This window comes from Artemia sp. Qi Xiang Cuo, chromosome 2 (assembly GCF_049724085.1).
Source record: "Artemia sp. Qi Xiang Cuo chromosome 2, ASM4972408v1, whole genome shotgun sequence".
Lineage (NCBI taxonomy): Eukaryota > Metazoa > Arthropoda > Branchiopoda > Anostraca > Artemiidae > Artemia > Artemia sp. Qi Xiang Cuo.
Genome location: NC_142795.1, coordinates 20,575,967 through 20,840,068, shown reverse-complemented (window position 1 = coordinate 20,840,068; position 264,102 = coordinate 20,575,967). Strand labels below are relative to the sequence as shown.

General features: G+C 35.6%; 1 protein-coding gene across 2 annotated transcripts; it reads right to left on the bottom strand.

Moving 5' to 3' along the window:
- Nucleotides 1-58,100: 58,100 nt before the first annotated feature.
- Nucleotides 58,101-257,651, bottom strand: LOC148954988 (ecdysone-induced protein 78C-like). Of its 2 annotated transcripts, none has more exons than XM_089099588.1 (10): nt 257,476-257,651; nt 243,121-243,200; nt 144,687-145,001; nt 119,223-119,341; nt 107,871-108,012; nt 97,239-97,489; nt 91,737-91,884; nt 76,373-76,536; nt 73,696-73,875; nt 58,101-63,980 (listed from the first exon to the last, which is right to left on the bottom strand). In XM_089099588.1, exons 1-10 carry the CDS (start codon nt 257,649-257,651, stop codon nt 63,786-63,788), a joined length of 1,770 nt encoding a protein of 589 aa, XP_088955714.1. In that variant the 3' UTR covers nt 58,101-63,785. The 2 variants fall into 2 exon arrangements, with proteins under 2 accessions (XP_088955714.1, XP_088955723.1); XM_089099597.1 differs by having other exon boundaries at nt 257,584-257,635.
- Between the last annotated feature and the right edge of the window lie 6,451 nt (nt 257,652-264,102).

The window sequence follows — 264,102 nt, the reverse complement described above, 5'->3', positions numbered from 1 at the left end:
GCACCTCAGATGTGCTCAAATACTCCAACTGCGGATCTAACCATGCAAGCAACAGCTTTCGGTGCCCGAGCCTGAAAGATGCAGCTCTTGGTACAACTCCAGACCAAGCTGCGCCGAATAACTTAAATCGGAAACAGGCTCGATAAATAGCGAAGTACGTGTGTTCTGTCAAAACATAAACGGTGCTAGAAAAAAATTAGACATACTTCAAATAGTGTATGGTGCTTTCAATATAATTTGTGTTAATGAGCATCTGCTTAATGAAGATAGTAGCACAAGACTGATTACTTCTTCTGATCATCAGTTTTTATCTACCCAGCTAAAAGCACTAGGGAATGACCCTCGGGGGGCTTAATGATAGCTGTTAGACAAAAGTATAATTGTAATCTGTTTGAATCTAATGATGTATGTCTTGCGGTAGAATTTAGTGGTTCTATTGGTGTTTGTGTTTATATGCCTACAAACTATAGAAATGACCGATTGAGTCAGAAGTTTGTGTCTGCCTGCTTGTCATTGTCGAAACTACTTGAAAGACTAGCTCTTACCCGTAAATCTTGTGTTATTATGGGTGACTTTAATACGGACATTAATGATAATACCATTGGTCACTCACAAATGTTAAATGCTACATTGCCGTAAAATTTCTATTGTCAACAGAAAAATAGATCGTTTAACTATGTACATAATAGTGGTAGCACTTCTGATCTCGATTTCGTGTTTACTGATACGGTGGATCTCCAGCGGCAGATAGGTGATGTTTCTGATGACTTTCTTTTAAGTAACCATTTGCATCTTGAGTTTCATTTACCACTCAGTTCTTTTGAGACATATGCTCCCTCTAGACCCAAGTGGTTCACTAAACAGAACTGGAGTCCTATTGATATATTTACTTACCAGATGCTACTTGATTCGTACTTAGATAAGATAAGGGTTCCGTTTCATTTGCTCTCGGCGGTAAAATCTGACCGGCTTCTCGATTTGAATTGTTATTTGCTTGAACTGGTGCATAGAATGAAAATGGCTGCATCCGTTGCAGTTCCCTCGAAAAAAAGCTGAATACCCGAAAAAGAGGCTGGTCATATTTTCCTGGTTTGAAGGTTGAAAAGTCTCGCCATGTGTTTTGGAGACAAATTTGGGTTGGTTATGAAAGACCAAGTTCGGGTTGGGTTTTTAAAATTATGAAGTCGAGTAAACACCAATATCAAAAGAAGGTGAAATCTTGGAAAAGAAGTCGGGTTAAGGAGCTATCGCGGGAAATAAAAAATAATCCTCGTCAGCTATGGCGAGAAGTGTCTAAACTTGTCTGTTCTTCTTCGTCGCCGCCTGATAGCATTGAAATAAATAGCTGGTTTGAACATTATTCTTCAATGTTTGCGGCTGATCCTCCCTTATTAGAAAGTAATTTCCGGGACATTCTGATGAAGCATTTTGATCGACTAAACCAATACAGTAACTGGCTTACTATTACCCCGTCGTGTGTTGAATCTTTTGTTCGTCCTCTTCCTATAGGAAAATCACCTGGGGCAGATGGTATTCAGCCGGAACATCTGAAGTATGGTACCCCTAAACCGTTTAGTCACATAGCTTTATTGTTCCAAGCAATAGTATCGCAACAGTCTGTCCCACAAGGTTTGTGTCAGGGGGTCGTTACCTGTATACATAAGAAGCAGAAAGACCCTAAAGATTGTTCTTCGTACAGGCCCATCACTATTTGTTCAGTTCTAGCAAAGTTTCTGGAGAAGATACTGTGCCCTATAGTGGCAGCGCGAGCGGATTTGGGTGACAATCAGTTCGGTTTCCGGTCCGGTCTCGGTGTTCAGAATACACATACAATTTGTATTTCAATTGTTGAAAAGTTTAAGAAACAAATACCTCCATTATTCGTCTGTGCAATAGACTTATTTAAGGCGTTTGATTCTGTCTTACATTCGCAAGCAGTCCTGTCACTACTAAGGGCAGGAGTTGATCCCTTTGTTTGTAATTGTCTATGGCAATAGTATCAAAAATCTCAAGTCTTCTGCGAAAATCTTCTGCGACAAAATAGATAGAAGATTTTTTGATAGATGATGGAATTGATGCTGGTCATCTATATTACGCAGATGATCTACTTTTGATAAGTAATAATTTAGAATCTTTACAGAAAGTATTAATGCTGTGTCGTCTGTGCTTGGTGATATTGGGCTAACAATAGAGCCGTCTAAGACTGAATTCGTCGTTTTGAACGACTAAACATTGCCAAATCGTGTTGTTGATGTTTGCGGAAAGACAGTTCTCGAAAAGGATAAGTTCGAGTATCTCGGACTCCGAGGGGGGAATTCTATCAAAGCTAATAAAAATCCAGTTATTGCAGCACTTAAAGAAAAACTGCGGAAAACTTACGGTATGGTAGCACGAACTAAAGTTCAATTTGACAAAATTACGCTCGGTCGTCTCTGTAACGCCATGTTTGCGCCACATGTCTTTTTTTTAACCCCTTTATGGAATTGCTTTAGTAAAAACGAACGTAACCAAATTCGTTCAATTTATTTTCGGTATTGCAAATATTTATTGGGAATTCCCATATGGTTCAGAAACTCTTATGTTTCGCAAAGGTACTATATTTTTGAGATATAGTCCCTTAGAAGTAGATGTGATAGAATTAGTAGTTGGAGCAATATTAATGGTAGTTGTAGAACTAGTAAATTTTGCAGTAGGAGTAGTATTAGTAGTAGTATGCAAATATTGCCTTTTGGTCAATTGATGTTCCCCTTTAAGTATTCTCTGAGAGTTCTAACTTAATACACAAATCAATTCTTAAGATACGCTATTTTGACAATCTAAATGACTATAGTGTCTTTTATTAGTTCGAATTGGTCGTCAGTATTCTCTCAAATTTTAACTTTATAGACTTTTATGACAGCAGTAGTACTAATAGTACTATTATCACAGCAGTTTCGGTGGTAGTAGAAGTAGTTGCAGTGTTAGTGCTGTATTAGTAGTAGTGATAGGAGTAGTAGCAGCAGTACTAATAGCGGTAGTAGCATCTTTATATTGCCTTTTGGTCATTTGAATATCACTTTCATGAGGCCCTGGAAGTTTCACTTTGACACGTTAAGCCACACCAAGAATTTTTTTGATGTGTGGTTTTGACACCCTTTTCACCTTAATATTCTAAGCCTTATAAATTGTTGCAATTGAAGTAAAAGCTGGAGTTGATTAGTAGCAGTAGCAGTATTAGTAAATGTAGCAGTGGTATTAGTGTTAGTGTTGACATGCATATATTACCTTTTTGTCAATTGATCTTCTTATTTAAGTACTCTCCGAAAGTACCTACTTAATACCCAAATCAATTATTGAGATACACCCTTTTGACAATCTGCATGTGCATAGTGTGTTTTGATATAGTTCAATTCCCCTTCAATTTTCTGTCGAACTTTCATCTTCATACTTTTAGCCTTAATTGTACAAGTATCCTAGCAGTAGTGGTAGTAGAATGAACAGTAATAACTGCAATAGTTTGTTATTAGTAGTAGTAACGGTAGTAGTAGCAGTATTATTAGCTGTTTTAGCAGATACACTTTGCCTTTTGGTCAAGTGAACATCCGACTCATGATGCCCCTGAAGTTTCCTAAGCCGCTTTAAAAATATTGCTGATACGCCCGTATCAGCAATCAGTACACACCTAGTATTTTTTTATTTAGTTTAACTTTCCCCTCAACGTTTCCTCAGATATTTTTTTTAATATCCTCAACCTTAGTAGCAATCGCTACAGAAGTAGTGGTTTTACTGATAGTAGTGGTAGTAGTAATAGTACTTGTGGTAGCAGTAGAAGCAACAGTAGTCGTAGCAGTAGAAACAGCAGTAGTTGTAGCAGTAGTAGCATGCAAATATTACCTTTTTGGTCAACTGATCATCTCCCTTGTCATTCCCTGAAAATTTCAAATTAATACACTCAGTCATTCCACAGCCACACCCTTTTGATAATCCCTTTTGATAATATACACATAGCTTGTTTTTATTCAGTTTAACAATCTTCTCATTATTCCCTGAAAGATTTATTTTAACGCCCTTTGTATTTTGGGAAAGTAGAAGTCAAAAATGCATACCTTTTCTCAATAAAATATCCTATATGTAAACAATAAACAAATTGCATAACTTACAGCCTTTGCCCTGAGACCTTGGGAGGGCCGGGGGGGGGGTATTACACACCTAAACGCATAATTACTGAACCTTTCAACAATGCTGAAAAAAAAATGCTGAAGGTTGGTTTCATTCAAATTATTTTGACTCTTAAAAAGGGTACTATAACTCCCAATTCAAAGTCATATGAGACCCATCTGAATTTAATGCGACCACCCATTCCATAAATCCTTATATGATCCCAGGGCATAGCTTAAAGTCCTTGCCCCAGGAAAATGGGGGGTTGTGTCAACCATGGAAGCATTGTTATTTGTGCTTTACACTATTTGAAACAAAATTGCCATCGTACAGTTGCAATCAGAAGCGTTTGGTGAAAAGAGGGGTAGTTGGGGGGGGGGGGGGTCCTAGTTGAGCTCCATAACTTTTGACTCGTAAAAGGGAACTAGAATTTCAAATTTCAACCACATGAGCCATTCCTAAAGCTTATGCAACTATCCCTCCATAAGAACCTTAAATGCTCCTGGGGCATAGCTTACAACCCTCGCCCTCAGGCTCTGGTGGTTTGTATCAGCCCCAAAAATATTGTTATACGATCTTTGGACTATTTTGAATAGGAGGACTGTCTCAAAATTTCTATTGGATGCATTTAGGAAAAACACGACGTGTATGTGTGTGTGTGTGTGTGTCTTGGGGGGGGGGGGGGGTTAGCTACGCTCATATCACTTTGACTCTTAAAAAGGGCACTTGAACCTCGAATTACCAATCCAACGAGTCCCATCCAAAGCATATACGACCACCATTTCTATAAGAGCCTTACATGCCCCCAGGGCCTAAATTAAATACTTGCCTTGAGAGCTCTTGGGGGGGCTGTCTTCCTCAGAGACATAATTTTCAGACCCTCTAACTACGATGAACAAAATTACTATCTCCAAATTTTGATTGAAGGTGCTAAGGGAAATGATAAGTGTGGAGGGGGGGGGGGATGGTTATTCTCAAATCACTTTGACTCTTAAAAAAGGCACTATAATTTCCAATTTCTAATCAAATGAGCCCCTTCTGAAGTTTAATGACCACCTATTCATTAAAAGACTTTTTGCCCTCATGGCATAACTTACGGCCTATCCCCAGGGCACTGGGGGGTTGTGTCACTCGTAAAAAGGGCACTAGAGCTTCTGATTACCAATCCAATGACCCCCCTGAATTTGATGTAACCACGCTTTCTATGAAAACCTTAAATGCCCCTAGGGCACAACTTATAACCCTTACCCTGAGGGCTGTGGGGTTGACATCCTCAAAAACATACTTTCTGAACCGACGTTGGAGAAAATGGCTATCTCAAAATTTTGATCGGAAGTGTTTGGAAAAATGATGGGGGGGGGGGGCTTTTGCTTTCCTATCACTTTTGACTATTAAAAAAAGCACTAGTCCTTTCAATTTCCAATCGAATGAGCCTTTTTTGAAGTTTCTACGACAACGCTTTCTAGGGCTGTGGGGTTGTCATCCTCAAAGACATACTTTCTGGACCTTTCAACTACGTTGAACAAAACGGCTACATCAAAATTTTAATCGGAAGTGTTTAGGAAAATGATGGGCGTGGGGGGAATTCTCCCTCTAATAACTTTTTACTGTTAAAAAGGGCACTAACTTTATCAATTTCCAATCGAATAAGCCCTTTTTTAAGTTTCTCAGACAGCGCTTTCTATAGTTAGTGCCTTATATGCCCCCAGGGCACAACTTACCACCCTTTCCCTGAGGGCTTGGGGGGGGGAGTTGTCATCCTCAAAGACATAATTTCCAGATCTTTCAACTATGTTGAACAAAATGGCTATCTTAAAACTTTTATCAGATGTGTATGGAGAAATGGTGGTCCCGGGGGAGGGGGGTGGACTAGTTCCACTCCAATCCCTTTTTACTATCAAAAAGGACACTAGCCTTCTCAATTCTCGATCGACTCATTCTTTTTCGAAGTTTCTACGACAATTACTTCTATACAAAGTGCCCTGGTCTAAGAAAAAAAAAAATGAATCAACGAATAATACATTGTGCCAACATTGCAACAACGTGAATCCAAACAATATATGTGTGTTTTTCTCACAATTTATAAATTTTATGCTCACGAATAAGCGGTACCAATCACAATTTGCTCACGAACAATCGCGGTACTCTATATCTAATGTTATCAGTTTTAATATGCTGCACTAGGAGACCAGGCTTCGCTTGGGGATGGGAATTTTAGACATAAAAGCACTATCCTACCCCCTCCCTTCTGGAAATGTATACCCCCTATGCCCTGATTTACACACACAAAATTCCTTGTATTATTTTTCTACATTTAAATTTTTTAACATAAAATAGAAGGGGGAAGGTAATTTTCAAACTCTAGGTGTCAATTTTTCCCATCCGATTGGCATCCCTGTTATGTTTTGTTTAATATAAGATTTCTACCACAATACTGTCAAGAATTGTTCAGATTTTCTGGATGTTTTTAATCAAACAATGCTCAACGAGTAAGTTTATAATTCAGAAACTTTTTTCGAATATTTAAAAATACTGTGGTCATTTTTTATGTAAGGAATTTTTCCAAGGGCATTTTCCATAGAGAAGAATTTCCGCAGGGGTAGAGGAAAATTTGTCCGTCGAATTTTTTCAATGGAGAACATACTTTTTTGTTATTTTTTATTTAGAAAAATGAAAAGAAAACCCAAAGCAAACTTTGTGGGTGCGATGTGTCACTTTATGATTGCCTTATAAAGTCAAATTTATAAAGAACAATTAAATATAAAATTTAGCTTATAAATGAACGCATAATTAACTCTCTATGACGGCCATGTCTCTGACTCACCCTTTTCATTCCAAAAATGTCAAGCAAATTGCACTTATAGTGTACCATGCGGCACTTTATAACGGCCTTATCAAGTCTAGGCATATAACAAAACAATATCATATAAGATTTATTTTTTACGAGTCCTTGAACAGCTCTCTATGATGTTCCAGTGCCTGAATAGCGACAAAGAAACACAAGAGCATATCACTGCTGCCCATGCAAAAAACGTGATTTTTTTCCAATGAGGGGGGTTGCAATTTTCTTGATTAAGTTTTCAACAATGGTAATTCAAAGGATGTACTTTTTTGTTTGCTAACATGTCATTTTCAAATCACATGCAGCTTAAGGTCATGATTGCACGGGGCTGTTGGAATAGTGCGTAGTTCAACTGCGAGATTTTGTCTCCTATGATAGGTGCGGGATGTGAAGGAAGTCGAAGAAGGATATGCAATTTAATTATAACGGCAAGGAATCCAAGCTTATCAAATTCACATGCTGATTATTATTTGGATTTTTTGGATTTTTTCCAAGCTTATTATTAATATCAGTCATAATGGACGTTTGACCGCTTGGCGAAAGATTCTAGCTCAGTCTTCAGACTTCAAACTTTCAGACATACCAGCTTCCAGTCCCATATTTTGAGAGAACTAGTATATATTATTAATTAAATCTCTCTGAACAATTTCGTGTTCATTTGTGTGTGAATATTGCCAAATTTACGATTCCGCTTTGTCACCCCCCTCTGGCCTCACATGGAGTGGAAATATAGTACTTAATAATACTATTTTTGATTTTGATGTCACTTTCTGTCTCAACAGACTTGAATTAATAGGAAACGACCTTTTAATCTGTCTAATACTGGACAAATTAGGAATTTGATTTTTCATCCTCTTCTGATTTCGCTTAGGGTGAGTATGGGATACTATTGGACTGAATTTTCCAATTCTTGTATCATTTTTGGTTTCCTTGGACTTGAATTAATTAAAAATGTCCTTTGAATCCAGAAAATGTTGCGGAAATTTAAATTCAAGATTCCCTCCACCCTCCCCTTCCCCCTCTTTTCTCCGGAAAAAGGAATATTTCTATACTGCCAAATTTTGTCGAGCTGACATTTGTTATTAGGGATGTGTTTTTCAGGGTGAAAAATATTTCTGTATCTAGAACACCGAGGTTTGGCCTATTTTTTCGTTGTTTTACCTGGACTGGTATATAAAACAAGGGTACTTGTGCATTGTACCGCAAACACTCAAGAAGTGAGTTTAGGTTAATTCTAATGAAAAATACCAAAACATGATGAAAATATAATACTTTAGAACAAAATTTGGGTTATATATTTGCACATTAGATGGGGGGGGGGGGTTAACCTAACCCCCACCCCACCTCTAATGTGCAAATATTTAGTCCAAATTATATAATTCCAAAGTATTCTGTCACCCGCCACTTGTTTTCCACTGAGTTTTAACTAATTGTTTCTTAATACAGACAGATACAAATGTCTGTTCTGGAGTTTTAAACAGCGTAAGCTTGAGTGTTTGCGGTATAATACACAGGTACCAAAATAAGACCTTAAATTGTCAGTTGAAAGACTTTGAAAGAGAAAATCATTCCTAAGTCGTTAGAAATTCATCTGGGCTGTGAAGCGTGATTAATTGCCTAAGGTTTCAGGGTATGGTAGTAAATACTTCTCTTTTTCGAAACCTTTTTTCACCACGATGAAAATGAAAAATTAAAACGGTAAAAAAAATCAGTACTGGTGCATTATGCGGACCCACCGCTTTATACTGTATCAAGAAAATAAGTCATGAAACCCATCAAACGGGCTATTTGCAAGAGACTGCTATAGATAAATGATTGCAAAGCCGTGGTTTCTCCATGAGTTACAATACTTAAACGATTGTTTTTTGGAGTTTAGGGGGGAAAAAGGTACCTAGGTTAGGTTAGGTTACCTATTTAATATATGCTCTGTTTTACCCCCCCCCCCCCCCGCTAACGTGCATATATATAGCCCAAATTTGTTTCTAAACTATTATATATTCATCCTATTTTATTTTATTTCATTAGCATTAACCAAACTTGACTTCTTGGAGGTGCCTGCATAATGCACCAGTACCAAAAATCCAACACGATGACCGCTCATGGAATATCTATTTGGGAGGGCTTAGGGTAAAGATCCCTATTTGTTCCATTCTATGTATTTTATACTCTACCCCCCCCCCCTTCCTTTTGCCTTCCTTCTGTATTGTCATTTTCGTAGCTTCCTTTCTGTGATTTCCACTATTAAATTTCCGAAACTTAAACCGGACAACTTTACACGTAATTCCGAAATTAAAATATATTGTAATTTAAAATTTCATACACTAAGCTTAAGCTTACAATATTATATTCTGTTCATCCCCGTTTGATTTTCAAAAATTAATAAACCCACAAACCAATTAACTTCCGTTAGGAGCAGTTGACCCCTCATTCAGTAAACTATATTATTGACATTTCATTCTGAAGTCCTGTAAATACTCTATTTTCATTATTTTTCTAAATAATTTTTTTGGTTATTTTTTCATTATTTTGAATGATAAGTAAGTTTCACATTTTCCGAGTAATCTATTTTTTCCCCCGTGAAAAAAATCCGCTGTTCCCATTTTAATTACACTTACATGAGTATCGACATTCTTTCATATCGCGGTCATTTAATCTTATCACGCAATCACTCAGTTTTTAGGATGAGAAAATACCCACTTCGCTTACTCACATTGTAAGTTAAGAAAACATCATGAGCATAAGATTATCATTTGCTTAGTGACAAGTGACCATTGACAATAGTCAGTTAGTCAGCTTACCAATTTTCAATTTCATCATTTGAGTTTGAATCTTGTTCAGTCAACAGTCATACTGAAATGATATGGGGAAGGGGCTAGCTGAAGTCAGGATGGAAAATTTATAATAAAAGCAGGTAAATAATAATAAAAGTTATTTTCTTTGTAATTTCTCTTTAAATATGTGATTATAAGATGATATATGTACTATTCTTTGGGTAATAACCTCACCCCCCCCCCTTTCTGATTAGTTGGACATTATATCAGGTTATATACTAAACTTGCTCTTTTTATATGGGATTATTAACAGCTGATATTGACAAAATATATGAAACTGTAAAAATGAGCCATTTTTTGGTTATAACCAAGCTCTATCTGATCACTCAGGAGGCTTAGTTGAGCCAAAATTATCAATTTTATGGTAGACTTTCCAAGTATCATGGTAACTATTTTGACATTATACTCCCCCTCCCCATCTGTATTTTCAGAAAAGGGGCCATAATATTTGAAAATAGTATAAAATAAAGGATTTAATGGTACTGCTTGAGTTACAATTGGTTGGGAGTTACAAATGAAATTACAAATGGAAAAAGGCATTTAATTTAAATCACTGCTGTTTTGCATAGGAACTGAAGACAACAATTAAAGTGTTTTTTGTTGGATAAAATAAAAACAAAACAAAAACTCTGTCACTCGGAATTGCTCAAATCTTCATGTAGGAGTGATGCAAATTTGAAGCTGGAGGAGGTGAGACTGAGACTGAGCCAATCTAAAATATTAGACGGGAAGGGAGCGATTAAAATGATTTTTTGGGTCTTTTTAAGAAGCTGGGTTTAAATTAAACAATTTAAAAAATCTAGTTGTTTATCTTCTTTTCTGAAAAACTCTAAATTGTCCTGTGCTTATTGGTTTGCCTTTTATCTTGTACGTATTACTCATCAACTTTTGGTTTATATAAATAGATTCAAAGACTTTCGGTTTAAAACACCAATAATGTCAATTAAAAAAGAAAGAAAAACGAAGCAAAATTGTAGCCTGGGGTTATATATACGCATCAAGGGGGGGGGGGTGTCATTCTGTTGTGCAGGTAAACCGGAAGCAGCACTTACAGTTGAATAAATAGGAAATTCCTCAATGTAAAGAAGCATAAATTGTTATTATTTTCTAATTTTTAGGCATCTTTTAAAAGTTGGAGGGAAGATTTTAATGAGATTATGTAAAAATATATTTTTTAAATTATGCAGGCAACAAAAGTCCCCTCCCTCCTTTAAGTACCGCTCTTGATAGCGAAATTAAGGTATCCTCTCTTGAAAAGAGACTTTACTATCAAAAGTTACGAAAAAGTTATGTTTTAAGAGTTTGGAAGTTACGAAATTTTTTGGTCTGGTGGCAACCCTGTGTATTATTTAGAGATTTAAAAATCGTAAGTATAGTTCGTATTATATCGTAAAAATCGTAATTATAACTAATTTTGCTGTGCTCCTAGCTAGTATTAATTTGGGAAAGGCTCATCAAAATCTGTGTAGAAACTTCATCCAAGAAACGCTTCAAAGTGACTATGCAAAGATCAAACCAATGTAAGTTCAAATAATGTAGGGACTTTTTTAGGAGATTAGTGTTCGTAATACCTGGTAACACATTCACACCAAATATCTTAAATTTTCTTGAATTCTTGGCTGCTTCTCATTTAAACTAAAGTAAAAATTGTTTTGATTATAACCATCACCCCTTCAACCAGTTTTTTTTCTTCGTAAGTTCCCTTTCACGACCGGAAAGATATCCCCGGATATGAGCCTGCTATTTATTAGCATCAAATCTGGCCGTTAACTATGTTAGCTATCAAGTTTTTCTAAGTTTCAAGAAACAAAAGTATTAACTAAAAAACTGCTAGATCATATTTTTTCCGAAACTCACTGACCCTGTCCTTTTTTTACGGTTGATCTGCAATCATAGGCAGCGCAATCGCGCTGCCTAAGTAAAGAACAATATTGGCACAATGTATTATTTTTTTCCATACCAGGGCGCTTCATATCGAAAAAAATATAGTAGAAACTTCGAAAAGGACTCATTCGATTTGAAATCGGAATGGCTAGTGCCCTTTTTAATAGTCGAAAGTGATCGGAAAGCAACTAACATCCCTTCCACGGTCACTATTTCCCCAAACACATCCAATCAAAATTTTGAGATAGCCATTTTGTTCAGCGTAGTCGATTTCAAAATAGAAATTATGCTTTTGAGGAGGAAACTCCCCCACAACCCTCAGGGCAAGAGTTGTAAGTTATGCCCAAGGGGTTTATAGAAAGCGTTGTCGTAGAAACTTCAAAAAAGGCTCATTCGATTGGAAATTCAAAGGGCTAGTGCCCTTTTTAATAGTCGAAAGTGATTGGAGAGCAACTACCCCCCCCTCCCACGCCCACCTTTTCCCCAATCACATCCAATGAAAATTTTGAGATAGCCATTTGGTTCATGTGGTTGAAGGTTCTGGAAACTAGGTCTTTGAGGATGACAGCCCCCCCCCCCCACAGCCCTCAGGGCAAGGGTTTTAAGTTATGCCCTGGGGACATATAAGGTTTTCATCGAAAGTGTTGTCGTAAAAACCTCAAAAAGGGCTCATTCCATTGGAGATTGAAATAGCTAGTGCCTTTTTTAACAGTCAAAAGCGATTGGAGGGCAACTAACACCCCTTCCACGCCCGTAATTTCCCCAAATACATGAAGTCAAAATTTTGAAATAGCTATTTGGTTCATGCAGTTGAAAGGTCCGGAAATTATATCATTGAGCTGGACAATGCCTCCACAGTCTTCAGGGCAAGGGTTATAAGTTATGCCCTGGGGGCATCTAAGGTTTTTTTGAAAGCTTTGTCGTAGAAACTTGAAAAAAGGCTCATTCGATTGGAAATTCAAAGGGCTAGTACCCTTCTTAATAGTCAAAAGTGATTGGAGCGCAACTAACCGCTCTCTCACACCCACCATTTTCCCAAACACATCCAATCAAAATTTTGAGATGGACATATTGTTGAATATAGTTGAAAGGTCCAGAAATTATGTGTTTTAGGATGATACTCCACCTACAGACATCAGGACAAAGTTTGCAATCTATGCCCTGAGGGCATATAAGGTTTTTATAGAAAGCAATTGTCGTAAAACTTCAAAAAGGGGCTCACTCGATTGGAAAGCGAAAGGGCTAGTGCCCTTTTTAATAGTTGAAAGTAATTGTAGGGCAACTAACCTCCCTCTCACGCCCACCATTTTGCCAACACATGCAATCAAAATTTTGAGATATTTATTTTGTTCAACGTAGTTAAGAGTTCTGGAAAGGACTAGTACCCTTTTTAATAGTCAAAAATGACTGGAGAGCAGCTAACACCCCTCTCACGCCCACCATTTGCCCAAACACATACAATTAAAATTTTGAGATAGGTATTTTCTTCAACGTAGCGGAAAATTCTGGGATTTATGATTTTGAGTATGACAAAACCCCCAAACCCCTCAGGGCAAGGTTTGTAAGTTATGCCCTGAGGGCGTTTAAGGTTTTTATAGAAAGTGTTTTCCTAGAGACTTTCCAAAAGGGCTCATTCGATTGGAAATTCAAGGGGTTAGTGCCCTTTATAATAGTTGAAAGTGATTGGAGGGCAACTAACCCCCCTCTCACGCCCACCATTGCCCCAAACACGTCCAATCAAAATTTTGAGATAGTCATTTTGTTCAACGTAGATGAGAGTTCTGGAAATTAGATTTTTGAGGATGACAAACCCCCCCCCCCCCACATCGAACAGGGCAAGGGTTGTAAGTTATGCCTTGAGGGCAGACAAGATTTTTATAGAGAGCGTTGTCATAGAAACGTCGAAAACTTCGAATCTTTGAAGGGCTAGTACCCTTTTTAATAGTAAAAAGTGATTGGAAGAAAACTAACATCCCTCCCACACCCACTATTTCCCCAAAAACATCCAATAAAAAATTTCAGATAGCCATTTTGTTCAAAGTAGTTGAAAAGTCCAGAAATCATGTCTTTGAGAATGACACTCCCCCAACAGCCCTCAGGGCAAGGGTTGTGAGTTATGCCCTGGGGGCATATATGGTTTTATAAAAAGTGTTGTCGTAGAAACTTCAAAAAGGGCTCATTTGGCTGGAAATTGAAAGCGCTAGTGCCCTATTTAATAGTCAAAAGTTATTGGAGGGCAACTAACCCTTCTTACGCCCACCATTTCCCCAAACTCATCCAATCCAAATTTTAAGACAGGCATTTTGTTCGACGTTGTTGAAACTTCCGAAAATTAGGTTTTTTTCTATGTTGCCGTAGAAACTTAGAAAAGGACTAATTCAGTTGGGACTTGAGAAGGTTAGTGCTCTTATTAACAGTCTAAAGCGATCGTAATGCGAGTGCCCCCTGCAATTATCAATTATGCCCCAAGGGTATAACTTAAGACCCTTGTCCTGAGGGCTATGAGGGACCCTTGTCCTAAGGGTTATAATTCCCACAATTATAGAAATTATGTTTTTGAGTGTGACAACCCCCCACAGCGCTCATGGCTAAGGTTGTAAGTTATGCCCTGTGGGTACATAATGTTATATAGAAAGTGTTGTCGTCAAAACTTCAAAAAGGGCTCTTTCGATTGGAAATTGAGAGGGTTATTGCCGTTTTTAGTAGTCAAAAGCAATCAGAAGGAGAATCGCCCCCCCCACGCCCATCATTTCCCCAAATATTTCCGATCAACATTTTGATATGACAGTTTTGTTCAACGTAGTTGGAAGGTCTGAAAATTATGCCTTTGGGGATGACAGCCCTCCTTCATAGCCCTCAAGACAAGGGTCGTAAGTTATGCCCTGTGGGTGCATAATGTTATATAGAAAGTGTTGTCGTCAAAACTTCAAAAACTTTCCCCAAAATTACAATTATAGAAATTCCAAAGACTTTCCAAAAGGGCTCCTTTGATTGGAAATTGAAAGGGCTAGTGCCCTTTTTAATAGTCAAAAGTGATTGGAAGAAAACTAACATCCCTCCCACACCCACCATTTCCCCAAAAACATCCAATAAAAAATTTCAGATAGCCATTTTGTTCAAAGTAGTTGAAAAGTCCAGAAATCTTGTCTTTGAGAATGACACTCCCCCAACAGCCCTCGGCGCAAGGGTTTTGAGTTATGCCCTGGGGGCATATAAGGTTTTTATAGAAAGCGTTGTCGTAGAAACTTCAAAAAAGCTAATTCGATTAGCTAGTGCCCTATTTAATAGTCAAAAGTTATTGGAGGGCAACTAACACCCCTCTTACACCCACCATGTCCTAAAACCCATCCAGTAAAAATTTCGGGATAGGAATTTTGTTCGATCTAGTTAGAAGCTATGGAAATTAGGTCTTTTCCAGCGTTATCACAGGAGTATCAAACAGGACACATTAAATTTTAAATTAACAGGGCTCGTGGCCTTATTGATAGCCAAGAGTGATCGTAATGCGAGTGCCCCCTGCAATTATCAATTATGCCCCAAGGGCATAACTTACGACCCTTGTCCTGAGGGCTATGAGGGACCCTTGTCCTAAGGGCCATAATTCCCACAATTATAGAAATTATGTTTTTGAGTGTGATAACCCCCCACAGCGCTCATGGCTAAGGTTGTAAGTTATGCCCTGTGGGTACATAATGTTATATAGAAAGTGTTGTCGTCAAAACTTCAAAAAGGGCTCTTTCGATTTGAAATTGAGAGGGCTATTGCCCTTTTTAATGGTCAAAAGTAATCAGAGGGAGAATCGCCCCCCCATGCCGATCCTTTCCCCAAACATCTCCTATCAACATTTTGATATGACAGTTTTGTTCAACGTAGTTGAAAGGTCTGGAAATTATGTCTTTGAGGATGACAGCCCTCACCCTATAGCCCTCAAGAAAAGGGTCGTAAGTTATGCCCTTGGGGCATATAACGTTTTTATGGAAAGTTTTGTCGTAGAAGCTTCAAAAAGGGCTCATTCGATTGGAAATTAAGAGTAGTAGTGCCTTTTATACTTGTCGAAAGTGATCAAAGGGCAAATGTATCCCTCTATGCCTATCATTTCCCCAGACACTTCCATTAAAAATTTTGATATAGGCATTTTGTTAAGCGTATCAGAAAGGTCTGGACATTATGTCTTTGATGATAACAAATCCCCCCAGCCCTCAGGGTGAGGGTTATAAGTTATGCCCTGGGGACATATAAGGTTTTTATAGAAAATGTGGTCAGATAAACTTCAAGGGTGGCTCATTGGATTCGTAATCAGACACTCTAGTGCTCTTTTCAAGAGTCAAAGTGATCAGAGGGCAACTACCCTCTTTGAGATAGCTATTCTGTTCAAAATAGTCGAAATATCTTATAACAAGGCTTTTGGGGTTGAACCAAACTCCAGAGATTAGGGGAAAGGGTTGTAAGTCATGCCCAGGGGATATTATAAATTTTTTGGGAAGGGATGGTTGCTTAACTTCAGAAGAGGCTCAGTCTTTCTCCCTGAAAAAGACTATGTCAATATAAAAGGAACAGAAGTTAATAAAAAAAAACTTCTTGCACAAAATAAGTTTTTCAAAAAAAAGAAAAGAACTCCATTAAACCAAAAATGAACAAAAATAGAATCAAATAATCTACCAGGCGTACAACTACCACAAATCAGTATCATTAAATAAATGAAACCCAAATCAAACAGAAATTAAAATAAGTCAAACTCAAAACGAGCAGAAATTAATCTGAGTAAGGTTCTAAGCCCAATGCTTTCTAAAAGCCAGAATATAATTTGTACTTTACTGAAAACATTATTTTAAATGTTTTCATTTTATAAATTTGAGAAGTCAAAAATTAATTAAATTTTAAAGAATAAATATCAGCATATGTATATTAAACTTACAATGCACATTTTTTTCAGTAAATTCATTTGAATTTTTTTCAGTCAATTATAAATTACATTCTGGCTTTCACATAGTATGGGCTTTAGAACCCTACTCATATTAATCTCTGCTTGTTTTGAGTTTGACTTATTCTAATTTATGTTAGTTTTGAGTTTCATTTAGTTATTTATACTGATTTTTGGTAATTGTAGGCTCAGTAGATTGTTTGATTCTATTTTTGTTCATTTTTGGTTTAATGGGGTTCTTTATTTTTTTTTAAAGACTTATTTTGTGCAAAAAGTTTTTTTGATTAATAATGGAAAAGAGTGAATCCATTAGTGACGCACTGTATGAGCTCTATCCAGCCAATTATTAAAATTGTTAACTGTGACAGTTTTTTTTCAGGCTGACAATAATTTTGATCAATGATTTTTTTCCTCGTAATTGTGACAATTTTGACAGCTTCAACAATTTGTAAATGCATCGAATAAGTCTTAAGAGCCCTCAAAAAATAAGTGTGGGTTTGATAACCAGCTAAAAAAAAATAAGAAAGAAGAAAAAACAAGGTAATAATAAAGGAACGGCAAATATGGAAATTTAATAAGTATAAAAGAAAAAAAATATAATGCAGAAGTTTTTGGCAATTAATCTAATTTGGTACTTGTCTGTTATAGTCACTAAGCCTGAATATTAAGGGGTGCTACAATAAAGAAAAGTCTCTGGATGATCTCCTTCAACTATACGATGTGCTAATCATTCAGGAACATATGCCCTCTGGATTGAATTCAAATTTCTTAAATAGATCCAAATCGCACGACCTGTTCACACAACCTGCTACGTCAACGGCAGGTTGTCCGCCTGGAGGCCTTGCAACATATACAAGAAAAGAAAACAATAACTTCTTGTCTGTTTTTGCTATTTTTACTGAGTTAATAAATGTATATATGCCTACTAATTATAATAATGCAATCTCAATGACAAAGTTTTCTAAAGCATCTGCTGTCCTTCGGCGACAACTGGAATTTCTCGAGCATAGTGGGAGAAAATGGTTTATGGCTGGTGAAATCACTACGATCCAGAAAAATCACTACGATGGTGAAATCAACTGCGATCCAGAAAAAGACAATATCCACTCTGACATTCTTTTAAATGCTTACCCGCTTCCTTTTAAAAAGTGCTTGTAGGGCAACTAATCCCCCTTCCACTCCCACCCTCACACGCCCACCCACCCATTTTCCCATTATGTTTAAAAACTAAATGTTGCCTTAAGATTAAATCAAAATGCACTGTGATAATGCTAATTCCCAATAAGGCATCTCAGCAGTATCCCAGGAACGACTGAGGGTATTATGTTCAAACTTTCGGGGCTACTTCTGCTCTTAAAATTTGACCAAATCAAAATAGCGTAAGTTTATCCAAGCTATCAAAGAAAGTGAACAGTTTTTTTTGCGAATGGTATTCAAGTTTTCCATTTCAGGTCAACTAGAGGAGGTATGAAACTAAATTAAACGGTACTATTTGTGTCCAGATTTTTAAAAGGGTGTATGTTGTTAAAAATTGCAGAAAATTTTCTCAGCATACAAATAGCAGGCCAAACTATAAAGTCTGAAAAGATTTAAAGCGTTATTTTCTTTTTCCCTGAAAAGACTATGCCAATATAAAACGAACAGAAATTAATTAAAAAAAAAAATTCCACAAAATATGTTTTTCAAAGAAAAGTAAAGAACTCCATTAAATAAAAAATGAACAAAAATAAAATTAAATAATCTACCAGGCGTGAAACTACCACAAATCAGCATCGATAAACAAATGAAACCCAAAACGAACAGAAATTACAATAAATAACAGAATCAAACTCGAAACGAGCAGAAATTAACATAAGTTGGGCGCAAAACCCCTATGCCTTCCTAAGGCCAGAACAAAGTTTGCACTTCACTGAAAAAATTCAAATGAATTGTACATTGTCAGTTTAATATACATATACTGATATTTAGTAATCAAAATGTTAATATTATTTGATTTATTAAAGTTAAAAAAGTAAAAAAAATTATGTTTTTTCAGTAAAGTGCAAATTTTGTTCTGGCCTTGGGAAGGCATAGGGGTTTTGCGCCCAGCTTATGTTAATACATCAAAAGAGTCGGATTTTTACGCCGATTTTAAATATTTAATTTTCATCAAGTTTAGTCTTACTTGTCAAAAGTTACGAGCCTGGTAAAATTTGCCCTATTTTCAAAAAAAGGAGAAAACACCCCCCAAAAGTCATAGAATCGTAATGAAAATCACACCATTAGTTTCAAAGAATCAGAGAACCTTACTGTAGAGGTTTCAAGCTCCTATCTGCAAAAATGTGGAATTTGGTATTTTTTGCCAAAAGAAAAATCACGGTTGCGTGTTTATTTGTTTGTTTCTTTTTTTCCCAGGGGTGATTGTATCCATCCAGTGGTCCTAGAATGTCGTGAGAGGATTAATTTAAACGGAAATTAAACGTTCTAATGCCTTTTCTAATGAAAAACATAAAAATTTAAAAATAGAATCACTTTTTACAAAAAAACTGCATTTTTGGTGTCTTTTCATAGTGCAATCTTTTCAAAGATATTTGATTTTTGAAACAACCAAAAAGTTCGTGGTAACGAACTGTATAGTAAAAGGAACTCATCTCAATAGTAACAGAAGCTTAAAAAAACGGAATTTTGATACCATTAGATAAATCAAAAGAATCGGATTTTTATGCTGATTACAGTAAGGACCGAAGTCTATCTCATAGTAACTGATGCAACAGGGAAAAGAAAAAGAAGTCTATGGTATATATGACGTCGTACGAGGTTACATTTGATTTTGAATAAATTCGGACAGCTAAAGCATAAAGTCTGAAAAATATCTCAGGCAGTGTTTAAGCAGTTCGTGGTAACAAATTGTATCAAACAGTTCGTGGTAACGAACTGCATAGTAAGAGCGACTCGTCTCAATAGTAACCGAAACTTAGAACATGGAATTTTAATATCAATAGATACATCAAAAGAATCGAATTTTTATGCTAATTGTAAATGTTTCATCAAGTTTAGTCTTACTTGTCAAAAGTTACGAGCCTGGGAAAATTTTCACTATTGGCCCATTAGCTAAGATGGTTTTTTTTTTTTTTTTTTTATTTTTTTTGTTTTTAAGTGTTTGTTTTAGTATTAAGTGTTATTGCTGCAGTTTTTAAACTGACTGATGATTTAGTCTCTTTTCGTATGAGTCCAATTTAAGTGACGCTGGTTATTCTCAATTTTGGTGTCAATTTTTTTTTTGATATTCTATTGCGTATATTACAAATAATTTAATTGTTTATTAATTATCGGTTCTTTTAAGCATATTGCTTTAAGTAACGTTGTAAAAGGATCCATGATTGAATAATTTCCTTGTTACCTTGTTACCCCGATGTATATCGGGATAAATGAATCATTTGTTGAGAGTGATCTGAGTTCAAGACCAGCGGGCGGAAGTGTCGTTTAACTGTTTTTACCGTTTCTTGTCATATTTACACTAGTTAATATGATTATCTACTGTCTATCTTTTTTAATTCACTGTAGATTATTTTTTTTTTTTTTACCAATTAAGGCTTGATGCAATGATGTTCATATTATTTATGTTTGTTCAGTATTTAGGAGCCTAAAAAAAAAGAAACATGTCGCGTACCTACAGAGCAGTGTATAAATGAGTTTTTCTTTCTCGTTTTGTGTTATTTGTTCTAAGAGCTGATTTAGATCTTAGCTCCAGCGTTCGTCACTACAAACCACATGCATAACTCCTAAGTTTATGTGTATTGCTTTTTTTTTGTTTTGCTGATTGCTCCGTCTTTTCCTTTTTTGTATGACGGATTTTCCAATAAATAATAATAATAATAATGGCACTTTGATGCAAGAAAGAATTGAGGAGACAGTAGCCATATACGAATCAGCATCGCATTTATTCCAGTTCTTCTTCAGCACCCACCTTCTTGTCTTTTGAACATTATTAAATAAAATTATTTTATTTTATAATTATAAAAGACTGCAAAATGAAAAGAGAACAAAAATGTAGTTTTTGATTCTATTTTTGATTTTTTTTATGTTTTTGATTAAAAAAGGCACAAGAACTTTTAATTTCTGTTTGAATGAGCCCTCTTGCGACATTCTAGGACCACTGGATCGATACGATAACCCCTGAAGAAAAGAAAAAAAAGACATCTGTGATCTTTCTTTTGGCAAAAAAATACCAAATTCCACATTTTTGCAGATAGGAGCTTGAATCCTCTACAGTAAGGTTTTCTGATACGCTAAAACTGACGATGTGATTTTCATTTAAGATTCTATGACTTTTAGGGGTGTTCTTGCCTTTTTCAAAAATAGGGCAAAATTTCTGAGGCTCGTAACTTTTGATGAGAAAGACTAAACTTGATGAAACATTTACAATTAGCATAAAAATTCGATTCTTTTGATGTATTTATTGATATTAAAATTCCATTTTCTAAGTTTCGGTTACTATTGAGACGAGTCGCTCTTACTATACAGTTCGTTACCACGAACTGTTCGATACAATTTGTTACCACGAACTGCTTAAACACTGCCTGAGATATTTTTCAGACTTTATGCTTTAGCTGTCCGAATTTATTCAAAATCAAATGTAACCTCGTACGACGTAATATATACCATAGACTTCTTTTTCTTTTCCCTGTTGCATCAGTTACTATGAGATAGACTTCGGTCCTTACTGTAATCAGCATAAAAAATCCGTTTCTTTTGATTTATCTAATGGTATCAAAATTCTGTTTTTTAAAGTTACGGTTACTATTGAGATGAGTTCCTCTTACTATACAGTTTGTTACCACGAACTTTTCGGTTGTTTCAAAAATCAAATATCTTTGAAAAGACTGCAGTATGAAAAGACATCAAAAATGCAGTTTTTCTGTAAAAAGTGATTCTATTTTTTATTTTTTATGTTTTTTATCAAATAATGCATTAGAACGTTTAATTTCCGTTTAAATTAATCCTCTCACGACATTCTAGGACCACTGGGTCGATACAATCACCCCTGGGAAAAAAAAGAAAAAACAAATAAACACGCATCCGTGATCTTTCTTCTGGCAAAAAATATCAAATTCCACATTTTTGTAGATAGGAGTTTGAAACCTCTACAGTAAGGTTCTCTGATTCTTTGAAACTGATGTTGTGATTTTCATTACGATTCTATGACTTTTGGGGGGGTGTTTTCTCCTTTTTTTGAAAATAGGGCAAATTTTTCCAGGCTCGTAACTTTTGACAAGTAAGACTAAACTTGATGAAAATTAAATATTTAAAATCGGCGTAAAAATCCGATTCTTTTGATGTATTAACATAAGCTGGGCGCAAAACCCCTATGCCTTCCTAAGGCCAGAACAAAATTTGCACTTTACTGAAAAAAAACATAATTTTTTTTACTTTTATAACTTTAATAAATCAAATAATATTAACATTTTGATTACTAAATATCAGTATATGTATATTAAACTGAAAATGCACATTCAGGCATAGGCATTTGTTCAGGCATAGGGGTTTTGCGCCCAACTTATGTTAATTTCTGCTCGTTTCGAGTTTGACTCTGTTATTTATTGTAATTTCTGTTCGTTTTGGGTTTCATTTGTTTATCGATGCTGATTTGTGGTAGTTTCACGCCTGGTAGATTATTTGATTTTATTTTTGTTCATTTTTTATTTAATGGAGTTCTTTACTTTTCTTTGAAAAACTTATTTTGTGGAATTTTTTTTTTAATTAATTTCTGTTCGTTTTATATAGACATAGTCTTTTCAGGGAAAAAGAAAATAACGCTTTAAATCTTTTCAGACTTTATAGTTTGGCCTACTATTTGTATGCTGAAAAAATTTTCAGCAATTTTTAACAACATACCCCCTTTTTAAAATTTGGACACAAATAGTACCGTTTAATTTAGTTTCATACCTCCTCTAGTTGACCTGAAATAGAAAACATGATACCATTCGCGAAAAAATCTATTTACTTTCTTTGATAGCTTGGATGCACTTACGCTATTTTGATTTGGTTAAATTTTAAGAGCAGAAGTAGCCCCGAAAATTTGAACATAATACCCTCAGTCGTTCTTTGGATACTGCTGAGATGCCTTATTGGGAATTAGCATTATCACAGTGCATTTTGATTTAATCTTAAGGCAACATTTAGTTTTTAAACATAATGGGCAAATGGGAGGGTGGACGTGGAAGGGTGGGAGTGGAAGGGGGATTAGTTGCCCTACAAGCACTTTTTAAAAGGAAGCGGGTAAGCATTTATAAGAATGTCAGAGTGGATATTGTCTTTTTCTGGATCGCAGTTGAAATCACCAGCCAATGGCTGGTGATTCAGTAAAATTAGTCGAAAACTGAGTCAAAAATTAGTAAACCCCCCCCCCCCAAAAAAAAAGTCAAAAATTAGTAAAAACCCCCCTGAACAAACATCCTGGATACGGCCCTGCCAGCCATAAACCATTTTCTCCCACTATGCTCGAGAAATTCCAGTTGTCGCCGAAGGACAGCAGATGCTTTAGAAAACTTTGTCATCGAGATTGCATTATTATAATTAGTAGGCATATATACATTTATTAACTCAGTAAAAATATCAAAAACAGACAAGAAGCTATTGTTTTCTTTCCTTGTATATGTTGCAAGGCCTCCAGGCGGACAACCTGCCGTTGACTTAGCAGGTTGTGTGAACAGGTCATGCAATTTGGATCTATTTAAGAAATTTGAATTCAATCCAGAGGGCATATGTTCCTGATTGAATAGCACATCGTATAGTTGAAGGAGATCATCCAGAGCCTTTTCTTTATTGTAGCACCCCTTAATATTCAGGCTTAGTGACTATAACAGACAAGTACCAAATTAGATTAATTGCCAAAAACTTCTGCATTATAAATTTTTTTCTTTTATACTTATTAAATTTCCATATTTGCCGTTCCTTTGTTATTACCTTGTTTTTCCTTCTTTCTTATTTTTTTAGGGCTCTTAAGACTTATTCCATGTATTTACAAATTGTTGAAGCTGTCAAAATTGTCACAATTACGAGAAAAAAAAATCATTGATCAAAATTATTGTCAGACTGAAACAAAACTGTCACAGTTAACAATTTTAATAATTGGCTGGATAGAGCTCATACAGTGCTTCACTAATGGATTCACTCTTTTCCATTATTAATAAAAAAAACTTTTTGCACAAAATAAGTCTTTAAAAAAAATTAAAGAACCCCATTACACCAAAAATGAACACAAATAGAATAAAAGAATCTACCAAACATACAACTACCACAAATCAGTATCAATAAATAAATGAAACCCAAAACAAACAGAAATTAAAATAATTCAAACTCAAAACGAGCAGAAATTAATGTGAGTAGGGCTCTAAACCCTATGCTTTCTAAAAGCCAGAATATATTTTATACTTTACTGAACAAATTCAATTGAATTTAGTGAAAAAAAATGTGCATTGTCAGTTTAATATACATATGCTGATATTTATTCCTTAAAATTTAATTAATTTTTGATTTCTCAAATTTATAAAATGAAAACATTTAAAATAATGTTTTCAATAAAGTAAAAATTATATTCTGGCTTTTAGAAAGCATTGGGTTTAGAACCTTACTCAGATTAATTTCTGCTCGTTTTGAGTTTGACTTGTTTTAATTTCTGTTTGATTTGAGTTTCATTTATTTATTGAAACTGATTTGTGGTAATTATATGCTTGGTAGATTATTTGATTCTATTTTTTTTCATTTTTGGTTTAATGGAGTTCTTTTCTTTTTTTTGAAAAACTTATTTTGTGCAAAAAGTTTTTTTGATTAACTTCTGTTCCTTTTATATTGACATAGTCTTTTTAAGGGAGAAAGACTGAGCCTCTTCTGGAGTTAAGCAACCATCCCTTCCATAAAAATCTATAATACCCTCTGGGCATAACTTACAACCCTTGCCCCTCATCTCTGGAGTTTGTTTCAACCCCAAAAGCCTTGTTATAAGATATTTTTACTATTTTGAATAGAATGGCTATCTCAAAGAGGGTAGTTGCCCTCTGATCACTTTGACTCTTAAAAAGAGTACTAGAGCGTCTGATTACCAATCCAATGAGCCACCTTTGAAGTTTATATGACCACACTTTCTATAAAAACCCTATATGTCTCCAGGGCAGAACTTACAACCCTCGCCCTGAGGGCTGAGGGGATTTGTTATCATCAAAGACATAATGTCCAGACCTTTCTGATAAGCTTAACAAAATGCCTATATCAAAATTTTGATTGGACGTTACTAGGGAAATGATAGGCCTTGAGGAAGAAATTTGCCCTCTGATCAATTTTCGACTAGTAAAAAAGGCACTACTCCTCTTAATTTCCAATTAAACGAGCCTCTTTTCAAGGTTCTACGACAAAATTTCTATAAAAACGATATGTACCCAAAAGGGTATAAATTACGACCCTTGTCTTGAGGGCTTGTCTTGAGGGCTATGAGGGCTTGTCTTGAGGGCTGCCATCCTCAAAGACATTATTTCCAGACCTTCCAACTACGTTGAACAAAACTGTCATATCAAAATGTTGATAGGAGATGTTTGGGGAAATGATGGGCATGGGGGGCGATTCTCCCTCTGATTACTTTTGACTATTAAAAAGGGCAATAGCCCTCGCAATTTCCAATCGAAACAGTCCTTTTTGAAGTTTTTACGACAACACTTTCTATATAACATTATGTACCCACAGGGCATAAATTACAACCTTAGCCCTGAGGGCAGTGAGGGAGTTGTCACACTCAAAAACATAATTTCTATAATTGTGGAAATTATGGCCCTCAGGATAAGGGTCTCTCATAGCCCTCAGGACAAGGGTCGAAAGTTATGCCCTTGGGGCATAATTCATAATTGCAGGGGGCACTCGCATTACGATCGCTTTTGACTATTAATAAGGGCACCAGCACTCTCAATTCACAAATGAGTGAGTCCTGTTTGAAGTTTCTATGATAACGCTGACAAAGATCTAATTTTCGAAAATTTCAACTACGCTGAAGAAAATGTCTATCTCAAAATTTTGATTGGATGGTTTTTGGGAAATGGCGGATGTAAGAGTGGCGTTAGTTGCCCTCCAATCACTTTTGACTATTAAATAAAGCACTAGCTAATCGAATTAGCTTTTTTGAAGTTTCTACGACAACGCTTTCTATAAAAATCTTATATGCCCCCAGGGCATAAATTAAAACCCTTGCCCTGAGGGCTGTGGGGGATTGTCCTCCTCAAAAACATAATGTCAATGCAGAAATCGACTACGCTGAACAAAATGGCTATATCAAAATTTTGATTGGATGTGTTTGGGGACCTGGTGGGCGTGAAAGGGGTGTTAGTTGCCTTTCAATCACTTTTAAATATTAAATAAAGCACTAGCTAATCGAATTAGCTTTTTTGAAGTTTCTACGACAACGCTTTCTATAAAAATCTTATATGCCCCCAGGGCATAAATTAAAACCCTTGCCCTGATGGCTGTGGGGGAGTGTCCTCCTCAAAAACATAATGTCTATGCAGAAATCGACTACGCTGAACAAAATGGTTATAACAAAATTTTGATTGGATGTGTTTGGGGAGCTGTTGGGTGTGAAAGGGGTGTTAGTTGCCTTTCAATCACTTTCGACTATCAAAAAGAGCACTAGCCATTCAAATTTCCATTCGAATGAGCCCTTTTCGAAGTTCCCTGGTATGGAAAACAAAAATAATACATTGTGCCAACATCTTTCTTAAGCTCTTTGTAAAAAAAACTCCAAAAAAAAAATTGACATCAATGTGCCGAGGATTACTACTGTTATTAGTCGCATTTCACGTAACGACTGCACTACTGGTGTGACATTTATCTTTGCATCAGCATGTTGTACGAAATATTTGCTGCAAGTGGGATAAAGTGAATCTAAACAATATTTGTATGTTTTTCTCACAATTTAGAAATTTTATGCTCACAAATAAGCGGTACCAATCCATACTCTTTATCTAATGTTATCAGTTTTAATATGCAGCTCTAGGAGACCAAGCTTCGCTTGGTGATGGGAATTTTAAACATAAAAGCAGTATCCCACCCCCTCCCTTCTGGAAATATATAACTCCCATTCCCTGATTTACACACAAAAAGTTCCTTGTGTTATTTTTCTACAATTAGTTTTTTTTAACATAAAACACAAGAGGGAAGGTATTTTTCAAACTATTCGTGTCAATTTTTCCCATCCGATTCGGATCCCTGTTAAGTTTTATTTTATATAAGGTTTCTAACACAATGCTGCCAAGAATTGTTCAGGTTTTCTGGATATTCTTAATCAAACAATGCTCAAAGAGTGCTCAAACAATGCTAAAAGTACTGTTGCCATTTCTAATGTAAGGAAAATTTCCATGGGCATTTTCCATTGAGAAGAATTTCCGCAGGGGTGGAGGAAAATTTGTCCGACGAATTTTTTCAATGGACAACATGCTTTTTTGTTATTTTTTATTTTGAAAAATGAAAAGAAAACCCAAAGCAAACTTTGTGGGTGCGATGTGTCACTTTATGATTGCCTTATAAAGTGCCCGCATAATGCACCAGTACCAAAAAATAGAAAATCTATTTGGGAGGGCTTAGGGTAAAGATCCCTATTAATTCCATTCTATATATTTTATACTCTAACCCCCCCCCCCCTTCCTTCTACCCCATATTGTCATTTTAGTAGTTTTCCTTCTATGATTTCCACTATTAGACTTCCGAAACTTAAATCGGACGACTTTACTCGTAATTCCAAATTTAAAATATATTGTAATTTAAAATTGTATGCACTAAGCTTAAAATATTATATTCTGTTCATCCCCGTTTGATTTTCAAAAAATAATAAACCCACAAACTAATTAAATTCAGCTAGGAGTAGTCGACCCCTCATTCAGTAAACTATATTATTGATAGTTCTATTTGAAGTCCTGTAAATACTTTATTTTCGTTATTTTGCTAAAATGTTCTTATGACTAAAAATTCAAAATAAACAGGAAACATAACAAATTTAAAATCTTTAATGTTTGAAGTTGTTTGTACTAGGTAACTAAAGAACAAAAGCAGTTTATCTAGTTCTACAAAACTGTATATAATAAACCGGCATCTTTAAATAGATGAAGAATTGAGCTTGAGCTTGTTATTTTCGCTAACAATTTTTGAAGGGTTTTACTGATTGTGAAGTTCTTGAAGAGAAATCACTATTAGCCAACCCGAAAAAACAATCATTAGTCTAAACCTTGTTTTATTGACTGATTTTTAAAATCGTAATTATAGTTGTGTGTGAGAGTGTACAAAACATTTTAATTTAAGGCAAGTGGTGAAAATGGCTCCTTTATAAGAACTTATAGGGATTTCCCGCTGTCATTGGTTCTCGTGATCAGCTAACCAATTTTGCTGCGTTCTTAGCTGGTATTAATTTGGGAAAGGCTCATCAAAATTTGTGTAGAAACTTCATCCAAGAAAAGCTTTTCAGAGACTGTACAAAGATCAAACCAATGTAATTTCAAATAATCTAGAGACTTTTTTAGGAGATGAGTGTTCGTAATACCTTGTAACATCATTACAGCAAATATCCTAAATTTTCTTGAACTTTTGGCTGCTTCTCATTTAAACTAAAGTAAAAATTGTTTTGATTATAACCATCACCCCTTCAACCAGTTTTTTTTTAAATCGTAGCTTCTTTTTTACGACCGAAAAGGCATCCCCAGATATGAGCCTGCTATTTATCAGCATCAAATCTGGTTGTTAACTATGTTAGCTGTCAATTTTTTCTAAGTTTCTCGAAACAAAATGATTAACTAAAAACCTGCTACATCATATTTTTTCCGAACTCACTGCCCCTCTCTTTTTTTTACGGTTGATCTGCAATCATAGGCAGCGCAATCGCGCTGCCTAAGTAAAGAATGATGTTGGCACAATGTATTATTTTTGTTTTCCATACCAGGGCACTTCGAAAAGGGCTCATTCGATTGGAAATTGGAATGGCTAGTGCTCTTTTTGATAGTCGAAAGTGATTGAAAGGCAACTAACACCCCTTTCACACCCAACAGCTCCCCAAACACATCCAATCAAAATTTTGTTATAACCATTTTGTTCAGCGTAGTCGATTTCTGCATAGAAATTATGTTTTTGAGGAGGACACTCCCCCACAGCCATCAGGGCGAGCGTTGCAAGTTATACCCTAGAGGCATATAAGGTTTTTATAGAAAGCGTTGTCGTAGAAACTTCAAAAAGGCTCTTTCGATTGAAAATTCTAAGAGCTAGTGCCCTTTTTAATAGTCGAAAGTGATTGGAGGGCAACTAATCCCCCTGCCACGCCCACCTTTTCCCCAAGCACATCAAACCAAAATTTTGAGATAGCCATTTTGTTCACGTAGTTGAAAGTTCTGGAAACCAGGTCTTTGAGGATGACGACCTCCCCACAGCCCCCAGGGCAAGGGTTTTAAGTTATGGCCTGGGGGCATATAAGGTTTTTATAGAAATTGTTGTCATAAAAACTTCAGAAAGGGCTCACTTGATTGGAAATTGAAATGGCTAGTGCCCTTTTTAATAGTCGAAAGTAGTTGGAGGGCAACTAACCTCCCTCTCACGCCCATTATTTCCCCAAACACATGCAATCAAAATTTTGGGATATTCATTTTGTTCAACGTAGTTAAAAGTTCTGGAAATTGGGTCTTTTTGTATAGGAACCCCCTCAGAGCCCTCAGGGTAAGGGTTGTAAGTTATACTTTGTCACGCCCACCATTTCCTCAAACACATACAATCAAAATTTTGAGATAGCCATTTTATTCAACGTAGTTGAAAGTTTTGGAAATTAGGTCTTTGAGAATGACAACCCCCCCAAACCTCCCAGGGCAAGGGTTGTAAGTTATGCCCTGGGGGCATATAAGGTTTTAGAGAAAGTGTTTTCGTAGAAGCTTCAAAAAGGGCTCATTCGAATGGAAATTTAAAGGGCTAGTGGCCTTTTTAATAGTCGAAAGTGATTGGAGGGGAACTAAACCCCCTCTCACATCCATAATTTTCCCAAATAAATTCAATCAAAATTTTAGATAGACATTTTGTTCAACATAGTTTAAAGGTCCAGAAATTATGTCTTTGAGGATGAAACTCCCCCTACAGCCCTCAGGTCAAGGGTTGTGAGTTACGCCCTGAGGGCATATAAGGTTTGTAATAGAAAGCATTGTTGTAAAACATCAAAAAGGGCTCACTCGATTGGAAATCGAAAGGGCTAGTGCCATTTTCAATAGTTGAAAGTAATTGGAGGGCAACTAACCTCCCTCTCACGCCCACCATTTCCCCAAACACATGCAATCAAAATTTTGAGGTATTCATTTTGTTCTACGTAGTTAAAAGTTCTGGAAATTGGGTCTTTTAGTATGAGAAACCCCTCAGAGCCCTTAAGGTAAGGGTTGTAGGTTATACCCTGGGGGCATATAAGGTAGTTACAGAAAGTGTTGTCGTAGAAACTTCAAGAAAAGCTCAAGAAAAGCTTTTCTTGAAACTTCAAGAAAAGCTCATTTGATTGGAAATTGAAAGGGCTAATGCCCTTTTTAATAGTCGAGAGTCATTGGAGATTTACCAGCCCCCCTCTCACCTCTAGGATTGACATAACGACCCGGTGTCCTAGGGTTAGGGCTCCAAGTCATTCCCTGGCTGCATATAAGGTTTTTCTCGAATGGTGGTTGTATAGACTTCAGATGGGGCTCCTTTGATTTAAAATTGAAAGTTATAGTGCCCTTTTTAAGAATTTAAAGACATTTGAGAGAAACCAGTCGTTTTCCCAAGGATATCCAGTCCAAATTTAGGCATAGCAATTATGTTCATTGTAGTTGAAGCGTCCAGAAACCATATCTTTGAGGAAGACACCCCTGGCCTCACAGCTGTCAGGGCAAGTGTTTTAAGTTATGCCCTGGGGGCATCTTAGGTTTTCAAGGAAAGGGTGGTCGTCTATGCTTCGGAGGGACTCATCGAATTGTTAATCAGAATTTCTAGTGCTGTTTTTAAGAGTCAAAGAGATCAGAAGGTAGCTATACCCCTCCCCCGAAGGTAGCTATCCCCCTCCCCCACACGTTTTGTTCACCCAAAATACATCCAATAAAAAATTTGAGATAGTCATTTTATTCAAAATAGTCCAAAGATCATATAAAAAGGCGTTCGTGGTTGATACAAACCACCAGAAACTGGTGGTAAGGGTTTTCAGTTATGCCGCGGGGACATTTAAGGTTCTTATGGAAGGGACGACTGTTTAACTTTAGAAGAGGCTCATTTGATTGAAAATTAGAAGTTCTAGTGCCATTTTAAGAGTCAAAAGTGATGGAGGGCATTTAGCTCCCCCCTCCCTGATAATCCTTATTTTCACCAAACTGATGAGATAGCAATTTTATTCAAAATGGCCCAAAGAACGTATAATGAAGCCTCTGGGGTTGACACAACCCCCCAGTGCGCTGGGGATAGGGTTGTAAGTAGATCCCGGCACCGCGCCGATGAGGGAAGACCGGTGGTGGTGGGGCCAAAAATAGCGCGCAATGCCGCGCCACCGGTATGATGTTGGCAGCGCGCCGCCGGTACGATCAATTTTGACAGCAAATATTAATGTTTTCATCAGTCTTTCTCAAATCACACCTTAAATTTACAACAGATTCAAGCCTATTCATGAGTTCAAAAATTCACAAGTCGCTGGCTGGAAACTGGTCTTCTTCGTTATTCATCAAGAGAAATAGAAATCTGGTAGAAACGAAATGGTTGTGGCGTTTCAGAACCCTTGCATAATACGAGGAGTTGAAGTATCTATTAGCTATGTATTCTTAACATAAATAATTATCAAAATTAGTAGTTTTTTTCATCGAACGTTACTGCATATAAAACTCCAAATATCGTATCCCAAAATTCGTCAGTTATCTGGGTAAAAACTTTGAATATAACTTTGAACTTAGAAGCTTAATTTTTTCATAATGCTCTTTGCCTATATCTTTGCCTATTTTCATAATGCTCTTTGCCTGATATTGATTGTTTTTTTTTTTTTTTTTTGCTCTTTTGGATTCTTAAAAAGCCTTCTTGTATTAAAAACTGGTTTTTAATACCAACTTAAAAAAAAAATGAATTTTAAAGTTTTTTGGCTTCTTTATAGAATATATGTCATGTAGGCTAAGGCTGAACTGCTGCTTTTTTATTGCTTTTGACTGCTCTTTTGGATATTATTCATTTTTTCTTTTGGGGATTCATTCCAAGTTATAAACTGATAAATACCTAATATTAGTCAAATTATAAACTGCATCTAAAAGCAGTAAATTTATCAAATTGAAAAATACATGATGAACACCTCACATGAGAACACTTCAATTACAATGAAACAAAAAACCCTTAATGGTTTATTCGGTATGAAGAAAAATGAAGTGCCAGCTATTTTCTTAGGTAAAAAATGAAAAGCTCGTCTGTTTTACATGTAATTAAATGAAATAATAAGCAGACTGAAGTACCTCCAGGAAGATGTTGAGATTTTCATCCTGGTTTGTCACTTTTAATCCAAGCAAAATGTTAGGAGACTTAGTATCAGTTTTTGACTTTAAGCTTTCATTTCCAAATGCTCACAAAAATTACCAAATTTAAGAAAGTCGCAACAATAAGTCACCTGTGGTCAAAATACTCAAAGACTCCTCTTTGATCCCCACCCAGGCTCAAAGCTTCTGCTATGGTCATTTCCATGGAAATCTCCAAAGAGTTTCTTTTTAAAATAGCTTTCAAGCGTAGTTAGGGGTATTTAGGCTTTTTTGCTTTTCTTCAAAGCTTTGAAAAAACTCTTATAATATTCCAAATGTTAAATTTGTTATATTTGTGCATATTTTTGGTAATCATTTGTGGGGTGATCGAATTTTTTAAACCACTGTAGATGCGTAAGAACGTTGCAACACCTAGTACCCTGAGGTCATAAGACTGTCAAAGACTCCTTCTTAAGCCTACCAAATTGAAAGCTTTTATTATGACCTGGCCTTTTAATGTAACTTGGGCACTGGACCAAGGGCGACATTGTCACTCGAGCGCAACGTTAAGTGGGGATGTCGATATTGCTTTCGTCAAAACAATTTGCTTGAGTGTGAATCTGCCGGGTACATATGAATTAATGTTTTCAAAGCGAACCTGTTTCAACAATAAGAAAAAGAAGGGTTGGGCGCAGATGTCCCTTTCCCTTTGGACAATAAAACCATGCAAGTGCTGTATCAATTATAAATCACGAAAATCTTGTTAATTCTTGTCAACTTTTCAACTTTTTGGCATCCCTGCTTTCAATAAAAAAAAAAAAAAAAAAAAAAAATCAAAGTACTATCACTTAAGTATAATAACTCCCTAGTTGGTATCCCTAAAGATGGTATCTCTGGATACCATCTTGATAGGATACCGTCTCTGCTTTAAATAAAAAAAAGATAATTAACTTATTGGTACCCCTGCTTTCAAAAAAAATAGAGGTATTATCATTTAAATATGATAGCTCACTACCCCCCCCCCCCCTCTGGATACCACCTTGATAGGATGCTATCTCTGCTTTAAATAAAAAAAAATAACTTTTTGGGATCCCTGCTTTCAATAAAAAAAATTTCGAGATATTATCATTTAAATGTAATACCTCCCCCCCCCTCTGGATACCACCTTGATAGGATACCGTCTCAGCTTTCATTAGAAAAATAATATACTTAATAATTAAATAGGTCACTATATGTTTCAAACAAACACGCAAAATAACGTTAAACAGCTTAGTGTTCCTTGAAAAAAAACTTGAGGGAATGAGTAAAGAGGTACAAAGAAAAAAACAAAAATGTCGAAATTATTCAGATATACATCAAACTATTGAAAAACTGAGTAATGTCATTGATTTGCCGTGGGATTCTATAAAATCCAAAGAATCTTATTAAAGGGGAGCACACAAAAAAGCCAAATTAGGCCAATAGTCTATAAGAAATTGCAAAATATCCAAGACAATGAACAAGTCCTAATGGGGGGCCCTGGGTCTATCAAAATATTTCAATAGTTTCCCATGGAATATTATATCATTTTCTTCTGTCTCCACTTTAAATGAAAAAAATAATTATCTTTTTGGCATCCCTGCTTTCAAAAAAATGAGGTATTGTCATTTGAAAATGATAGAACCCTATCCCCCGCCTATAGGCAATAATTTACAATTTATTTATTAATCATATTTTTGGGGTGACTTCCGGTTTGATATTTAATTTCCCAAACTTGTACATAGCTTAGGCTATTGCTAAATTTTGTCTCAATAGAAGGGTCTTTTTTTTGGGGGGGGGGAGGAGGAGGGGGTAAAAGTGTTTAAGAAAGAAGATTGTATTTTCTATCAGGCGTTCAACAATTGAGTATTAAACATTAAAAAAATCTTATCTAAAAACAGCAAAAAAAAAAAAATATGCAAACTTACAATTCAGCGTACTATAATTCTATTCAACTTGAAAATAAAATTCTTGACTACGAATGATGTAAGAAACAGCGATTGGGAAACTGCATTCGAAATAATTTAAACTCATTTCATAAAGACGATACTTTTTTTTGTCAGCATATTAAGAACTGTGTATATTGTAATATTTGCAAATGCATACTGCATCTGTCTGGTTTTTATGCAAAGTAACAAAAGAGACTAAAATTAATGAACAAGAGAGTAGTGAAGAATTATGGTATACAAAGTAATATATGGCAGGGAAAGTCACTGGTGATAAATCGCTAGGGGTGGCACCATGATTGCGTGATTTTCGGGGATATGGGGAACCAATTTTTTTTTTCGGGGTAATACCCAAAAATTCGTGGATAGTGCAAGCCCTGCTTGATTTCTAATCAGGAAAATCGAAATACTAAACCATACGAGAAGGAAAAGCTCCGACTTTGCGGTTAACGCAATAAAGAATTGACGCAAAAATAATTTAAAGTCGTCCGAACGCCGCCGCCTCTGCCGGCGGCGTTACGACACTTCGGCGGCGTTCGACCGGGCCTCTCGTCGGCGACGTTCGGTCGATCCGCCGGCGCGGCGCCGGGGTCTAGTTGTAAGTCATGCCATGAGGGCATAAAATCTTTTTAAGGAATAGGCGGTCATATGAACTTCAGAAGGGGCTCATTTGATTAGGAATTGGAAATTATAGTGCCATTTTTGAGAGTCAAAGTGATTTGAGACCAACCAGCCCCCCCCCCCTCCACACGTATCATTTCCCTTAACACCTCCTATCCTCCTATCTATAAATTTGAAAATAGTAATTTTGTTCATCGTAGTTGGAGGGTCTGGAAATTATGTCTCTGAGGAAGACAGCCCCTCCCCCCTAGAGCCCTCAAGGAAAGTATTTAATTTATGCCCTGGGGGCATGTAAGGTTCTTACAGAAATGGTCTTCGCATATGCTTTGCATGGGACTCGTTGGATTGGTAATCCGAAGTTCAAGTGTTCTTTTTGAGAGTTAAAGTGATCACAGCGAAGCTATAACCCCCCCCCCACACACACACACAAACACGTCGTGTTTTCCCTAAATGCGTTCAATATAAATTTTGAGACAGTCCTTTTATTCAAAATAATCCAAAAATCGTATAACAATGCTTTTGGGGCCGATACAAACCACTAGAGCCTGAGGGCGAGGGTTGTAAGCAATGCCCCAGGAACATTTAAGGTTCTTATGGAGGGATGGTTGCATAAGCTTTAGAAATGGCTCATATGGTCAAAATTGGAAGTTCTAGTTCCCTTTTAATAGTCAAAAGTGATGGACCTCAACTAGCCCCTCCCCCAAACTACCCCTCTTTTCACCAAACGCATCTGATGGCAACTGTACGATGGCAATCTTGTTTAAAATAGTGCAAAGCACAAATAACAATGCTTCCAGGGTTGACACAACCCCCCATGACTTGCGGTCAGGTTAAGCATATAAGGATTTATGAAATGGGTGGTCGCATCAAATTCAGACGGGTCTCATATGATTCTGAAGTGGGAGTTATAGTGCCCTTTTTAAGAGTCAAGGTGATTTGAAAGAAACCAACCTTCACCCCCACGCCCATCGTTTTTCAAATCAAAGATCCAAACAAAATTTTGAGACATCAATTTTTTTCAACATTGTTGAAAGGTTGAGTAATTATGTGTTTAGGTGTGTAATCCCCCCCCCCCCTCCCAAGGTATCAGGTCAAAGGCTGCAAGTTATGCAATTTGTTTATTGTTTGCATATAGGATATTCTATTGAGAAAAGGTATGCATTTTTTACCTCTACTTTCCCAAAATACAAAGGGCGTTAAGATAAAATCTTCCAGGGAATGTTGAGAAGATTCTTGGACTGAATCAAAACAAGCTATGTGTATATAGATTGTCAAAAGGGTGTGGCTCTGGATTGACTGAGTGTATTAATTTGGAATTTTCAGGGAATGACAAGGGAGATGATCAATTGACCAAAAAGGTAATATTTGCACGCTACTACAGCTACAACTACTGCTGCTTCTACTGCTACGACTGCTGCTGCTTCTACTACTGCCACAAGTACTATTACTACTAACACTACTATCACACACCCCCCCCACACACACACACACAAACACGTCGTGTTTTCCCTAAATGCGTCCAATAAAAATTTTGAGACAGTATTTTTATTCAAAATAGTCCAAAAAACGTATAACAATGCTTTTGGGGCCGATTGTCAATTTTTCCCATCCGATTGGGATCCCTGTTAAGTTTTATTTTATATAAGGTTTCAACCACAATGCTGCCAAGAATTGTTCAGATTTTCTGGATATTCTTAATCAAACAATGCTCAAAAAGTGCTCAAACAATGCTAAAAGTACTGTCGCCATTTCTAATGTAAGGAAAATTTCCAAGGGCATTTTCCATAGAGAAGAATTTCCGCAGGGGTAGAGGAAAATTTGTCCGTCGAATTTTTTCAATGGAGAACATACTTTTTTGTTATTTTTTGTTTTAAAAAATGAAAAGAAAACCCAAAGCAAATTTTGTGGGTGCCATATGTCACTTTATGGTTGCCTTATAAAGTGCCCGCATAATGCACCAGTACCAAAAATTCCAACACAATGACCACTCATAGAATATCTATTTGGGAGGGCTTAGGGTAAAGATCCCTATTCCCTATTTATTCCATTCTATGTCTTGTCTACTCTCCCCCCCCTCCCTTCCTTCTACCCCATATTGTCATTTTAGTAGTTTTCCTTCTATGATTTCCACTATTAGAATTCCGAAACTTAAACCGGACAACTTTATTCCAAATTTAAAATATATTGTAATTTAAAATTGTATACACTAAGCTTAAGCTTAAAATATTATATTCTGTTCATCCCCGTTTGATTTTCAAAAATAAATAAACCCACAAACTAATTAATTTCAGCTAGGAGTAGTCGACCCCTCATTCAGTAAACTATATTATTGATAGTTCATTTTGAAGTCCTGTAAATACTTTATTTTCATTATTTTGCTAAAATGTTCATATGACTAAAAATTCAAAATAAACAGGAAACATAACAAATTTAAAATCTTTAATGTTTGAAGTTGTCTGTGCTAGTTAAAACTAAAGAACAAAAGCAGTTTATCTAGTTCTACAAAAATGTATATAATAAACCGGCATCTATAGAGAGATGAAGAAGTAAGGTCGCTATTTTCGCTAACAATTTTTGAAGGGTTTTGATGATTGTGAAGTTCTTGAAGAGAAATCACTATTAGCCAACCCGAAAAAACAATCATTTGTCTAAACCTTGTTTTATTGAGTGAGTTTTAAAATCGTAATTATAGTTGTGTGTGAGAGTGAACAAAACATTTTAATTTAAGGCAAATGGTGAAAATGGCCCCTTTATAAGAACTTAGAGGGATTTCCCGCTGTCGTTGGTTCTCGTGATCAGCTAATCAATTTTGCTGCGTTCTTAGCTGGTATTAATTTGGGAAAGGCTCATCAAAATTTTGTGTAGAAACTTCATCCAAGAAAAGCTTTTCAGAGACTGTACAAAGATCAAACCAATGTAATTTCAAATAATTTAGAGACTTTTTTAAGAGATGAGTGTTCGTAATACCTTGTAACATCATTACAACAAAAATCTTAAATTTTCTTGAACTTTTGGCTGCTTCTCATTTAAACTAAAGTAAAAATTGTTTCGATTATAACCATCACCCCTTCAACCAGTTTTTTTTTTAAATCGTAACTTCCCTTTTACGACCGAAAAGGCATCCCCAGATATGAGCCTGCTATTTATCAGCATCAAATCTGGTTGTTAACTATGTTAGCTGTCAATTTTTTCTAAGTTTCTCGAAACAAAATGATTAACTAAAAACCTGCTACATCATATTTTTTCCGAACTCACTGCCCCTCTCCTTTTTTTACGGTTGATCTGCAATCATAGGCAGCGCAATCGCGCTGCCTAAGTAAGGAACGATGTTGGCACAATGTATTATTTATCCATATTTTATTTTTTTCATACCAGGGCACTTCGAAAAGGGCTCATTCGATTGGAAATTGGAATGGCTAGTGTTTTAATAGCCGAAAGTGATTGGAAGGCAACTAACATCCCTTCCACACCCAACAGCTCCCCAAACACATCCAATCAAAATTTTGTTATAACCATTTTGTTCAGCGTAGTCGATTTCTGCATAGAAATTATGTTTTTGAGGAGGACACTCCCCCACAGCCATCAGGGCAAGGGTTGTAAGTTATGCCCTGGGGGCATATAAGATTTTTATAGAAAGCGTTGTCGTAGAAACTTCAAAAAAGCTAATTCAATTGGAAATTCAAAGGGCTAGTGCCCTTTTTAATAGTCGAAGGTGATTGGAGGGCAACTAATCCCCCTGCCAAGCCCACCTTTTCCCCAAGCACATCAAACTAAAATTTTGAGATAGCCATTTTGTTCACGTAGTTGAAAGTTCTGGAAACCAAGTCTTTGAGTATGACAACCCCCACCCCCCCCCCACAGCCCCCAGGGCAAGGGTTTTAAGTTATGGCCTGGGGGCATATAAGGTTTTTATAGAAAGTATTGTCGTAAAAACTTCAAAAAGGGCTCACTTGATTTGAAATTGAAATGGCTAGTGCCCTTTTTAATAGTCGAAAGTAATTGGAAGGCAACTAACCTCCCTCTCACACCCACCATTTCCCCAAACCCATGGAATCAAAATTTTGAGATATTAATTTTGTTTAACGTAGTTGAAAGTTCTGGAAATTAGGTCTTTTAGTATAAGAACCCCCTCAGAGGCCTCAGGGTAAGGGTTGCCCACGCAGCAAAATTGGTTAGCTGATCACGAGAACCAATGACAGCGGGAAATCTCTCTAAGTTCTTATAATGGAGCCATTTTCACCACTTGCCTTAAATTAAAATGTTTTGTTCACTCTCACACACACTGTAATTACGATTTTAAAAATCACTCAATAAAACAAGGTTTAGACTAATGATTGTTTATTCGGGTTGGCTAATAGTGATTTCTCTTAAAGAACTTCACAATCAGTAAAACCCTTCAAAAATTGTTAGCGAAAATTGCAAGCTCAAGCTCAATTCTTCACCTCTCTATAGATGCCGGTTTATTATACACATTTTACTAGAACTAGATAAACTGCTTTTGTTATTTAGTTAACTAGCACAAACAATTTCAAACATTAAAGATTTTCAATTTGTTATGTTTCCTGTTTATTTTGAATTTTTAGTCATATGAACATTTTAGCAAAATAATGAAAATAAAGTATTTACAGGACTTCAAAATGAACTATCAATAAGATAGTTTACTGAATGAGGGGTCGACTACTCCTAGCTGAAATTAATTAGTTCGTGGGTTTATCCGTTTTTGAAAATCAAACGGAGATGAACATAATATAATATTTTAAGCTTAAGCTTAGTGTATACAATTTTAAATTACAATATATTTTAAATTTGGAATTACAAGTAAAGTTGTCCGGTTTAAGTTTCGGAAGTCTAATAGTGGAAATCATAGATGGAAAACTACTAAAATGACAATATGGGGTAGAAGGAAGGGGGGGGTAGAGTATACAATACAAAGAATGGAATAAATAGGGAATAGGGATCTTTACCCTAAGCCCTCCCAAATAGATATTCTATGAGTGGTCATTGTGTTGGAATTTTTGGTACTGGTGCATTATGCGGGCACTTTATAAGGCAACCATAAAGTGACACATGGCACCCGCAAAGTTTGCTTTGGGTTTTCCTTTTATTTTTTAGAATAAAAAATAACAAAAAAGCATGTTGTCCATTGAAAAAATTGGGCGGACAAATTTTCCTCCACCCCTGCGGAAATTCTTCTCTATGGAATATGCCCTTGGAAATTTTCCTTACATTAGAAATGGCGACAGTACTTTTAGCATTGTTTGAGCACTCTTTGAGCATTGTTTGATTAAGAATATCCAGAAAATCTGAACAAATCTTGGCAGCATTGTGGTAGAAATCTTATATAAAATAAAACTTAACAGGGATCCCAATCGGATGGGAAAAATTGACAATCGGCCCCAAAAGCATTGTTATACGTTTTTTGGACTATTTTGAATAAAATGACTGTCTCAAAATTTCTATTGGACGCATTTAGGGAAAACACGACGTGTTTGTGTGTGTGTGTGTGGGGGGGGGGGGTTGTGATAGTAATGTTAGTAGTAATAGTACTTGTCGTACTAGTAGAAGCAGCAGTAGTCGTAGCAGTAGAAGCAGCAATAGTTGTAGCTGTAGTAGCGTGCAAATATTACCTTTTTGGTCAATTGATCATCTCCCTTGTCATTCCCTGAAAATTCCAAATTAATACACTCAGTCAATCCAGAGCCACACCCTTTTGACAATCCATATGCACATAGCTTGTTTTGATTCAGTCCAAGAATCTTCTCAACATTCCCTGGAATATTTATCTTAACGCCCTTTGTATTTTGGGAAAGTAGAGGTAAAAAATGTAAAATTTTTCTCAATAGAATATCCTATATGTAAACAATAAACAAATTGCATAACTTGCAGCCTTTGACCTGAAACCTTGGGAGGGGGGGGGGGGTATTACACACCTAAGCGCATAATTACTGAACCTTTCAACAATGTTTAAAAAAATTGATGTCTCAAAATTTTGTTTGGATCTTTGATTTGGAAAATGATGGGCGTGGGGGGGAAGGTTGGTTTCTTTCAAATCACCTTGACTCTTAAAAAGGGCACTATAACTCCCACTTCAGAATCATTTGAGACCCGTCTGAATTTAATGCGACCACCCATTTCATAAATCCTTATATGCCTAACCTGACCACAAGGAATAGCTTAAAGTTCTTGCTCCAGGAATATGGAGGGTTGTGTCAACCCTGGAAGCATTGTTATTTGTGCTTTGCACTATTTTAAACAAAATTGCCATCGTACGGTTGCCATCAGATGCGTTTGGTGAAAAGAGGGGTATGGAGGGATGCAACCATCCCTCCATAAGAACCTTAAATGTTCCTGGGGCATTGCTTACAACCCTCGCCCTCAGGCTCTGGTGGTTTGTATCGGCCCCAAAAGCATTGTTATACGATTTTTGGACTATTTTGAATAAAAGGACTGTCTCAAAATTTCTATTGGACGCATTTAGGGAAAACACGATGTGTTTGTGTGTGTGTGTGGGGGGGGGGGTTATAGCTACGCTCTGATCACTTTAACTCTTAAAAAGAGCACTTGAACTTCGGATTACCAATCCAACGAGTCCCATGCAAAGCACATGCGAAGACCATTTCTGTAAGAACCTTACATGCCCCCAGGGCATAAATTAAATACTTTCCTTGAGGGCTCTAGGGGGGAGGGGCTGTCTTCCTCAGAGACATAATTTCCAGACCCTCCAACTACGATGAACAAAATTACTATTTTCAAATTTTGATAGGAGGTGTTAAAGGAAATGATACGTGTGGAGGAGGGGGGGGGGGGGGCTGGTTGGTCTCAAATCACTTTGACTCTTAAAAATGGCACTATAATTTTCAATTCCTAATCAAATGAGCCCCTTCTGAAGTTCATATGACCGCCCATTCCTTAAAAAGCTTTTATGCCCTCATGGCATAACTTACAACTAGACCCAGGCACCACGCCGGCGGATCGACCGAACGCCGCCGTCAAGAGGCCCGGTCGAACGCCGCAGAAGTGTAGTAGCGCCGCTGGCAGAGGCGGTGGCGTTCGGTCGACTTTAAATTAATTTTACGGCAATTCTTTATTGTGTCAACCGCAAAGTCGGAGCTTTTCCTTCTCGTGTGGTTTAGTATTTCGATTTTCCTGATTAGAAATTAAATAGGGCTTGCACTAACTCCGAATTTTCGGTAATTTCTCCAAAAATAAAATGGTTCCCAAATCCCCGAAAATCCCGCAATCACGGTGCCACCCCTAGCGATTAATCACCAGTGACTTTCCCTACCAAATATTACTTTGCATGCCTTAGTTCTTCACTACTCTTTTGTTCATTAATTTTAGCCCCTTTTGTTACTGTGCATAAAAACCAAACGGATGCTGTATGTGATCGCAAATATTACAATATAGAATGTTCTAAATAAGGTGACAAAAAAAAGTATCGTCCTTATGAAATGAGTTTAAATCATTTCGATTGCAGTTTCCCAATCGCTATTTCTTACATCATTCGTAGTCAAGAATTTTATTTTCAAGTTGAATAGAATTATAGAACGCTGAATTGTCAGTTTGCAGATTTTTTTTTTATTTTGCTGTTTTTATATAATATTTTCTTAATGTTTAATACTCAATTGTTGAACACCTTATAGAAAATACTATCTTCTTTCTTAAAAATTCCCCTCTCCCACCCCCAAAAAAAACGCTTCTATTGAGACAAAATTTAGCAATAGACTAAGATATGTACATGTTTGGGTAATTAAAGATCAAACCGGAAGTTACCCCAAAAATATGATTAATAAATAAATTGTAATAAATAAATAGGTGGGGGGGATAGGGGGCTATCATTTTCAAATGATAATACCTCATTTTTTTTTAAAGCAGGGATGCCAAAAAGATAATTATTTTTTTCATTTAAAGTGGAGACAGAAGAAAATGATATCAAAGTCCCTGGAAAACCATTAAAATATTCTCATTGACCCTGGGCCCCCTATTGAAACTTGTTCATTGTCTTGGAAATTGTGCGAATTCTCAAAGGCTACTGGCCTAATTTAGCTTTTGTGTTTGCTCCGTTTTAATTAAATTCTTTGGATCTTATTGAATGCCAAGGCGAATCTATAATTCAGTTTTTCAATAATTTGATGTATATCAGAATAATTTTGACATTTTTGTTGTTGTCTTTGTACCCCTTGACTCATACCCTCAGTTTTGTTTTTTTTCAAGGAGCTGTTTAACGTTATTTTGCGTGTTTGTTTGAAACATATAATGAACAAGTTAATTATTAAGTAAATTATTTTTATAATGAAAGCTGAGACGGTATCCTATAAAGGTGGTATCCAGAGGGGTGAGGAGGGAGGTATTACATTTAAATTATATTATATCGAATTTTTTTTTATTGAAAGCAGGGATCCCAAAAAGTTAATTTTTTTTTTAATTTAAAGCAGAGACGGCATCCTATCAAGGTGGTATCCAGAAGGGGGGGGGGGTAGTGAGCTATCATATTTAAATGATAATAACTCTATTTTTTTGAAAGCAGGGGTACCAATAAGTTAATTATCTTTTTTTATTTAAAGCAGAGACGGTATCCTATCAAGATGGTATCCAGAGGGGGGATAGGGAGTTATTATATTTAAGTGATAGTACCTTGATTTTTTTTTAATTATTATTGAAAGCAGGGATGCCAAAAAGTTGAAAAGTTGGCAAAAATTAACAAGATTTTCGTGAGTTATACTTGATACAGCACTTGCATGGTTTTATTGTCCAAAGGGAAAGGGACATATGCGTCCAACCCGTTTTTCTTATTGATGAAACGGGTTTAATTTGAAAACATTAGTTCATAAGTACCAGGCAGATTCACACTAAAACGAATTGGTGTGACGAAAGCAATATCGACATCCCCACCTAACGTTGCGCTCGAGTGACAATGACGCCCTAGGTCCAATGTCCAAGTTACATTAAAAGGCCAGGTCATAATAAAAGCTTTCAATTTGAGAGGTTCAAGGAGGAGTCTTTGACAGTCTTATGACCTCAGGGTACTAGATGTTGCAACGTTCTTACGCATCTACAGTGGTTTAAAAAATTCGATCACGCCACAAATGATTACCAAAAATATGCACAAATATAACAAATGTAACATTTGGAATATTATAACACTTTTTTCAAAACTTTGAAGAAAAGCAAAAAAGCAAAAAACCCCTAACTACGCTTGAAAGCTATTTTAAAAAGAAACTCTTTGGATATTTCCATGGAAATGACCATAACAGAAGCTTTGAGCCTGGTTGGGGATCAAAGAGGAGTCTTTGAGTATTTTGACCCCAGGTAACTTATTGTTGCGACTTTCTTAAATTTTGTAATTTTTGTGAGCATTTGGAAATTAAAGCTTAAACTCAATAACTGATACTAAGTGCCCTAACATTTTGCTTGGATTAAAAGTGACGAACAAGGATGGAAATCTCAACATCTTCCTGGAGCTACTTCTGTCTGCTTATTATTTCATGTAATTATATTTAAAACTGATGAGCTTTTCATTTTATACCTAAAAAAATAGCTGGCACTTCATTTTTTTTCATACCGAATAAACCATTAAGGTTTTTTTGTTTCATTGTAATTAAAGTGTTCTCATGTGAGGTGTTCATCATGTATTTTGCAATTTGATAAATTTACTGTTTTTAGATGCAGTTTATAATTTGACTAATATTAGGTATTTATCAGTTTATAATTTGGAATGAATCCCCAAAAGAAAAAATGAATAATATCCAAAAGAGCAGTCAAAAGCAATAAAAAAGCAGCAGTTCAGCCATAGCCTACATGACATATATTCTATAAAGAAGCCAAAACAATCTTTAAAATGTATTTTTTTTAGTTTTTCTTAAAAACCAGGGTTTAATAAAATAAGGCTTTTTGGGAATCCAAAAGAGCAAAAAAAACAAAAAAAACAATAAAAATAAAAGTCACCCATTTAAAATGTTTTAAAGGTGAAAAAACATATATAGGCCAAGGGCATTGTGACAGAATTAAGCTTCTAAGTTCAAAGTTATATTCAAAGTTTTTACCCAGATAACTGACGAATTTTGTGATAAGATATTTGGAGTTTTGTATGCAGTAACGCTCGATGAAAAAAACTACTAATTTTGATAATTATTTATGTTAAGAATACATAGCTAATAGATACTTCAACTACTCGTATTATGCAAAGGTTCTTAAATACTACGTCTATTTCGTTTCAGCGAGATTTCTACCTTTATTAAAAAATAACAATGAAAACTAGTTTCCATCCAGCAAAGTGTGAATTTCTGAGATCATTATAAGACCCGAATATTTTGCACTTTGACCCTGGTAGTGTAGAAAAAATTATGACAACATTAATGTTTGCGGTCAACATTGATCGCACCGGCGGCGTGCCGCCGACATCTTGCCGGCGGCGCGGCGTGGCGTGCTGTTTTTGACCCCGCCACTACCGGTCTTCTCTCATCGGCGCGGTCCCGGGATCTACTTACAACCCTATCCCCAGGGCACTGGGGGGTTGTGTCAACCCCAGAAGCTTTATTATATGTTCTTTGGGCCATTTTGAATAAAATTGCTATCTCATCATTTCAATCAAATACGTTTGGTGAAAAGAGGGATTATCAGGGAGGGGGGAGCTAAATGCCCTCCATCACTTTTGACTCTTAAAATGGCACCAGAACTTCTAATTTTCAAGCAAATGAGCCTCTTCTAAAGCTAAAGAGTCATCCCTTCCATAAGAACCTTAAATGTCCCAGCGGCATAACTGAAAACCCTTACCTCCAGTTTCTGGTGGTTTGTATCAACCCCAAACGCCTTGTTATATGATCTTTGGACTATTTTGAATAAAATGACTGTCTCAAAATTTCTATTGGATGTATTTTGGGAAAACAAAACGTGTGAGGGAGGGGGATAGCTACCTTCGGGGGAGGGGATAGCTACCTTCTGATCACTTTGACTCTTAAAAACAGCACTAGAACTTCTGATTAACAATTCGATGAGTCCCTCCGAAGCATAGACGACCACCCTTTCCTTGAAAACCTAAGATGCCCCCAGGGCATAACTTAAAACACTTGCCCTGACAGCTGTGAGGCCAAGGGTGTCTTCCTCAAAGATATGGTTTCTGGACGCTTCAACTACAATGAACATAATTGCTATCTCTAAATTTGGACTGGATATCCTTGGGAAAATGATAAGCGCGGAGGTGGACTAGTTTCTCTCAAATATCTTTAAATTCTTAAAAAGGGCACTATAACTTTCAATTTTAAATCAAAGGAGCCCCATCTGAAGTCTATACAACCACCATTCGAGAAAAACCTTATATGCAGCCAGGGAATGACTTGCAACCCTAACCCTAGGGCACTGGGTGGTTATGTCAATCCTAGAGTTGAGAGGGGGGCTGGTTAATCTCCAATCACTCTCGACTATTAAAAAGGGCACTAGCCCTTTCAATTTCCAATCAAATGAGCTTTTCTTGAAGTTTCTACGACAACACTTTCTGTAACTACCTTATATGCCCCCAGGGTATAACCTACAACCCTTACCCTAAGGGCTCTGAGGGGTTTTTTATACTAAAAGACCTAATTTCCAGAACTTTTAACTACGTTGAACAAAATGAATACCTCAAAATTTTGATTACAGGTGTTTGGGGAAATAGTGGCCGTGAGAGGGAGGTTAGTTGCCCTCCAATTACTTTCAACTATTGAAAATGGCACTAGCCCTTTCAATTTCCAATCGAGTGAGCCCTTTTTGAAGCTTTACAGCAATTCTTTATATAAAAACCTTATATGCCCCAGGGAATAACTTACAAACCTTTCCCTGAGTGTTGTAGGGGGAGTTTCATCCTCAAAGACATGATTTCCGGACCTTTCAACTACGTAAAACAAAATGTCTATGTCAAATTTTGATTGAATGTATTTGGGAAAATGATGGGTGTGAGAGGGGGGTTAGTTCCCCTCCAATCACTTTCGACTATTAATAAGGCCACTGGCCCTTTGAATTTCCATTCGAATGAGCCCTTTTTGAAGTTTCTACGAAAACACTCTCTAAAAACCTTATATGCCCCCAGGGCATAACTTACAACCCTTGCCCTGGGAGGTTTGGGGTGGTTGTCATTCTCAAAGACCTAATTTCCAAAACTTTCAACTACGTTGAATAAAATGGCTATCTCAAAATTTTGATTGTATGTGTTTGGGGAAATGGGGGGCGTGACAAGGTATAACTTACAACCCTTACCTTGAGGGCTCTGAGGGGGTTCTTATACTAAAAGACCCAATTTCCAGAACTTTTAACTACGTTGAACAAAATGAATATCTCAAAATTTTGATTGCATGTGTTTGGGGAAAAGCTGGTTGTGAGAGGGAGGTTTTTTGCCCTCCAATTACTTTCGACTATTAAAACGGCCACCTGGCATTTCAATTACCAATCAAATGAGCCCTTTCTGAAGTTTTTACAACAAAACTTTCTATAAAACCTTATATTCCCCCAGGTCAAAGCTTAAAACCCTTGCCCTGGGGGCTGTGGAGGGGGTCGTCATCCTCAAAGACTTGGTTTCCAGAACTTTCAACTATGTGAACAAAATGGCTATTTCAAAATTTTGATTTGATGTGTTTGGGGAAAACGTGGGCGTGGCAGGGAGGTTAGTTGCCCTCCAACTACTTTCGACTATTAAAAAGGGCACTAGCCATTTCAATTTCCAATCAAGTGAGCCCTTTCTGAAGTTTTTACAACAAAACTTTCTATAAAACCTTATATTCCCCCAGGTCAAAGCTTAAAACCCTTGCCCTGGGGGCTGTGGGGGGGGGGTCGTCATCCACAAAGACATGGTTTCCAGAACTTTCAACTATGTGAACAAAATGGCGATCTCAAAATTTTGGTTTGATGTGCTTGGGGAAAACGTGGGCGTGGCAGGGGGATTAGTTGCCCTCCAATCACCTTCGACTATTAAAAAGGGCACTAGCCCTTTGAATTTCCAATTGAATTAGCTTTTTTGAAGTTTCTACGACAACGCTTTCTATAAAAATCTTATATGCCCCCAGGGCATAACTTACAACCCTTGCCCTGAGGGCTGTGGGGGAGTGTCCTCCTCAACAGCATAATTTCTATGCAGAAATTGACTACGCTGAACAAAATGGCTATATCAAAATTTTGATTGGATGTGTTTGGGGATTTGGTGGGCGTGAAAGGGATGTTAGTTGCCTTTCAATCACTTTCGACTATCAAAAAGAGCACTAGCCATTCCAATTTCCAATCGAATGAGCCCTTTTCGAAGTGCCCTGGTATGGAAAACAAAAATAATACATTGTGCCAACATCATTCTTTACTTAGGCAGCGCGATTGCGCTGCCTATGATTGCAAATCAACCGTAAAAAAAGAAGAGGGGCAGTGAGCTCGGAAAAAATATGATGTAGCAGGTTTTTAGTTAATGCTTTTGTTTCGAGAAACTTAGAAAAACTTGACAGCTAACATAGTTAACAACCAGATTTGATGCTGATAAATAGCAGGCTCATATCTGGGGATGCCTTTTCGGTCGTAAAAGGGAAGTTACGATTAAAAAAAAAACTGGTTGAAGGGGTGATGGTTATAATCAAAACAATTTTTACTTTAGTTTAAATGAGAAGCAGCCAAAAGTTCAAGAAAATTTAAGATATTTGCTATAATGATGTTACAAGGTATTACGAACACTCATCTCCTAAAAAAGTCTCTAAATTATTTGAAATTACATTGGTTTGATTTTTGTACAGTTCTCTGAAAAGCTTTTCTTGGATGAAGTTTCTACACAAACTTTGATGAGCCTTTCCCAAATTAATACCAGCTAAGAACGCAGCAAAATTGGTTAGCTGATCACGAGAACCAACGACAGCGGGAAATCCCTCTAAGTTCTTATAAAGGAGCCATTTTCACCACTTGCCTTAAATTAAAATGTTTTGTTCACTCTCACACACAACTATAATTACGATTTTAAAAATCAGTCAATAAAACAAGGTTTAGACTAATGATTGTTTTTTCGGGTTGGCTAATAGTGATTTCTCTTCAAGAACTTCACAATCAGTAAAACCCTTCAAAAATTGTTAGCGAAAATAACAAGCTCAAGCTCAATTCTTCATCTATTTAAAGATGCCGGTTTATTATATACATTTTTGTAGAACTAGATAAACTTCTTTTGTTCTTTAGTTACCTAGCACAAACAACTTCAAACATTAAAGATTTTAAATTTGTTATGTTTCCTGTTTATTTTGAATTTTTAGTCATAAGAACATTTTTGCAAAATAACGAAAATAAAGTATTTACAGGACTTCAAAATTAACTATCAATAATATAGTTTACTGAATGAGGGGTCGACTACTCCTAGCTGAATTTAATTAGTTTGTGGGTTTATTTTTTTTTGAAAATCAAACGGGGATGAACAGAATATAATATTTTAAGCTTAAGCTTAGTGCATACAATTTTAAATTACAATATATTTTAAATTTGGAATTACGAGTAAAGTCGTCCGGTTTAAGTTTCGGAAGTCTAATAGTGGAAATCATAGATGGAAAACTACTAAAATGACAATATGGGGTAGAAGGAAGGGCGGGGGGGGGTAGAGTATTCAATACAAAGAAAGGAATAAATAGGGATCTTTACCCTAAGCCCTCCCAACTAGATTTTCTATGAGTGGTCATTGTGTTGGATTTTTTGGTACTGGTGCATTATGCGGGCACTTTATAAGGCAACCATAAGTGACACATGGCACCCACAAAGTTTGCTTTGGGTTTTACTTTCAATTTTTAGAATAAAAAATTACAAAAAAGCATGTTGTCCATTGAAAAAATTCGTCGGACAAATTTTCCTCCACCCCTGCGGAAATTCTTCTGTATGGAAAATGCCCTTGGAAATTTTCCTTACATTAGAAATGGCGACAGTACTTGTAGTAATGTTTGAGCACTCTCTGAGCATTGTTTGCTTAAGAATATTCAGAAAATCTGAAAAATTCTTGGCAGCATTGTGGTAGAAACCTTATATTAATTAAAAATTAACAGGGATGCCAATCAGATGGGAAAAATTGACCCTAATAGTTTGAAAATTACCTTCCCTCTTGTGTTTTATGTTAAAAAAAACTAATTGTAGAAAAATAATACAAGGAACTTTTTGTGTGTAAATCAGGGAATGGGAAGTATATATTTCCTGAAGGGAGGGGGTGGGATACTGCTTTTATGTTTAAAATTCCCATCACCAAGCGAAGCTTGGTCTCCTAGAGCTGCATATTAAAACTGATAACAATGGATAAAGAGTATGGATTGGTACCGCTTATTTGTGAGCATAAGATTTCTAAATTTTGAGAAAAACATACAAATATTGTTTGGATTCACTTTATCCTACTTGCAGCAGACATTTCGTACAGCATGCTGATGCAAAGATAAATGTCACACCAGTAGTGCAGCCGTTACGTGAAATTCGACTATTAACAGTAGTAATCCTCGGCACATTTATGTCAATTTTTTTGGAGTTTTTTTGACAAAGAGCTTAAGAACGATGTTGGAAAATGTAATATTTTTGTTTTCTATACCAGGGAACTTCAAAATGGGCTCATTCGATTGGAAATTGGAATGGCTAGTGCTCTTTCTGATAGTCGAAAGTGATTGAAAGGCAACTAACACCCCTTTCACGCCCACCAGCTCCCCAAACACATCCAATCAAAATTTTGATATAACCATTTTGTTCATCGTAGTTGATTTCTACATAGAAATTATGTTTTTGAGGAGGACAATCCCCCAGATCCACCAGGGCAAGGGTTATAAGTTGTTCGCTGGGGGTATATAAGATTTTTACCGAAATTTTTGTTGTAAAAATTTCAAAAAAGCTAATTTAATTGGAAATTGAAAGGACTAGTGCCCTTTTTAATAGTCGAAAGTGATTGGAGAGCAACAAACCCCCCTCCCATGCCCACCTTTTCCCCAGACACATCAAATCAAAATTTTGAGATAGCCATTTTGTTCACGTAGTTGAAAGTTCTGGAAACCAAGTCTTTGAGGATGAAGACCCCCCCCCCAACAGCCCCCAGGGCAAGGGTCTTAAGTTATGCCCTGGGGGCATATAAGGTTTTTATAGAAAGTGTTGTCGTAAAAACTTCAAAAAGGGCTCACTCGACTAAAAATTGAAATGGCTAGTGCCGTTTCTAATTGTCAAAAGTAATTGGAGGACAACTAATCACCCTCCCACGCCTACCAATTCCCCAAACACATCCAATCAAAATTTTGAGATATTCATTTTGTTCAACGTAGTTAAAAGTTCTGGAAATTGGGTCTTTTAGTATAAGAACCCCCTCAGAGATAGCTGTTCTATTCAAAATAGTCTAAATATTATATAACAAGGCTTTTGGGATTGAAACAAACCCCAGAGATGACGGGGAAGGGTTGTAAGTTATGCCCAGGGGGTATTAAAGGTTTTTAGGGAAGGGATAGTTGTTTAACTTCACAAGCGGCTTAATCTTTCTCACTGAAAAAGACTAAGTTAATGTGAAAGAAATAGAAATTAATCAAAAAAACTTTTTGCACAAAATAAAAAGTTTTTCAAAAAAAGCAAAGAAATCCGTTGAACCAAAAATGAACAAAATCGAATCAAATAATTTACTAAGCATACAACTACCACAAATCAATATCAATAAATAAATGAAACCCAAAACAAACAGAAATTAAAATAAGTCAAACTCAAAACAAGCAGAAATTAATCTGAGTAGGGTTCTAAGCCCTATGCTTTCTAAAAGCCAGAACATAATTTATACTTTACTGAAAAAAATCTTTTAAATGTTTTGACTTTTATGACTTCGAGAAATCAAAAATTAATACAGATTTTAAGGAATAAATATCAGCATATGTATATTAAACTGGTAATGCACATTTTTTTAAGTAAATTCATTTGAATTTTTTTCTAAATTCATTTGAATTTCTCGTAATTGTGACAATTTTGATAGCTTCAACAGTTTGTAAATACATCGATTGCCACAAGTCTTAAGAACCCTCAAAAAATAGTTGTGGGTTTGATTTTTGATAACCAGCTAAAAAAAAATAAGAAAGAAGGAAAAACAAGGTAATAACAAAGGAACGGCAAATATTGAAATTTATTAAGTATAAAAGAAAAATTTATAATGCAGAAGTTTTTGGCAATTAATCTAATTTGGTACTTGTCTGTTATAGTTACTAAGCCTGAATATTAAGGGGTACTACAATAAAGAAAAGGCTCTGGATGATCTCCTTCAACTATACGATGTGCTATTCATTCAGGAACACATGCCATCTGGATTGAATTCAAATTTCTTAAATAGATCCAAATCGCACGAACTGTTCACACAGCCTGCTAAGTCAACGGCAGAGTGTCCGTCTGTAGGCCTTGCGACATATACAAGGAAAGGATTATCAAGAAAGTTGTCAATTAAAAACAAGAACTTTTTGTCTGTTTTTGCTATTTTTACTGAGTTAATAAATGTATATAAGCCTAATAATTATAATAATGCAATCTCGATGCCAAAGTTTTCTAAAGCATCTGATGCCCTTCGGCGACATTTGGAATCTCTCGAGTATAGTGGGAGAAAATGGGTTATGGCTGGTTATTTCAATTGCGATCCAGATAAAGGCAATATCCACTTTGACATTCTTATAAATAGCTTACCCGCTTCCTTTCAAATCTGGCCAAAGTCTTTGGATTTTACACCAACCCGATTTGTTTATAGCTGCCTTTTCTGCAATTTTCAACCAATATCTATCCCAACAAAGCTCCTTTCTTGTAAACCACCCAATGGATCCAGGTCATTCTTAGATGTCTGCCGAATATTCTTTTCTGGCTGCCTGGTCTTTCTTTCCAGATTTGGGGTGGGTAACAGGTAAAGACTTCCTAGGATATGGGTCCATGTTGCCGTTGTAGTTTGTTTCCCAGTAATTTCAGTTGTCGTCGTTTTATGATTTATAATAATAATTAATAATAATTTATTTTTGACCCACTAACAATTATAAAAAAGTGGAGTAACAAAAGAAAATAAAAAGTAAAGACATACAAAAACAAAACACATGCAAAATAATATCAATATAAAAAATACAAATCAGAACAATCGCACAAAAGGATGAAAAGGACCCAACGGCTTGCAGGCCTCATCTTTTAACTTGGAGTTCAAGTTGTTATACGACGTCAATATATCAGTTGCATGAAACATTCGAATAGTCTTACGGTTTCTATACCAACGAGGCAAATACAAAAGATATTTACAATAACAGAAATACAAAACTCTAATATCCTGCATATCATTATTATTAAAAAATGGGCGCAAACCTGATAGAAAAAGAATGGAATGGTCACAATACGTACAATAGAGTTTAGCCAATGCCTTACGAGAATGTCGGTCACGATTTGGAACAATTTTAGCATAACCTGCTTTAAGCTTATTCTTAATATCTGCAAGTGCACTAGCACGGATAGCTGAAATAGAAGAGCAGATACTAATCCCGAGCCAACGCAACGCAGGAGCCAGCTTAACTGAAAAAGAACTACAACTCAAATTACTACTTGGGTTTTTAGCATTGATAACTAAATATTCACATTTTTCAGCATTAAGCACGAGGCCAATTTTTTCCAAAAGTTTAGAAACAAACTGGGTAGACTTAGCTAGGGTGAATTTTGAACGGCTAATAAGTAATAAATCATCTGCATAAGCAATATAAGATAAATTGGTTAGACCCGTAAAACACGACGGAAAAATACGAGAAAGCACGGGGTATAAACAAGCATTAAAAAGGTATGGTGACAGAACCCCTCCCTGCCTAAGTCCAGACCGAATTGGAATATTACCAAAAAAGATCTCTCCAGACCGAAGTCGAACATATGAATTTGCATACCAAAAACGAAGGACACATATAACAGATGAATTCACTCCTAGCTGGGTAAGAGAATACCATAGTTGGCTGTGACAAACCGAATCAAAAGCTTTTGAAATATCTAACGCACATAAATGAACTTCAGATCCGTCTTTTTGTGCTTGAATTAAAAAGAAGTAAGAATTCGATGCGCATGTTGGCATCCAATATTTGGTTTAAACCCAAATTGATTGGACACATAATCAACATTTGGAAGAATTTCAGGAAGCAGGACATATTCAAAAACTTTGCTCAGCGAACAGGCTACCGTAATAAGTCTATATGATGCGCAATAAGTAGGATCTTTCCCACGTTTAAGAATCGAAGTGACATTCCCACACAAAAAAGAATCAGGCACCAGAGACGTACATAGACAAATTTGAAATAATAACTGCAAATGATAAATCAATTCTTTCGAATCAATATGATGGTGAAAAACACTAATACCATCAATATCGCATGATTTAGATTTTAAATTCTTAACACAACTAATCACACGGTCAGCAGAAACGGGAGGTATATGGCCTTGGTAAATTTTCGCAGGTAATACATCAGAACAGAGGTTAACGAATTGAGAGTGAACCGCATAATTCATAATATTAAAAATCTTATTATAATGATTAATCCAAGAGGCATTAGGGATCCGATCGGCATTAGGAGGCGAATCAAATTTCGCAAAATTAATCACTTGTTTCCACTGACTAGGGGTCTTCGGAAATTCAACACCATTGTACCTTACTTTACTAAGATAACGTTTAAACTCCAACTTTGTTTTCTGTTTAATGTAAAAAAGGTGACCCCTTAAAGGGCGGCCACACGCTACCCAAATTCTAAGTCACAATTTTGCACGATTTTTCACAATTTTTAAATTAGAGTCAAATTTCCATATTGAGCCTCTAGTCTTAAGCTAAAAACGATAAAGCGGGACAGCCACTTCTTCCGCTTTTTTTCAGGCAGGAAACAATCTGGCTGTAATATATATTGAGCTGAACTCGAGCTTGTGGGGATATAACACTGGTACAGAGTAAATTAAATGGACCTTTAATCGTAGACAAAAAAAGAGCAAGGGTAGATAGATATAGAGGCCAGTTCGCTTTATTCCAGTCTCTTTTGGTTATCCACTTTTTGTAATTAGTACATAAGTTCTGTTCAGCCCGAGTCGTATTGATGGTGACAGTGGCTGAAAGGGGCAGATGGTCATAATCACGTTCATCCTAGTCAATGTGAACATCACTAATAGAAACACCAGAAGAAACAACACAGTGATCAATATCAGACAATGAACCGCTATTATGTATGTATGAATGGGATGCATCTTTATCCAAAACCCGATAGCCATTAGGTAGCGAATCTAAAAATAATTCAGTTCGTGTTGAGGTAGAGTTTATATCACAGTTCATATCACCTAAAAGGATCCAATCCAATCCATTACTCTCAACACTAATAAGAAGGGTCTTTAGCGATGCACATGCTTTAGTATACTTTGTTAGAGAGGGAAATGATCTTTGGTCGCAAGGGAGGTATACATTAATAAGAACTAGGTTAGCAAGACGGATTTCAATGAAATAATCACATTTACGATAACACACAGGGGATAGCGGGAGTAGTTTATGTTTTAATACGCAGGCCAGCGCGCCTGAAGGTCTCCCAGAAGTTTTTCGGGCACTTCTAGCGAAAACCAAGTGTTCTTTACTCCTTCGAAGGGAGTTCAAACTCACCAAAGGCAAAAGATGTTCTTGTAGAAACAAAATGTCGAAATTAGATAATTTCTGGTTCAAAGAATCATCCTTATCCTTCGTTCCGTTAATGTTGAATGAGCATATAGAAAATATGCTCACTAAAATATTTCTATTAGTGAATGACGGATTTTACATAAAGGTTGAATACATTTTTGATAGTGTATTCAAGATAGAAATAAATGAATTATTACGAGGATATACTGAAAAACAATTGTTGTGAGAGGCGCTAGGTAAAAGAAAAACAAAAGAGTATTTTTCTTTTGTTAATCAAATATGCCCAAATAAGTTGTAGGAAATTTTTGTCTAAAAGCCCATTGAACAATTAAGAAAACCTGATATATTTTATAATTTTAGAGCTGGCAAAGCTATTGTAGTTATTGTTTTACTGTGCCATTGAAAAGTTATTTTAGCACAAAAAAATTGTTTATAGTAAAAAATTTAACAAACATGTTTGATAAAAAAAAAATTCTATTCTTTTTAGTATAAAAAAAGCTCTTTCAATAAATAGGACGCTTCTATCAAAACAAACTTTTTATCTTAGAAAGTAGTTCAAAAAAGTTTTGTCGGCCGGAAAACTGAATTTTTTAACTGATTCCAGAAAAAGCCAAAATGAACTTTCACAACCAAAATTTTTCCGTCGATTGGATGACGGAAAATCTAGCTGGAAGGCAAAATTTAATTCCCATCAGAACCTAGCTTTACGGTGCCAGGCTTAACATGAATATTGGCACCTTAAAGAAACCTAGCTTTACGACACCAGTATTCATTGGAGATCTACATCACGGTGATTTGTTGCGTTTCAGGCTCTATTGCGAGGGACTATGAATCAAATGTTTGTCCATTCATCAATGTGATTAACTGTGAGACATTTTAATTAATTGCCCAAAATGAAGGAGCTTTGGACTGGGAGTTTTTCTACAAACGTCCCTCTTTTCTTCCTAAAGACTTTTAAATGTGTTGATTTTCATCCTTTTCCTGAGCATCTACGACATAACGCATGTAGGGGAGGATTCAGACTATTAAGCTTTGTATAAAGATCGGCTAAATCGTGAGTTGAGAGCTTCAAACTTTTAACAATCCAAACATTTAACCATTAGAGTTTAAAACAAAATGGAATATATAAGGGGGACGTTTTGTATGTGAAAAAAACTAAACAAGAGGAGGAGAGGGGATGAGAGAAGTCAGAGGGAAGGGAGCAATTATTTGCCAGTCTTCGTACATTTATGGCTCGAAAGTATCGTGTGAATTTAGGTAAAATTTAGAATAAATTTCACATAAAATATAGGATTTTCATGGCGTATTGAAGAAAATAATGGACACATTTTATAATTCTCAAAATGTATGAGCGTAGTACCGAGAAGCCTGGAGTAAATTCTGTCAAATAATTTTGGGACTAGAAACCCGCCCCTCCTTTTTTTAACGTCTCTGGCTAGGCACATGGAACCCAGTTCTTAATTGTCTTTACTTAATTGTAATCTTACAATATAAATCAATATAATTGAGTCGTAGGTTACGATGGAGAACCTATTGAAGATTACAAATATGATTTTTGAAAGAGGGAAAGTACCTGGTGATTTTAGAGAAAAGTTAATCGAACCAATTTATCAGAAATGTGAAAAAATTTGATAATTACAGAGGCATCAGCTTGATTTCTGTACGAAGCAAATGACTTATCATGATGATACTTACTAGACTAAGAGACAGTGTAGATTAAGTTTTGAGAAAAGAACAGTTTGGTTGTGGGAAGGTGACTGCGGTTCAGATTGAGAACCTGTAGACAAGGTTTCGCGAGAAGAACCGCGTGGTTTTAGAAAGGGTGGGGGGGGGGAGGATACATCTACCGATTTTTAACTTTTAGAACAATAACTTTGATCTGTCTGAATCATCACACCTCTTTAGTAAAAAGTTTTATAAATTAAGTACAGGTTCAGCTGATAGAGAAGCTTTAATGAAAGTCTTATTCTTCTATGGCGTAAGTCCTATCCATATATAGTCTGCCAGATGAATGCATTAAAGTGATTAGTGATTGCGGGAGATTAATATTGCTGCAGTTAAGGTGGGAAGCGGGGTTAGAAGTTGGTTCAGTGAAGAATCAAGATGCAAATGATTCGAGTGCCTTAAATAAAAAATTCAGCGATATGAAATAAATTTTGAAGTTTTGATCGTTAGGAGTCCAGGAATAGATTTGAAAATTAAGATTAAGAAGACTAAGTTGCTTAGACGACAGATAAATGAGGGTTAAGAAGAGATGTTAGGCAACGAAAAAAATCAATCAAGTGAATAGGTTAACTTACCATGGTAGTGCTATTAGTAAAGATGTAAGACTAAAGTCAGGTATTATTGTGAAGTGTGGCCACTTCGAAATGCTGAGGTATATTTGTGAAATTATTTCCAATAGAATTGCCTAATGACAGTTTTAAGTACTCATTTAACTTGGAGTAAAGTTGTAAAAAACGCAACAATTATCAAAGAGTAAGTCGTAAGAAAAATGTATTTTGATCCCACTTTTCAGGGCTCCAGGCCACGTTTTAAAGATGAAGGATGACAGACTACCAATTATTGTGCTTTTTGGCCATCCATTTAAGGTGAAACAGAAGCAAGTTGTCCCCAAATGGAGAGGAAAGAAGTCATAATAAAGGATTTGGGTGAAATTAGAACTAAATGGGAGGGAGCAAAGAGTGAACCTTTGAATTTATTAGGGTGGAGTAGGAGCGTGCAGAGTTGTGTTGGTCTCTGGCGGTTTGGCGCTGAAGTGGTTCGTTAATAGAAATAGTGGTACCTAACCGACCGTTTAAAAAAAATGTAGATCTAAAGGTAGTATTTTACTCACGCTGCTTAAGGAAACACAATAATGTCACTTAATAAATGATTAAGCAAGACATATACAATTGAAATCAAATATAAACATGTCAAGTATATAATTGACTTTTGCTATCTGAAAAAAGTCGAAACTTAATCAAACCAACACCCCCTTATAAAATCTGGACCAAAAGATAGATTTCTAAAATATAAAACAATATTAGATACTTGCTTAAATTGCTTAAATGTAATGTCAAAACCTTAACTAGCTATCTTAACGTATCTGTCGCAGTGACTGACCACATTAGAGGAAAACAAGATCCATGAAGTTCAATTGACAAATTGCCAAAAAAAAGTAAAAGAACTTGAAAACCTTGAAATCCATATTACATATTCTATTATTTTAGACACTTCTGTTACAAGTACCTTAAATAGTTACTTTAATCAAAAAGCCAGTTGCGACCTTTGGGTAAAATTTGGTCATTTTGGTTGTCACATATTGTCACACTGCATGCAAACTTATAGGACGGGAAGCGAGTGCTGAGTTTTTGTTCTATTAACTTTCCTATTTTAGTTTTGAGAATTAGCTTAAAGGTATTTAGTTTTTCACTGAAATATAAAAGTTCCAAAAGTCTAAGATTCACACATATTTTAGACACCAATGTCAGGTTTGCATTCAGTATATACTACTCTTTTTTATTTTTTTTATGCCTATTTTCTTCCATCATAGAAAGATAGTCCCTACCGATCCCCATACATATCCTCCGTGAGATATTAGTCCAGATCGCAGCCCCTACTCCATAAAAACTACACCCCTTTGCGTTAAATATTTGTCAAATGCTAAATCTCCAGTGTTTTAATTACAGCACCGTCTTCCAAAGCACACTCAAGATGAAGGTTGCAGGTGGATAGTAACACTTCCCAGTAAGGGGTGCCAGCCAGAGTATAGAAACCTCCCAAAATATGTGACAACCTCACAAAATATGTACAAGCTTTACAATCACCGCCCAATCTAAAAAAAGGAGATAGCTACTATTTTATAGCCCATTGACAAAGATCGGGTATATCTGGGTATGGATAATGGTAAAATAATACTGAGTCAGGATTCCTAATGACTAGCTATACTCACAGTGCAGATTGCTCATAGTAAAAAATTAGCAGCCGCATTTCCATACTTTTTCTCTTAGATCGTTGGTATATGTATCAGGATAGTCTACAAGAAATGATAATCCTTCTGCCCCTTAAATAATTGAGTTTGCAATTTACACAGTTTTCATTTGAGACAAAGCTTTTTTGTCGGGAATCAAGCACGTCCTAGGAGGGGTGCTAGGCCACTCTCTCTAGTTAATACATGGATATATGAAAACAATTCAACTTGTCCGTGTTTCTACAAAATCATGATAGTGACTGAACAGAAAGGGCTCGATTAGTAACATAAAATCAATAAAAATAAATGGCTTAAATAGCTATAATTTAGTCCAGATAAAATTTAAAAGTGAAAATAAAATACATAAATATAATAACCACACACGAATGAGGTAAACAGAGTCAACTGAGCAGGATGCATGGAATTCAGCTCCTTGCATAGCACGAGAGAGAAAAAGATTCTTTTTAATTATAGCACAATAATGCACAACCATAACATATTTTACTAAAAACTAAATATATTTCAAAAAACTATAACTAAGGCAGTAATGATTCAAAAATGGTAAAAACAGTGCGTAACAAGAGGGTGGCTGAACTTGAAAGCATTCAAGAGGCCTCTTCGGTTTTAGTAATTCAAAAGGTCTTATGTGACATTTTAACAGCCCACCTCCTTAAAACAAGTTCTATTTTAGTGGTCCAATCCACTCTCTCATATTTTATAGGATTTTCAGGATGTTTACAAGTTTCTTTTTTTTCAAGTGCTGTTTCTTTATAAAAACAGCATTTTTTACGAATTTTTGCTTTCTCTAAAATCTTTTGTCTTTACTCAAGAAAATAGTAGGGAAATGCAGCTTTTGATATAGAAACTATTTCAACCGTTTCTTAATTGCCTGGAAAAACTTTCCTTAGATAAGTACCTGGTCTTTAATAAATACAAAACCCATTTTCCGCTTTTCTACTCCAATGTAAGATTAATATTGAGTAATTTGACGCCCTTTGAGTTACAGCGACTAATAAGAAATGCCACTGATGGATGAAAATTCGGTACTGTTTTCGTGACTTACACTGGTTTTCATATTGTTTTTTCTTTATTTGGCAAGTAACTCTAGAGCTCCAAATGACCGAGCATGCATCAATTAATGGAGAAAAAATTAACCTTTATTCGCTAAAGCAGTATATAACCAAGCGTTGCTAGGTTGTTCTTTTGTTTTCTTGGAAAACGTGACGTACACGGCAGAAGACCAATACCGAAATTTCATCCTGGTATAAGAATAGATGATTTAGAGTTTCTAAAGCTCTAAATAAATGTGAAAAAGAAAATAATTTCTTAAATTGGATTTTATTTTTTCATTTTGAGAAATAATTTAAAGAAGTAAAAATTCATGCCTTATATATTCTTAGTTTTGAGAGAGTATGGCATTTGTTTTCTTTTGTTGTTAATCTAAGCTATTGAAATGACATTAGTTGTTTATTTTCTACAATTTATATATATATATATATGAAAAAAATGCTTATAGGTTTCTTCTGAAAGTTTGTAAGTTACAAACTAAGAATTTCATCAAAGTCCAGATCTATATATCATAAAATGTGTTGAGAGATACTACACGCTCTAGAACAGTGTGAACAGTGACGATCTCTTTGTTCTGAACAGAGAATCAACGACAAATGACGAGACATTAATAAATTTTATATTAAAATTTAGTTTTAATTTAAACTAAATTTCATATTAATAGGTAAGTAACATTATAGGACATAGTCAGACAAGTACGCAGAATTTTTTCTAGGGGGGGGGAATAATAACTAAATAACTTTTATTTGATAATTTAATAAGAAACGCCCAGATATTGAGAAAAAATAGGGATTTTTGGAGGAAACGGGCCCCAAGGCTCTCCCTTCCCTTCGTACGCCTCTGGACATAGTAATGGTTATAGGACAGCTAACCTTTTGTTACGCAACTGTGTAGAGGGTTATTAACAGTCAATCAATACTATTCCCATCAATATAAATGGCACAGACATTGCTTAAAATCAAACTGATATTGCACAACTAAACTAGCTACATATAATAAGGGGGGACGGTTACATTTCCTGACTTTCAATATTTTTCACGTCTTGCTCTCTAAGCTTGTTATAATAAGATAAATTACAAATAACCTTTTCTCAGGGAACTACCCCACGTTCCCCCGTCAAATTATGCACAAAATCATGTTTAGCGCAGTTTCGGAGTAAGGGTATCTCAATACCAAAGTTTATGAGACAAACAAGACCTTCTTCTAAAATATGGATGACCTAGCGTGAATCTCTAAGATCGGAAATTTCACCCATTGGAAATAGAAAAAAGGGACAGATAATTTGTTGTATTTAGGTATGAAACTATCAGCATTTCAACCTCTGGAACTCTTTTTAAATATAAACTAATATAATTTAAATATAGTATAAATCAATAATATGCTATTAGCAAAAAATATAACTAACTTAAATTTTAATGCGATGTTATTGCTCTCATATAGAGAATCTCTGTTGTTGATACACCTTTATTAATGGTTCTGTTTCGTCTTTTCCAAGCTCCAAGTATGAAAAATTAGTTGTATTTTATAATTAAGGTTCTAGTGTACAATCACTCCTACTCAGAAGGAAGCGCTTCACGAAGGATTTTCAAAGCCTTAGAGCTACTAAAAAGTTCGAGCTATTGGAAATTGATAAACTAGGAAAGTGATTTAATGTATTAACCATACAATACATATTTTGAAAATACATCCCAGTTCATGTATCCAGAAGAATGGGGGGGGGGGCTTAAAAAACTGCTCATGGAGTAGGGGGAGGGGCCCATGTCATACGATACTATCTTAAGTTAATCCCATTTTCACGCTCTGTTATGAAAGCAGGCGTTTAATCTTTCCGATTAGGCGCAATGTATGGCGATTAGGCGCTCTCTTACATTGTCACACATTTTTCTTACATTGTGCAGTTTTCTTACATTGTCTTACATTGTTTTAAAAACGATAATGTTTGATGGATGTATATATCTTAACTAGAATAAACATATAATATTACTCAATCTTAAACGTGTGCCATGTTAGAAAATTTACTCAATCACGTTTAGTTCATAATAAAATCAGTACAAGGTATGAACTTTATCCCATTCAGATTAAGGTAAACATGACTAGGTACACGAAAGAAGATTCTATACAGAACTTACTATGTGGAAAATACACGAAAAACTTTGCATATAAAATATGCAGAAGACCGAACGTTAAAGATACTTATAACTAAAACCGCTAGTTTAAAAACTACTGGTCTAAATTAAAAACCAAATTTCATCCTAAAAAACATTTGTTTTATTCCATAGCTTGGGGAACAGTTATTAACTATTATATAAAATTACTCAGAGGTAACTTGTTGTGTCATGTAGATAGCACGTAAATAGAGCCGTACCTATGGGTCCTAGAATTTAGAAGATAATCTTTTTTCATTAGATGCCATCTCTTCATTTTTCAGCTAGAAAGCCGAGGCCAGTAATTTCTGTCCAAAATAGACGGTGCATCATCTAAGAGTTTCAAGAATATATTTTTTTCAACCTTAAACACCCCCTTCCTTTTTGAACCCTAAATTACTTTTTTTTCATTGATTGATTTTTAACCAGACAAGTAAACTTAAAAACCGCGTGAGACAATGTCTTCAGTGTTATGGCCACTCATTGAGTCAAATTTATCTTTGAAAAAAAAAAAAATTCTTCATATTTTTTTATTTCTAGCCTTCTAACTTTAGCTACGGCCCCGTCAAAAAAAAGAAAGGAAAGGCGAAATAAAGAGCTTGGAAAGACATATAGACTTGGTTGTAGATTATAATTGAGTTTTGACTCCTTTTGTTTTCTTCATAAACGTAGAACTTAAACTGTTCCATTATATTAATGTACTAAGGAGTTTAATTGTAGTATTAAAAGTGTTAAGTATTAAATATTTTGGGTTAGGAGTTTGAAACGAAGGACATACACAAATTCATCTGACTATTTTCTAATTCTCTACCAGGGTGGGGAGAGGGGAGGTTGATACTAATCGAGTATATACTTTTTTTTTTACTCTTTTTAATTCCTTCATAACTCTAAAATGTACATTATCTCATTAAATTAATGTACCAAGTTTATTCGTGGTATCAAATATTTGATTTGGGTCGGAAATTGGAAAAAAAAATTGGAAAACATTTGGAAAACAACTTGGAATATTTGCAGCTTATAGGGGGCGAATATGTGACTAATTTACAGCTTACCAAATTTAGGTAGGGCCTTGTCAAAAAAAGAAAAAAGACGGAGTAGAAGCTTGGAGAGACATAGTGACACAGTTTTTTAATACATGCGAATTTCGATTGACTGCCTCCACCAAAACTACATTCTAAAACTTAACAAAACCATTTTGAATAAAATTCAGCAATAACAGCATCAAAATAAAAGGAAATAATAAAATACAAGACTAGTAAAAGAACCAAAAATAAATCAATAGCCCCCCATAAAAACTTAGAAAGTGGCTATTTTAAATACAATGAACAAGACAATCAGCTAGCAAGATCTTCTTCAGATCTTGGTATGTCGAACATTTCAGCATATAGTGGCGGCAAGGATATTCGTGACCATTTACTTCTAAACCAATCAAGTAGCATCCAGTATCGCTGGTTTAGACCCTGGACTTCATGCTTTCTTTGCATTAGCATTAGAGGAATTGAGCTGTCTGACATATGCGTCCGGCTAAGCTAAAAATATATAGTCACAATAAGTAATTATTACTTGTGAAGTGAGATTTGAAGCACGATCAGAAGTACGAAAGTATTCAACAGTATGGATAAACAGATGTCTGAAAAATCAAAAGTAAATAGAACACAGATATAAAAAAGAAGCCAATGCTAAATGTAATAAAAAAACATCTATATATATAATAATTGGCTATGTCAGCTTACTCTTGCTCTTTCACAACCCTGTGACGTCTTACACAGGAGATCCGAAGCTATTCTGTTTGTCTCTTTATGTAGTAAAGAGTCTAATACCATAGCAGCTTAACCATAGCAATAATAGTCTAAATCATAGCAACTTAAAAAAAAGGTAAAGTAAAAAAAAAGTAAGTATTACGGCACTAGACCCTTAAGGTCCAAACCGGCGGTGCTGATCTCCGGTTCGTGGGCCTCAGCCAGGAAGTGCAATGGGGGGCGGGGGGCCAGCCATCCTGTGCATCACTGTGTTGTTGTAGAAGTATTTTATTTTACTGTAGCACATATTCTGCTTTCGTAGTTTTTCATGGAGTTAATATTGCATATATATTTGTTTTCTTTTCTTTTTGATTTTTGACTCCTTCCTTTGTTTTTTTCTTTAAGTAACCAAAAGTTGAAAAATACTTCTTGAAAAAAAAAACTACGTAGTGAGAAAAACTTTTCATTTAAAAATTATTTGGGAAAATAACTATTATAAACGTTTATTGTAATATTAAAAACTTTTTCAAAAATACATTTTCGAGAATTTTGAAAATGAGCTTGAAACTCCCGAAAATAGAAACGGATTCAATTCAATTCAATTCAATTTTATTCGAATAAAAACATAACACAAACATCAATAACAATAAAGATCCTAGAAGATAACTTGTTAAGGACCAAAAGAAAAAAAAATTAAAGTACCACTGAAAAAAAAAATATAGCTTATGCCAGACAAAAATAGTGAAAACAGTCACGGATAATGGCAACAATTTTGTTAAAGCTTGTTTGTTAAAGCGCTGTATGCTGCAATTGCATGCAGACGTTTTATTGTAACCTATTATTTTTCTGCTTGTGCTGTAATGTGCTGTAATGTAAAATGAAGACTGTAGCTTATGCCAGACAAAAATAGTGAAAACAGTCACGGATAATGGCAACAATTTTGTTAAAGCTTGTAGGGAGTATGCTGCTCTATCAGTGACAGAGAAGAGAGTGAACTGGCAGTTTTTAGTCTTTTGGAAGATTTTGATGACAGGTTTGACTGTGATGAAGACACTGTTGCCATAGAATTTGTTGATCACACTCTCGACGACAGCATAGATGATATCGATAGTAAAATTTTCATCTCCCAGAGTTTTTGAGATGCTGCAGTCATACACTGAACCTGGTTGTATAAACAAAAAATAGTGAGCGAGCATTTGTTAATGTTTCATTTCAAAGACTTTATCAATCCTCCATTTCCAAATGCCAAAACATATGGAATGCGACAAATCATAGCACAAAAGCTGTCGACAAGCTTTTGGAAATTACTGGAAGGCACCCAGTCGTACCAAATGGTCCAGGCTGAAACTCTCTACATGATGCAGTAAAGCGTGTTGGAGACATATCTGATGTAGAAAAAATATCCAGTGCCTGTGATGAGCTGAAACTTTCAAAAGTTGAAGCTGGTGGAGAATGATCTGTTTAAAGAGTATGTGCTTATTACAGATCCATTGTGCTAAATGGCTACCTCAATCGGGTGACAGCAAATAGCTATGACTAGTTCACTGAAGGCTTTTCCTTCCAATTCCATTGAGAAAACATGCGAGAAGCGTTGATACAAACCACCTGGCCTCTACTAAAATGGCCTCTACTAATCTACTTTACCACCCTACGCCCTTGTTTCCCCAAATACATCCGATAAAAATTTTGAGGTAACTAGAGAAATTTTGGAAATTTGATCGAGAAATTTTATTACCTGACCCTTGAACTATTTTTAAGAAAACAGCTATCTCAAAAGTTTTATCTGATGCGTTTGGGGTAAAAAATGCGTGAAGGGGAGGCTAGCTACCCTCCGATCACTTTTGACTCTTAAAAAGTGAACTTTAACTTTCAATTTCCAATAAAATGAGCCCTCTGAAGTTTATACAAGCATCCCTTCCATAAGAATCATATATGCCCTCAGGGCATAACTTATAACGCCTGCCCCCGGGCCCTGGGGGCTTTGTGGACACCAGAGTTTTTGTTATCTGACTTAAACTCTTTTTAACAAAATGTCTATCTCAAGATTTTTTATCTGAATCAAAATATTAAAAAAGGGCGGGGAGGACTAGCTGGCCTCCAATCAGTTTTGATTCTTAAAAAGTAAACTAGAACTTTCAGTTTCAAATCAAATGAGCCCTCTTTAAAGTTTATACGAGCATCCCTTCTATATGAGCCATATGAGCCCCAGGGCATAGCTTACAACGACTGTCTCCGGGCCCTGGGGGTTATGTCGACACCAGAGTTTTTGTTATCTGACCTTTTGACTATTTTTAACAAAATAGCTATCTCAAAATCTTTATCTGATGCGTTTCAATTCAATTTTATTCAAGAAAAAACACAGACATCAATAATAATAAAGATCCTAGAAGATAACTTGTTAAGGACCAAAAAAGATAAAAATAAAGTAACACTGAAAAAAAAAATAGAATAATAAAACATGGCGAATTAGAGCAAATTTGTTAAAAATGGAAATATTAAATTATACTATCAAGTTTTGTTACATTTTTATACAACTGGCAGAAACTTGTGGCTAGTTCAACACTGGAGGGAATTTTGTTCCATTGAATAATAGATTTGTAAATGGGAGATTGCTGGGCAGCACTAGAAACACATTTAGGAATTTTAAAGGCTCTATTGGATGAACGGAGACAGTGGGCTTCCGAATTATTAATATTATAATAGGTTAGGAGTTAAGGTGGAAGATTATTGTGGAAAGCAGAGTAAGCAAGCGATAAATTTAGTTTTTGTATGATTTGATCAAGTGGAGCTATGCCAAAATCTGAATACAAATCACGAGTTGGATATAGACGGGGAAGCCAAAAAACTGCTTTAATGGCGCGGTTTTGGTCAAATTTGAGTTTTTTAGGGATGGACCGTTTTTTATGGCCCCAAGCTGATCCGCAATAAGAAAGGTAAGGAAAAATAAAGGACTGGCAGAGGGTAACTAGGAGTTTAGGAGGACAAAAATAATTAACACAGTTAATCATAGCAACTTGTCTCAAAATTATTGCTGTTATGTAAAAAATATGATCGAAATGGAAAGAATACCACACGAATCACCATGGTCAAAAATCCTAAATTTGAGGGGTTTCGATCCCCCATATATTGAAAAACAAGGAGAATCGCATTTTTAGATAGATAGATAGATAGATAATTTTATTCACCCACTCGATACAAAACCACAAATGGCACGAATGGAGTATAAAGAAGAAGAAAAAAAAAAAAAAAAAAAAAAAAAAAAAACAAAACTGAAAAAAAAAAAAAAAACTTTACGAAAAACCCCCAAAAAAAAAAAAAAATATTAAAAAAAAACACAAAGGACGAATTGCAATTGCCATAATACTATGCCCAAGCGACCCCAAAAATTCAGAACGACGTTTCGTCACAGCAGCAATCGGATCTGTGATACCGAACCTTGCAGACATCTTGGAATTTTTAACCCACGGTGGGGTATTTAAAAGAAATTTTGCATATTTGTAAAAAAGTGATCGAAGGTTTCTTTTATCACTAACACTAAATATATGCCAAAACGGTGATAAAGCCAGAAAGTGTGGGATCACCAGTGCATTATATAGCCTAGCTCGAATTTGTCGATTATAATTCGCTTTAGTTGAAGATAGCGCCCCGTAAGCCTTACGTGCCTTTTCTGCGAAATTACTTATTTGGCGAGCACGTGTAGATGCCATGTTATGACCTATAGGCATTCCTAAGTACATTATGGAGTCAGACAGTGGAACCTCTTGAGCACCAAATTTGACAGCAAGATCTATACAATCAGCATTTCTCCTATTGAAAGCAACAATCTCGCTTTTACTTGCATTAAAAGATAGGCCTATCTCTCTATAAGCATCATCTAGAATCTGAAAATTTTCATCAATACGAGACAAACATCTACTTAAATTAAAAATATCATCTGCGTAATTAAGTAATGTTACATCCAAACCTCGGAAAATGCAGCTCATTTGCACTAACTTTTGGGCCTCGAGAACACTATTATTATACAACCGGGGTGACGAAATTGCACCCTGCCTAAGGCCCTTTCTAACCGGAATAGCTTTTGGTAATACAATCGGCCCGTTAGGAGACGGGACTTTAACTTGGACTCGAAGCTTCTTATACATATCCCGAAAAGGCAAAATAACCGATCGGTCCACACCACGTTTATGAGCAGACACTAATAACTGGGGCTGTATCCCAGAATCAAAAGCACGTCTAACATCGTGACTCGCTAGAATAAGGGATTCATTCAGTTCATCAGCTTCTATTAATATATTAGCAAGAATATAATGGACGTGCTCGCGACCAACACCTTTTTTAAATCCGAACTGATTATCGGGGGTAGAACAATGAAAAGCAATATGATCTATAACTAGCAATTCCATAAGCTTACATAAAACCGGCGAAACAGTTATAGGGCGGTAAGATACGCATTCAAACGGATTTTTCCCTTTTTTCAAAATAGGTGTAATTACTCCAGTACCAAAAACGTCGGGAACGAGACCAGAATTAAAGATAATTTGGAATAGAAGCTCTAAATGACTCAGGAGACCAGCAGTACCATGTACAAGATGCAACCCACACAACTTGTCGACACCTTTCGATTGTTTCTTTTTTAATTTTGAAATTGCACGAATCAGATTAGGAACAGTTACTATGTAGCCAACCCCAGAACTAGGCAATTCCATGAACTTATCAAGTTCGACTTCATATTTATCTTCAAGATCTTGTTCGGGTGGAGAGAACTCAGAAGTAAAGTGGGACACCCAATCTTGCTCAGAGATCACAGGTTCGACACTATTCTGATCACCATTACGTTTAAGAAATCTCCACACAGCATTTGGATCATTACTTATCAATTGACTATGTTGATCGATCACTTCACATTTATGCTTAGACAAAATCTTAGCAAATCTGCGTTTGCTGAACAGCCGAACTTCATTTACGACACCTGATTTCGGACGACCACACTCGTTCCAGAGCCTAAGCCAAAATTTTGCACGACCACATGCTTCACTTAGAGCAGGGTTTTCGGACCACTTTGGAATTTCCGTTCCCACTCGGACTTTACGAATGGGGACCGCAGCGGCCTCGGCAGATAACAGTGCGTGAGATATTTCACTACAGTAGATGTTTAGTAGCAGCTGTTTCTCTTCATCTTGAATACATACACTCTGCTGTAGTAATTGGAACGGCACTTTAATCTTTGTGAGAATCTCATCCAATACGTAATGATAAGTAGCCAGGTCAATTTTACTCCAATTAGTTTTGATTTTCCACTTCTTTTCATTAGTTGGGGGGTTAGGAGAGGCAGGAATTACTCGAAAAGTGTTTATAATTGGATAGTGATCAGACGCGCTTACGCTCAGATCTACGTGCGAATTGCCGCAAGCTGGAGATTGGATGGAACTTAACATGAAGTCGAGAGATGAAGTCGAGCCTGAATTATGGATATAAGTAAAACACAGATCATTGTTAGCAAGACGAAGACCGTCACAGGAAGATAGGAGGATCTGTGCTCGAGCGTTAGACTCATCAGTCAAGTCACAGTTCACGTCACCAGCGACTATACATACAAGGCCCTGGCTAGAACAGCTGCCCACCGAACTCGATAGCTTACTGCAGGCTTCACTAAATTTTTTTTCTGATTTACTGTCTCTGTAGTCTGTTGGCATGTACACAGAGTGGATAACAGTTTTGTGCACCTTAACAGCAACAAAAAAGTCTGAAGATTTATACAGAATGGGATTTAACCTGCTGCTAACAAGAATGGCGATTCCACCGGACGGCCTTCCCCTGCCCGATGACTTTGCAGGAGTAGCAAATACTTTGACGCCATCGTTTAGCTCAAGCAGACTAACGGCTTGATTCGAGAGGAAGTGTTCCTGCACACAGAGTACATCATTATAACATAACAATCCTTCTAACAGTGGCATTTTATCAACCACTCCACCATTTAAGTTCCATGAAACAACCCGTATAGAATCACCGATCATTGTTTAGAAATTAGCTTCTGAGCTACTGGACATTGGAAGCTGTAGCACGGGTGTCGAGAAGAACCACACAGAGCGCATGTGGGGGCATTTTGGCATGGATTGTCCCGAGAGCTGGAATGATCTCCACCTCACTTTGAACATTTCGGGGGATCTACACAAGATTTTGCTGCATGTCCGTAGGACTGACAGTTGTAGCACTGCATCGGTAAGAATTTAAATTCTGTAATGGGTAGTGGCTCGTAACCAAAAATGGGCGGAGAGTTCATTGCGATAAAGAGATGAGCTTTGCTTTCAAACTGTAATTTGAATGACCGAGTACTACCAATTTGTACGGCCTTAACACAGTTCGGTACAACTGAGCGCAGTTCGTCATCTGAAGTTTCAGTGGGAACGTGGCGGATTATTCCGAAGAAAGCGGGAGTTTTTGCATGGGTAGCCACGTTATCTCTTTTCCTTTGTTTTGTTATCAAGGTTAGCAGGCAACCGCAAGCTTATAGAGAGATGTTCTAATGGATCATTTAAGAGTTACTGCTGATTTATACATCCTTTCTTCAAATTGGTCTTGATATCACTGAAAAAAAGTCTGGCTTTTTTTTCTCTTTTTTTGCAGCAACTCTTAAATGTTCTAAGCTCAATCCTTTTTATTAGTTTATTTTCCTTAAACAACCCCCCCCCCCCTATTTTAAACTAGTAATTATCGATTTGAAATTTAATAGGGGGTGACTTATGATTTTCTGAAGTGACCCCTCCCCCATCCCACCCTTTTCAGTATCTTCTGAATGGGTACCTACAGCCTTTATACGTCAGGCTATTATCAATGTTGCCAGGAATTATTTAATAAATAATATGTTAATTCCTTGGCTAAAGGGACTCCCTGTATCACCTTGTACATAAAACACCCCCCCCCCCTAAAAAAGGGCAAAACAACAGAAAATCAACTGGTTCATAATATTTCACAATCCATGACATTAAAATTAATTATTTTTTGCGATTTAAAGGCTACTATGTGTTTAAGTTTAGTGTTTTTTTTAGTATATGCCTAAGAATTCTTAAACCTGGTTAAGTACTGGTCATATACTAAAGGTAAAGGAGGATTAGCTTTTAAGTTAAAGGAATATTTGTAATTTCAGTTCTTCGGATCGTGTATCCACGTTTGAATGAATTTCAATATTCCGCGTACTCTGTAGGCTATACTGATCTTCAAGCTTACGAAAGGGTTACCTTGTTTTCTTGTGGCAAAGTTTCCTTGCCTTAAAAAATATAAATGAAATCTACATAACAACATTTTACGTAATCTTTAACTCCAGATATTAGAACTGCTATTGTTTGAATTATTCTATATTAGAAAAATACAGACAAATCTCACGCATTTGTTAAGTTGTGCTCACACGCAATTCCAGCAAGATTTCCTTGTCTAGAGATGTATGTCAGGCTACGCATTGTTCACCCAGACATGGAAGTTCACCCAGATCATTGAAGTTCACCCAGACATGCTTGTTGACACCACCAGATGACAAATTTAGTGCAAAAGAGGCAACCTGATTGGCAGAATTTCAGATCCTAGACACAAATATCTAGAGTCTAGACCTGGATACTTAGCTGCAGCTTGGTGCAATGAAACATCAAATTTGACATGTGAACGGGAACTGCCTGAATACTGACGTCTATACAGGCACCAGTAGCGGTTTTACGTAATCTTTAACTCCAGATATTAGAACTGCTATTGTTTGAATTATTCTATATTAGAAAAATACAGACAAATCTCACGCATTTGTTAAGTGGTGCTCACACGCAATTCCAGCAAGACTTCCTTGTCTAGAGATGTATGTCAGGCTACGCATTGTTCACCCAGACATGGAAGTTCACCCAGATCATTGAAGTTCACCCAGACATGCTTGTTGACACCACCAGATGACAAATTTAGTGCAAAAGAGGCAACCTGATTGGCAGAATTTCAGATCCTAGACACAAATATCTAGAGTCTAGACCTGGATACTTAGCTGCAGCTTGGTGCAATGAAACATCAAATTTGACATGTGAACGGGAACTGCCTGAATACTGACGTCTATACAGGCACCAGTAGCGGTTTTACGCCTCATAATCTGGAGGAGGGGCAAGGAGTATAAAATAAAAAAAAAACTTAATGTCAGATAAACTGGGGGGGGGGGCAGCTGCCCCCCCCCCCAGGCCTAGAGCTTCTACTGGTAGGCACGTGTCTAGAAATGCAAGTTTAAATAGACACGTATCTGAAGGCCACTTTATACGTATTAATAAGCTACTTTATAAATATAAGCTACACTGATAAAGAAAACCTGACAACAATCATGTACGTTAAAACGGGACTTTTTGTTTAAGACAGACGGTTTTTTCAGTCAAATTTCGTTACTAAGGGAACAAAATGTGCAAAATATTTACTTGTCAGCGACCTTTGATATGCCACATGTACAATAGTTGATAAAAATGTGCCTCGTATAACAATTCTAACTCTTTGTTTGCTTAAAAACGACAATTTTTATCTGTAATCCTTTATGTAAAGTAAATATTTACTTTTAATTGAATAGCTTGATATAATGATTAAACACCGATTTTATTATATTGTTAAAGAACTACTGTATACAAATGAAATTTTTAGACTTTATATTTCTTTATATACCACTATATAAATTTATATTTACATTTAAAACTTTGCATTTTTTTTCTATGTTTTGATGTATATTTAACCTATACCGTATAAAAATGATCCTTTCTTTTATTATTATTATCATTTCATGTTAATCAATTTGTATAGTGCTGTAAAATCTACAATAATGAAAAGATCACTATATGTGTCTGTTGGTCCAGAATGGAAGCTCTGGCTAGTCTCCAAGAAATATTGGGTTCAACTCCCACACCACCTCCCAATTTTTCAAGCAATTTGAAGTAATTTACTTCAATTATCAAATCGTAGCTAAATAGAAAGATTTTGGTTAATACTTTTTTATTCTAAATAATTCAACAACAGATCATAGTCGCAGAGAAATGCCTGAGGCAAACACAACTTTAGACACTCTTCCTAGAGCCAGTTCTATTCCAAAATTCATTCTTTGCTCTTTCAAAATTCCCGCTTCATTCAAAAATTTTCTTACAGGAAGTGTATTAGCCATTCAGGGGGGGGGGGAGTCTTTTTTTTTAGGTTGGAGTTATGTGAGGATGCTCTAGCCATTAAATTACCGACAAGTGTGAATTTTACATTGTGAGAGTGGGGTGCAATTATGAAAACCTCCTTAATTACGGTTTGTTATAGGCTTGCTGACGGCCTCTTTGGCAGTCTCGTAGATGTAACCTATCTTTTTTAACCAATAGAAATTATGAAACATTATTCTCTATCTAGAATAGTTAATTTGGCATTACAAAGTGTAAAAGCTTTTTAAATTTAATGTATTTTGATATAAGGCTACTGTATTAGCAAATACTCGATCTGCACTAGGAAAAAATATAAATAGCAATAATACCTGAAAATTCAGAGCCTCTTGAAACCTTTCTTGAGCAGCATTAATTGCTTTGACGTCTGTCACTCCTGCTCTTTCTGAATTAAAAAGTACTAAAGCAGTATACAACGCCATCTCCGTTTCATTTAAGTTATGCGAAGCGAATGTAGAAGCAAAGTTGAAATAGCTGCTCACGAAATCCGCCTGGAAACAGGAGAAAATTTTAAGCCAATTATTGGAAAGTAACGAAAGCCGAAAAGAAAAATGTTTGCTCTCTAATCCTTCGAAGGTTTTTGTCTAATAGCATTGACCCATCGTTTAAGGCAGTCAGCCATCGTTTAAGCGTTAGGTGAATTTCCGCTTTTTTGGACAAACTTTCTTTGGTATTACAAAGAATTCGCTCATCCAGATGAATGAAACTCCCGAATGAGCTCAAATACCAAATCATTAAAATAAACGAAAGTTTGATTTGTAATATATTCTTTCCGGAAAACGATTGTTTGTCCTTATATGTTCATGTAGCATAAACTGGAAGTCGAAATAAAGTTAAATCCCCTCTCTCTCCAATTTTCAGTCACGTGGGAAGCAAGGATATTCATACTTAGTTAGTAAAATAGACATTGAAATATTTTTAATCAATTCTAACTATTTTACATAATTTCCAAAACACAACGAGGGATAAGGAGATTGTTTAAAAGCAACCTTTACTTCTTCGCTCAAATCTGTTTTTTTTTTGTAGTTTTTAATGCTAGAGTAAGCCTCACAAGCTATTTATATGCTTTTGTGCACGGTTGCCTCAAAGTTTGTTTTGCTCAATGTCTGTGTACCTTGTCTGGGAGAAGCAGTACTCCCAGCACACCAAATTACTCTGGGTTTCCCCGAATTTCCTCGAGTGAAAATTGGGTTCTCCAAAACCTCACCATAAATTAACGTTCATGGAATAGGCGTTTTGCTTTGATTTACGATTTGCGTTAACGCAAAACGTAAATCGTTAATTTTTTTTAACGCTAATTTTTTGGGGAAGATTTTGGAGAATCCAATTTTCTTTCAAGGAAACACCAGAAGCCCTGAAGAGAATGCATACTTAGCGCAACTCCGTTGGGGTTATTTAAAATACAGCATATTACTCAATGTAAATTTTAAAAGAGAGTGGAAAACTGAAAAATATAGTACTTTTTTTATTACTGTAAAAAACCTTTTTTGTTTTATAAAAAGGAGAAAGGAGGACACATCAAATTTAAGAAAAAGAGAAACTGTTAAATATGTCAGAATCAACTAAGATAGGAGAAAATTGAATGGATTGGAATATAGAATTTGCTTTGTCCTAAGGGTTGTAAATCCAAAATTCCAAAAGCGTCAAGTAACGTCTTTTGAGTTACCCTGCTTTGAGCTATCGAATTTTCTTGATATAGAATTTTCTTAAAAAGTCTTGAATATTTAATTAATTGATTAATTAAAAAAGTATTTTCTTAAAAAGTCCTTAATACAGAATTACTTGATTAGGATAACGCAGTTCAGCATAATTGCACACAAATTATAAGACTGGCAACTTAGAGAAGTAAAGTTTTGCAATTGCGTCAATTAACGAAAATGATGGGGAGAGGGACCAAAAATTTATTTCCAAAAATCTAGGGGGAGAGATTTCAATGTTCTTTAAAATTCTCTCTATAAATGCCCTCCGTGCTTCCCCCTCCAAAATTGATGGCACCGAAGACACGAGCGAGCAAAGAAGAGACAACGTATTTTGGAAAATGGGAATATTTTTAGGTATCATAAGAGGGAAATAAGAAAGAAGAATACGAATTGGACCAATTTGTAGAGTTCCAGTTTTATCAAACTGAAGATGAGATACAAATCTGAATTCCCCCTCCCCAAAAATATCATTGTCGATTTAGGAAACACTTATCATTCTAGCTCTTCCTCGGTGACAGAGAATTCGCAGAGGCATAACTACGTTCTTTAGCACCCGGATGATATGTCAGTTGTGAGCTATAGAAATTTTTTATCCTCATTACTGAACTAATTGATTAGGAGAACGACCAAGTATACTTTCAAAAAAAGATTAAAAGCGAAGTAACCAACACAAATATAATGACAATTCAGCAGTTGCAGCTTAAACGGTATTATGTTACACAATATGGGCTTTTCAGGTGCCTTTAAAAGGGCGTGTTGTAAATATAAGCTTTGAAAGAAATGTCACATAAGCAAACTGAATTAGCAAATCTCCAAGTACCCCTTTCTCTTAAAAAAATGAAAATACTTTAAGTAAAAACGAATTGTGGGACCAAAAAAGAACCAAGAACATTTAATAAAACCTTTTTAACCCCTTGGACCATCGTCTATTCATGCTAGAAGACTACGATTTTCTCAGATTTTTTTTCGAATATATCAAAGTTATGAAGTTTCCAGGGCACTACAACATTTTTGTCTGTGTTGCCACGTTGAACCGTGAAAATATATAAGAAACACTAATTAGTAAATTTTGAAAACGATTTTCGTCATTATAAATTCAAACATTACAAATCTGTTAATTCCCAAAGTCAAGTACACCTTCAAAAGACAGTAACGCTTTTTGAACTAGTTTGGTACCACGTGCTTTTAGCCTATTTTTTGGAAGATTTTTTATCTTTTTTTTAACTTATCTAGCTGTGATCTAATTCTATTGAAACTGATGAACACGAAAATAAAATAAAAAACTCACATTGAAAACGTTTTCAAGTTGTCGCTGGGTAATAATACTCCCATCAGGAAAAGTTAGGGTTCCATCAGCTGTACTGACCATACGCGCAGAATGACACATCCAAAGCTCGATGAAACCGAGTTTGATCAGTATCAATTGGTCCTCTCTCGATAAGTCCATAAAAGCTGTAAATAAAATAAGTATTAATTACTAAAAAACAAACTCAAGCGAAATAGAATCGAGTTGTCATTCCCAGAATAACTAGTAAAAAAGATCAAATTGTTCTATTTGAAACTGTTTGAACGTCAATGAAAAATATCACAAGAAGCACAAATATATTAATAGCAACAAACCTTGGGGCATGGTTTTTTGAGCCCCTTGCAGGGGCCCTCTCCGCCAGAATTCAACCAACTGCATAAATAAGTACTTTCATAGTTACTAATGGACGTCTGTTCCATGGCTGTAACTCCCCTTTTAGAGTCAAAATATACAAGAATCATTATGATACATTTAATCGCCATGAGATTGAAAACGTTATTGAGTTTTAAAACATTGTAATCCAAACCAGAAAATAGAAGAGAGAAAAAAGAAAGAATTAAACAATTTTAACACGGAAAAAGCGTTGGTAAATAAATAAGGTTGAACTACTCTCGAAATAGAGATTAAATATAATAATATATATTAAAAGTGCAGAATTAAAAGTTGAAGTAAAAAATGTTGTACAAGTACCAAGTTATTTTGCTTGACAATGAATTTGGACTTGACCACAAAGGTCAAGCTGAAGAGGAGAGGGGGGATTTTTCACTATACAGATCAGTTATGCGAGATTGTTTATTGTAATTCTTGTTAGTTTAAATTTTGAATTATTAAATAGCTTGTTTTCGCATGTTTTAGGTTTTGACATTGCTCGTTGCTTTCCTTTGACTTTTTTTTTGGAAAACTCTTCTCGAAAACGGTTACAATAAAAAAGAACGCGGAGATATTCTTTTAGAAGAGTTATGGAGTAAGAAACAGCCATATGCAAGGGTGTCCACAAAGTGGGGATAAGAATACTTTCAATTCCGTTGAAGAAAAAAGATTCTGCAAAGATTCAATCCATTAGATTAAATCCACCTTCCTAGGGTTATAACGTAACAAAGATTAAGATGGCTAAGCCACGTGTACCGGATGAAAGACAATAGCTTGCCAAAGATTGTTCTTTTTTGGGAGGAAGATAGGAAGATGCCATAAAGAAGGATTTGAAGGACACTGTAACTTCATAGGAGCAGCTGTCTTGGCCTAAGGCGGCTTGGCGATGCAGCGAGTTGTTAGTAGTAGTAGTGGTGGTAGTATCAGTCAGGAAGCAGTTTGGGGTGCAGAGTTGGCAATTGCTCTCCTGGATTTTGAACAATACGATTTTGGGGAATTTCTTTATTACTAATTAAAAAAGAAGAAATTTCTCCTCTCCCATCGAATTTTGAAAATTGTCTATTCGTGCTTCATAAAACGATTGAAAAAATCTTGTATTCCCCGTCCCTGAATTTATTTGAATTCCTGCCCCTGGTAATGGACAGGGATACTTGTTACAATCGAATGTAATAGATTTTAAAAAATGAATGCTCCAGTAAAGTTTAAAGAAGGATCATAGTTAACTGAATCTGGTGCTATGTACTTCCGTTGACAGCTTTTGCACGTTCGTGCCATTAGATTTAATTGGTTGACTAGGTATTTTTGTAACACCCTTTCTTTTGTTTGAATGTGCTCAGTGCTGTTCTTCGGAGGACCCTAAGTGATGACTTGTTATCAGGGACATGTCTAGGATTTTGATTCAGCGGGAAGCTGTCCAATTACGGAATTTGTTAATGGTGCATTTTAACTAGACGAAAGGTTCGTAGTTTCATATAATTTTTTAATTTTGATTTAGTAAGAAAGGAGACTTGGGTGCGGCTTTTCTCTCCTTTGGTAGTATTTTAAACAATTCAGAGATATAAATTTGTATAAACCTAACGGAAATTCAGTTTCCCACATCTAGCACAAAGGTATATGTTAGGTTAGGCTCTTGTTTTTGGGCCAAAAAACTGTTATGACAAAAAATGCCCCTATACAACGCTTGAAGAACTATACTCCTTTGGGGAAAGTCTTCGAATAATTTGCTCCTAATCATTTTTGTGCATCTATAACAGTTCGAGTTCAGGTTCAAGTCTTGGTGTCACAGGTTGTTTGGTTTGGAACGGGGGTCAATGGTGTGACTTTGTGAGCTCAGCCAGAGTCGTCCCAGCTGTAAATGGGTACCTGGAGAAATCTGGGGATAAACACGGAAAGGGCCGAATGATTTGCCCCCAACCACGCATTGCACTCCCGGTCAAAGGCAATTAATCAGGAGATCGGTATTTGCGCTACCCAGACCATTGGTAAGCATGCGAAAAAGTTTAAAGTTTAATCTGTAACAGTGCTTGGTACTTACGTGTTATCCAAACCACACTCAAGAAGTTTGATCTGTTTAAAACTGGTTTGTCTGTCTACATTTGGAGATAATTAGCTTAGGCTCAGTGAAATAAACTATTATGCAGGTATACTTTAATTATTTAGTATATAGAGTTGGTTAAGTATTTAATATACTGCGTTCTGGGCGGCCTGCTTTCCACAATTCTCTGTTGTAGTTTCCATAATTTTGTTACTAAAGTATTGTATTTTTATCAAATTTCGGCATATTTCATTATAATTAACCTAACTTCACTTCTTGAGTGTGGTTGGGATAACACGTAAGTACCTAGCGTTTTATTTGTCATCAAATAACTTTATATTTCATGTTAAATACAGCAAATTTATAAATTGGTCATGACTAATATCGTAAATTTGGCAAAATTTTCCTTGTTTCCGTGCCAAAAAACCGTTATGGCAAAGAATTCCCTGGTACAATGGAAACGTCCAAGTGATGACACTCAGCATAATCAATAAAATTTCTTAAGGTCGTTTACCCCCTTGGTCGCGTACTCGCGTCCAAACTTTAAGCTGTCATTCTGGTTTTGAAGCAGAGTATGGCAGTCAAACCGGTCGTTCGAGGAATCGTAACTATCTTTAACTTTGTAGTAACTATTCTGTTTCTAGTGTCTTTATTGATGCATAATTTATGCTTAGTAGTGGTCCTTATGTTAGATGGGATTTTTTTTTTTTTTTTTTTTTTTAATCAATCATCTTAGGGACTTGATACAAATATTTCGATGACGGCACAGCATATAAGACTGGATGAACGATTTAAATGAAAAAACTCAAAATTTCTTGACTCGTTTCTAGCTACTAAAATTTCCAAAATTTTGGAAAGTTTAGACCCTACGTATTAGGCAAGGTTGTATTCGGGGAATGGGTTAGGGGGCTTCAACTCCCCTCTGAAATGTTTGTCCAACTCGTAAAAACATAATAAATATGCATAAAAAACACATTTTTGATACGTTTTTTTAAGTTTTTTTGTAAACCCCCCCCCTGAAACAAAAATCCTGGATACGGCCCCGGTAAAAGGTTATCAAACAGTTCGTGGTAACGAACTGTAAGTAAGGAGCGACCCGGCTCAATGGTAACCAACGGAATTTTGATACCAATACATACATCAAAAGAATCAGATTTTAATTCTGATTTCAAATATATAAGTTTCATCAAGTTTAATCTTACCCATCAAAAGTTAAGCGCCTGAGAAAATTAGGCTGATTTTCGAAAAAAGGGGAGAAGACCCCCTAAAAGTTATAGAAATGAAAGTCACACCATCATATTCAGCGTATCAGAGAACCCTACTGTAGAGATTTCAAGCTCCTATCTACAAAAATGTGGAATTTTCCATTTTTTGCCAGAAGTAAGATCACGGATGCGTGTTTATTTGTTTTTTTTTTTCCTCAGGGGTAATCGTATTGACCCAGTGGTCCTAGAATATCGTAGGAGGGCTCATTGGAACGGAAATTAAAAGTTCTAGTGCCCTTTTTAAGTGACCAAAAAAATTGAGGGCAACTAGGCCCCCTCCCACGCTAATTTTTTTCTCAAAGTCCCCCGATCAAAATTTTGAGATAGCCATTTTGTTCAGCATAGTCGAAAATCTAATAAATATGTCATTTATGATGACTTAATCCCTCACAGTTCCCAGGGTAGGGGCTGCAAGTTATGAACTTTGCCCATTACTTACATATTGGTATTGGTTTTTGGGAAGTATACAGACATTTTCCGGCTGGATCTTTTTCTGGTGGGGGGAGGGGCTGGAGGAGGGGGCTACTCGGGAGAATCTTTCCGTAGAGGATGTTTCTTTGGGGTAAGGGACATTTCTATGAAGGGGGCGCCGGATTTCCAAGCATTATTTAAAAAACAATCAGAAATTAAATTTAAAAAAAACAAGTTTTTTCAACTGAAAGTAAGAAGCAACATTAGAACTTAAAACGAACAGAAATTATTACGTATATGAGGGGGTTCTCCCCCAAGTCAATACCTAGCTCTCTACGCTACAGTTTTTTTAGTGCTTTCAAAAGAGCTATCTATTCTAATTAAACGGCCTTTCTGATTCAGGGGTTTGTGAATAAAAAAAAAAATTAACTTTTAACGTAAAGAGCGTGGTATCGACTAACGGGAGAACCCCATCATATACGTAATAACATATACGTAATAAAAAAAAACAAAAAACAAGCGATACGACTCAATAGTAATCGAAACTTTTAAAAACGGAATTTTAATGTCAATAAATGTATCAAAAGAATGGGCTTATAATGATGATTCTAAATATATAAATTTTATTAAGTTTAGTATTACTCATCAAAGGCTACGAGCCTGAGAAAATTTACCCGATTTTTAAAGAGGGGTGAAACATCCCCTAAAAGTGAAAGAATTTTAATGAAAATCACACCGTCAGATTCAGCGTATCAGAAAACCCTATTACATAGGTTTCAAGCTCATATCTGCAAAAATCTGCAACTTTATATCTTTTGCCAGAAGAAAAATATACGAATATAGAAGTTCGTTACGTAAGTTAATTTCTAAATTACGTCAGAACCAAATTTAGAGACAGCCATTTAGCAAAAGAAAAGTAAAATTTTTATGCAAACTTTGTTTACTTATTCAATGACGGTGAGCCAAAACAAAGCTGCATTAACTAAAAAACGATCAGAAATTAAATAAAAAAAACAAGTTTTTTAAGCTGAAAGTAAGGAGCGACATTAAAACTTAAAACGAACAGAAATTATTCTGTATATGAAAGGGGCTGTCCCCTCCTCAACGCCTCGCTCTTTACGCTAAAGTTTGACACTTTATTTTTTAAAACAATAAAAAACTTTAGCGTAAAGAGCGAGGCGTTGAGGAGGGGACAGCCCCTTTCATATACGGAATAATTTCTGTTCGTTTTAAGTTTTAATGTCGCTCCTTACTTTCAGTTTAAAAAATTTGTTTTTTTTTATTTAATACCAATGATAAGATTAGACGGTTACAATTATTTATCATGAATGATGTATGCTTCATTTGGTTGATCTCTGTGGGGGTGAAACCCAAATTCTGAGTATGAGACGATTAGCGAATTCTATGTATATTTTACTATGATAGATGATGCTGGTAAATCATACTGTACGTAGTGGCCCCCACCCTCCGTAAAACATTCTCGCGTACTTTACTCAGCGAAGGACTATTTTGTTTTTCTTGTCATAATGGAATGAGGTTACCTTTATAAAGGAAGAAAACGTTTTAGCTAGTATCAGTAGCGTCATTAAAGGAGCTAGGGGAGGGAGCATGTGTCCCCTAGATTTTTTTAGTCCCTAATCTAAAAAAAATCATTTTTGGGGGGAGTATTTTCATGGAAAAGGTTTTTTTTTGTATTTTCAACAAAAGAACTGAAAAAACTTACAAACTCCCCCCCCCTATTTTGAAAAATATATTTTCCCTCTCCCTCTAAATTGTCGTTAATTGAATCCACTGGTTAATTAAAGTGACGAAGCATGATAACGGAAAATGGGACTGTGATCGGTGTCAATCAACCAGTCAAGCAACTTCATTTTCAGGTGAAGACAGTCATGAAAAGAAATAAAAGTTCTTCAACATATAATTTTCAAAAGTAATTATATTATTAAATTGGCTGCAAAACAGCATTGTTTCTGCTCCTATGGAAATAAACTAAGCTTTGATTTTCAACCTATGAAGTTCCGTTGGTTTTCCCATTGGAAAACGTTTGGCACTCAAGAGTAAGCAAACGCCAGAAGCAGGGTTGCCACCACAGTCAGTTCCTAGAGGGCTAAAATCTCCAAATTTTGCGTGCTACATAGCGATTTTTGGCTCTACAGTCAAACAAATTTGCGCGTGTTGCAGCTTGCCCTGCGACATGCGCATGGTCCCTTTAAGTGTACTTAGATTAGTTTTTAGGTAAGTTTTTTATTATTTTTTTCTTAATATAAAGGAATAAAAATGTATCCCGAGCTGATCAGAGCGCTGAATGGGAAAATGTACGTGCACGTGCATATTCCGTATTTAAATATTTTAGATTATTGTCATACATAAAAAAATGTTTTGACACGTATTTTGATGAGACACATCATGTAATTGAATTGTATAAGCGTATATTTTCAATTTGGTCATATAAGATTAAACGTGCTACATTCAATGTAGCACGTACTACAGTACTAAACATGATGAAATAGTGCTAAAATAGCACTTTTGTGCTACAGGTGGCAACCCTAACTAGAAGTCACTGCGATCAGGTTACTTAACTCCACAATGACAAATAGCTATTTGCAAAACATTGAACAAAAAGAAAACAATTTTATGAAAAACATTGTAATTGTTTGCCTCCACTGGGTAGGAGAAACAGTTTGCCTCAAATCAGAGATTGACTCAAAGTGGAGCAGAAAAAAGTATTAACTATGAGTTTTTTTTACATGAAGATGCATCTACTAAAGGGAAAGATCTTCGTCAGGATCGTGGGAAAAAAGAAGAAATTAAGATATTGTTCATACTACACTGTGTAATTATAAATAAAAATAATAAGTCTAAGTATATAGGGCATCTGCCGCATTAAAGATTTTTTAGACACAATCTCAACCATACGAATCTATGGCCTGGTTATGGGGACAGGACCAGAGCTAGTCTAGTACACAAAGCTTTCCGAGCTTTTAAATTAAATCGCAACTACATTTTAGAAAGAGTATTGAAAAAAATAGATTAGAAAAATAAGAATAAGTTTTTCCGCTTGGATTTTCTATTTTTATAACAGATAGTTTGAAGCCGTGATTATAGCAAACCTACTAAAGAGTGAACCACTGCTACTAGTAACTGAAATTAAAACAAATGAAGCGTTTTACATTTGAAGATTTTTCAAATGTAAAAGGATAGCCATTTAATACTTATTCAGGAATGGCAGCTATTATCATTGTTATATTGAAAAGTAAAAAAGCAATGATAAAAACGAATTTCTGAGAATTTATAAAAAAAAGGCTCCAAAACCCTCGGAGTACTGGGAGATCAAAATAAAAAGAAAACTGTACAATTTTCGTACAATCAAAACCCTTGTTTGGGGGGAGGGGTACTCTGTCACACTCCCTTTTTAAAAATCCAAGGACCATCCCCCCCCCCCTTCGGGGACTGAAACATCGTAGAGTCGTCTGAGGGCTCGTTTAAAAGCCAATACTCAAGTGTATGTGAATTTTCATACACTAAAGTAAAATGACAAATTTTCACGAAAACTGCATTTTTTGGTTATCATTTCAAAATCAGCTCTCGGAAACGGCGGCAGACCATAATGAAAAGTGCACCATTAGAAGTAAAGACTGTACCAGAGGTTTTCAACCCACTATTGTATTTAAAAATCATATTTATCCCGTGTTTCGCTGATGCTAGATTCTTTTTTTGGTGGTAGTCCTAGTAAAAAGCGAAAGCTTTGAAAAAGTGGTTCGCTCTTTCCTAAGTTCCGACTAAGGAAAAGCCGGAGGCTATTCCTGTAGTATAGACCATAAAAGGACATTTTGTATAAGTAGATAGACACCAAAAGAATGCTAATATAAGCCATCTTTATGCGTCATCTTTTTGTTGGTGGTTGAAAACTTTGGCAGAAAATGAAAATCTTGTGCATGGGAAATTTTTGTGTAGTTTCCATTCAAGAACAAGTTTGATTGATTCCTAGATTGCTTTAGGGCTTCATTAATCAATGTACAATATTGTTTCCTTGCAAAACAACTGTTAGGTGGGAAGGGGTCAATGGATCCTTCTGTATTCAGGGAGGGCTAACTCCCCAAAAGTGCATTTATGGACGTAAATTACCAAGATTGTTCATGGAAGCGGAGATTCAAATAGAACCTAAACCAGATGATCACTTATTAGTATATCATCTGAAACATCAATGATGACATCCCAAAGATTAGGAGCATTAAACAGGACAACATTAAAATCAGTAATAGGGCGGAAGGAAGCACATTGGAATACAAGTTTATCTTTCTCGGGAATAGGAGTGATGATCATATAAAATCATATACAAATGATTTGGATTCCCAAGGCTACAAAAAGTCCTCAGGCAATTACGACAAAAGCAACTGTGTAAGGAAAACAGCGTCATCTTTGATATGTGTGTTGAAATCACCGCAAAGTGCCACTGATTTATTGGGCAATTGAAATTTATAGAAACTTAGGCCAAGATACGCAAGCATATACCTAGGGATCGAAACAGTATTTTGGTAATTCATCAGATAGACCGAAAGAAATTTCTAAATCCGCTCAGTAGTCCGACTTAGGTTGAGGATATTATCAGCACATACGACAAAAGGTATGTTGATGTCGTGAAGAATAGAAGATGCAAAGTATTTCCCCTGCGTCCAAAATATAATTGTTAAATAGGGTAGGAGAAGGGACATCCCCCTGCCTGGCTCCCTTATAGACAGGAATTTGTCTTTTATGGTTAGCTGCACTATTGACGGGATTAAGGAATCTTTATACAAATATTCAAACTCGAGTACATATCCTTAGTGGTTTTGCGATTGCAAAATTGGCACCTTTTTTTAGTAAAATAGTAGTGTAACTAAGGAGTAGAAAGTGTGCTTTACAGTATCCTCCCTGGATCAACGAAGAAAAAGATGAAGAAATCAATACATCTGCAACTACTGATAAAGTATTTATGCAACCGATGCTGCACTGAAGCACAAATTAGTGGAGAGGGGTATAATATTTTTTCTCCTATTCATTTATAGATGATAAGCCAAAAGATTGCGGGGCACTGAGGAAACAGTAATAGGGCGGAAGGAAGCACATTGGAATACAAGTTTATCTTTCTCGGGAATAGGAGTAAGATCTTCTGTGCAAAAGGTTAAATATGGGGCTCCTTGAGCAAATAACATCAGCCAAGAAGAAGGGTCAAGTGCTCCATTAAAGCAAGACCAGCATTTATCTGTTGCAGAGCACTGACTACGTCAATACTATGGGACTTTTTCGGTTTAAGAGACAATAAACTGGTTTTAGAACAAGAAGCATTAAAACTTTCCGTTCAAGAAAATCCGTTCAAACCTAGTTTTTAGAAGAACATCAGGTGCAGAGAATTCGGATTCGAAGTGAGCGAGCCACCCATCTTCAGGGAATGTGCTGCACAAAGAGAAGAGATGAATTCAAGAAACTGTCGGTAACCTTTCAAGAGAAGTTTCCGGCCTAAACCACTTCTGAGCAGAACAGCAAGCCTGAACTAAGGTAGAGTTTTTAAAACAACCACTGAGTGAGGCATTGGGAACTTTCTATAGGGGAAACAGTAGTTTTTTTAGAGCGTGACAAAATTCTGGCCAATACATGTCCAAAAGAAGAAAGACTTCCGTTTCGAGCAGACTCATGCAAGGTCAGCAGCTGAAACGGGTTGCGACGTTTCACAAGGATTTGCGAAGATATGAGTCGACTATCGAAGGACTCTACTGAATAAAAAGAGTCCAGTGTCAATCTTGGAGCAAACACAATGGAACATACGGCGACGCAGAGCAGCCAAAGATTCACCAATGCCAATACCCCTTACAGGAATGGAAGTTATAGCGAGGAGGTGGTCTGATGTTTGACAATTTCATATAGGAATAAGGAACAATTACTTGGAACAAGCAGAATATGTTTATAAACATAGAATGATACATAATTTTCAAATTTTCCTAGAATTCATACTTTAAAAGAGAATCTACAATTATCCGGAAAAGTCAAACGTAGGCATTTCAAAAATATCATTATCTAAAAATATAAAATAAAAATACAAGCTCCAGTTTGAAGTGGATAATTTTTATGCTTAATATTTGTTTTTGACACCAGAATCACGTGTTGACATTATTTCCTGATTATAGTGCTATTTGGTACGATATGAGCGGTCAAGTTTGAGAAAAGGCTCATTTTAAAAAATTGAAATCATTAGTTTTAAAAGTATTTTTTCGTTGCTCTCCTCAATTGTCGCAAATATCCTATAAATATTTTGGACAACCCAAAGTTTTGCCTTGTGACCCAGCTTGATTTGTGACATATCATCGATAAGAATATTGGTTAAATACTGATTGAACATAAATAATTACAAATAACGGTTTTGCCTTGTAATTTTTTGTTTTTGTAACATATATTTTGGAATGTCAGACTTTGACTGTGTCTTGAAAAAAAGTACAACAAAGACGCAATTTTTATAACCCTAATCCTTTTTGTCTAATGATCCTTCAATGATTATTTTTTTTTACGGGCTAAAGCCAATCCTTTTACTGGCAATTATTTAATTAATATATAAAATAATATATACATTCGGTTACGAAATTAAATTTGGGACTCTAAAATAGATAATATTATCTATTATCTATTATAAAACAAACAATATTGTATTATCTAAAATAGATTAATTTATTTATATTTTCAATCTCATAAGAACTGGAACAACGAAATTTGGAGGAAATCAAGTTAGATTTACTTAATTATGGAACACATAAAAATGTCATTACTATAAAAAAAATATTAATTATTTGGCAATTACAGTTGGTAATTATAATTAATATTTGTTTGGGACAAGGAGAGTAAAGCAATAGTAAGTTTGAAACAAAGCAAAACATACTTCAACCTGTTCTGATGTTTGAATTTGAGTATTCTTTGCTTTGTTTTAGTTGCTTTTTTGCATTAAGAAAGGTAATTTCACTTTCTTTGCTTGTGCTTGTGAAAGCTATTTCCACAATACAATTTATGCTATCAAAATAACTACTCGTAAGGATACCTATTCCGAGATTATTGACAGCATGATGGCAAACTAAAATTCATATCTAGCTTCCTACTCTTTTTCTGAAACGCACAGAAGACCAGCTTTCAACACATACAGCAGGATAAGGACTAGCTCAGTAATTTATTTGTCATCTAGAGGGAAGGGAGGGCAAAATTATTTTGCTGAGTTTAATTGCTTAAAAATTTAATAATTAATGCAGAAGAAATTTGGAAGAAATACCTTTTCTAAAAGTACCTTTTTCTTATGTATTTTCATTGAAAAATGCCTTTTTTTTCTATTTTCATCAAAAAATCGAAATACCTAGAAACTTTGCTACCCCTAGATTTCAAAACGAAACTTTTCCCCCTCCGTGAATGTTTGCAAATTGAAACCACTGTCTAGATTAAGAGGGTCGAACGCTAAGATTTAGCAACATCTGAAAGTGAAAGATTGACTTATGCACTTATCGCCCTGGCGTAAGTCCTTCTGCCATCACTCTGGCTTAAGATGACTGAGTACTAAAACTTGACCGAGGAAGTGAAGGAACTGTGAACTCGTTCATCTGGAGAGTGAAAGATTTGGCTAATGCACATATTGCTCTGGCTTAAATCGCTCAGGCACCAGGAGAGTAGCTTCAGAATTTTTATTGGGGGAGGGGAGCAAGAGGAGTCTATATCCAGATAGTCAAGGGGCATGGGCTATATAATAGTGGTTTTCTCCAAATTATTGGGGGGCAATTGCTCCCCTTCCATACCCCCCCCCTGAAACGACGCCCCTGCCATGCACTCACTATGGCTTTGGAGGACTGGGTACTAAAGATATTGTAGAAGAAGAAAAAAGTTAAATAATTTAACTAATGCAAAGATAACTCTGGCTTAAGTGACTCGGGCAGTCACTGTGGCTTAAGAGAAGTAAGTACGAAAAATTTGGGTAAGGGATTGAAGGAACTAGCTGAAGAACTGTGAACCCACAGACCTGAAAATTGAAAGATTTGACAAATGCACACATCAATCTTAAGTGGCTCTGGATGAGATGTGGCTCTGAAGTGGCTCTGACTTAAGTTGGTCTGGTTGAAATAAGACTAGGTACTAAAGATTTGGCGAAGGAAACCTGAATAAACATTGATTTGACCAATGGACATCTTTCGCAATATTTTGTAACAGTATAATTTGATGGTCTTTGTGGTTTAAAAGATATGATTACTAAACTGGTTAACGATAGGTTGGATGACACGTTTCCTTTACTTCATTTTTTTTTAATCAGGAGTTAAAACATGAAAGATTTCATCAAACAGTTCGTGGTAACGAACTGTAAGTAAGGAGCGACCCCCTGACTGTCAGGCGGAAAACCCGGGTTCGATTCACCGTCAGAGCAAATTTTTTATATACTGAATTTAAAATTTAAAAAAGAAACTCAGTTTCTTTTTTAAATTATTTGAAAAAAATTACGTTTTCTAAAGAGTTAAAGAGGCTGAGTTACAAGGTCGACCCTTAAAACACCCTGTCGAGAAAGAAAAGAATAATACACAATCATCGAACAGTTAGTCAAGCAATAATAAGTAACAAACTGTACAAAAACGTGCAGAAATTATTTGAAAAAAACTACGTTTTCTAAAGAGTTAAAGAGGCTGAGTTACAAGGTCGAACCTTAAAACGTACAGGGATTAGGAGGCACAGTCAATAGTAACCGAAACTCTAAAAAACGGAACTTTGATACCAATAGATATATCAAAGAATCAGATTTGTATGCTGATTTCAAACATATAAGCTAGATCAAGCTTAGTCTTACCCATCAAAAGTTACCCGCCTGAGAAAATTTGCATTATTTTCGAAAAAAGGGGGAAACAACCCATAAGAGTCATATAACTTTAATGAAAATCATACCATCAGATTCAGCGTATCAGGGAACCCTACTGTAAGAGTTTCAAGCGCCTATCTGCAAAAATGTGGAATTTTCTTTTTTTTTGCCAGAAGAAGGATCACGGATGCGTGTTTATTTTTTTTTTCTCCAGTGGTGATCGTATCGATCCAGTAGTCCTAGAATATCTTGGACGGAAATTAAAAGTTCTAGTGCCCTTTTTAAGTGACTAAAAAATTTAAGGGCAACCTTGCCCCCTCCCACGCTCATTTTTTTCCTGAAGTCACCCAATCAAAATTTTGAGATAGCCATTTTCTTCACCATAGTCGAAAATTTAATAAATATGTCTTTCAGGATGACGTAATCCCCCACAGCTCCCGGGAGAAGGACTGCAACTTATGAACTTTGCCCATTGTTTACATATAGTATTGGTTATTGGGAAGTATACAGACGTTTTCAGGAGGGATTTTTTTCTGGTGTGTGTGGGGGGGGGGGAGAGGTCGTAGGAGGGGGTCACGGGGGAGGATCTTTCCACGGAGGGTGTTTCCTTGGGGCAAGGGACTTTTCTATGAAGGGGCGCCGGATTTCCCAGCATTATTTAAAAAACGATCAGAAATTAAGTAAAAAAAACAAGTTTTTTCAACTGAAAGTAAGGAGCAACATTAAAACTTAAAACAAACAGAAATTATTAAATATATTAGGGGGTTTGCCCCATAGTCAATATATCGCTCTTTATGCTAAAGTTTTTTTTAGTACTTTCAAAAGAGCTATCTATTCTAATATGCCGGCCTTTGTCATTCAGGGGTTTGTGATTTGAACAAAATTCGAACTTTAGAGCAAAGAGCTAGGTATTGACTAGGGGGCTAACTCCCTAATGTACGTAATAAAAATATACGAATGTAGAAGTTCGTTACGTAAGTTAATTCGTAATTTACGTCAGAATAAAATTTCGGTAAAGCCATTTAGCCAAAAAAAATAAAATTATTATGCAAATTTCGTTTTAATTATTCATGTACGGTGACCCAAAATTAATTCAAAACGTTCAGAAATTAAATGAAAAAAAAAAGTTTTTTTAACTGAAAGCAAGGAGCGACATTAAAACTTAAAACAAACAGAAATTATTCCGTATATGAAAGGGCTGTCCCCTCCTCAACGCCTCGCCCTTTACGCTAAAGTTATTTATTGTTTTAAAAAATAAAGTTATGAGACAGAGTCAAACTTTAGCGTAAAGAGCGAGCCGTTGAGGAGGGGACATCCCCTTTCATATACGGAATAATTTCTGTTTGTTTTAAGTTTTAATGTCGCTCCTTACTTTCAGTTAAAAAAAAACTTAGTTTTTTTATTTAATAATAAATCAAACAGAGTAAAATTACATGGCACAAAACTACATGAAACTTGTCCGCGGAAATTTATTCTTGGGGGAGTGTATAAAGCTATTAAATCGATTAAATAAAGCTATTTAATGAATTAGTAAGTCTTCGACTGAAAGTTCAGGATTTAAGTGTAAAATGGAACATATTTCAAATAATCATGGTAATTACTTGAAGGTGGGACTTGAATCATTTTTTAAGTTGATGAGGTTCATATTCTGTTTAGCTAAACATAGTAAAACCTATCATCTAGAATTTATTCATAGACAATATTATTCTTTTAGCCTAAATCTCAACTTTTGCACGCTATTTTTTATATCGTTTTACCTTATTAGCGTTCTGCAGGTTTGGTTTCAGAAACCTCACCCCTAACGAGATCTCTATATAACGTCATCTCAGTAACGAGATCTCTTGAGTTATATTTGAGTCGTGAAGCCAAACTGGAAGAGAGATGTTGTTCCTTTTTGAATTTTAATACAAAAAAAGTCTGCGATTGCATAAGTCACAACTCCCAATTAATGTGTGTTCCCAAAATGTTCCCAAAATTGTGTTCTCAATTAATATTCAAAATAACATCGTAGGCCGCTAAGGTCCGTAGAAGTAATTGACGAATTCACCATAAAAACAGAATAAAAATGATTGAACAGCTGTATTAGTAATAACTTGATCTTTTGTCACCACAAAGGATTTTAAGTAAAGCTAAAATTTATATTTTTGCGTACTTTTGATATGTTTATAAGTTTTAGAAGTAAATCAGTATAAAAAATATAGGATCCCTTTAGAGCTGCAACCAGTGACGCGAACAATGTTACACTGTATCTAGTTCTGGAAGGTGTCGATTCTTCACAAGGTTAGTTCAATCTCGATTTTGAGCTTTTTCTACGTTTCCCGTGGAATTCTACTGTCTTCTAAGAGATTATCAAATGTAGCTCTTAGGAGAAGAATTACACTTAGTGGAAAAGAGAGTATATTTTAAAATCAAAAGGTTACATACCAGGTACTCTTTTAGCAAATTCGACCACCTGTGATATGGAAGGATGAATTTGTTTGGCAAAAGCTGAAAATAAGGCTAGTCTATGATTTTCACTCGATTCCATAGTTGATGTAGGCATCCCAGGACTAGTTGGACCAGTGATGGGGATCTAAAATTAAAATATGAAATAATTATTATATTTTGATTTAAAAAAGTCTCCACTCTCCAGGAATACAACTTAATGCAGACTATATGAGACAAAGCCACAATATCTTAATACATTCGTGCGTGAATTACTCCGTGGTGGTTTTTCATTTCTGACTATGTTGCCTGCTCACTTCCAGGGAAAATAAGAAAGTTTTACATGGAGAACAGCGTAATGCTCCAGATCCTCCAGAAAATCGTATTTTTAGCAAATTTTGCAACAAGAGAAATATGACCCTTAGACAACCGTATGACTTTTACCATCTCCTTGATGTGGGTATACACTTAAGGAAGGATTATTTGCCTCCCTCTAATATCCTTCACCTTTTCAAGAATTTTCCCTTTTTAGACGCTCTACTTTCACAATCAGTTATGAATTTACAAATCCTTCGAAGTGAAATCAAACAAAAATTAAATGATCCCTCAAAATTAAACTTTTCTGTTGATTGATCAAGAAAATTGTTTAGATTTGATACAACATCAAGCACTTCCGTTTCTTCTGAGCTCAGCATGAGGGTATCTTTTGTCTCAACTTCGGTCAAATCACCCGAGCCGTTTCCTCGGAAAGCCCATTTAGAGCACACATTTTTCTACCAAAAACTTAGCATTACTGACGAAGGAACACGCTCCTCGGTTTGTACAGAAAGTTTCTTAGAAGAAGTGTGAATGGGAAACAGCTTATGGTATGACTTGCTGTTATTCTAGAGCTGCCAAATATAGTTTGGAAAAAGCAAGGGTTTTTTCCCCTGCTTTATACCCTGGCAGGGGTATAAAGCCGAAACTTTCGAATATACGAAAAGTATTGAATATTATAGAGAAAATCTTAAGATTTTCGAGATTTTTAGAAGACAGGCAAATATCTGTTTCGATTTTATTATATTTTGTTTTTTTACTAAGTGCTTAAGTTTTAGCCCTAGACCTCGTATCTCCCCTCTAATCTTGATGTCTTGACGATTGTTCTTACAACTTTCTCTATCTTTAAATACTTTGCTATTTTTAACTCCTTCTACGCACTAAAAGACAACATTCTAGAAGTATCATGAATCAAATTCGTCTCATAAAAAGATAAAAATACTGCAGTCAAAATTTACATGTGAGCCTAGTTTATATAATATTTTTGGCTTTTAATAATATAAGCTCTTGCCCCACCCTCGCCCTCCTTATTCCTATAGTTTCATGTATTTTTCAATATTTTTCATGTTTTTACTCTTTAAGTCAATAATCTTCATGAAACATAAATCGCCCTTGGTCATTAAAAAAAGGAAGAAAAATCAAAATTTTTCTTGCAAAATCACAAGTAACCAGTCCTGGGGGTGAGACTAGTTCATATAAAGCAGTAAAACAACTATATGTTCTACTATTAATATTCTGTTTTAAGATATACTTATGAATTATTACAGTAGCTTATGTCACGATTACGCAGATCGCTGTTGCTCTGCAGTTGCCGAATATTGTTCCACCTCTTGAGATGTTAGTCGTGACACCGCTTATCTGTCCAGTTTCATCAAACCGTCAAGGTCGTGACGATTCTTTTTAAGCTTGCATCATGCTTTTGAAGGGCTGATAGTAAATTTGCTTAGTTAGAATTGAAATTGAAAGCTAAAAATTTCCAAACTGAATGAAAATTAAGATGGTATTGCAGCGAAGTGCTATGACTATCTCTAGCCAATTTGAATTCAGTGATTTTATTTACATATTTTTTTTGCTACCTGTTTATTGTATTTTAGTGCACAGAAAGGGTCGAAAATAGGAAAAATTATGGTACTGGTGCATTATATATAACCCAGCGCTATAGACTGTACAAGGAAACCAGACATGGAAACACGTCAAACGGGTATTTGCTATCTAAATTGATTGCAAAGCGTGATTTCTTATCGCGTTTACAATATTTAAACTGTTGTTTTTCGTGGTTTAGGGGGGAAAGAGGTACCTAGGTTAGGTTGGGTTACGCATTTAATGTATGCTATGCTTTACCCCCACCCTCCTAATGTGCAAATATAGCCCAAATTTTTTTCTAAACTGTTATATATTCATCCTATTTTTTTTATTTAATGAACATTAACCAAACTTTACTTCTTTCGTGTATAGCGGTGGGTTAGGTATAATGCACCAGTACCACAGCTATTAAGGTTCAAGAAATGCGAAGAGTACATTAAAATAAAATTTAAAGCTGCCAGTGACTGTTAACACTTGAAAAAAAAAGTTAAGATGGGATTGCAATGAATTGCTATAGGTTTATCTAGCAAATTTGAATTCAAGAATTTTGTTTACATGTATTTTTTGCTACCTGTTTTAGTATTACTTGTTCAAATTTCTTATATATGACTTAAAAGTATTAAAATACAATAATATAGTTACCGTAGAAATAAAGATGTGTTTAAAAACAGTGTGCCAGAGCTAAATATTGTTGTCAGTAGAATACAAATGATACCCAATATTTTGATATACAGTGATGCAACAATATTTTGCTCAAATGTCGCTCGTTTTTCCTGTGTAAGCTTAATTTGGCTGGTCTTTCAATGTTACAGGTGGTTCTAGGCGTTTACCCCCCCCCTCCGGAAAATATCTCCCGCGGAAAATACTCCCCGAAAAAAAACCGGAAAATACCCCCCGCGAAAAATGCCCCCCCCCCGTGGAAAAAAAGGCTTTCCAAATTTGAGAATTTTATTTGAGTTTTATTTTTATTTTATTTCCGTAGGGCGGGGGGGGGGGAATTTTGGTACTTTTGTATTATGCGCCGCTCACTCAAGTTTATGCTGTGTAAAATTCGAGAACACACCAGATTTTTCGTTAGTTTCTTCGTTACTTTAGAAATAAATTTGGGCTGTAGATTTGCATATTACGGGGGGGGGGCGGGGGTAAAGTATAGCGGGTCTGCATGCAAAATGTTTTAGTACACTTATTCAGCATATTAGATAGATAGATAGAGAAGTGTATTTTAAAGTCAAATATCCGGCCATGAACATAGGAAAATGACATAAATGAAAGGCACAAATAACATAAACTTTGATTAGCGATCACCAAAAAACACTTAAATGAAACACTAAATTAACCTAATAATAGTACTTAATACATGGAAAAACGGTCACTGAAAAAAAATATTTAACACTTGGAAAAAAAACTTAAATGAAACATTACCTTTACTTTATAGGCCTACTGGGATTTTTTTTTTTTTTTTTTTTTTTTTTTTTTTTTTTTTTTAGTGGCCATATACCTAGAAAGAATTGTTTTCCTCGCTATTCTTCTGAGGTATCTGCTGGAAATTTGTTAACTAAAAAAAAAAAAAAAAAATTCCGCAGGGGGGGTATTTTCCGGGGGGGGGGGTAATCACCGGGGTGGTAAACACCGGCCACCGTTACAGGTATAGTTTGATAGGTTTCTGGGCGATGGACGAAAATTAAGAGCTGCGTCTGGTGGCAAAGACGACACAATAGGTGACATCTATTTTTGTGGCAATCAATATTTATCAAATTCGTTCTAGGATAACGTTTGGCATTGGTAATATTTCGAAGCTTTGACACTAAACACTGCAAATTTTTAATAGTTGACACTGTCGAACAACAAGCATTAAAAAGAAAAAAAAAACATATTTTATGGTCCTTTGTGAGCGCATGAGGACATTGTTTTGTCGCCATCCCCCCGCCCCCTCCAAAAAAATCCGCCCTGAAAATTTTGAATACAGAATTTCATATCCACTTTGCCGACCCCACTCCCCCTCAAAAAACAAAATCCACCATGAAAATATTAATTGGATCTCCCAGTCATGAGATAAAACCGCGTAACTTACCAAGTCATGCACGAAAATAGCCACTTTAAATGAAACATATCGATTGTATGTAATCTATTTTTTGAGAAATACTATCTTGCCTTCATGATTCAGGTAACTTTTGTATAACGTAACGTGGCTGTTTGCAGATTATTGACTCTTTTTTAATTACACACTTACCCGTTATACAGGGATAAATGCATTGACCCCTACAGGTATAAATACACAGGGAAAATTTTGGTTTTGAGGCAGGAGTTGGTCTATCGGGCTTATTTTTGTCTTGTTTTTTAAACGCAACAACTTACAATCTGGCAACAGCGGTTCAGGTCCATAAGGTGAAACCAATATCAAATAACCGTAACTAATCCGACTTTGAAAAAGGCGAGATTTTTGGCTTATCTGTCGATGTTTCAGGTAGTTTGATAGGTTTATCTTTACCTATCTTAGCGGGATCCTTTGAAAACCTGTCTTCATGCAATACCGGTCTTATAACCTTTTATTCCCATGGAAGATAGAGGTGTGGTATGCCTATTGCAGTATTTTTCACTAAGCTTTTCCTTGTAATGACTACTCGACGTGATTCAACAGTTATTTGCTAAGAGCCTTTTCCGTTTTTGAGCCAACAACGATGCGAAAACCTTCCTGAAGCCAAATGTGTTGCACATCTTAGGCGCCTAAACGAATTAAGGGCTTGGAACCAGGGTTTTTGTTCTTTCAGTTTCAACATGTCAGAAATCAGCCGAAAATGTTGTTTGAAAAAAATACCACAACATAAATTTCAACCCAAAAATATGGCTTGTGAAGTTTTTAATTCCTAGTGTGAAGACCATTATGATAATTAAGCATTATGCGGGCCCACCACCATCGCTGTATATTGTACAAGGAACCACTAATGGATACCCGTCAAACGGGTATTTCCAATAGAGAAATGGAATGCAAAGCGTGGTTTTCATTGCGTTTACAATATTTAAACTGTTGTTTTTTTGTGGTTTAGGGGGGGATACCTAGGTTAGATTAGGTTAGGTTACGCGTTTAATATATTTAATATATATTAATATATTTAATATATGCTATGCTTTACCCCCCAACCCCACCCCCTAATAATAATAAAAAGCCCAAATTTGTTTCTAAACCATTATATATTCATCCTATTTTATTTCATTAGCATTAACCAAACTTGACTTCTTTCGCGGGCCCGTATAATGCATAAGTACCCCCATTATTCTTTACTAGGTGGTTATTTCTGCTTTTGACTGTGAAGCTAAACCGGCTTAGACGAATCCCATGTGTCATATTTAATTTATTACGGTGAGTCTCGTCCAAAACTCTAACCTTCTTAACTGCAGAAAAGGTGTTCATAACAATTAAATTAAAGCACTCTTTTCTAATCTTGTGTGTGCGTTAGTTGTAACTTGTTGGGCTAATTTATATGCTGGCTTAAATTAAATAATAAATAGCCAACTATAAATAATCAAACAAATAACCAACTGGATTTAGACAAAAATAACTTGCAAACGCCAAAAAAAAAAAAAAAAGGTTGCGGTGGTACTTACCACTTCAATTGGTTTTGTGTGCAAATTTCTTGTTTTTTCTTCTGTATATGAGCAGTAGGCATGATGAGCTTGTGTCACAGCTCGAATAAGGTCATACAAAGGGGAATTTTTCACGTCTTCTCGCTCGGACAAAATCGAAAAATCTCGAATAAATTCTCTTTCTTCTTCTGGCCCGCCTGAACCAAAACTATCCGAGTTTTCCTGCTCCGCCTTTTCCCTTGCTCTTTTTGGCACTCTTCCATATCGAACGGCTATAAGAAACAAATGAAGAAGATTTAAGGAAGGTATACTGGAAACTTCAAGTGCTTAGATAGTATGAATCACAGTTTATATAATTATCCAGTATGATCTTTCCCTATCTCACCCATTATAAAAGCCCGGACCAAGGTGCGAGTGCTCCAGAGAACGTTTTTGCAGATAGAAACATAGGCGGCATCAGATCTTTTCATGGGTAGACAAGTCAGACTTTGATCTAATCGGAAACAAGTGGAAACCCGCTATTACGAATAATGCACTTGTTGGAAACAATCGGAAACAGACTAACCCACTAATGCAGAAAGAAGTGGGAGGAGCTTTTTGTTCGCACCGAGAACGAAGACCAGAAATGATCTGCGATAAGCTTACTGGATAATTATATGAACTGTGGTATGAATCAAGTAAAAATAACAGAAACACATACGCCCTTTTATCATCTGCAATAAATTCTACGATATGCATCTACAATAAAATTAAAAGTTAAAAGTTGTTCATGGCAGCAGATCTACATAACAGTGGAGACTAAACTGGTCTCTTAAAAGATATCAAAAAAAAAAAAAAAAAAAAAAAAAAAAAAAAAAAAAAAAAATCTTATTGTTTTAAAAAATAAAGTTGTGTGACAGATTCAAACTTTAGCGTAAAGAGCGAGGTATTGAGGAGGGGACAGCCCCTTTCATATACGAAACAATTTCTGTTCGTTTTAAGTTTTAATGTCGCTCCTTACTTTCAGTTAAAATAACTTGTTTTTTTATTTAATTTCTGAAGGTTTTCGAATTAATGCAGCTTTGATTTTGGCTCACCGCACATGAATAATTAAAACGAAATTTGCATATTAATTTTACTTTTTTGGCTAAATGGCTTTCTCGAAATTTTGTTCTGACATAACTTACGAATTAACTTACGTAACGAACTTCTATATTCGCATATTTTTATTACGTAAGTATATTAGGGAGTTTCCCCCCTAATCAATGTCTTGCTCTTTACGCTAAAGTTCGAATTTTTTTCGAATCACAAACCCCTGAATCACAAAGGCCGGTTAGTTAGAATAGATAGCTCTTTTGAAAGAACTAAAAAGAATTTAGCGTAAAGGGCGAGGTATTGAATGGGGGTAACCCTCCACATATGCTTAATAATTTCAGTTTGTTTTAAGTTTTAATGTTGCTCCTAACTTTCTGTCGAAAAAACTTGTTTTTTATTTAATTTCTGATCGTTTTTTAAATAATACCGGGAAATCCGGCGTCCCCTTCATAGAAATGTCCCTTCCCCCAAGGAAACATCCTCCATGGAAGAATCCTCCCCTGTAACCCCCTCCTACGACACTCCCCTCATCAGAAAAAAATCCCTCCAGAAACGTCTTTATACTTCCCATTAACCAATACTATAATGTAAACAATGGGCAAAGTTCATAGCTTCCAGCCTTTCTCCCGGGAACTGTGGGGGATTAACACGAATCCGTGATCTTTCTTCTGACAAAAAATACAAAATTCCACATTTTTGCAGATAGGAACTTGAAACTTCCGCAGAGGGGTTTTCTGACACGCTAAATCCGATGTTGTGATTTTCATTAAAGTTCTATGACTTTTTGGGGGTGTTTCCGCCTTTTTTCGAAAATAAGGCAAATTTTCCCAGGCACGTAACTTTTGATGGGTAAAAGTAAACTTAATAAAAACTTATATATTTGAAATCAGCATAAAAATCTGATTCTATTGATGTATCTATGGATATCAAAATTCCGGTTTTTAGAGTTTCGGTTACTATTGAGCCGGGCCGCTCCTTACTTACAGTTCGTTACTACGAACTGTTTGATTGAGACCTGCAATGCACTACGAAGCTAAGCTATGGAGAAATGATCCAGCAGCACAGGTGAAACCAATATAGCTGCAACACTTTAAATACTGATTTGTGTGCATATAACGGCACATAATCAGGCTATAAAAGGAGATATCAAATTATTTTCGCTTAGATGAAGTAGACTGGCGCAAATGATGCGTTACTGCCTAAATGTTACACTGCCAGAGGATAGGCTTGCAAATGAAGGTTATTTGGAGATGCTACGGTCGAAGCGGAAAATATCACGGCCGCATTATATAAAAGCTGCATTAGATGTAGGAGGACTATGTTATGTTAGGAATTAGAGGCAGGGGTCGTCAAAGAAGGATAGATCCCTTATGACTCGGCTTAGGAATAGAAAAGAAGACTATGAAACCCCCGTTTGGAAGTAGGCAGTAAAGGAGGTTAAAGATGTTGAAGTCTTATGTCCATTTTGAAGAGTTTTTTGTTTTGAATATTATTTAAACTAGATTTATCGTCCTAGATATTAGGGACCTGGTTTTGTATTCGTGCGAATGGTTTACCTTTGACAAATATAAAAAAAAGTTTTTGAAAGAAAAGGACTGGCCTCAGATGCTGATTATTCTTACCCCAAAAGTGGTTTAAGATTCAGGGGTGTGGCACACATTCCAACAGAATGTCAGCAGCTTTTTCGTATGAGAAGTAAATGTTTTGAAGGGATAACTCTAGAGTTCTCGGGGATCTTGCACCTTCGACTTTAAAAAAGACAGCCGTTCAGGTTTGTAAAAAATGTTAATAGAGTAGTAAATAAAGGTGGATTATTTAAGGATTTGTGGTTTTTGTGAGTGCGGTTTTTTCGTGTTGTTGAATTTCGGGAGGAAAGAGATAATTAGTATTTCTGTTATTATATTGTGATGATGAACAATAGAATTCTGTGTTTTATAGCCTTGTTCGGCTTATAATAAATATATTGTTATTATTATTGTTATTCATAGTTTTCCAGCTAGGCTGGAAAATTTAAACTGCATTTACCCAAAACATGTATTTTGCTCTTTAGATCTTCAAAAAATCGAGTATACGAAGAGCAAAATACTGTTGACTGACCGTATTTCAAATAGTAGGCTGTACGAAAGGTGTAGTTCAATCCCGCTTTCTAGGGCTATAATGAGAAAAAGGCTGAGATGACTAGGGCACGTTCTGCAGATGAAGGATGACATATTGCCGAAGAATGTCCTTTTCGGCCAACCGTCAAGGGCTAAACGAAAAACAGGTCGTCCGTGGTTGGGGTGGGAGGATGCTGTAAAGAAGGATTTAAGGGAAATGGGAGCTTCGTGGGAGGGTGTAAAGAGGGAGGCTTTAAATAGATTAGGATGGAGGAGGAGCTTATGTAGCTCTGTTAGCCTCAGGTGGCTTGATGCTGCAGTGAGTTGTTAGTAGTATTAGTAGTAAAATACAAATTTTGAATTGTTGTTGAAATTGTAGCATGGTTTGTAGCTATATGGCTAAATGTGAATACATGCTTGGGCAATTTATGAATGAGGAAGGTTTTTACTGAAACTGAATGGCATATATAATTTCAAAAAGAATTACACACCTTACGTTGTTTCAGTTCAGAGTACAGGAAAAGATGCAAATTAAAACTTTAGTACTCTCAAAATATGTGAGTACCTAATAAATATGTGGGCCTTTCAAGTGACAATAAGAGCTTCTTGAGGATTGGGTTTGGGTAGCAAATTTTGTGCCTTGCGTCACAAGTATTTTGCTCACATTTCCTGCTCGAAAACTGGGGTTAATGTGTGAAATAAAGTTTCAAAGAAAGAATGAGATAGCTTAGGAGGCTCCGGTCAAGGTGCCATAAGGTGCAAACAATAATGTAACTTGGTGTCAACCTACCAAGTTAAGACCCTCATAGATAACACGTCGACCGCTCAAGTGACAATAAAAACTGTTTGACGCTTTGTGTAGCAAATTTGTGTCCAAATTCACAGGTGCAATTTTTGCCAAGATCTTTCTCCTTTTAATATGACATAGATGTCTCTGTTCTCCATGTAAAACTTGACCGTTTTGAACAAAATAATTCGGTACTTTTGCATTATATCCTACACAGCGCTATAGACTGTTTTACCGAGACTTAGCTAGCTCTAATTTGAGCCAATCAGATTTTTCTTAGAATTTGCTGTGGCATTTGGCTATTTGGATTTAGGATCTCAAACCGAGATGCAATGTTTTCTATTTCAAGTTCCTATCCACCCTTATTCACATCCTACCCCTTCTCCAAAGAAAGATAAAATAACAACGAAAACGAATAATAGAATCAATGAATATTTAGGACTAGAATACATTATTTTGTTGCTGATTTACCCATCACAACCGTAATAAAAGATGTTTACCCCTTCTCCACTTAAAAATTCGGACCTATGGATGACATCCCGTCACACACACGTACGAGGGTAGTGGAGAACCCATCCTAGGAACACTATGTTTCTTCAGATTTATAAAATTAATAATAACAACACACCCCCATCAGCCTAATAGGCATTTTATTCATAAATGACTTGTTTTAAAGAAATATCATAAAAATACAGAAAAACCGTTAGGCTACAAATGGCCTTAAATTTCATTGCCATATGCAAGCAAACCAATCTTAATTGTCACCATCTTTCAACCAACTGTCACTTATTTTTTCGCAGCTACATCTTCCAAAATAACCATAGTTTTTAACATCTGTTTTTTTTTTTTTTTTTTTTTTTTTTTTTTTTTTTTTTTTTTGTACATTTACAGAGCCATGGCTGACTGAATAGACATTTTTCATTTCATTATGCTAGTAAGTAGTTTTAATACTTAAAAACGGTATAATACAATGTGATGTCACGCGGTTTGCGGTTTAACACCGTTGGAGTCGAAATTGAAAGTTAAAAAACTGTTAATTTTCCATGACTAGCATATGGTAAATTATTCCATTGTGGTTTGTTCTACTGCTCAACTTGGCACGGGTGACCACAACTGACAAATTTGTCATTTAATACGGAATATGGACAGATATATTAAATTACTCCGGTTTAACGACCGGAGTAAAATTTCTAGTAAAGTTTGTGGGGGAGGAAAGATTTAAACTAAGGTAGGTATATACGAAGAGAAGAGGTTAAATCTGGTTTCTCAAAAATATCAAGATATCTGCAATGCATTCCATCACTTCCTTTATTTTTCCTATTACTTATTTATTTTTTTATTTTTCTTTAATGTGTATTAGGGTGGGGGCCTTCTAAAGGTCCTGAGAATACAGTTTTTCAGGCGAAATCCAATATTTTTAGTCTTCGAAATTCTTGTTTTTCTACTCTTCTAATTTTCACATGAAACAATAATTTCATTCGTTAACAAAAACTGAAAAAATGTAATTTTTGGTGGAATACGGATTAATGTATTAAATAACTCCAGCGAAACGACCAACGTTTAGTTAAAAAAAAATCCAAGTATAGTTGCTGCATATCTTGATGGATTAGGAAGTTAATGGTGTCAGGCACTTTAAGGTTCCTCCTTAGGTCAATGTAACGTCAAGAAATTATTTTAGGGGAAATTCCCCGCTCCTTGAAGTCTGATAAGGTCCTAAATGATTCTTCATTTATGGGCGAATGTCACATTCGAAAATATGTTATGAACAGTTTAGCGGTTCAAAAATTATACAGTTTTATTTTTATTTAAAATTGATTCTCTTAAAGTATTAGAATGCTAATTAAAAAAAGAAAGGTTCTTAAAAGCCGTTGCAAAAAAAATAACAGTTCAGTAAAAAGAGGCTATAAAAGAGGATTTAAAAGAGGTCGGAGCTTCATGGGTAGAGCTTTGAAAAGATTGGGATGAAGAAGCTTGGTAAACTCTGTTAGCCGTGGGGGGTTCGGTACCACAACGAGTTGTCAGTGAATCAGCGGTAAATGGCAATTTTTCTTGCGAAACAGTTTTTTTTCCAAAGCAGACGGAGGTTTGCTCCTGACTAGGTTGTAACAACCGCTGCTATTATTACTTTGCGAAAGCTTTCTCTTCGACTGCCTAAAAGATCATATTATACCTAGTGTCGACGACAGACAATTTTGTAGCGTGAGTCATGCATCCGACGTCCATTATTGTGGACACTTGATAAATGCTATTTTACGAAACCTTGAGAAACCAAATGAGGTCTTGGCTAAACCTAGCCTTGGTTGAACCCCAAAAGGATTTAAACTCAGTTGATCCTAGTACCCTGATCCGTTTACTTCTGAAAAATGTTGAACTTGACCATTCCCTAGCTAATATTCAAAATCTGCTCATACAGATAGATCAGCAGTTGTAATATCAGAGTATATTTTACCCCCCCCCCCCGGATTTACTTTGGGATTCACCACAGCGTATTCCTTGACCATCTTGCTGACGATGCAACACTATAAATATGGAATCGAATACTTCTAAATCAAACTTCCTTACCATCAACTTCATGAAACCTCCTCCTCTCTTTTCTAATTCTATCCCTCCCCCTCCCTCGCCAGAACGTATTCTCTGGTATTACTATTGCTAACGACCTAAAATAGGGCGTTCATGTTTCAAATATTATTAAACAATTCAACAACGACTGCCCTTAGTAACGAAAAATTAAAAAAACATGTTTGTAAGTAAATTTCCAAATGTACAAGAACGGCATTTAACGCTGATTCAGAGGACTGGTTATTATGATCAATTTAAAGCTTAAAAGTAAGAAGTGATGAGTGATGAAAACAAATTTATGGTAATTCCGAAAAAGAGTTTAAAATCATTAAATAAGCCGATAGATCGCTCACTGCCTTTACTCAAACCTTTGAATGCATTCAAGTCCTCTAGACTAGGACACATTTCTTGAGTTAGCTCATTAAAAAAAAAAAAATCAACTGACAGTAAAGAGCAACATTAAAACTTAAAACGAGCGGAAATTATTATGTATATGAGAGAGGTTGCTCCCTCCTCAATGCTTCACTATTTACGCTAAAGTTTGATTTTGTGTTCCAATTATTTAAGAATGACTTCTGAAACACAAGAACCGTTTAATTAGAATAATAAGCCTTTTCAAAAGCTCTAACAAACTAGCGGAAAGAGCGATGTATTGCGGAGGGGACAATACCCTCATAACATAATAACTTTTGTTCGTTTTAAGTTTTAATGTTGCTGCTTACTTTCAGTTGAAAAAAAACTTGTTTTTTATTCATTTTTTGATTGTTTTTTTATAATACCGGAAATCTGGCTTTCCGTCCACAGAAAATTCCCTTACCCCACAAAAATTCATTCATGTAAAGATACTACAACGTAGCCCCCTCCAAAGAAATCCCCTCTCCCCCCTTCAGAAACAGTCTGTATACTTCCCAATAACCAATACTAGATGTAAATATTTGGCAGGATTCATAGCTTGTAACCCTTCCCCCGGAGACTGTGGGGGGCCAAGTCATCCTCAAATACATAGTTATTTAATCTTCTGACTATGCTGAACAAAATTGCCTTCTGGAAATTTTTATCGGATGACTTTGGAGAAAAAAGGGGTTTGGGAGGGGGGCTAGCTGCCCTTCAATATTTTTGGTCACTTAAAAAGGGCACTAAAGTTTTGATTTCTGATCAAATTCGCCCTCTCTCAATCTTCCAGGACAACTGGCTCCATACGGTCACCCCTGAGGAAAACAAACAAACAAACGAAAAAGAAACAAATGAACACGCATCCGTGATCTTTCTTCTGGCAAAAAATACAAAATTCCCCATTTTTGTACTAGGAGCTTGAAGCCTCTACAATAGAGTTCTTTTATATGCTGGATCTGATGGCGTGATTTTCATTAAGATTACTGGATATTTAGGGGCGTTTCCCCCTCATTTCAAAAATTAGGCAAAGTTTCTCAGGCTCGTAACTTTTTATGGGTAATATTAAACTTGATGAATTTTATATATTCTGAATAAACATCAGAATTCGATTCTTTTGATGTATCTATTGTCATCAGGACTCTGTTTCTTAGAGTTTCGGTTACTGTTGAGCCGCATCCGTTCTTACTTACAGTTTGTTGCCATGAATTGTTTAATAATACCTTGTGAACATGACCTCTGTCACGAAGGGACCAGAGGGGCCAATAGGCACGTGAACAGTACTTTTATTAGCTGGTCAATAGTCATTTTTTTAAGGGGGGAGGAGTCATTTTTTTTAAAGAGAAAGCAAGGAATATAAGAAGAATTTTGTATAATAATTCTGGCAAATTCCCCCAGTGTATAATTTCCTCTGAAAAGTTCACCCCCTGGAAACTTTCCTCCCCTTGGAAAGTTCCCCCGTAAAAAAAGCAGAAAGTTCGTCTTCCCACCCTAAAATGTATGCATCCCAACAACAAATACTATGCGCAAACAATGGGAAATTTTACAACTTAAAGACCTCTCATTTCCCCTCGGGGTTGGGGGGGGGGTCATTTTATACCCAAAGGCATAGTTATTGGGCTTTTCAACTATGATGAACAAAATGGCTATCTCAAAATGTTAATCGGACCATTTTTGGGAAAAAGGGGGTGAAGGAGGGGGCCTTGTTGCCCTTCAATCTTTTTCTTCCCTTAAGAAGGGCAATAGAACTTTTAATTTCCGTTCGAATGAGTCCTATCACGATATTTATGGACCACTGAGTCAATATGTTTGTAAAAAAAAAAAAAAAAAAAAAAAAAAAAAAAAAAAAAGCAATAAACACGCATCATCTTGCCATCTTTCTTATGGCAAAAAATACAAAATTCCACATTTTTGCAGATAGAAGCTTGAAACCTCTACAACAGGGTTCTCCAATATGATGAATCTAACGGTTTGATTTTCATTGGGATTCTAAGACAATTAGGGGGGTTTTCTCCTTTTTTGAAAATAACGCAAATTTTCCCAGGCTCGTAACCTTTGATGGGTAATACTAAACTTAATGAAACTTAAATATATGAAATCAGCATAAAAATCCGATTCTTTGATCTATCTACTGGTATCAAAATTCCGTTTTTTAGAGTTTCCGGTTACTACTGAGCCGGGTCGATCCTTACTTATAGTTCATCACCACGAACTGTTTGACATCATCTTATCGTAGGGTGCCTCATTTGGTGGTTGTGTACATCCTGCGTAAGTATTATTTAGCTTATTTTCTTGGGAGCAGCCAACCCCTTCTCAAAACTTCTACGATCCAATACTATTAAACACAGGCAGCTTTTATTTGACTTCAAAGAAGAATTCGGACATAATCCCCAACCACTTCACGATCCATGAGGGAAAAAACAGGACTTCAGACATAAATCTGAATTGCAAAACCCTATGAGAATTATACAGACATACATCAATAGGACTCATTTGAGTTTCTATAATTAGAATATGTCTGTTATTTTGACTCGTCTACCAGAAGATTGATAAGCCTTCACTGTAGTTGAAATTAAATTAGCAATTTATTGCCCATTCATCTTCGGATCGTCGAATGTCCTTTAGCGAGTAAGAATTGAGTGTCTTTATCTAGTTAGATAAGATGGACAAGCATAGTAATCTGGTATAGTGGAAACAGACGTGTACGCAGGAGTGAGGGATACTATCACTAACAGTACCAAGACCCCTGGGCCCAACGCAGCTGCGCACCCTCCACCTCAATCTACTCAAAACTTCATTATTAGGGTGAGGGATAAACTCATCAGAGAAGTAAAAATACGGACATAATGAAAATAGAGAGATTATTGAAGATACTCGAGGCAGAACTCACGGTACATGCCGGGGAGACGCAAAACTCCCCGTGTACATGCTCCAATGACCTTACAGAAAGCACAAGAATAACAGTTGGGATGCACTCAGAAGTAATAAATATGCAACTTTAACATGAGACATTGTGGTACACACAGGAACGTATATCCTGCGGAAGAAGGGGTTTACAACTTCAGAAATAGTGAAGAAATAGGGTATCTATATCGTAAATAAAAGAGGTTGTCGAGGAAATCGTAAAAATATCCAGACCTGGAGGAAACAAAATCAAGACCAGATTAATATTACCCCTCTGTGCAAGTGCTTAAATGGAAAGCGTAGCCAATTTCAATGAAAACTTGGGAAGACATGCAGGCGCAACTGTTCAGTTTTAATAATACACTTTAGTGGTGTCAACAGGAGGGAGGCGTGTGCGCCCTCTGAAATTATAAAACATCTTTTTTGAAGTATTCTCATTGGAAGATGCTCTTTTTGAATTTCTTTTTTAAAAAATTAGAAAACCGACAAACATACCCCCATAAAAATTTATACAAACACTCAAAGAAGCACCAAAATACGCCCCATTTGACAACAGAACCGTAAAAAGGGGGTCCTGGGTCCCGACCCCTTCTAAAATCCTAAGTTCTACCCAGTTTCTGGGCCTTATTCAAACTCTCATAAGATATTCACAGTTTTTGTTTTATTATTAACCCCTCGAAGAATTGCTATATGCGTGCGTGTTTGGCAACAGATAGGAATCAATCCATGTGGCTTCGCAGAACTTAAAGTGGTGGACAGGGGCTCACGCTGCATGGGAGCACTGGACTGGGTAGAAACTAGCTCGGCTTTTGAAAAAAACTAACTAAAGATAAAAGCACTTACAGTCTCTCGACATTCCAACAGCCAGGCATTTCTTAAATCGACAAAACTGGCATCGGTTTCGGTTCAACCGCATCACCAAACATTTGCCTTCTCTTAGGCATCGGTATTCAATCTGCTTCTGTATACTCCTTCGGAAAAATCCCTGAAATTAAAAGATCTTTTGACGCTTTTCTTAGAGATGGAAGAAGAAGAAGAAAAATCAACGAGGGTGGAGGTTGATTTTGTTAATTTCATAGCCAGTGACTCTGGTGGCATAATGAATGGCATGGAATTTATCAAAGCTTGTGCGGCAGTTGTCTTCTGGTACCACACAAAGTATGTGAAGCCGATGAGAGAGTCAACGCTCATCTTTGAGAAAAAAAAAAAATCACCAGTATCAGCTAGTGTTACCTGGCAAAAGTAAAAAGGAGAGTGCAAACCCCAAATAAAAATATGAGTCATTCATTTCGTTTTTTACGCCTATTTACACCTTACTTTGTATTAAACCAAAGATGAAAGAACAAACCATCCCAATAAAGGTACAATATGTGTATTTGTAATATATGTATATTTGTTGTTCTTTTAACTAGACTATTTTTTCCGTACAAACGGGAGTATGTTGTCTGTAATTTCAATTAAACCCATGTTGGAATGCCAAAGTACCATCCCTTATCAGTTTCACAACAAAGCCACACTTGTAAAAAATAGATAAATAAAATAAAATTATGCGAACTTCAGCGCCCGTGATGTATCTCGCTCGTAATTTGTTGACTTTGAGCAATGTTCAACTTTACAGCGTAATTTTTACGATTAGCCAATCAGACTGAAGACTTAAGTACTAATTCTTTTTAAATTAGAAAAGATATACCCCCTTTTGTATTTTTGCTCCTCCCTCGCAAATTTTGGCGTTTATTCCAACAAATGTCACTATGGCGTGGCTCGGGCATTAAGGTTACGGATGCCGCGCATTAAAATACAAAGGCTTGTTTGTTGCAGTCAGCTCTCTGTAATTGTGTACGCGCTGAGTGAACTTAACTTAAATCATGGACCATAATTCTTAAGATTTATGTTTCTTCTATAAGTTTTATTACGCTATTTTCCTGCAGTCCTACGATATTAGCGTTCCAACATACGATAAAAATGGTGAGATTGAGCCTTATCCACCTATCGAATCATGTTTCTGAACTCTGCTTTGTATTTTGCTTTAGGTTGAAGAATACGTCGAAAATACGTCAGAAAAAAGCTAAATATGAAATTTATTTGTTTTTTATGCAAGTATAGATAAATATTTAAGAAAAATTCAAATCATATCATAATTCTGGCTCGGTGAATAGGCAGATCTGAAATCAATGTATCCAACGATTTAAGTACGTTAACTGGTTCAAGCTGTAGTTGTAGGTGAGGAATACCAAGCGTTGCCAAACGGTAGATGGCGTTGATGTTATTTCGTCGACATTAGCACCAGTTCCCGCTCTTATTAGTTACTCATACTCTTTGTCTAATGCTAAAATCAATCTTTGTCAATTTGTGATGCTATTTGGCTTATCGCTACTTAAAACATGAATGAGGCTTGTCCAAAATTTTTGTGACTGTATTTCAAGAGTTGTTAGTAAGCACATATAGCAGTACTTTCAGGTTATATTTTAAAAAAGTTACATCATTACATTAATGAATTAAGAGGGTTCGTTCTTCAATGACCCAACATTCTTCCTATGAATGCAAAAAAGCTACATAGTCGCATTTACAAATAAAGAGGGTCTTTTCTTTAATAATTAGATAGCATTAATTTTATTGTCGAAAAAAAGAACAATGAAAAAGTCTATAATATATGAAATTCTTTAAAGGATTTCTTTAAAGTTTTCATTAAAGCATGAAAAGGTTTTCAATTAAAATTTTTCCCAATTAACTCCGAGCTTTTTTTTTTTTTTTTTTTTTTTTTTTTTTTTTTTTAGCGAAGTTCACTCAGATGCAAAGATTATTTCATCATTTCTTTCCAAATTTCTTTATATAAATTTATCTCCGTTGGTAAATAATTACGTAATGTAGACAATAACAAAATTCTTGAATGCTCTAAAAAGGTTTATTTTATTATTTTTCAACAAAACTATTTCCATTTTTGCAAAAAAATTAAAATAAAAAATGGTGCGCTTTGATATTTTATTGAAAGACAACACAAATCATCTGACTATGAACATCAATGAAGAATCACAAAAAAGGTTTATTCAAAATAGAAAAACAAGCTCATCTGGAAAAAAAAACTCATGACATATATTAATGATTTCTTATAAAGTACACCATATGGCTCTAAAGTGGCTATAAATAGTAGTCCTTGTGTGAGAAATTGACATTTTAATTCTAAAAATGTAACGAGAAACAGCATTGTAACATTTGTAACTATAAATTTGAAAATCTATTATAGAAGAAGCAAAAAAAAAAAAAGAAAAAAGAAGGGCGTGGGTCCCTTCCTGAGAGGAAATGCAGCTATAACACGGGGCTTGGGGGGGGGGTAACACCAAAAAACATGGGAGCACACATTCACAGCTGTTTCAAAGAGCTTAAGTAAATGGCTTTCAACTACTATGGTATCATAAATAATAGCAACATAAACGTAATAATTATTAAAAAAAAAAAAAATAATAATACACAGAAAGGTAAAGCAAAAAAGGAATATACTAAGTCATTTACATCACAATGTCTGCTCTCAATCCCTCCCCACTCACACACCTAATAACTATATAAATATCTTTTTGGGATTTGGAATAGTAGTCTGAAATATATATATATATATATATATATATATATATATATATATATATATATATATATATATATATATATATATATATATATATATATATATATATATATATATATATATATATATATATATATATGTATATATATATATATATTTAGACAGGCAAGGCAAAATAAGGTATATGCCAAATCATTTACAACTTCATGCCTACGCTTGACCCCCCCCCCCACAGACACAAGAAGTATATTTAAATCTTGTTGCGATTCGGGACAGAATTCAGAACTAGAATTTTCTAATCTCCTCTTTTGGGACTTAAGGATTTTTAAACCTACCAAGTAATTTACAACTAAATCCTACTCTCGGCATTCTTATATATCTTAGAAGTACATAAGCATCTTTTTGGGATAGCATACTGAACTTGGCATACTGAATTTTTTAATCGTTCTTAATTTTGGTTTTTAAGGAGGCTGAAACCTCTTTCACTTCCATAGGCACGGTTTAAGAAATTGATGCTGCTTCTAAGTAACGCATGGCTTTGCTGCTTGTTTAATAACTGACGCAAGAAAAATGACAAACAAAAACAAATATCTCAAGGCGGCTGGGATAATAAGATGAACTTTGATTTTTTAAACCTCTTTCTTTTTGTGTTTCTAAAGGAGATTTAAACCTCCTTGGTTGTCATTGGCATAACTTTATAACGTTATGTTGTCCCTAAGTAATTTCCTGACCGTGCTGCTAGCTTGATCGTTAACATTAGAAAGGCGATTTGCTCAAACGAGTTTTTTCTGTATATATATGTACGTATGTAATATCATAGTTACTATATTTCAAACACGCACCACTGGGAAAAATGCGCAGCTAACTGTATACATTCTACATAAAAGAATTTTAGAAATGAAAGCCAATAGTTAGGATAAGCTTCAGATTCAGCTTTTTATATATACTACTGAATAAAAATAGGGACAGAGAAGAGAAAATAATCTTGGTGTAAGACCAAGGAATTACTTATTTACCACCTTTCGGAACCACCTTTCTTAAAAACCAGATGCACTCTTCCTACTTGGCACACAATTAAAGTCAGGAACCACTACACTAACCTAATGTTTTATTGCACAAAGCAAATTGTTCTTTTTACAACCTTTTAATCAGTTTAGGATATGGGTAGGCTACTGAAGAAAAAAGGAGGATATAGTTACACATTTTTCGAAGGATCTTGCTTTGGTACAATGTTAGGGAAGCATATGAAAAACCTAAGAGATAACAAGTCAAATCGCAAAAGAAATATCCAAAGTTGAGGGCAAATGGACCCAAACTACTCCCCTGAGTAAGTGCATGTTCTATTAATCGTGGCCAGTGTGTTCAAAAATCCACCAGACAAATCCAGTTCCTGTAAAATTCTACAAGGGAACACTCAATCTATTCAAACATCAATACGGCAAAATTCAACAAAGCTTATTGTCCCAAATATTTCTGATTGGAATAAAAAAAAGGCTTAATAATAAACTCATACTATTTTCAAACAATTACCAATCATAGAAAAGCTTTGATACCACGACCCTCAGAACCACCCAGATCCAATTCTGGAGGATTGTTTCAAGAGACCGATCAAAAAATGCAGAATGCATATTAGTAGGGCCGGGACACTACAGAGGACTCTTGTGATGGTGACCCCAACCCCTGTCTCTATTTGATCTGAAATTGACAAGAGTCAAATGTCAAACTGTGTTTTTTTTTCTCTTCTGAGTTTAGGGAAATGGAAGTCCAGATTGAGTTTTACTACAGTATCTTTGTGGGTTAAGTTGTTGATTTTGCTCAGCTGAGGATTGATTAAGTTTTGCCACTTTCAATTCCTTTGTGCTAACTAACTTTTGCCGGGTTGACTTCAGGTTGGAACTTTGCGCTGGTTGAACTTCGTGTTTTTCATCGATGAGTCACTAAAATCTATCCACTCATTCCTCTGTTTACAAATTTCAAAAAGAATTTCAAATAGTTGAGCTTTCCTGTAGGGTTGAGTTTTTCCCGATTGAATTTTGCTGTGTTGAATTTTACAAAAAAATAACTTAGTTATTCTTGAGTTTCCAAAAGTTTAAGAGATGCATACTTATAAATATATTAGTTTAGATAATGATATAGGCCTACAATAGTAAAGAATCTCCTTGTGCATTATTCGGAACACACTCGAGGAATGAAGTTTGGCTAATCATAATGAAATATACCGAAATTATTATTATTATTATTATTATTTATTTTTAACCCACACTATACAGAGGTACATACGCGGAGTATCACGAGGAAAAACACAAAAAATGCGACACAAGACAATATATAAATCAAAGATTACCAATTACAGTGTAACACATAATAATTTAAAAGAAACGAAACCAAAAAAGAAATAACGTGAAAGGAGGGGGAAAAGAGGAAAAGAGAAAAAAAAAAAAAAAAAAACTGACAACTTGCAGAATCTAATAAGCTGGCATTAATATTCTCATTATTGGATTTTTACTCGCTCTTTACAAATCTAAATTATAGAATGACCAAACAGAGAAAAACAACTAAATAAATAAAAGAAAAATAACTTACGACTGAAAAAACCTGATAAGGTGATGGTGCGGAGAAAAACGGATACAAGCAGTATTTGAAAGTTTTCTGTGTAGTGCTTCCAGTTTTTCAGTAATATTAGGAAAAAGAAATTTATTAATAATTACCCGGTTTTTGGTCCAAGGTGGAAGAAACAACAAAATTTACAAAATCTAAAATAATTAATCCGGATTCTTTTTAACTCAGTTTTCTTTAGAAGGAGAAAAATTCCAGAAGCAAAAAGAATTGAATGGTCACAAAAAGTTGAGTAGAGCTTGGCTAACGCGAGTTTATTATATTTACCTCTATTGGCAACAATCTTAGCATATCCTAATTTAATTTTCATATTAATATCTGAGACTGTGCGCTGGCGCAAGCTCGGAAGACTATTAGTAATAGAAATACCGAGCCATCGAAGAGAATCTCCGAGAGGGATAGTAAAGCCACTACAGCGAAGGGAAGTACTAGAAATATTATTAAAAGAAAGAAATTTACATTTATCTACATTAAGAGAAAGGCCTATGTCTGAAAAAGAAGTGCCAACACGAGAAACCATGTTAGATAAACCAGTTTTAGTACGGCTTATAAGAAGCAGATCATCACCGTAAGCCAGGTAGGAAACATCAGAAAAACCGGAGAGATAGGTAGCCGAAATCTTTGCCAGAACTCCTAAAATACATAAATTAAAAAGGGTCGGAGATAAAACTCACCTTGCCTTAAACCTCTTTTCAATTTATTAATAGATGCAGGCACAGATTTCAGTTGAAGAAAAGAATTAGAGTACCAGTACCGAAAAAGCAAAATAACCGATAGATTGACACCGCGACCACGAAGAGCAGAAAAAAGCTGACTATGACATATACTATCAAAAGCTTTTGATAGATATAAAGTACAAACAAATATACTCCTTCCCTTAGAAGAATTTTCAAGGAGCAAAGAAGATAATACATGATATGCGTGTTGACAACCTACTCCGGGCTTAAATCCAAACTGGTTATCTCTCTCAAGCATATTATTAGTCACAAAAGGTAGTAAAAACATGCTCAAGAACTTTACTAAAAGTGCAAGAGACAGTAATAGGTCGGTAAGAAGAGCAAATAAAAGGAGAATTCCGCTTCTTTAAAATTGAAGAGATAGTACCACACAAAAAACTCTCCGGTACACTAGAAGTACAAATACACATCTGGAGAAGTAGGTGTCTATGGTCAATAAGGGGGAAGCAATCTAATAAAAGGTGAAATCTAGAGATACCATCATTATCAACATTATCTTATTTAAGTTTTTTAATTGCTTCAATTACTGATGAAAGAGAAATGGGAACACAAAGACACTGAGATAGAGGGGTGCTAAAAATAGCAGAGAGAATGAGAATACAAAGAATGCACACGGTAATTAACATTAGAAAAAATAGACGAGTAATGGCCATGTCAAGCAGATGCAGGAAGGCAATCACTATTTGGTACATCACTTCTAATCGACTCAGAATTAATAACTTTTCGCCATTCTCTCTTTGACACTGGAAAATCCATACCACGATAACGCATTGACTTAAGATATTTTTTTATATTCCCTGCGCGTCTCACGCTTAAGGTCAGATATAATTCCACAAGGCGGTCTATCACATTCATTCCAAACTTTTAACCAAAACTTAGCTTTATTTTTCAAAGTTTTTAAATTAGGATCTAAAGACCAAATAGGTTTTTGCGTACCACGTCTAACATGTTGCAACGGCACTGCAACTGCCTCGGCATCTTTTAGACATTTAATCATGTGATTATAATAGCAATCCAGGTCCTTTTTACAATTCACTTGTATAGAGCTCTGAAGAAGATGATAGGGAACTCGTATAACAAACGGCAGGCTTGTTAGTGTAAACGCATAGAGAGGAGCATCAGCTTTCTTCCAATTATTTTTTTCAAATCATTTTGGAGACTGGGGTACTTTGCAGAAACTTGCAGGGTTTAAATTCAGCGTAAGAGTAAGTGAGATAGGGAGATGTTCTAAGTCTTGTTCTTCAGCATGTACAAACACTATTGATGTAATAATACTAGGTGAGCAAATAATGTGATCAATATTGCTCTTAATGCCTGAATGGTGAATATAAGAATACGGATGAGTTTTGGGTATAATATGATAAGATGGAAGGCAATCTAACAACAAATCACTTCTCACTGATGGGTTATTTATATCCGTATTGAGGTCACCAATGATCATATAATCTAGAGAAATAGAAAGAATTTTTTCCACTAGAAACTTCAACGTGTTACAGGCTTTAGTATATCTAGCCATCGATCTGGAAGAACGGTCATCATAAGGCAGCTAAAAATTAATGAAAACTGTAGTGCCCATACGAACAGCCAAAAAAAACTCATCCGAGTAAAAAATCCATCAAATATGATGGAAATACAATACTTTAGTAACAAACTTATGAAAACTATAACAAAGAATTATGGTAGGGGGCCGCAAAGAAACGCATTACATTAAACACCAAACCTAACCTAACCCAATCAAAATGCCATCTCTATATATTAAATATTTAATAAAAATATACCTACAACGTAGATTTCAACTGAGCCCAAGCTAATTTTCTTCGGATAGTGGAAGGTAAAAACCGGTTATATTTTTATCGATAGATCTACATTCTCGAGTGTGTACCGAATAATGCACAAATACCACAAAAAACATTATTTAATAATTAACATAAATACAGCCATTAAAAGAGGTTCAGGTTTAGAGGCGAAGGATGTCTAAGGATACTCTTAGTATTATTAAATAAAGGGGCTGGACATTAGGGGTATCAAGTCAACGTCTTAAGCAGGAGGGGGTTAAAACTACACCCTATCAGCCATTAGCCCTCCCCCCGAGTTTTCTAACGATGATAACTGATATCCGTCAATTGTTCAAACCGTAAAATAAATATGTATTTCCTCTTATGTAAAGATCAGAAGAAAAAAAGAGAAAGAAATAAAACGGATCATGTAGACTCAAGCTTGTTTATAGTATGCTTTCAACTTTTTTCGTGACTTGGGAATACATGGGTGTAACAGTGCTTGTTTAAATAGTCTTTATGCCCAAGAGCAAACGGTAAACTTGAAAACTCAAGGCTAGACGACAAAAAGCAAAAAACCACATCTCGACTGCGTTAAAGAATTTGTCTGGACAAAATCGTTGGCATGAAATCAATAGGCAATATTGAAAACCGTTAAGTTAGGCTGGCCATTAAGAAAAAAAAAATCTTCCTTGCATGTTTAGGATACAAACAAGAGCTTCCTCTACCGTCTTTGGCTATGCCCCAAGAGAGCATCAACCTGTCGAGCAAAATTGAGCAAACAAGATAAAGCTGTATACAGCCCCTTTTTTATGCCTCCTAAGGTTTTGATATTCTAGCAATACCGCTCTTACTGTAGTTTTGCACCGTTAAGACGCTGAAGCAGTGTTGTCAGCAAATACAAGTAAACAGCGTAAATTTTTTTATACAACGTTGTGTTTTATCTGGGGCCTCATTCAGTTTGTGTTGTGATGAACAAATAATAAATTCTATCTTACATAGATTCTATAAAACTATGATATATACTAAATATTGAACCACCTTGGCAACAAAAGTGCGATTGCGAAACCAATTCTACGAGGACAATTCGAGCCAGAGCTAAAAAGAAGAATGGAATGGAAACATTTCAGCCGAATTTCAAAATTTCGGTTCAATATCTATAATGAATCAATTAATTCCGATCCTTCATATAATTATTTCATAAACTTCTTTTTCACAGCCGATATCTGATAATACCATACATAGTAAGCAACAAACATTTCAAATAGCTTGACACAATGATTTCCCATGTTTGAATGGCCATTCAATGTCTGATATGTTTATTCAGTTGCCTTTTTACCGTTGCTTAGGAACCGGGGCGTAATTTCATCAAAATCATGTGGGGAGGGCAAAGTTGGAGACAATTTTCCCAAATCAAGTGAAAATGACAGTAAAAACTAAACAATATAAGCGATCTGTTTCCATAAAGAGACTATTTAGTACTTTAAAAGTACTATAAATGTACTTTATAGTACTATATAAAGATACCTTATAGTACTATAAAGGTAAATATGTACAAAAAAACTGATCGGTTTCTATTGATGCTTGAATTATGCAGGTTTATCTTAGTTTTGACAAGATTTTGGAAGAAACTAAACTTTATTCTGGGGGGGGGGGGGGGCAAACGGGCGTCTGGAGGGTGGCACATCGAGGTCTGGGAGGAGCGGTTGCCCCCTGCGCCATAGCAAATTAAGGCCCTGCTTAGGAAGGGCTTTTTCTATTTTAGTGATTAACTTTAAGGTTTGTTTTGTTTTGATTCTGTCCAGAGGAGCTTTATCTATATTTTTTGCACCTTTTTTTGCAATGAGGACATTTGGGCAGAGGGACCAAAATATTTGGATTTTCTTTTTCTAACTAACTGCAATTATCACCGTCTTTTACTTATCCTATTTTTTTCATTAGGGGGGGGGGGCGGAGGATTAAGTATAGCGGGTCTGCATGCAAAGTATAACCTAACCTAATCTAACCAAAATACCAACTAAATATTTATTAAAATATAGCTACAATGTAGTTTTCCACTGAGCCGAAGCTAATTGTCTCCGTACACAAACAGCAATAAACCGGTTATTGCCTGATTTTATAGATCCAAATTCTCGAGTGTATACTGGCTAACAAATGAGTACCAAAAAAAGAATATATCGTGGACAATCCGTGATGCGAAATGATAATAATTTTCCGGTGCTTATAATGGTGGTCCCAGCCCCTTAGGTTTTCTTACTATCTTATGTTGGGTATGTTTTATGAGATGTGAAACGGCTGGGGATTAAAGGCACTTTCCGCTCATATCATGTACTTATAATGCAAGAGGACATTAAGGATGAAAATAATTGACCTTTCATATTTTGACTGTGACTTTACTAATCGTAATCGAACTTGGTTATTTGGCACAACTCTTTCTCCAAAAGGCGAAAATAATAATAACAAAACTTGCGAAATCCTGTAAATCTCCGCACTTGGCCCAAAAACTGGTGGAAAATTGGAGCAGCAAATTTGGTTGCAAAAACTTTATTAGGAATCATACTATAGACAGTGTTGGAACATTAAGTACTTTGACTATTTGAGTACTTTTTGCAACTTACACTGAGAGCTAATTGTTCAATCTAAACGCTTTTGCTAGCCGTTTTAAACAAATTTATGTAAATGATTGATTACAAACTGAAATTTAGTGATGAAGAAAGTAATGAGCATTGGTCGATTGATCTTGAACGCGTACTTGATACAGTATTTAACTTGTTCATCCCCAAAAGTGATTACAATTCCGAAAATCCCCTACCCAACCCCCAACCACAAAGAAAGGAAACTGAAGTTTTGGTTTAATATTCTTTTATTCCATAATATATATACTAGCTTTATAAACGAACAATAATTGTGTATTAATTTATGTATTTATTTATCATTTTCAAATAGTTCGTGTTAACGAACTGTAAGCAAGGAGCCCCTCGGCTCAATAAAACATAAAATCAAAGAAAGAAAGAAAACGAGGACAATAAACAGCCAGTGAAAAAACTGAAAAATTATGCAAATATTTCGGTTAAGACCTCCCCTTGACCGTCTTCAGTGCAGAATAAAATTTGTGAAAAATATAAAAAACCAAACCTTAAAACTTAAAGATTTTTTCCTTTTGAAGCAGTTTGTTATCCATTATCCGCTAAAGTTGTTATTGTTTTAAAAAGTAGAGTTGTGACAAAGAGTGAAACTTTAGCGTAAAGAGCGAGGCGTCGAGCAGGAGACAGCCCCTTTCATATACGGAATAATTTCTGTTCATTTTAAGTTTTAATGTCGCTCCTTACTTTCAGTTGAAAAAAACTGGTTTTTTTTATTTAATTTCTCGAAAACGGCTCTTTCTTTTTTTGAAAAATAGCATGACCTGTAATCTGTTTTATATTCCTTGGCAAGCTAATAAATAAAATAAAATAAAAAAAAACATTCAATATATACTAAGTTTCTTTACCTTGCAACCTTCACAGGATGTAACACCATAATGGTAACCAGATGCTTTATCTCCACAAACCTTGCACGGCACAAAATGTTTACTAGAACTTGCAGATTCGCTTGAGCTTTGCACTTGTTCTAAATTATAAAAGATGCGATTAGAAACAATATTTACCCATTAATCTCATAACAATGGCCCTTTAACACAGGAATGCCATTTTGATACCTGATAACGCCCCGCGCTTTGCACGTCAAAAAATCAAGCAGCTCGTGACAACAAACTGTAGGTAAGGAGCGACTCTACAATAAGCAATTTTAACAAAAAATAAAAGATAAAAAAGAATGATCCTTTTATGCTGATTCCAAATATATAAAATTCACTTTGTTTAATGGTGCCCATCATAAGCTACAAGCCTGAGAAAATGTGCCTTATTTTTTAAAAAGAGGAGAAATACCCCCCGAAAATCAAGCGATCTAAACGAAAATCACATCGTTCGGTTCACTCCATCATAGAATCCTAATGCAGAAGTTTCAAGCTCCTATGCATAGAAATGTAGAATTTTGCATTATTTGCCCTAGAAGAACGACCAGAGATGGGGATGTAATTGTTTTTCCCCAGGGATGATCGTATCGAACATATAATCCTAGAAAATCGGTAGAGTGCTCATTCGAACGTAAATTAAAAGTTCGAGCGCCTTTTTAAGTGACCAAAACTTTATACAAAAAGAAAGTGGTGATTTTTGCCATTTTGCGGCACAAAACTACGATTTTGTCCAAAAGACCACGTTGTTATTAATTGAAAATTCTGGGATAGCCAATCAATTTAAAACTGTCAATAAACTTTATATTGAGCTTCCCAGTTGGAAAATAGGTGATGTCAAATGGTGGCGTATTCGTTCCTGGAAAGTCACGTAGTTCGAACAAGATAAATGGTTAATAATGACATTTATCTTAAAGCTGAATTTAACTAAGTTGATTAGCTAGATTGTTCATGAAAATATGCTTAGGGATGTGTAATTGCGTATCAGCTATTATGGAGGATGAGTGGTGAGTCACTTTACGCACGGGGGGGGGGGGCAGATGCCTAAAAAAGGAATTTCAATGTCATATTGTCTAATTCTCCATGATCGCGGCCGCAGGTAAAGAACCTCAGACTGATATTAATCAAAAAATATGTTTTACTCTTATTGCTGTGATTTTCATTGGAATACATTGCCGGGCCATAAATAAAACAGTTACACGTATTATCTTCCGAGAAAGTCTTACAATCTCAAGCTTAGAAAGTACGGACTCAAATAAGCCTTTGACTTCCGACTGAGAATGCAGAAATGACTTTTTTTGTCTTTTAAGGCAAATCTCTGGTTCCAAGAATATTCATTTTGCAACCAAATTTCCAAGCTAGAACCTTACAGGGAAAGTAAGAGAAAGATTATAATTCTAAATACTAATTCTATGTTCTAAATATTTCTAGACGTCAGTGCAAATAAAAAAAAAAATCTATAATCTAAACATGACATGATATGATTTATTAACATTAAAAGCCCTACTGGGCCATGGTTAATACACAATACCCTTCAAAAATAATAAATGAAAATTCCCTTATCATAAACAAAACAAAAATAAAAAATAAATCTAAAGGAAATTATCTCTATGCTCCATGCCCAGTCCAATAAATCTTCCCAAATTCATTATCCCCAAAAATATCTATATCTTGATATATTACCCACCCATTCCTCCCTTTCAAACCACCCCAGAAAAAATTCCTCTCTCAAACCTCTTAACTCCTTACATAAACATAAAAAATTAATTAAATAATCATTATTGTCCCCACGCATCGGACAAAATAGGCACCAGCATGCAACCTGATCTTCCCCAAATATTTGCCCCTGTCTCCAAATGTTATTAAATGTCCCCTTGCCGGTATTACCCACTTTAATTCTTCCCTACTAGGCCCCGTCTTCAAATACACTTCCTCTCCTCCCATAGGTCCTTAATACTAGCATACAGAGATAGAGAAGGTGACGAGGATATATCACAATGCCATTTCTGGATCTCCTGGCTCTCTAAAATAAACTTAACTTGTTTGGCTGCCGCCCGCCTTTCTACCACTAAACCTTTCCCCCCTTCCCACAGCCTAACTTCCCCACAAGCTTATAAAATGTTTTTAAATTGGTTAGCCCAAGAACCTTTCCTGCTATCTCTCAAAGATTATTGGTAAGCTACTTTTGGTGTCCTCTCCTCTAGGAGGGATACTAATTTTTCTCAATAAATCATAATAACTAGCCTTATAACTCTTTCACTGCTCAACCCGAAATCAACCTTTTAAACTAGCCCATAAAATTCATCACTTAGACATATCAGTCTTTAAAAAAAATTTAACTGGATCCTTTCTAGCTTAAGCCCCTTTTCAAATCCCCAAATTTCACACCCATAACTAAATGCTGGTCTTATCTTATTATCAAAATCCTCTTCATTAATTTAATATAACTTATGCCTATCTTTATTAAACTACTTCTTAACACACTCCACATCGCCCAAAGTCCTCTTCTCTCCATTAAAGCAACATGACTACTCCACCTTCCATTAGATATAACCTTACACCCTAAATACACAAACTCCTTTTCAATCTTTAACTCACTACCATTCACATAAAAAATTTCTCTTTGTCCCCCTTTTTCTCCGAAAACTACTACCGCTAACTTATCAACATTTAAAATTAACTTCTTCTCAACTAAATAATCATGGTTCAAGTCTAACAATCTTTGCAACTCTATTCCACTTTTTGCAACCGACACTATATTATCCGCGAGAAGGAGAGCAAGCAAAGATTTACACGATGACTCAATACGTGATGCAGCCCTACTCCTAAAATAATCTTCTATATCATTTATAAATAAAAAAAATAGTCTAGGAAATAAACTACAGCCTTTCTTAACCCCTCTAATACTTTTAATTAGCCTACTCTTGAAAACTGTTTCCCAACTCAAACTACGGTCCTAACTACACTATACATAGCTACTAATATCCTAACAAATCTCCAGGGCAATCCTAATTGTAGCAGACTCTCGATAAAGTGCTTCCTAACTACTTCATCGAAAGCTCCTCTCAAGTCCAGAAAAGCTGCATATAACCTATTTTCTCTTCCTCTAGCATATTTTCTTATCAACACACTCAAAATAAATATCTGGTCTATAGCACTATATCCCTTCCTGAAACCTGCCTCTATATCTGTCATCTTCTTCTGCGTTTCTAACCATTCATCTAACCTTGAACATAATACCTTCCAAAAAAGGCTACTAATACTATTCCCCATATTTATACATCTATAATTACTATGGACTAGCCTATCTCCTTTCTTATGCAACGGCACCAGAATAGATATCGACCATTCCCTAGGCTAGCACCCTTTATTCAAAAATGCCGAAAACAAAAGGCTTAAATTCGAAATAATCCATGTTCTACTCCACTTCCACACTTTCAGTGGAATTCCATCTATTCCTGGCGCCGATCCTCCCTTCATTTTCTTCATAACTTCCCACAACTCCTTATTCTTCAACTCAATAACCAACTTTGAACCATCTTCACTCAACGGGAAATCAATAACCCTATCTAAATCTGAAAACTTCTTATCTAGTGGTTCAACTTCTCCTACTTCCTCATACCTACCTTCCAAATACTCACCCCAGCTCTCAGCTGGGGAGACATCACCTCTCCATCCAACAGAAGTCTTCACAAGGTTCCAAAAATCCTTAAAGTCTACCATACTAAACATTTTCTTAATCCTACGAGCTTCTTCTGGCTTAAATTTATACATTTTTCTTTTAACTAGCTTTCTATATTCCTTTCTCTACTCTCGACACGATTCTAATCGCTCATACATTTAATTTGGCACACTACCCTTCAAATCCTTTAAAGCTTCTATCACTCCCCTCACACAATTCTCACACTCCACATCAAAAAAATTTCCCTCGTGCCTAACTTTTCTTCTATTCCCTAGCCTCGATTCCTTCCCTATATCATACACTATACCACAAAGTTCTGTGAGAGAAGCTTCAAGATCCCCCTATTCTGTCAATTGAGCTCTCTTCTCTGGTCTTTTCTCTGAACTTTAATCAGAAAAATATAGCGTAAATATTTCCTCATTAGTCTTATCTATTCTAAGGGGCTTATCTACTTTCACTACCTCACTCTCCTTATCTTTCTTCTACCCTGTTTATCCTTTTAACGATCTAGTGTACCCCTCAGAAGCTCTTATAGACAAATGGTCTGAAACCTGTGTCCCCATAACCTCACAATCCGTACACCGAGTAAAAAGTTCCTTACTAACAATAAAATAATCTATCACACTTGGAGACATCCCCGAAAAACATGTACACGCCCCCCCCCCCCCTTACCATCAATTCCTACCCTCTTATTCAAAATAACTAAATTCTCCTTACCATGTACAACAATATCTCAAGCTGAAATGTTCAAGATTAAATTTAGATGATTTATTAGTCGTTAAACTGCAGTTAACTTCCGATTGAGAGTAAAGCAATCAAAAGCTCAAAAGCTTCTTTTTTGGGGCAAATTAAAAATAGCCGAAGAATGATTTATTACTATTCGCTACACAATTTTTAAATTAGAGGCTTACTGAGAAAGTAGGAAAAACATCAATCAAGCACATTGAAAAAGTCTATATCCATTCAAGGTCTAAAGCCAATGTTATTAGATGTTTAGCCAAAAAAGTAATTTTTATTTTGGGCGTGGTAGTATGCATTTTTATTGGGAAGGGCTGGTAAAACTGTAACATGTTACCCTTGCGGTAGGAAAAAAACGCTGGAGTCTTTACTGGAGTCACGATTCCAGCGGGCTGGCTATAGTATGAAGGTCAATAAATGTCCTTGGTTTATTAAAAAGGTAATGTTAGAAATATTAGTTTTCTTTGCTCGCTTTCTTGACAGAAGCGTAACTAAATTTTCTCAGTCTCAAGAGCATAGACAAAACTATCCTTCCTGCGAATTTGTTGCTGTGGGTTAAGAGTTAAGGACACCCTAGACGGTCAATCATTTTGATCAAAAGCTTCCGTCAATCAATTGATTAAAGCATGATTGACCGTCTAGGAACCGATTGAGTCTTTCAAATTTTCTATCAGTCACCATCAACGCTTGACTCACTCGTTAAACAGGCTCCTAGACGGTGAATCATGCTTTAATCAATTGATTGACGGAAGCTTTTAATCGAAATGATTGACCATCTAGGATGTCCTTTAGGATGTTCGATATGATGAACGATATGGATGACCGTCTAGGACGTTCGATATCATAAAAACGATGAGGGGTGCAGACAATTTTTTTAAAGAAACGGTTTAGGCTAGCGCACCCATCAAGAGGTAAAGTAAATTTTAAAACCCCAAGATTCTTTAAAAACTACCAAAAACGTACCAAACCTAAGAACTGGTTATCTAGTGTACTGAACTTTAACCTATATCATGTGTACAGTACATTTAACTTGCCTAGACAAAGCTGTATAAAACCGTAAAGCCCCTTTCACATTGATGCGTTACTTTTTTTAACTTAACTGCACAAGCTGTACGTCACCCTTATGACGCCATAGCGGAGACCTTCTGCAGCGAAATATATTTTCCTAACTATAACACAAATTTTCTAACTGTATCAAGCTGAAACAATAACACTGCGAAGGCGGAGAAGGGGTAAGAATGGTACTGTGATGGCAGAATAGTGGTAAGAAAACACACTCTGCCTTATGTCTTTATACTGAATTATTATACCCTTATTATATATTATACTCAAATTATTATATATTCTACCTTCTGTCCCTATACCGAATTAGAAGAATTCCTCTAGCAAATTATTATCCACTTGTCACATCTGAAAAGGCGTATTCGCTTCACAGAAGATGGCTATAAAAGGTGTGCTGACCATGATTGGGACAACAAATGCTTTAGTGTCATTTGCTCAAATACCATTTAACAATTTTTTATGAACTACATGTACCAAAATGAAGCCAAATTCAGCTAAACACTAATTACTGCATATTTCTTATTCAAGTCCTTGAACAAAAAGCTGTTCCCACGAAAAGCTTAAGGATTTTATTTTCGCTTTCCTGTTAAGTATGAAAATGTGAGATAAATTCTTTCGTTTTTAGGCACGATCATATAATAGTATTTAAGAAAAAAAGAACCACAAATTCGGTCGAAGTCCTCTGATTCCAAAATTCCCATGAAATTTGCGCATCGTTTGGGATTCTAATTGAGTCAGGTTAATTGCAAGGTTTTATGTAAATAATGACTAACATTTTGTAGTCAAAAATTTCAAGAGATTATAGACCTTACAATCTTTTCAAGTTAGAAAACCATTTTGGAATATCATCGAAAACGTTTTAAGCGTGGTAGAAGAAATGATGGATTTGTACAAGAAGTTTCTATGTGATGGATCTTACGCGAATTAAATTTAAAAAAAACAACATTTTTTTCAAGTCAAAGCAAGGAATAACATTAAAACTTAAAATGAACTGAAATTATTCGTATATGAGAGGGGCTTCCCCCTCCTCAGCCCCTGCTTCTTTGCGTTTAAATTCAACTTTGTGTCCCAATTATTTAAAAACGGCTGCTTAAACCCCGAGGGCCGTTGAACTAAAATAAATAACCTTTTTAAAGTACAATGAACTTTATTCTAAATAGCAGTGGGTTGACGAAGGGGCAGCTCCCCTTATGTTCAGAATAACTTCTATTCGTTTTAAGTTTGAATAATGTCATCCCGTACTTTAATTTGAAAAAAAAATTCCTATTGAATTTCTGATCGTTTATGAAATCATATCAAAGATATGGTGAGGGCTACCGCCATCATAAACTCACACCCCCCCCCAGTGCTTGCTGTGAAATTGTATACATCAATGCTTGTGAACTGATTGGTAGCACTTTAGATTGGCAGCGTAAAAATTTGCCTGAGGATTGATACAATTTCTTTGCCACTTAGTTTCTTTTATGCAGTAATAAGTGAGTAAGGTGCACGAATACATTTGAAAAAATGAATGAAGGAAGGTTAGATGATTGAATTTAAAACTTTTTTTTACAAATGAAGAAACACAGTTGCGAAAGCCTCCCTTTTATTCAGAAACGGGGCAAATTCTTTCTGGCAACTTTTGTTGAGTTACTTTAAACTAAACGAATTTTATATCCCTGGAATTATCATCAAGAGTTGATTCTTCTAATGTATATATTTCTATTACAACTTTTTTTTAAGTTTAGGTATAAGCACGACTCGTACCTTACTTACAGTTCGTTGTCAAGTAACTGCTTTTATATCAAAAATAAACACACAACCTAGTATTTCCAAACAAAAGTCGACAAAAAAGTTCCTGGTAATACTTGCCTCCCCTTCTTTGGAGAATCCATGGCGACACTCAAGATGCCCCTCCTTCTGAATGTAATCTTTTGTGTCACAAAGGAACAAAAATCTGCAATAGGACGGGAACTATCACCCCACATCACCTTTATTCAGTCTTAATCGAAATGAAGGGAGACTAAGGAGTAATTTGAACCTCCCCCCAGACCCAGTTCTATTTATACCCGAAAACTCATGGAAAGTTACAAATTTAGATATAAAATGCCCTTTTTGAAGCATCAGATAACCCCCACTCCGACCTATACATTGGTCCACCAGCCCTCCTCCATAATAGCTGATGCCCAATTATACATCATTGTGCATAATTTTTTCAAACATCAAGGGAAGCAACTTGGTTTCATGAAGCTTTAAAAGAAATATCTATATTAACCTTTTAATTAAAATGGATCACATGACTCTTTAGGAGCGAATGCCCCGCTGTGCGTTATTACTGCCTCAAACTGGGAATCTCAATATTTAGATTTTTGAAAATAAATTTTAAATTCAGAAACAACCTATTGAACATCGAATGATGATTGACATTATCTAAATCGTTAACAAGGGGGATGGGATTGTTGTTCAGTACACAACTTTTCAAATCTCGGAAAAAATTTGGATATGGCGAGTCATCAAGGAATGAGAGTCGCCGTCAGCGGCCCTCATTCCTTGGTCAGTTTACTTTTCAAGTGATCCTTACTTTTCCTTGCCACGAAAGCCGAAAAGCCAGGTTTGCACAAGTAGGACGCTGCAAATAGACTTAACATTTGCGGAGCCTTACCACTAAAGAGCGTATATTCTCTTTATTCTGATATGCAAAAATCAAAGCTCCATGCTACCACATTTCGTCTTCAATGTATTATCACAGGACAACTCAACCAGAGATCCTCCTTCTATAGAAGTAAATTCAGATTGATCCTTGCCTCTAAATGAGTCTTGAGTCCATGTGAATTTCTCAGTATTATCTACTTTGAGGTATTTTTAGAACCATTTGATAAGGTCTGAGAGGTGATCTTCAAAAGGAGATTTCGTATTACAAGCCAAATTCCATTCGAGGCTACAAACTGGTGCAAGAAGACAGAATAGCCATTGCTATTTTGTCTTCTTTTATTTTTGCTTTCCATAGATTTAATTGTTTTCAGAAAGCTGAAATATTTTTTTCAAGAATTCCAAGAATCGGGAATTCTAACCAATTTTTAGAATTCTCATTTAAATATTTTGCGTCACCCTTGTTGATGGTACAGGGCCACGGCTCACAGATTGAGATACACTGGGTTAAACCACGATAAAGTTGCAGCAAATAATATAGAAAAGAATAACTAAATTTCAAAAATCGGGAAGCCAAAGACGATTTATTGTGCGAGGAGTTCAAGACAGTCAAACAGTTCGAGGAAGTGAACTAAGTAAGGAGAGACTCGTAACCGAAACTTTAAATAAAGGAGTTTTGATAACAAGATGCATCAAAAGAATCTGCTTTTTATGGTGATGGGACAGAGTTCGTTCTTTACTCGGCTGTGTCTTACGCCGCAACAGTAATTCTAATTATATACGCGTTTTTATTTTATTTTTTCCCAGGGGGATTTTATCGAACCAATGGTCTTAAAAATCGGGAAAGGCTTATTAGAATGGCAAAAATAAGCACCAGTGCCCTTTTTAAGTGGCAAAAAAGACTGTGTGCAGGAAAGTAGCGTTTTTCGCCATTTTTGGCCGCAAGGCAACGATTTTGTCGCAAAGACGTTAAAAAGGCTATCGTTAAGAAATTCAAAGACTGCAAATCCATTTAGACTTATGGGAAAATTGTATACTGATTTTCCAAGTTTCCGAGGCAGTAGGCCTAATGCAAAGCGATTCCGCCTTCATTCGTAAGGATGGAAGTAGTTTAAATGAAATAAAGGTCAATATAGAAATTTATTTCAAAGTTTTATTTAACCAGGTTGATTCATTTGACGCTTGATAAAATTATGTATAGCACTTTACAACTGTAGACCAGCTATTATAAAGGGGGACAAGTGGAACTTTGTGTAGGTGGGAGGGAGAGGGTGCACCTGAAGCCTCAAAAAAGGGCGTTTTTATGCCAAAATTTTCTAAAGCTCCCTAAATCTTCAGATAAATATTGAAAGAGGTTGGGGAGGCGGGAGAGGGGAAATTAATCTCTAATCCTCCTTGATTCATGGGATTATTTTAGGCTATGCCTGTAACATGGGTGCTCTCGGGTGATATGAAAGGTTAATTAGTAAGGTTACTTAAGTATGTATCTAATCGTAACTATGAAAACATTATAATGCCGTATGATAAGTAACGCCCTTTCCAGAATCAATAAAGATCATATAGCTTAACAGTTCCTTCGCAGGTTCTTTCATTAAAAAAAGCTTTCTCTAAAAAAAAAAAGATCAAATGATGGGCCTTTTGATGGCCCCCCTTCGCACGGGAGGATTGTGAGAAGTTTCGGCCCTCGCAAATAAGTTGTGCCATATGTCGCAAATGAATTGTCATTTTTATGGGAATTTTATGAATTTTTCTTTCTACTTTATCCCGTCCCTCGGGTAAAATTATACATGGGCTACACTAATCCACAGTAATTTAGTCTTGAGCAATTCTTCTCTGGTTACAGCAGTTATGCTGGAGCATCGTTGTCACGAAGAGGATTTTGAGTAGACGAGACTACGCCCTTCCCATAAAAAGTAAAAATGCGTGGTTTTAATGATAGAACTATGACACTAAGACCTATCTTGGAGTAAATTCCTAATTCCCTCCAAACATCAAAAAACTGAACTCTGACCATGTACCCGTGAGGAAAGAATGAACCATGTCAGTTTGCTGACGCTACACATGTGAAAATCATCGTAGCGTCAAGCTGACGAAGGCCTAATCACTGGCGAGCACTCCACAATCCCACCCTGTTTCAATTTTCTGCTTTGATCCAAGCCCAAGAATCATCCATAACATTTAAAAATAAATTCTCACTATGACGTGGGCCCTGCTGTCACAGGCATAGCCAAGGATATGTTTTCTAGCTTTCAGACCTCCCTCTTCAAATGTCAAACTTCTATAAGACTTTCAGCTACACAAAGGCAAAAAACTATTTGCATATTTGAATCGTTCCCTCCCCCTCCTCCGAGAAAACCCTAGTTACGCCTTATTTCCGTTGTTAGACCTATTATTAATAGTAATGATTGTTAAAGGCATTAGCTTTTCATATCAAGCATACCCTCCTCTTTTGTTTTGTGCTAATCTGTCCTGTCTTTAGAGAACGGTGAGTGAAAAACCTTTTTAATACGTTTAGATTGCTTTCATTTCGTCACACAAATGGGTCAAATATATCTCGCAGACTCCCACATGACGTCACATTGTGACATCACCGAAACACGTTTAATTCCGTTAAGCACCTCAGGGCGATTGCTATATGAATCAACCAATGGACTTGCTTCCATCTTGAAAAGCGCGAGCCAAGAGGTTCAATGTCCCTGAAAGACTTACAGTGGGTCGGGCATCGCTCTTGAATTTTTTCGTTTTTTGCTGCTTAAAAATTTTAAACAAATAGCCAAGTACCGAATGAAGAAATTCTGGATTGCCTTACAAATCCTCTCTATGATCTACAATACTTGATTCATTTTCAAAATCAGAATTGAGTTATTCCAGTACCTCTTTTTGCGATTTGCCATTTATTCTTCCGGTTCTTTCTAGCTTATTTTGCTGGTTACCAAATGTTACGATATTGAAGTTGTATTTTAGTTAACTTGTTTATTTTTTTTTCTAAGAACAGTTGGAGCCAAGCACGCCAGCACGAATGTCTTATTTTTGGTGGGAGGGAGAGGGCTCATTGAAAAATAGTTGAATACTGGGAAACTATACAAGAAACTTGGAGAAATCTTTACAATCTTGGAACTTCATCGGGCATTGAGCCAAACCTCCCCCCCCCCAATCAGCCAGTCACGCATTATCAAAGATTTATTTATCACGGGTTTACTTAATGAAGAGAAAACCACAGCCCATAGCAACTGAAAGTTTTAAAATGGCAATTTAAAATACTGCCTAGTGATAAAAATTGCCATTTGAGGCTGATTCAGGAATGGTCACTGTTATTTCGATTAATTTTAATAGTAAAAGTTTATTAAAAAAACAAATTTATAATAACTTCGAAAGAGCATGAAACATCTCAAAGTTTCAGTCGGATCGAGAAGAAAATTGCATCATTGGAATAATTATAGTTGGAAACCCAATACAAGTTAATTACAGTTCACATTATGGTTAATTACATTTGACCCAAAGTGGGTCAAAATACCAGGGAATGGAAATGCCAACATGGCAATCGATTTTCCACAGTATAAAGCACTGAACAAAGGGTTTTGACCCCCCTCGCCACATTGAATACCAAACGGGTCCTTAGAGTTACGGACATAACCAATTATATTGAGTTAGCCAAATTTCCAAGCTAATTAGGGTTAGGAATTAAGTTCGATTTATTTTTGATTTGCTGTATTGTTAACCATTGACTGTAAATAAAAAACAGCATAGGAACATTGCAATTTGACAACATTGACTACATTTGACAATTCTGATATCTTTCAGTGTTTGTATGGACGACGGAGATACGCCATTCTTTTCATATTTATTAATTTGACTCCAAACATTGAAGAATAGTTTAGACAAGAGCCGACTATATCACAGAATTTTGCAGAAAGTAAGACTGTTTTGATATCTTCAAATTCAGAATTTGTAAATTCCTTGACTTCTGCTTGCCACTGAATATTTGCATTTTTTTAAAGTTGAAAGAAAACTTGACTTTGAATCCCTTAAAGTTAAATGGCTCTCTTTGCAGGGACTTCCTTTGGCAGAGAATGTGTTTTCCATGCTTCTCCTATGGTTCAAAACTTCATAAATTATGTGGAATTGTGAGAATTACCTGAAAATTGGGTTTTCACTGGTCTTGCCCCCAAGATTGTAGGCGTAGCCCTACACATCTCTGCAGGACCTTTCATAGTCCCGTTGAATTAACGTGTAATTCCTTGATTGTAAGGTCAGATTCAGGCCGTGTATCAAAAATAGTTATGACTCCGGGCATATTAGCTGGGAGAGAGTTTAAGGGCTTGTTTCCCTCTCCTTTGAATATCAGGATTGTAGGATTTTTTATGATTTTATTTAACACACAAAACAGACAAAAAAAAAAATTCAAACAGAGAATTTTCGTCTGAATTTCTTACATTTTTAGAAAAATTGCCTGCTTTTTCAGATCTGGAGCCCCTGCACAATGACAGATCCAGGGGAACAGGGACCCTCCCAAGATTTTTTCTGGCACCCTCATTCGGTGTTTTTTTCTGTTTTCTTCTCTTTTTAAAAATAAACTTGTCAATTTGGTAAATTATTTTTCTCTTTTTAAAAATAAACTTGTCAATTTGGTAAGTTATTGGCACCCTTGTCACATTGGGCCCCCCCCCCCACGATTTTGCTCTAGATCCACCCTTGCAGCCACTACCCACCACAAAAAAATCTCTACTTATGTGAACTTATCACTCATCCGGGCTAACTATTCTTCAAGAAAAAATTATACATTGTTCAAATTACATGGAAATAAGCTAATCTGATGATTATATTGAATAATCCTTATCATCCCAGGAATGACAAGCAGTTACGATGTTCGTTGTCGAAATGTCATGGACTGTTGATAAATCGGTGTGACACCCAAATGCACATTTTTCAGATTTATGCTTGTCAATCTTTCCAGGCAAAATTCCCCCCATGTCTAGGTACCAAACTTAAGATGTCTTACTCACCAAACAAGCGATCCATTGACATCTTGAACACAATCACAAAGTGACAAAACAAATGCCTTGCTTCTCTTTTTAATACCCAGGAGAGAAAGTTCACAATACCCCGGTACTCCCTTTAAAAGACGGAGTCCATTATATATTCAGTAGCTGTCCTTAAAGGACAGGTGGGGCTAGCGCTTCCTAATCAAGCATACAGAAACTATTTAGTATACCCTTGCTGTTATTTCGCTTCTTGGTTTAAGCAAAATTAGGATTCAGAAACCAGTGACGACTGGCTTGTAAACAATTGTATAGAATTAAACTTGGTAAATAAAGTGGTAATATCCCCATCCAATATGATAAATCCCCCCCCCTAGCTGACTAACCTGCCCTTTTCTCTTGGTTGTAACTCTAGCTCTGCTGATACTTAGAGGCCAGACCAAATCCCGAATGTTTGGAGCGCAGAAAGAGCATTCGCAAAAAAGCGCAAACTTAACAGTCTAATCCAATTTCACTATAATCTTAACAGTCTAATGTTTGCATCCTGCTAATGACAAATAATAACACAAATTAATTTAATCTTTAATACGATCTTATATGGCTTTTTTTAAAATTTATTTTGCCCATTTATTTTATGGTGATTTTTATATTGGTAGATTATGCATTTACTATTTCTTAAAAATAACCCCTAAACTGCTAATGCTTTTTTGCTATTTTAGCGGATAAGAAATATCCCATTTTATGTAAATGTTACGCAGAATTTATAATAGTCTTGTCCTACATCCTCCTAATATGTCAGGCCAAGCCCAGAAAATGGGAGGTTTCTCACTCCCTGCGACATGTATTTCTTACTGTTTCAAAACTAATGTCAAAATTGTTATTATTCATGCAAAAAATTCCAAAAAGGCCATTAGGTGGATCTGAAGAACTTTTGAATTGTTACTAAAGATATAATAGGCTATAATAAAATAGCCACCCTGTGTGATTTACCCCTTAAGGTTGTAAACTAAGACGCTTAACGTACAGTACAAGCAGGAAAGGGTGCAGGAGCTGAACGCTGTCCTAGAGCAACAGCAGCCAAGACCAAGGCATTTTAAGGCATCTACGATAGAGAGTATGTAGAAGCAGGTAAGTTGTAACTTGGTGTGTACATTTGATTGAAATCTATAAGGTAGTAACTAAAATTTATTTTATGCATAAACTTCTTATCAAGGACTGAGATAGGTTAGGCTAATCCTAATGAAATATATCAAAATATGATGAAAATATAATATTTTATTAACAAAATTATAGAAACTACAGAAGAAAATTATGGAAAGCAGGCCGCCCAAAACGCATTATATTAAATACCTAGCCTAACTTACCTTAACCACCTCTATATATTAAATATTTAATTAAGATATGCTAGCATCGTTGTTTTTCTCATTGAGACAAAGCTAATTATAATCGATTGCAGTCAGAAAAACCGGTTCTACTCAGATCAAGAACTTGAATGGGGCCACTATAATACATAAGTTATTTATAAAATCGCAACCCCCAAGTTGAGTAACAATGGACAATTCTTTGAGAAAAAAGGTTATATCCGCAGCGACGGTGATATTAATACGTGTTGTAGTAATGACCTTGCTTCAAAATATTGACCAGATACACAAAAATAACTACACAATTTTGGAAAAGTAAAAATAAAGAATATTACATGCAGATTCAGACGAAACAATAATAATCTCAGAGGTCAATAACCTACACATGTTTGCCAGCTAAGTCTATTTAGTTTGCTGCCAAAAACATTAATTCTTAATTTACACTGTAACTATGGTAAGATTTGGTAAGATATGGTAGGGTTTGGGGTTGCTGTGAAAATTTAACTTTTAAGTGTTTTTTTGTGTTATGGGGTAGCTCATACAACCCTTCAGAGTTAAAAATGATGCGTCAGAAGAGCTCAATTCAGGGCTCTTGATCAAACCTAAGTGCTTTTGTAAAATCGTCTTGATAACGCCATCGCAAAGAGCCACATGTAATTTTTGGTGCCGTTTCTGAAGTTTAAAGGTTGGGAGGCTCAAAAATGGCAACATGATAATCTTCATGATTGAAAACCATTGAGTAAAGGTTTATATATACCCTCCTCTTATATACCCCCCCCCATCCAGTCCTTTTATTAAGTCAAAACTAGATAAAACGTTGTGAAAAAACTGCCAAATGAAAAACAAATCATTCAAATTTAATTTTAGAATAACAGCTGTTATTTAGGGCTAATATCTTAACAGTTTAAGTTAATTACGATAACAGTTTTTGGGAAACTTCGAAAAAGAGCTCGAAGCACTGTTGTGTCTCTTTTTTATCTCTCCAGAACTAACGGGACACTGAAACATCGTAGAAGCCTGCATAAGAGATTATTTGGAAGCTAATACTTAAATCTATATGTTTAGTATACATTTTTCTTGACAGCACCATTGTAAGGTGGCACATAGCACCGAAAAACAGGACTTTTTGCGTCGTATGCCATTGAAATTCTTATGTTCGAAAGCCCTTAACCGGACGCCTAAAATATTCCTCTTGGATGTTCGCCTCCTCTGTCCCCTTATTAATTGAAAACTTGTTCTCACTCAAATTCAAAACTTATTCAGGAATGATGATAAATACTATTTATGTTTATCCTATCAGTAAAGATAAAAAACCGAAACATATTTTCGGGGATTTCAAAAAAGAGCTTGAAACCCTGATGTACCTAATTTTTTGCCTTAATATGGAGTTCTCCCCCCCCCCCAACATCTACCTCAGGAGAAATACATAAATTCTCCCCGCCGAGGGATACGCCTGCGTCAGGCAGGTACGCAGGAATTTGTTTGGGGGGGGCCCAATTTGTTTCGGAGGGGGGGGGGGGGCAACTCCTTCAAACTCATTATTCTGTGAGAAAAATCAGAAAATTATGGGAAAAGAAAAAAAATCGTGAGATATAGGGGGGGCCGGGGCCCGGAGGCCCCCCCTGCGTACATCCCTGGCCTACGTGCACCTATGTACTGAGCTTTGGGTAAGCATGGGACTTATTGCACAAAATCGTACCCTAAATAGATGTCTGAGTTAAAAGAATTTCAAAAAGGTGAAGATCTTCATGTTGATTTTAACAAAAAAGTCAATTTGTGGCGATAAAACGTTTACTCCATTGAAAATCTACAGTGGGCAACGTATTTCGGGTTCAAATTTAAGTTGCATTAATCTTATGAATTTCTATTTTAAAACTATAAGGAAGAACAAAACAGGGCTTTCAATTGCTTTCTATTTTATTTCCACTAACTTTCAATTTAATATTTATAGATCTTGGAATTTAAATCATAATAGTTTCTTTATTTTCTTTTCTCTACTCTAGTGACTTGGGACTATTTGCCTTGCGATGATTTCTTAGGGCGCTGTAAATCCTTTTGTAAAATTCTAAATGAAAGGTTTTTTGCTATCACGGAACTTAGTTATTTTTGGTTATTTGAAAGTTTCAGGATTGGGTCTACAGTCAAGATTAGAACAGCTTCAGTGTCCAAAGGGCGCACACATTTAAGAAGTCGATAAAATCAGTTTTATAAAAGTGAAACTTTCCTAAATAATTTCGAAGAAGGCGCTGGCTTAGCATGAGAAAATGAAAAAAAAAATGTTGTAAAGAAGAAAAAAGAGGAGTATGCCAGCCAGCAAAAAAAAAACGAAAAATAGTAGAAAAAAAGAAAAAATAGAAAAAATAGAAAAAAAGCAGACATTTCGGTCAAAACCTCTGCTCAACCGACCTCTGTGCAAAAATGGATATAATGAGTAAATGATACATCTGTGTTATTTGTTGTGAGAAAAGTCCTAATATCAACATGGAAACAAAACAACCCTAAAAAATAAACACTAAATTAAAAGAGGCCTTCTCAAAGAAACGGTGATAAGCAGCGAGCAATATTAGATGCTTTTTCACTGTTGAAAAACAAAACAAAAAATAATAATAAAATAATAAAAACATTGAAACTACTACCTAAATGTTTGAACCCTGAAAGTTAAAAGATATTTTTAGATAGACTGTTAATCTATTTAGGTCATATTTTACTTTTCAAGAGGACAACATAATTTATTTCCATCAGGCAGTTCGTAGAAACATATTGTATGCAAAGAACAAGCGTCTAAATAGAAAACAGAATTTTAATAACAATAGATATGTCAAAAGAATTAACTTCTTATGCTGATTCCAAAAATCTAAAATTCATGAAGTTTAATATAATCTGTCAATAGTTACGACCCAGGGAAATTTCCCTGGCTTTCAAAAAATGAGGGAAACATCCCCAAAAGGCCAACAAATGCGTGTTTTTTTTTCATGGGTAGTCGTATCGAACCAATGGTTCTAGAAGATTGTTAGAGGAATATTCAAACGGAAATCAAAAGTTCTAGTGCTTTTTTAAGGGGTCAAAAAAATTGTAAGGCAACTAGTACCGTCCCAGTCCTTTTTCCCCAAAGACATCTGGTCAAAATTTTGAGACAGTCATATGGTTCAGCTTAGTTGAAACATCTAGTAGCTATGCCTTTAAGGATGACATGACCCCCTAGAGTCCCAGGGAAAAGGGCTACGAGTTACGTAATTTGTATGCAATTTGTTATGCAATTCTTTAAGTTACGCCTCATCCCTCGCTCTTAACGCTAAAGTTTAACCTTTTGTCACAAGTCTTTAATAAAGGCTGTCAAACCCAGGGGAAGTTAAATTTAAATGAGAAGTATTTTTAAAGAACCTTAAGACTTTCTCGTAAAGACCAAGTGTTGAGGAAGTAGCAGTCCCCCTCGTATACGCAATAATTTCCGTTAAGTTTAAGTTTAGAAAAATGGAAGGCAACTAGTCCCGTCCCAGTCCTTTTTCCCAAAATTTTGAGACAGTTACGACTCAGGGAAATTTCCCCGACTTTCAAAAAATGAGGGAAACATCCCCAAAAGGTCAACAAATGTGTGTGTTTTTTTCATGGGTGGTCATATCGAACCAATGGTCCTAGAAGATCGTTAGAGGAACATTAAACGGAAATCAAAAGTTCTAGTGCCTTTTAAGGAGTAAAAAAAATTGGAAGGGAAATAGTCCCGTCCCAGTCAAAATTTTGAGACAGTCATATGGTTCAGCTTAGTTGCAACATCCAGTAGCTATGCCTTTAAGGATGACATGACCCCCTAGAGTCCCAGGGAAAAGGGCTACGAGTTACGTAACTTGTTGCAATTTGTTATGCAATGCTTTAAGTTACGCCTCATCCCTCGCTCTTAACGCTAAAGTTTAACCTTTTGTCACAATTCTTCAATAAAGGCTGTCAAACCCAGGGGCAGTTGAATTTGAACGAGAAGTATTTTTAAAGAACTTTAAGACTTTGTCGTAAAGAGCAAGTGTTGAGGAAGTAGCAGTCCCTCTCATGTACGCAATCATTTCCGTTTATTTTAAGTTTAATGTAGCCCAGTGCTTTCAGTTGAATTTTTTTTTTTTATTTGATCAAACAGATCGTGGTAACGAACTGTAAGTAAGGAGCGACCCGGCTCAATGGTAACCGAAACTCTAGAAAAGGGAATTTTGATACTAATAGATACATCAAAAGAATCAGATTTTAATGCTGATTTCAAATATACAAGTTTCATCAAGTTTAGACATCAAAAGTTACGCGCCTGAGAAAATTTGGCTGATTTTCGGAAAAAGGGGGAAAGACCCCCTAAAATTTATAGAACCTTAATGAAAATCACACCATCATATTCAGCGCATCAGAGAACCCTGATTCGGAGGTTTCAAGCTCCTAAATACAAAAACGTAGAACTTTGTATTTTTTGCCAGAAGAAAGATCACGGATGCGTGTTTATTTGTTTTTTTTCCCAGGGGTGATCGTATCGACCCAGTGATCGTAGAATATCGTGGGAGGGATCATTGGAACGGAAATTAAAAGTTATAGTGCCCTTTTTAAGTGACAAAAAAAAATAGAGGGCAACTAGGCCCCCTCCCACGCTCATTTTTTCCCCAAAGTCACCTGATCAGATTTTGAGATAGCCATTTTGTTCAGAATAGTCGAAAATATGATAACTATGTCTTTCAGGATGACTTAATCCCCTGAAGTCCCCGGGGGAGGGCTGAAAGTTGTAAACTTTACCCAATGTTAGCATATAGTATTGGTTATTGGGAAGTATACAGACGTTTTCAGGGGGGATTTTTTTCTGGTAGTGGGGGAGGGGGGTCGGGGGTTATTTGGGAGGATCTTTCCATGAAGAAATTTTTCATGGGGGAAGAGACATTGCTATCAGGGGCGTAGCTTCAGCATTTTTATTGAGGGGGCAAAAAAGTTCCACGTCCAGAGAGTCAAGGGACATGAGCTGTATAATAGATTTTTTCCATTTTATTGGGGGGCAACTGTCCCCCCCTTGCCACCCCCAAACGACGCCACTGATTGCTATGAAGGGGGTGCCGGATTTCCCCAGCATTATTTAAACAAAAGGTCAGAAATTATATAAAAAAAAAAGTTTTTGAACTGAAAGTAAGGAGCAACATCAAAACTTAAAACGACCGAAATTATTACGTATATGATTGGGTTCACCCCCTAGTCAATACCACGCTCTTTAAGCTAAAGATTTTTTAGTACTTTCATAAGAGCTATTTATTCTAATTAACGGAATTTGTGATTAAGAGGTCATTTTTAAAGAATTGGAACAAAAATTCAAACTTTAGCTTAAAGAGCAAGGTATTGACCAGTGGGCGAACCCTCTAATATGCGTATTAAAATATATGAATATAGAAGTTCGTTACGTAAGTTAATTCGTAAGTTACGTATATTTATTACTAATAAAAACGTTCGTAAATAAAATTAAACAAGTTTCGAGAAAGCTATTTAACCAAATAAAAGTAAAATTAATATTCAAATTTTGTTTTAATTATTCATGTTCGGTAAGCTAAAATAAAAGCCTGCATTAATTTAAAAACGCTCAAAAATTAAATAAAAAAAAACAAGTTTTTTTAACTGAAAGTAAGGAACGACGTTAAAACTTAAAACGAACAGAAATCTTTCTGTATATGAAAGGGGCTGTTCCCTCCTCAACGCCTCGCTCTTTACGCTAAAGTTTGACTTTCTCACAACTCTATTTTTTTAAACAATAAAAACTTTAGCGTAAAGAGCGAGGCGTTGAAGAGTGGACAGCCCCTTTCATATACGGAAGTTTTAACGTCGTTCCTTACTTTCAGTTGAAAAAACTTGTTTTTTTTTATTTAATAAATGAAAAGAACCTCCTTTTCATGGCCATTTTCACTGTGATACCAAATATGAGAAATTTATAAAGTTCAAAGCCTACCAATTCAAATGTATTGACACAAGTCTACATAATTTTAGCGAGAGGGGGGGGGTACATCTCGATGAAGGGTTTTAATGCTCCTATCCACAAAGCTAGGAAATTTTCTTGTTTTTTCCCCGAGAAGGAAAGCACAGATACCTGTTTATTTGTCAGTTTTTATCATCGAAACAATGGTCGTAGAATATGGAAAGACGGTTCATTCTAACTGAAATTGAAAATTGTTGTACCCTTAAAGAGATCGCGCAACAACAAATAGGCCTTTTTGTGGCGCAACACCACAAATAAGGCGAGAAAAGAACCAAAATACTATAAAATGAATGTTGCGAGACGGTCAATCGATTTATCGAATTCTGAAATAGTCAATCAAATCTTGAATGAATATGGAAACGGTCACTCGATCGATAGTCAGTCGAATATTGAAAAATCTGTATGTTGTTAACACTCTTTATTTAGAAAAAAGAATCGCTCTTGGGGTGTTTCCGTTGAAAGATGGTGTTTTTGGTTTTTCATCTAAAAATAAAACATAATCGCCCCCTTGTAGATTGTGAAAAAAAACTTTGGCTCGCCCCTGTTTTTTCGTGAATTGACACCACTGAGCATAAAGAGTGTCGTTGGGAGGGCAGTGGTCTTTACATATAAATGTAAAGATACTCTTTTTTTTTACCTCGCTCTCGAATTTTATTTCAAATAAGTTGTCAACTGAATTTTTCCTGGAATAAACGGTTCAGAATTGTGAAAAAAGGGAAGATTCTGTTCATTCCTAAGAGTTGACAACCTTGGACATTTGAAAAAAATCTCACTAACAAGTATTATTATGGGTATTTTAAGTATACGAAAAATTAAGCAAGAAAAACGGGTTTTAATTTTTATAAAAGCGTGAATACAATAAAATAAACACTTATTGTTTCATTTTTTTCTTTTTTTTTCCGTTGAGAAAGGCTCCCGGACGTGGGGCCGAAATATTCGGAGTATTTTGTTTAATTAAGTGTTTATTTTATTGTATTCACTGCTTTATAAAAATTAAAACCCGTTTTTCTTGTTTAATTTTTCGTAAATGGAAAAGCAGTGTGGTCTAAGAAATTATTTACGTATTTTAAGTATCTTCTTAATATCCAACATTGGGCCAGAAATTGCAGACTAACAGCAAAATATTGGGTTGCAGATCCTCTTTCTGCCATTATTGAAAAACAGAATAAATTTAGAAGTTGCTTTATCATTTATATTTTAACTGATTTGTTTTAGTTGATTCGCTGGAGGATCTTCTCTTTTGTTGTTGTGTGTATTTTGTTATGTTTCTCTTTTCTTCTTGCCCTTTTTTCTTAATTGATTATTACTCTGTTTGTTGACTGATGTTTCAATCGGGAAGATCATAGTTTCAAGACAAATATTAAAATAGTCCGTAAAAATTCTCCCAATGGCAAACCAAAATAATATCTTACCGTGTGTACATAATATATTCTCATTTGTTCTTAACGATTCGTTAACATAGCTCCAATATACTTCATCATTCGATGTATAGTCAGTAGGCCCAAACCGCTCCATTTATCTTAAAATTCCCCCCTTTTCGATTAACAATCCAAAAATTACTTCATCATCTCTATCAAACCTCTGTTAAGGCACTGACTATCGGACTAATTTAGAACAGTACATTAATTCAACTAACTCACTTAAATTTAAATAAGACCTAGTTTTTCAATATCCGTTGACAAATTCCCTAGAGTAACTTCGATCGACTTTTCATATGTATCTGCCTGGGATGCTATAAATTTATCCACAAATGAATTATGGATAATAATCTACAGCCCTTAAGGAATTATAACTAACTCTACAATTACTATTCGCAGAGCAATTTCCATTTAAACAGTGACTACAAGCGGGAGATTTATTAAATATTTAACAGAGGGTGAAAATAACAAAGCTTTTTATACAAGTTCTTAGGTTTAGAGGCTGTAATACAGTAGGACAGTTGCCCTTTAAAAAACATTCAGTAAAAAAGGTACTATCCTATTATCCGGGCCTCTCTAAAAAGTCAAGTTTGGTTAAAGCTAATGAAATAAAATAGGATGAATATATAATAGTTTAGAAACAAATTTGGGCTATATATTTGCACATTAGAGGGAGTGGGGGGTGGGGTAAAGCATTGCATATATTAAATACGTAACCTACCTAATCTGACCTAGGTACCTTCCCCCCACTAAAATCCAAAAAAAAACAGTTTAATATCGTACACGCAATGAAAACCTTCATATCATTGCCTGCTCTACAGCAGTTAAGATCACAAAACGGGTTTTATCATTGCCTAGTCTATAGTGATTAAGCCGAGAGGCCCGGATAATCGGATAGAACCGTAAACAACAGTCTAAACTTGAGCGCAAACAGGGGGGTTTAGGGAAGTGAGGTCCCATCACTTAGACATTTTTGGAAATCTTATTGGTACTTGTGTATTATATTGTACACACTTGAGAATTCGGATCTATTACAGATCAGAAAATAACAGGTTGGTACCTGTCAGTATTTGAAGAAAATTAGCTTAGGCTCAGTTGAAATATACATTGTAGGTATATTTTTATTAAATATTTAATTTATAGAAATGTTATTTTGGTTGTGTTAGGTATTTAATATAATGCGTTCTGTGCTGCCCCCCCCCCTACCATAATTCTTTGTTTGAGTTTTCACAATTTTGTTGTTAAAGTATTGTATTTTCAACATATTTTTGTGTATTCCATTAATATTAACCTAACTTCACTTCTCGAGTATGTATGTAGGTATATTTGTATTAAACATTTAATATATAGAGATGGTATTCAGGTTGGGTTAGGTATTTAATATAATGCGTTCTGTGCGGCCCCCCTACCATAATTCTTTGTTTTAGTTTTTATAATTTTGTTACTAAAGTTTTGTATTTTCATCATATTTTTGTATTATTTCATTAGGATTAACCTAACTTCGCCATCTTATTTTTCACATGTAAAGTCGTAATAATAATGCCTACTTAAATTACTCGCTATTCCGGTAACCTATCCAACGTCTGGCCTTGTAAAATATTTTCGATTGCTTTGAGTTCTATTTTCACTTTTGTTTACATTTGTCACAATAAAAAAGGGAAAGATGAAAGAAAGAAAGATAAATCCTAAAGAATCTGAAAATATAAATTATAAAAAAGGATTAGAGGCTGCACATGCTTCCACATTATCTCATGTAAGTTAACGTTAGGTTTTACTGCCATCTTTAGTGACAATTCCCAGCCTAATCCAGGAGATACACCAGGTATGGGTGGCATAAGTGGGGACCTAGACCCCACCCTCTCTAAACTTCCATACTTTGTTTTTACAAGAAGTTCCCTAATTTTTTATCTTTGCTTACATCAGCTTTTCTGTTGTTTAAAAAATTTGCTTCTCTATACAGAGACTTCCTCGCGCCAAAAGTAAATTCCTGTGTACAAGCCTGAGAGAAACCTTATCCTCAATTCCAGAGCTGGATAAAATTGTACCCCTGCTATTTCAAACATTACATTAATTAAGCTTCCCCCCTCGTGGCACCGAGGGACTTGCGACAATTAGGCCAATAATACATACTATGCAATCTACGCGTTTTTTTTTACCTCTTGCACCTGGCAGTAACGGCAGGCATGCGAATTCCTAACGTGCAGGGGGGAAAGAGTTGCCCCTCAGACCATGATTTCACCCTCAGCCTAATGTTCAGTAGCTTTCTTACTTACTCAAGCAAGGGCAGGATAGAAGAAAACCCCAAGGGAAAAGGTCATTTCTCAGCAAAATGCAGCTTTGAGACAATGAAAAAACTTCCTAAAAAATACATGAGAGACATACCCGAATAAAGATAACCTCGATCATTTGTCCATTGCATTTGTAAGCAAATAAACAAAATGGAATTCCTTAATTCTGATTTATTGAAATCTTAGACCCGTCACGTTACAATGTTTATTTTTAAGTTTTATCTTCTCTAAAATCATTATTTATGAGATGCACATACGAAGAATATTACACTATATATTTTTAAAACTCCGAATAGAATTTTTTATATTCCTATTCTATTCTGAAAAAATATTCTATTCGAATTTTGAGTTTTTGTCTTTTTTTTCTCTGGTTCTACTTATTGGAAACATACTTTCCATGATGTCAGCAGAATTTCGAGCCGCATCAAGACTTTTCTGCAAATTAAGAAATAGCTTTTAAAATCTTTAAAACTTTATGAATCAGAATTGAGCAAAGATACAAAACACTATGCCTCATCTGAGCTGTATATCAATTTCTGAAGTTTTGACTTTTCTAACACAAAATTTTCGAAAGCCATGAAAAGTCAATGCCCTTTTGGAGAGGGAAAGTAGATATTTCAAAAGACCTTCCGTGGGCAATGTTGACGATCTGGATCCCTTTCCTCGAAGTTTCGGTCAATATCTACGAAATCATATTATTGAGTTAGGAATAAAGTGAATACACCATTCGATGCCTTTTTTTTAACCTTATTACAAATATAGGCCTAATAATATTTCAAATTATAAAATAATTTCAGCCCCCCCCCCCTCACTCGGATAAATAACCCCCAACTTAACCTACCCCTTAATGGGCCGCTATAGGGGGGGGGGGCGTAAACTAAGTTAGAATAGAAAATAGTATTTAATTTGTAATAAGCATAAAAAAAGACATTAAATAGTGCAATAACTTTTGTCCTAACTCAATAATATGATTTCGTAGATATTGACCGAAGTTTCATTCATCTAACTTTGGTACTTTGGTATCCCAAGATAGCTAAAATGTTCCTCATTTAAATTTGAACTAACAATGGAACGAAAGAGAAACATGTTGCATAGCATAGAATAAGAATTTCATCGCTTTAGTACTTAACTACTGCCCTGAAATAACCTGCAGAATCTCTGAAAATACAATAAATTGGAATTTTCTGAACATAACGAAGTCAGAATTGTGTTTTTGTGATATTTAGGCTATTTCTGATGAAGACCCATCAAAACAATATACCTACAACCAATTAACAGCTATCCTACCATCTGTTTAGGAAAGTCAGACTTACCTGCTGCCTTCAGAAGTACTGAGTGTTGCTGGGTAACGACTTCTGAAGAATTTCCCAGGCTGCTATTACCACTGGAATGCAAGCACTCTCTTTTAATGGTCTGAGCAGTATTCCCCTGTTCATACAGCGAATGGGCAGATGCAAAACTCACGTCAACAAAAGTTCTATATTCTTGTTTCACGTTATTGTTCAGTCCATCTATTTGATCATCGTTCCCATACCCTCCTTCTGGTGATAAATCATCGTAAATGCACGATGGGCTTTCCAATTCTTCTTTTTTTATATAGGGCGGTGGAGGGCCATTCTGGGGCGAATCTGGAGCGAAAAAGTTTATTCCAAAATCAGATCCCGTCCCGAATGAAACATCAGATGTAACCTGTTTAGATTGATCTAAGGGCCCAATTTGAATTGTTTGATCCATTTTAAATATATCCATAGCTTTAGTAACATACATTCAGGCAGAGTAATAAGGTACACCTTGGTTGTTATTTTTTAACCGGTATTCCACAAGCAAAAGTTTGAAATCTTTACTCCATTAATTTTTTTCACCGGTACAAATTTACATTCACACTTTGAGCACAGTGCATAGACACTAAAACCACCTGATCATGTAACTTTGGAGACGTATATTGCGTCTCGTTACCACAATACCGTCGACTCTACCCTCGGGTAGCTGTTGGATTTATACCCGTTACTTCAATTTTACTTTTTGATTTAAAATTACATCAGAAAAGAAAGAATGAGGAAGGCATGCTCGAGTAAAATCGACCAAAATAAACCATTAAGGAAGGAAGACTAGTATGACAAGAATGAAGGGTATTTTCTATTCGCAAATCCAAAAGGAATGAACTACAATATTAAAAAAAAAATCATAGCCAGAATTATTCATGTTTCAAAGAAAAAATCTTGGTAATTATGTATTATATGGTACACACGAAAGAAGTCTAGTTTGGTTAATGCTAATGAAATAAAGTAAAATAGGATAAAAATATAATAGTTTAGAAACAAATTTGGGCTATATATTTGCACATTAGGGGGGGGGGAGGGAGGGTAAAGCATTGCATATACTAAATACGTAACCTAACCTAGGTACCTTTTCCCCCCCTAAACCCTAAAAAACAATAGTTTAAATATTTTAAACGCAATGAGAAACCACGCTTTGCGATCCATTTATCTATTGTAAATACCCGTTTTACTGGTTTCCTTTAGCATTTCCCTATACAGTATATAGTGTCGTTCACCAGATAATGCATAAGTACCAAAATCTTTTACGAAGTTTAATAGAGGTCAAATAAGACCTGTCTTTGCTCCTTAGACCCGTCTTGGGTCTTTTCAAACTTGCATACCACAGTTTTCTTGATGTTTCGTTTAGTTGTCTCAAATTATAAATTGTCACTTTTTTCCAGCGTTTTCACGTTGAACCAGGAATATGAATAAGCAAAATATTCGTTTAATTTGGCATCACTTTTCGCCCGCAAGAGTTCTAACATTAACTATCTGTTAATTTGGAAAAACAATTGCACCTTCAAAGCAAAGCTACACCTTCCTACACGTTGTTTTGTGCTAAATGTTTTTCATTTTTTTGCTGATTTCTCACTAACATTTTTCTTTTTTATTTGGTGACCGCTATTATCAAAAACTGTATAAGTTGATCTTTTTCTTTAAAAGTAGAATTACTTATTATTACTAATTTTAAGATATATATACTATAGTTCAAGGATGTTCCTGGAAGACATGACTGCCCGAAAACCCTTCACAAGGCACTCAAGGAAACCTCGTTTATCAAGAATATTTTATGGGTAATTTGAGTCACATAGGACCCGAATAACGCTCCATCGTATTTAATCTTGGTTATTATAGATTCAGCGCTGCCTATTTTACGCTCATTATTGCTGTCTGGTTATGATTTGACACGTTTTATTGAATGAGTTTCGGATAATCAGGTGATCAAAATATATTCTGATAATCCTTTCCTCTCTGCCCACCATCAACTCACCTGTGCACCATGAAATGGCATAATCATAAGCATGGGTATTAGTGCCCATTATGTCCCATTAGATTTTAAAATCTAATGCTGGTTCTTTTTAACATACCTACACTTAGAACGTAAGTCCCCTCCTAGAGAGGTTGAATCGCTCCTGGACTCTTAAAAGGTGTAACTGGGGCAGTAACTGTTACTTCTGACTAAGTTTGGTTGAGATCCAACAACTGCTTTTGGTAAATATAATTACAAATACACTTTAGACACCCCTCATCCCCCCTTCCCACCAGAGTCCAGATTGGCTCCAGACCCAAAAGATGCTAACCATGAACACTAACAATTATCTCTTATAAAATTTAGTTAATATTGAATAAATTCTTCCGATATATGTTCTGCCCTGACGAATGCTCCGACGAGGATAGGCTGGGTATAAAAGGTTGGAGCTGTTCCGGCGTTGTGAGATGGTTTGGGGTCTCCGCTTCGTCGTAAATTCCTTTCTCCGTCCCTATCCCGACAGGGAAATTTTCTCTGGCCTGGCCTTATAGTGGCATCAGGGTTGACGTTTCACTAGGTTTCCTAATCAAAACTGTGACTGCTGACAGAGCTGCAGAGTGACCTTGAGGAGTGGCACTCCTCGAGGAAATTATAGCCTAGTAAAAGACACAACATTTGCTCTGGATTTGATGAATGGATAATTTTTCTGGGTTTGGATTGTTTTGGTGAGCCTTTTTTGGGCTAAAACAACCTCTTTCTAGGTAAGTTATCTATTATGGTTTACCTCTCAGCACTAGCATAAATTTGTAGGCATGAATATACAGTGAGTCGGAGGCAAACCACTGAACATTTCCCCGGAGAATTCCCCCGGAACATCGCCACATGCAAAATTGGGTTGGCAAAGAGAAGAAAGACAAAAAACAGTTTCATATAGAAATTCTGTCAAATCCCCCCAGCATAAATTTTCTCCAGAAAGTTCACCCCCGAAAATTTCCTTCCACACGGAAAATGATCCACATTGAAGCCCACACCCTACACAAATCTCTTCCCCGAAAATTGTCTGTATACTTCTCAATAACAAATACAATACGTAAACAATGGACAAATTTCATAACTGATAGTCCTTTTCCCACGCACGGGGGGGCATGTTACCCCTAAAGGTATAGTTATTGGACCTTTCAAGTATGCTGAACAAAATGGCTATCTCAAAATTTGGATCAGTTGAATTCGGGGAAAAAAGTGCCTGGGATGGGGGCTAGTTGCCCCCCAATCTTTTTGATGACTTAAAAAGGCACTAGAACTTTTAATTTTCGCTCGAATGCAACCCTTTTCGATATTCTAGAACCATTAGTTTGATACGATCACCCCTGGGAAAACAGAAAAAGAAACCCAAATAACGACATATAAACAAGCATCCGTGATCTTTCTCCTGGCAAAAAAAAACTACAAAAAACAAAACAAAATTCCACAGTTTTATATACAAAAGGATGAAACTTCGACAGCAGGGTTCTCTGATACGCTGATTCAGATGTTGTGATTTTATTAAGATTCCTTTACTTTATGGGGTGTTTCCCCCTTTTTCAAAAATTCAGGAATTTTCTCAGGCTTGTAGCTTTTGATGGGTAATACTAAACTTAATGAATCTTATATATCTAGAATCATCATTATAACCCGGTTCATTTGATGTATATATTGATACCAAAATTCTGTTTTTAGAGTTTCGGTTACTATTGAGCCGAGTCTCTCCTTACTTACAGTTTGCTCTTTATTTTACCACGAACTGTTTGATACACCAGTAGTGTGTTATATAAAGGCGCGAGATATACAAGCCTGAGGCATGAATATACAGTGCAGTTTCACGATTACACACCTTACCAAGGACAGTCACCTATAACTGCGAACGATACATGCCTTACCAGACGGGTTTCTGAGGCAACACCCATTTTTTTTTGGGGGGGGGGGGGTTCAATCAGAGATCTATGAGGAATTATACAAGAATATGTGTATAGTTTCACGGGTTCGTTAATAGAACAACTAATGTTTTTGAAAAGTGTAATTACTTCTAGGTTCAATAGCCAAATTAAACTTCGTCACATTACGTATTCAAAGGTATAATACGCTTTTCTGTAAAAATACTGGTTTCACTCATAGGGTAAGAAAATCATGTTTTTTCGTATAAATAATGTTTTTACTAAAGATACATCCAAGCCGTGTGTGTTTCTGAGTCAAAAATTGTCAGACACTAATAACGTCTAGCCTGAAAGTACCTTGCATCTTGTCTAGAATTGATGATAGAATTGATTACCAAAAATAACTCATATAGCATTTGCGAATTGGAGTGTATGAATGATCTTAATTGATGATTGAATAATAGGGGGGAGAATGATCTTAATTGGTGATTGGTTTGTATGAAGGTGGTAAATTAGTAACCCCCCCCCCCGAACAAAAATCCTGGATTCGCTCTTGAAAAAAGGGTTAAACTGATTATCAGTTAAGGTAAGCCCGAAGGGGCTGTTAACTCATAGGTAATTTATTATAAATTTGGAATAGCGTCAATCTATGGGAATGGTTAACGAGGATAAAATGACCTTGTGAGTTGACTTAGCTTTACTTCTCCGATGTGTGCTGTATAATACACAAGTACCGTTTGAACAGTGTTGTCATTATAAAATATGCTCTAACATTCTAGTATACTAAAAAATTGATAGTAATAGAGATGTAGATGCCATAACTTTCAGCCCTCCCCCCGAGGACTTCGGGGCATTAAGGCATCCTAAAAGACATACTTATCATATTTTCGAACATGCTGAACAAAATGGCTATCTCAAAATTTTGATCGGGTGACTTTGTGAAAAGAATGAGCTTGGGAGGGGGCCTAGTTGCCCTCATTTTTTTTTGGTCACTTAAAAAGGGCACTAGAACTTTTAATTTCCGTTCCGATGAGCCCTTTCACGATACTCTAGAACCACTGGGTCGATACGATCACCCCTGGATGAAAACAAACAAACAAAAAAGCCCAAATAAACACGCATCCGTGATCTTTCTTTTGGCAAAAAAAGCAAAATTCCACATTTTTGTAAATAGGTGCTTGAAACCTCTAAAGTAGGGTTCTCTCATACGCTGAATATGATGGTGTAATTTTAATTAAGGTTCTATAATTTTTAGGGGGTATTTCCCCCTTTTTTCTAAAATCAGCCGAATTTTCTCTGGCACTTAACTTTTGATGGATTATACTAAACTTGATGAAACTTATATATTTGAAATCAGCATTAAAATTTGATTCTTTTGATTTATCTGTTGGTATCAAATTCCGGTTTTTAGAGTTTCGGTTACCATTGAGCCGGGTCGCTCCTTACTTACAATTCGTTACCATGAACTGTTTGAAACAAAAAAGTCACACAAAAAAGTCATACAACAAGCAATATTGAATTGATTTATCAGGTAGTCTTTTGGTCTCGCCAGCAACAATATCAATAGTGAGTAATATACAATCTTAAATTATAAGAAATAAGCTTAAATATTACTTGAAATGAAGATCGAGGGAATTTCAAGCTATGATACAAATTCTAAAGCTAGTTTATAGTCCTAATACTATAAAAATGGCTTTACTTCGAACTTGTCTACAAACTATTCCTGACATGTCCGTTTCAGAACCATAACCAGAGCCAGTCATTAAACTGAGCCATTGTGCAGAAGTAATACCAAATTAAACGAAACAAAATAAAGCAACAATCCTAAAATACTTAAGTTTTATTCCGTAAAAAGTGCCCTTAATTGGTTTGCTTTTATTGTACCAAAATTCCTATATTATTTTGTGTTTTCAGTAAAGCGGTAGTTTAAATAATCCTAGAAACATAGGGAAACATAATTAGTTGGTTTATTTGTACTAGTTTTATTGATATATGTTAGATAGGCTGTAAAGTAATAGTTTTTGTCCATTTTAAGTTTCAACTTCGCTCTTTACTTCCCTCGGAAAAGTTTGTTTTTTTAGTTAATCTTTGCTCGTTTGTGAATAAAATTTGATGTAGAAACAACGCCACCATGATCTTTATCTATTAATACGGAATAATTTCTGTTCGCTTTAATTTTAATGTCACTCCTTAGTTTCAGTTGAAAACTTATTTTTTAATATAATTTCTGATCATCACCGATCTAGGGGAGATAAGATATCTCTAGAAAATACTGTAGAAAAGACTCTAAAAAGGACGCCCCTTCCCCTCAATTACCGCCATTAGAACTAGCACACAGGCTTCATCGCAGAGTGGAGTTTGAAGGTTCAATTCAAAACTGTTTATCATGCATGCTTAATTTTTCGTAGATTTTTAGTTCAAAAGTTTTTAGTTTTAGTTAATTTGTTTTCGCAATAATCTTTCACTTTTAAGATTATTAGGTGATTTATGAAACTTACTGAGAGGGCTTGGAGGAGGAGTATATGTGAGGGGTTTTTATAAACCTCCAGTTAAGGGTTTTGGACCATAATTATTGCAATGGTAGCGTTTTATGCTTCCAAACTCTTCCGCTTAAGAAGTGGTACCGAAAGTGCCATTTTTAGTACTATATGGCACTTATGGATAATAAAATTGATAAAAAGCACGTAGATATGAGCAATAGGTTTAAAATGAGCCTTCCCGGGATATGCTTTAAAAAATGAGTGCATCACATTTGCAAAAATAGTGAATTATCTGAAAATTAATCATAAGAAGGGATAAACCATGATTGAAAAAAATCAGATCAGGAATCGAACTCATGATAATCTAATTTGAAGTCTAGCGCTGTACTAACTGAACCACGCCTCTAATAATATAATTTAATATATTGCTGTTTTTAGGACTTTAATTGCGTAGCTTATTAAGGGGGCCTGGGGGAGGAATATGGGGGAGGTCTTCTTGCAAACGTCTAGGTAAGGGTTTTGAACCATAATTATTACAGTGATACTGTTTTATACTTCCAAGATTTTCAACTTAAGAAGTGGCACCAAAAGTGTTGTTTACAGTGCTATATATCACTTACGAAAGGTAGAATTGATAAAAAGCACGTAGATGTGAGTAAAAGTTTTCAAATGAGCTATTAAACATGACTCTAACAAGTTCTGGTAGCCCACTAGCCCTAGCTTTTCCATTTGAGACATATTACCAAAAGTGCCGTTTTAATGCCATTTGAAACTTGCAGATGGTAGAATTTATAGGACGAACGTAGATATGAGCAATATTCTTTTAAATGAAGTATCAAAAATCTATCTACAATGTTCTGGTAGCCCGCTAGCCCCATACCTTGAGAAATTGCGTAAAAAGTGCCTTTTTCTTGACATATTCCATTTGCAGTTGGCGGAATTTATATAAACCGCGTACGAGAAACAGCTTTAGAATGATCTCTTAAGCATCTCTCTATGATGTTCTAGTAACCCGCTAGGCATGGAAAAAAGAAAAAAAAGACCATTTAAACGGTTTTTAACTTTTAGTTACTATGGGGTGAGGTTCGCTCTTTCCTAGGTTGCAGCTAATGCTTCAAACATGACAAAGAGTTCATTACAATTTGTCCCAAGAAACTAGCTAACATTGACATCTGTGAAATCTAATAGATGGTAGAATTTGTAAAAACCATGTAAATACAAGCAATAGCTTTTAATTGAGCCATTGAACATTGTATCTACTATGGTGTGGTAGCTTGCTAACGTTGCAGTAACTTACTGGTGACCAGACGTTTTATGAAACTTACTAAGGGGACTGGGAGGGGGAGAGTACGGGCGGGGTTCTTGTAAACTTCTAGTTAAGGGTTCTGGAACATAACTTTTTTTAACAGTACTTGTTTCGTACTTCAGAGCCTTTCCACTTAAGAAGTGGCACCAAAAGTGCTGTTTTCAGTCCTATATCGCACTTACGAAGGGTAGAATCAATAAACAGCACGTAGATATGAGCAATAGCTTTCAAATAAGATATTAAACAAAATTATTAAAAGTTCTGTTACCCCAATAGCCCTCAGCTTTGCCACTTGAGACATGGCACAAAAGTGCCGTTTTCAGTGGCTCATTTGAAACTTGCAGGTGGTGGAATTTATAGGAAGAATGTAGATATGAGCAATATCTTTTATATGAGCTATAAAACATCTGTCAAAAATTTTCTGGTAGCCTGGTAGCGCCGCCCCTTTAGAAATGGCACAAAAAGTGCCATTTTATGCTATATGGCACTTGCAGATGGCGGAGCTCATAAAACCACGTAAATATAAGAAATGGCTTTTGAATGAGCCACTAAGTGTCTCCCTATGATGTTCTGGTAACCCACTTGGCCTTCTGAAAAAAAAAGAAAAAAAGGGAGACAGAGCAGTGCTACCAATGCAAAAAAACTGATTTTTCTTGTTGTTCAAGGAGGGGAAGTGTAATTTCCCTGAACAAGGTTTTCGACCATGCTGATTGCAATGGTACACTTTTCATTTTGATCTGGCGTCAGTTTTGACGGGTTTCATGCTTTTTTTTAAATCACAATAAATTTCTTTTCGCAATAAACATTTACTTTTAAGACGAACCGAAATAATAATAACCATTACTGAGTCAGTGTCAGATGGAATTTTTTTCAATAGGCTGTTTTTTCAAAACGCGTTTTTTAACTTTTGGTTACTATGGGCTGTTGTTCGCTCTTTACTAGGTTGCAGCTACCGCTTAACCATGATAAAAGGAACTTTATTCCAAGTTGAAACCGGCACAAGACATAAAAGAGTCACTACAACAAGCCCGCAGAAGTCGGGAGACAAGAATAAACTTGGCAAATGAACAAAAAACAAAGTGGTTAACATGAAGTTTAAAAGGCGTTCTGTTCAAGGTTTAAACTGGCACAAGACATAAAAATCACGTCTACAACAACCCCCCAAAAGCCAAAAGATAAGAATAAACTTGGCAAATGAAAGAAAAAGAAACTGGTTAAAATGGTGTTTAAAAGGCATTGTCTTCAAGGTTTTCAGGCACAAGATTGAAAAAAAGTCCCTAATTGGTTAAACTAATCTAAACTTATCAATTAAAACAAGACTGTTAAAAAATGTACATATTTATTGCACTGAAATTATATGCACTGAAATTATTCAACTTTTTTTATGTATCTTAAAATAACATGAAATATGCTTGCGGCTCTACCAATCGTACTCTATGCTTGCTCATAGACACGATACAGCTTTCTCATTGGTACTCTATGATGGGTTATCGATACTACCTAGTTTACTGCAAGTATTAAATCAGTATTTCTTATGCAGTGGAACAATAAACACATAACTCATATCTTTTAAAAATGTCATGTAGGATATTAATACAAAAAATATATTATTGTACATTATTAATACCAATGAATAACTTTGGATATTTTGAATCTGTTCCATAAATTAGTTCACCATGTTCTCTCTTGATACTGTAGCTATTGTCTTCTCTTAGTTCGTAATCAGTAGAATAATCATTATTCCATTTTGAGTCATACAGAATTTTACTGGTGTGTCATCAACAGGCTCAATATGCATTTCGTCTTTGGTATTATTTGGTTCATTGACTGTTTGATCAATGATGTTAGTAACGTTTTCTGACAGTTTGTTTTTTATCGATTCATCTTTATATTCCTTAGTGATATTTTCTGCCAATGCCCTTTATATTTTTCTGGCAATTTCACTGTCTATTATCACATTTTTTTTACACAGGTAACAGTTCCGAAACGTAGACAAGATATGGTTTATGATATTAGTAGAAGAGTTGGCCTTTCTTTTCCCCTTTACTTTCATTTGAATGCTGATACCTAAAAGATGACGATAGGTTCTATCAACAGGTAGCATGTTACCAGAAGCACTATCAAGAAGATGCCCCTCTTCATTAACAATTATATTTATGTTAGCGTTCTCTTTGAGTGCAATCATCTCCGGAGATCTTAATCTCGTATATCCACAATTTGTATAATGGAATTTTTTGGTACTCCAAAGGAATTTAATTCCTTACTGTCATGACAATGCACGCATACGTTTCCGATAGTTCTACCACTTGTACTTATTTCATAGTTTAAATACTTCTCCTTGTCAGCATTCAATGCTACAATAACACTATCATGTGACCACACTTTCTTAAAATGTTCCATTTCACTTTTTTTAAAGATATGAGTTATGTGTTTATCGTTACACTGTATAAAAAATACTGATTTAATACATGCAGTAAACTAGGTAGTATCGATAACCCATCATAGAGTACCAGTGGGAAAGCCGCATCGTGTCTATGAGCAATCATAGAGTACGATTGATAGAGCCGCAGGCATATTTCATTTTATTTTAAGATACATAAAAAAAAGTGGAATAATTTCAGTGCATAAAAAAATTCAGTCCAAAAAAAGTGCTAGTACAAACATTATTTTTCTAATCGTAATAGTCACGACTAAAATAACTAAAATATCTATACCATTCTCATTTTGAGTTTCGAAAATGTTAAATGTGGTTTTTATATGTTTTAAGTATGATTTATGTTACCCTAAGCCATGTAAAATTAAAAAAAAAAAATAGCATGTTAGAAAAATAATAATAAAAAACTTAAAAAAACAAACAAAAAAGGAAAAAAAAGGGGGGGGGGGAGAGGGGGCCAAACATGTTGGGGGAAGGGGTCCCTTGTAGGTTGAGGATATGGAGAATTTTGGAGGTTGAGGTCCTTTGTGGTTAGGCTCATTGGTGCTTACGATCCTTGGCGATTCATACTCATAATCGTCTCACTACTTTATTTCCAACGACTTCTATGGATTATTCTGTATTTCTTTATTAGAGTTCTTTCCTTGGCATCTACATCTCTATTACTGTCAACTTTTTAGTATACTAGAATGTTATAGCATATTTTATAATGAAAACACTGTTCAAATGCTACTTGTGTATTATACAGAATATATCGGAGAAGTAAAGCTAGGTCAACTCACAAGGTCATTTTATCATCGTTAATCATTCCCATATATTGACGCTATTCCAAATTTATAATAAATTGCCTGTGAGTTAACAACCCCTTCGGGTTTACCTTAACTGTTAATCAGTTTAACCCTTTTTTACCACCTTCATACAATCCAATTACCAATTAAGATCATTCTCACCCCTATTATTCAATCATCAATTAAGATCATTCATATACTCAAATTCGCAAATACTATACCTTTTTTCGCAAATAGAGTTACTTTTGGTAAATGATTTAACACCATATGTCATCAATTCTAGACAAGATGCAAGGTACCTTCAGGCTAGACGTTATTAGTGTCTGACAATTTTTGACTCAGAAACACGTACGGCTTGGATGTATCTTTAGATAAACATTATTTATACGAAAAAACATGATTTTCTTACCCTATGAGTGAAACCAGTATTTTTTACAGAAAAGCGTATTAAACCTTTGAATACGTTATGTGACAAAGTTTAATTTGGCTATTGAACCTAGAAGTAATTACCCTTTCCAAAACATTAGTTGTTCCATTAACGAACCCGTGAAACTCTACACATATTCTTGTATAATTCCTCATAGATCTCTGATTGGACCCCCCAAAAATGGGTATTGCCTCAGAAACCCGTCTGGTAAGGCATGCATCGTTCGTAGTAATAGGTGACTGTCCTTGGTAAGGTGTGTAATCGTGAAACTGCACTGTATAATCATGCCTCAGGCTTGTATATCTCGCGCCTTTATATAACACACTACTTTCAGCGCCTTTTATCACAGACAATATGATATCGTTGTGGGTGATACTTACTTACTTAATTATATACGGGGTTTATTCTTAAGATTAAACATTGAAAATATTATGAATGACAAACATTCAAAATATTAATCAAGACACACATCTTAAAAAAAAGTATTGCTGCCAGCCCTCAAACCCCCAAACGAACTAACAATTCATTTCTGCTAAGCTTTACAATACAAAATATGTACATTTTTTAACAGTCTTGTTTTAACTGATAAGTTTAGATTAGTTTAACCAATTAGGGACTTTTTTTTCAATCTTCTACCAGAAAACCTTGAAGACAATGCCTTTTAAACACAATTTTAACCAGGTTGTTTTTCTTTCATTTGCCAAGTTTATTCTTATCTTTTGGCTTTTGGGGGGTTGTTGTAGACGTGATTTTTATGTCTTGTGCCAGTTCAAACCTTGAACACAACGCCTTTTAAACTTCATGTTAACCCCTTTGTTTTTTGTTCATTGCCTAGTTTATTCTTGTCTCCGGACTTCTGCGGGCTTGTTGTAGTGACTCTTTTATGTCTTGCGCCGGTTTCAACTTGGAATAAAGTTCCTTTTATCATGGTTAAGCGGTAGCTGCAACCTAGTAAAGAGCGAACAACGGCCCCTAGTAACCAAAAGTTAAAAAACGCGTTTTGAAAAAACTGCCGTGTGAAAAAAAAATCCATCTAACACTGACTGAGTAATGGTTATTATTATTTCGGTTTGTCTTAAGAGTAAATATTTATTTCGAAGAGAATTTTATGGTGATTTTGAAAAAAAGCCTGAAACCCCTCAAAACTGACGCCAGATCAAAATGAAAAGTGTACCATTGCATTCAGCATGGTCGAAAACCTTGCTCAGGGAAATTACATTTCCCCTCGTTGATCAACAAGAAAAATCAGTTTTTTTGCATTGGTAGCACTGATCTATCTCCCTTTTTTTTCAGCAGGCCAAGTGGGTTACCAGAACATCATAGAGAGACACTTAATGGCTCATTCAAAAGCTATTTCTCATATCTACGTGGTTTTTATGAACTCCGCCATCTGCAAGTGCCATAGAGCATAAAATGGCACTTTTTGTGCCATTTCTAAAGAGGCGGCGCTATCAGGCTACCAGAATATTTTAGACAGATGTTTCATAGCTCATACAAAAGATATTGCTCATATCTACATTCTTCCTCTAAATTCCACCATCTGCAAGCTCCAAATGAGACACTGAAAACGGCACTTTTGTGCCATGTCTCAAGTGGCAAAGCTGGGGCTTTTGGGCTAACAGAACTTTTAATAGTTTTGTTTAATATCTCATTTGAAAGCTATTGTTCATATCTACTTGTTTTTTATTGATTCTACCCTTCGTAAGTGTGATATAGCACTGAAAACAGCACTTTTGGTGCCACGTCTTAAGTGGAAAGGCTCTGAAGTAAAAAGCAAGTACTGTTGTAATAGTTATGTTCCAGAATCCTTAACTAGAAGTTTGCAAGAACCCCTTCCGTACTCTCCCCCTCCCAGCCCCCTTAGTTAGTTTCATAAAACGTCTGATCACCAGTAAGTTACTGCAACGTTAGCAGGCTACCACACCATAGTAGATACTATGTTCAATGGATCAATTAAAAGCTATTGCTTGTTTTTACTTGGTTTTTACAAATTCTACCATCTATTAGATTTCACAGATGTCAATGTTAGCTAGTTTCTTGGGACAAATTGTAATGAACTCTTTGTCATGGTTGAAGCATTAGCCGCAACCTAGTAAAGAGCGAACCCCAGCCCATAGTAACTAAAAGTTAAAAAACGATAAAATGGTCTTTTTCTTCTTCTTTTTTCCATGCCTAGCGGGTTACTAGAACATCATAGCGAGATGCTTAAGAGCTCATTCAAAAGCTTTTTCTCATGTCTACGTGATTTATATAAATTCCGTCAGTAGGGTAAGAGGTTCCATTTTGCTTCCTTTATGTTCCTTCCGGTGTTATTTACCCACTTTACGTTCCCTGGCACCTTTCCATGGCAGATTACCAGGCTGAATATTGCTACTGTTGTCAATTGAATATATAATTATACAAAACCTACCAGACAAGTTTCCAGGCCAACCAGACATGTTTCTGGGTCAAGCAGACAAGTTTCTGGGTCAACTATAAGTTTCTAGGCCTTTACGTTCCATGGCACCTTTCCATGGCAGATTACCAGACTAGTTATTTGGTCATAATAATATAATGTGGTCAAACAGGTTTTTTTTCTGTTTTTGTTGTCAATTACACAATGAATGTAGGTCATGAGTTCACATACACATTCTTAAAACTACACGTGATTAAACACGTTATAAAACTACGTGCTATTTGCTTATGTCCTGTTGGTACCATTCCAAACGAGTGGGGATTCCCCGCCTGTTCCTAAACATTGCAAAAAAAGATAACAGTATGAACGGGGGATTCCCCGCGCAATTATTTGTTAGAATCTGCTCTAGGTCACTTACAAACATACAGGGTAGATTTTAACCCTCCCGAGGAAAACGCGGGCATTATTTTAACTGACCCTGTGAAAAATCTCCATAGCTATATCGACAGAATTCAAGCCCAACTTGAGATTCAGATTCAGAACTGGGGGGGTCAAGGGGGGGTTAAAGCATCAGTTAATCAAAATGTCTATTTACAAAAGGGAACATCCGGGAATATTTTTTATTTTCATTTTTCAACAGACAACCTGACTTTTTAACCTGGTCTAAACGAATTCGAAAACAACTTTTTCAACTGGGTGAATAAATTGATATTAAATTTGGACACGTTTAGCGAGAGGGGTAGTGGGTCCACAATTTTATACATTGAACGCATGGATCTGAATCTCAGTAGATTTAAAAAAACTTTATTTTAAGGGGAGCGGGTAATCTAAAAATAAAATGCCACCCAGATTTGTCGGCTACAGGAGGGGTTCAGGGCTTATATTTTGAAACGAGGCTGCAATGTTGTAAGTATGCATTTCTAGCGGCAGCCCATAAAACATTAAAAAAAGATTCAACAATAAAAAATCTCGACGGACTTGCACGTAATGGCGGAAAAAATTTCTATAAAGTAAATTTTGACTTTTTAGTGGGTACGTATTGGGTATCATTTAAATAAATACCAATAGGCTAGAACTAAAACTAAATTCTGGGGTGGGGGGGATTTTTTCTCCAGTATGACACTTAATTTGTAAATGGGGGAAAAAAACCAAACAAAAAAGGAATTTCGTACTCAGTTAGGACACCGATGGTGTATAATATAAAAAATTGGGTTTGAATTATTTACGAACCTTCCAAAGATATGATTTCTTATGGTAATTTTTTCCCCGTTACATCAATAAGTCGACTCTTATCCCAAGGTGTTCAGATAGCAGAACATTTCTATTACCCAATGTGCCTTTCCCCCTTTAGATATGAATAAACATGCTCGGATCACATGGACCATTGCAAAATTCATGACACTCAACGAATAGAAATGCCGGCTGAAGGCAAATACACTTTACATTGTAAAAACTTCCAAAGTTCTCTACTACATGTTGATAAAGTGTCTTTGGATTATGAATCAAGATTGGTGGAGGTATCTTACCCATCAATGCCAAATATAGTCAAGGAACACAAACTAGTTGCGTCTTCCTACGCACACGCTCGTCGTGATTCTAACAATAAAATGCAATTGGAAGAGTTTTTTTTACTATGGATGAGGAGGGCAGCATGGAAAAGTTAATGGTATCCTTAATAAAAACCGCAAATAGAGCAATTTCTCAATTACATCCCATTAACTATCCAATGACACTGCCGGACAAAAAGCAGCCAGCACTAGAATGAGGTACGATTTGCTGCGTTTGTAGAGGGCCGCTTGCCCCAAAACACGTTGTCCAGAATCACGATCACCTTTTTGACCCCAATTAAACGGGGAAAAGTATCTTTCGAGGGCGGGCTCACAATTCATGTAATCATAAAAGTAAACAACAACTTTTTCTTCCTGTTTTTATATATAACTCTAACTATGATCTGAAGTATGTGCTAACTGCAATGGCACGTCTTCAAAGAAATGGAACAGTAGATGATGATGCATGGTTAATAGACCGCTTGTCGTACAATATTAAACCTATGGCCTTAGAAAAGTTTAGTGGTTTGGAATCTATTTTGAAATTTTTTGAACTTAGTATTAACTACATGAACAAGATCCAAATTTGCAATTCATTTAGTTTTTTCACTAAATCACTGAGTGAATTAATTCAAGTGCAGAAAAACGATGACGGTTGCAACGCTTTCCCCCTTCTCAAGCAACAATTTCCAAATGATTTATATGATTTGTTAACGGTCAAGGGCATATATCCTTATGACCATTATTGTTCCATGACAAGATTCGCCGAGGAAACTATTCCTTGTATTGAATCGTTTTATGACAGTCTTCACGATCGTAGGTGCATCGCCGATGAATACTGTTTTTCTAAAAAAGTTTGGGCAGAGGGAGGGTGTAAAAACGGGTTTGACTACTGCAAGGTGTATTTGTCGAGCGACGTGTGAACTTTGTTAGACATTATACGTAAAAATACGGATAAAATCTAAGAGGAATTTAATTTTGATTTGGGCTATCTTTTATCATCTCCTCAGCTATTGATGGAAAGCATCCTAAAAATTAGTTGGAGAAAAATTGGGCTAATCACAGACACTGATCAGCATCTGTTCATAAAAAGGTCAATGAGGGGGGGTTTTGTTTTTCACGGGGACTGTATCTTGGAAACTGATCCAACAGGAGAGAAGACGGGGACAAAATCGGATGAAGTTTTCCTTGATATGAATTCTCTCTACCCCTCGGCCCTGTCCCATTATGCGCTACCTTGCGGCGACTATAAATGGCTCAATAATCCTCAAGCTTCCCATTTCCCCAACATTGACAGTGTTGAGGAGAATGGACCGGTGGGATGGTTTTTTTAAATACATGGGGAGATACCAGTCAAACTTCACGATTCAGTAAAGGATTTTGTTTTCCCGTGTATCAATAGACATGTGACTAAGGACTCTTTGAGCCCTCGCAATAGGCGTTTAGTCGAGGAGGACGGATTGCATTGGACACCTTCAAAATAAAAACTTATTGCTGACCTTCTGCCAAAACAAAACAAAGTTGTACATCATGTAGCTTTAAAATGGATGTGCAACAACAGTTTCAAAGTCACAAAGTTTCACCGAGCGCTCCAGTTTAGTCAAAAGCTCTATCTGAAAATTTTTGTTGACACTTTTGTCAACAAATATTCTGCAGCGTAGACGAAAGCCGAAAAAGAAATTTATAAACTCATTTTGAATTCGGCTTTTGGTAAAATGTGTGAGAGTGTTCGTAATAGGAATCGTTGTGACGTCGTGACCGATCCCGGACAATGTGCTCGAATTATTACCAATCCGAAATTCACTTCCTTCACAATCATTGGTCCAGACATGGTAATATTGAATAGGAAAAAAGACACAGTATCCTTAATAAAAACATTAATGAAGCCAGTATTATCTGAGAAATTTCAAATACGCTGATTATTAAATTACACTACAGTATGGCTAGGATATTGTGACCAGAAAAGGGGCAAGTAAAGGTCTGCTACGGTGATACAGATTCTCTACTGTTAAAAGTAAAAACCCCAAATCTAATTAATGATTAGGCGCACGGTTAATATATCAGCTCATGGTTAGACTACACAGATGGGAGTAGTATTTACCCATCGCTAGTGAAACGTCTGGCATAAAATCAGCTTTTATTTTTTGAATCTGAACCGGTAAGCAATTTTATTTCCAGTGGTGTATTTGTAGGTCCGAAGGTGTACTTTATACAGACACACGACGAGGAAATCTAAAAACGTTGTAACGGAGTGCCCACACGTTATGGGGATAAGAAGTTTGACATGGACATTTATAGGACTCGTATTGCTCAATATACAATTCCACGAGCCACACCGCTGGAAATTTATTCTCTCAAATACAGAAACTTTACTGCAAATATCGAAAAAATAGACATGAGTACCCTGTCCGAAATGGTCAATGTTTGTCAATATGGTGTGACCACCCTCCCCCTTGGACACTACTTAACTTCGACTGGGCCGAATGTGTTATCCATAGGTAAAGTCTCGGTTTAAATAAAGTCCTGTAAATTATTTCCTAAAAAATTTTGGGGGGGGGGGCCTCGCGGCCTTGAGGGGGGGGGGCTCGCGGCCCGGGGGGGGGGCGGCTGCCGCCAGCGGGGGGCGCACCGCCACAATATCAAAGTTATCTTTTTTTTTTACTTAGAGCAGATTTTTTTTTTTGTAAATGTTTCATTAAAAAAAAGTGATTTTTTTTCAAGTGCTATCTAATTTAATGTTGTATTTTTTTTATCTATAAATAAACAAAAAAAAGTGTTTTTTCTCTGTGTGCCCATTTAAATGTTGTATTTTTTTTTATAAATAAATTAAAAAAAAAGTGTATTTTTTCATGTTTAATGTGCTTTTTTTTCAATGTATTGTTACTTTTCTATGTATATAATCAAAGAAAAATATGATTCTTTATTCTTCCACTACTTCTTATTCTTGAAGAACGGAGTAGTAGTAGTAGTAGGGAAATTATTTAGTCATTTGACAATCATGGTCTACAGTTAGTTGTCTAGGTGAATTGTTGAAGGGAACATGTATCAATTTAAAACACCATTCAGATCGTTTCAGTGTGGGCCTTCAATGTCAGGCAAAACGACACTCTTAACTAAAATAATAAAAAATTACGATAAAATGTTTATGGAAAAGCCAAAAAAAATCCAGTATTGTTATAGTATTTGGCAGGAGTCATACGATAAAATAAAAGCTATTGCTGCCATGGGATTGGTGCAGATACAATTCATACAGGAACTTGATGTTTTCAGCATTACTGAACCAAATTCTTGGCTGATCATTGACAATCTGACTGAATCTACTGAAAAATTGTCCCAGAAAATACTACAATCGTTCACTGTTCGCTCTCATCATGAATAGATTTCCGTTACTCTGGCTATAAACAATCTTTCTCATCAGAGCAAATGTATGCAAACACTTGCTTTAAATTGCACCTACTAAATCAACTACAGACTTGCTCTTGATTCGAGCTCCATTATAACCCGCAATACAAAAATACATCCTGGTGCCCTAAATTTCTGCTTTCAGCATTACATCAGGCCGCTAAAAAAACCTAAGGCTGAAGCCTATTGGATCTTACTAAATATGCACCCCAGGATGTGCGCGCAGTCACAGATATTTTCGACAATGAAATTACAATGTATCTCCCTGTGAACACTAAAAAGACCTATTAGTCGCTATCATGACACTGAAGAAACTACATGAAAATAGACATTTGTTTTCAGTTCTAAGCACTTCAAAACCTCCGCTTAGAAAAGCCATACTCAAACACGGTATTGACAATGATTTCATTAATCTAATATCCGAACTTTGTTTAAATTTGATCGAGGGTAATGTTCAACTGCCAGAAGTAGTTAAGCAACAGGCAAAGCAACATCGTTCCATTGTAAGTAAATTTGCCTTTAAAAAGCAAGGAAAGAATTTTAAAACGAAATGACTTCTTCAGGCTGGCGATAGCTTTTTCACACTTTTACTGCCAATAATTGCAGGACATGTAAACATTTTTCTCCTAAGAATGTCAAAACACTATAAATTGACTCCAATAGAACTCGCTCTCTCACCCGTCGAACACTTTGAGAACAATCTGAGTAAATTCCTTGACAATGAGAATATTGAGGATGATAAAAAACTCCTTTTACTTCAAGATGCACTTCGCCGAGTGGACTAACACAGGTCCTATAGGTCGAAGCCCACGGCTGATCCCCGAAAAGAATTATCTCCTCAAGAGTCTGCTGCTGGAACCAAATTAAACACGTAAGATTTGTATGCGATTTCATTTAAATTCGTAAATATATGACCTATATATTTTCTTGAAAAAATAACACTGCTCCAAACTTATCTCTTGGAAAGTGACCAAATTCAGGTTGACAGCAATGGGGAAAGGATTATAATTCAGGGTAAGAGCTATAATCTGCCTGATTTAATATATGACATGGTTACAAGTCACAAAGAACCATCATCACTTGACGCTCATTTCTAAAACTTTCTACGTGCATTACACTTGCCTAACAGCCTTATTGGCAATAGAGAAATTCTTAAAGAATTAAAAGAACATGCATCATCATCATCACCATTAAAATATGAACTTGAAGAAGAAGAAGGTTTTAAATCAATTTTGGAAAATACTAGCACACCACTGATGGTTAGACAAAAGCGAAGACGTATCAAGTCAACTTCACCATCGCCACCACCAACCACTAGTATACAAAAGGGTAGCGGTCGTTACACAACGTGTTTACGCTCAAAACAGTTGAAGTTCTGAAAGGTGCGTATGAAAATATTGGAGAAGCGGTGAGTTTAAGTTCCACCACCACTCTTACCAAAGTCACTGGTATTAACGCTAAAAGTGTACAAGACTATCTACAAAATGAATCAAGCAACACTCTGCATAGAAATCATAGACTTCGTGATAATCAAGATCGAAAAACTAAAGCCTTTTACGCATCGCATATAATGCAAGCAGATCTCTTGACTCTAGATGAGCTTCAAAGACGTCACAATACACTGTACAAGTACATTCTACTTGCAATCAGTGTTTTTAGTCGCTATGCATATGCAATTCCATTGCAATCAAAGAGAGGCGTTGAACTTGCTCAGGCCATTGAAAGTATTCTCGAACAGGATTCATATAAAAAAATTCAAACGGATCGCGGTAGTGAATTTGTTAATCCCCATGTTGCAAAAGTACTTGTAAAATATAGTACACTGCTCTATCATAGTAATAGTCCTATAAAGGCTGCGTTGGCCGAACAATTGATAAAAACTAATCGACTTTTAATTTTAAAATATTGTAAATTGAAAAATACACCGGGTTTTATTCATGATCTTGATAAAATAAATTTGATTTATAATCAATTACCTCATCGATCTTTGTCCAACTCTACGCCAATGAAAATTCATCATTCTGATCGTGATGCAATTTACACCTTTCTTAAACAATATTTCGATGAATCAAAAGTCCAGAAGATGAAAAATAAATTCAATGTTGGTGATAGTAGCCGAATTAATAGGAAACCTAACTTTTTTGACAAGGGTACTTACTCGCGGTGTACCGTATTTTTTAAAGTGGGACAAATCTTAGACACTGAGGCCATAACTTATCAATTGCGTGATACCAATGATGAATAGATTCTTGGTGGCTTTGATGAGTATGAGTTGCCAAAAGTTGAAAATTCTAGTGAAATCGTTCAAATTGAAAAAAAATTAAAGACACATACTCGTAAGGGTAAGAAACAGTTATATGTTTGGTGGCTAGGAGAAACTCTGATTTTGATTCTTGGATCGATTTTGAAAATATTGACAATGCCCCATGATCTCTATGTAAATTTCATCTCCAAAGTTTCCAATCCTCTCTACAATGACTTGAATACGACTAGTGATTTTTGGACAAAACTCTCCCCCTCCATCAAATTTTGACGGTGCATATGAAGTGGGTCTTGTCAACTGTATTCTCAAAAATACCTATGACGTCCTGATAAAGGATCGTATTTATGATATAAAAGTTATACCATTCGATTGGACTATGAATGGGTTGGGCTATGTCGACTATGAATGGGTTGAAGCACTTAAATCTAGTGACTATCCACATGTCAGATTGAAATATATTGAATATGATAACATGAGGGATTTTTGTCGTACAATCAATAGAAAAATCTCATATCGTCGGAATGGTACATTCCATTTTAATTATTCATTGGAACATGATAGGATTTACATTAGCTCACATGTTGACACTGAAACAATTATTCTCAATGATAATATGAGAGATGTTCTTGGCTTTAAACAGAATATGATCAATGGGAAAAATGTTGACCCTGTCTACGGGATGGATCAAGTTATTTTTACTGATTGTTTACCCGGTTACGCCTCTGACTTTCGCATATTTCTCTATGCATCCTTTGTGGAAACGTTGAAAGTCGGTAATTCAAATTTCTCCCTCCTACGTGTTCATGAACGAAAAACAACTCATGGACCTGTTCATTACTATAATGGAAATCATCTTTAGTATGATTCTGTAAACACTTCATATTTCGAACACTGCCAGGTAACACTAAGAAGTGGATTGGGGGATACTCTTACAGTAGTAAAAGGCTTAGCAGTGATTACTAGTCTTTTTCAACCCATTGTCAATGCCAGCACAATCATCTAAACTGAAAAATAGGAGAATTCCATTCGTCTGCTCTGATATTGACTGATTTATAGGTGCTTTTAGTCAAAGTCAAATATGAAATGGATTGGACTACTACATATGGAGTACTACAATGTCTGGCTATTGTCTTGGTAGCTGATTTGCTAGGCTATTTCGTTTTGCACTACCCCTTTACAGACAATATCTTTTACCTGCTGCATAAAATTTTGCTGCCGCCACACTACAGGACTGGGGGTCGGGCAAGAATTTCTAGGAGTTTGTTAAGGAAAATATTAGATCTTCAGCAAGAGACGTTTGTGAACAATTAAAATCTTGACAAACTGGAGAGGGATTGAAAAGGATGCGTTCGCGTCATTCACTCATCAGTCTCCACCCAGGCAGGAAGCAAAGGACATCAACAAGGACTTTGAGAAATAAAACAAGGAAGACTAATAAGAAGAAAAAGAAAAAGATTGTTAGATCAAAGAAGGATTTCTTCTCTTAAGATGACTTATCTCCCCCACAAGGAATCATATCCATCAATAAGTTCCTCATTGAATCTATTCAATGCTGAAAATGTTGATGTCAGTGTCAAGTATAGCTACTATGAACAAGTTCACCCCCAACAACCCCTCTTGGAAAATATACACTTTCAAAATATTTTCCAATGAAGACTATTTCATTGATTTGTCATCAACATTTATTGATTTAAATGTTTTGGTGAAGAAAAAGTCAGATAATACAGCTCAAAATGCCGGTGATGTTCTCTCCTATGAAAAAAGTTTTCTACACAACCTATTCAAACAAATTAATGTATTTATTAATGGAACATTGGTGAGCACTAGCAATAATTTATCAAACTATGCAAGCTACATACAATTTATGACGATGACGCCAAAGGCGTACAAGGAGATGAGAAGACAATCATTGGGCTATGAATATCGATCAGGTGTTGATACTGACGGTGAGTTGACTACTGCAGCGTCCCAGGAGCATCATTTAGTTGGAAAACTAAATCATGAGATATTCAATATATCCCAATGGCAACCCCCCAATATCAAGATCGACATAAGGTTACAGCTGGCCCCATTGAATTTCATTTTGAGAAAAACACTTCCTGCAGCACCCGATGCAAATGTTATTATCACATCGGCAATTCTCCATGTTCGAAAACAACAGGTTATAAGCTCTGTTGCATTGGCAGTGGAAAAGCTAAGAGCTAATGGCAACAACATTAAACTTCTTGTCCCCCATACACTCACCAATCGACGTCACATTGCCAACGGTTCTCGTAGCTATAGCGATTCATCATTTATCAATGGAGAAATACCATCAAAATTGGCATTTGGTTTTGTCAAGAGTGGTAGTGCCGTTGGATCCTGGAATGAATCCCCCCATGATTTTAATTTTTCGGTCTATCTAGCCTTGTGTGCAAAGTGAATGGTATTCCACTGCAAACTCTATCATTTTACAAAAAATTCTATAGAACTCTGTACGAGTTGACCATGCAATCCCCAGATCATGACTCTCAATTATTTGAAAATGGAATAACCGAGTCTATGTTTTCAAAAAGTTATGTGGTTGTTGTGTTGGACTTGGCTAGTACACAGGATTTGACCTAAGTACCAAAAGAAAATGTACGTTTAGAGTATACACTCGACGAGGCTTTGACTGAGAGTTTCACACTAATATCATTAAGCCAATACGAAACATGTTAGAAAATCACCCCTAATGGCACTGTTCTACTAGACAGGGCACCATGAAAGCAAAACAAATAATCAGTGTCTTCAGTATGGATTCAGAAATGCCTCTCTACAACTCTTATTGCATGCCGTCGAACTTAGCAGAAAACTTTCCAAGTGTTCAAACGACCTTAATAATTGTTAATAGTACTCCACTGACTTTGACGATTGGTCATTGGCTCTGCATCTTTCAAACTGTGATAAATATTGAATTTTTTGATCCTCTTGGTCTATCGTATAAATTCTATATACCGCACATTAGCAACTTTATTGAAAGTAGTGCGAAAACCATTATTCAAAATCCACAAAGAGTGCAGGATTTAATAACTAAGACGTGTGGCTTTCTTGCACTACTCTTTTATATGTTCAGATGTCCTGGCTATACCTACAAGCAGTTTCTCGACGTCTACGTTGAATTACCTCAATTTAACGACTTTCTAGTGTATAATGTACAAACAATTTTATTTAATATTGATTTTACTGCCCTAATAATAAAATTTTCGAAAGTTGTTTTTTAAATTGTTTATTAATAAAAAAAAATTATATACATGATAAAACGACTTTAGATTTCATCCACTACTAGGTATTTGTCGACAACAACTAGTGCAGGTAGATTATCTGAATTCACAGTGTACTGATCTTGTTGTACTGTAAAATCAGTGTTACATTTTCTAATGTTGAGTGTGACTTCAATCTTGTCACATATTTTTTCATATTCTAGGATACTATTCGTATTCATTTTATAGAATTCACGTGTTTCAATGTTTGTATTTGAAGCTATTTCATAAACTGTGTCCAGAAGTGATGGATTATACTCTCTCACTGCCACATAAAAATCAATGGGCTTATATTCAAAAGACCCAGTGTCTTCACAACGATGACGTAGAAACCATATTCTCTTGTTATTCCAACAGTTGAATGGTTGACCTGCTTCCTCCTCCCAGAAAAATCTAAAACCACGACGATACCAATTTCGTAGCAATAAACTAAAATCACGGTTAGGATTCTTTCCAATCATACCGGGATATGTATTCTCCTACTGCTTTCATTTATAATAATGACAATTGGAGCATAGGTTACGTTTATGATGAGAGTCACACACCCTTTCAACAACGAAATTACAATCTTTAATTTGTACAGCATATCCTATATGCAATTTACAAGGGTTGCATAATTCACACTTTTCATCATACTCATCAATCATTGTGCAATTCTCACATGATGATGACCAGCTGCTCTGTGTGTACATACATAACGGACATGTATGGAATATTTTGTCATGTGTTGACACTCTCACTACCACAATGAAACTGACCTAGCAACAACAAAAAAAATTGAGATAGAGAGAGAGAGAGAGAGTAAATATCACCGTGGTCTCTGTTTGGCGGCCTAAAAAACAGGTGAACGCTCGAAAAAAACACACTCTGATTGAAAAAAAAATTAGAGTTGAAACAAATGTGCGCGGGGAATTCCCCGTTCACACTGTTATCTTTTTTTGCAATGTTTAGGAACAGGCGGGGAATCCCCACTCGTTTGGAATGGTACCAACATGACATAAGCAAATACCACATAGTTTTATAACATGTTTAATCATGTGTAGTTTTAAGAATGTGTATGTGAACTCATGACCTACATTCATTGTGTAATTGACAACAAAAACAGAAAAAAAAAACCTGTTTGACCACATTATATTATTATGACCAAATAACTAGTCTGGTAATCTGCCATGGAAAGGTGCCATGGAACGTAAAGGCCCAGAAACTTATAGTTGACCCAGAAACTTGTCTGCTTGACCCAGAAACATGTCTGGTTGGCCTGGAAACTTGTCTGGTAGGTTTTGTATAATTCCATATTCAATTGACAACAGTAGCAATATTCAGCCTGGTAATCTGCCATGGAAAGGTGCCAGGGAACGTAAAGTGGGCAAATAACACCGGAAGGAACATAAAGGAAGCAAAATGGAACCTCTTACCCTACTTCCGTCATCTGCATTCGCCATATGGCACGAAAAAGGAACTTTTTATGCCATTTCTCAAGGGGTGGGGCTAGCGGCTACCAGAACATCGTAGATAGATTTTTGATACTTCATTTAAAAGAATATTGCTCATATCTACGTTCGTCCTATAAATTCTACCATCTGCAAGTTTCAAATGGCATTAAAACGGCACTTTTGGTGCCATGTCTCAAATGGAAAAGCTAGGGCTAGTGGGCTACCAGAACTTGTTAGAGTCATGTTTAATAGCTCATTTGAAAACTTTTACTCACATCTACGTGCTTTTCATCAATTCTACCATTTGTAAGTGAGATATAGCAATGTAAACAACACTTTTGGTGCCACTTCTTAAGTTGAAAATCTTGGAAGTATAAAACAGTATCACTGTAATAATTATGGTCCAAAACCCTTAACTGGACGTTTGCAAGAACACCTCCCGCGTGTTCCTCCTCCAGGCTCCCTCAATAAGCTACGCAATTAAAGTCCTAAAAACAGCAATATATTAAATTATATTATTAGAGGCGTGGTTCAGTTAGTACAGCGCTAGACTTCAAATTAGATTATCATGAGTTCGATTCCTGATTGGATTTTTTTTTCAATCATTATTTGTCCCTTCTTATGATTACTTTTCAGATAATTCACTGTTTTTGCAAATGTGATGCACTCATTTTTTAAAGCATATCCCGGGAAGGCTCATTTTAAATCTATTGCTCATATCTACATACTTTTTATCAATTTTACTATACATAAGTGTCATATAGCACTAAAAACGGCACTTTTGATGCCAATTCTTAAGTGGAAGAATTTGGAAGCATAAAACGGTCCGATTGCAATAATTATGGTCCAAAGCCCTTAACTGGAGGTTTATAAAAACCCCTCACGTACACTCCTCCTCCAAGCCCTCTTAGTAATTTTCATAAATCACCTACTAATCTTAAAAGTGAAAGATTATTGCGAAGACAAATTAAATAAAACTAAAAACTTTTGAACTAAAAATCTACGAAAAATTAAGCATGCATGATAAACAGTTTTGAATTGAACCTTCAAACTCCACTCTGCGATGAAGCCTGTGTGCTAGTTCTAATGGCGGTAATTGAGGGGAAGGGGCGTCCTTTCTAGAGTCCTTTCTACAGTATTTTCTAGGGGTATCTTATCTCCCCTAGATTGATGATGATCAGAAATTATATTAAAAAATATGTTTTCAACTGAAACTAAGGAGTGACATTAAAATTGAAAAGAGCAGAAATTACTCCGTATAAATAAAAAAAGATTATGATGGCGTTGTTTCTACATCAAATTTTATTCTAAACGAGCAAAGATTAACTAAAAAAAATAAATTTTTCCGAGGGAAGTAAAGAGCGAAGTTGAAACTTAAACGGGCAAAAATTATTACTTCACAGCCTATCTAACATATATCAATAAAACTAGTACAAATAAACCAACTAATTATGTTTCCCTATGTTTCTAGGCTTATTTAAACTACCGCTTTACTGAAAACACAAAATAATACAGGAATTTTGGTACAGTAAAAGCAAACCAATTAAGGGCACTTTTTACGGAATAAAAATAAATTATTTTAGGATTGTTGCTTTATTTTTTTTATTTTTCGTTTAATTTGGTATTATTTCTGCACAATAGCTCAGTTCAATGACTGGCTCTCGTTTTGGTTCTGAAAAGGACATGTCATGATTAGTTTGAAGACAAGTTCCAAGTAAAGCCATCTTGATAGTATTAGGACTATAAACTAGCTTTAGAATTTGTATCATAGCTTGAAATTCCCTCGATCTTCATTTCAAGTAATATTTAAGCTTATTTCTTATAATTTAAGATTGTATATTACTCACTATTGTTATTATTGCTGGCGAGACCAAAAGGCTACCTGATGAATCAATCCAATATTTCTGTATACTGATAGTTATTGATGTCACAACTGGTGTAAGACTATAAAAAACTTTAAAGATTACTTTATTGTTGTCAGGCTACATACTCACTTTTGACTCCCAAATCAATATTCCTGTTTTTAATACTTGACTTTTTTGTTCAAACAGTTCGTGGTAACGAACTGTAAGTAAGGAGCGACCCGGCTCAATGGTAACCGAAACTCTAAAAAACAGAATTTTGATACCAATAGATGAATCAAAAGAATCAGATTTTATTGCTGATTTCACATATATAAGTTTCATCAAGTTTATTATTACCCATCAAAAGTTACGCGCCTGAGAAAATTTGGCTGATTTTAGAAAAAAGGGGGAAACACCCCCTAAGAAATATAAAACCTTAATGAAAATTACACCACCAGATTCAGAATATCAGAGAACCCTGCTGTAGATGTTTCAAGCACCTATTTGCAAAAATGTGAAATTTTGCATTTTTTGCCAAAAGAAAGATCACGGATGCGTGTTTATTTGTTTGTTTTTTTTTCCCAGGGGTGATCGTATCGACCCAGTGGTCCTAGAATATCGTGGGAGGGCTCATCAGAACGGAAACTAAAACTTCTAGTGCCCTTTTTAAGTGACCAAAAAATAGAGGGCAACTAGGCCTCCCACGCTCATTTTTATCCCAGAGTCACCCGATCAAAATTTTGAGATGGCTATTTTGTTCAGCATGTTCGAAAATATGATAAGTAGGTCTTTTAGGATGACTTAATCCCCCGAAGTCCCCGGGGGGAGGGCTGAAAGTTATGAACTTTACCCAATGTTAACATATAGTATTCGTTATTGGGAAGTATACAGACGTTTTCAGTGGGGATTTTTTCTGGTAGGTGGGGGGGGGTAGGTGGGGGGTTATATGGCAGGATTTTTCCATGAAGGAAGTTTTCATGGGGGAAAGGACATTGCTATGAAGGGGGTGAAGGATTTCCCATCATTATTAAAGAAAGAGATGAGAAATTAAATAAAAAACAACAAGTTTTTCAAGACGCAACATCAAAACTTAAAACGAACAGAAAATATTACGTATATGATTGGGTTCACCCCCTAGTCGATACCTCACTCTTTAAGCCAAAGATCTTTTAGTACTTTCATAAGAGCTATGTATTCTAATTAACGGCAGTAGTAATCAATATTATACTTTGCTTGCCTTATGTTCCTTCCTGTGTTATTTGCTTGCCTTATGTTCCTTGGTACCTTTCCAGAGCATGTACTTATGGATTTGCTTGGCCTATGTTCCTTCCATGCTATTCTATGTCCCTTCCATTGTTATTCAATGGGACCTCTACACGTGATTAAACACGTTATAAAACTATGTGCTATTTGCTTATGCCCTGCTGGTACCATTTCAAAAGAGTAGGGATTCCTCGTCTTTTCCTAAACATTTAAAAATAGATAACTATTTGAATGGGGGATTCTCCACAAAAATTCGTTTCAACTCCAATTTTTTTTTTCAACCAGAGTGGGTTTTTTTTCAAGCGAAACCCTGTTTTTTATGCAGCCAAACACAGAATTGTTTAGCAAATAGTCATTGAAAACCCGTATAAAATGTTCATGCTTTGGAATTTAATTTTCATTATGTATTAGCATATCGAGCATAGTACACTGGATTTTATTAACTCTGAAACAATGGATATTTCTATTTTCAATGTGAGTACACTTTCATTCTTTATTTCCAAAAAAAAAATCGTTTTACTAGTAAATTCAAATTTCAGGGGGACTTAACCCCCTCCCCTCCAACAATACAAAACTTTAAAATATAATGAGTATATTCGATAGAAAGCGCTAAGTATGCTTTTTTGTATTATGTAAAACAAAAAACTCCCTTTTCCATTGCTCTGTTAGGAGCATAATTCTGTAGTTTTAGTTCTTTTTCGTTCAAAAGAATCCTTTTCCAAGCGCGCGTTTAAAATGTACTGTCTTTTCCCGCTCTAAATTAAAGCATATGTATTTAACCTGTTACCAAAGAGGGGATAATTTCAAAACAACATTTGGCATGCGTCTTATCGGGATTAAACAAAAAAGATGGATATGTGCGATTCAAGACTTATTGACAAAAGAGTTTGTTTTTTGACCAAATTAGACAGATATTTTTCAATTGTATTTGATGAAAGCAAATGGATTTCACAGATGATTAAGAGGCTTTTATAAAAATATATGACAGGGAAGAGGGCAATGAATCAATTCCAACACGGTTTTTCTTTACTTGGTTTCCGTTAAAAACTAAATTTTTGTGTTAAATAAGTAATTCTTGTATCTTTTAAAAGAGCTTTACGGGGTTTGAGAGATACTCTGTTCCCTGATTCCGTGTGGTTAGAGGGGATTCTTTGTGCAGACTAATTTTTTCTTCTGTAAAAAGGGAATTGTTTTTTTCCATGCTAAATTTTGCCTTCTTTTTTAAGGAAGAGGATTCCTACAATTACCCTCCCCTGGAAAAGAGAGCTAAGACTAACGGTGTCGCTCCAATACAACAGGTGGAGATAGGCGGTCCATTGGGAGCCACTCACATCCATTCCAGACCGACGCTGCCTGCTCAAAACTCACCAGTGCCAACTCCTATGCAGCCAGGTAGAAAGCTGGAAAGAGAATGGATAGTTGCACACATAATGGGGAGCTCCACTGGCTCACCTATAAAAGCCAGTGACATTGCCAACACATCTATGCAAGAAACGGACGGCACTCAACAGCAGTCTGAATTTGGAAATGTGAGTATTTTCACCTCTAGCTTCTACCTATTTCTATCCAACTTTTTTTGGTTTGTTTTTTTAAGTATTTTCTTTTCGCCATTTTTCACCACCGTAAAAGTGTATGTCAGAGATATTAAAATGTTAATCTCCCCCACCCCCGACCATTGTTTTAAATTTCTCTGCCCCCCTCAGAGATAGCTGAATATAATGCCTTTTTTTTTATTAGCAAAGAGAGCAAACTTTATTAACTTTATAAGGTTTTTGTGGGAGAGGGGAGGCGGCAGGTAGATAGTTTAAACAAGTCAAGGACAACTTGAGTTGCGAGGGTGGAGTGAAAAATTATCATGTTTTTTTTTAACTTGATAAAATAAAGGTTATTTTAAATAGAAAATAAAAACTTTTTTCTATAGGTTAGTGAATTAGCCTTTTCACCATTTTTCAACATCGTAAAAGTGTATGTTAGAGATATTAAAATGTTAATCTCCCCCCACCCCCAACCATTGTTTTAAATTTCTCTGCCCCCCTCAGAGATAGCTGAATATAATGCATTTTTTTTATTAGCAAAGAAAGCACTTTTGCGTCTTTCTGAACTTTCTGAGGGAGGAGGGGGTAACTTTTTAGTTTTAAAAATTAGTTTACGAGTAGAAAAATGCTTCACTACATATCAACTGAATTGTATTTTAACCCATCAAAAGTTATGAGAAAATTAAGAATTTTTGAAGTAGAAATTCAGATATCGCATAATTTGTTTCTGCAGCACGTTTCTATCTGACTTCAGCGCATTTCTACCTGACTACTTATAGACTAATGGAATATGTATATATAGGGGCTAGAAACGTAATTTCAACCTGTAAGAATATTTCAGCGTGTGTGCGCATGTGTGTGTGTGTGCGTGTGTGTGAACGTGTGTGTTTTAGAGTGTGTGTGTGTGTGTTTGAGCGTTGAAGGCACTCCGTCTACTAGATATTTTATCGAGATCGTTCAAATTCAATGTCTATATAATAATTGAATGGCATATATTTCAATATCATTTTTTCCTATGCTTAATTCAAGCACTGAAATTTCTTCATTATACATATCAACTGAATTGTATTTTAATGCTGATTTTGAATATCTTTAAATTATTCCGTTTACCTTAATCCATCAAAAGTTATGGGAGAATTGAGGATTTTTGAAATAGAAATTCAGACGTCACATAAATTGGTTCCACAGTGCATTTTTATTTGACTCTCTTTCTGCAGCACATCAGGGGATGATGGAATATAGGCTAAGGGGTTAGAAACTCTATTTCATACTTGAAGAATATTTCAGCGTGCGTGCGCGCGTGTGTGTGTGTGCGTGTGTGTGTGTTTGTGTGTGTGTGTGTGTGTGTTATAAAAAAAATTTGTTATTCATTATACATTTGTTTTGTAAATAATGCTATAAGCAAAAAATATTTGAGTTTTATTGGATGGTATGGAGAAAAAATGAACATGATTTTTCAACTTTATGAAATAATGCTTATTTCACATAGAAAATAAAACATTTTTTTTATAGATTAATTAAAGAGCAGCGCCATTGAGTGATGAGACATCACTTACTGGAGCATTTACTGGACCAGTATTTCCTGAAGCAATTCTATTACCACCAATAGACTTCAGTTATAAGCATGCAGTAATTCTATAGAATGTTGAGTGTTATGGAGAATTCCATAGTAATGTTTTTGTGGACTTGGAGAGTCTACATGACTTAACAGATGATATAGACATGATTAAGGAACCGAAGTTGGCAGATAGTCTTATGCTTGATTATTTAGAAGGTGTTATTAGTGCATCTGAACCATATTCTAATAAAAAAATTCCAACTTATGACAATACAGCCTGGATTAATCAATTGTCCCCAAGCACCAAGGAATATGTGCCAGGGGACCTCATACCCTCTCCAGCCAGTATCATTGAACATACTGGGGATGATGTTATTGATAATTTTTAGTCGCCTCCCACCGTTCTATTGAGTGAAGTAGCTAGCGCTAGTATTGTCACATTCTTAGACCTACGTGAATTTCATTTGCTAAAGTCTGATCTAAGTCACGTACAAACATACAGGGTACATATTAATCCCCCTGGGGAAAACGTGATTGACGGGGACATTATTTTCATAGACACTGTGAATGTTCTCCATAGATACATCGACAGAATTTGAGCAAAAACTAAGATTCAGATTCAGAAATAGGGGGGTCAACGGGGGAGTTAAAGTATCAGTTAACCAAAAAGTTTGTTTATAAAAGGGAAAATCCGGAGAAATTTTTTATTTTCATTTTTCAACTGGTAACCAGACTTTTACCCTCGTCTAAACAAATTTAAGAGCAACTTTTTCAACTGGGTAATTAAATTAATATCAACATTGGACACGTTCAACGACAGGGAGAGTGGGTCTATAATTTTATACATTGTATACATGGATCTGAATCTCAGTAGATTTAAAAAAAACTTTTTTTTAAGGGGGGCGGGTAGACGACGAATATAATGCCACTCAGATTTGCCTGCTACAGGAAGAATGCAGAGCTTCTATTTTGACACTGGACTGCAATGCTTTAAATATGCATTCTTAGCAGCAGTCCATAAAGCATTAAAAAATGAGTGATTACTGGAAGATAACGACAGCAGTGCTCGTAAGAATGGAGAAAATTTCCCCGAAGAAAATTCAGACAGTGTGTAGGGAAAATACCTTGAAAAGACAGGCTTATATAAGAACGCAAACAAAAATCTTGGGTTGGGGGTGCTTGTTCTCAAGCATGACACGGCATTTATAGATAGGGGAATCAAACCGAATAAAAAAGGGGTTTTGTTTTCAGTGAGAACGCTGATGGTGGATACAAAAATATTAAAAATTGTGTTTCGGTTATTTACAAGCTCTCCAAAGATTTAAATTCATATCGTCATTTTTTCCTTGTTACAGCAATAACTTGACTCTTATCTCAAAGTGTAAAGTAAGGAGGATGTCATTATTCCCGCTTTTGTCTTTATTAGTTCACAACCGAACGAACTTTCTTGGACACCCTGAGGCATTGCAAAGTTAACGGCAATAAAAGAGTAGAAATTCCGCTAGAAGTCAAAAATACTCTACAATTTAAAAATTTCGGTTATTCCCTGCAACAAGCTGATAAAGTATTTTCGGATTGTGCATCAAGACTAGTGGAAGTATCAAATCCATCAAAACAAAATGTAGAAAATGAAGCTAAACTAGTTGTGTGTTTGTAAGCACACGCACATCGCGAGTCCAATAAAAAATTACATTTGAAAGAGTTTGTTTTGCTATGGACGAGGATAACCGCACGAAAAACTTATTGATATCCTTAATAAAAACAGGAAACAGTACAATTTCACGACTTCGTCATACTAACTATCCAATTTCTTTGTCAGATCAAGGGCAGCTGGTACTACAAAAGAGGAAAATTTGTTGGATTTTTAGAGACTCTCTTGCCCCATACGACACAGTTCAGGATAATAATCCCCTTATTGATCCAAATTCAACAGGAAAAAGAAAAGTCCGTGGGGTGGCTAAAGATTCATTCAATTTAAAAATTAAACAGAGACTCTTTTTTCCGGTTTTCAGATATAGCTCTAACTAAGATCTGAAGTAAGGGCAACCAGTATTGTCTTCAAAGAAATGTCGTCACGGAAATGGAACAGTGGATGATGCATTGGTGATAGACAGCATTTCCTATAAAATCATTCCTAAATCATGGGAATAGTTGGTTGTTCTGGAATTTATTTGGAAATTTGCTGAAGCCGACGTTGATTAAATAAATAACATTCGATTTTTAGATTCCTACAGTTTTTTCCCCAAATCATTGAGCGAATTAATTCAGGTGCAGAAAACGATGACGGCTGCAACGCTTTCCCCTTCTCAAGCAACAATTTCCAAATGATTTATATGATTTGTTGACGGTCAAGGGCATCTATCCTTATGATTATTGTTGTTCCATGTCGAGATTCACCAAGTAAACTTCTCTTTCAATGGAATCGTTTTATGATATCTTACATGACCGTAGTTGTAACCCCGAGGAATACAGTTTTTCTAAGAAAGTTTGGATAGAGTGAAGGTGTAAAAATAGGCATGACTACTTGAAGATTTATTTGTCGAGTGATGTCCTAATCTTATTAGACTATTTGTGTAAAATTGCAGACGTAATCGACAAAGCCCTCGATCTTGATCTGGAATGATATTTATCATGTCATCACCTGGTAATTTTCCTCATCCAAAGAGCACGTGGGGAAAAAATCAAGCTAATCACAGATATCGATCAGCATCTATTCATTGAAAGATCACTGAGAGGTGGATTTGTTTTTCAAAAGTGCCTTATCTCCGAAACTGATCTAACTGGAGAGAAGACAGGGATGAAATTGGAAAAAGTTTCCCTCGATATGAAATATATCAAACCCTTGACCAAGTCAAATGTACTACCTTGCGTAGAGTATAAATTGCTCCCTTAAGATTCTGATTTTCACACCATTGACAACAGTATTGAAGGGACTGAACCAGGGGGATGGTTTTTTGATATTGATGGGGAGGTACCAGATGAGTTTCACGATTCAGTAAAGGATTTTGTTTTCCTATGCGTCAATAGACATGTGAATAGGAAATCTTTAATCCCCCAAAATAGACTTATAGTCGAGGTGGACGGATTGCATTGGTCACCTTCAAAACAAAAACTTATTGCTGACCTTCTGCCGAAAAAAATATTGTTGTACATCACGTGAACTTTAAATGGATGTGCAAAAACGGTTTTATCGTCACGAAGGTTAACAGATCAGTCTAGTTTAGTCAAAACCCCATTCGAAAATTTTTGTGAACACCTTTGCCAAAAAATATCCTGAATTATAATCAAAAGCAAAAAAAGGAATTATTAAGTTCAGTTTGTATTCAGATTTTGGTGAATAGATTCTGAGTGGTTATAATAGAACCTATTTAGACATCATGTCCAACTCCATACACTGTGCTTAAAATTTTACCGTTTCAAATTAAGCTTCTTTCTCAAGTATTGGCCCGGGCATGGTACTTTTTAATAATGAAACAAACATTATTATCCGGAATTCAAATGGTGCTACAGATAGTGCGATTTTGGAGATCTAAAAAAAGCTCATGCTGGAATGCTACTACAATGCGGCTCAGGCACAGTGGTTGGAAATGGGGCAAGTAGAGGTCTGGTATGGGGACAAGGATTATCTAACGTTAAAAGTAAAAACCCGAACATTAATTAATGACTTGGCACGATGTGCATTCATTTGCTCATAGATGGACTACACCACTTGGTCTAGAATGTACTTGGAGCTTGTGAACCCTCGGGTTTCAATTAAGCTTTTATTTTTTAAATTAGAAACGGTACTTGACATGATTTTCCGTAGTGTGTTTGTAAATTTAACATTTTATTTTATATAGACACAAAACAAGAAAATAAAGAAACGTTGCAAATAGGTGCCCATACACTATATGGATCAGAATTTTAGAATGGACCTATATAGGAATTGTATCGTTGAAAATGCAATCCCACGAGCCAAATTGCTGGCAATTCATTCCATCAACTACCTGAGTTTTACTGTAAATGTAGATAAAATTGCCATGTGTACCATCTCCGACAAGGTATTTTTTTGTGAAGACGGGGAGACTGCCCTTCCCCTTGGGCGCTATTTAACTTCAGACCGGGCTAAATGTGTCATCCATAGGGAAAGTCTCGTTTTGAATAAAGTCCAGTAATTTTTTTTCTTAAGACCTTGGGGGGGGCCTCGCGGCCCGGAGGGGGGGCTGGCTAACCGGAGGGGGCACACCACCCGCCACAACCAATGTTATCTTTTTTTTGGACTTAGAGCAGACTTTTTTTTTGCCTTTTTGAAAGTTGCATTCAAATTAAAAAAAGTGATAATATGTTAAGTTCTTTGTTCTAATAAATGTTGTATTTTTTTCTATAAATAAATAAACAAAAAAAGTATATTTATTTAAGTGTTTTTTTCTCTCTCTTTGCCTATTTAAATGTTGTATTTTTTTTCAATTTTAATGTGCTTTTTTTCAATGTAGTATTTTTTTTAATTATTTTTACTTTTTTATTAATATATTAAAATAAAATATTATTATTAAATTATTCCTCTTCTTCTTATTATTATATTCTTGATCGGAGTAGTAGTAGCAGTAGGGAAACTATTTAGTAATTATACGACTATGGTCCACAGTTGGCTATCCATGTGACTATTGAATGGAGCTTTTATCAATTTAAAACTCCATTCAGATCGTTTCTGTGTGAGCCATCAATCTCTGGTAAAACAACACTTAACTAAAATAATTAAAAATTGCGATAAAACGTTTGCGGAGAAGCCGAAAAAAATTTACTGTTGTTATCGTATTTGTAAGGAGACAGACGATAAAATAAAAGTGAATTTTGCCGCCACCATGGGACTGGGGCCGATACAATTGAGACTGGCACTTCATGTTTTAAGTATTATTAAGCGAAACTCTTGGCTGATCATGGACGTTTTGACTGAATCGTTTAAACAATAGTCTCAGAATTTGTTACAATTGTTCCACGTTCGAGCTCAACATGAACAGATATCCGTTACTCAGGTTCTAAATAATGCGTTTCATCAGAGCAACTATATGTAAAGACTTGAATTTACGTACAGCTATTATATCATATACTAAGTTGTTTAAAATTCCAGCTCGCTAAAAGTACTTACTAAAAAAATACATCATGGTGCCTCCGAATTTCTGCTCTCGATATGCCATCGGACAACTAATAAGCCACATGGCTATATTATATTAGATTTTAATTATAATAAACCCGAGGATAGATTTGTTGTGACAGATATTTTCGACAATGATATTACAGTATATATCCTCGTGAGCACTAAACAGACGTATTTGTCAGCATCATGACACTGAAGAAGTTTCATAGAAACTGGCATTTGTTTTCAGATATAAGCGCTTCCGAGCTCTCGCTTAGGAAGACCATATTAAAACACGGTCTTGACAATAATTTTACTGTTATAACATCTGAGCTTTCTTTCAATTTGATTGATTATAATGTTCAACTGCCAGTATAAGATCAGCAGCGGAAAAAGCAACAATCGTTCCTTTGCAAGTACAGGGGACTCTAAAGGGATATGAAATTAATTGAAAAATAAAGTTTTTCATAAGGCAGGTGGTAGCTTTTTCATTTTTGTGTTGCCGATAATTGCAGGACTACTCTAGTTTCTCTAGAGAGAAACGCTTTTTACTATGGAATGGCGAACCACTACAAATCGACTCAAATAGAACTTGTTTTGTCAACCGTCAAAAACTCTGAGAAAAATCTGTGTAAAGTTATTGACAAGGAGAATATTGACGATGATAAAAAACTGCTTTACTTCATGATGCACTTCGCCGAGTTGACAAACATAAGTCCTATCGTGTGCAGACCACTGCTGCTGCTGATCAAAAAAAAGAATAATCTCAGTAGTGAGCTGGTGGAGCACAATTGAAAAAGGAGTAATTTGATTAATTTTTACTTAACATTGTAAATAGAAGGCTCAACCAATGTCTCGGAAAATGAAAACGATTCCTAGCCTATCCCATATAAAATGGTCAAGATCATATTCAGGTTGAGAGCAATGGGAAAGAAATTATAATTCAGGGTAAAAACTATAATCTACTTGATTTAATCCTTGATATCATTACAAATCACAACAAACTAATATCATTTGAAGCTCATTTATACAACTTCCTACATACACTACACGTCCACCAAAGTATTATTACCAATAGAAGAATTCTAAAAAATTCATTGAACGTGCATCACTGTCAACACTGCTACCAATAAATCATGAAGAAGAAGAAGATTTTAAATCAATTTTGGAAAATACGAGCAAATAACTGACAGCTATAAAGAAATGTATATTCATCAATTCAACATCACCACCACCACCACCACCAACAATCCTCCAAAAACAGTGTAGCGGACATTACGCAATGTGTTTAACTTAAATGGGTAGAGGTTCTGAATCGTGCCTAGAACAATATTGGTTGAGTTGAAAGTTTAAGGTAATCCACCACTCGTTTCAAAATCACTGGTGTTCACACTAAAAGGGTACAAGACTATTTAAAAAACGAATCAAGTTACACTCTGCATAGAAATTTTAGACTTCGTGCCAATCAATATCGAAATACTAAGGCCTTTTACCCATTGCTTATAATGCAAGCAGATCTCCTGACTCTAGATGAGGTTCAACGACGTCACAATACACCGTACAAGTACATTCTACATGCAATTAGTGTTTATAGTCGTTATGCATATGCAAATCCATTACGATCAAAGAGAGGTGTTTAAGTTGCTCAGGCCATTGAAAGTATTCTCGAATAGGATTCATATGAAAAAATTCAAACAGATTGCGGTATTAAATTTGTTCATCTTCATGTCGCAAAAGTACTTGAAAAATAAAGTACATTTTTTTATAATACTCATGGTGCTGTAAAGGCAGTATTGGCCGAACTATTGACAAAAACTAATCTATTATGGATTCAGAGATATTGTAAATTAAGGTATACACCGGCTTTTATTCATCATTTAGATAAAATCATGTTGATTTATATTCAACGACATCATCGATCACTGCCAACCCTTAACCAACAGAAGTTCATCATTCTGATTTCGATATCATTGGCACTTTTCTTCAGGAGTATTCCATTGAATCGGTGATCAAGATTAAAAATAAATTCCATTTGAGCGAGGTTGTCTGAATTATTAGGACAAAGATTGTTTTTGAAAAGGAGACTTACTTGTGATCAACCTAACTTTTTAATGAGGCAAAAACTTCATATAATAAGCCAATGGCTTTTTATTTACGCAATACCAAACATAAAAATTCTTGGCAGCTTTCTTGACTAAGAGCTAAAAAATACTAAAAACAACAGTGAAATCTGTCAAATTAAAAAGATATTAAAGACTCGTGCTTTCAGGGGTAAGGCAGAGTTACTTGTTTTCTGGCTCGGATGTAACTCGTATTTTGATTTCTGAATTTGTGTTGAATATATTACCCATACTAAGAGATTTCTATATGACGTTCAAGTCTAATGTTTCCAATCATCTCTTGAACAACTTGAGTGTGACAATGAATTTTCCGAAAAAACTCTTTCCAAACATAAAATTTCACGGTATATATGAAGTGTATTTTGTAGACATTATTCTCGAAAAAAATTTTGAGATATTTTGAAAAGATTTTTTGTACAATATACAATATATATCACTTCAATGGATTCATGCGAGTTTGAGGTATGTCTACTATGACGGGGTTGAAGCGCTTAACCTTAGCGACTATACCAATATCAAATAGAAATACATTGAATAGGATAATATGATATATTCGTGGCGCTGAATAGATATGAAAATCTCAGACCGAAGGAATTATGAATTATATTTTAATTATTCAAAGTAACATGCTAGGATTTACATTACCCCAACATTTGACGCTGAAAAAATTATTCTCAATAATAATCTGACAGATGGTCTTGGCTATAAAAAGAATACGATCATTGGGAAAAATACTGGTAGTGTTAACGGGATGGATCGAGTTATTTTTGCTGACAATCTTCCTGGCTTTGCTTCAGATTCTTGCCCCTTTTTTTATGATTCCCTTGCGGAGATATTAAGAGTTGTTAATTCAAATGTATCCCACCTAATTACTCTTGAAGGGAAAATATAGAATGAACTTGTTGATCACTATAATATAATACCTTTTCAGTATGATTCTGTAAACATCTCATATTCGGAACTCTGTCAGTTATTACTACAAAGGGCATTGGGGGAACCTCTAGCAACAAAAAAAGACTTAGGAGCGATCATATGGTATTTTCGACCCATTCTCGGCGATGGCAAAGTCACCTAAAACGAAAAATGTGAAAGTTCCTTGTGTTTGCCTCGATATCGATTGCTAAGCCGGGGTTTTGAGTCCAAGTCAAAAAGGTAATGGACTGGACTGCTAAAGGGGTTGTACTGAAATATTTGGCTCTGATTTTAATAGCTGGCTTGCTTGGCTATTTAGCTTTGCATTACCCCCTGACCGAAAATACATTGTGCCTACTCCGTTGAACTTCGCATCCTCCACACTACATAGCTGGGGGTCAGGCAAGAAATTCAATGAGAGTTTAAAAAAAACAATTGCATCTTTAGCAAGAGCCTCTGGGGAGCAATTATAACAAAATGGAGAGGAATTAAAAAGTATATATGTACGACATTCAATTATTAGTCTTCACCGAGGCGGTAAGTGAAGGACATTAACAAGGACTTTGAAGGATAAAACACGGACGACCACTAAGCAGGAGAAGAAAAAGAAAAAGTTTATTAGATCAAGGACGAACTTCGTTTCTTAAAATGACTTATCTCCCCCACAAAGAATCATATACGTCAGTTCATTCTTCATTGAATCTATTCAATGCTGAAAATGTTGATGTTAGTCTCAAGTATGGCTACTATGAATAAGTTTACCCCCTACAAACACTCTTAGAAAATATGATCTTTAAAATATTTTCCAATGATGACTACTTCATTAATTCTTCATCGATATTCATTCAGTTATATATTTTAGTGAAAAGATAGTCAGGTAGTGCAGCTCAAATTGCTGGTGAAGGTCTACCTTATGAGAAGTGTATTCAAAACAGATTGTTAGTCAAACTAAATCATTCATTACTAGAATATAGATGAGTCCTAGCAATTATTTATTAAAATATGCGAGCTTAATAGAATTTATGATGATGACACCAAAGGTATGTAAGGAGTTGAGAGGATAATGATTAGGCTATGAGTATTTATCAGGTGCTGATATTGATGGTGACTTGATTAACACAGTGAACCAGGAATGTTTTCATGTTAAAAAATAAAACCATGAGATTTTCAACATATCCCAATGGCAAGCCCCTAATGTCAAGATTAAAATAAAGTTACAGATGATACCACCCAATTTCACTTAGTGGCAACCACTTCCTGAAGCACCCAATGTACATTTCATGATCACATTGGCAATTCTCCATATTCGAAAACAACAAGTTAGGAGATCGGTTGCATTGGCAGTGGAAAAGCTATGAGCCAATGGTAACAGAATTAAGCTTCTTTTCCCACCAACAACTACTAATCAAGGTCGAATAGTTACCGACTACCGTTGCTACAACGTTTCATCCTTCATCAATGAGGAAACTCAAATAAAATTAAATCTGGCCTGTCTGAAGAGCCTTAGTGCTTTTTGGTCGTAGACAGACTTTTCACTTTATTTTGATTTGCTCAGTAAATATCACCTAGTGTGTATAGGTAATGGTATTCTGTTTTTCCTTCTATCATTTGACAAAAAATCTTATAAAACTCTGTACGAGTTGAACGTGAAATCCCTAGATCACGAATAACAGCTATTTGAAAATGGAATAACCGATTCAATGTTTTCGAAAACTCATGGAGTATCTGTTTTGGACTTGTCGGGGACTCAGGATATGAGGATAGCACAAACAGGGAATGTACGTTTAGATTATACAGTTGTCAATGCTGTAACTGAGAGTATCCCGCTAATATCACTGAGTCACTTTAAAGCCTATTGGAAAAGCACTCTCGAAAAAAGTGTTCTACTAGACTTAGCACCATGAACACAAACCAACTGATCAACGTCTTTAGTATGCGTCCATTTATGTCCCTGTACAATTTCTATTGCCTACCCTTGGACTTTATTGAAAAAATTTCTAAATGTTAACAATACGTTTATAATCGTTAATTGAAGTCAATCAACTTTGACGACTAGCGATTGCATATACATCTTTCAAACAGCTGACAGTATTGAATTTTTTGATCCTCTGAGCATATAGTTTAAATTTTAAGTGTCGTACAAAAGTAACTTTGTTGAAAACAGTGGAGACATCATTATTCAAAATGAACCAAGAATACAGGATTTAGCTATTAAGGAATGTGGGTTTCAAGTAATACTCTTTTTCATGTTCAGACGTCTTGGCTACTCCTACTAGCAGTTTCTCGACACATCCGTTTACATACTGTGATTCCACGACTTTCTAGTGAAAAATGTACTTGGAAGTGTATTTAATGTTGATTTTAGTGCACAAGTAATAAAGTGTTCTCAAAACTTGTATGTTAAATTGTTTATTAATAAAAATTTATATACATGATAAACTGACTTTTCTACTTTTTAGATTTCATATTCAACAAGGTAAAGGTATTTGGCAACAACAACTAGTGCATGTAAATTATCTACATTCACAGGGTACTGATCCTGATGTATTGCAATTTCAGGGTCACGTTTTCTACAATGGAGTGTAACTTCACTCTTGTCACATCTCTTTGTACAGTCAATGATACTATTCTCACTCATACTGTGGAATTTAAGTGTTTCAGTTTGTTTAATTGAAGTAATGTCACAAAGAGTGTCCTCAAGCGGTAAATTACATTCCGTCACTCCAAAGTAAACGTCAACGGGATTATAATGACATTAGTCGTTATATTGACAACGAAGATATATAAACCAAATTTTTTTACATTTCCAGCAGTTGAATCGTCGACGCAGTTCCTCCCCCCAGAAGAGTATAAAACCAAGACGATAACGATCTCGTAGGCAATAAATTAAAATCACGATTAGGATTCTTTCCAATCATACCAGGATATTTATTCCCCAGCTAACTACATTTATCATAATTGTTATTGCAATGTAGGTAGCCTCTAGGGAGAGTCACACACCTCTTCATGACAGGAATTAAAACCTTTAATTTGTAAAACATATCCTCTATGCAATTTACTCCGGTTGCATAATCTACAATTTTCATCCTGCTCATCAATCATTGTGCAATTCTAACATGATGACCAGCTGCACAGTGTGTTCATACATAGGGTAAATGTATGGGTCATTTTTCCGCGTGTTAACGCTCACTCCCACCATTAAACTGAGCTAGCAACAACAAAAAAATTGTCTGAGAGAGAGAGAGAGAGGATTAAATATGGTTTCTGTAAGTATTTGTCTGACTAAAAAACAGGTTCCCTCTTTAAAAAAAAAACACAATTGTTGAAAAAAAACATGGAGTTGAAACAATTCTGTGCGGGGAATCCCCCTTTCCTACCGTTATTTATTTTGCAATGTTTAGGAACAGGCGGGGAATCCCCACTCTTTTGGAATGGTACCAACAGGACATAAGCAAATAGCACATAGTTTTATAACGTGTTTAATCACGTGTAGAGGTCCCATTGAATAACAATGGAAGGGGCATAGCACCTAAAATAGCATGGGAGGGAACATAATCCACCCAAATCCATAAGTACATGCTCTGGAAAGGTACCAAGGAACATAAGGCAAGCAAATAACACAGGAAGGAACATAAGACAAGCAAAGTATAATATTGATTACTACTAACGGCCTTTGTGATAAAGGGGTAATTTTTAAAGAATTAGAACAAAAGTCGAACTTTATTTTAAAGAGCAAGGCATTGACTAGGGGGCAAACCCCCTAATATACGAATTAAAAATCTATGAATAAAGAGCTTCCTCCAAAGTATATAAGACCAGACCTTCCATAAAAAATTTATGACCCAGAGGTATAACTTACAATCGTTGCCCTCGGGCTGTGGGGGATTCTGCCAACCCTGAAGGTATTCTTATATGATCTTACGACTATTTTGAGCAAAGCAAAATTTTATCGAAAGTATGTGGAGAAAACAGGGTGTGAAAGGCGGTTACTTACCCGTCGATAATTTTTGATTCTTAAAAAGGGAAATAGAACTTTCAACTCTCAATCCGATGAGCCTCCTTCAAAGTTTATGCCACTACCCTTTACATAAGAGCCTTATAAGCCCCCGTGGAACTACTCACTGCACTTGGCCTTGAGCTCTGGCGCGTTGCGTCGATCTTGGAGTTTTGTTTTCGTTGTGTCTAATCTTCGGAACTTTTTTAACAAAGCATTTGGGGAAAAGAGGTTTGGGGAGAGGACTGGTTGCCCTGCGTTTCCCTTTTGACTCTTAAAAATGGCACTTGAACTTCCGAGTTTCAATGGAATGAACCCCCTCCGAAGTTTATGTGACAATCCCTTCCATTTGAAGTTTCTCTGGAAAAAAATAATAAAACATTGAAACTTTATGGCCTTTACTATAGACTACGCTATGGTTTTGCCTCTGATTACAAGAGAAGCATTGATGAGTAAAAATGTCATTATGTTATGTGCTACATTTTGTTGAGCAAATGCTTGTTCAAAATAACCAAACAAAAATATTTATTTTACGGGGACTGAAATCAAAGAGCTAATTGATTTCTTGGATGTTAAATTTTAAATGTGAACTAAGTTCTGTGATTATTCAATTTATAAAATTATCTATGAACAACAGGGTTGCCACCCTGACCTGGAAGAATTTACTAAATCGGAGAGAAAAAATTTACTAGATCGCATCTGTTTTTACTAAATGCTCGAAAAAATATTTCAATCACCATCAAGCATCGATTTTTACTATAGGAGGATAATCAATTTCCTTTTTTCTTCTTTTTTTTCTCCTTTCCTCTTTTCTTTTTCCTTTTTTCTTCTTTTTTTTCTCCTTTCGTATTTTCGTTCGTTTTCATAGTAGGATTGAAGATTATATATATATAGTGTGATTGAAATATATATATATATATATATATATATATATATATATATATATATATATATATATATATATATATATATATATATATATATATATATATATATATATATATATATATATATATATATATATATATATATATATATATATATATATATATATATATATATATATATATATATATATATATATATATATATATATATATATATATATATATATATATATATATATATATATATATATATATATATATATACATTTCTACTTACTTTTAATTTCTCTCAACATGCTCCTTTTTTCTCAGTAAAAATTTTCAAACTCAGGAGATTCACCTAATCACCTTGGGTGGTTTGTTTTGATTCCAATAGATTCCCAATCATCACAAATCCAAGTGTCATTATAGCTTCATTTTTAGTTGGTAAGATTTGATACACAGAAAGCTGATTTTGTCTTCCTTTAGACGCCGTAAGTGAAGTGTCTGTTTATGAAAATAGGTGACTTCTTGTCTGTCTCTGAAACAGGCAAGCAAACTTGTAAATTGTAAAACAGACTAGCAAAAATTGTAAATTGTCATATGTTTACAATAATTTTTTCCCCTGAATTCGTGGAAAATAAAAAAAGTTTTGTTTACTATTAACTTTTTACTAGATTTCGGGAAATTTACTAGATCCTCTTAATTTACTAGATTTTTTTTCTACTAGATCTAGTAAAATCCTACTGACGATGGCAACCCTGATGAACAATCATCAGGGTTGCCACCCTGACCTGGAAGAATTTACTAAATGGGAGAGGAAAAATTTACTAGATCGCATCTGTTTTTACTAAATGCTAAAAAAAATTTTGCGCGTGCAGCTACGCTGCACGCGCACCATCAAGCATCGATTTTTACTATAGGAGGATAATCAATACGCTTTTCACAATCTTTTTTTCCTTTTTTCTTTTTTTTTTCTCTTTTCTTTCGTTTTCATAGTATGATTGAAAATTCCGGAAAACTACAAGTTCAAAAATCCTTTTTTTGGATATATATATATATATATATATATATATATATATATATATATATATATATATATATATATATATATATATATATATATATATATATATATATATATATATATATATATATATATATATATATATATATATATATATATATATATATATATATATATATATATATATATATATATATATATATATATATATATATATATATATATAATATTACATTTTTACTTACTTTTAATTTCTCTCAGTAGGCTCCTTTTTCCTCAGTAAAAATTTTCAAACTGAGGAGATTCACCTAATCACCTTGGGTGGTTGGCTTTTGTTTTGATTCCAATAGATTCCCAATCATCAGAAATCCAAGTGTCATTATAGCTTCATTTTTAGTTGGTAAGATTTGATACACATAAAGCTGATTTTGTCAACCTTTAGACGCCGGAAGTGAAGTATTTGTTTATGAAAATAGGTGACTGCTTGTCTGTCTCTGAGACAGACAAGCAAAATTGTAAAACAGACAAGCAAAAATTTTAAATTGTCATGTTACAATAATTTTTTTCCCCGAATTCATGGAAAATAAAAAAAAAAAGTTTTGTTCACCCTAAATCAAGACTTTTTACTAGTTTTTACTAGATTTCGGGAAATTTACTAGATCTTCTAAATTTACTAGATTTTTTTTTACTAGATCTAGTAAAATCCTACTGACGGTGGCAACCCTGACAATCATTTCGAAGCTCTGAATTCAGAGGCGAACTTACAGCACCTCAATATGAGAGCTTTCCAATATTTGAAAAATAGTTACATTTGTAGAACAGGGTTGCCACCCTGACCTGGAAGAATTTACTAAATCGGAGAGGAAAAATTTACTAGATCGCATCTGTTTTTACTAAATGCTCAAAAAAAATATTTGCACCATCACGAATCAATTTTTACTATAAACGGATAATCAATACGGTTTTCAAAATCTTTTTTCCTTTTTTCTTCTTTTTTTTCTCTTTTCCTCTTTTCGTTTGTTTTCAAAACATGATCGAAAATTTTAGAAACTTAAATGATCAAAAATCCTTTTTTTTTGGATTATCTGGATGTACTACTGGATAGGCTTTATATTCAATATGCGGTGTTTGCGAAACGTCAAACAATAGTCTGGAATCTTGGATTCTGGAAATTCTGCTGTTGAAGCCCGGCTTTAAATTTATCAGTGTTCTTCAGGTTACAAAATTCAGATATATTGAAAAAGTAAAAAACAATCATCGAAGACAAACAGATACAACTCATCACGAAGCAATTCAAGCGATGAAGTGCTAAGAATCTGAGGTGTGTTTGAAAGTGACGGCTTTTGAAATTTGTCCCCCACTTTCCGTTTTTAGGTTTGAAATCTAAACCCTTAAATTTTACATTTTTAGGAGGAAATTTGCCAGTTTTAAAACACTAATTGGGCTGGTCTTTAAATTCGGGATAAGTTGCTTACAATGATGTCTGGCAGATTTTAAAGCAATTAATCTATGATTTTTTTTTAAATGATTTTTTTCTTAATTCTTTCTCGTTCGTAAGTAGATTGCATATATGGAATTCTATAGAAGCTATAGGAAAACATTTCTATAGAAGCTCTACACCTTTTCAAAGAGAGTCAGTACTCCCTCACACACTTTGACGTGCGCATTGCAAAAAGCATGCAAAAAACTATAAAGTGATTAAACACGTTTTGAAACTACATGCTATTTGCTTACTTTACGTTCCCTTGGTACCTTTCCAAACAAAGTGATTAAAAAAAAAGAAAAAAAAACATGTCTAGCAACATTGTTCATCATGATAGTGTATAAGGTTTGAAACCTACGCCTGAGGCACTACAGTTTGACATGCACATTGCAAAAAAAAGCGAGCAGTATGAGCGGGGATTCCCCAAACAAGTTTGTTTCAACTCCAAGTTTTTCAACCAGACTGTTTTTTGAGCCAACATCCGTTTTTTAGGGGTCTACTATAATGGCCATACCTTAAAATTAAATTTTCATTGTGATTTAACATACTATGGATAATACATTAAATATTATTAACTTTGAAGCAATGGATACATCAATTTATAATGTGAGTACAGTTTACTAAATTTCGTAATTTATTTCAGGGGGGCATAGCCCCCCTGAAATTTGAATTTACTAGTGGGGTGGGAAAATGATTTTATTTGGAAATAAATTAAGAAATTTAGTAAGCTGTACTCACATTATATTATATAACTCAATTACGAGTGCCCCACCCGCAATTGCCCCAACCCAAAGATATTACTATTTACGTTAGTTCTAGCCCAGGATGAAAGGATGATAAACTTTCTATCTACAAGTAAAATGAATCATTTTATGCAATTCTGAAAAAAAGATAACTTATTCAGAATGAGGAGATTCACCAAATCACCTTGGGTGGTTTTTGTTTTGGGTGGCCTTTCCAATAGATTCCCAATCACCACAAATGCAAGTATCATTACAGTTTCATTTTTAGTTGGTAAGATTTGATACAGAGAAAGATTTTGTCGACCTTTAGACACCGGAAGTGAAGTGTCTGTTTATGAAAATAGGTGACTGCTTGACAGTCTTCTTAAGATAGAGACGAGCAAAAATTGTAAATTATCATATGTTTACGATAATTTCTTTCCCTGAAATCATTGAAAATAAATAAAAAAGTTTCGTTCAATTTAAATCAAGACGTTTTACTAGTTTTTAGTAGATATTGGGAAATTTACCAGATCCTATAAATTTACTAGATTTTTTTTTTTACTAGATCTAGTAAAATACTACTGACTGTGTCAACCCTGTTGTAGAAGCAGTGTTTCCACTTCATATTTTTTTAAAACCCTAAAAGGCTGGTGGAAAATCCCTAGAAATCCCCCATTTTTAATACCAAACTCCCTACAGGTTCCCCCATTTTCTGACTTCTTTCCAAATCACTAGTAAAGCCTTGTTATGACGACTTTTAATAGCATTTGTTCAAGACAACTTATTTTGCAACTTAGGACCATTTACTTGTACCAAAAAATGTTCCTTTGACATTTAAAACAATGCTTCTTAATTATCGACTAGTTAAGTTCGGTTTTGATTGATAGATTCCGGTGCCAGATTTCGGATTCTGGACCATATGAAGACATGTTATTTATTTATTTTTCTTTGCCATTATTTTTTCTCCTTTATTACTACTTTTGCAACACCCCCATTGGATTCGCATGAATGATATCCAAATGGTCGCTTTTTCAAGCATTATTTTTGCTTTGACTTGTTTTCATATTGACTTGTGTTTATGTTAATAAAAAAGTTTGAAAAAAAAGAAAAAGATATCAGTCGACAGATCTGTCAAAATATGACGAAAACAATTTCAACATTGGTGAGACTTTGCTTCTTCCACTCCTGTTTGATTTTGTTTCCATTCCATGATACTTTCCAATGCTTTCAAACAAAGGGTTGGAGGGAATCATGCCGTACTGACTGAGCTGATACAGGGTCAACTATTTCTGTATATTTGTAAATGTCATCATCGAAAAGAAATCGAGTTTGGATCTGCTGTACAGCTTCTATGTAAAAAGATTGTGCAGATCTGAGGATCTTTTCAACTGCATCATGAGACACACCAGGATCTGATTTTAGTGTCAAGAGGAGAGTCCTGCCCATTTGGACCCAAATAAATATTTTCGAGGGGAAGGTAAACACTTGGGTCATTCACATTAATTTGGAATGCATTTGTTGACCTCACATAGTCCTTCTTCATGAAGCTCAAAGACAATTCCTTGATAAGAGATTAAGTCTCTAGTTTCAGGCGATAAAATAGTGGTTTGTCAGCTTGAAAAGCTATATTGAATTCAGTAAGCAATCCCAATGCAAAGGCAACAAATTCAAACATACACTTCATGACTGGGTTCAGGTTTGTGTATACGAGCTCATTGAGCTTTGTTGGATCCTCAACTAGTAGAAGTCTGTAGTAGGCACTAAGGCCATCCCATTGTTCCGAAATTCTGTCCACAGCAGCTTTGACTGAAAGCCATCGAGTCTGCCCTGCCTTCAGAATCCTATGCATGTCGACTTGGTAGAACTTTTGAAATTCAAGGAAAGCATGTTGCCTCTTGTGACTATGTGTGAAGTGACTATAAATGGAGCGACAGACGTCTTCCATGGATTTTGGCAGTTTCTTGCATGCATATGAAGCAACAAGATGAGCCATATGGCAGGAACATTTCACTATGACTACCCATGGGAACGCTTCTTTTATCATGGACGAAACGCTTTGGTTAGCTCCCATCATAGAGTTTGTAGTGTCAGAGCAAAACCCTATGAAATTTGCAGGGGGAAGCTTGTGTGTTTCTATTATGCACTTCTTCAGCTCTTCAAATATCGCTTTGGCTGAAGAGTCAGGACACTCAACTACGTCAAGTACATCAACTTCAACTGAGAGGTCGTCATTGCAAAATATTTCTCCAACTGCTAGAAGCTTTTTAGAAGATGCATCAGTGGACTCATCAAAAATGATCGAGAAGCAGCGATTCCTCAAGATTTCAATCAAACGATCTTCATAAAAACCACTTAGTCCTGTTCGTATAACATTGGTAGCTTTCTGTTTCTTGAGCTGCACATTCTCCACTACTTGCTTTGAAGGGAATTTTTTTTTAAAAAGCTACGAAATGCTCGACCTTAGAAATAGCCAAGTCATGTTCAACTCAGAAAAGTGCAGATTCTGGCCTCAAGAAGCTTTGTCTGGTCAGTGAATCCCCCTTGCAAAAAGTGATCAAGAGTATTTGAAGTGGACCCTTCTGCTTCAATGTTTGACTTGTGCTTCTTTGTGTTGGAGTGCTTTATAAGCTCTGATTTTCTGCTTTTTCCTAGCTTGAGATCAGCACTGCACACTCCACAATATCTAAGATATGAGTTCTTTTTTTTAACCATCCCTTCAATTGCGGGTCACTCATCCATGAGTCAACAAACTTTTGGGAGTACTGAATCTGAGTGGTAGAACTTTGTGCACGTTCACGTTTCTTCTGTTTTTGCTTTGGAGGAATTGCATAATTTGAGGAGGGTAAAACACTAGAGTTGGATTCTTCACTAATGCTATCTCCCATACTAATCCGAAAAATATCAGGCATCAGGGATACAATCTCGGAAACTAAATAAAACATATCTTTCATGCACTGTTAACGTTGGTGTGATTAGCAGTGTGACCCTACTACAACTGAATACACTAATAAAGCCATATAAATTTTATATATTGTTTATTTTCACCACCATATCCTAAAAGAGCAATCCCCTTTGCTCCATAGCAAATCATACGCCTTTTACAGTCTTTTAAGTAAAAGTTGAATAGGAACGAAAAAGTCCCCATAAATAGGACACATGATTATGTTTTTGCAGCAGAACATTTGTTAGTTCATTTATGTTCATCAAGAGTGGGAGAAACATATTGAAATGTGTTTCCAACATAATGGTAATAATGCAGATCATGCTATATTTTTTTTTATTTATGGTGACTTATGATTATGGGCCACCCTGTTAAATTAAGCTAATTTTATTTCAAATGACAAATAAACTATGCTATGTCAACATTGCGTAGTATCTCAGCCTTTCACTTGGCAGGCAGGCAGGCTAAACAAGCAATGCTGTCTCCTTATAAAAATAGCTATATACAACAAAACAGGCCTTTATCCCTTTGGTGCTGTGGAAAGATCTATAAAAAAAAACCTCTAAGGAACAAAAGAGACTGAAATTTTTGGTAGCTTTTTACATACAGTAGCTGTTCCATTCTGTCTTTTCTGAACTTCATTTTTTTAAGCAAACTAATATAACCTATTTTCATATGGCAACTTTACAGGTATATAGTACAGCAGCCAGGGGGCTATCAATGAGTATCAACTGGCTTTCAATCACCTTAAACTAATCATCTTGTAAATGAAAATATTCTTTATTGACAAGAAAGTCATGATCCTATGGAAAGAACAGAATGCTTGAAATGAATAGTAAAAGGTGACAGATCACCTGGTATCCCAAACTTTTTACAATTTTTGGTGTCATTAGTGGGCGCTATTGATTGCAGTTCAATGATCAAGAAGCAGAGGCAGGGAGGCTAACCCACTTTCAGTAAAGGTGCAGAAAAGGGACTCCTAATAAAAACATCTTATTTCTTACTATATATTATTCAGTCTATTGGGCTCTAAAAGGGCTCTAAAGGTGCAGAGGGCAGTCCAGCAGAAGCAGGATGTAAACAATTAATTTCTTACTGCAAGTCCTGGTTAAACTGAGCAGTACCTCTGCACCTTTGACTGCAGGGGTCCCTAGTCTGCACCTTTACCAGGTTTTCTTCAAATGATTAGTAGTGATAAAAGAATTTTGGAAGTCTCCAGAAAAGAAGTCTCCATTGAAAAAAAATTTGCAGATTGGCAGTACAGATTTTCCTATTCTGCCAAATGGAGACTGGCTTTTACCAAAATTCAAATTTAAAGATATTCAATACATTATTATCAAAATGTCAGCAGGTTCATTTTGTCAAGGTTGCAAAATCAAGTTGTTTGAGGCTGCAGTTCAATTTTTGCACAAGGCTGATGAAAGTACTGATTTTGTCAGGTGCATTTTTTTATTTCTTTGTTAATTGCTAAGTTAGAATGATTCAATTAATTATGATAATTGTACAAAATAATTATGCAAATTATATATATATATATATATATATATATATATATATATATATATATATATATATATATATATATATATATATATATATATATATATATATATATATATATATATATATATATATATATATATATATATATATATATATATATATATATATATATATATATATATATATATATATATATATATATATATATATATATATATATATATATATATATATATATATATATATATATATATATATATATATATATATATATATATATATAAACAGTTATTATTAAAAAACAGTGAATATACCACTCAATGCCTTTTTTTAAGAATTTCAACCCCTCTTCTCTTGACTTCTAGGTCAATTAAGTTGTTGTCTGCGTCGGATTAGGATCTCTTAGAAGGCTCTCTCCAGCACAGGCAAGCATTTAAACATAACACGATAACGCGCTTCCGATTTGACTGCGCAAAAGGTCCTTAACTTCCTTTATAGCGCGTCCAGAATTTCTGGAAAAATGGGACGGAAAACTACTTCCGTCCCTTTTTTGGGTCGAAAGAGGATTTTCTAGGGCCGAAATCCTAGAAATTCCCTAATAAATCCAGAAGACTTGTAGAAATCCCCAAATCCCTAAATGAAAAAGTTCACCCCTAAAAGACCTCAAAAATCCCCATTTTAGGGGGGAAATCCTTAGAATGGAAACACTGTGCAGAAGTTGATTGTCTTACAAAATTCTTGATAATACATATTGTATATAAAAAAAATTATACTAAATGAATAAATGCTACATGCCACTCATTTTCAAGCATAAGTCATCAAATTTACTGTATAGTAAATTTTGTTTACTCATGAAATCTTTATTACCACCCTGAACATACTATAAAATCTGCACTAAAATCCTATATAATAATTAAAGTAGTTCCACGAAATTTTAATTACAAATTGAGTTCCTTTTGAATAAGGTTAGATGCCTAGTCAATAGCCCCTGGTACATCAAGTAAAAATAAAATTTTTGGAATCTAGGCTATGCGATTTTTATTGGATGTGTCACTGCAGTGATCAAAATATGTTTACGTTGTAAATAAATTAAATGAGAGCATGGGGTACGGGTAGGCGGGATGGCAAAATATATATTTTTAAATCTAGGACGCAATGCTGTTCTTTTCGTTTTTCAAAGGGTTTTGTCAATTCTTGTTTATTTGATCAATAACAATGGCAACAACAGAGTATTTTCAATGACAGGACAAGAAAAAGAGGTACTTTTCTAAATCTAGTCTCCCTCCCAATTTGTGCCGCTAAGTGCCACAATTTTTCACGTCCCTTTTTTATACTGGTAAGTAAGTATACGAATGCAATCTTTTTTGTTTTAATGAAAATACATCAAAGGCAGCGCAATAGCGCTGCCTAAGTTAAAAGCGATGTGGATACAATGTATTTTTTTTTTGGTTTTTGGGCACTTCGCATCGAAGGAATTGTCGTAAAAACTTCGAAAAGGGCTCATTCGATTGGAAATTAAAAGAAGTAGTGCCCCTTTTAATGGTCAAAAGTGATTGGAGGGCAATTAACCCCCCTCCCAAACCCACCATTTCGCCAAACACATCCAATAAAAATTTAGCGATAGCCATTTTATTCAATTTAGTTTAAAGATCCGGAAATTATGACTTTGAGGATGACAAGTCCCCACAGCCGTCAGGGCAAGGGTTGCAAGTTATGCCCTGGGGTATATAAGCTTTATATAGAAAGGGCTATCGTATAAACTTCGGAGGAGGCTCATTGGATTAATAATCATAACGTCTAGTGCCCTTAATAAGATTCAGAGTGATCTGAGGGTCGATACCCCCCCCCCCACACACACCTCTTATTTTCCCAAAATGCATCTGATAGAAATTTTGAGATGGTATTGGAATGGCAATCAGAAGTTCTAGTACCTAGATTCAAAGTGATCAGAGGGCGGATACCCCCCTCCCACACCTCGTATTTTCCCTATTTGCATTTGATAGAACTTTTGACAGAGCCATTTGTTGTGCTAGAAACTTCAAAAAAGGCTCATTCGATTGGAAATTGAAAGGGCCTTTTTTAATAGTCAAAAGTGATTGGAGGGCAACAATCCCCCCCATGCCCATCATTTCCCAAAACACATCTAATCAAAATTTTGAGATAGCCATTTTGTTCAGCATAGTTGAAAGGTCTGAAATGATGTCTTTGAGGATGACACCCCATCCCAACAGCCCTCAGCGCAAGGGTTGTAAGTTATACCCCGAGATCATATAAGGTTTTTATGGAGGGGGTGGTCGTTTAAACTTCGGAGGGTGCTCATATTATTGAAAATCAGACGTTGTAATTCTATTTCTATGAGTCAAAGTGATCGGGGGCAGCCCCCCCCCCCCTACGTCGTATTTTCCACAAATATATCCGATCAAAATTTTGAGATAGCCATTTGTTCAAAAAGAGTGCAGAGATCATGTAATAAGGCCTTATGGATGGACAGAATCCTCCAGAGTCAGGGGGTAAGGGTTATGAGTTATGCCCCAGTTGCATATAAGGTTTTTATGGAAGGGGTGGTCATGTGCACTTCAGAAGAGGCTAATTTGATTTTAAATGCATAGTTCTAGTTCCCTTTTCAGAGTAAAATAATGTTTTAAATATTTACACTTTTCTTACTTTCACAAATAAAAAATTATCAAAACTTAAAATATATATATTATATATATATATATATATATATATATATATATATATATATATATATATATATATATATATATATATATATATATATATATATATATATATATATATATATATATATATATATATATATATATATATATATATATATATATATATATATATATATATATAATATATCATCGGTACTTGCCAATTAGCTGGTACGCACACAAGATAGATTCTAAAGGAAACTAGTCAAACGGGTATCAGTCAATAGAGAATTGGATTGCAAAGCGTGATTTGTCATTGCGTTTACAATATTTAAACTATTGTTTTTTGCTGTTTAGGGGGTAAAGTACCTAGGTTAGGTTACGTATTTAACATATAATATGCTTTACCCCGCCCCCCGAACCCCCCTAATGTGCAAATATATAGCCCAAATTTGCTTCTAAACCATTATATTTTCATTATATTTTGTTTTATTTCATTAGCATTAACCAAAATTGACTTCTCGCGTGTGTAACAGCTACTTGGCAAGTACCATATCATCTTATAATCACTTATTTAAAAAGAAATTAGGTACTTATGCATGAGATGGTCACTTTTATATATTGTGCAAGGAAACCAGTCACGAAAAACAGGTGTTAACTGCAAGAGACCGTTATAGAGAAATGCTATAAAAAGCATGGTTTTCATTGCATTTACGATATTTAGACTGTTGTTTTTTGGGGTGACAATAGTTACAAGTTACAAGTGACTATTGTCACTTGTAACTAAACAAATGATAATCTTATGCTCATGAGAGAGAATGTTATCTTAACTTACTATGCGAGTACGCGAAGTGGGTATTTTCTCATCCTAAAAACTGAGTGATTGTGTGAAAAGATTAAATGCCCGGGATGTGAAAGAATATTGATACTCATATCAGTGTAGTTAAAATGGAAACAGCAGCTTTTTTCACGGGAAAAAAAATTACTCAGAAAATGTAAAACTTACACAATATTGAAAAGCGTAACATAATTGTAACATAAATTCAAAAACGTAACATTTGAAAATCTGCAAGCACATAGTGTCTTTTGGTTTAGTTCAAGTTCCAACTCAAATACCTCATTCTGTCAAATTTTCAACTTGATATGCGTAGTCTTAATAATGCTAGTTTAATAGTAGCAGAGGTCGTAGTAGGAGCAGTAGAAGTAATAATAGTGTTGAATTAGTAGTAGTAGTAGCAGTATTGATAGCAGTAGTAGCAGGTAGATGCCCCATAAGTTTCATCTTGATACGCTAAGCTGTTCCAAAAAAAAATTGTAGATTGACCTGTATCTGCAATCTGTATGTTATTGCAAGTTACCAATTGTTAAAATTTAAGGTTTTTATAGAAGGGATGGTCGTAAAAACTTTGAAGGAGGCTCATTCGATTGGAAATTGAAAGTTCAAGTTCAATTTCGAAGAATCAAAGGTAATCACAGGACAATCAGCCTTTACCTCTTAACTGACAACCCCCCCCCAAATACATCCGATCAAAATAGAAACAGACATTTTGTTCAAAATAGTCTGAAGATCAAATAACCATGTCTTTGGGGTTAACAATCCCACCAGCAGCATCTGGGGTAAGGGCTGTAAGTTAAGCTAGTTGCTCATTTCTAACACATAAGGTTTTTTTAGAAAAAATTTTGTATGAACTTTGGGGGGGGGGGGGCTCTTTCGATTGGAAATCAAAATTTCCAGTGTACTTTTTCAGAGTTAAAAGTGATCGGAGGGCTTCACCCCACCCTATTTTTCCCCAAATACGTCCGATCTTAATTTTGGGACGACCATTTTATTTAAAACAGTTTAAAGGTTAAATAACTATACCAAAATAACTTTAAAGGTTCATAACCCAATTGGGTTTTACCCAATGTAAGTACGGTGGTTGAGTTGCACGAGGGTTCAGTTACACGAGGGTTCAGTTGCACGGTGGTTCAGTTACACGAGGGTTCAGTTGCACGGTGGTTCAGTTACACGAGGGTTCAGTTGCACGGTGGTTCAGTTACACCGTGGTTCCGTTGCCCGGGGGTTCAGTTTCACGGGGGTTTAGTTACATGGGGGTTCAGTTAAATGGGGTTGAGTTGCACGGGGGTTTAGTTATACGAGGGTTTAGTTAAATGGGGTTCAGTTGCACGGGGGCTCATTGCACGGGGGTTCAGTTGCACGGCGGTTCTATTGCACGGTGGCTCAGTTGTACGGTGGTTCAGTTGCACGGGGGTTCAGTTGCACGGGGGTTAAGTTACAGGGGTTCAGTTGCTTGGGGTTCAGTTACACGCACACCGTTTTTTTGTTTCTTTTTCAGTAAAGCGCAAATTATATTCTAGTTTTGAGAAGGCATTGGGGTTATTTTTTTTATAATTCTTTGCTCGATTTTAGTTTGAACCAGCTATTTATTGTAGTTTCTGTTCGTTTTAGGTTTCATTTATTTATCGATGCTGACTTGTGGTAGTTTTACGCTTGGTAGATTATTTGATTTTATTTTTGCTCATTTTTTGGTTTAATGGAGTTCTACACTTTTCTTTAAAAACTTATTTTGTGGATTTTTTTTTAATTAATCATAGGCAGCGCAATCGCACTGTCTAAGTAAAGGACGATGTTGGCACAATGTGTTATTTTTTTTTCTTTAGACCAGGGTACTTCGTATCGAAGAAGTTGTCGTAGAAACTTCGAAAAGGGCTCATTCGATTGGAAATTGGAGTGGCTTATGCCCTTTTTAAATGTCGAAAGTGATTAGAAGACAACTAATACCCCTTCCACGCCCACCATTTCCCCAAACACATCCAATCAAAATTTTGAGATAGCCATTTTGTTCAGCGTAGCTGATTTCCTGATAGAAATAATGTTTTTGAGGAGGACACTCCCCCATAGCCCTCTGGGCAAGGGTTGTAAGTTATGCCCTGGGGACATATGAGGTTTTTACAGAAAGCGTTGTCGTAGAAACTTCAAAATAGGCTCATTCGATTGGAAGTTCAAAGGGCTAGTGCCCTTTTTAATAGTCGAAAGTGATTGGACGCCAGCTAGCCCCCCTCTCACGCCCACCTTTTTCCCCAAACACATACAATCGAAATTTTGAGATAGCCATTTTTTAAACTTAGCTAAAAGTTCTAGAAATTATGTCTTTGAGGATGACAACCTCCCACAGCCCTCAGGATAAGGGTTATAAGTTATTCCCTAGGGGCATATACGGTTGTTATAGAAAGCGTTGTCGTAGAAACTTCAAAAAGGCTCATTTGATTGTAAATTGAAATAGATACTGCCCTTTTAAATAGTCGAAAGTGATTGGAAGGCACCCCTTCCAAAAAAAAATACAAATGAATGTGCGTAGTCAGTTTAATATATATATACTGATATTTATTAATTAAAATGTTAATATTATTTGATTTATTAAAGTTATAAAAGTAAAAAATTTATATTTTTTCAGTAAGGTGCAAATTATGTTCTGGCCTTGGGAAGGCATAGGGGTTTTGAGCCCTACTCATGTTAATTTCTGCTTGTTTTTAGTTTGACTCGGTTGTTTATTGTTCGTTTTGGGTTTCATTTATTTATCGATGCTGATTTGTGGTAGTTTCAGGCTTGGTAGATTATTTGATTTTATTTTTGCTCATTTTCGGTTTAATGGAGTTCTTTACTTTTCTTTGAAAAATTATTTTGTGGAAATTTTTTTTAATTATTCCTAAAAAAGAGATAGTTTCTCTGTGACATTCCAAACCCCTCTAGGTCTTCAACGAATTTATATCCAAGATGTTTATTTTGGTAATTTAGTGCACAACCGAGGATGAAGTTTAGGTAGTAGACTGACTGTAAAGGCATAAAAAGATGGGCCTTTTTCACATTGTTTCAGGTGGAATCATCTTGGAAGTATATCTTGGGCTCACTGGATATGAGCATAATGTCTTACAGAGGAGTATACCCCTTTAGTCGAAAGTGCTCTGATCCTATTTTTGAAATCCTATGGCAAAAGAGCTTGAGGTATGGGGACAGAGGGTATAAATTATCAAAAACGTATGTCACCTTTGTCCCAACCCAGATCCCCATGATATTTAATGGACATATAGCTACAGTCAAGAAGACTTCCTCAAGGAAAGTTTAGACTACTGGCATGTTTGCGTCGAGATGCTATCAGACTTCAAAGTTTAAAAGTTGGAGATTCCCATACCTATAAAAACTTGAAACCTGGTAACGCGTAGACTGTAAAGGCTGTTGATGTAATGTTTTTGGGAATAAAGGTGGAATTTCTAGCGAGCATCAGCACCTTCAACTTTTGTTTTTTCCCCCGGCAAACTGCTGCTGAGGTTACCGGTATCATGTCATCAGTTCCAGGTAAATCAATGTAACATTGTTTTAGTTCCAAATTTTGCCTACCAAGCTATAGTCGACTGGGCTTTGATCGGGAGCTTTACTGTCACGGCCTCAGCCCATAACTACCCCTTGATAGCCTATGTGCATTCCTCAGTCCATAACTGTTTCTCCATAGCCTGTGTGAATTCTTGTGATTGGATTTCTTTATGATTGTTCCGTATGACTGTACATAATGAGGATTTGTCATTCCTCCATCACCCCTCCCTCTTCCATCACCACCAATACCGTGTCTCAAGTATTATTTTTACAGTAATTGCGTTTTTCGATCTTAGTCCAGATTAAATAAAAAAAAAACAAGTTTTTTAACTTAAAGTAAGGAGTGACATTAAAACTTAAAACCACCAGAAATTATTCCGTATATGAACGGGGCTGTCCCCTCTTCAACGCCTCGCTCTTTACGCTAAAGTTTTTTATTGTTTTAAAAAATAAAGTTGTGAGACAGACTGAAACTTTAGCGTAAAGAGCGAGGCGTTGTGGAGGGGACAGCCCTTTCATATACGGAATAATTTCTGTTCGTTTTAAGTTTTAATGTCGCTGCTTACTTTTAGTTTAAAAAACTTGTTTTTTTTTATTTAATTTCTGATCGTTTTTTAGTTAATGCAGCTTTTATTTTGGCTCACCGTCATTGAATAAGTAAACAAAATTTGCATAAAAATTTTACTTTTCTTTTGCTAAATGGTTATCTCTAAATTTGGATCTGTCGTAATTTACAAATTAACTTAGGTAACGAACTTCTATATTCGTACATTTTTCTTCTGGCAAAAAATACAAAGTTGCAGATTTTTGCAGATATGAGCTTGAAACCTAAGTTATAGGGTTTTCTGATACGCTGAATCTGACGGTGTGATTTTCATTTAGATTCTTTCACTTTTAGGGGATGTTTTCCCCCTCTTTAAAAAATCAGGTAAATTTTATCAGGCTCGTAGCCTTTGATGAGTAATACTAAACTTAATAAAATTCATATATTTAGAATCAGCATTATAAACTTATTCTTTTGATACATTTATTGACATCAAAGTACCGTTTTTAAAAGTTTCGATTACTATTGAGCCGTACCGCTTGTTTTTCTTTATTGTTTTTTTTTATTACGTATATGTTATTACGTATATGATGGGGTTCTCCCCTTAGTAAATACCACGCTCTTTACGTTAAAAGTTAAAAAAAATTTAATTAAAAAACCCCTGAAACACAAAGGCCGCTTAAATAGAATAGATAGCTCTTTTGAAAGCACTAAAAAAAAAAAAACTGTAGCGTAAAGAGCGAGGTATTGACTTGGGGGAGAACACCCTCATATACGTAATAATTTCTGTTCATTTTAAGTTCTAATGTTGCTTCTTACTTTCAGTTGAAAAAACTTGTTTTTTTAAAAATATAATTTCTGATCGTTTTTTAAATAATGCTTGGAAATCCGGCGCCCCCTTCATAGAAATGTCCCTTACCCCAAAGAAACATCCTCCACGGAAAGATTCTCCCGAGTAACCTCCTCCTCCAGCCCCCCCCACCAGACAAAAATTCTTCCTGAAAATGTCTGTATACTTCCAAATAACCAATACAATATGTAAGCAATGGACAAAGTTCATAACTTTGCAGCCCTTCCCCTGGGAACTCTGGGGGATTAAGTCATCGTAAAAGACATTTATTAGATTTTTGACTGTGTTGAACAAAATGGCCACCTCAAAATTTTAATTGGGTGACTTTGATAAAAAATGAGCGTGGGAGGGGGCCTAGTTGCCCTACATTTTTTTTTGGGTCACTTAAAAAGGGCACTAGAACTTTTAATTTCCGTTCCAATGAGCCCTCCTAAGATATTCTAGGACCACTGGGTCAATACGATTACCCCTGGGAAAAAAAAAAAAAAAAAAAAAACAAACAAAAAAATAAACACGCACCCGTGATCTTTCTTCTGGCAAAAAATACAAAATTCCACATTTTTGTAGATAGGAGCTTGAAACCTCTGAAGTAGGGTTCTCTGATACGCTGAATATGATGGTGTGAATTTAATTAAGGTTCTATAACTTTTTAGGGGTTTTTTCCCCTTTTTTCGAAAATCAGCCAAATTTTCTCAGGCGCATAACTTCTGATGAGTAAAATTAAACTTAATGAAACTTGTATATTTGAAATCAGAATTCAAATCTGATTCTTTTGATGTATCTACTCGTACCAAAATTCCGTTTTTTAGAGTTTCGGTTACCATTGAGCCGGGTCGCTCCTTACAGTTCGTTACCACGAACTGTTTGATACTTGTTTCTACTAAAGATACAAATAAGTATATAATTCGCATGTTGTCATGAGATAATCGCACATTATTTCTTCAAGAAAAATAATTTTCACTATTCAGATAGTTAGTTTTTTTTAATATCCTTAGAAATGTGTAAATTATTCATAAAAGTATATAAACTTACTTGTGTTTTCGGACACTAAAAATTCTTCGGAAATAAACAGGTCTGTAGAATGCTCATCAGGATGACTTCAGCCTCAGATTAAAAATCGTTCAGATTTTAATCCGTATGACTGAAAATCCCTCATCCCATTCATCCTTCGTAAAAAATCTCATCAAAAACGTACTGCACAAACAATGACTGATCAAAATTTTGATTAAAAATTTAACTTTTTCTCAAAATTTTAATCGTTATGAAACATTTTAGCTGTTTAGCAGTAAAAATTGACAAAAATTTACGTATATACATACAAGACCGCATAGCTAAACTACGTCAATTGAAAAACGAACCAAAATTAAAGATATTCTTCTAAAAAAAAGCCCCACTTAACTCCATATTTCCCACCAAACCCAACTAAACTTATTTCCTACCTTAACTGCAGCAATCTCTTCTACCAATAATTAATTTAAAAAAAAACAAAGTTTTTCCAGGGGAGTAATGAGCGAAGTTGAAACTTAAAACGAACAAAAATTATTACTTCACAGCCTATCTAACATATATCAATAAAACTGCAAATAAATCAACTGGTGATATTTCTCTATGTTTGTAGGATTACAGAAAACTAGCGCTTTACCGAAAACACAAAAGCCAAGCATAAAAAACACGAATATAGATTTAGGAGTCAAAAGTAAATACGTAGCCTCACAACAACAAACTAATCTATTTATTATTGATTAGAAAGTATAGATCAGAAATTATATTGTATACTTTCAGTATACAATTAAAATGATCTTAAAACTCACTTAAGACATTCACTTAGACATAAAACATAGTCTTTCTTGGAATTTCTAAGAAAATAATTTCTTAGGCCCCAATACTTTTTAATTTTAAGCAAATGAAAGCAAAATAGAGATATGGGTAAATATCACCGTTTTATTTAAAATTTTAATCCTTTTAATTTTTAATATTTTCATTTGTTGTCATTTTGGATGATGTTGCCTCTGCTTATTGGAGAACTATTTGGTGCATTAAGCAGAGTAAAGCATCATAGGTATCCAAAGAAAAAAAAAATTGTCCCTGGACGTATCTTAGGCCTATTGAGACATGAAAACCGCAATTTTCTCATATTTTAAATTAGTGTTTCAAAATCATGAGGTTTTTAGGACAGAATCATATGTCAGTCAAAGTTGCGATGTTGCAACTTTTTATTTAAATACAATGTCTCACATAAAAATAAAAATGTACATACAAAATAAGAGACATACAATACATCTGTCTCACATAAAACTCACTTAGGCATAAAAATAATAAGTTTAAAGTCATTAAACAGCAAAAAAAAATAATGGATTGACTTATTGGGTAAAATCTTGGTCTCACCTAGTATTACTCGAAATGAAGAACATATCAACCAAAATATGGACTCTGAAAATCCAGTTATTTCTCTCTATAAAACGGAGAATTTTAAGTTGTAATACAAATTTTAAACCGAGTCTGTAGTCTTAATACTAATAAGATTCCTTCGCTTCGAACTTGTCTACAAAAGAATTATGAAATGTCTTTTTCAGATCCAAAATGACAGTCAATCATTGAACTGAGCTTATTGTGCAGAAGTGATGCCAAATTAAATGAAAAAATAAATAAGGCAACAATCCAAAAATGCTTTACTTTTATGCTGTTAAAAGTGCCCTCAACTGTTTATTTTTACCATACCAAAACCCTTATATTGTTTTGTGTTTTCAGTAAAGCGCTAGTCTTCAGTAATCCTTCAAACATAGGGAAATGTCACCAGTTGATTTATTTTCACTGGTTTTATTGACATATGTTAGATAGTCTGTGAAGTAATAATTTTTGTTCGTTTTAAGTTTCAACTTCACTCTTTACTTCCCTCGGAAAAATTAGTTTTTTTAAATTAATCTCTGCTCATTTTTGATTAAAACTTATTGACTTTACGGAATACTTTACGGAATAACTTTACGGAAAACTTTACGGAATAACTTCTGTTCGTTTTAATGTTGCTCCTTATTTTAGGTTCAAAACTCATTTTTTTTATATAGTTTCTAATCACCTCCAATCTAGGGGAAACTGGTATCGTTTCTTTTTGTAATATTTTATTTTTTTAAAGAAATAGACCTTTGATTCTTTGTTTAAAAAACAATTAAATTTGGTAGCACTTAAGAAAGTAACTCCAGGCAAGTAGCCTCCGCACAAAAAGTTAACTAAGCGGACAGGTTTGCATATTGACATGCTTGTGGGAAATTTTGCTAGCTCAACAGAAATGTGCCAGTAGGCTTAGGGAGTTATTTGACCTGTCCCTAAATAGAAAAGCCATTCATTGCTTACAAATGAATCGAAATTTCAAAAAAGATCATTTCTTGGGTATGTACGATAAATGATATTATAAACTAAGTTTATTTTCATTTCAAAAATTTTGGGAAGAATTACCTGAATTCTCCTACAGAACTATTTTCATTTGTTTTTCTTCCTCTTTGGATTCACAATCTTGCGTATGGAGATAATATTACACCAGAATTGTCAAGTAAATAATTTGAATAAGTAAGTAGCCTATAACAATAAGTAATCCTTTTAATATACAACATTGAGTGGTTCCAGAACCACATGCGTACACTTCTCCAACCACTAAGTGGCAAGGGGTTGGGGTCAGGAGCGTAATATCCTATGGGACAGAGAGAGCAACTGCCTCTCCCAGATTAAAGTTTTCCCCCGACCCCAGCCCCCCCCCAGGTGAAATTTAGTTTCTCTAAAAATGGTGTCAAAACTAAGATAAGCCTGCATAATTCAAGCATTCACTGAAACAGGGCAGTTTTCTTTAGTACATTTTTACCTTTTTTATTATTACATGGCTTATTTTTAAGTTTTCTCTGTCATTTTTACTTGATTTGGGAAAATTGGCTCCAGATTTTACACACACACCCACAAAGGAATTTGACAAAATTACGCCATACGTTGGGGTATGGATTTAGTTATCTACTAAGAATGTCGTTGCAAACCATGAACTGGATGACCTCTATTCCCTTTTGAATCAAAAGGCTAGACAAAATACCTTCCCGGGACATGCTTTAACAAATGAGTGTATAATATTTATAAAAACAGTGAAATTATCTGAAAAGGATCATATAGAAGGGGGCAAAACCGCGATTGGAAAAAAAAAATAGAAATCGAACCCAAGAAACTTTAATTTGGTGTCCAACGCTGTACTAATTGAGCCACGCCTCTAATAATCTAATGTGATATATTGGTTTGATTATTGGCCTCTAATAATCTAATTTGATATATTGGTTTCTGTACCTTAACTGCGTAGCTTATTAAGGGGACATGGAGGAGGAACATACGAAGGGTGTTCTTGCAAGCCTCCAGTTAAGGGTTTTGGACCATAATTCTTACAATGATGATATCGTTTTATACTTCCAAGCTTTTCAAACAGTTCGTGGTAACGAACTGTAAGTAAGAGGTGATCCGGCTGAATAGTAGCCGAAACTCTAAAAAACGGAGATTTTATGGTGATTTTAGATATATAAGTTTTATCAAGTTTAGTCCTACCCATCAAAACTTACAAGCCTGAGAAAATTGGTCTTATTTTCGAAAAAATGGGGAAACACTCCTAAAAGTCATAGAATCTTAATGAAAATCACACCGTCAGATTCAGTGTATCGAAGAATATTACTGTAGAGGTTTCAAGCTCCCATCTGCAAAAATGTGGAATTTTGTATTTTTTGCCAGAGGAAAGATCACGGATGCGTGTTTATTTGTTTTTTCTTTTTCCCAGGGGTGATCGTATCGAATGAGCCCTTTTTGATATTTTTACAACATCGCTTTCTATAAAAACCTTATATGCTCCCAGGGCATAACTTACAACCCTTGCCCTGAGGGTTGGGGGGGGGATGGGTTGTCATCCTTAAAGACATAATTTCCAAAACTTTGAACAGCACTGAATAAAATGGCTATCTAAAATTTTGGATTGGATGTGTTTGGGGAAAAGGTGGGCGTGAGAGGGGGATTAGTTGCCCTCCAACTACTTTCGACTATTAAAAATGGCACTAGCCATTTCAATTTCCAATCGAACGAGCCCTTTTTTAAGCCTCTACGAGACAGATTTCAATAAAAACCTTATAGGCCCCCAGGGCATAACTTATAATCCTTGCCCTGAAGACTGTGGGGGGAGTGTCCCGCTCAAAAGTATAATTTCCTGAGCTTTAAACTGCGTGGAACAAACTGGCTACCTCAAAATTTTTATTGGATATGTTTGGGGAAATGGTGAGCGTGGAAGGGGTGTTACTTGCCTTCCAATCACTTTCGACTATTACAAAGGGCACTAACCATTTCCATTTCCAATTGAATGAGCCCTTTTTGAAGTTTCTACGACAACGCGCTCTATAAAAAACTTATATGCCCCCAGGGCATAACTTAAAACCCTTGCCCTGAGGGATGGGGGGAGTGTCCTCCTCAAAAACATAATTTCTATCTGGAAATCAACTACGCTGAACGAAATGGCTATCTCAAAATTTTGATTGGATGTGTTTGGGAAAAAGGTGGGCGAGAGAGGGGGGTTAGTTGCCCTCAAATCACTTTCTACTATTGAAAAGTGCACTAGACCTTTGAATTTCCAATCGAATGAGCCCTTTTTCAAGTTTCTAAGACAAAGATTTAAATGAAGACTTATATGCCCCCAGGGCATAACTTATAACCCTTGCCCTGAAGCCTATGGGGTGAGTGTCCTGCTCAAAGGTAAAATTACCTGAACTTTAAATTGCGTGGAACCAAATGGCTATCTCAAAATTTTGATTGGATGTGTTTTGGGAAATGGTGGGCGTGGAAGGGGTGTTAGTTGCCTTCCAATCACTTTGGACCATTAAAAAGGGCACTAGCCATCTCAATTTCAAATCGAATGAGCCCTTTTTGAAGTTTCTACGACAACAATTTCTATAAAAACCTTATATGCCTCCACGGCATAACTTACAACCATTGTCTTGGCGACTGTGATGGGGATGTCATCCTCAAAGACCTAATTTCTACAACTTAAAACTACATTAAATAAAATAGCTATCTCAAAATTTTGATTGGATATAATTGGAGAAAAGATGGGCATGAGAGGGAGGTTAGTTGTCCTCCAATCACTTTCGACTATTAAAAAGGGCACTAGCCCGTTGAACTTCCAATCGAATGAGCCTTTTTTGAAGTTTCTAACCATTTCCATTTCCAATTGAATGGGTCCTTTTTGAAGTTTCTACGACAGCGCCTTCTATAAGAACCTTATATGCCCACAGGACATAACTACAACCCTTGCCCTGAAGGCTGTGGGGGAGTGTCCTCTTCAAAAACATAATTTCTATCTGGAAATCAACTACGCTGAACAAAATGGCTATCTCAAAATTTTGATTGGACGTGTTTCAGGAAATGGTGGGCGTGGAACAGGTTTTAGTCGCCTTCTGATCGTTTTCGACTATTAAGAAGGGCTAATGTAACTACAATTTCTAATTGAACCAAGCCTTTTTGAAGTTTCTACGACAACTTTTTCGACACAATGTGCCCTGGTCTGAAGGCAAAAAATAATACATGATACATTGTGCCAACATCGTTGTTATATGCCCTCAGGGCATAACTTAAAACCCTCGCCCCGAGGGTTGTGGGGGAGTGTCCTCCTCAAAAACATGTTTTCTATCTGGAAATCAACTACGCTGAAGAAAATTGCTATCTCAAAATTTTGATTGGATGTGTTTGTGGGAATGATGGGCGGGGGGGGGGGGCTAGTTGCCCTCCAAGCACTTTCGACTATTAAAAAGGGCACTACCCACTCCAATTTCCAATCGAAGGAGCCCTTTTTGAAGTTTGTACGACAACTTCTTCGACACGAAGTGCCCGGGTATCGAAAAAAATAATACATTGTGCCAACATCGTTCTTTACTTAGGCAGCGCTATTGCGCTGCCTATGAAACTGAATTTTCATGTACAAGCTATGCTCACCATTCTGCCATCGGAAACTGTTGACCATTCTACAATAGCCACAGTAAAAAGCGCAACTTCATTTCTCGAGGGTATACTGAATAATGAACAAGTACCACTTCATTATTGTATTTCGGTTTTTCTATTTTCCGCAGCTAGTTAAAGTAAAGAACGAATAGTAAAGCTTATAATAATTGAATATTACTAGGACACTAAAAGTTTGTAATAAAACCTTATTACTTTCCTATAAACCAGCATCATTCATTTATACAGAAAAAGTTTTGACAAAATTACCCCGGATGAAGTTCGAACATGACGCCTTGGGCCTCCGCTCAACTGACAGAGCCACCAACACTTGTATATTATGAAAGAATATACAATTTGAGACAATTGTCGAAAGACACAAAGGACCGATACAGTTCATTATAATTGGGGCCTATGCTAGTTTCATCGGATATAGCTGAAAACCTAGTAAATAACAAAATACGGCATATAGTAACTAAAAGTTAAGATAATTACATAAAAGAGCGATGTAAAATCATTTCGATGAATTCGTTTGTAGATTTTATTTATATGTTTGCAATATTTGCATTATCTACTTAAGAAGTGACACCAAAAGTGTTGTTTTTTGTCTGGGCGTAATTTGTTATGGGGTAGGAGGCAACTGCCCCTTCTGGACCACAGTTTTACCTACAGACCCTAGTCCCCTCCCGATCTGAAACTTAGTTTTTTCAAAAATCTTGTCAAAACTAAGATAAACCTGCATAATTCAGAGAAACAGGCCAGTTTTCCTTATTAATTTTTTGCATTTATGGTACTATAAGGCTTTTTTTATTTCTCACTGACATTTTCGCTTGATCTGGGAAAGTTTGGTCCACCTTTGCCCCACCCCCAGGATTTCGACAAAATTACGCCCAACTGCTATATTACACTTACGGATGGTAGAATTGATAAAAATCACGTAGATATGAGCAATAGCTTTGAAATGAGCCATTAAACGTCACTCTAAAAAGTTCTGGTAGCCCAGAAGCCCAAGCTTTTCCACTTGAGACAAGGCCCCCAAAATGCCGTTTTTTAGTGCCATTTGGAACTTGCTGATGGTGGAATTTATAGGAAGGACGGACGTATATGTGAGCAATATCTTTTATATGAGCCACTAAAAGTTTGTCTAAGATATGGGCGATACCAAAACGCCCAATAACAAGACGCCCATACCGATACGCGTGATATCGATACGTCCGATACCAATACCGCGTACAGCCCTTTCCCCAGGGACTATGGAGAGTCATATCATCAATAAAACCATAGATATTGGACCTTTGAACTATGTTGAACAAAATGGCTATCTCAAAATTTTGATTGGATGCTTTTGGAGGGAGGAGGGATTCAGGGAGGTGGGAGGGGGCTAGTTGCCCTCCAATCTTTTTGGTCACTGAAAATGAGCACTTACAAATTTAATTCCCTTTCCAATGAGCTATTACACATCTCTCTATGATGCTCTGGCCACCCCCTAGCCCTGCTAGAAAAAAAAGAAGAAAATAGGGAGACAGATCAGTGCTACCGATGCAAAAAAACGATTATCTTTGTTGATCAAGGAGGGGGACTGCAACTTTCCTGTTAAAGGTTTTCGACCATGCTGATTCCAATGTACACTATTTTCGAAAGGCTTTTCTTCGAAATCACCATAAATTTCTTTTCGCAATAAACTTTTACTTTTAAGACAAAACGAAATAACAGTCACCATTCCTAAATCAGTCTTCGATGGCAATTTTTCTCACAAGGTATCTTTTTTTCTAAACGTGTTTTTTAACTTTTGGTTACTATGGGCTGTGGTTCGCTCTTTAATAGGTTGCAGCTACCGCTGCAACCTTGATACCACATAGTATTATCGTAGTGGTATGTAAGTAAATATTGAAAATATTTTTAAAGACAATATAGCATTTACGACCTTTCACCTGTTTCTTGAATACCACAGAATTGTGTATTGATAGTGAATTAGTTATAATTATTAGTTTGGTTTTCAAGCTATTTTTGGTTTTGCAGGTTAACAAGGCAGCAGCTCATTACAAAGACTTGGCAGGCTCGCCACAACCGTTACTTCACAATTTGGTAGATGTGTGTGTACCGTTTTCGGATAAGAAAATAAATACAAAGATCTACTTCCATGGCTTTGGGCTTGATAGTTGCGCGCGTTTTCTTCTTTTTTTGCTGTATAGTAATAAGTAATTTTTTTTACGGACCGTTACTTCCTAATTTAAGGAGGCTAGAATAAAAATGCCTATGCGTGGGTATTTCAAGCTACGTCGATACCAGTGGTAAATCTACGTCTTGGTTTAAAATGTACAATGGTACAAAATGTAGAATGATTAAAATGTGTCATTATGAATTATACAATTTCAATTGGCATATGATGTTGTCCCTAACTAAACTGATTTGGGGAAAGGAAGAGGACGTCCGAGAACTTCACTGGCTGTTCAGACGCTCTAATTCTAGTAAATTCCATCGATGAATGGATTACTGCGGGTTCTTTTCTTAGGAGGGAGGGTAAAACTAGGAGGGCCCCTGGTAATTGAATTGTAGTTAGCCAGCGTATTTTTATTTGAAAAGTACTAAACGTTACGTCAAGCATTGGATTTTGTAACTTCTTCAGACTTAGCTTCAGCAACGAACCAACATTGAATCTAGAGGGATTTAGAGGAGTTCAGACATTACATTAAATCCCATAGGCACACAAGGAAAATCAAGTCCGAAGGAGGTCCGTTTTTCTATATATATATATATATATATATATATATATATATATATATATATATATATATATATATATATATATATATATATATATATATATATATATATATATATATATATATATATATATATATATATATATATATATATATATATATATATATATATATATATATATATATATATATATATATATATATATATATATATATATATATATATATATATATATATATATATATATTATATATATATATATATATATATATATATATATATATATTTATATCTTTATATCTATCTATCTATATATATATATATATATATATATATATATATATATATATATATATATATATATATATATATATATATATATATATATAGACAAACAGTAAGAATCTCGACATTTCTTGGTGGTGGTGAATGGACAAAAACTTCCACCTTTGTGTACATTTCTCTTTAAAAATTGAGTAGCTATGTCCAGAAAAATATTTCATCGATGGAGCCTACCAGGCATGTACCTCGGAAGAAACCATTGGGCCTACCCCCCTTGGAATCTCATATTTTTACTGTGTTTACCACGATTTTCCACGTTTTTAATAAAGGCTTAAGTTTCTTATTTTTGTGTGATTCTTTTAATTTCTGTACCCATAAATATTGATCCCATGAAATAAATTCCTGTCTCGTGCCTGAACCCTACTAGGACCATCTCCATAACTGAATTGTGCCCTTACCACAAAACCAAGATTTATAGAACAATATATATATATATATATATATATATATATATATATATATATATATATATATATATATATATATATATATATATATATATATATATATATATATATATATATATATATATATATATATATATATATATATATATATACATTGCACATAGAAATTATGTGTAAGACCTCTCCATGCGCATCTCTGCGAACGAAGACGCGGTCCCAGAGTCAAGCATTTTTGGTAAAAGAGGAGGGGGGAACTTGAAAACTACATTTTTAGTGTGACAGACTATTTTTGGGCTAAAGATATAATGTTCTACGTTTTTGATAAGTTTCTTCATAATAAAAAGAACAAATTAAGGCCAAGGTTACAATGGATGTCACTGGTTAGTTAATCTCATATATATGGGCCCATATAAAAAGGCCAATATAAAAACGATACAAAATATGGCTTCTTTTGTTTTTCTTGGGGCAGAGGGATGGGCTCAATTGTTCCTTGCCCTGGATTTGTTCCTGCGGTCAGGGGGGCTTTAACCCTTCCTCCATATTTATGTGAAGGACTTTTCATGTCTGGAATGTTTGGAATTGTGAGCCTATCACTGAACTTTGAGCTTCAGGTACCTCCCTCACTCCACCAGTAAAGTATCCAATGACCCTCTCCTGGTGGCTGGGGCACAACTATGCAATGATATTTATCCGTTACTATCAGAGGCAACTCTGTAACGTTGCCTATAGTAAAGAGCCATAAGCCTTCAATGTATTCTTATAATTTTTTTTCCCAGAGCAACTTCATATGGAAGAGATGGTCTCATAAACGTCGGAAGGGGCTCATTCGATTGGAGATTGAAAGTTCTAGTGACCTTTTTGAGAATAAAAAAGGATTGGAGGAAAACCAGCCCCATCCCATACTCTTTTTTCTCCAAAGACATCTGATCAAAGTTTTTAGATAGCCATTTTGTCTAAAATAGTTCAAAAGTCAAATAATTATGCTTTTGTGCCCGTCATAACTCCCCACAGCCCCCGGGAAAGGGCTGTAAGCTATGCAAGTTGCTTATTGTTAACACATATAAGATTTTTATTGGGAAAAGGGGGCTTGTTTGATCCTTGGTCTTTAAAAAGGCTTAGCTTCAGTAGTGTTATTATAACAGTTTTGAGCGGGGTGTCCCCCCATGTAGCTATAACAGTTTCAAGCGGGGTGTCCCCCCATGTAGCTATAATAGTTTCAAGTGGGGTGTCCCCCATGTAGCTATAATATTTTCAAGCGGGCAGGCCCACCATGTAGCTATAACAGTTACAACGGGGCAGTCCCCCCACCATATAACAAGACAGGTACTGTGTCAATTAAAGGTATCAGACAGATAGAAATCACCATGCCTTAAAAATTCATGTCTTTGGTTTGTTTTTTATGTTGTAATTAGAACCAGAATACCATGAAAATTCGTGTTATTCACGAAACAATGATTTTGATATTCAATTCCATGTTTTCTGTTAAAAGTCATTCCTGTTAATATGGTATGGTGATTCATTTCCTGGTAGGCAGTAACGAAATTCTGTCTGTTAAGCAATATGTATAGGCGTGGTTGTTTTCTGTTTAACCTTGAACACGGGTATAAAAACTCTGACGATGAGTTATTCGAACTGTTATGGATGTTTTAATGTTAAACATGATTCTTCATTATGGTATGATTATAGGCGTTGACAGAAACGAAAATGGTAAACCATCTGAGGGAATGCTAACTCCTATTCAGAGATACATATTTTTTTTATTTGGGTGATACTCAACTGTGTTCGGTATAATACACAACTACCATTTGAACAGTGTTGTAAGGTCCCCTACCCCAACCCCAAGGACCCCCTTCTCCCAACTTTTGCCCCTCCTCCCCCAAATCCTGCCCCTAACCCCCTCCCCCTCCCCAACCCCCTGATACCCCCCCCTCCCAAACCAACTCCCTCCAAAAATAAGTACAGTACAAGTGGTAATGAGTACAAGTGGTAATACTATCGGAAACGTATTCATGTGTTATCATGACAGCTAGGAAATAAATTTCTTTGGAGTACCACAAAAATTCAACTCTTATAACGGTGGATATGCGCGATTGAAATCTCCGAAGATGATTGCAATCAAAGAAAATGACAACATAAAAATAATAGTTGATAAAGAGGGGCATCTTCTTGCTATTGTGAGTGGTAACATGTAACCATGTGTTAAACCATATCGTCAGCTTTCGGGTATTAGCATTCAAAGGAAGATCAAAAGCAGAAAGGCCTACTCTTCTACTAATATCATAAACCATATCTTGTCAACGGGGCGGAACTGCTACCTGTGTAAAAATAATGTGATAATAGACAGCGAAATTGCGGGAAAAATAAAAAGGGTATTGCTAGAAAATATCTCTAAGGAATATAATGATGGATCGATGAAAAACAAAGTGCCAGCAAACGTTACTACTATTGATCAAACAGTCAATGAACCAAATAATAGTATAGATGAAATGCATATTGAACATGTGGATGACCCCCCCATAAAAGTATGTTCACATGATAGTGTTATTGTAGCATTGAATGCTGACAAGGAAAAGTATTTGAACTATGAAATGAGTACAGGTGGTAGCACTATTGGAAACGTATGCGTGTGTTGTCATGACAGTGAGAGTTTAGATTTCTTTGGAGTACCCAAGAATTTCCATCGTGTAAATGGTGGATATGCGAAAGTATCATTTCCAGAGATGATTGCACTCAAAGAGAATGCCAACATAAAAATAATCGTCGATGATAGAGGACAACTCCTTGCTAGTGTTGCTGGTAACACATTACCTACGGATACATCCTATCGTCAGCTTTCGGGTATCTACTAATATCATAAACCATATCTTGTCTACGTGCCGGAACTGTTACATGTGTAAAAATAATGTGATAATAGACAATGAAATCACAGTCAAAATAAAAAGAGCATTGGCAGCCAATATCACTAATAAATTGGCAAGATAAATTAATGGAGAATAAAGCATAAGTGAACATTATTACTACTAAAGATCATACGGTCAATGAATTAAATAATAGCAAGGATGAAATGTGTATTGAACCTGTATGTGACATCCCAGGAAAAATTGTATATGACTCAAATTGGAGTAATGATTATTCAATGGTTATGAACTACGAGAAGTGAGTAACTCTAGTATCAATAGAGAACCTAATGATTTATTTCATGGAACAGATTCAAAATGTTCAAAGTGGCTCAATAATATTAATAGTGTATTATAATGTATGTAATATACTTTTATGTTAATATTCTACATGTTGTTAATTCAATAAAAATATTTTATGCATTGCTTTGTTATATTTCTATTATTTAAGATACGTTAGCATGTCGACGCTTAGAATGTTTATTAGAAAAGTCTGAGATTTTTTATTTTCTTTGGAAAAAATTAGAATTGAACTATAGCTTTATTCTTTTCTTTTAAAAAATTCAGAAGAGAACTTGAACTTTTCTCCACTTCTTCGAGAAAACTCAGAATTAAAGTGTAGCTCTTTATCGTCATGGCGAATATTCACGATCAAAGTATAACTTTTTCTATCTTCTACGAAAAAAAAGTCCAAAATGAACTTTGAAAAATCTTCAGAATGTAACACTACTGAAATATTCCAACCCTTGCATTTCAAGGAACAAAAAAAAAATCCAAAATGAACTTTGGAACATCAAGAGAATGTAACAGTGACAAGGTAAACCACGACAAAACACTACTGAAATTTTCCAACTCTTACATTTCAACGAAAAAAAAAAATCCAAAATGGACTTTGAAACATCAAAAGAACGTAAGTATCAAAAGTCAAACCATGAAAATACAATACTGAAATGTTCCAATTCTTGCTTTCAACGAAAAAAAAAATCTAAAATGAACTTTGAAACATCTTCAGAATGTCACACACAAACACACACACACATAAACACACAAACACAAACAAACACAAAAAAACAAAAACACAAAAAAAAAAAAATACAAACACACACACACGAACACACACACAAACAAAATAAAAAACAACAACACACAAACACACAAACACACACAAACACAAACACAAACACAAACACACACACAAACACACACACAAACACAAAAACACACACAAACACACAAACACACACACACAAACACACACACACAAACAAAAAAAAACACAAACACACACAAACACAAAAACGCCCCCACAAAACCACGCAAAAAAAAAAAGACAAACACACACACACACAAAAACAAACAAACAAAAACACACACACACACACTCGAAAAAACACGCACACACACACACACAAACAAAAAAACAAACACACACAAAAACAAACAAACCCACACACAAACACACACACACACACACAAACACACACACACACACACAAACACACACAAAAACACACACACACACAAACACACACACACGCACACACACTAACACACAAACACACAAACACAAACACACACACAGACACACACACAAAAACACACACATAAAAAAAAAAATACACACAACAACACACACAAAATCACAAATACCCACAAACACAAACAAAAAAATACAAACACACACACACAAACACAAACATACAAACAATCAAACAAAAAAACAAAAACACAAACACAAAAAAACATACACACACACACACAGACACACACAAACACACACACACAAACACACAAACACAAACACAAACACACACACACAAACACACACACAAACACACACACACAAACACACACACACACAAACACACACAAACACACACAAACAAACAAACAAACAAACATACAAAAACCAACACACACAAACACAAAAGCACGAACACACACACAAACATACAAACATAAACAAACAAACACAAAAACAAACAAAAAAACACAAACACAAACACACACACACAAAAAAACACACAAAAAAACACACAAACACACACACACAAACACACACACATTCTCAAAGAAGTGAATAAAACTTCAAGTTCTGTTCCAAATTTTTTCGTAGAAGGTAGAAAAAGTTATACTTTGCTCGTGAATATTCGCCATGACGATAAGGAGCTACACGTTAATTCTGAGTTTTCTAGAAGAAGTGCAAAATGTTCAATGAGATGAAAAATTTTCAAAGAGATGAAAAATTTAAAGTTCTGTTCTAAATTTTACCTTAGATACTTCGATTCTGAATTTTTCCTCCAAGAAGATAAAAGATTCTGCTTTAATTCTATATTTTCTCAAAGAAGTGAAGAAAAGTTCAAGTTCTCTTCTGAATGTTTTCAAAGAAAAGAGAAAAGGTTCCACTTTAATTCTGAGTTTTCACAACGAAATGAAGAAAAGTTCAAGTTCTCTTCTGAATTTTCGCAAAGAAAAGAAAAAAGCTATAGTCCAATTCTATTTTCTCAAAAGAAAATAAAAAATCTCCGAGTGGAAGGATTTTGCACGGGATTAATTTTACATGAGGAGGGGGGTTTCCAAGGGTGTAATTTTCAGGGGGAAATTTTACCGATTTATTCCAAGGAGATGGAACGGACAGAATTTGAACTTTAGCGTAAAGAGCTAGGTGTCGAGGTAGGAGACAATAGATATTGATGGCAATACTAAATTAACTTAACCACAAAATTCCACATTATTGCACAGAAATATCAAAACTATAGGTTAGGTTAGGTTAGCCTATGTACGCGCGCGTACATAGGCTAACCTAACCTACCCCTAACCTATGGTTTTGGTATTCAGAATTCAGAATCGAAGTATCTACGGTAAAATTTAGAACAGAACTTTAAATTTTTCATGTCTTTGAGAAAAACCAGAACTGATCTGTAGCTTATTTCTTTCTCATTGAGAAAATTCTGAAGAGGACTTGAACTTTTCTTCACTTCATTGAGAAAATTAAAATTAAAGTGAAACTTTTTATTTTCATTGAAAATATACACTATCATAGTATAACTTTTCCTATCTTCTATGGAAAAATTTAGAACAGAACTTTAAATTTTTATGCCTTTTGAGAAATTAAGAACTGAAATGGAAGCTTTTTTTTCATTTTCTTTGGTAAAATTCAGAATTGAGTTAATTTTTTCTCTTCTTTAAGAAATTTCAGAAGAGAACTTGAACATTTTGCACTTCTTCGAGAAAACTCAGATTTAAAGTGTAGCTCCTTATCGTCATGGCGAATATTCACGATCAAAGTACAACTTTTTCTATCTTCTACGAAATAATTTGGAACAGAACTTGAAGTTTTCTTCACTTCTTTGAGAATGTGTGCGTTTTTGTGTGTGTGTTTTTGTGTGTGTTGTTTAATGTTTTTGCTTGTTTTTGAGTTTGTGTTTTATTTTTTATTTATGCGAGTGTGTGTTTGTGTGTGTGTGTTTGTGTTTTTTTGTTTGTTTTTGTGTGTGTGTGTGTTTGTGTGTGTGTGTGTGTTTGTGTGTTTGTGTGTGTTTGTGTGTGTGTGTTTCTGTGTGTGTGTGTCTGTGTGTGTGTCTATGTTTGTGTTTTTGTGTTTGTGTGTGTGTTGTGTGTGTGTATGTTTGTTTCTGTGTGTGTTTGAGTGTGTGTTTGTGTGTGTGTGGGTGTGTTTGTTTGTGTGTGTGTGTGTGTGTGTGTTTTTTTGTGTGAGTGTTTGTGTTTATTTTTCTTTGTGTTTGTTTGTGTGTGTTTGTGTGTGCGTGTTAGTGTTTGTGTGTCTGTGTGTTTGTGTGTGTGTGTGTGTGTGTTTGAATGTTTTTGTGTGTGCGTGTTTTTGTTTTTTTGTGTGTGTGTTTGTTTTTGTGTTTCTTTGTTTGTGTTTGTGTGTTTTTGTTTTTGTGTTTGTGTTTGTGTGTATGTTTGTGTTTGTTTGTTTATGTTTGTGTGTGTGTGTGTGTGTTTGTGCGTGTGTTTGTGTGTGTGTGTTTGTGTGTGTGTGTGTGTGTGTGTGTGTGTGTTTGTGTGTTTGTGTGTGTGTTTGTTTGTGTGTTTGTGCTTTTTTGTGTGTGTGTTTGTTTTTGTTTGTATGTTTGTTTGTGTTTTTGTTTGTTTTTGTGTGTGTTTGTGTGTGTGTGTTTGTGTTTGTTTGTGTTTGTGTGTTTTTGTGTGGGGTTTTTTGTTTTTTTTTTTATGTATGTCTGTGTTTGTGTGTGTGTGTTTGTTTTTGTGTGTTTGTGTGTGTGTGTGTGTGTGTGTGTGTGCGTGTGTGTTTGTGTGTGACATTCTGAAGATGTGTCAAAGTTCATTTTTGATTTTTTTTTTCCTTGAAATGTAAGAGTTGGATTATTTCAGTAGTGTTTTGTATTGGTTTACCTTGTCACTGTTACATTCTCTTGATGTTTCAAATTTCATTTTGGATTTTTTTCGTTGAAATGTAAGAGTTGGAATATTTCAGTCGTGTTTTGTCGTGGTTTACCTTTTTCATGTTACATTCTGAAGATATCTCAAAGTTTATTTTGGACCTTTTTTCGTTGAAGGGTAAGAGTTGGAATATTTCAGTAGTGTTTTGTCATGGTTTACCATGTCACTGTTACATTCTGAAGATGTTTCAAAGTTCATTTCGGATTTTTTTTCGTTGAAATGCAAGAGTTGGAATATTTTAATAGTGTTTAGTCGTGGTTTACCTTGTCTCTGTTCCATTCGTAAGATCTTTCAACGTTCATTTTGGAGGTTTTCATTGAAATATAAGAGTTGGAATATTTCAGTAGTGTTTCGTCGTGGTTTACCTTATTACTGTTACATTCTGAAGATGTTTCAAAGTTCATTTTGTATTTTTTCGTTGAAATGTAAGAGTTGGAATATTTCAGTAGTGTTTTGTCGTGGATTACCTTGTCACTGTTACATTCTGAAAATGTTTCAAAGTTCATTTTGAATTTTTTTCGTTGAAATGTAAGAGCTGGAATATTTCAGTAGTGTTCTGTCATGGTTTACCTTGTCACTGTTAAACTCTCTTGATGTTTCAAAGTTCATTTTGATTTTTTTTTCATTGAAATATAAGAGTTGGAATATTTCAGTAGTGTTTTGTCGTGGTTTACCTTGTCAATGTTACATTCTGAAGATGTTTCAAAGTTCCTTTTGTATTTTTTTTCGTAGAAGATAGAAAAAGCTATACTTTGATCGTGAATATTCGCCATGACGATAAGGAGCTACACTTTAATTCTGAGTTTTCTCGAAGTAGTGAAGAAAAGTTCAATTTCTCTTCTGAATTTTCTCAAAGGAAAGAAAAAAGTTATAGTCTATTTCTAATTTTCTCCGTAGAAAATAAAAAATCTCCGACTTTTCTATTAAACATTCTAAGCGTCGACATGCTAACGTATCTTAAATAATAGAAATATAACAAAGCAATGCATAAAATATTTTTATTGAAATAACAACATGTAGAATATTAACATAAAAGTATATTACATACATTATAATACACTATTAATATTATTGAGCTACTTTGAACATTTTGAATCTGTTCCATAAAATAAATCATTAGGTTCTCTATTGATACTAGAGTTACTCACTTCTCGTAGTTCATAACCACTATAATAATCATTATTCCATTTTGAGTCATATACAATTTCTACTGGGATGTCACATACAGGTTCAATACACATTTCATCCTTGCTATTATTTAATTCATTGACAGTATGATCTTTGGTAGTAATAATGTTCACTTATACTTTATTCTCCATTAATTTATCTTGCCAGTTCATTAGTGATATTGGCTGCCAATGCTCTTTTTATTTTGACTGTGATTTCATTGTCTATTATCACATTATTTTTACAGAGGTAACAGTTCTGGCACGTAGACAAGATATGGTTTATGATATTAGTAGAACAGTAGGCCTTTCTTCCTTCGACCTTCCGTTGAATGCTAATACCCGAAAGCTGACGATAGGATGTATCACTAGGTAATGTGTTACCAGCAACAGTAGCAAGGATTTGTCCTCTATCATAGACGATTATTTTTATGTTGGCATTCTCTTTGAGTGCAATCATCTCGGGTAATGATACTTTCGCATATCCACCATTTACACGATGGAAATTCTTGGGTACTCCAAAGAAATCTAAACTCTCACTGTCATGACAACGCACGCATACGTTTCCGATAGTGCTACTACTTGTACTTGTTTCATAGTTCAAATACTTCTCCTTGTCAGCACTCAATGCTACAATAATACTATCAAGTGAACACATTTTTACTGGGGGGTCATCCACATGTTCAATATGCATTTCATTTTTGCTATTATTTGGTTCATTGATTATTTGATCAATGTTAGTAATGTTTGCTGGCACTTTGTTTTTCATTGATTCATCTGTATATTCCTTAGTGATATTTTCTAGCAATACCCTTTTAATTTTTCCCGCAATTTCGCTGTCTATTATCACATTATTTTTACACAGGTAACAGTTCCGCCCCGTTGACAAGATATGGTTTATGATATTAGTAGAAGAGTAGGCCTTTCTTCTTTTGATCTTCCGTTGAGTGCTAATACCCGAAAGCTGACGATATGGTTTAACACTGGGTAACATGTTACCATAATCACTAGCAAGAAGATGCCTCTCTTCATCAACTATTATTTTTATGTTGGCATTCTCTTTGAGTGTAGTCATCTCCGGAGATCTCACTTTTAAATATCCACCGTTATAAGAATTGATTTTTTCTGTACTCCATAGAAATTTAATTCCTAACAGTCATGACAATGCACACATACGTTTCTGATATTGTTTCCACATGTACTTATTTCATAGTTTAAATACTTCTCCTTGTCAGCATTCAATGCTACAATAACACTATCATGTGAACGCACATTCTTAAAATGCTTCATTCTCACTTTTTTATAGATATTAGTTATGTGTTTATCTTTCCACTGCGTAAAAAATACTGATTTAATACATGCAATAAACTAGGCAGTGTGGATAAGCGGCCATAGAGTACCAGTGGGTAAGCCGCATCGTGTCTCTGAGCAAGCATAGAGTGCAATTGTTAGAGCCGTAAGCATATTTTTTGTCATTTTAAGTTACATAAAAAAAAAAAAAAAAAAAAGTTTAATAATTTCGAAGTCCAAAAAAAATTTGGTTAAAAAAAAGTGCTACTACAAACATTATTTTTCTAATAGTAAAAGTCACGACTAACATTTCTATATCATTCTCATTTTGAATTTGGAAAATATTAAATGTGATTTTTTGTTGTTGTAAGTATGTTACATGTCATTCTAAGAGATGTAAAACAAAGTTGAAAAAACATGTTAAAAAAAGGGGGAGGGGGTAGGAGGGAGGGGGTTGGGAGGGAGGGCGGGTTAGGGGCAGGAGCTGGGGGGGGGGGGTTGTGTAGGGGAAAAAAGTGGGGGAGGGGGTCCTTGGGGCTGGGGTAGGGGACCTTAGAACACTTCAAATGGTAGTTGTGTATTATACCGAACACAGTTGAGAATCACCTAAATAAAAAAAAATATGTATCTCTGAATAGGAGTTAGCATTCCCTCAGATGGTTTACCATTTTCGTTTCTGTCAACGCCTATAATCATACCAAAATGAAGAATCATGTCTAACATTAAAACATCCATAACAGTTTGAATAACTCATTGTCAGAGTTTTTATTCCCGTGTTCAAGGTTAAACAGAAAACAACCACGCCTAGCAAATTGTTTAACAGACAGAATTTCGTAACTTCATACCAGGAAAAGAATCAACATACAATGAAAAAAGTCATGACTTTTAACAGAAAACATGGAACTTAATATCAAAATCATTGTTTCGTGAATAACACGAATTTTCATGGTATGCTGATTCTAATCACAACATAAAAAACAAACTAAAAACATGAATTTTTAAGGCATGGTGATTTCTATCTGTCTGATACCTTTAATTGACACAGTACCTGTCTTGTTATATGGTGGGGGGACTGCCCCGTTGTAACTATTATAGCTATATGGGGGACACCCTTCTTGAAACTGTTATAGCTACATGGGGGGACACCCCGCTTGAAACTGTTATAGTTACATGGGGGGACACCCCGCTCGACATTGTTATAGCTACATGGGGGGACACCCCGCTTGAAACTGTTATAGCTACATGGGGGAACACCCCGCTCGAAACTGTTATAATAACACTACTAGCTTCCCTCTCAACATTTCATTAAAGTTTCATCTTAATACCCTATAGCCGTTTTTTTCCAAATAGTCTAAAGGTCAAATAACTATGCCTTTGGAGATAATATATCACCCCCCCTTCCACAGCCTCTGGGGTTACGGTTTTCAAAAAAAGGGAACAATAGCAATAACTAAGAAACGGCTAAGGCTATTAAGTTGAAACTTTCAATGCATGTTGAAGAGTGATCGGAGGGCAACCCGGTCCTATTGCCCTTTTAGATGTGTCCTCAACTTTTATAGAAACTTGGAAAAGCCATTTTGTTCAAAGTAGTCAAAAGGTCTAATAATTATGCCTCTGGGGATGTCAAGCCCCCTCCCCCCCACATTACTGGGGTTAAGGGTTGTGATTTATGGAATTTTCCCATAGTTTGCATACAGGATTTATCATTAGGAAAGAAAAAAGTCTCTGAAGTTGTACTTCAGGGAACTTTGAGCGGGATATTGAACCACAGTTTGTGGTAACAAACCGAAAGTAAGGAGCAATGCAGCTCAAAATTAACCAAAACTCTCAGAAGCAGAGTCTTGATAACAATAGATACATCAAGATCATCACATTTCAAGCTTATTAAAATATCTAAAATTCACGAAGTTTAATGTTACCCATCAAAAGTTGCGAGCCTGAGAGAATTTGCCCAGTATTTGAAAAAAGGGGGAAAGCACCCATAGAACGCCAAGTAATCTTAACAAAAATCACACCATCAGATTTAGCACATCACAGAACCCTACTGTACAGGTTTCAAGGTCTTATCTGCAAAAATGCGGAATTTTGTATTTTTTTGTCAGAAGAAAGATGACGGATTCGTGTTTATTTATTTTTATTTATTTCTGTTTTGGTTTGACTGTTTTTTTCATGTGTGATTGTATCGAACCGGTGATCCTAGAAGATCGGGAGACGGTTCATTTGACCGGAAATTAAAGGTTCTAATGTCCTTTTTATGTGACCAAAAATCTTGCTCCTATAATCTTGCTTTCAAGCTCTTATATACAATGTATAAAATGTGGAATTTTGAATTTTTTTTGCTAGAAGCAAGATCACGGATTCGTGTTTATTTATATTTATTTATTTCTCTTTTAGTTTGACTGTTTACTCCCATGTGTGATTGTATCAAACCATTTATCCTAGAAGATCGAGAGACGGTTCATTTGACCGGAAATTAAAGGTTCTAGTGCCCTTTTTAAGTGACTAAAAATCTTGTAGGGCAGCTAGCCCCCCTTCCAACCCCCTGTTTCCCAAAGTTGTCAAATCAAAAATTTGAGATAGCCATTTTGTTCATCATTGTCGAAAGATTTAATAACAATGTCTTTGAGGATGACTTGATTCCCCACAGTCCCCAGGGGAAGGGCTGCAAGTTATGAGCTTTGCCCATGGTATACATTTGATTAATTAAAAAACTTTTTCCACAAAATAAGTTTTTCAAAGAAAATTAAAGAACTCAATTAAACAAAAAATGAGGAAAAATAAAATCAAATAGCGTGAAACTACCGAAAATCAGCATCGATAAATAAATGAAACCCAAAACGAACAGAAATTACAATAAATAACCAAGTCAAACTCAAAACGAGTAGAAATTAACATAAGCTATGCACACAGCCCCTATGCCTTCCCAAGGCCGGAACACAATTTGTACTTTACTGAAAAAATATAAATGTTTTTACTTTTATAACTTTAATTATATGTTACTTTCTGCTGGTTTTGAGTTTGACTCGGTTTTTTATTGTAATTTCTGTTTGTTTTGGGTTTCATTTATTTATCGATGCTGATTTGCGGTAGTTCCACGCTTCGTAGATTATTTGTTTCATTTTTGCTCATTTTTTGTTTAATGGAGTTCTTTACTTTTCTTTGAAAAACTTATTTTGTGGAAAAAGTTTTTTAGTGGAAAAACTTCGTTTTATATTGACATGGTCTTTTCAGGGAAGAAGAAAATAATACTTTAAATCTTTTTGTTTTTTTAAGACTTTCTAGTTTGGTCTGCTAGTTGTATACTGGAGAAATTATTTTAGCAATTTTTAACAACAAACACCCTTTTAAGAATCTGGACACAAATAGTAGTGTTTAATTTCGTTTCATACCTCCTCTAGTTGACCAGAAATGGAAAACTAGATACCATTCACAAAAAGATCTGCCTACTTTCTTTGATAGCTTGGATACACTTACGCTATTTTGACTTGGTTAAATTTTAGGAGCAGAAGTAGCCCCGAAAGTTTGAACATAATACCCTCATTCGTTCTTGGTATACTGCTGAAATTACTTATTGGTAATTAGAACTAACACAGTGAATCTTTATTTAATCTTAAGGCAACATTTTGTTTTTAAACATAACGGCAAATGGGTGGGTGGGCGTGGAAGGGGGATTAGATGCCCTCCAATCACTTTTGACTATTGAAAAGGGCATCAGCACTTTCTATTTTCAATCAAATGAGCCATTTTTGAAGTTCCTACGACAACTCCTTCGATACGAACTGCGCTGGTTTAAACAACAAAAACAACAACAAAAAATCATACATTATACCCACATCGGTCTTTACTTCAAAAATTTCAAGCATTCAAATCACTTTCGACTACTAAAAAGGGCACTAGGCCTTTCGATTTCCTTTCGAATGAGCCCTTTTTGAGTTTCTACGACAACGCTTTCTATAAACACCTTATATGCCCCCAGGGTATAAATTACAACCCTTACCCTAAGGGCTGGGAGGGTGGTTGTCATCCTCTAAGATATAATTTCCAGAACTTTCAACTGCGTTAAAAATAATGGACTTTCAACTACGTTAAAAACAACGCTGAACGAAATGGCTCTCTCAAAATATTGATTGGATGTGTTTCGGAAAAGGGTGGGAGTGAGAGAGGCGTTAGTCGCTCTCCCATCACTTTTAACTATTAAAAAAGGCACTAACCCTTTCAATTTCCAATCAAATGAACCCTTTTGAAGTTTTTACGACAACGCTTTCAATAAAGACCTTATATGCCCTCAGGGCATAACTTACAACCCTTGCACTGAGGGTTGGTAGGGGGGGGGTTCACCCTCAAAGACCTAATTTCCAGAACTTTCTGCTACGTTTGGCTATCTGAAAAGGGCACTATTAAAAAGGGCACTAGCCCTCTCAATTCCCAATTGAATGAGTCCCTTTTGAAGATTTTACAACTCTAACTATAAAAACCTAATATGCCCCCAGGGCATAACTTACACCTTTGCCTTGGGGGCTCTGGGGGGTTTGTCATTCTTAAATACATAATTTCCAGAACTTCCAATTACGTTGAACAAAATGGCTATCTCTAAACCTTGATTGAATGTGTTTGGAGAAATGGTGGGCGTGGGAGGGGGTTCAATTATTCTCCACTCGCTTTCGACTATTAAAAAGGGCAATTTCCATTTCCAAACAAATGAGCCCTTTTTGAAATTTCTACAACAACTTTCTATATAAACCTTATATGCCCACAGGGCATAACTTACAACCCTTGCACTGAGGGCTCTGAGGGGGTTATCATCCTATGGCAACTTTGATTGAATGTGTTTGGGGAAATGGTGGGCGTGAGAGGGGGGTCAATTACTCTCCACTCACTTTCGACTATTAAAAAGGGCAATTTCAGTTTCCAAACAAATGAGCCCTTTTTGAAATTTTTACAACAAATTTCTATATAAGCCTTATATGCCCCCAGGGCATAACTTTCAACCCTTGAAATGAGGGCTCTGAGGGGGTTATCATCCTAAAAGACCTAATTTCCAGAACTTTCGACTACGTTGAACAAAACGGATATCTCAAAATTTTGATTGGAGGAGTTTGGGTAAATTCTGGGCGTGAGAGGGGGGCTAGTTACCCTTCAATCACTTTCGACTATTAAAAGGGCACTAGCCCTTTCAATTTTCAATTGAATGAGCCCTTTTTGATGTTTTTACAACATCGCTTTCTATTAAAAAATTATCTGCTCCCAGGGAACAACTTAAAACCCTTGCCCTGAGGGTTGTGGGGGGGGGGTATCATCCTTAAAGACCTAATTTTCAAAACTTTCAACTACGTTGAATAAAATGGCTATCGAAAAATTTTGGTGGGATGTGTTTGGGGAAAAGGTGGGCGTAAGAGGGGGGTTAGTTGCCCTCTCACTTTCGACAATTAAAAAGGGCACTAGTCCTTTGAATTTCAAATCGAATGAGCCCTTTTTCAAGTTTCTACGACAAAGATTTCAATAAAAACCTTATATGCCCCCAGGGCATAACTTATAACCCTTGCCCTGAAGACTGTGGGGGGACTGTCCTGCTGAAAGGTATATAATTTCCTGAACTTTAAACTGCTTGGAACAAAATGGCTATCTCAAAATTTTGATTGGATATGTTTGGGAAAATGGTGGGCGTGGAAGGGGTGTTAGTGGCCTTCCAATCATTTTTGACTATTAAAAAGGGCACTAGTCATTTCAATTTCCAATCGAATGAGCCCTTTTTGAAGTTTCTACGACAACGCGTTCTATAAAAACCTTATATGCCCCCTGGGCATAACTTACAACCCTTGACCTGTGGGCTGTGGGGGAGTGTCCTCCTCAAAAACATAATTTATATCTTGAAATCAACAACGCTGAACAAAGTGGCTATCTAAAACAATTGATTGGATGTGTTTGGGGAAAAGGTGGACGAGAGAGGGGGCTTAGTTGCCCTCAAATCACTTTCAGCTATTAAAAAGGGCACTAGACCTTCGAATTTCCAATCGAATGAACCATTTTTCAAGTTTTGATGACACAAATTTCAATAAAAACTTATATGCCCCCAGGGCGCAACTTATAACCCTTGCCCTGAAGACTGTGGGGGGAGTGTCCTGTTAAAAGGTAAAATCTCCCGAAACTTTAAACTGCGTTGAACTAAATGGCTATCTCAAAATTTTGATTGGATGTGTTTGGGGAAATGGTGGACGTGGAAGGGGTGTTAGTTGCCTTCCAATTACTTTCGACAATTAAAAGGGGCACTAGCCATTTCAATTTATAATCGAATGAGCCCTTTTTGAAGTTTCTACGACAACGCATTCTATAAGAACCTTATATGCCCCCAGGGCATAACTTACAACCCTTGCCCTGAGGGCTGTGAGAGGATTGTCATCCTCAAAGACTTAATTTACAGAACTTAAAACTACATTGAATAAAATGGATATCTCAAAATTTTGATTGGATGTGTTTGGGGAAATGGTGGGCGTGAGAGGGGGGTTAGTTGCCATCCAATAACTTTAGACTATTAAAAAGGGCACACGCCACTCCAATTTCCAATAGAATGAGCTCTTTTCGAAATTTCTACGACAACTTCTTCGATACGAAGTACCCTGCTCTAAAGGAAAAAAATAAATAATACATTGTGCCAACGTCGTTCTTATATGCCATCAGGGCATAACTTAAAACCCTTGTCCCGAGGGTTGTGGGGGAGTGTCCTCCTCAAAAACATATTTTCTATCTGGAAACCAACTACGCTGAAGAAAATTGCTACCTCAAAATTTTTTTGGATGTGTTTGGGGAAATGATGGGCGTGGGGGGGGGGCTAGTTGCGTTCAATCCCATTCGATGAGTAAAAAGGGCACTAGCCTTTTGAATTTCCAATCGAATGAGCCTTTTTTGAAGTTTCTACGACAATACCTTCTATAAAATTCTTATATGCCCCCAGGGCATAACTTACAACCCTTGCCCTGAAGGTTGTGGGGGAATATCCTCCTCAAAAACATAATTTCTATTTTAAAATCAACTACGCTGAACAAAATGGCTATCTCAAAATTTTGATTGAATGTATTTTGGGAAATGATGGCGTGGGGGGGGGGTCTAGTTGTCCTCCAATCACTTTCGACTATTAAAAAGGGCACTAGCCACTCCATTTTCTAATCGAATGAGCCCTTTTCGAAGTTTCTACGACAACTCCTTCGATACGAAGTGCTTGGGTATGGAAAAAAAAAAATACATTGTGCCAACGTCGTTCTTTACTTAGGCAGCGCTATTGCGCTGCCTATGATATTGGTTATTGGGAAGTATACAGATATCTTACGAGAGGGGGGGATTTTCGGAATGAGAGGTTACGCGGGAGAGAATTTCCAAGAAGGAATTTTTCGTGGGGATGGGAATTTTCCATGGAGGGGAAGCAGGATTTCCCGGCATTATTTAAAAAACTATTAGAAATTAAATATGAAAAAACAAGTCTTGTTCAGCTGAAAGTAAGGAGCAACACTAAAACTTAAAACAAGCAGAAATTATTATGGGTATGAGGGGGGTTGTCCCCTTCTCAATACTTTGCTCTTTAAGCTATAGTTTTTTTTTAATTTAAGAAGTGCCTGGGTATGGAAAAAAAATAATAATACATTGTGCCAACGCCGTTCTTTACTTAGGCAGCGCTATTGCGCTTCCTATGATATTGGTTATTGGGAAGTATACAGATATCTTACGAGAGGGGGGGATTTTCGGAATGAGAGGTTACGTGGGAGAGAATTTCCAAGAAGGAATTTTTCGTGGGGGATGGGAATTTTCCATGGAGGGGAAGCAGGATTTCCCGGCATTATTTAAAAAACTATTAGAAATTAAATATGAAAAAACAAATCTTGTTCAGCTGAAAGTAAGGAGCAACACTAAAACTTAAAACAAGCAGAAATTATTATGGGTATGAGGGGGGTTGCCCCCTTCTCAATACTTTGCTCTTTAAGCTATAGTTTTTTTTTAATTTAAAAAAGTTTATTATTCTAATTAAACGGCTCTTGTGTTTCAGGAGTCATTCTTAAATAATTGGTAAAAAAAGTCAAACTTTAGCGCAAAGAGCATGGTATTGAGAAGGGGACAACCCCCCTCATGTACGTAAAAAATTTCTGCTCGTTTTAAGTTTTAATGTTGCTCCTTACTTTCAGTTGAAGAACTGTTTTTTTATTTAATAAATCCAGGATGGAAATAGGGCATATCTGCAATGTCTTAGGAACAGCTAAGGGTATAAACTTGAAACTCTTAGGGCCAATACTCCTATTACTACTACTGCCCTGCAACTAGTTGCGACTGCGACTGTGACCACTTGCAACTGCCACTACTTCTACTTGCGACTACTTTCAGGAAATGTTGAGAGGAATATTGAACAAAATCAAAACATGCTACGTGTATGCTGGTGGTCAACAGGGCACATCAGCAATATCTCAAGAACAGTTAAGGGTATTAAAATACAAGTTTTAGAACATGCTCGGGTTATACTCAAAACGAATCGGAGGATAGCCAGGCCCTTCTCCACTTGCCCTCTTAAGAGGTTTTCTCCTCAACAACGATCGAAATTTTGGAAAAAAATTGTTTTGCTCAAAATAGTCAAAAGGTCTAGTAGCTATGCTTCTGGGGGTGCCAAGCCTCTCATAGCCCTGGGATAAGGGTTGTAAATTATGCAGTTCGTTCATTGTGTACATACAGGGTTTGTCACTAAGAAAAGGATTGATTCTTTGTGTCTCTGAAAATAGCTAAGGGTGCTAAGATGAAAATTCAGGGACGTTGGGAGGATGCTGAATTAAATCAAAATACACTTTTTGTATTCAGCCTAGCAACAGGGGGAATCTGCAATATCTTAGGAACAAGTAAGGGTATTAACTTAAAACTTTCAGGGCCGAAACTTTTTAACTCAGTTGCTCTGCCGCATTATTTGTACATAGCACCGCTTTGGAAAATGTTTACTAAAACAGATAAGTCGGAACTACGTTCATTTTTCTTTTGCTTCGCAAAATATCTTTTATGTTTCCCCCCATGGACTCACAACTCTTATCTAGTTAGAAAATTCAGCTAAGCTGATCCTGTTATTTCTGTTGCAAAGCAAGTCTCTGTATAATATGCGTTTTTCGAAGCTGAACCATCCTAGGTCTCCAATGCTATTACATTGATTTTTGGAAGTATTTGATGTGCTCTGTATTTGTTTTTGTTTAATTGCATTTTTTTTATACTCCATCTTTCTTTTTTTTTTGTATGACTGGTTTTCAAATAAACAATATTAATTATTGCTACTGCTGCATTGACCGCAGCTGCGACTACTTGCGACTTCGATTATTTGCAACTCCGACTATGACTACTTGCGACTAACCATACGTCTGTCTACTCTGCGAGTTTGAATGCGACTACTTGTGACTGCCACTAAGACTGTGAATACTTGCTACTGCACTACTTGAGACTGAGACGACTTATGACTGTGACTGCAGATACGAATACAACTCGACTGCTACTGCGGCTACTTGCGACTCTGACTACTTGCAACAGTGACTGCAACTACTGGTCACTGCAAGTGCGACAACTTGCTACTAAGAATACGACAACTCGTGAGTGTGACTGTTACTACTTGTGACTCTGACTTCTGTTAGTGCTGCTGCTACTACTGTGCTTCAGGTTGTGACTGCAAATACCACTGCAACTTCTACTTTTATAACTAGAACTAATGAGTTGAGCCAAAAGGGTTTAACTGCATCCTGCTTTTCAAAATGGCATAATTCATTCAGGTTGTCAAAAAGGCTTATTTACAATATCTCACGAATAGATAAAATTATTGAGTTGAAAATTTCAGGCAATATTAAGGGGAATGTTGCACAAAAAAACTATATGTATCAGGTTGTCAAAACGGCATATCTTCAGTGTTTCAAGAACAGTAAGGGAATACTACCAAGTAGAAACGTTCAGAGAATGTTGAGTGAGATGTTGAACTTAAAGACACTGTGTTCACCCTAGCTACGGGAATAGCTGCAATAGCTCAGAAACAGCTAAGACTATTAAGTTGAAAATTTCAATAAATGTCGACTATGATGTTGAACCAAATCAAAAGACACCATATGCATTCTAGTTGTCAAAATGGTAGGTCTGCAATATCGAAGGAATAGCTAAGGGTATGAAGTTGAAAATTTCAGAAAACATTGGGGGGGGGACTGAAGTTTAGGTTCTGTACATTTCAAAAGATTTCTTTAAAGGGGGGGGGGGAGGGAAGGCTGAAATTATAAACATAATTTTAAAGTCGTGATGTCTAGATTTTTCAAGGGGGAATTCATTTGACAGGATTTACATGGAATTCCACGAAGAACTCCCTCCGTCGAAACGCTTGGATATACTCTGGGCCTAATTAAATGAGGGTCTAAAGACAGAATTCGGTAAGTCTAGCCATTGCTTCATAAATGTGGACCACTGCCTTTCCTTTAGTTTGAAGCATTTGGATTTGCTGATTAGATAAGCGAACTTGAGAAGGATAAGCGAACTTCCACACCAAACTAAATACTACTACTACTACTACGACTACTACTACTAACTCACTGCAGAACCAAGCTACCTCAGGCCAACACAGCTGTGCACGTTCCTCCTCAATCCCGATTAATTCAAACCCCTCCCCCCTCTTTACACCCTCCCAAGAAATTCCTATTGTCCTTAAGATCTTTCCTTATGAAATCTTCCCGCCCCATTCGGAGATCATGGGCTTTTTGTTTGACCCTAGACAGTTGGCCGACAAAGACTATCTTTGGCAATCAGTAATCCTTTTCCGAAGAACGTGTCCCATTCATCTCAGCCTTTCTTTCATTATTCATTATACCCCTAGAAAGCAGGATTGAACCCCATTTTTCGTCCAGCTTACTTTTTGGGATAGGATTAGTCAGTCGAGCACCCAAAATAATCCGTAGGCAATATGTGTGGAAAGTTTCCGGTGAGTCCTCCTCTGTCTTTCGGAGCACCCCCGCTTCAGAACCATACTTGACCACTGTCATCACTGTCGCTTCCAATATCCGAATCTTGCTTCGTCAAATTATATTTCTATTCATCCAAACCTTTTTCAGCTGTGTAAAAGCATCCTGATCCTTGGCTATTCTACTTTTAACATCTTCACTGCACTCACACGTCTTTACTAATAATATTACCTACATAAGTGAAACTGTCCACTTGATTGAACTTCTCGTTACCCAAAATCACCTCTTCGCCTTAACTTATTCCTAGTCGTAGCAACTTAGTTGTCTTAACATTAATTCTCAAACCTATTCTAACACCCTGAACTCTCAAAACCTCTTAAATTTCATTCATTTTGTTAACATTTTCATCTAGGATGCTTAAATCATCAGCATAATCTAAGTCTAGGAGGGTTTTACTTCCCCATCTGATTCCGTGCTCTCCCATTACCTTTGTTGGGCTCCTTAGAACAGAGTCCATCAAAATTATCCATATAAATGGGGATAGGACGTAACCCTGTTTAACTCTTGATTTAGTACGAAGCAGCTACTAACTTATTTTCCTACCTTAACTGCAGCAATATTTTTCTCTTATATAGCACTAATCCCTTTAATGTGTTTATTAATTTTAAAAAAACAAAGTTTTTCTGAAGGAAGTAAAGAGCGAAGTTGAAAGTAAAACGAACAAAAAATATTGCTTCAGAGCCTATCTAACATGGTTCTAGACGTTTAGTCCCCCCCCGGAAAATACACCCCCCCTGCAGAAAATAACCCCCGGAAAATATCCCCCTGGAAGATACCCCCGCGGAAAATACACCCCCCGCGGAGAATACCCCCCGGTAAATACCCCCGTGGAAAATTAGGCTTTCCAAATTTAAGAAATGTATTTGAGTTTTATTTTGTTAATTTCCGTAGGGGGAAGTTTACGCTGTGTAAAATTTGAGAACACACCAGTTTTTTTGTTAGTTTCTTCGTTACTTTAGAAATAAATTTGGGCTATAGATTTGCACATTAGGGGGGGGGCTAAAGTATAGCGGGTCTACATGCAAAATGTGTTTGGTATAATTATATAGAAAAAACATTTAACACTTGGAAAAAACACTTAAATGAAACATTACATTTACTTAAACTGTCTTTTTTTTATATTTAACAAAATTTCCACATGCCTCGCTATTCTTTTGTAATTTTTTAATGGACATATACCTAGAAGGAATTGTTTTCTAACTTCAAACTATCCAAATACTTTACCCCCCCCTTCTATATGCAAATATATAGCCCAAATTATATATTTCTCATATATTTTGTCACTTCTCTTTGTCTTGTCTCGCGCTAAGCTGAAAAAAAACTAGCGAAGAAACCGGGTTTGTTCTTGTTCTTGAAAAACAAAAAAAAATCCCAGTATAAAGTAAATGTAATGTTTCATTTAAGTATTTTTCCAAGTGTTAATTGTTTTTTTTTTCAATGACCGTTTTTCCATGTACTAAGTACTCTTATTAGGTTAATGTAGTGTTTTATTTAAGTGTTTTATGATGAGAGGCAAACAAACTTTGATCAGCGATCATCATAAAACACTTAAACTAAACACTACATTAACCTAACAAGAGTACTTAGTACTTGGAAACACGGTCATTGAAAAAAAAACACTTAACACTTGGAAAAAAAACTTAAATGAAACTTTACATTTACTTTACACTGGGATTTTAGTTTTTTTTTTTAAAGTTAACAAAATTTCCAGATACTTCGCTAATTTTTTTTATTTTTTGTGCCCAAATACCTAGAAAGAATTGTATTCTGACTTTATCAGAAAACACTGTCCAAATACTTAACCCCCGGGTAAATACCCCCACTCCGTGGAAAAGAAGGCTTTCCCAAATTGAGAATTTTATTTGAGTTTTACTTTTTCTATTTCCGTAGGGGGAAGGAGTTTTGGTACTTGTGTATTATGGGCAACTCACTCAAGTCTACGCTGCGTAAAACTCGAGAACAAAACTGGTTTCTTCACTAGTTTTTTTTTTCAGCTTAGCGCGAGACAAGACAAAGAGAAGTGACAGAATATATGGGAAATATATAATTTGGGCTATATATTTGCATATAGAGGGGGGGGGTAAAGTATTTGGATAGTTTGAAGTCAGAAAACAATTCTTTCCTGGTATATGGCCACTAAAAAAATTAGAGAGGAATAGCAAGGTATCTGGAAATTTTGTTAACTACAAAAAAAAATAATAATAATAAAAAATCCCAGTATAAAGTAAATGTAATGTTTTATTTAAGTGTTTTTTTTTCCAATTGTTAAATTTTTTTTCAATGACAGTTTTTCCAAGCATTAAGTACTATTATTAGGTTAATATCGTGATTCATTTAAGTGTTTTATGATGATCGCTGATCAAAGTTTATGTTATTTGTGCCTTTCATTTATGTTGTTTTACTGTGTTCATCGCTGTATATTTGGCTTTAAAATACACTTATTTATCTATCTATCTAACATGCAGAATAATTGTAGGCCTACCAAACACATTTTACATGCAGACCCGCTATACTTTACCCCCCCCCCCCATAGTGTGCAAATCTATAGCCCAAATTTATTTCTAAAGTAACGAAGAAACTAACGAAAAAACCGGTGTGTTCTTGAATTTCACACAGCGTAAACTTGAGTGAGTGGCGCATAATACACAAATACCGTAATTCCTTCCCTACGGAAATTAAAAAGATAAAAAGTCAAATAAAATTCTCAAATTTGGAAAGCCTTATTTTCAACGGAGGGGGGGACATTTTCCAGGGGGGGGTATTTTCCGGGGGTATCTTCCAGAGGGTATTTTCCAGGGGCGTATTTTCCGCGGGGGGGGGTATTTTCTGTGGGGGGTATTTTCCGCGGGGGTAGTTTCCACGGGAGGGGGGGTATTTTCCGGGGGTAATCACCGGGGGGTAAACGCCGGCCACCGTTTGTTAGATTTATAGGAAACTAGCGCCTTATTGAAAACACAATATAATATAGTTTTGGTACAGTAAAACAACCCGATCAAGGAACATTTTTACTGTATGAAAAAAAAGAATCTTAAAACAGTTGCATTTTAGAATAGTACCGGATTTCCGGAGTTCAAATTATGTTTATTTGTTCTTCATTTCGTTTAATACTAAAGCATGTTTTTTTACAATTTAAAATTATACTTTACTCACCATTGATATTATAACTGGTGAGACCAAGATGTTACCTGAAAAATCAATCCTTTATTTTTGTATGCTGTTCAACGACTTTGTACTAATTAGAATAATATTTACTTTTATACTTAAGTTTTTAAAATAATTTTAATTATATACTGAAAGTTACTGATATCACAGCTGCTTATACTATGAAAAACATTATAGATTAGTTTGTTCTTGTCCGGCTTTGTGCTCGCTTTTGACTTCCAAATCAATATTCTTGTTCTTTATATTTGGCTTCTGTGTTTTCAGTAAAGCCCTAGTTTCCTATAATCATACAAACACAGTGAAATATCGTTGGTTTATTTGCAATAGTTTTATCGATATATGTTAGATAGGGTGTCAAGCAATAATTTTTGTTCGTTTTAAGTTTCAAACTCGCTCTTTACTTCTTTCAGAAAAACTTTGTTCTTTTAATTTAATCTTTGTCTGTTTTAATTAAAATTAACCTTTGCAAAATTGCATCAATCTTTTTATCATAGGTAAGCAAAGGCTATAATAGAATCTGGTTTCTTATATTACGACAAATTGAAACTTCTCTTTGGCTCTCAATGAGAGAATTATTTAAGGGTACAAAGCGGCTTTCAGATGTCAACTAGGTCATTGAGGGTGGATATGTATTGTTTTCGTGATCTGTTATCTTTAATTTCAAGCTGGTATTTAAAGAGCGTAAATAAGATTTCAAAAGTTATTAAGGCTAGCCTATATTACTGGGGTTTTCTAAAGTACTTAAAGCTATTAATAAATACTTCAGCTCTGACAGTAAATCCTAAATTATACTCTGGGAGGATGTTACTGAATCACCCCCTACTCTACGAAAAAGCGAAAATTATCGTAATTCTAGTTGAATGACTCTAAAAATTCATTAAAAATTGTTTTGAGCTAGATTAAAGAAAACCTCTGGAACAAATTTATCACCTCAATTGTACCCGGGGGTGATGTTCTGAATCTCCCCCCCCTCCCCCAAAAAAACTCTACCAAAAATAGAAAAGTTTTGGGTTTCATTTCCAGATAAAGTTTCTTTGGGGCTGTTTGGAATTTTAAGGATCTGATTAGCATCTTGTTTGAGGAGAGTTATAATTTTTTTTTTTTTTATGGATGTTGCAGATAAAAGTTCAATTATTTGTGAAATATTGTCCTATATGATATTTATACAGATGTTGGAAAACAGAAGGACGTTAAGAGAAGTTTTGATGTATAGTTAATATAATTTGCCAAAATTTGTGCGATCATTATTGTAATTTTTCTGCCACTCTTCTCTCCCTATGAGTTCCTGGTAACTGGCTAGCACTGGTAGAAAAAAAAGAAGAAAAAAAGAGACAAATCAGCACTACCAATGCGAAAAAGAGATTTTTCTTGTTGTTCAAGGTGGAAGACTGTAAGGGGTTTCAGGCTTTTTTTTCGAAACCACCATAAACTTGTTTTCGCAATAAACTTTTACTTTTACCGAAATAATAGTTACCATTCCTGAATCAGTGTCAAATGATAATTTTTTCTTATTAGGCAGTTTTTTTCAAAACTCATTTTTCAACTTTTGATTACTATGGGCTGTGGTTCACTCTTTACTAGGTCGTAGCTACTGCTGCAACCATACAAGAAACGATATATTAGATCCTTATACAGCGAAGTGACATAGTCAATTTGGGAACATGGTTAACATGGGAGTTTAGTCTTCACACTTTCTTGCTTTCTTTACAGGGGTATCCAGGATTTCTCAAAAACTTGAGCCAGGAATCACTTTACTGTCAGATTCTGACCTTTCCACTTAACTGAAGTGCTTCTGCATGTAGATTCTTTTTATAAAGTTTGACCCATCCCCTCTATTTTGATACACAAAACTAGCTGATCACCGTTTTTTTAACTATATGAAAACTCAAGTAGGTTCCCTTATTATTTCCTTGAATTTTAATGATCTTGAATACCTTTTTGAAAGGACTAAGGTCCTGAAATTCGTCAAAAAAAGACGAATACTATGACATATTAATATTGTGGTATTTTTTTGTTGCTCTAACACCCCCTTTGCCGCCAGAGAAGTCCCAAATATTTATTCAGCCTCTAAGTAAAATCCAGACTAGTTATGTAGTTGCCTTTGAAACAATAAACAATATTTTCATTAAAGTATCAAATGATAGGATATGGCCGAAAATAGCTGAGTAAAGTATCAAACGATAGGATATGACCGAAAATAGCTGAGAAAAGTATCAAACGATAGGATATGGCCGAAAATAGCTGAGTAAAGTATCAAACGATAGGATATGGCCAAAAATAGCCGAGTAAAGTACCAAACGATAGGATATGGCGGAAAATAGCTGAGTAAAGTATCAAACGATAGGATATGGCCGAAAATAGCTGAGTAAAGTATCAAACCATAAGATATGGCAGAAAATAGCTGATTTAAGTATCAAACGACAGGATATGACCGAAAACAGCTGAGTAAAGTATCAAACGATAGGATATGGCGGAAAATAGCTGAGTAAAGTATCAAACGATAGGATATGGCCAAAAATAGCTGAGTTACGTATCAAACGATAGGATATGGCCGAAAATAGCTGAGTAAAGTATCAAACGATAGGATATGGCAGAAAATAGCTGAGTAAAGTATCAAACGATAGGATATGGCCGAAAATAGCTGAGTAATGTATCAAACGATAGGATATGGCCGAAAATAGCTGAATAAAGTACCAAACGATAGGGTATGGCGGAAAATAGCTGAGTAAAGTATCAAACGATAGGATATGGTGGAAAATAGCTGAGTAAAGTATCAAACGATAGGATATGGCCGAAAATAGCTGAGTAAAGTATCAAACGATAGGATATGGCTGAAATAGCTGACTAAAGTATCGAACGATAGGATATGGCAGAAAATAGCTGAGTAAAGTATCAAATGATAGGATATGGCCGAAAATAGCCGAGTAAAGTATCAAACGATAGGATATGGCCGAAAATAGCTGAGTAAAGTATCAAACGAATAGTTGAGATAATAGACATCAAATAAAAATTTCAACTTTTTTTTCTGTTTTGTCATTGAAATAGTACAAAAATTGTATAATAAATTAAATGCTCCTTACCTGTGGATTTGGAGTTTATGTAAATTGTTAGAAATTCTGTCATTTTCCTCGATCCTCTCTCGGAATTACATTTTTCTTGCCTGTAAAAAAATCAACTCTATTAGCACTTTTTTCTGAATAATAATAAAAAATTTCCGCTTGTTTAATACATTTCTGGCGAATTAGTTACTATTAAATTGCATGTTTTCTTTTTAAAAAAGAGTCTCGCTCTATCATTCATTTACAAATTTTTTGGTGAATTAGTTGTGAAGTGCCTCCTGTCCTGGTCCTTCGTGAGAAGTTGCATTTCATAAGAAACATCTTTGTTTTTTGAATAGGTTAAACCCTCTTATTGTGAGCATATCCAATATCTACAGTACGCAGAGAAGAAAAAACAAATTATCATATACATGTTTTGTCGAAGTAATCTAATGTTTAAATCGTTTTGTGTCCCACCCCCATCCAGTTCAGTTTTCAGCGGGGCTTGGGTGCATGAGACCCCTTTGTTTGGTATTGGAAGATTCTGTTGGGAAAGGAGAAACTTTGGTTGTTAGTGCATAGGATATTAGTAATGCATTTGGTTTATTGGTTCATTCCCAGGCTATGTTGGAGCTGATCAGACGTGGAGCTACAACTAATCTTGTCGGTCCCTTGTTTCATATGTATCGCTACCTAAAGGTGGCAATAAGGTTTAACTTCCAACCCATCCCCATCCTTTCTCCCATACCCTTTTCTACCTTACGTTATAAACAATTTTTATTCCCTTTTTTACAAATAAAATCAACCAAAATCACAACCCGTAAGTTTGCCAAAAATTTAAACTGTTTTGTATATATTATTTTTTCATTTTTGAATATTTGGTTATTTTATTTGCTACCCTTTTTATCTTTTTATATTATGACCTATAAAATATTTTATAATTATGACCTATATTTATTACTTTTGTATTTTCTGACTGTTACCTGTTGTGTTTTCGTTACAGTTGTAACTATGTGTTGTTATTGTATTATTTTGTTATTGTATTTTTTTTTACTGAGAAATGTGAATTCGGCCCACTAGGGTTTGTGATAATTCTTTTGCCAATAAATATCTATCTATCTATCTATCTATCTAAAGGTGCGCCTATAAATTGAGGAGTCAATCGTCCCAGTTGATATCCCTGTGTATATAAGCGATAAACAGGGCACAATTACGTCACCAACTGTGTATAATAGTCCTACACTGCTAGTTCAGGATAAAATATCAATTTTGTGTGTTGTAAAAACGACGAACGTGTCAGCGTTAAGTTATGATGATGACCTGCTAAACTTGAGTCGGTCAGTGCATAGTCTAGAGGAGAGTTTTAATGCAATTTCGAGTGAATTTAGAAAGATCGAATCGAACCTGAACGATGGGAAATCCCAAATTCATTTGTTTAACTGCCGGTCTGACCTGGCTCCAGCTTCAGTGAATCTTGGTGAAAACTTGATCGCTTCATGTTAAGAGCTTATTTATCTAGAACTACATATTGGATATTCAATATCTTCAACAAGACTGTTATCGGCTGCTAGAAATGGAAAGAAAATCTTGACGGCTTATGCTTCTTTAGTGCTGTCGTAAATGAATATGAGAAAAAAAGCTCCTCGTAAAACGTAAAATGCCGTAACTCTTCCCCTTAACTCCGTTCACAGTTATTTTGATTGCAAGTGATAAGAAGTATATTAGAAAGCTACTTTTCCGTTACGCGAAATTTCTTCTGAGTCTTTCGATATGGTCCCTTAGCATTGCATTAAAACAATTTTATGGAGTCTTCGACCCAATTATGCAGCTTGTTAATTTGCATGTAAAGTTGTCGTCGAAAGAGAATTACCACCCTTAGAGTGGCTTACTCTTTTGAAAAGTGTTTGATTGAAATTTCTCCTAAACGTTCCCTAAAAGTTTTCATTTAATACCCTTAGCGTCATTAGTTGCAGTAACCGTAGTGGTAGTATTAGTAGTATACACATAATTCCTTCTGGCTAGTTTAAAATCCGCCACAACTTACCCTTAAAGATCTAACCTAATAATGTAAGTTGTTCTTGAGATCTTACTTTATCACCTCTTTGAAAACTTACATATTCTCAGTTCTTTTTGATTTAGTTCAACATCCGCCTCAATATTTCTTGAAAGCTTCACCTTGATACCCTTAGCTTGTGTAGTTCCAACAGTCGTAGTAACAATATTAGCACTGGTAGCAGTATCCGTAGAGCACCTTTGGTTTCTTCGACATCCCCTTCAACACCCGATTAAATTTTCAACTTAATATCAACCGTTCCTGAAGCATTACTGATGCGTCCACTTGACAACCTATTTTGGGCACAATGTGCTCCGATTTAATTCAATACAGTTTCAATATTCCACAATTTTTTCGTCTTAAATACCCTTAGCCTTAGTAGTAGTAGTAGTATTACGAACAGTAATAATTGCAGTAGTAGAATTAATAATAGTAGCCTTACCTATAGTGGCAGTAGTAGTAGTGGAAGTAGTAATAATAGTAGCAGTAGTATGAGCAGAAACAGTATCAATAGGGTGCAAATATTATCTTTTGGTTAGCTCAACACCCCCCATAACAAGCTCTACAAGTTTCAACTTCACACACCAAACTGTTTCTAAAATACCATTGATACGCCCTTTTGACAGCCTGCATACAGAAGGCGTGTTATGATTCAGTTTACCCCCCCCCCCCTCAAAATTCCCTAAAAATTTAGGGATTTTTTTTTATTCTTCATACCCTTAGACATAGTTGTAATAGTAGTCACAGCAGTAGTATTAGTATTAATAGTAGTAATATTAATAATAATAGCACTAGTACTAGTAGCCGCAGTAGTATTATATATTACCTTTTGGTCAGTTCTACGTCCCTCTCATCATATCCTGGAAGTTCCAACTTAATGCAATAAGCCGTTGCTATGACATCTCCTTTGATAACCTGATATGCCCTTTTGATAAGCTGTTTATTCATATACTTCTTGATATTTTTATCTTAATGCTCTTAGCCTTAAAATTAGTTTATAGAAGAAGTAGTTGCTGTAGCAGCGGTAGAAGTATTAGTAGTAGTCCTAGTAAATGTAGTAGTGGTAGTGGCGGTAATATTAGTAGTAGTGTGTACATATTGCCTTTTGGTCAATTGATCTTCCCCTTTAAGGATTATCTGAAGGTACGAACTGAATATCCAAATCCATTCTTGAGATACGCTCTTTGACAGTGTGTTTTCTGTTTTCTCGAAAAAATTTGTTTTCTTTAATTTAATTTCTGATTGTTTTCAGATCATGACGGGAAATCCGCTTCCCCCTCCATAGAAAGTTTCCTCCAAAAAATCTCCCCAGCGAAAAGTTCCCCCTGCAGCGTAATACTTCCCCCGGAAAATTTCCCTCGGATGGTTCCCTCCTCGCATAGGAACAATTTCTACGGAACATTCTCTCCACGTGTAAAATTGAGCAGCCAAAGAGGACAAATAAAAATAATTTCCATATGTGAATTCTGGAAAATTTTTCCCGTGTAAAACTTCCCCTAGAAATATCCTACATAAGCTTTCCTCTCCGTGGAAAATCCCCCCCCCCCTGCAGAAAATTTCCCTCCAAAAATTCTCGTATATTTACTGATAACAAATACTATATGTAAACAATGGGCTAATTCAATAGCTTACATCCCTTTTCCCAAGGGGTTTGGAGGGTCATGTCCTACCCAGAGGCATAGTCATTGGACCTTTCATTTATGCTTAACCAAATGGTTATTTCAAAGTTTTGATCGAATGTCTTTGAAAAAAGGGCATAGAAAGGGGGTTAGTTGCCCTCCAATCTTTTTGGCCACTTAAAAAAGGCACTGTGACTTGTAATTTCCTTCGGAGTAACCAGAATTTGCACTTTACTGAAAATGAAATACGTAAAAAAATTATCACTTTTTTACTTTAATAAGTAAAAATTATTAAGACTTTAAGGAATAAATATCAATATACGTACACTAAAATGAAAATCCACGGTCATTTGTTTTCTTTTTTCAGTAAAGTGCAAATTCTGTCCTGGTCTTGAGAAGGCATGGGGTTTGTCAATTCTACTCATGTTAGTTTTTGCTTGTTTTGAGTTATACTGGATTATTTATTGTAATTTCTGTTCGTTTTAGGTTCCATTTTTTTTATTGATGGTGATTTGTGGTAGTTTTACGCTTGGAAGATTATTGAACTTTATTTCTGTTCATTTTTCGTTTAATTGAGCTCTACTTTTCTTTGACAAATTTGTTTTGTGGAAAAAGTTTTTTAAATTAATTTCCGTTCGTCTTTTATTGACATAGGAAAAACAAATATTTTATACCTTTTAGGGTTTTTTTCCATGAGAATCCATAGTTTAACTTACTATTTGTATGCTGGAGAAACTTTTTGAACAAATTTTAAATCCTAACATAAATAGTATTGTTTAATTTAGTTTTATACCTCCTTAAGTTGACCTGAAAAATAAAACTTAATATCATTCCCAACAAAGTCTATCTATGCGCTTTGACAACCTGGATAAACACACTCTTTTGACTTATTTAAATTGTAACAGTAGAAGAAGTAATAGTAGTAGCCCTGAAAGTTTTAACTTAATACCCCCAGTCGTTCTCGAGATATTGCTGAGGTGTAGCAACACTTAGTTTTAACCCTTTCATTCCGTAGGAAATCAGATGGTAACCGTTCCTTCCTGGTACCTAGTTTCTTTTGTAGTTCAGATACCGCTTTCGAATTTAATACCGTCAGATAGCACAAGTTCGACCCTCTGTGTTGCGTACTTTTTATTTTCCTAGATGGCTACGTAAGTCGTCAGCTGATCAGGGAAAACAGTAGTTTTTTTGCCATGCCTAAAAAGCGAAAATTAACTGATTTTGACAGTGATGATGAAAATGATGCAGGTGAGTCTTTTTAGTTTTTATTATCTTGTTTTGTTCCTTAAAGTCTTTACTTTTAGCCTGTATTTATACGAATCTTATTTAGTTTTATCTTCACCCTCCATTTCTGTAATTTTTTTTTACGGTTATGGTAACTTTACCATATGCTAACTTTAGGTTTTGAGACGGGTAGTTTTTGAAGATGCTCCTCATATACTATTTTGTTTTTACTTGTTAATTGTGCTCTATTTTCTTTCTTTTGCTTCATTTTTTTTTATTCGTGAAGCACTTCATTCTGATTGTTCTAATTTGACGAAGCAGAAGCACCCATGCACCCTTGGTCTCATCACAATATTCCTCTTCCAGAGACAACGAGCTTCTCTTGTTCCGGTGAAAACTCCAAACCAAGAAAAGAGGAAGAAAATGTTTTCAAGGAGAGGAGCAAACGTGTAAGAGAGAAGTTCACCCAAGAGCAAGCTGCAGAGATGTTTCTGCTACCAGACAGCAAATCTGAGATGGAAATCATGTCTGATGATGACGACGAGTCTGATCCATTATGGAATTCAGTCCAACCCCTGGTGCCAGTTTCACATATGCCACCCTACAGCCTGTTAAGCCGGTTGACGATCCTACAGAAGACTTACCTCTCAGCATGTTAAACTGTTTCGAAATTTTTATGGGTGTAGATGACCAATTTGATGCCGGAGAAGCCACTACATGCCCCACTACTGAAGCTCAACCGTCTCCCATCCAATCAACAAGCTCCTCACCTATTTCTTCTTCAACCGTCCCCACCGAATCAATGAAAAACCAAGATGCCACAAAAGAATACAAATGGCTACGAAAACAGACTGAGCCCCATGATATCACGTGGAAAGCTTCCCTCCCGAAAGCAACAGAGATTCACTTACCAATTGATATATTCAGAACCTTCATTACGGATAGCATCGTTGCTGGATTAGTTGACCAAACCAATCTGCATGCAACGAGGAAAACAAACGCTAGGATTTCCCTAAAGCTGACCCAGCATAAGATGAACTGATTCCTTGGAGTACTAAATAAAAAAAACAAGTTTTTTAAACTGAAAGTAAGGAGTGACATTAAAACTTAAAACGAACAGAAATTATTCCGTATATGAAAGGGGCTGTCCCCTCCTCAACGCCTCGCTCTTTTACGCTAAAGTTTTTTATTGTTTTAAAAAATAAAGTTGTGAGACAGAATCAAACTTTAGCGCGTAAAGAGCGAGGCGTTGAGGAGGGGACATCCCCTTTCATATACGGAATAATTTCTGTTCGTTTTAAGTTTTAATGTCGCTCCTTACTTTCAGTTTAAAAAACTTGTTTTTTTATCTAATTTCTGATCGTTTTTTAGTTAATGCAGTTTTTATTTTGGCTCGCCGTCATTGAATGAGTAAAACAATATTTGCATAAAAATTTTACTTTTCGTTTGCTAAATGGCTGTCTCTAAATTTGGTGCTGACGTAATTTACAAATTAACTTACGTAACGAACTTCTATATTCGTATATTTTTCTTCTGGAAAAAAAAATAAAAAGTTGCAGATTTTTCGCAGATATGAGCTTGAAACCTATGTAATAGTGTTTTCTGATGCGCTGAATCTGATGGTGTAATCTTCATTGAATTTTTTTCACTTGTAGGAGTTATGTCTCCCCACCTTAAAAAATCCTATGAATTTTCTCGGGCTCTCAGACAATGATGAGTAATGCGAAACTTAATAAAATTCATGTATCTGTAGGTAGAATTATAAGACAATTTCATTGATGCATTTATTGACATCAAAGTTCCGTTTTTAAAAGTTTCGATTACTATTGAGCCGTATCGCTTGTTTTTTTTTATTGTTTTTTTTTTGTTTTTATTACGCATATGTTATTACGTATATGAGGGGGTTCTCCCCTTAGTCAATACCACGCTCTTTACGTTAAAAGTTAAAAAAAATTTAATTCACAAACCCCTGAATCACAAAGGTCGTTTAATTAGAAAAGATAGCTCTTTTGAAAGCACAAAAAAAAACTGTAGCGTAAAGAGTGAGGTATTGACTTGGGGGCGAACCCCCTCATATACGTAATAATTTCTGTTCATTTTAAGTTCTAATGTTGATTCTTACTTTCAGTTGAAAAAACTTGTTTTTTAAAAATTTAATTTCTTATTGTTTTTTAAATAATGCTCGGAAATCCGGCGCCACCTTCATAGAAATGTCCCCTTACCCCAAAGAAACATCCTCCACGGAAAGATTCTCCTGAGTAACCCCCTCCTCCAGCCCCCCCCCCCACTAGAAAAAAATCCTTCCTGAAAACGTCTGTATACTTCCCAATAACCAATACAATACGTAAGCAATGGGCAAAGTTCATAACTTGCAGCCCTTCCCCTGGGAGCTATGGGGGATTAAGTCATCGTAAAAGACATATTTATTACATTTTCGACTATGCTGAACAAAATGGCTATCTCAAAATTTTAATTGGGGGGACTTTGAGAAAAAAATGAGCGTGGGAGGGGGCCTAGTTGCCCTCCATTTTTTTTGGTCACTTAAAAAGGGCACTAGAACTTTTAATTTTCGTTCGAATGAGCCCTCCCACGATATTCTAGGACCGCTGGCTCAATACGATCACCCCTGGGGAAAAGAAAAAACAAACAAAAAAAAAAACAAATAAACACGCACCCGTGATCTTTCTTCTGGCAAAAAATGCAAAATTCCACATTATTGTAGATAGGAGCTTGAAACCTCTACAGTAGGGTTCTCTGATACGCTGAATATGATGGTGTGAATTTCATTAAGGTTCTATAACTTTTAGGGGGTCTTTCCCCCTTTTTTCGAAAATCAGCCAAATTTTCCCAGGCGTGTAATTTTTGATGAGTAAGATTAAACTTGATGAAACTTATATATTTGAAGTCAGAATTAAAATCTGATTCTTTTGATGTATCTATTGGTACCAAAATTCCGTTTTTTAGAGTTTCGGTTACCATTGAGCCGGGTCGCTCCTTACTTACAGTTCGTTACCACGAACTGTTTGACAGATGCTGATGAGTATTGTAAACCTACCAGCTATGAGGATGTACTGGGAGCGCACTTTCCGATACACTCCAATCGCAGAGGCTATGAGCCGTGACAGATTTTTGATGATTCGGCAGTTTTTTCATATCAATGAAGATAGCTTAGCAGTGCCATCTGATCAAACTGGTCATGATAAGCTGCACAAAATCAGACCATTGTATGACGAGCTCAGAGAATATCTAAAAAGCATACCGCCAATTGAGAGACAAAGTGCAGACGAATAGATGATTCCCTACAAGGCTCGGCTAAGTTTCAAACAGTACTTGAAAGATAAGCCTCATTCATGGGGTGTCAAACTGTTTACGAGATCGGGCGTGAGTGGGATTGTCTATGACCTAGAAATCCACACAGGAAAAGGCTCGGTTCCGGTTAGTCCTGTGGGGCTGGGTGCTGACGTTGTCCTGAGACTGATCGAAAATATGCCATGGGGAATGAATTTCAAGCTGTACTTCAACAATTTTTACACATCTATTGACCTTATTCATGCCTTACGCACCAATCATGGGATTGAATCATATGGGATGATAAGGAATAATTGTATGAAAGGTTTAATTTTTGAAAGTGATGCATCTTTGAAAAAGAAAGGGTGTGGAAGCTATGATTATAGACTTGAGAGGCACACAGAAGTCTCCATTGTGAAGTGGTTTGACAACAAACCAGTGCATATGTCCTCATCATTCTGTGCCGTAGCTCCAGTCGACCAGTGGCAAAGGTGGGATGGACTTACTCGTAGCCATGTCAAGTTAGATCGCCCATGTGTTGTCTGTGAGTACAACAAGTCAATGGGTGGCGTATACTTGTCTGATATGCTTCTGGAGCTCTATCGCACTGACATACGGTACAAGAAATGGTACATGCAGATTGTGTATTATTTCCTTGACTTAGCTGTGAACAATGCTTGGCTTCTACATAGGCGAGAGTGCGAAGACCTGGCGAAGCAGCATAGGTCCTCGATATACTTCAAGATGGATATTTGCAGATCCTTGATAGTGTCAGGAGTTGTCAATAGTCCTCGTGCTGGTCGACCCTCTGTCAGTGCTCCTACAAAGTGAAAAACAAAAACTACAGAAGCAGGCATGCCGTCAGAATCGGTGCGATATGACACTGCTGGCCATCTACCCGACACAGTCGAAAAAGGACGCTGCCGGTACGAAAAATGTGCAAGGGGTACAACTAGCCGAGTTCTCTGCGGTAAATGTAAAGTTCGGTTGTGTCTGAATAGAGCCATAAACCGTTTTATGAACTTCCATATTAAGTGAAATAAGTCTTTTTTATCGTAAGGTGACCATATGGTAACCATTTCTATTTCAGTTTGTGAATGAAATAAATAATTGAAGTTGAACTTAAGTTGAAACGAAGCTTACGTTGATTATTATTGCAATGTTTCAGAATTTTTCAAGCACTCCTTCAATGTTCAGGTCTGAAAGGGTTAAGGCAAAGAGTAAAGAGCAAATCTTCCAAAATATTCAGTCTAAGATCCAGTGTAATCCAGTATTCAGTATAATTTATGGTCCTATGTCAATTCTAAATTCTTGGTCAACCTTCTTAAGACCATAGGCAATCGTGCCTTGTTTGCCTCTCATTACAGGCAATCTAACGGTCTTATGTCAATTTTAAATTCTTGGCTAGCATGGCTGAGACTCTAGGCAGACACAACTAACAAACAAGTATGTGACCAATAAGAGAGTCATGAACACTCCTGCCATTTACCCGTGCCCCAGCCATTTAAACATTTGCTTCTCAAATACTTGGATTATCTGTCTTGGCTTTTCTCTGTCTACAATTAGCCATGTCTTGATGCAACCTATTCAACATACTGCAAAATACTTAATAACTTTAATTCTTAAGGTGACCATATGGTAACCATTTTTATTTCAGTTTGTGAATGAAATAAATAATTGAAGTTGAAATTAAGTTGAAACGAAGGTTACGTTGATTATTATTGCAAGGTTTCAGAATTTTTCAAGCACTCCTTCAATGTTCAGGTCTGAAAGGGTTAAGGCATAATGGGCATATTGCCTAACTGTGGTGGGTTGATATACCCAATATCCCTAGAGACATAGTCACTGGACCGTTCTACTATACTGAACAAAATATACCTCTCAAATTTTTTTTTAATGTCTTTGGAAAATGAATTAACCTGGAAGGAGGGCTCCTTGCCCTTCAATCACTTTTGACTCTTAAAAAGGGCTCTGAAACTTTTAATTTCCAATTGAATTAGCTCCTAAAAAGTTCCAATAATATTTCTAGCTATTATAGAGCGTCGCTGCCTATGATATTGCTTATATGCCCTTTTGAAAACCTGCATTCATATAGTTTTTTCGTTTAATTGAAACTCCTCCTAAACGTTCCCTAAATGTTTCAACTTAATACCCTTACCGTCATTAGTCGCAGTAACTGGAGTGGTAGTATGAGCAGTATACACATAATTCCTTCGGGTTAGTTTAAAATCTGCCACAACTTACCCTTAAGGTCTAACTTAATAATATAAGCTGTTCTTGAGACATTACTTTGTCACCTCTTTGAAAATCTATATACTCACACTTCTTTTTGATTTAGTTTCAACATCCGCCTAAATATTTCTTGAAAGCTTCATCTTAATACCCTTAACTTATGTAGTTCCAACAATTGTAGTAACAGTATTAGCATTGGTAGCAGTATCCGCAGAGCAACTTTGGTTTAAGCACCTTTAACCCTCGATTGTATTTTCAACTTAATACCAACCGTTCCTGAAGCATTACTGATACGTCCGCTTGACAACCTGGGTGGGCTTAGCGTGTTCCGATTTAACTCAATACATTTTCAATATTCCACAAATTTTTCGTCTTAATACCCTTAGCTTTAGTAGTAGTAGTAGTATTACGAATAGTAATAATTGCAATAGCAGAATTGATAGTAGTATCCTTACCTATAGTGGCAGTAATAGTAGTGGAAGTAGTAATGATAGTAGCAGTAGTATGAGCAAAAGCAGTAGCAATAGGATGCAAATAATGTCTTTTGGTTAGCTCAACACCCCCCCCCCCCCTATAACAAGCCCTGCAAGTTTCAACTTCACATACCAAAATGTTTCTACGATATAACTGGTGCGCCCTTTTGACAACCTGCATACAGAAGGTGTGTTATGATTCAGTTTACCTTCCCCCCTCAAAATTCCCTGAAAATTTAGGAAATTTTTGTGATTCTTCATACCCTTAGACATAGTTGTAATAGCAGTCAGTAGTATTAATATATTGCCTTTTGATCAATTCAACGTCCCTCTCATTATGTCCAAGGAAGTTCTAACTTTATACCACAGTTTATAGAATTAGCACTATGATCATACCCTATCTCACCCATTATAAAAACCCGGACCAAGGTGCGAGTGCTCCAGAGAACGTTTTTGCAGATATAAACATAAGCAGCATTAGATCTTTTCACGGGTAGACAAGTCAGATTTCTCTTGGACATGAAACAAGTGGAAACCCGCTATTACAAATAATGCACTTTGTAACCATTTCTCATTGATTGACGGAAACAGACTAACCCGCTAATGTAGAAATAAGTGGGAGGAGCTTTTTGTTCGTACCGAGAATGAAGACCAGAAATGATCTGCGATAAACTTACTGGATAATTCTATAAACTGTGCTTTATACAATCAGCCGTTGCTTTGACATGTCCTTTGATAACCTGATATGCCCTTTTGATAACCTGTTTATTCATATACTTCTTGAAATTTTCATCTTAATGCTTTGAGCCTTACAAGTAGTTTATAGAAGTAGTAGAGTAAATGTAGCAGTGGTAGTGCCAGTAATATTAGTAGTAGTATGTACATATTTCCTTTTGGTAAATTGATCTTCCCCTTTAAGCTTTTTCTGAAACTACCAACTTAATACTCAAATCCATTCTTGAGGTACGCTTCTTTTGACAATGTGTATGAACACAGTGTTTTTGATTTAGTTCAAATTTCCCCTTGATATTGTAAATGTAGCAGTGTGGTGGTAGTAGCAGTAGAAGTAGCGTTCAAATATTACCTTTTAGGTCAATTGATCATATCCCTTATTATTTCCTGAAAGTTCTAAATTAATATACTCGGTCATTCCTGAGCCCTTTTGACAACTCGTATGCACGTAACGTGATTTGATTTCGTTCAACACTTCTACTCCTATTTGTAGTAATTGCTGTTCCTTTGAAGTTTGAGTTGATTATTCAGTTTAATTTCTACTTGTTTTGGGATTTATTTATCCCCGAAAAAATCCCGTTCCAGAATCAGACAGTTCGTAAGTTTCATCAAGTTTAGTCCTACCTTTCAAAAGTTACGCGCCTAAGAACATTTGCCTGATTTTCAAAAATAAAGGAAACGCCCCCTCAAAGCTATAAAAACTTAATGAAAATCACACCATCAGATTCTGCGTATCAGAGAACCCTACTGTAGAGGTTTCAAGTTCCTAACTAGAAAAATGGGGAATTTTGTATTTTTTGCCAGAAAAAAGATCACAGATGCGTGTTTATTTGTTTTTTTTTTCAGGGGTGATCGTATCGACCCATTGGTCCTAGAATATTTTGGAAGGACTCATTCGAAGTGAAATTAAAAGTTATAGTGCCCTTTTTAAGTGAACAAAAAAATGGAGGGCAACTAGACCCCCTCCCACGCTCATTTTTTCCCCAAAGTTACCCGATCAAAATTTTGATATAGCCATTTTGTTCAGCATGGTCGAAAATATAATAAATATGTCTTTTAGGATGACTTAACCCCCAGAAGTCCCCGGGGGAAGGGCTGAAAGTTATGAACTTTATCTGATGTTTACATATAGTATTGGTTGTTGGGAAGTATACAGACGTTTTCATGGGGGATTTCTTCTAGTTGTGGGGGGGGGGGTAGTCGGGGGTTATGTGGGAGGATCTTAGGAGGAGTTTTCATGGGGGAAGGGACATTCCTATGAAGGTGGCGCCGGATTCCCGGTATTATTTAAAAAAGGTTCAGAAATTAAAAAAAAAAGTTTTTCAACTGAAAGTAAGGAGCAACACCAAAACTTAAAATGAAAAGAAATTATTACGTATATGATCGGGTCCGCCCCCTAGTCAATACCTCGCTCTTTAAGCCAAAGATTTTTTAGTACTTTCATAAGAGCCTATTTATTCTAATTAACGGCCTTTGTGATTTAGGGATCATTTTTAAAGAATTGGAACAAAATTCGAACTTTAGCGTAAAGAGCGAGGTATCGACTTGGGGGTGAACCCCCTAATATACGTTTTAAAAATATATTAATGTAGAAGTTCGTTACGTAAGTTAATTCGTAAGTTACGTGTATTTATTACTAATAAAAACGTTCGTAAATAAAATTAAACAACTTTCGAGAAAGCCATTTAACCAAAAGTAAAATGAATATGCAAATTTTGTTTTAATTATTCATGTACGGTGAGCCAAAATAAAAAACCTGCAGTAATTCAAAACGTTCAAAATTTAAATTAAAAAAACAAGTTTTTTTTAACTGAAAGTAAGAACGACATTAAAAGTTAAAACGAACACAAATTATTCCGTCTATGAAAGGGGCTGTCTCCTCCTCAACGCCTTGCTCCGCTAAAATTTCAAAAATGTTAAATTTCCTCAACGCCTTGCTCAACGCTTACGCTAAAAATTTTTATTGTTTAAAAAGAAGTTGGAGAAAGAGTCTAACTTTAGCGTAAAGACCGAGGCGTTGAGGAGGGGACAGCCCCTTTCATATACAGAAAAATTTTTGTTCGTTTTAAGTTTTAATGTCGCTCCTTACTTTCAGTTAAAAGAAACTTGTTTTTTTACTTAATATTTATATCAGTGGCATTATCTTCATGTTTGATGTGATTATTTGTTTTAATTTCCGTTTGCTTTGGATTTTGGATATTCATTGCTAGCAATTTCTTGTTGTTTAGAATTCTGAATTTTAGAATTTTCAAGTATAATAGGATTTTATTTCTGCTTGTCTTAGGTTTTAATATGGCTTTTTACTTTTCTTTAAAAGCTCTTCTTTCAGAAAAAGTTTTTCAAAGTAATCACCACAAAAGTAACTGTGGAAATTTTTTAATAATTTTCGTAAATGAACTGAAGGGAAAAAAATTCTTTATGCAGCGCGCACACAGAGAAAAGAAGAGAGAGTGGGAGGGGCGAGAAAATGGTCCATATTAAGTTTTTTAACCTCTTAATTTTAATAAATCCTCCTCCTATTTGGGTTTTGGTTGATTATTTATTGGAGTGTTTTATCTGTGGGCGTTGGTTATTCCTACTGTTTTAAAACTTAGAAAGATATTTGACTTATAAGAAGGCCCAAGTTATAAAATACAAAGAAATGCATTCCAAAGTATAGCTTCAATCAAATACGTTTCAAAAGTATAGTAAATGAATATCTGGAAAACGTCGAATTTGAAAATTACGACCTTTCCTTGACAAGAAGACTTGAAATACGAAATTTTATTGAACCTACTTCAACATGTCTCCACTGCTAGCTTTATAAGCGTAACCTTCTCCGTGGCTGGGAGGGGAAGGTGGTGTATTCGGTGGCGTGAACATAGAGGAGGGCGAAGAACTATACCTTCCAATTTTATATTTCATTTCCTTTATCGCACACAATTTCATTTCACTTGTAATCCTTTTTGGCATAGTTGGTACAAACAACTAAACGAATCAAAACAGCCAGATATGACTTGACAGCATTTATCGATGATGCAATTTTCCTTGAAATATTTTGAGGGAAAAAAACCGTCATTTTAGATTTGACTGATAAGAAAATAAAAGCTTGTAAAATCTACATCGATACCACTTTATCTGTCACGTAGCATGCGACAGTGGATTTGACTCTTAGCACAACTAGTTTATGAGGGAAAACTCCGCCCCCTTAAATTAAGGGGAACAGAAATCTGTTCTGTCCCTTAATTCTGTTATATTCAAATCTCTGTCATTCGGTCAACATAATTAGGTCGCCCTATGTTCAAAGCAAGGAAGGTGATTAACACTATATCGAGAGCCACTAAGTTCATATTCTATCTAAATATAATTAACTTCCCTCATTATCCAGCAAATATTTAACGTGTTGATATTATACCCACCACGATGGCTCAGGCTCAGATGGTTCCGATCTTTCTTCTGGCAAAAAATACAAAATTTCACATTTTCAAACAGTTCGTGGTAACGAACTGTAAGTAAGGAGCGACCCGGCTCAATGGTAACCGAAACTCTAGAAAACGGGTTTTTGATACCAATAGATATATCAAAAGAAGCAGATTTCAATGCTGATTTCAAATATATAACTTTTATCAAGTTTACTGCTACCCATCAAATGTTACGCGCCTGAGAAAATTTGGCTGATTTTCAAAAAAAGGGGGAAAGACCCCCTAAAAGTTATAGAACCTTAATGAAAGTCACACCATCATATTCAGCGTATCAGAGAACCCTACTGTAAAGGTTTCAAGCTCCTATCTACGAAAATGTGGAATTTTACATTTTTCGCCAGAAGAAAGATCACGGATGCAGGTTTATTTTTGTGTTTGTTAGTTTGTTTTTTTTTCCCCAGGGGTGATTGTATCGACCCAGTGGTCCTAGAATATCGTGGAAGGGCTCATTGAAATGGAAATTAAAAGTTCTAGTGCCCTTTTTAAGTGACAAAAAAAATGGAGGGCAACTAGGCCTCCTCCCACACTCATTTTTTTCCCAAAGTCACCCGATCAAAATTTTGAGATAGCCATTTTGTTCAGCATGGTCGAAAATATGATAAATATGTCTTTTAGGATGACTTAATCCCCGAAGTTCCCAGAGGGAGGGCTAAAAGTTATGAACTTTACCCATTGTTAACATATAGTATTGGTTTTTGGTATGTATACAGAAGTTTTCTGGAGGTTTTTTTTCTGGTTGTGGGAGGGATGGGTGGGTCGGTGGTTATGTTGGAGGATCTGTTCATGAAGGAAGTTTTCATGGGGGAAGGGAAATTGCCATGAAGGGGGCGCCGGACTTGCCAGCATTATTTATTGGTTATTGGGAAGCATACAACCATTTTCAGGAAGGATTTTTTCTGGAGGGGGGGGGCTAGAGGAGGGGACTACTCTGGAGAATATTTCTGTGGAGGATGTTTTCTTCGGGTAAGGTACATTTCTATGAAGGGGGCGCCGGATTTCCAAGCATTATTTAAAAAACGATCAGAAATTAAATAAAAAAACAAGTTTTTTCAACTGAAATGTAAGAAGGAATATTAGAACTTAAAACGAACACAAATTATAAAGTATGTGAGGGGGTTCTCCCCCAATTCAATACCTCGCTCTTTACGCTACAGTTTTTTTTAGTGCTTTCATAAGAGCTATCTATTCTAACTAAACGGCCTTTGTTATTCAAGGGTTTGTGAATTTATTTTTGTTTTTATTTTTAACGTAAAGAGCGTGGTATTGAATAAGGGGAGAGCCCCTTCATATACGTAATAACAGAATACATAATAAAAAAAACAATAAAAAAACAAGCGATACGGCTCAATAGTAATCGAAACTTTTAAAAACGGAATTTTGATGTCAATAAATGTATCAAAAAAATTTGTTTCTCATGCCGATTCTAAATATATAAATTTTAATAAGTTTAGTATTACTCATCAAAGGCTACGAGCCTGGGACAATTTCTTCGATTTTTTAAAGAGGCGGGAAACATCCCCTACAAGTAAAAAAATTTTAATGAAAATCCCACCGTCAGATTCAGCGTATCAGAAAACCCTATTACATAGGTTTCATGCTCATATCTGCAAAAATCTGCAACTTTGTATTTTTTGCCAGAAGAAAAATATACGAATATAGAAGTTAGTTACGTAAGTTAATTTGTAAAGACATCCATTTAGCAAAAGAAAAGTAAAATTTTTATACAAATAAAAGCTGCATTAACTAAAAAAGGATCAGAAATTAAGTAAAAAAAAAGTCTTTTAAACTGAAAGTATGGAGCGACATTAAAACTTAAAACAAACAGAATTTATTCCAAATATGAAAGGGTCTGTCCCCTCGTCAACGCCTCGCTCTTTGCGCTAAAGTTTAACTCTGTCTCAAAAATTTATTTTTTAAAACAATAAAAAACTTTAGCGTAAAGAGCGGGGCGTTGAGGAGGGGACAGCCCCTTTCATATACGGAATAATTACATTTCAACTGAAATGTAAGAAGGAATATTAAAACTTAAAACGAACAGAAATTATAACGTATGTGAGGGGGTTCTCCCCCAAGTCAATACCTCGCTCTTTACGCTACAGTTTTTTTTAGTGCTTTCAAAAGAGCTATCTATTCTAATTAAACGGCCTTTGTGATTCAGGGGTTTGGGGCTGTCCCCTCCTCAACGCCTCGCTCTTTACGCTATTAAATAAAAAAAACAAGTTTTTTTTAACTGAAAGTAAGGAACGACGTTAAAACTTAAAACGAACAGAAATTATTCCGTATATGAAGGGGGCTGTCCCCTCCTCAACGCCTCGCTCTTTAAGCTAAAGTTTTTTTTATTGTTTAATAAAATAGAGTTGTGAGAAAGTCAAACTTTAGCGTAAAGAGCGAGGCGTTGAGGAGGGGACAGCCCCTTCATATACGGAATAATTTCTGTTCGTTTTAAGTTTTAACGTCGTTCCTTACTTTCAGTTAAAAAAACTTGTTTTTTTTATTTAATTTTTGAACGTTTTTGAATTAATGCAGGTTTGGATTTTGGCTCACCGTACATGAATAATTAAAACAAAATTTGCATATTATATTTGGTTAAATGGCTTTCTCGAAACTTGTTTAATTTCATTTACGAACGTTTTTATTAGTAATAAATATACGTAACTTAGAATTAACTTACGTAACGAACTTCTATATTCATAAATTTTTAACACGTATATTAGGGGTTCGCCCCCTAGTCAATACCCTGCTCTCTAAACTATAGTTCGAATTTTTTTTCCAGTTCTTTAAAAATGACCTCTTAATCACAATCAGTTGATCAGTTGAAAAACTTGTTTTTTTTTATTTAATTCCTGATCTTTTTCTTTAATAATGCTGGGAAATCCGGCGCCCCCTTCATGGCAATTTCCCTTCCCCCATGAAAACTTCCTTCATGGAAAGATCCTTCCATATAGCCCCCGACCTTCTCCTTCCCCCACCTACCAGAAAAAATCTCCTCTGAAAAAATTTGTATACTTCCCAATAACCAATACTATATGTTAACATTGAGTAAAGTTCATAACTTTCAGCCCTCCCCCTGGGGACTTTGGGGGATCAAGTCATCCTAAAAGACATTTTTATCATATTTTCGACGATGTTAAACAAAATGGGTATCTAAAAATTTTGATCGGGTGACTTTGGGAAAAAATGAGCGTGGGAGGGGGCCTAGTTGCCCTCCATTTTTTTTGTCTCTTAAAATGGACACTAGAAAATTTAATTTCCGTTCCAATGAGCCTTCCCACGATATTCTAGGACCACTGGGTCAATACGATCACCCCTGGGGAAAAAAAACAACAAAGAACCAAACAAATAAACACGCATCCGTGATCTTTCTTCTGGCAAAAAATGGAAAATTCCACATTTTTGTAGATAGGAGCTTGAAACCTCTACAGTAGGGTTCTCTGACCCGCTGAATATGATGGTGTGATTTTCATTAAGGTTCTATAACTTTTAGGGGTCTTTCCCCCTTTTTTCGAAAATCAGCCAAATTTTCTCAGGCACGTAACTTTTGATGGGTAAGATTAAACTTAATGAAACTTATATATTTGAAATCAGCATTGAAATCTGATTTTTTTGATATATCTATTTGTATCAAAAACCCGTTTTCTAGAGTTTCGGTTACCATTGAGCCGGGTCGCTCCTTACTTACAGTTCGTTACCACGAACTGTTTGAAAGTTTGACTCTGTCTCACAACTTTATTTTTTAAAACAATTAAAAACTTTAGCGTAAAGAGCGTGGCGTTGAGGAGGGGACAGCCCCTTTCATATACAGAATAATTACATTTCAACTGAAATGTAAGAAGGAATATTAGAACTTAAAACGAACAGAAATTATAACGTATGTCAGGGGGTTCTCCCCCAAGTCAATACCTCGCTCTTTATGCAACAGTTTTTTAGTGCTTTCAAAAGAGCTCTCTATTCTAATTAAACGGCCTTTGTGATTCAGGGGTTTATGAATCAAAATTTTTTTTAACTTTTAACGTAAAGAGGGTGGTATTGATTAAGGGGAGAACCCCCTCATATACGTAATAACGTATACGTAATAAAAAAAAAAAACAATAAAAAAACAAGCGATACGGCTCAATAGTAATCGAAACTTTTAAAAACGGAATTTTGATGTCAATAAATTTATCAAAAGAATGTGTTTATAATGCTGATTCTAAATATATAAATTTTATTAAGTATAGTATTACTCATCAAAGGCTACGAGCCTGAGAAAATTTACTCGATTTTTTAAAGAGGGGGGAAACATCCCCTACAAGTGAAAGAATTTTAATGAAAATCACACCGTCAGATTCAGCGTATCAGAAAACCCTATTACATAGGTTTCAAGCTCATATCTGCAAAAATCTGCAACTTTGTATTTTATGCCAGAAGAAAAATATACGAATATAGAAGTTAGTTACGTAATTTAATTTTTAAATAAATACATTTAGTAAAAGAAAATTAAAATTTTTATGCAAATAAAATATTAATTAGATAAAAAACTATCAGAAATTAAATAAAAAAAAACGAGTTTTTTTAACTGAAAGTAAGGAGCGACATTAAAACTTAAAACGAACAGAAATCATTCCCTATATGAAAGGGGCTGTCCCCTCATCAACGCCTCGCCCTTTACGCTAAAGTTTGACTCTGTCTCACAACTTTATTTTTTAAAACAATAAGAAACTTTAGCGTAAAGAGCAAGGCATTGAGGAGCGGACAGCCCCTTTCATATACGGAATGATTTCTGTTCGTTTTAAGTTTTAATGTCGCTCCTTATTTTCAATTTAAAAAACATGTTTTTTTTATTTAATCACAGATAGGAGCTTGAAACCTCTACAATAAAGTTCTGTAATACGCTGAATCTATGGTGTTGTTTTCATTTAGGTCCTATAGCTTTTAGGGGGTGTTTCTCCCTTTTTTCGAAAATCAGGCAAATTTTTTCAGGCGCGTAACTTTTGTTTGCTAAGACTAAACTTAATGAAACTTATATATCTGAAATCAGTATTACAATCTGATTCTTTTGATGTATCTATTCGTATCAAAATTCCGTTTTTTAGAGTTTCTGTTACAATTGAGCTGGGTCGCTCCTTACTTACAGTTTGTTACCACGAACTGCTTGAAAGTAAAAAGCCATATTAAAACCTAAGACAAGTAGAAATAAAATCCTAATATACTAGAAAATTAGACCCGGCTCAATGGTAACCGAAACTCTAGAAAACGGGTTTTTGACACCAATAGATATATCAAAAGAATCAGATTTTAATGCTAAATTGAAATATATAATTTTCATCAAGTTTAGTCCTACCCATCAAAAGTTTCGCACCTGAGAAAATTCGGCTGATTTTCGAAAAAAGGGGGAAAGACCCCCTAAAATTTATAGAATCTTAATGGAATTATAGAATCTTCTCCATCATATTCAGCGTATCAGAGAACCCTACTGTAGAGGTTTCAAGCTCTGATCTACAAAAATGTGGAATTTTGCATTTTTTCCCAGAAGAAATATCACGCATGCGTGTTTATTTGTTTTTTTTTTCCCAGGGGTGATCGTATCGACCCAGTGGTCCTAGAATATCATGGGAGGGCTCATTGGAGCGGAACTTAAAGGTTCTAATGCCCTTTTTAAGTGATCAAAAAATGGAGGGCAACTAGGCCCCCTCCCACGCTCATTTTTTCCCAAAGTCACCTGATGAAAATTTTGAGATAGCCATTTTGTTCAGCGTGGTTGAAAATAAGATAAGTTTGTCTATTAGGATGACTTAATCCCCCGAAGTTCCCGAGGGGAGGGCTGAAAGTTATGAACTTTACCCAATGTTAACATATAGTATTGGTTATTAGGAAGTATACAGACGTTTTCAGGGGGGATTTTTTCAGGTAGTAGGAGGGTGGGTGGGTCGGGGCTTATTTGGGAAGATCTTTCCATGAAGGAA

Bases quoted from the DNA above. Each gene is read 5' to 3' on its own strand.
- LOC148954988 (XM_089099588.1), bottom strand. From the start codon at position 257,651: ATGCCAAAAAGGATTACAAGTGAAATGAAATTGTGTGCGATAAAGGAA. The intron at 119,342-144,686 runs GTAAGTCTGACT...TTTATAATTTAG, and splicing joins AGTACTTCTGAAGGCAGCAG to AACAAGTGCAAAGCTCAAGC. The intron at 76,537-91,736 runs GTATGTAACCTT...TTTTATTTACAG, and splicing joins ATTTGCTAAAAGAGTACCTG to CTTTTATGGACTTATCGAGA.